The following is a 288358-nucleotide window of genomic DNA, read 5'->3' as shown; positions in this document are numbered from 1 at the left end:
CTTTGGATGTGTGGTATAGCTTGTACCCATTCCCAATGTTTGGGCTTGATCAACTCAAGTGTAGCTTGATTGTATGCCAATAGAGAACTTCAGTGATGAGTCCTGAGTCAAACTGAGTTCTTGGGAACTGAGTGGATAGGCTTTCAGAGGCTACACAATGGATAAGGTCTCAGAGGCAGTGCCAACCTACTGATATGCTATGACTCAGAGCTGCTTGTCTAGAGTAGGTAATGTATACATCCCTTAGTGTGAGGGTCACAATCTAGCATTAAGGGAAATGGCATTGGAAAGGTTTCATGGTTTAAATATGAAGAAGTTAGTACCATGCTGGAGAAGCAAGTTAAATCTAAGGGTGGATCCTAAGGACTCTTCAGAAAAGTATTAGGGGGAGACTGGGACCAGGTGAAAAAGGAACTAGAGAGAGCAGTATAAGAGGGGGGAAAGAAAGTATTGGCAGGACACAGCAAAAGTCTGTTGAGTGCCACTGAAATTTTCAAAAAATAGGACCTATTGGGAGCTATGGGGAAAAATAGTATCTTGTTTTTTAATTTTTGTATTTTGCCCTAAGGCAAAGAAAGCCCAAATCAAGGCAGCAGTTTCCCAAGGATTATTTCTGATGGCTAAAACTTTACAAACCGAATGTGCCACCTTGAGGGATGCATGTAAAAAGCATAAAGAGCATGTGAAAGTTGTAGAGGAGGAAACAAACTTAATGGAAAAGATTCCTGAAAGGTCAAAGAGAAAACAATGTCTGTTACCTATTTGCATAAATTCAAAGCAGCCATCCTTCAAGGATTATATTTAGTGAGTACAGCTTTGCAGGCAAAGTGTATTAAGTTAAGAAATAAGTGCAAAAATATAAAAGATAAGCTTAGAGCCGCCAAAAGAATTTGGCAGAGAAATATGTCACTTTGGAAGATAAGAACAGGATTTAAAGAGAGTGAGGAGTTAAAACATGCTTTTGCACCAATAAACACTGCAAAATTCATAAGGAATTAAATAGTTGGGGGCTGTGTAAATGTTAAAGAGTGAAAATGTTAAGAGGATGTGAAGTGTTAAAGAAGAGAATGCTTGGTTTGATGATGAAACCTAGTAAGGGCAGTATAACTCGCTGCAGTCACGCCTGGTGAAACCCTCAGTGATAGAACAATGTATGAAAAGGGAAGGTTAGGTGGTGACATCTATCACCACCACATGCTTTCTTCAAGCCTTTACAGCCATTCTGAAGGAAATGGGCCCTTCCTGATGACGATGTGCTGCTGCAGGCAGAGTGACAATCTGATTTAATTATTGGACTATGGATGATTTAGTCAAAGTCACTAAAGAGGAAATTGGGAAGCAGTCGAACTGTACAGAAATCCCTGTGTATTGGGGGGGATGTAACCGGGGTACATCTGTGTAGAAGAATAATCAAGAACAATGCAAAGGAGACTGATCAGCTCAAACAGCAGATTTCTTTCTGAACACCTGGTAAGTTGAAAAAAGAAATACTGCTGCTCAGAAAAAGAAAAAAATTAAGTGTAACAATTAGCTTACTAAAGCCTCAGCTAGCTGAGAAACAGAAGGAAAATAAAGGTGTGAAAATGACAGTACAACAAAATGGGATATTGATTGCCGTTGTCAGAGCTCAGGCCAAAAAAGTTATCTTGCCTGTGAAGAAGTTATTCAAAGTTTACATATAATAATAAAAATTGCTGTTTAGAAATGCCGGAAACTTAAATGTGGCTTCAACTAATTATTTGCAATTTATGAAAGAAAAACGTCAGAAGTACGTTGAGGTGGTTTCTGAGACCTTATCCACTCAGTAGCTCCCAAGGACTCATTTTGACTCTGGTCTCGTCACTGGGGTTTCTTTATTGGAATAGAATCAAACTACATTTGAGTTGATCTCAAGAATAGGGGGTAGGTACAGAGTATACCACATCCAAAGATTCACTGAAGACTACTTCCCTATAAACATTTACACCTTACATGACATTAAGATATATTTCATCACATGATTCGGGATTGGCTTGGTCTCTTTGTAGGAACCAATCCCTGTACAGCATGCTCTGTCTATGCACTGTGCGTGCACAATTTACTCTTTACCGCATCACATGTTCTAAGCTTATCTTATCCATTGTTATCTTGTCCATGGTAAGTGTTTCCCTCTATGTTCCCCCTTATCTTAGATTGTACAGACATTCTGTTTCCAGCCCACTGATCCATTTACTGTACTTCCCTAATCCTGTCTTCCAAGAAATGAGGACTCCCCCATGATCAGTTACTCATGTCAAGCCAGGCCTACACTGGCACTGAGTTAGCACTCATTGAATTGTTTCAGGCTCTCTGTAAACAGGGCATTCTTTGCTGCATCCGTTATGCTTGTATCCCATTTACTCCACAACCATAACAGTGAGAGACTTTTTCCAAAAATAAAATTAAAGCTGAGACTGGATAACAATTAGGAGGCTTCTCTATGCCCAACCCTCCTCTCCCCCCATCCCCAGCTATTTCTTTTTTAGTGCTCTTATGCTTTGGGTAACACTGCATTTAGATCTGGTTCTTTAACTACTTGAGACAGAGAAATGTGGTTTAAGAGATGAGGGTGGGACTTTCAAAAGAGCCTAATAGTAGTTAGATGTCCAACCCCTGTTCTAAAGTTAGGTGCTTTCTCCACTAGGCCCTTTTGAAAACCCCAGGACTTGATTGACTATGTTGACCAAGGAGACAAATGAGTGCCTCTGACTAACATTTCTTTATGAAGAATTAACATTTAGCTGTAAAGCAAACAGGAATAGAGTATCTCATAGGGTAGTGGTTCTCAATCAGGGGTATGCATATTTTGAGGTAGGCACAGGTCTTCTAGGGGTACCTCAACTCATCCAGATATTCGCTAGTACGTTTTTTGAAGCCTGTTGTAAAACTGGGCAAAGTCAGCACAAACTAAAATTTCCTACAGACAATGACTTGTTTATACTGCTATATATACTATACACTGAAATGTAAGTACAATATTTTTTTTCCAATTGATTTATTTTATAATTATATGTTAAAAATGAGAAAGCAAGCAATTTTTCAGTAATAATGTGCTGTGACATTTTTATATTTTTATGTTTTCTTTTGTAAGCAAGTAGTTTTTAAGTGAGGTGAAATGTGGGGGTACGCAAAACAAATCAGACTCCTGAAAGAGGTACCGTAGTCTGGAAAGGTTGAGAGCCACTGTCATAGGGAATCTATATCCCAATGTAATAAGTACAGATATAGATAAGGTCCACAGAGAAATTTCCAAGTATAAGTAATCATGAAATCATAATCTTGTAGGAAAGCTTACGGCATAAAAATCTTATCGCTACCTGTTTTAAGAATAACAGACTGTTTCTGCATTTCTGGAAAACATGCTCTTCCAAAAACGGGAGCAAAGAACTACTAACAAAGAAGCACCTTTCTGCAATGATTGCTCTTGATAATGAGCTACTGAAAGACTATATCTGTGTGTGAAATCTCAATCAATTCTAAATATATTTACTATGTACTTTAAAGTCTGTCAAGCTGTAGCTAAGTATTGTAGAGTATGTGGATTCTCCATGTTCCTTCATTGCCATTCTGATCTATTATGGTGTACCCACAACTTCTGTGCAACACATTAAGAGCCCAAACCTGAATGCCTCTCTCTTGCTGTCATCTTTTAAATTAGATTTAAACTATATAGAGCAGGCATCAAGTCATCTTATTTTGTGAAGAATTTAGCAGACTTTTAGGTTAAAGTAAATAACTCAAACAATTTAGATTTATTCTCTTTCTCTATTATTTGTCTTGTAGAGAAATTACACATCTAAAGGTTAATGGATCAATGTTGCTAAAATGCAAATTCCTCTAGATATTTATAATCTGGGCAGGTTTTGGCATTAGCTTCTCCTACTTCTCCTATTCCTGACTTATCACTTCTTTGTGATGTATTTCAGTCACTACGGCATCTCAGTCATTCTTAATGAGGCATTTTCATATGGGACTAAGAGTTTTACATAGAGAACTTTACTTTGCCTTTTAGCATTCTAATGCTTTATTTCTATTTACCAGCTAGGTCTGCTATAATAACAGCATGTCTTCACAGCTCAGGCTCTTCTGACGGTCCTGGGGTGACATCATAAACCTGTATTTCTAACATATATCTGTTGCTATGGAAATGAATATGATGTCATAAATTCAATACCATGTCCTTGCTCCGTTGATGTAGGATGAAGAGAAAATGGATAGGAAACCAGACATTGCTAAAACACAGTAGAAACCCTGATATGTTTTTTAAAAATGGTAAAGAAAATAGGATAAATTAAAGACAGAAATAAATAAATACCTTCTCCTCCCCTGCCCCTTCCCCTGGCCATTTTGTGTGGCATTAGACAGATGCCTAAATTGTTCTTGAAATAAACAGCTTAGGTGTCTGACTCTAGGAGAGGGGTTCCCAGCTGGAAAGCATAGATTGGTGTTTCCCACCAGCCCAGATTTAGGCATCAAACTCTGTGAGGGCTTAGGACACACCCCTCCCCTCTGCATCTCCCATTTGCTAGTTTAGGCAGGTCCCTGCCTAGTCTGCTAGCTTTTATGCATCCCATTCTCAGGGGCCTATCATTCATTGTATAAGAAGCCTAGCTTGGGCTGTGTTAGATTCCAGAGATTTTTCTAAGTGCCTAAAAGTTAGGCACTGCAACACTCAGCATTGCCCAAGTCTCTTTGTGGATCCAGGCCTAAGATACTATCGAGGAGAGATTTATAGGCCTCAGAAAAGCATAACATAAAATAGAATACCTTGAAGTAATATGGAGGAAAAACTGTAACTACCATTACTCAACTGTTGGCCAACCCGAGTGTAGCATTAGGGAAAAGCTGACGAGTCTTGAACATCAGCAGGTGCTAGAGTACAGTACTTAGAAACTTATTTATCCTTTCCACAGTTTATTGACAGTCTGGACTCTCGGCTTCATAAAATAAACCACACACCTCCTTTTTTTGAACAAGCCCATTAGTGCTGAACTTCCCTACCCTGATTAGTGATTAAAGCACGTAAGGTCCATTCCTGCTCCCATTGAAGCTAATGGCAAAAATTCCATTGAGTTTAATGGTGCAGTTTCAGTCCCTTGATGGGACAGTGTCACACTTTCTTGACATGATGCAGTAGCTTCTCCACGTTTAGTGCCATTGGTTAGATAAAGTCGGTATGGCCTATAACATTTGTTGTCGTTATTTATTTCTTAACTGTGTTGCATTTCTCTCTGAAACAGCTTAAGTTCTTCCAAAATGGATGAATCCTGTAACACTCACGTAATATGAATCTGCCTAATAACTAAAAGAAATCAATCCCCAGGACCAGGTGGTACTCATGTGGGAAAAACATATTTTTGGCAGTTCATTTTGTGCTATTCTTTGTACGTCATTAATTTTCTTTCAGTACAAATATTTCTTTTAAAACCTCTTCTGTGAAAAACCCACTCCAACCTCTTGAGCAGAGTTGGAATACTATGGAATTTCTGTGTGCCTCCACAGTAATATGTTTGCAAGACATGATGGATTTTAGAATGAAGTAAATAAATTAATTTCATCTAAAGACATATTTCCTAGCTCCAGACTCTCTACATCCATTTTTTTTATTTTTCCCCCTCTGCACACCCTGCTCTTCATATATAGTAATACTACATGTTAACTTTGCATTGTAGGAAATGTTTGTAAAGGTTCAGTGACCAGAATCATTACACTTTGTTTCCACTATTTGAGTTACACCTACATCTTGGATCCTTTTGTAGGACCTCCACTATAGTGAGTTTGGGTATTCATTTTATACTTTTAGGGCCTGATTCAGCAAAGCACTTCAGCATGTGCCTCAGTGCTTTGCTGAAGAGGGATGAATTTAAGCACACGCTTAATATTAAACAGGTACTTTAGGGACTCAGATACCACAGTGGTGGGTCCCATTTAAGAACTGAATAGAACGATTCTGACATCTACATTGAATTGCCTTACTCCTTAGGTAGCCCTATTGATTTCAATGGGTAGGTCCTACTTACTTAATACAATTAGAGTTAAGTGCAACCATCATAATTTTGTTCAAAAAAGGAAAATTCAAAGAGAGAGAGAGAAGTTGATTCTGGCTTTTGAAGACACCATATGAAACTGAGTGTCACTGTTGTGGAGCTGCTACGTATTTATCTATTAATCATTAAGAGATAATATTAACAAAAATAATATTGGGAAGGAGATAAAATCTCATATTTCAGGATTTAAATCAATCTCTGGCTATTTAGGTCTCAACCTAATCCTTATGTGGCGGGGAGCAAATGTACGGTTCTGTCACTTCTCAGATGAGTGCCCTAGTCCCTGGACTATAGAGTGATTTTCTCTCTATCTCTGGCCCAATTAATATTTAATTAGTCATTTATTTAATTAAAGTGGAACCACTTCAATAGGAGAGACAGAGAGAGTCCCACATCAGAATATTCCATAGCCCAGAGCAGTGGTTTTCAACCTTTCCAGACTACTGTACCCCTTTCAGGAGTCTGCTTTACCTTGCATAGTCCCAAGGTTCACCTCACTTAAGAACTACTTGCTTACTAAATCAGCCATAAAAATACAAAAGTGGCACAGCACATGGGTTCTGAGAAATTGCTTCCTTTCTCATTTTCACCATAGGATTATAAAATAAATCAATTGAGATGTAAATATTGCACTTGCATTTCAGTGTACAGTATACAGAGCAGTATAAACAAGTCATTGTCTGTAGGAAATTTTAGTTTGTACTGACTTTGCTAATGCTTTTTATGTAGCCCATTGCAAATGTCTAGATGAGTTGATGTACCCCCTGGAAGACCTCTGCCTACCCCTGGCAGACACATACCCCTGGTTGAGAACTACTGGCCTAGAGTGGTTGGGACACTCATCTGAGAGGCAGGAGATCCCTTTTCAAATAACTCTTTGATCAAGCAGAGGGGGACCTGAAGCAGTGGTCTCCCAGGTGAGTTAACCGACCACTGGCCTAAAGTTTATAGGGAAGGTGGTCCTCCCCTCCCCCAGCCATTTGGTGTGGAGTTAGGCAGCCTCTGAGCATACCTAAAGGATTGGGCCCCCTACACAACTTAGACAGAAGAGTGCCCATCTTTCCCTGGTTTGTGAATTGCTCTGGGGCTTAGGTAGAAGATGAGCATTCAGACGCCTGGAAAGAGGTAGCAGCACATATGCCCTGAGGCAAAAACATAGGTGCCTAGGGAACTTTCACCATAAAAACGAAGGTGCCAAAGTGAGTTTAGATACAAATGGGGTTCAGCAGAAGCCAGGCAGGGGTTTTGTTAATCACAGTGGTGCCTAAAGCACCTAAATCTCTGGACTGCGCAGGAGAGGTCTGGTCATTGCAGAGCACGTGGTTTGGGGAAATTCAGGACTGGGAGAGAGTTGGGATCATCGTGGTGGTTGATGGGGCTGTCCACAGTCTGCTGGGCTCAGAGCTGCTGAACCAGGGCTCTCTACGCATACAGACACTCAGGATGTGACCTGCATGCGTGTAGGCTGGTTCTGAACATCCCAGGTTGGGTCCTGCTAATCACTGTAAGGTTGTGGGACAAATGGTGACACAGCCCCTCACTGGTCTGGATTGCATCCCTCACAGTGGCATAGTTGGCAGGATTTATACACAGCTTGCTATTTTAATTGAGGTTTACATGGCAAGCACTCATGAAATAGTTTTAAGTGGTTCTCAAGTGAAAAGGCTGGGAGCAGTCAAAGAAAGGCTACAGTTTTATTATTTTCTGTTTGTTTATTTCGGGCCAGGGAAATGAAACAAAGAGAAGTGTAAAGATGAGGAAGCAACAGAAAAGGCAGGAGGAACAAAGAAGCAGACGCTGAGCTCACCATGGAACAGTTAGAGCTGTGTGCACCGGGAAGTCTGGCAGCAGCTGATCAGGAGCAATTGGAGCTAGTGACCACGCTGCAAGGGGAACAGCACCAGGCCCTGCTGCATGTTTGGAGTATGATTATGATAAATGGCAAAGTCCTAGATCACTAGTTCCAAGGTACTGAGGTGCTGGATTGCTTTGTCTAATCATTTTAAGTAGTATTGAAAAAGTGACTTTTCCAGTTCTCAGGGGGTTGACTTTGTGCTCCTCAGATTTAATGGGCCAAATTCATCCCTTAAATTTTCTCCGTGTTTGTTGTTTTATCAATGAAATGTGATTTTTCTTGTATAGCCGATAGAGCTAGCCCTGGAAAGAGATTCTAAAGCTGCTAAAAGCTACAGAGGCGTTCCCTCTAGCTCAAGCAGTTGCTATTACTGGTTATGAGCCAATTGTGTGCTTGTCATTGCATAATATACAGGGAAAGATATGGTCACCCTGCCTCATTCTAACTGGAGACACAAAACAACAGAGACCATGCAGCCAAATTTAGTAAAGCAGCATAAGTCCTTTTTACTCAAGGTGAAATCCTGGCCCCAGTGCAGTCAGTGGCAAAACTCCCATTGACCTCAGTGGGGGGTCAGAATTTCCTCTTCCAACTCCATTTTCTTTTTCTTCTGCATTTCCGTCCAAATAGAATACTTCATTCTGAAAATCCAACAACGAAACATGTCAATAAAATGTTGTGCTAACTTATCACTGTATTCATTTGCTTATGTCAGAACCTATATCGTAACCCTTCATCTATGTGAAGCGATATTGGGTTTGTGGACAGCTCAGATCAGAAATAAATGATTACAGAACTTCCCAACCATGCTTTTACTCTCTTCCTCAAATTTCTCCAAGATTGTTTTTATGGTTGGGAAGTTCTGTAACTGTTTATTTTCTATCTGAGCTATCCACAAACCCAATATCGTTGAGTGAATTTCCGGTATATGAATTTTCCTTGCAGCTCTCTTGATTAAGGTTCTTAGGTGCGGTGGTGAGGCTCCTTGCATCTTATCCTATGAATCTGTGTGGCAGCCAGCCTGTTGCTCACATGTGTAGCCCATAGAGGTATTTAAGGTATTTTATGTGGCAGCAACAGTAGAAATTTAAAGCCTACATCCTGTAAGATATTTAGCTTAAGCAGCTGGCATAAGACTTTGAGGCCTATGAGCCGAAGCATAAGTGAGTTACTCAACAATGACCTTGAGTTATTGAGGAACTGAGAATATTATGTTTAGGGGATATTTGAATAAATATACCAGGTAACTACAGGAATAGGAACTGATGCCAGCTTTTGGCTATTTTAGGATAGGAACATCCACAGATCCATAACCACAAACGTGCCTTGGCAATGAAGTGACATATATGCAAATGAGTTAAGATCATTAATATACTAACCTATCAGATAAGAACACCCCAGCGTCATTAGGATGAGGAAGTCAGTTACGGACAAAGGAGGCTGGGTGTTTATATGAATATTCATGGCAGTCACAAGGCCCTATAATAGGCCAAATCACCATGTAAGCCTCATGATCTTGACCATCAGACTTGTTTGGCATGACAGAGGCAGGGTAGGACCCTTGTGGAACACTGCCTATCTCCCACCACTAGGTCTCCATGAGAAAGTAGGTGAGTGTGTGTAAAGGTTGGTGCTGGACACCAAATTAATACTGCACCATAGCTATAGTTTCATTTGGATTCAAACATTTGTGTTTGTGCTAATTATGCTAACGAAAATATTTAAAGTTTTGTTTTGGCCTCAGTGTGAGTGTGATCATTGCTGTGCATTCTGGGGTTGCCAACCAGATATTGCACTTGATTCTGTTGTGCCTAATTCTGGGACTAGAACTTTTTAAAACCCTCAGAAATGTTTGTCAGTCACAAATTTGAAATTCTCAGAATCAATATAATCAATAACCAGTAATCACTCAACCAATCAGGAAACAAATGTGCCTTCTTTTTCTTCTAAGATGATTAGTCTCTGCTTGCTTTCTACATTTCTGAGGCACCCTCCACAGCCTTGTGCATTTATTTATTTAATCAAATTGCTTTGGCACCATTGTAGTGACCACTGCTGATCCTCTGGGTACTACTATGATGAGTCTGTGAATGGCAAAGCTACTTTTAGCACCTGATTTTCCATCGCTCTACACCTCATGTGGTCCTTTAAGCTTACCTTGCTCTGGTGTATATTAGGTTCAAATGCTACTATTGTGACTTGGTAACACTTTACACACACCTGAAATTCATTTTGAGCTCATGTAATTGACCACACATAGTTCAGGGCAATGGAGAATTGGGGACTTTGTATCAAATGTCTTATTAGCCCTCATATGGGGCTTCCATGCTGTCACAATTTGTAGTGCTGGTTTCCAATTAAGCATACCTCCATCCTGCTGTGCCCCTCTAGTTGTATATGTACTAGTAGGTACACCAATGTCATTGAGACTGCACTGGCAATTGTGGTGTATTGAAAACTGTGTTAAAATTACAAGTCATCAATTTAAGTTTGTGAGGTGTTTCCTTGTCCTGATTCCAGGTTAGCGGTCTCTGTAATGAAGTGTGAAGTCAGTCTGCAGAGAGCCAGGTAGAGTAAGGTGGGCTGAGTTATGCCTCTCTGTTTTAAGAGAGCAACCTGTTTTGTCTCTCTCTGTTTTGTGGTTCTGAATTCTAAGCAATAAAGCATTGTTACTTTGCAACCTTCCAGCAAGAGTGTTTGTTTTTATCTAACATCTCTGTGCATATGCTGAAAGAGACATTTCCTCTGCCAAGGAAATTAGTGTATCAAGGCCAGAATCAGTTCTCAGTTATATCATTGAAAATCTGGAGTGACTCCACTGAATCAGTGGGGTTACTCGGGATTTACGTGAGGGTGTGATAAGAACCTGTCTTAGTCAGAGCATTTATTTTATCCTCTATCTCTTGTTTTTAGTAGATTTCTTTCTTTTTAAAGCTTCTTTATTGAATGCAATGCAAGGAATAGCTCCTCTGCTCCATTTTATACTTTAAGTAACATCTTTTTCATGCTCCAGGCCATTGTTCTGATTTTCATGGCAACAACACTTTTTTTCCTTCGAAACAGGCTTCCCAACCACCAATCTGTTCAGTCAAATAAGGACTAGGTGGGGGAGCAGCTATATGTCACTGGACTTTCTTCATCAATCCATTATGGAAAAACTGTCCTCTTATACCAAGAAACATAATTGAAGATGCACACACAAGACTACGTGAGAATGAAAAACATACATCTTAAATCATAGTTTATCTCTTATTCATATTAGCAGTGTGTGCAGAATATGCCTTCCTAAAAGAACATCCGTAACTAATGTTCCTTTTTATATCGATGAGTGAACAACTGCAGTGTTTTAGTGCCTTCTTGTGTTGATGCCTGGAAATGCAGATAATAGAGCCTCCAAAATGTATATTTCACTCTGTTCCAAACCAAAATATTCCTGCTGTAGTTCTCCCTAGTTATTTTGCAAATAATTTCAGATGTGAATCTGAAATTGCACACAGAATAAAAAGAGAGAGAATTTGTTCTGCAGTACCAGGAAATCAATTGAACTTAATCAGGATCTTTGTGTATCCCTGGTGAGCTGCCAGGTTTGGAGGTAGATCCAGCAACCTATTTCATTAAAGGGGAGGGCAGGGAATATGCAAACTGCCCCACACAAACACTGACGCACTGCAAAAGAATGTTATAGGTTTTACTGCAGGAGGGGATGATCCAAGTGTAGGCAGGAAATAAACTCTGTCTGGAAAAAGTGAGGAGAGTCCTGTAGCACCTTAAAGACTAACAAATTTATGCAGGCATAAGCTTTCATGGGCTGCAACCCACTTCGTCAGATGCATGAAGTGGACATCACAGATAGGGGGTATATATATATATACATCCAAGGGTAAGAAACAACAATGGGGAGGGAATTAACAAAGTCATTTCCGAAATGTGTTAGTCTTTAAGGTGCTACAGGACTCTCGTTGTTTTTGCTGTATATAGACTAACATGGCTACCCCTCTGGAACTTTTCTGTCTGGAAAAGAACTCTACACAGTATATTGGGGGGGAAACAATCCTCTGAAATCCAAACATTTATTGGAGGGGAGCTCTTTGGAAAGGACAAGCAAGGATTAAAGTTAGGGGGAGCAGAGTTGAGTGTAGCTACCATTCCTCTGCTAAAAACAGAAGGAAGCTCCCCCTTCTCTCCCTGGCTTAGTGATCAGTATTTTGCCCCAGCTCCCTCTCTTCTTGAGGTGGAGCCATGACAGTTCCCCCTCCTGTTCTAATCTACTTCAACCATGAAACCAGTGGTGAAAAAGGACCAAAAGGAGATTTTGTTATAAAAATAATAACCAGCATTTTATCAACAAATAAGAAGGTCTGTACCCCCCGATGCTTACAGTCTAATTCAGACACATCATCATTTTAACAAATGACAGATGGGATGTGATGACAAGTATAAACAAGGAGGTAAGTCAGAGTGTTGCTAACTCTCAAATTTATCACAAGTCTCACAGTGTTTTTCTTAAAGCTCCAGCTTCGGGAGGCAGGTGATGAGTTAAGAATCTCAGCTTTCATTTGGAAAAAAAGGACATTTCTAGCCCTTCTGGTTGCAGAGAAAAGCTTAAAAATAAGACTCAATTGCATCCTAGAGTCTCATACCTTTGGGAATATTTTTATTTGCCTTTTGGTGTATTTATTTTTAAATCTCATGATTTATGAACACTTGGGGTTGGCAATGCTGAAGGTAAAACTGCTATAGATGGAGGATCATTTAAAGTTGCAGGATTGCAAATTTGTTTATTTTTCTCTTTTTCATTGTAGATTTATTTATTTTCTATGTTTCTTAAAATATGTTATGGGATTAGACAGAAGTGGTGTTGTGCTAGTGGATCTCTGATGGGATATGATCTTACAATGTAAAAATATAATAGGATGAAATTATACAAAAGAAAACTTAGGATTTCTGGAAACATTTATTAACTGTATGGTCTATTAATCTATCATATAGATTCACAAGAAAGTGATAGTTACCCCATTAATTGAGTCATTTAGAGTATGTTTGTACTCTGAAAAGTGACTTTGAATGAGGCTCAATGCTCATGTGGCAATTATTTCTGGATCGAATGGGCTAAGATTACAAGTAAAAAGATGTTGTCTTTAACTGCCAGCCCTGAAAACTCAAACTGAGATTTGACAGTCATGCTAGATTCTTTCCGTTGTACACCTTGTCACCAGTAATAATGGTTCTCCAGGCCAAATTATATCCCCAGTGACACCATTACCTCTATGCCTTCAATGGGTTTGTACAGGTGTAACTGGCTGTAGCTTATTAAATAATTATGTTGAAGATTCACAAGACTGAATGAAATCTGATTTTCAATCTTCTATGCGTTTGGCTCTGCAGGACTGACAGAAGTAAAAAGCAGTCAACAAGTATTTTGTCACTAATTTTAGCAGAGAAGATTGAATACATACAAGAAGTAGATCTGCTGGATAAGACTACCATTTTTATGCAGTCATATTAACACTACTTTGAATGAAATACTCTAGAATATATAGTTGGAAACAAACCTCTGTTGGCAAGAAGATAAAAAGATAACCTAACAGGTATTTCTGTTTCTAGTTTCTATTACTGTATGAAGTTCTATATCAGTTCAATATATATTTCCTATAGTGTTGTTGAAGAAGCTATTTTTAAAGACCCCCGATATTTTATTAAGGGTATAATTTGCCACTAGTCTTCCATTGAGCCACCAGCAAACTAATCAATTTAGCTCTGCTGTACAAAAAAACTGATGTCAGAGTGGCAGAATCTAAAATAAAAATATCATTACTGTAGGAATGCCTTTGTCAAAAATCATAAATAGGCTTAACCATGGAGTTGAATTTCTATAACTCAGTAAATCAGTTGGCTTTAATTTGGACCAAGGTTCCTTTTCTTTTCAGTAGACAGGGTCAGGTGAGCAATCAGTTACCTTAATACAATATATCTGCCTGTCTCTACTACTTTAGAATTATTAGTGGCACACTGTACAACAATAAGTGGTAAACGTCTGACAGCATTTTCAGCACTATCCCTGTTTTGATCCATTTAATATCTCACCCATGTCTCTGATTTGTACTAGGAAGAAACTAGACAAATAGGGTGAAATCCTGGCCTTCTTGAAGTCAATGGTCTCTAACTTTTCCCCTCACAGTGTATTCAAACTGGTTAAGCCACTATCAGTTTAACAGCAGCCAGAGAAATTAATCATTTATGGTTTCAGATTTATTTTTTCCTGAGCTCTGAACAAAAGCACAGCTTAATGCAAAAGAGAAATAAACTCTTTCAGGCAGGCAGTTGTTTATGACTCTCTCCATGTTGCACGCCCTGAAAAAGTTAGTGGAGCAGTTGCTTACCCTTAATGCTACGCAGGTCTCCTCGAGATAGTACCTGCCTCAGGCACAATGCTTCCAAAACTCCCAGAGAAGCCGTGCTCCTCCTCACCACCTCACAGCTTTACAAAGTGATCTTAAATAAGGCTTCAGCTCATCTCAACTCCATTGTGTAAAAAGAACCTTTCAGAGAGCCTCTTCCCACAGTGCTGGGAGAGGGATACTAAGACTCCGTGCAAGTGTGAGACGAGGTAGGTGAAGTGATATCTTTTATTGAGCCAACTTCTGTTGGTGAGAGAGACATGCATATAAGTGTGGCATTCAGCAGCTCTCTCCAGAGGGGTGAAGTATGGCCCCTCCACATATGTTACATAGCATAACAGGGTTTGGTTGGCTGCAGTCCTGGCTGTGGGCTCAAATCCTTCAGTAAGATCTTAGCTCATCTATTTGTGGCAGCCCCATGATAAGTTTTAGTGGGAAAGTGCTGAACTATTAGGCTACATCTACATTTGAGTGGGAGACATGATTCCCAGCTTGCATAGATGTGCTCATGCTACCTTGGCTTGCACTAAGGCCTAAAAATAGCAGTGTGGCCATGGCAGCATGGGTGGCGGCTTGAGCCAGCCACCCAAGTACGTACCCACCCGGACCTCTTGTGCGTATACTTGGTCAGCTAACCCAGCTGTCCTCTCATGCTACCAACACGACTATTTTTAGCATGTTAGATCAAGCAGAGCTAGTGCAGGTACACCTATGCCACCAGGGAATCATTGCCCCAACTCAAATGCAGACATAGCTTTGGATGAAGTGTTAAAAGGAGATCTTTTTAGCCTCTTTCTTGGGCCCAATTCTGTACTGGCCAGAGGAAAAATCTATCTGATGTCCAAGAAAGTTTAAAAAGAGGGAGACAAACGCTTTTTCAAGTTTCTTCTCTCAGTAAACCTGTTCTGAATGTAGCATACAAAGCTGTGTGTGAGCTATTGCTGATCTCTAAAGGCTACTGGATTGGCTTATATTTGTGATCTTTACTATTTTTCAAGCCGGGGCCACTTTGGCAAAAAATCTGTAATGTGAGAGCCACATCAACTACTAAATTAACATGTTGCTTGCTATTCCTTAATGATGTAATGTTACAGAGCAACTCGTGTAACTACAACTTTTGTTTGTTCATTTTGTTAAAATCCACAGTTACTTTATCTGCTTTTTCTCCTGTTTCACTTTTTGATTTTCTCTTCAATGGAATTATATAATCATTGCATTATCAATGCCTAGAATAACACTTTACTTTGTAGAGCACTTTAAAGGCTGGAATCAGGAGGCAGGCTGGAGTCAGAGACCAGGAGATCAAGCAAAATCTGGCATTGCAGCAGGCCAAAGTCTGTGTGGTTGCCCAGGCAACTTCCTAGGGCAACCATTGGGGTTAAATAGGGTGCGTGGCCAATCAGAGGGCCACAGTGGACCATGACTCTGGGTCTCTTGAGCAGTACTTTCTGCGGCACCTACTCTCCACAGTGCTCCCTGGTTGTGCCTTGGCATGATCTCCCTGCCCCTCCCCCCCCCCCCCAGTGGTTCTGTGGGGATATCAGCTGTCCCAAGCTATGCAGTTTGGCCTTGTGAAAATAGCATGACAAGGGTTATTTTTATCTATCTTCATGCTTCAGGGTATAAGATAATCACTAACTAGGTTCTGAAAGAAGTTTCCGTCCATTATATACTGTTACACAATTAGACACAGTATGGTTGTGTTACCCCTTCATGCGAAGCATCCAGCATTGGCCACCATTGGGAGACAATACTGGATTAGAGGGATCTTGTCTTAGATTTTTTTTGTCTGTATATTCAAGGCTTGATCCTGCATGGTGCTGCACTCCCTGGACCAACTCAGAAAAGCACTTAGGGCCAGCTTTTCTTTTTATTTATTAACAGAGTCATTTTTTTTAAAACAGAAGTCTTATAAAGTTCGTTTTACAACTTGAATTGAGCCAATCTACACAATTACAAATTGAGCTATGGAAGTCCCTACAGCTGTACTGATGACACCTCCTACCAGTCGCTTCCACGTATTATGGTTGATGCTTTTCTACTCTTTGTCTCCCTCTTCGGTCTTGCCAATTGGTAACATTGGTTAAAGTCTTTCATTATCTCATGCTTAGATCCAAACTTCTGGTTTTCTTACCTTTTGATGTATAACCTATTTATTCATTGTCCTATCAAACTCTACACACTATTAAGCTTTTCTCCTTTTTCCTCCTATCTTCCTTATTTTAATATCTTAATTTTGAGTTTAATTTTAACTAGTGTTGAGGGGGTTTCTAAATTATCCTGAAAACTCTGCATCTTATAAAAGCCATAAAGAACTGATCACTCATCTCCTAGTTGCTGTTAGAATTACTATTGCATGATGGTGGGATAGGAGAGGAGTGGCTCCCTTAAAACAACTGACTGGAATCAAAAAGTATAGGAAATTTTAGTACAAACAAAAATTAACTCATCAAGTCGCAGTTCTACAGGGTAAAATGAAAAAAAGACAACTACTTAGAAATCTGGTAGAATTTTTTGGAATTTGCTGGAAGAGAGTCATCCTGCCACTGATAGTTTTAGGACCAGATTTTCAAAGATACTTAAGTGCCTAAAAAAGCAGGTATATCTCCAGTGGGATTTTCTAGCAAGAGGAATATGAATTATATGCATAATTCTCCAGTCACCACCAGGAAAATGTATCTTTCCCTGAGAAATTTGCTGAATTATTTGCAATTTAGTTAATATGGGAATATTGGGATCATATTATCATTTGCATTACAGTAATGCAATGGGGTCCAAACTGAGATTAGGACCCACTGCAGTAGACACTGTGTAAGAAACAGTCCGCATCCCAGAGAGTTTACAGTCAAAATGGACAAGAAAGATAAAGCGTGAGCTGAGAAATAAAGAGGTGCTCCAGATCATCCAGCATCATTGCCAGGAATAGTATTTGGGTGTTCTGAAGCACAGCACAAGTATTTATGCACTGGATCATGCCATCTCTAAGACATAGTTAGTTATGTTATTTCAGTTACTTAATAGAATTCTGTTTGTTTTAACCTTTTTGAACACTGTTACTTTAAGAGGTTAGAAATATAAAGGCAGAAAGAGAGAAGCTTCTATATTTAAGTGGCAGCCATGATGGACTGGCATCTGAGCTACCTAACAAGTAACTCCTCTAGGGTGAGTTTTTGTGTGGATAGAGTGGAACTTCTGGAGTTATGTCAGTATTACTTTATATTTCATATGTCATATAACATATTACAATGGCTGCTGAAAACAGAGATCCAGGAATCTGGGCTTTAAGAAGTTGGGTCTGATTGTGTGTTACCAGTTGTATATGGAGCCAAAACAAGATAATACCTATTCATGTGTGTCTCCATTCTGGTGAGCTCTGCCCCCAAAGCAAGGTAAGTCCACTGCCCTGGGTGTCCCTGTGACCCAGCTGGTGACTAATGGACCATGGCTTAATTGTGCTTAGGTTGACTCTGAGTCTCAGTTAGTTCATCTATTTTCTTGGATGGACGATACTGGATTCTTGATATGTGGTGCTTCCATCTAGTGTTTGGGTGAATAAATGAGCTCCCTGGGAGTCTAGAACAATTATGATTCTTACACTTTAATGGAGCCAAGGACCAAATGGTTGTAGGCAGAAACTAATATTATTTGTCGGGGGGGGAGAGGGGGGGACATTAAAATAAAGACATATAGGTTGGAACAAGTGATAACAAAAGGAGGCATAGAAATCAAGGATAATAGTCATGCAAATCAGTAATTAACCATGGAGTCATGATCATACTCCCTCCCTCAAATTGATTTCTCTCTCTTCTATGAGAATTAAGAGTAATTAATGTCCTCAGATCAAAGCTCCAAGGAAAAGAGTACTCTCAAAAGGTACCCAAAAGTCTTAGGTGCTCTGTACGAACACTGGCCCTTGCACTGGAGCTGCTTAGGATTGATTAGGTGTATATGCTTTCAATTAATATTCAAGTTAACACAGCAGGCCTGACCATTACTAGGTGTGTGGCATTGCTGATGCATCCTTTGGCCCCATGTGAGCCTTTGCAGTGGGCATATGACTTAAACGAGTCCCTCACACCTAGACTTCCATCATGCTACAGCTAGCATATAGGTAACTTTCCTAACTACAGTCTACTGCAATAATATTCACTAGTGTAGTGTAATTCACTAGTGTAGTGTAATATTCACTAGTGTAGCATTAGTAAAAAGGAACGTTTGTTGTTTGAACATCAGTCTTCCTCTGACTTCCACTGTAAGGAAGCCCTGCGTAATGAATGACACTGTCATGTATGCCTTCTTCCTCACATGCATTTTGCTTGAGTAGGGAATCTCAGGGCTCCTTTCCTCCTCTCCCTTCTTCGTCGTCATTCTAGTTTGAGGTTGGATGGGTTCTGTGATAAGAAATATAAAGGTGTGTGGATCCTCTCCCTATCTAATGCCTTCTGATATGATGTAGCCTGGTCTGGAAAACAGCTTGCTCAGGTTGAATTGCTGGGTCAGCTGATCTTCTCTTGCTGGGAGGCTGACATAACACACTGTAGACCCAGCTATGTTGATGGAAGAATGCTTCTATCAATATAGCTAACTTCCTTCAGGGAGTTGATATTCCTACACCAATGGAAAAACCACTTCTGTTAGTGTAGGCCATGTCTGCACAATGGGATTATGCCAGCATAACTATGACAAAGTAGCTATGCTGGTATAGTCCTCGTAGTGTAGACATATCCAGATAAGGGAATAATGTATCCAGTTCTGGTCTCCATGTTTTAAAAAGGATGCTGAAAAATTGGAGATGGTGCAGAGAAGAGCCATGAAAATGATTTAAAGGCTGAACAAAATGCCTTAAAGTGAAAGACTTAGAGTTCTATTTAGCTTATAAAAAACAAGATTGAGAGGTCACTTGATCATGGTATATAATTATCTTCATGAGGAGAAAATATTGGGTACTAAAAGTAAAGACCTCCATTTCTGAAATTCTGAAAAATTCCATTTGCGGAGAACCAAAACAAAATGTTTGTTTGCACGCCAGCCCTCCACCTCCCCAGTGCTCAGACTCCTTGCCTGCCTCCAGCCCAGCTGCAGCTTTCCAGCAACCCACCCAAAAAGTTCTCAACAATTTCACTTTCTACTTGAAGGCAGAAAGTGAAATTGACCGGAACTTTCCAGGCAGACAGCCAAGGAGCCATCATTTCAATTTGCCTGATGGAAAATCAATTTGGGGGGGGGCAGAATTCAAATTTTTCCACAGAAAATTTCAATATGCAAAAAAGGCATTTTCTGTAAGAAAATCAGTCTGGCAAAGATTTCTGAGCAGCTCTAATATAATACCCCCTGTAATGCCAACACTACAGTAGATAAGGATAAGTATTTTTGCCATCTACTATATGTTATATTTTATAAAAACTACCTGATGTGGTTTCCAGTCAGCTGTTTGAGTGGAGTGGAGCCTTTCAGGCGATAAACTTTTTTTTTAAATATCATAAAATATCACACACAATCTTACCTAACATCATACTTATTTTAATTTTGTCCTTCCCTTTACAAAAGGTATTAAAAAGAATAGGACCCGAACAGGGCCTGACTAACAATTTTGGGTGAATTCCTGACTCCATTAAAGTCAATGGCAAAACTCCCATTGAATTCCATGGGGCCAGGATTTCACCGTTTATTGTATTTATTGCACCAAAAGGCATCATCTGGAAGATTAGAGGAAAAACAGCATCTACAACCCTGGAGTTTTGTGTGTGCTCGAGGAAGGCGTGGAATAAGTGGTGTTCTTCACAATAGATGTTTTATTTTGAAAGAAACTAAAAAGTTTATCTATCTACAGTGACTGTGGGTTGAGTTTACTACCAGAAATTTTGCAAACTATGACCCAGTTGAGTTTTCATTTATCCCACATTATGCAATAGTAATTAAAAGGCACAGTTGAAAGGGTGGCAGTCTAAAAAAACCCACTTAGAAAACTGAATCCCAGATGAAAAAAAATCTTAACGCTTCACTTCAATCCATGGTTTACTTCCAGATGATATAGCACTAATTATTGCTACAAAGTACCCTTGACCCTGACTGCCTGCATTGCTTCCAACACAGAGAAAAGAAAGTCATTAAAATTATAGACCTTAGTTGAAGTTGTATTATTTAAAAGCTTTATGCCATCAGTTAACATTGTTTTACTTTGGACTGTACCTATAATGTGGGTTACCCTAATGGAGGTACAGAATGAGCATTTTTTAATGTATTTCCACCATACCCCTATGTGCTCAATATAAAAGATCTTAGACTTCAGATTTGTTTCCCATTTTCTCATCTCAGAAGCTCATTTGTAAAGTATACTCTATTGACTATACCTGTAGCAGGAAGATTGGCCATGGGAAGGACTGCTATGGCTGTTTAGCTCAAGTGAATACCGTTGACTTGGACACATCATCAGCAGCTATCTGACCCTGTAGGTACTGAAAATTAGAAATTGAATTGTGTATCATCCCCTTCCGGTGGGATAAAGGCCAGATTTTGAAATAGTAAAGCATGTGTGCTATGCTCTGAACCTTCAAGTTTGAAAATCAGCCATTTGCTACAGCTGGACCTTCAAAGGTCATGAGAATTGAGAAAAGTACAGAATATAGTGAATTTTTCAGGGAATATTGTTCCAAATTATTACTAAGTAATGATAAACAAAGGGACAACTTGTCAATGTTGCTCTATCCCAATCCATGTGCCAGCTGTGCGTTCAGTACATTGGGTCCTTTGAGAAGCTGAAGCTCCATTTCTATCCAATCCAACGTGTTTGAATGGTGTTGGAGTACTAATGTGTTATTTCCATTGACACTGCATTCCAAGGATAAAGTTAGAATTCAGGAGACCCAAGCCAAGGTGTCTCACCCATGAAGTCCAATTTTTCAGAACACTGATGATCCAGGAGCACATACATGTCTTCAGAGGAAGTTAGTTATTTCCCCCTTTCTGTACAAAATTGGTTGTATTTTCCAAATTAAAAAAGAAATATTTATCAAATTAACAGGCCACACACACAGTGTGGGAGGTAGAAGTATCAGGGTAGCAGAGTTGGTCAGACATTTCTAAAATTTGAAAAAAAATCTGGGTAAAAATTTACAATTCACCTCTCCCCTATTTTTGGCTAGTCGCTGGGGAGTAGAACCATTTTAACTGTATTTGTCCTTCTACCTAATTGGTCACGTCTCATATGGCTTTGGGGAAACTTGAGGTTTTTTAGATTTTTCACTAAGTTAGGGGTGGTGCTTTGATCAAGATATTTCAGTTCATCCGCAGCAAGTTTTGACAGGAGTCTGTGCTTTGTTGCTAGGTAGCCAGACCAATGGAGATAATCAAGGCCAAGGACTTTGACAAATTTACTTAGAAAATTGGAAAGAATTTCTATTCTTGTATGAAGGACAGCAAAACCAGGTACATCTAATAAGATCTGAATAAATCCTAAAATCTGTATACACTGAGATGAGGTGGATAAATCCCATGCAGCCAGTGAGCTGGGAAGGAGTTAGTGCACGCATAGGAAGAGGCATGCAGCCAGCTGGGTTAAATTACAATTCCCCTTTAAGAGTCCTGGCTTTCAGAGCTCTCTGGAAAAGATTTAGATACAGAATTTTAAAGGTATTTAGGTGCTACTCTGCCCAGCATTGCAAGGCCTAACTGAAAGTCAATGGGACCTAGGCTTCAAAATGCCCAAGTCACTTTTGAATATGCGATTTAGTCAAGTCACATTGGGCCAGCTTTCTGAAGAGATGTATGTGCCTAAAGATGCAGAATGGAAATTAGGCGCCTAGGCACTTTTGAAAATCCCACTAGGTGCTGATATACATCTTTAGGCACCTAAATATCTTTAAAAGTCTGGGCTTTAAGGCTCTTAAGTTGAAGGTTCATGCTAGTGTTTGGGCCAGGATCAGCAGGGGCTCCACATGAATAGACAGAATTACTGATCATTTACGGTAGAACCTCAGAGTTAAACACCTCAGGAATGGAGGTTGTTTGTAACTCTGGCATGTTCGTAACTCTGAACAAAACATTAGGGTTCTTCTTTCCAAGTTTACAACTGAAAGTTAACTTAATAGGGCTTTGAAACACTACTATGCAGAAGAAAAATGCTAACCCTAACCCATCACCCCACCCCCTTCCCCTATTTCCCCTGCCCTACCGCAGGCACTCATCATTGTATAGGAAACAGAATGGTGGCCCTCCAGGGCGCCCAGCACACACAGAAGGAAAAGACAATGAGTACTAGGACCCAGGAGGTGGCATCCAGCTGAAAAGCCAGGGAGACAGAGTGACCACACTCCCTCACCCAGTAAGAGAAGCGGCTCCGTCCCATCCCCTCTGCTTCCCGCATGGCGGGGGAGACGCACAGTGTGGGAACAGCAGAGCCTCCCTCCCGGCATGTGATACCAAGTCACATGCCTTACAGAAGTCTAAATATATTACATCAACACTATTACATTTATCAAGCAAACTTGTAATTGCATCAAAAACAGATATCAAATTAGTTTGACAGGATCTATTTCCCATAAACTCATGCTGATTTGCATTAATTACATTACTCTCATTTAATTCCTTATTAATGTGACCCATATTAGCAAATTATCTGAACTGGCTGATTTAAAAATGTCTAATTTCTGTAGCATCTGTTTAACATCCTCCAGAAACAGTAGTAGAATGGAAAGATCATCTTCACCACACGATGAGACTATATCATCTGTTTTTTCCCCCCAGATATTATAAATATTATTCCTGAGAGGCAGTGGGCTAAATTCTGCACTGATTTATGTCCCTTCTAACCCCATTAGCCATTCATCTGAGACTAGTGCAGGGGTGGCCAAACCGTGGCTCAGGAGCCATAAACAGCTCTTTTACTGTTAAACTGTGGCTTCCAGAGCCACCCTACAACCCCACCCCCCTCCCCTTCTCCACTTACCAGACTGGGGTGGGGAGCCCAGGGCTTCTGCCCTGTGGTGGGGTGATGGGGTTAGAGACTTCAGCCTAGCAGGGAGGAGGGTCTCGGGGCTTCTACCCCCCGCCCCCATCACACTCGGAGGCACCTACCAGGGTTTCAGTTCCGCTCCTGTTGTATGCAGCTTGGAGGGTCAGTAAGTTTGGCCACCTCTGGACTAGTGTAAACTGCTGAGCTTCTAGAAGGCATCTATTGAATGTCCCATTTGACATAATGGATTGATATAAACAGCACTGATAAGCCATCCATTTGCCTGATTGTCATCATTACTCTGTAGTAATACAGACCAAATGATTAATTTAGGCCCAGATTTTTAAAATTATTGAGGAGTTGCTGCACTCAGCATCGAAAGGCCGTAGTGACTTAGAAATCTAAGTCCCATTTTTAGCTGTGACTTAGGCACTTAGGGCCAGATTTTTAGAGATACTTAGGTGCCTAAAGATACAGATAGGCATGAAGTAGGATTTTCAAAAGTGCTAGGCATCTAACTCCAAGTGATTTCATTAGGAGCTAAGGGTTTAAATACTCAAAAAAGCTGGACCCAAGATTCTATTCTGTTGCAATTCATACTTCTGTGAGATTGTGCAAAATGTAAGCCAATACAGAATTTGATTCTACCATTTCATCTATCACTACTGTTATATTGATGTTTCTTCTGTCGGTCAACATATCTTCTTTTCATTCTGCTAAAAAGAATGGTGACTTTCCCTGAGTCATTCCTTCTCAAGGACACTTGTGATTAAGTATATCCTATGGTGGATGGTTACGTTTACCCACTATATTTTTACAAAAGTGATTATGCAAGTTCTTTTAGCATGGAGACTAATAACTTGGGGTCAGATCATAAAGCCCCTTGTACCGGAGTGTGCTGAGTCCAGAGCTAACTCAGCATGCTGTCACTCTATTATCCACCAGTAGGTATGAATTAGGATCTAACTGGAAGACAGGTAGCTTTAACTGAGTAGAGCTACAGCTGAAGAGCTAATTGAAGTGGAAGCAACTCCAGCATGTGTGATTGTATAAATTGATCAGAAGGAAGTGCTCTGGGGAGGGAACCTGAAACAGGTAAGACTCTATTTTGCTAGTATTAGTCCCTTCCCTAGAAACAAGTGGGTAAACTAACTATGGACTATAAATACATGTAAATGATACTACAGGCTGTGGCCTACTGGAAGTATACAATAAAACATGGTGGTAAAGGAGACCTGTGGAAGTGGCTGTGATCTGTGATTAAGGCCCAAGGGGACTTTTAGGGAACCACTGTGTGACACCCCTACTGAGACTTCATTCAAATTTAAATCAATGAGAGATTTGCTTCGGTATGGAATTCAAGATTGGGTTATCTAGCATTAATAACTAATATTTTAGGTCTGATCACCATAAACACTTCACATTGATACAAGTTTTTGTTTTTTTTTTGTGCTTAGAGGATAAATGTTTTATCTACCCACCATCCCATCATAATACCTATCAAAGCCATCTAAAGGAACTGTGTTTCCAGAGCACAAAAATCATGTCTAAGCACACTAACATCCTATGAGCAAGATTTAATTAATCCCCAAAGTATAAAACACCAAATAAAGAAATGTTATTTCTTTCAGTGTTAACAGGGGCAAATGTCTAATCTTGCAGTATTAACTCTGCTTCCATTCCTGCCCAAAAATGGTGTATAATGGAAAAGAAAAGAAAAACCACATCTTACTAATAATCCCAGGCAAGATTAATCAAATAGAATCCAATTTTAGACAATAAAATGCAAAACTTTGGTGGATTTATCTAAATCAGAAATTGCAACCAAATAAACAGATACTTTGAGTCCGTGCCCCCTTTCCTTGGGGAGCTCCAGGCCAATAGAATTGAGTGGGACAAATCTTTTATTTTTTAAATGTGCTCCAGTTCACAAACTACTTTTTGAAAGAAAACAGTTGCTTGCCTAAGAGAATGAAAGTGAATTTTTCCAGGATCCTTATCATAAGTTAATGTATACCTTGCTTTTTAGTAAATGTGAGTAGGAGCGCTAATCCTCACCAGGAGTTCTGTGCTCTCTCTCGCTCTCATATGCAGATTTCAGAGCCCAATGTGCAGTTCCATAATCAGAGGATGGCCTCTATATCAAGGGAGTATAGGCATTGTAGACCACTCTCCAGATGTCGAACTGAGCACTCTTCCACCACATGAGTTATTGTCTGAGACGCAGCCCCAGAGTCACAGTGTGGAGAGGAAAGCAGGCGAAGCCAATGCTTGGCTGTGGCAACTCTGGTTCAAGCCAGGAAATAGCCTACGAGCCTGGTCCAGGATCTATGATCAAGTGAAAAAGGAAACAAGGCAGCAATGCACTCCTGAAATTACTCAGTGTGTTAGATTCCCTTTTCCACTGATGCTTCAACTCTTGTGAGAACATAATTTTCAGCTCCATGGAAGCACTGATAATTCATGCATGGTAAAGGGTCAGTGTGCTCTTGTCCAAGAATGTGCAAGATGTTGTAGCAAAGTGGAGTCAAAACATCAGCCATCGTGTCACATCCCGCACCAGAGGAAAGGGATTGTGCACTGAAATCCAGTTAGATGAAAATCGATTGTACCCTGTTTCTACTAGCCCCCCCCCCCCGTCTCCTTGACTTACATTGTCTGACTGTGATTTTGGTTTTTTAATCCTCTTTAGATTTTTCAGCATAAATTCAGCATCAAAGAGAATGTTTTCTAAGAATAACAGATTTTTTCTACACTCAGATATTTCTTCAATAGCAGCAACTTGTTAATCTTTTTGGCAAATTCAAGTAAAGTTCTGAATTTTTTAAAGCGTGTAAACGTTAAACTTTAATCTTCTAGTTCAAGCCAAAGCTACTTGAGAGATTTGATTCTCTAATATGATCCTGTAATACATTTGCACACTTATCTGTAAAAAACCAAAATTCACAATTTGAAGTGGAATCCTATCTCCCACTAGATAAATATATTATGCAATGCTCCCATTTCTTAGATCCAGAAATTTTTAAAAAAATCCAGCAATCATTTCCTGTTTAGAAATTGACAGTCCTTCAGTGTTTAAGGAGAGAATCATCAGCATTAGTCCCAAGAAGGGTTCAGTTATGGCAAACGAGTAGAGAACAACCCTGTAGCCTGTGTGCTCTGGCTCCCACAAGTCAAGCACCTACAACATGCTGCAGAGCAGCCTTGGACTGTATGGGATTACCTTAATGACTGTGCACTGGAGTTGGCCAGTCTAGAGACACAATGATCAAGTGGCACTTCTTATTGCTCCCAATACTATGACTGCAACAGAAAGCTTCAAAACATGAAGCATCTCCTGTGATGCCAGTGCAAATATTCTTCCAGTGACCTGTGGATGTGCAATGATAGGGCAATGGGATGTTCATGGATGTGGTGGGAAGCAGTACAAAAGCACAACAAGACAGTTAAAGAAAATGCAGCTAAATAATGTTTTGTCAGTCTCATCTTTGAATAACAAACCATTGAAGACCAAGCCTTGAAACTCTAACTCAGTCTTAACTTTGCAGCATGACCCTACCTATCTCTGTCTAACAGAGCAGTAAAAAAAAATAAAATAAAAAAATACCTGGAGACACAATAGATGTAGCATGGTCCCTGCCTCTGAGTGGCACTTGCGGTTGATGTTGTCAGTGATATTATAGATTCAACATTAATGAAAGACTTTAGCAGGGAAAAAGAGAGGAATAGTAGCAAAGATGTCTTTGATAGCAAAGGATGAGGCATAATATTTTAACGCTATCAGCTAATTGGTATTTATTGTGGAATGGACACACACTACAAGGTCTAAAAGTCTTGAATTGACACTTTGGACGGCGCTCCCGAGAGTCTTCAGAAATACTAAGTGGGAAGTTAATGAGTAATATCCACACTTAAAGAGCATCAGTTTCACTAATTATCTTAAATCTTGTGGTTTTATGTTTAGACATTTTGTCTGGCCAGTCAAAGGCTGACGTTTTGGCTTTCCTTCACTAAGTAATTAAAGTGCTTTTGTAAAGCCAGTCTTTTAATAAGGGAACAGTTCAAACCCTAGGCAAAGTAAGGAAATAGTTACTCATACAAAAGCTTTCATATAGATCCTTCCATTCCATCCACAGATTTGCTATACTTGAATAACCTGACAACTATTCTATCTTTGATTCCATCATCTTCCTTACAGGTTTTCAGAATCAGAATGTGAAGGTAGATCATCTGGGTTCAATGAAGTGATCTGGGAATCTACCACATGCTTAATGAACAGAGCCTGCCAGAGATTGACAATTCCATTTCACAAAGACTTTTTTGAGGTTCCAAAATTTGGTTATGTTCTCTGTCAGCACATAACCCCAAACTGTTTGAAAGCTTTGGTTAAAGAATTTTAACAAAATGTCCATTTTCTGACTGAAAGAGTCAGGTTTTGATTAAGATCTCTCCCTTTCTGACCAGAGTCCATGCTGGATTTCAGGAACTTTTCTTCAGAATTGATACATCTCCATGAAACATTTTGGTTTTGATGAAACAGCATTTTTCAACAAAAAGATTCATCAAAAATGTTTAGCTTTATTCCTGGATTAGTTAATGTCTGTAAATTGTCTGTACAACATCTGTCTGCTCTGAAGCAGTAAAAACTCTCTATGGCATTATTATTATTATAAAATTAGAGACAAGTGAACATTTAACATTCAAACTGCAAAGCAACTTCTTAAAATAAGATTTTTATTAGGCATCTAACAATAAATTAATGCTTCAAACAACACAATATTAAAATATATACCCAAAAAAGACTCAGTCTTTCAAACTTTCACACACACTCATACATACATACATATATTTCCCATGATGAACCAAAGGACCTGTTCTGATGGTCTGTTCGTGCAAGACAAACAATGCATTTCCAGATAGCTCTGAGGAAGAATACGTTCAGCTGACAGATCACTCTGTCAGTAATCTGATGGGATTTTACAAAACAAACACAAACCTACACCTCTTATGCTGTCTATATGGTTTCTCCTAATTGTCCTTTCCCTTGGCCAAAATATAATTGGTCCTTTTGATGGGGGGGGAGGTGTTAATCATCTGTAAATCGGATTTGCAATCAGGAGGCTAGGCTAGACCTCCCATTGCTATTAGAAGAACATGTAGCTGCTACAACCAGGTCAACATTTTTTCATCTCTTTATGGCCTGGAGATTATGCCCATTTCTTTTAGATGCTGCCCTTGCAATCATTATCTTTTGTGACCTCCAAATTAGGCTTCTGCAATTCACCCTCCATAGGGTTACACTTTACATTCCTCTGAGAATTGAAGCTGATGCAGAATTCAGCTGCTCACTTCTTAAGCAGTGTTCCATATTGTAAGCACATTAAATTAATGCTCTAAGATCTGCAGTGGCTGCCTATTGGTTTCTGGATAGATTTTAAGATATTTTTTTCACCAAGGTAAAGCCTGAAATCTAGCTAGCTAAGAGAGTGCCTCTCTTTTCATGAGACACAGCCAAGTAATGGTCAGTGGAGACACCTGAGCTACCGTTCTACTGGTACAAAAGAGAAGGGGCTGCTGGCAGGGCGTTCTCTGTCAGGGCTCCACACCTTTGGAATTTACTTCCCACTTCAGTACACAGAAATCTGAGATTTTTTAATCTTCAGGATACACTGTAAGGTCCATCTTATTCCCTGGTCTGCAGGGAATTGAGAGGAGGAGGATGATAGAGATACTGGTAGGGTTTTTTCTGGCATTTTTCTTATATATGCTGCCAAAGTAGTGCTCTCAGGAGGTCAATTGTTGAATTTATTATATATGAACTGTACTTTTAAGAGTTTGTCATGCACAGCCAGATTCTGGGGTGGAGGTGCTTTTATGTCGCTAGTGCACACCTCAAATAAAAAAAAGAAATACATCGTATAAGCAGATTTGATTTAGCAGGTTTCATGTGTTTGGGTGGTTTCATATATCATCTTAAAGACCCAGCCAAACCATGTGGAGCCAAATCCAGAAATATTACTTAGTATTTTTGCCCAGTCAGTCTTTTACTTTAGTCAGGCAAATTTCTGTTGACTTCAGTGGGAATTTGCATAAACAAAGACTGAATGAACATTGAATAAAACCTGAATAAAGACCTTCGGATTTAACCTTAGCGGCAGCCGTGGCACGGGCTTGCCATGCAGAGCACAAACCTGCCTGAGCCTCATTCATACACACTTGTCATGGCTAACTTCTGCCGCCACTGCTATTGTCTGTGCTACTCCAGATACTTTACTATTTTAAAAACACTTGCTTAGATGAGAGCTAGCACGAGTATACCTATGCAGGCTGGGAATCATCCCCCTAGCTCATAGCATAGATGTAGTCTGAGTTTAGGTATTTTTAGAATATGGAAATATTACATAAATTAAAGCCTTAAAAGTTGTAAAAATTACACGTCTGCACATAGTTTATCCATGTGTCTAAACATCCGAAGAGATTTTTGTGGTAACCAATCTCAGAGCATTTGTATATATTTGAGAATAATTGGATAAATTGATATTTTTCAATTTGAATACAAGACCTTTGTGAATGTATTTAGATTGGTTATTCCTGATGCATATGCTCTCTACAGAGCTGCAGTAAATGGAAAGTAAATCTTAGATGTGAAACTGGACAAGATTTGACTTGCTTTTATAGAAATGATTTTTACAATTTACGCTGACCAAATCACATTTCTGAAGTTATATGTAACCATCCAGTTAGTACAACCTATGTTATCCTTGCCTAGCCTGAATTTTACCTGTGTCATGTTATCTGCAATAATATTTTCTCTTGCATTATCACAGTTGTAACAATAAAATGATTATTTTATCCATGCTATTTTTAATAATTATGAAAGAGTGAGTGATCAACCTTTGTTTTTAATTGGTCAGAGATTCATAATGTAAGTAATTGGATTTTTCATTGGTTCCTTCAAGTTTCTATTTTTGGAGTTCCTTGCAAATAATCAGTAGTTATACTGACATTGTGATGGAGCCCAGTTGTAATTAACATTAACCTTTCTGGCCCCATCCACTGGGACTATGTTTCATGTCCTAGTTTTTATGGTGACCCTTGGAAATAATGTGATAAAGCACTCAGGAGTCGTCAGCCAGTTAAAATGCTTGGATGACTGAACATTCCATAACATCTAATTTTAGAAAGCGGGTGCCTCATGCTGTAGAACGTTGCCTCTCCAGTGTTCTCTAGAAGACTGTTCCATTAGATGTTTGGGAGCAAGGCAGAAAATTGCAATAAAAATATACTCTGCTGAAATGAAAGTGTGTTGGCCAGTTAGAGAGAGAGAATTTTATAGATAAGGAAGCATAAGTGTATAGTTTGGCCCAGTAGTATAGTTTCCTCTATTCTGATTGTGGGTATCTGATTTGCATAATTCTGACAACTCTTAGAGTATATGTGTACTGACCAATAGAGTATAAGGTTTGCATAATCAGTCTATGGTTATTTCACAGTTATTACAGTGGGGACATTTCACCCCTGCGCAGGGGCCAGCACAAAGCTTACCCACCATTTATCTTATCTAGCTTACACTTTACAGCTGGTCAAAATTTTCTGAATTTCAAGTTTTTGAAAATTGTATTTTCTATGGAAAAATATCATGGAAATTCTGATGAGCTGTATACCTGGCTGGAAATGGTTGGTGATTGGAAAAATTATATTTTATAAATTTAAAAAAAAGTTAACATTTTTGACAAAAATCAGTTAAATTTGTTTACTGTTTTTTCCAACCATCTCTACTATTTTGAGGGCTTAAATGGAATGGAACATAGACTTTGTGGTGGACCGTTAGTCCAGGGTGAATTTCATCCACTGTAAATATGTAAGTGTCTCTATTAGTTTCTATATTATTTATTTGTTAAGCACTAACAATGTGTAAGCACAGGATACAGATATTAAGGCACTTCTCTGCCCCAGAGAGCTTTAAAATCTAGAAGCCACATACAAAAGGCAAGACTCACTGGGCCATCCAGAGGAAGATGATACTTTAGATAATTTTTTTAAATTCATTAATAATCACATTCTGGGCCTCATCAGCATTACACCTGGGATTAATTTAGACCAATAATACATATTAGAGCTGGTTAAATGCGGTGATCAAAATGATGAAAAAATGCCTCTTTATTTTTTTCTACTTTTTATGAAAAACAGCATTTTTCAGTTGCTCTTGTTTATTTTGAATATTTCTGCAGCAAATACTATTTGTTGACTAGCTCTAATACCTACCAATCTTGCAGACGTTTTCTGAGCTTAATTCATGTTTTTAAAAGGCATTGAGTTCATGGGATGGAAATTCTAGGACACACTTGTCCTGTTTGTATTTTAGTTGACTAAATTGCTAAACTCTGTTTTCTAGAATGGACATATGCATTGGTCCTGCTCTGTTCAGGTATACCTCACCTACACACAATGATTGATTGGAGTTACTGAATTTCTGAAGATCTCTGTCCATGAATGGAGAAGACAAATATCATTTGCATGGGCTAAGAAGAAAAGTAGCACTGGAGAAGAAGAATGAAATGAATTGTCTCAGCATGTGTTGAGTGGAAGGAACTTTTCATTAGCTCCATAATAATAGTGGGATTGGAAAGCCCCAGTATGCTCAATTTCCAATCAGTATAATTTTATTACCTTCTAATTACAGTGTATATATATTAACTTTTCTGAACCAGCTGAACTCTTCAGTATATTTCTTATACAGTGTCTGAAATACAGTCATTCTCTGTAGGTTGCATGAAGCAATGTCTATTAGTGTCATCATACGGGAATGAGATCAGGCACGATTCCCTGAAGTGTCAAGTTTAAAGTTAATAAGTCATAAAGTAGGAGATGCAACCAGAATTTTCATGTTAAAGAGATATAAATGTTAAAGTTTTGGAGTGCATTTACAAAGGGCTGACAAACTTTCCTTTTTTTTTGCCCACAAGACAATGAATTGCGGGTACAAATTTGAGTACTTATTAGCTCAGGTGCACCCACAATTAAATTGAAAGTGCAAACGAAGGGCACACATTTTTCAGCAGTAAATTGTGCTTGTCAGAAAAAAAGAAGAGGCTACTCTTTTGAAAGCCAGACCCTTAGTGTTCATTGTTTTAATGAACCTTTAACTTAAACATTCATTCACTTTCTCATTGGAAAAAAAAAAAGGCCGGGGGAAAAGGTTGACACATAGGAAATAATTGTATGGGACTATGATATGATTTACCAACATGTTCCACAGCACAAGGGATTATTTTAATAGTTCTTTGTATCCCTTAGGATAGCCTCTGTCAATTTGGGTAACAGCATGCTGCCCTAGCAGGGGGCAAACTCAATGATGGGGAAGGTCATTCCCAACTCTTATTTTGCTTTCTATAGTCTCCACTCACTGCTGCATAGTACAGATGGGCATAAAACCACAAAGGAAGCTGGGATGAGGCAATGCAGATGACCAAGGTAATTGTTCAGGATGTTTCTCCTTCCATGTAATCCACCCTCTGCAAAAGATGCTGTATGGGAAAAGGGGATGCGGCCAGGAGACGAGACAGACTTAAAAGTATTTTCCCTTCCAAGAATTGTGGAAGAGCCAAAACAAGAGGACATAAGGCTTCAAATACCATTAACTGCCTTGTGCACACTGTCGCCCCCATCAGTGGAGTCTTAGAATGCCATCATGAGCCAGCAGCTAATGGCAGAATGGCTAGTGGCCCAGTTTTGTTGCCTCAGCTGGGGGACAGATGGCAAGGGGAGTGCAGTCATAGAGTCGGTGTAAATGGTGGACTGGAGATCTACAGAGTTGGGGCCAGAGATATCCATAGGCTCCCTGCCTTTGGTACCTTTGCTGATCCTGACATGACTCATTCCACACACCTGCCAGTCTGGCAGACCAAACTCGAATAAATGTGCAGACTGTTTGTATTAGTTTGTTCTCTTCCATGGTATTTGTGCAAAGGAGGAGCATATGGGTCTGTAATCCTGCTTTAATCCTTCTTATCAATTATAGGAAATTCTCCTCTTTGATCAACACTGCAGTTGTCTACCGCATATGCTACACTGAATAAGTTCATAATATGCCATTGATACATACCCACATTGCAAAGAAAAGATCTCGAGCACAGATCAAAGAGGAGAATTTTGCTTTTGGTTGATCAGTAGTTATGTTCCATTGTCCTATTTCTTCACAAAGTCTTTGGCTAACTAGACTCACAGAAGCAGTCTGGCATAATGATCTCCCTCTGGAAATTTCACTTCTTTCCACTCATGCAGCTTTAGTTTCACAATACTAGACATTCATAAGGTCAGCTTGCAGCCTTTCTAACTTTCTACCATTCCTAATCCAGTCACAATGCAAAACTTAAATGAGCAGCATGTAAAACCTTATCCACACAGGAAACATCTGACAGCATTATGTTCAGCTTGCTTTGAGCCATGGGATTCTCATTCTTAGCTATCTTAGGTATTTACATGTACCCCATAACCATATTGTCTGAGCACCTCATGGTTTTTATCCTTCCATAACCCTTATAAGGGAGGGTGAGTACAACTATGGGGAATCGAGGCTAGTACAGGGATTTCACATGTCCCCTTATTAGCCTGTGGGGTTGCATAGCAGGGATCATGGGTGAGTCTTTTCTTATTTTATATTGTGCACAATGAAGGTGTCTCAGCCCTGGACCCTGCAAATAGTTACGCACGTGCTTAACTTTACATGCGTGCTATTTCACATGCATGACTTTAGGCAGGTGGGTGGTCCCTCTGAAGTAAAGCACATGTGTAAAGTTAAGCGTAGGCAGAACTGCAGAATCATGGGCTAAGATAGTGCATGCATTTTATGATAAAAAATCTGGAATCTGGGGGTGGGGAGAATTAAAATACAAAGGAAACCAAAAATCAATTGGAAAGACGGTGTAAAAGGGAGGTCAAAATGTTCAGGAAGGAATTGATGTGAGTAGAAAGGCCTGGTACTGAATTTTCAAGGTAGCTATGGAAGGACTGACTGGCACAGTTGGGGACAAAATACCAGAAATAGGGGTCCTGAAATGCAAGAAAGGATTGGCCAGTGGTCAGGTTGCTAACCTAGCACCCAGAGATATGGGCTTCCCACATCGCTGGAACCTGCACAAAGGGAGAGAATAGGAGCCAACAGATAGCTACTCTCCCACAGAAGTGAGGAAAGGAGTTGGTCCAGAGGAGGAAGTAATCTACACCAGAAAAATAGCTGGTACTGACTACTTTAACCCTGAAGCAAAGGGAAAGCATGAATTAGACTGTGACTCAGAATTATGCACTGCCTCTTACTCGGTCTGGCTTATATGGTTAGATCAGCTCACAATAAATAGCCCAATAGGAAACTTACCTTTATTGATGTTTGTGTGGTCTGACAATGACTATTCTTAAATATGTTTTTCTGCAATTAAGGAGAATTAAACTGAGAAACAAAAGGGCATAGAATATAATATGTATCTTTTCTATTCTATTATACAATTCTGAACTAGGTTCTTAAACCATGTCTGTCACCACGTCTGAGGCCATTTGGCAGTTTACAATTATTTTAATATAATTTCTACAAAGCACCCTGTTGAACTAGCTTCTTGCTTACATCACCAGTGTATGTGGCAAGAGGCTAAATGGGTTCCATTGGGTTTTACTTCCATTGGCAATAACAGATCAGTGCTTGTAAAGAGGGGCTCTATGCAAAATTGCCACCTTTTGCAAAGCATATTTTCATGTTTCTTGAAGCACTTTTTAAGTGTTTGATGCAGAAACAATTCTGTGTATTGGAGGTAGCGCTTCCCCAAGCTTCTGGGCCTTTGCCCAGTTGCAATCACAGCAATGTTATTGCAGTTCCTTCCTGTCCCTTTGATGTAGCATTTGCTTTTTAAATTCCTTCTGGTTTCACTCATTTTTCTCACTCTGCTTTTTGGCTTGATTTCTGAAGGTAGTGGGGCTCTTTCAGGGAGCAGGCTTTATTAGGGAGAGTATGCCTCTCCCCTCTGACTGTTTTACTAACTCATACTGTCACAGTCTGATAGATTTATTAAGCATTAACTGTCCCCAGGAATACTAGGAAGGACTACATCAAACAGACCATATATCGCATTGTGCTTGGAAAAATCAGCTGCAATAACAACTGGGAAAGTGAACACTGCTTATTTCCCAACTGATCTCCTTTCTGCTCACAGGGCCCCAAACTTCTCTATGAGTTGAAGTCCAGCACCTCCAAGGAGGTATTCAGTGCCTTGCTGGATCAGGGTTATAAGTCTGGAAGCACTGAGAGTCTGGAAATGTAACTGACTATATAAAAACAACTAGAGTCACAGACTAACACAGCTACCCCTCTGGAACTTTTCACCATGGATGACTATATAAACTAAACTAAGAGGGACTTCATTTATTCAACCTCATGGTCGTAGCAGAGAGAGACCCAAAAAAGCAAACAGAAAACAAATACTGGATTGTAAAAGAATTTTAAATATCCAATTTAGTTTTAATCATCCACACTGTATTAGTAACATAGGTAAAAATCTTTGTTTCTTACAGTATTTGTTTTCGAGTTGACAGTATGCTTTCAACTCAACACAGTTACTAAGGACATTTTCATTTCAGGGGGAATAAACATTTTGTATAGGTGGAAAAAAAGGGGTAAAAATGTTGTTGTTTCAAAAAAGAACATGCCAACTATACTATTTCCCGCCTAAAATTAAGTGGCTAAAATATAGTGAATTACCCCTCTGGGCAAACTAAGAGGTTCCCCTAGTCTTAATTCAGCATTTTTATGCTTATTTAATTTACCATACTTGTTGTTCAATTTAAAAAGATGGAACTACTATTTTGTCATATGTAAAATACAGGTTTGAATAGCTCAGGATTTTATCATCAGTTAGCAATCCAATTGATAATGAGCTTTGGGGACATATTTCTCACTTAAATAGGCATTATGGTTTAATGGACTGAGCACTGAGCTAGCAGTGAGGAACTCCTGAGTTCTATTAGCTGTCTAGCTTTGGGCAAGTCACTTAACTTCTATATGTCTCAGGATCTGTATCTGCAAAATGGAGATGATAATAATAAGTACTCCCCTGCTTTACATTCTTGTTCACATTAAGGGCTTGATCCTGCTCCACTGAAGTCAATGGGATTTTTACCCTTTCACTTCAGTGGGAGCAGGATAAGGCCTTAATTATACACTACTTTTGAAACATTGAGCCAAATTCTACTCTCAGTTACAGCTTATAGACTTTTAGTGGGATTGCTCAGGTGCCACTGAGGGCAGAATTATTCTATCACCATAGCATCTCAGTGCCTACCAGGATTAAGAATAAACAAGATTAGTGTCTGTCACGTAAAGTTTTCTCTCCATTCCCCTCCTGGGGGAAAAGTTAAGTGGATACAGTGTGGGAGGGATGTTGTTTTTAAAAATGTTATATGTGCGTATGGTGAGAGGGAGAGACAGAGAGATTCAAATATGCTATGTGCTGCTTATTGGGAAAGTAAGTTGAAGGTGATAACTTTGCATTTGGACTAGAAAGTAATGAGGTTTTCTAAGATGCTGTTCAATGTGCCAGATTTTCAAACACCAGTCTCAGTTTTTGTTCACACAATCTTGCAAGAACAAAAATTAAGGTCTGGTTATAACAGGGCTGAAAACGTGGCCCTGTAAATGCGAAGTGTTGTATACGTTCAGAAAGGAAAAAATGAACAGTCAAAGCCATTGAAATCTGAAAACATTTTAAGCATCCATATTGTTTCCTGAAAGGTTACAGCTAAACGTTTTTTTTTTTTAATTTTGTAAAAGAAAAATGATAATCCAGAGGACATTTTAACGTTCTACAGCACATCCCATCAGCCCATTTTTTGTGCCCAATGCTGAATTGCAGGTACAAATCAGAGTATGAACATGTCTAACTATTTATCTAGGTAGGTAGAATTTCAAATACTCATGGGCAACTCCTCAGCTGGTGTAAATTGTCATCACTTCATTGAAGCCAACAGAGATATGGCAGTTCTCACCAGCTGAGGGATCTGCCCCACAGATTTGTGTATGCAGTTAATTTTGCAGGCAAGGGAAGATTCCGTGGGCACAGATTGTGCACACAAAAAGCCGCCTAATCTCTCAGAAGGGGAAGGAAATTTTAGCACTGAGATGGTCTTGGGTATACTGTGAATATTCCTACCCCCAGGCACACCACCACAGGTGATGCTGTATCTCAGTGTTATGCTATCCAAACAGATCTTCTTGTGTAAGAGAAATGCAGTAATTTTTAAACAAGGCATCGCCTAATTGTATTGAAATGGCATTTTCTCAGCCAGTCTGAGAGCAGGGAGGCTGAACAGTTACTGAAGCCAAATCATACAGTTCTATTCCCAGTTATGCAACCTGCACTGCGGTTGGTTTGGAATGTCAATAACCATACCAAATGCCAAACTTTTTGGTGGTTTACACCCACTCTTAACCAATCCTAGTGCAGAGACTGGCACAGTTATTTCTCAATAACCATACTGTAAATATGCAGAGCTATCCATTCTGATGGCCTCTTTTAACCACTCTGCTTTGATTAGTTTCTGTATTCAGAATGTTCCAGCTTTCCACCAGCAACAATGATGATACCTCACCTTCACATTCCCTTGGGCTAGGAAACAAAAACCCTCCAAAATGAACAAAAACTGGAGTTTAAAACAAACAAAAAAAAATGGATTGTGGCACTGCTGCAATGGAAATCATTTCAGAAAGAGTTGCAAACCCCATCGCTCATTTTCCTCCTGAGCCTCTCTTCCTTCCCCACATGGTAGCAAGGCTCTCATTCCCACAGCCACTGATAGGCAACTGTGTCATCATTGTTCATGAACACTAGACAACCTCCAACCCGTCCCTCCTAATTTTGAAACACATACTCTGCTGCCAGTTACAGCCGCATAAAGCCAGAGAACCCTATTGGAGTTAGGCGGAGTTTTGCTTGAGTAAGGAATGGCAGGAACAATCTTTATAGTGGGGGTGCTGAAAGGTGTTAAAACGGTAAGCCCTGTTTCTGATGGAAGCCATGCATTCAGTTGCTATTATTGCTTTTTGCACTATTATTTTCCACCTCGTCCCCATTTGGGGAAATTGATCCTGCATTTGGCCCTCAACAAAGTGAGAGGTCTGGCCAGGACTAAAAGGGCTGTTGTAGGTAAAACTTCCCTGTCAGCTCCTGTGCGCACATGCAGAGCATCCAGCACTGCCCGGACTCTCACAAATGACATTCTAACAGCCTGTGTCACCAGCAAAATCAGACGTTACCCCATACTGAGTTCCGCAATAGCACACAATCTAACAAACAACCTCTAAAAGATTCCATCCAAGGTGCCAGTTGCTGACAAGGCCAAGCTTGGTCATAAGGAAGCTGAGGATACGGAGCCTGTCAATATATGTAAAAGGTTTGAAATGCAGCGTGGCTTCTATCTGACTAGATCTCACTGTATTTACTTTCAGGCATAAGAAGTTTTTGATAAAGGCAGGAGCTACTCCAGTCTTAAGGGAGCAAATCCTGTTCTCAGTTACCCTTGTTCAAATCTGAAATGTCTCCACGGAAGTCAACAGAGTTACTCCAGAATGACACTTGTGAACTTGAAAGTTCAGTTCATCCCATAGCTTTGTGCACAGCAATCCATTAAAAGAACGGCTTGGCCACTTGCTTTAGTTATTTTATGGGCATATTTTTCCCTGAAGCTTGCCGCAGTGAACATACTGCTGTATATGTATCTAGCTCAGTGTGTACATGCACAATATAATTTGTTTTATTTTCTCCTGTGGCCAGTGACTACATATACCTTTTAGATGCTATTTCTTTCTGTAGCACTGTATGACTGTGTGGCAAACAGAGCAGAAGTTATTTTAAAAATGCAAGTGACGCTTATATGTGCATTCTCCTCCAAACAGTAACGTTACCAAGATGGTGCCAAGGCAGGAAGGACATTATTGTTTTGTTTTAAAATGGGTTGCGCTCCTGCGCACCCTTCCTTCAGTCATATCCCTTCAGGCTGGGGCTTTATGAGAAAATGAACTGGTTTTACATTTCTGCCCACAAGCTCTAAAACTGGCTCTGTGAACCGTGTCCTGATCTAAGTTACCATGGTGTAATCCTGGATTAACTTTGTGAAATTCAAAGGAGTTTCTTTAGATTTACACTAGAATAACTGAGATCAGACTGGAGCCAAGGTTTTCCAAAGTGACAAGTGATTTGGTTGTCTCCACTTTGGGACAATCAACTTGATAAGCCTCAAAGGAGTGCAAAGAAGATGCCCTCACCAAAAATCAGGCCCTTTAAGGTGTCTTAAGATGGGCAGCAAAAAACCTAAGGCATTCTAAATCCCTGGTCACTTTGGAAAAATGTAGCTTATATCTCAGCGCATCAGTTCTGCCTGCCTCTGACAACACATGAGTCATGAGTAACTGCCTAGACCTTTAAATAACAGTTAGTCAGTGTAAGAGAGGCATTGAAATCTAAGATGCATTGGCATTATTTTATAGTGTGCACTTCCATTTAATTCATAAAATAGTACATATGAATTCCTTGGAATGCTCCTTAGCAGTTATGACTCTGAAGACACCTAGACCTTTTTTGGCCTGAGGGTGCCATTTTAAAAAGTCCCTTTTCAGAGTAAATGTGCTCTTTAAGTTCTGGTCTATTGCCTTCTGGATTGTGGCAGGCATTGAAATGCTCCTAACAGACAACAACAGTATAATTCTTTTCTAAAGGAACATCCAGTTTCTTCTTGTTTATTTTATCTGCAGTGTTTGCAGGACAACTTTGGTTACATCTCATTTATTGAAATGTTATTCTTCAGACAGGACTGGCAAACAAGTCCTTGATCTAAAGAGCCAGGATCCTATGCTGTGCAAAATCTGGATTCACTACTTGTTCCATAGATGTTTATATTGCTACCTTCATTTGTTTCTAGACTAATTGGAGTTGATGACCCGCTGTGTTTCATTGATGAAAAAAAACTTTAGACTAGATTTTGCTCTCATATGGTCATGAAACTCCCTCTGACATTAGTGGTTGTGTGTTAATATCTAAGAGCAGAGTTTAGCCTTTGTACTTACATCATTCTGTATAACATTCTTGTGAGCATGTCTGTGAATTATAGATAAATCCATCGGAGGGCACAATATTAAGTAATTGACTTCACCGTGAACTTTTATAGCTATAATTTATGTAGTGCCATAGATGGGCATGATCCTTTACAAACCGAAGAAGGAGTCCCTGCCCCAAAGAGCTGACAATTTAAAACAAGAATGACAGAAGGAGAGAACAAATACAAGGCCAGTTTGGGAGAAGAGGGGGAAGTTTATATGGCTGCTTAGATGAGTGTGACAGGCATCGTTGGGGTTCTTGCTTTGTTTAAATTACTGTGTAAAGACTTGTAGTTTATAAGCCTCTTTAGAGAAGTGGGTTTTGAGAAGCAGCTTAAAGGAGGTAGTGGAAGCATGGAGGGCTGAGGAGGGGGATCCAGGTGTAGAAGGCTTATTCAAAGGAGATATGGAGGACAACATGAAGGGAACAATCAAACTGTATGCTCATAATGTTTATACTCACACTCCACTATAACTGTCTTCTGGGAAGTGTTGTTTTCTTCCCTGGCAAAAGACAAGTGTGTAGAGTGAGCAGGCTGACATGTCTAAAGAACCCTAAACGTGCCCTAACCAATCCCATGACAGCCTGTTGACTTTGCAGGGAGCAAAGAATGATACCCTTCTGCCTCTGCCTTTCTCCCACTTTGCTGTCTCAGCTCAGTGTGGGGAAAGCACTGGGTTTTTCACTCACTGTGTCACGTTAATAAAAACAAGAAAGAATAAGCACATGGTAAATCTACATAAAATAGCCAACTCCAACTAATGGGATATGCAGCTCGTTACTCTACATATTAGTACCCCACCAGCTTCTTGAACACGTGTTTTTACTGCACATAAAGACAGCCAGGGGGCCTGTTCAGAATACTTCAGATACAGCCTGCTGCAAACAGCACTTTTCCTAGATTTTTGGAGTTTAGTTCTCCTTAATATGAGCTGTTCTCTGAGAAAGTGGTACTGACTCAAGGTGTTTCCTGTCCTCAGAGATTGAGCATGCTACCTCCATGATGCTCCTGGCGTAGAAAACAAGACAAGTTTGGGAGTAAAATTCTAAAGCCTTATGCAGTAGCCAAGTGTGATGCCGCAAAACCACTCAATTAAATTGTCGCTGCTTGGCAGTATTAAGTGCACATGGGTTCTGGATTTAGTACATTTTGATGAAATAAAAGGCTACTCTTATCCTGTCTGTTAAATAGTAAAGAGGAAAATACCAGCATTTCACTAGGACTTGCTTGGATAGTGGCCAATACGACGACGGTTCAGAAGGGTTGGCCAAAAGATAGCAACAAAAAGAAAAGGCATCAGATAAACTAGAAAATAAGCAAGGACCACAACAAACTTGTTGAAAACATAATAAGTCTACGAGGAGAGACGCCATAATGAGCAGGAAAGGGAATGTTTTCAAAGCAGCTTGTTGCTGAACTATGCCCATTTCCCTGTCCCCTGCTCTTCCACTCTGCCAGAGGCATAAGTAGTGCTCCTGGACTGAACTCGGCACAGCCTAACCACAGCAGCTAGCTGCTCCTTGGACTGAGGAGAGGTAGTGTAGTATACGTGATACTATTCAGGCATTGTTAGCTACATATACCACAGATAAATGACCCTCCATTTGCCCCTTCCATTCTCCAATGGGAGCGATGGGAAGGGTCATCCTCATCCACAAGTGGCAGGGGGTGGATTTAAGAGGCAGTCTAACTCCTCCCAGCAGATGGATTTGCAAGCTCCCAGAGGCCGCACTGAGCTCAGAGGTAGAGCTGGCAGGAAAACTGACATTTTTGCCATGAGAAATTTCACATGGAAAAATTGGGGGTGGGGGGTGTCAAAACAAAAAATTCAGTTTTCCTGCAGGAAATTTCAAACCAAAACAAAAAATGTCTGTTTTGAACAGACATTTTGAAACAAAAGGATCATTTTCATTTAGTTTACATAAAAGATTGCTTTGTTTTGGTTTCTTTACACCAAAAAGCCAAAACAAAACATTTCACAAAAACATTTTGGTTTGACATTTCTTATGGGAAAACAGTCATTATTAAACAGTATTGAGATTTGTAATTTTTTAAAAAATATATTGGTTACAGCATATCCAAATATTTCAGTGGAAAAACTTCTTACATGGAAAATTTCAAGCAGCTGTGCTCAGAACCAGAGAGTCTTTGGGAAATCTTTACAGTCTGTCCAGGGGCTGCAGCCCACTCTTTGGGAATCACTGTACTGTCATAATGTATAAAAACAAGGAGAAACGGCTGCAGTCACTGTGGGAAAATTAAGTTTGTGCATCCTGACCTTTGCAATACTAGTTTTAACCTTAATGTTCATAGATGCAGTTTGTAGTAGAACGCGACAATTTTTCTATAGTAACTTCCTGAGCTCAGAACAATTGTTTATGATATATATACTTGAAGGCACACTGTCGAAAATGATAGGCACAACAGTCAACTCTTCAACATTAAAAATGACATTTTCTGTTTTAAAATGTCACTGGTAAGGTTTAAGTGGCAGCATTTTTTCAAAAAAGGGCATAATAAAAAATTCCAGCTCCTCTGTTGAGTTTGTTGGGATGGTGGAGCTGTGCTTGAATATGATGCAAGCATGTATGTCATGACACTGTCCCCTTTTCTGCTCAGCGCTATTTCTGTGAGATGCCAGGAGACTGAAATTAACAAGAATCCTGTCTCAAGTGCTCAGAGAATGAAAATTGCTTCCATTTGTATGCCTCTCACAAGAATCAATTGGCATAGGCAGCAGCAGGAGAGCACCATATTCACATCTGCAATGTTTGCTGTCTTTTGCCCAAGTCAGGAGCTGTGTTTGAAGTCTGCTGAGTCCTTGCTTTAGAAGGACTGATGAATTTTATTTTAATGACTTTTATTAGAATGATATTTTAAAATAGATAATAACATTTTTTTGGAAATGCAAATTTTGGGCTTGTCAACCTGAACAATGTCCATAATCAATTGTCCTTACATCATAAAAACATAATCTATTGATCTGACATGAAGACAATTGATTGTCTTTTTCCAGACATTTAGGCAAGTCATCATAAAAAGCTGATAATGGCTAACTAAGTAACTGTTTCCAATAGTGGCTGAAAACCCCTCAACATTTTTTAAAGTTCCAATTGTTTTTATCACACTTGTATTGACAAAAATTAAAAATATCATAATTTCTTTTTAAAATATTGTATTTATAGTAGAGATAGTCAGGTTATTGGTTTCAAATAAAATGACCATAGAATATAGTCCTTTTTCCCATTTGTTAATTATTTGGCACCATGCAGATGTATCGGTTACTCACCAATACTTTAAGTCACTCCCATATTCTTGTGAGATTCCACCCCAGTGAATTACCAGTTTTCTACTCTCAGCCATAATTCCAGTTCAATAAAGTCATTGGGAGCATGAATACATGAAATTAAGTAGAAATAAAACTGTCTGTAAAATTTTACTGCAAGTGCATCTCTGCCTCAATTTCCCGTAGTGGGCTTTCAATAAGTCTAATGAGGTTTACTTATACTGAACAGTGCCCCTTTGGAGACATGGTTTATTAAACCCAAAGGTGGAACATTACACAAACAGGCTTCCACTCCAGTGCCCTAGGCTGGAGAGGAAAGGGACTGAGTTAACCTTAGTCTATCAACCTGACTTAAATCCAGGTCCCTTATCAGTGAGGCCCTCTTGAGCCAATACCCTCTTCTGGAGCCAGGGCCTCTTATCTCCTGGGAAAGGATCTCTCCTCTTGGGACAAGGTCCCCACAGAGGTCAAATTGCAACAACCCTTCTTCAGAAGGACATATGAGTCCTCTGGTCTGGGGCTTCTGCTGCTACCTAGTGAAACCCTTCCAGGAGGCTATGTTCCATTGAGACTTGGTATTCAGAGCTCCTTCCTTTCAGGGCCTCTCCCACCTATGAGCTTTCTTCCTTAGTTTCCTTTCCTGGTGAGACCCCCCTCACCAGGTTCCCACTGAAACACCCTCCCTTGGAAACATCCTCTTTCCAGGTAACCATTCCTCTCCCCAGGAGCCTCTGTTCTCTAGGGAGACCCCACTAGGAGCAGCTTTGTAACCAGCTCCCCTGAGTAGTTCTTTCCCTAGATTCTTACTCCCTGGGTTCTCTCTTGCTTGAGCCCACATAACCCTTTATAAGACCCAGGTGTTCCTTAACCAATTAACTATGCCCAGCCCCTTAGGCAATCATTTATCCCCAGATGGACTGACTCAGTCTCTTTAGCAGAGCCTGTGAAAGATAGGTTGAGAGCCTCAGAGGCCAGCTATCCTGGGACACACCCCTATTCAGAAAAAAACCTTTAGCATGTGCTTAACTTTAGGCATGTGCTTTAATCCCATTGACTTCATTGGGATTTAAACATATTCATATATTATAAGGTCAGAAGGGAGCACTGTGAACATCTAGTCTGACTTTCTATATAACACGGGCCATAGAACTTTCCTGAATTAATTCCTGTTTGAACTAGAGCATATCTTGTAGAAAAACATCTAATCTTGGTATAAAAATTGCCAGTGATGGAGAATTCACCACAAGTCTTGATAAAATTGTTCCAATGGATAATTACCCACACTGTTAAAAAACGTGTGCCTTATTTCCATTCTGAATTTGTCTAGCAACAATTTCTAGCCACTGGATTTTTTATACTTTTGCCTGCTAGACTGAAGAGCCCATTATCAAATATTCGTTCCCCATGTAGTTAATGCACTTATAAACTATGATTAAATGACCCCCTCACCTTCTCTTTGTTTACCTATACAGATTGAGCTCCTTGACTCTATCACAATAAGACATGTTTTCTAATCCTTTAATCATTCTTATGGGTCTGCTCTGAACCCTCTCCAATGTGTCATCATCCTTCTTGTATTCTGGACACAGTATGCCCACAGAGGTCGCACATACCCCAAATACAGAGGTAATATAATCTTCCTACCCCTATTCTCCAGTTTATACATCAAAAATTGCATTAGACCTTTTGGCATCACACTAGGAGCTCATGTTTAGCTGATTATTCACCGGGACCCCCAAATCTTTTTCAGAGTCACTGCTTTCCAGGATAGAGTCCCCCAATCCTGCAATTATGGCCTACATTCTTTGTTGTTTACAGTGGGCCATGCCAAAATGCATATTGTTTTCTTGTTCCCAGTTTACCTAAGCAATGCAGATCACTTTGTATCAGTGACCTGTTCTCTTTATTATTTACCACTTCCCTGATCTTTATGTTATCGGCAAACTTTATCAGTGATGATTTGATATTTTCTTTCAGGGCGCTGATAAAAATGTTAAACAGAGTAGAGCCAAGAGCCAATCCCTGCAGGACCCCACTAGAAACAAACCCACTCAGTGATGATTCCGTTTACACTTATATTTTGAGACGTCACTTAGCCACTTTTAGTCCATTTAATGTGTGCCATTTTAGTTGTGTATTGTTCTAGTTTTTTAATCAACATGTCACGTGTACTGAGTCAAATGCCTTACAGCAGTCTAAGTATATTACATCAGCACTATCACCTTAAAAGTAGGCATATGCTTTAGGGATTTCCTGAGTATACTTTGGCCAAATTCTAAAATCCGTATTCATTTTTACTCAGTTCTTACTCAGACAAAACATCAATGAGTTTTGAATAATGACATTAGGATTTGTCCAGTTATTTCTAAAAATAATTAGGGATGAAACAATAATAGATTCTTACACTGGTGACAGAGCATGTAAATTACTTAGACCTCAGTGGAGAAAGCCATAGGAGCCAGAAACAACCTGCCCAGGCTTCCACAGGAGATTAAGTGAATCCAGAGTGTGACCATCTTTAGGAAATGGCCTTTCCACCACAAGAATGGTGCTCATCCCACTGACAGTCCTTTCTACCCAAAAAAGTCCACTCAACTAAGAGAAAAAATTGAAACAAAACAAGTAAATTAATTATAAAAAATCAAAAACAAATCCCTATCCCAAGCAGAGTTTTTGCATCATAAAGGGAGAATTGCCAGAAAACCCATGAAGTCCACTAAGGACACCATGATTGCTATTGATTTTACAAGAAAGGTGCTCAGATACTGTAGTTATGGAAAGCAGTATAAAATTGACTGACAGATAGAAAAATACCCATAATCCTTGCAAAGTGTCAGGATGTAAACAGGCCACTGGCAACTTCCTAAAATGCCAGCTACCAATGTTTTGCATGAAGTTGACAGTAAGGATTTACTGGTACCTTTATAATTACCCCCGCCCTCTTTGAATCCACTGGCTAGTAGGTGGCAACTGCAATATTAGCAGCTTTCAGTTGTTATGACGCTATGTCTCGCTCCAAGATATTAAAGAGAAGCCCGGTTATATAATCAGTCAGTGCTTCAATCATTTCTTTTAGTCTTTAATTTTGTGCAACGCTGACAGCAGTGGTGTGGGCATTAACAAAGGTCACAGTTTTCTTATCAAGTTCACAATTTTGTCTTTTAGGGATTCTTTCTAGCATAATCACCACTGATCTATGCCATTTTGGGAGTGTTGAAGATAGACAGAGAATGCTCCTGTAATATACTTTTTTACTTCCTAATAGGACTAGTAAACAAAACAATAACTTGGGTGTTTCTCGTCACTTACCTTTTAACCTTTTTCAGCAATTTTCATTCACAGACTAAAATTAGAGCCTAATGTTTCTAAAATGAAAAAGGAAATCAAATACATTGTATGAATACCTCAGAGTGACACCCAAGTTCAAAAACCAAAAAACCATGAAATGTGGGGTTTTTTAGAGAAAATAATCACATGGATGTTTCAGAAACATGGAAAGGGAATCATGGAAGGGGATTTAGGGTACTCAGGTAGGTGGTGCTGGATAGACTCTGAAAGGGGTAAGGAAGAGAGGACATAGAAATGTGGACAGCTGAGAGGAGGGCCTGAAAGGGGAGTCATGGAATGGAGTGAAGGGGACTGGAAGAGTCATGAAAAGAAGTAGTCAGTGGCCTAAAGTAAGGTAAAGAAAGTGAATGGAGGAGCCTGGGATGTATGGAGGGGAGATCAGGAGACCACAGGAGGTGGTTGTGTGTGTGCAAGGAACCGAGGTAGATATGGATGGACAGGGTAGATATGGTAGATATGGACAGGTTTGCTAGAGACTGTGGGAGGCATAAAGGGAGACATAGAAAGGTGAAGTCTTTTTAGTCACACCAAAACCATAAACACTTCAGATTTCCCAAATGTAAAACTTGAAGCTCTAGAAGTTTTCTCTGCAGATGTGTGGATAAAAGCTCTCCCTCCCATGTCTTTCCACTGCCCATTACGCCCACTTCCACCTAGGCATAATGTCTACCATCATACATACCTCCTATGAGCCTGCTAAGTCTGCAGGAGGGGAGCCTTGCTTTGATAGCTTCAAAATATCTGTCAGAGCAGGGCTCCCCTCCTGAGGAGCTTATCAGCAAACTTGATTTAGGCTCCAGTTCAGGAAATCACGTGTTTAAGTCTCATTAACTTCTGTGAATGTAAATATGAACGCATATATTCTAAGGCCAGAAGGGATCACCTCGTCTGACCTCCCGTATAACACAGGCCATAGTTCCCCAAAATAATTCCTAGAGCCTATCATTTAGAAACTCCAATCTTGAGTCAAAAATCGTCAGTGATGACAGTCTGCCAAGACTGATAGTAGTTTCAGCATAAGCCTTTTTCAGGCTGTGGTCCAGCATTATGGACGAGCAGACAATCTGCAGTGCAGACTCTCGTTAGCCCTTACAAAGCACAGCTATCCTGTCTCTGTTGTCCTAATCAATTTAAATAGAGCCACATGAGGACAGAGAGGAATGTAAAGGGTTGCAGAGCCATGCACATGGCCTAATTGCACTGAATCCGATGGTCTTACCCTGCCAGGTGCTCAGCACTTTTCTCCCACTGAAAGTGGAATTGAGAGTGCTCAGCACCTGACAGGAACAGCCTTGAGCAGGGGAATCCTGGGCTGGTGTAGAGCTACCACTGTGCCTGCTGCGCTACCACCAACCGCTTCTGTTCCTGCTCTGACATTGGGGAGGATGGTGCTTTTCCTGGACGTGGCTGGACTGTGCTGCAAGCTAGTGATGCTGGGCCACTGGAAGAGTTCCTGGGAGTGATTCAAATTGGATGGTGACCCTTGATAAGTTATTCCAATGGTCAACTACTCTCACTGTTAAAAATTTACACCTTAGTTCCAGTCTGAGTGTGTCTAGCTTCAACTTCCTGCCATTGGATCATGTTATACCTTTCTCTGCTAGACTGAAGAGCCCATTATTAAGTATCTGTCCCCCGTGTACGTACTTCTAGACTGTGATCAAGTCACCCCTTAACCTTCTCTGGGCTAAGCTAAATAGATTGAGCTCACTGAGATCACTATAAGATATGTTTTCCTTTGTGGCTCTTTCTGAACCCTCTCCAATTTATCAGCATGCATCTTGATATGCTTAACTTCAAAGTTAGGCATACGCTTCAGAGTTTCCCCTAAACTGAAGCCATAAAACTGTGGTGCTCATTCAAAAATATAGGAAGATCTATAAACAAATAGCTTTATTTTAAAACAGTCAAGGTTAAACATATGCTTCAATGGAATTCAGCAAACACCACCAAAACAATATTACTTTCTCTATGAAAATTATACAGCTTCATAAACTCTCACATTAAGAACCCTGAATATGAACCTATATGGAATTCAGATAATTCCCACTGCCCCAGCCTCCTTTACCACTTACTAGTATTATCAATCTTACTGACTCAGAACAAGTAATGAAACTTACATTTTTCTTCTAAAATTTGCAAAAATATTCATAAAGGTCAAAACAACAAACAGGTAGGGCACAGTAAAATCCCTTTTATCTATTCAAGGGACTTCTTGGTGGAAGAGAAAGAATCCACAAGTTTGAAAAGCCTGTAGGTACTTGTATTCTGAAGCATACACTCAGTTAAACTGCCCTAGACATGGGATTAGTGAGTAATGAGTGGGTGCTGTCATAGGAAATTTTTTTTTTCCATGAACCTCCTCTTCTCTCTCCCATCACCTGCACGTGCGCGCACACACACACACACAGAGTATTTTTAATATTAAAGCTGTCATCTCCTCCTTCCTGAATTGCCCATATGGATCCCCACTTGAGAATAAGCAAATCCCAATGCACAAACTCCTCATTTTCTCTAAGCAGCGACTCTCGGGCCACTTGCTCCACCCTCTCAGCCACGGATCTTAAGGTATAAAGGGGTGTGGCTTCAACTCCCCTTTTGTTCTTTCTGACCATTTCTGACACTTCACTTATCAGCTTTTCTGCTCTTTTGGTACTGTCTTGTTTGTTTGTTTGTTTGTTTTATTGTAGGCCAAAATTGTCAAACTTAAATATATTAAGTTAGATGCTTACATTCTTATTTAAGTATCTAACTAAGTGGCCTTATTTTAGAGGTGCTGAGCATTGACTCTGATTGATTTCAGCCCTCGTCATTCAGAGCTTGAAGTGCCTCGTCCCAGAATTCAGGGACTGGGGCCTATGATTGCTATAGTTTGGTTATAATGAGTCAATTTTTTATTTGAAAAGAAATAGTGTTTGCTGTTCATGCCGTTGTGGGGCTAGCCTTCCAGGGCTGCTTACCTTTTCTTTATTTCAGCCCTCGTAGGACCTAGTCAGTTTTTGCCCCAGTATTCGTAGCACTGTTACATTACAATACTTTGGTATCTAGATTATTCTTGTGGACTCGGAAAAGCTGCATAGACATTAAAACTGGGAGGAGGGTGATGAGAAATATACAACCAAAAGTTAGCTGGATCCAGCAGGATACAGGTGCCAAATTAAAGATTTTACACTTTTCTTATACCATGATGTTTGGGGTCCAGCTTGATTTGGTAGGCTAGTAGAATGAACACTTGCTTTCTATTTTGTAGTTAGAATTTCTGGATTTGTGACAGGATTTCGTAGGATCCAGATGCCAGATCTGAGCTGTTGCAGGGCTATTGCACTGGAATACATCAGGGGTTGTATTTTGTACGGTGCAGCAAGAATGACTAAATGTGTTCTCTATTTAGGTAGTGGAATTTGGAAGGTTGGCAAAAGGTTGGCAGGATCCAGATTTTTATATTACTGTTCCACGAGGTGAGTCATGGTCTTGGTTATTTGTTGCAGTTGGAGCACCCACACTAGTTTTCTATTGAGGCATTAGAACCTGGGTGCATGTTATCCAGATTTTTGTGTCACTTGTATTGGGCTGCATCAGGGTCTGTGTGGTCATTTCTGTGTGTGCAGTAGGTAGGAGCAGCTAGACTTTTTCTCCCTTTGGATAGTCCAGTTTGGAGGCTAAGGTACAAAAATAAGCAGGATCCAGGTACAGCGAGCTGTTACCTTTCCCCATCTGGCTGTATTTATCCAAGGTGGCCGAGGTGATATCTTTTAGTGGAGCCGCTTCTGTATTGCTCCACGTCATTTACTTCCATTTCAAAACCAGAAAAGGAGGCACCTGTCCCAAGCTGCCCCTGCTCTCCATAAAAAGCACAACTGGAACGAGTGAGGGGGCAAGTACCCCACTGGAACACAGCCCCCACTCACTCCTCACCAGAGCCAGGTGATTGCAAAATCCATCGCCAGAGCTCGAGTCTCCCTCTCTCAAAGGAGCCATGTTGGGCTGCAGATTCAAGCCAGAGCCTTCGGACCAAAAGCACCGGTCCCCCCCCCCCCAGCGCAGCCCCTCCGGCCCACTCCTGCCTCCAGGCCCCTCGCTCTCCGCCTGCCTGCTCCATGGAACCTCCCCGAGGAGGAAGCGGAGGCTGGGGCCGGGGAGTGTGAGTCACGCCCGGGCGAAGCGGGGAAACTCCGGCTGCTGGGCTCGGTCCAGCGCTGGTGGCAGGGCGCATGTGCGCCGCCTGCCTCCCTTCTCCTCCCTCCTTTCCTCTCGCGCCCTCCCCCTCGCTCTCTCCCTGCCGGCTGGGTGCTGAAGTTGGGCGGATGGCAGCAAACCAGCTCCGCTAGGGACCAGCCGCGCGAGGGGAATCGCTCCGTGCCAAGCACACGCAGCCAGGCGGGGGTGGGTAAGGCAGCGCGCTTTTCTCCCGTGGTGGCGGCGGTGCGATTGGTGTTTGAACCCGCACCTCGCGAAATGGCACCAACATGTCTGCTTTATCCTGGTGCAGGGACGAGGGGGGGAGGGTGGCGGGGAGTACTACGGAAAATGCACCCCCACGGGGGGCCGTGTGTGTGTGTGTGTGTGACGGGGGCAGCTGCGGTGGCCCGGGGACGGAGGCTGCAAGGTGGGGTCCGTGCGAGTGTGGCTCCTCTCCAGGGATGCACAAAGGGGGGTGGGGAGGAAAAGGGACCGCGGGGTTTGGCGGTGGCGTGGCTGGACGCCCCAGATGTTGGCCCCCGGGCTCGTGGCTCCGTGAAGCGATGCTGCTGTGCATCCAGGAATCCTGCTCAATCCGGGGAGGGGTGGAGAAGGGGAAATGCCCTGTGGGGGGAAGGAAGGGGAGATGAGCTGGAAATGTCAGTGTGCAGATGCGAAAGGGGGCTCGGGGTTGGGTATTTTTTTGTTTTGTTTGTTTGTTTGTCCCTCTCCCCCGGCCTTTCCTCTTGACCTTCTCCTCTGGCTCCCTCACCGCAGGTTCTGTTCTGGGCAGGGGCGCGGGGCCAATCCACGCTTGCGTTTTGCACTGATTGGAAAGAAGCGGAGACCGTGGCCTTTTACAAATCACACGCCGTTTGTCTCGGTGCCTGGGAAATGGAAGTGATTCCCTGTAGGCGCCGGCTAGAGGCATGTCATACATTTCATAGTGCTGGCCGGAGGGGGGGGGGCGGGTTAATGAAAGGACGAGGCCCCCCCTCAGCCTATAGGATCTGCTGCGATGCAGGGCAAACGAGAGGTGGCTCATAGGCACCCTCCTTGCCATTCATTCTGATGATGGGGTGTGCATTTTCTTTACACCCTCTCCCTAGCCTTTCATGTCAGCCACCCATCCTCTCCCCCACCCCATTATTCTGCGGCAGCAGCAGGGAGCTGGGCTTTGGCCGGATTTTTCTCCCCCAGCCTTTCCGTGTGTGTGTGAAAATGTCGGAGCACTTGAGGCTGGAGGAAGGGCAGAGCCTATGGAGGAAAAGCAGGCGGCTACAGATGCTTTAGAATAAGGCTCGGAAAGCAGGAGGCTGGTTACTGGCTGCTAGCGGCAGCAGAACTAGCAATCGCGTATCCTTCCCCGCCGGCACCAAGTTATGAACAGCGCAGAGCGTCCGGCACAGAGGAGCTCATAAGCCAAAGCTTAGGCAAATGAGAGCCCATAAAGCCCACCGCCCCTGGCCGGGCCCTCCTCTGACACAGGACAGGCACTACACAGAAGCCCAGCCTCCTAAGGAAGAGAGAGTGCAAGAAAGAAAGAAAGACCCTGTCAGGAATGGTTCGTTTCCATGGGAGGTTGTTTTTGAGGACATTTGATTTTCTTTAGCAGCCCTGCAGCCCCTAAAATCCAGGATTAAAAAACATGAGTTCTTACTTTTATTACAATGAGCTCCCTAGAAATTGAAGAATAGAATTGTCTTCGCTAGCTTATTTCTAGAGCGCCCAGCACCAGGCTATCTGAGAACTACATTATAATGAGTTGGGAACTGGCATAACTAAGAGTGAGGGGGTTCCAATATTGACAAGGGAGCCTGATCTTACACAGTGCTATGTCTTTTGGCTAAGTTTGTCATTAAGTTTGCAGCTTAGATGCGTATTAGCATATTTACCAATACATACATACATAAACCTTAAAATTTGTTTTTTGCTTAGTTTGTTGGCCTTTTTTTAAATCAAATGTGAGGCAAAATGGATGAAATCTCAAATGCAATAATAGGGTCCATTATTTTTAAAAAGCTAAAATGTAAGTAGGTAAATTTATTATCTGACAATAGGTTTTATAGCTAATAAATGAATGAGTATGTATTACCTACTTTTACAAGTTTTAAAAAGGAAGTTAATTCCCATTCACATCAGTGGAAGCTAGTGTCATCAGCCACATTATAAGATACATAATTAGTGTCATAAAAATTAACACCTATTTAAGTAAATGGATGGGAATAATACATTATTTAAGCTTTGTAAGAAACATTGTTACCTAAGATATTATTATGATATTATTATTACTAATTATTATTTATTTGAATTTCATCAGCACCCAAATGTGAAAGGCACCATCCATATACATAGGAAGATACAGTCTCAGCACTGAAGCTTTTATAGTCTAAGAAGTAAGATGCTTCTGAGCAATAGAAATGGAAAATGTATATTTAAAAATATACATTAAGTGAATGTTGTGTCTCTAAAAGGTGCTGGATTGACAGCTGTGGAGCTTGGTGATGTCCTTTCTTTCTCCACAGATCAGGAACAGCACAAGCTGTGTAAGCCTCTTCCCTCTGACACATAGATTAACATAATTTGCTGGGAAAGAGTCAACATGGCTATTGTAAAGGGAAATCATGCCTCACCAATCTACTAGAATTCTTTGAGGAGGTCAACAAGCATGTGGACAAGTGTGATGAAGTGGATATAGCGTACTTAGATTTTCAGAAAGCTTTTGACAAGATCCTTCACCAAAGGCTCTTAAGCAAAGTGAGTGGTTATGGGATAAAAGGGAAGGTCATCTCCTGGATCAGTAGCTGGTTAAAAGATAGGAAACAAAGTGTAGGAATAAATGGTCAGTTTTCAGAATGGAAAGAGATAAATATTGATAAATGCAAAGTAATACACATTGGAAAACATAATCCCAACTGTACATGTAAAATGATGGGGTCTAAATTACCTGTTACCACTCAAGGAAAGAGATCTTGGAGTCATTATGGATAGTTCTCTGAAAACATACACTCAGTGTGCAGTGGGAGTCAAAAAAGCTAACAATGTTGGGAATCCATTAGGAAAGGGATAGATAATAAAAGACAGAAAATATCATATTGCCTCTATATAAATCCATGGTATACCCACATCTTGAATACTGCATGCAGATCTGAATGCCCCATCTCAAAAAAGATATATTGGAATTGGAAAGGGTATAGAGAAGGGCAACAAAAATGATTAGGGGTATGGAACAGCTTCCATATGAAGAGAAATTAATAAGACTGGGACTTTTCAGCTTGAAAAAGAGATGACTAAGGGAGGATATGATAGAGGTCTATAAAATCATGACTGGTGTGCAGAAAGTAAATAAGGAAGTGCTATTTACTCCTTCTCATAACACAGGAACTAGGGGTCACCAAATGAAATTAATAGGCAGCAGGTTTAAACAAACAAAAGGAAGTGTTTCTTCACACAACTCACAGTCAGCCTGTGGAGCTCTTTGCCAAAGGATGTTGTGACGGCCAAAACTATAACCGGGTTCAAAAAAGAACTAGATAAATTCATGGAGGATAGGTCCATCAATGGCTATTAGCCAGGATCGACAGGGATGCAAAACCATGCTCTGAAGCGTCCCTAGCATCTGTTTGCCAGAAGCTGGGAATGGGCAACAGGGGATGAATCACTTGATGATTATGTGTTCTGTTCATTCCCTCTGCAGCAACTGGCATTGGCCACTGTCAGAAGACAGGATACTGGCCTAGATGGATCATTGGTCTGACCCCGTGTGGCCATTCTTATGTTCTGTGCCTAAGCCCTGACCAGAGGCCATCTTAAGGATCAAAGGCAATTCAGTCTCCCACTCTGCCAATGCTTGGTCTTGCTACTGAGACTACAAATAAGAATTGCAGTGATGAGGGCTTGATTTTTGTGTATGATATGGACACACAGAACTGGCCTGAAATTGTCAACTTAGTTCATAAAGGCTACTGAGCAGCCATTCAATATTAATAACTTTCCTTCACTAATGATTTAAACCAAATTCAGACCTGACAAACTGGTAAATGATTCCCTGTCCTATTCCTGTTATTTGAACCACCTGGTCCTTGAGGGTATAGGGGAAGATATATACTTGAACTACTGTTTTTGTTCTGGTTTTTACTGAAAAAGTAATCTAAATTATAGTATAGAATCACAGCTTTGTTGCCGATTGCCTTAAGTTATGGTTCATTGTGTTTAATGTGCATTGTTTGAAAGATAGACTAGAATTCTCCTGCCAAAAGCAAGACAACAGTGAAGGGCCTGTGACAGAATTGCTTCTACCAGAGAGTAGGACTTGAGTGGGGATCATGCATGAGGAGCACTAGAGTTGAGCAGGCTTGCTTAGGAAAATACTTGCCTATCTTGCCAGAGAGGTGCCACAGGTAGGGGTGCTTCAATTTATCTCTCAGAAGATGTAGAAGAACAAGAGCCAGAGTGCTACAGCCACAGTATTGGAAAAGTGCTGTTGGGCTGTCAGCAGCAGTGGCCACAGGACACTGAAACACTACTGTCTGCAGAAACAGCATGGACAAAGTGCAAGGTAGTATAGTAGAAACTCATCTGAACAGAGGATCCCTCCATAACAATTAGAATACTGACATAGACCAGATGCTGGAATCTTCCTCTCCCAAGAGTTGAAGAGAAGAGGAGATTAAGCTAACAGCACTCTAAGATTTAGGAGAGAAGACATCAGCTGTTCTGAAACTAAAGCCAGCTAGACACCAGGGTGGCCTGCCACTTTAGCAATGGCATCTGTATGTAAACTTTTCTTCAAGTAAATATGGTAAAAAATTCAGTCCTCCCACTACAGTCATCTAACATTAGCCTCTCCTCACTCCTATAACGAGTAAATACGGCCTTGTCACTTATCTACTTCTCAGAGATCTTTGAATGTGAAAAATGTGGAAATCCTTGTGTTATAAAAGTGTATCCAGTGACACAATGTTAGTTATTATGGAGATGCGGTTATCACACCATAGTTAAGGTAGAGGTCTATTTTGTACTTAAAGCAGGAACTCGACCTCTTTTTCATATGAACAAAACAAGATATCCGCCCCATATTTTCCATGCTTACTCTTTGAGTGCAGAATGAATTTTCTGAGAATTTACAAATAAATCTGTTAATTAGTTTAAGTTAAAATTCATTACAAACTAAGTCTTTTAAAAATTTTAACATTTTATGTCAATCTTTGTGCTGAATTAGCCTAATAATGAAATAACACAGACACTTCAAATTTCCATATTGTTAAAATTAATTGAAAGCTTGTGCTTAAAGGTTATATTTGAGGAAATTAAATTGTAATTAAGATAAGTTATTAACAGTCACATCTAACTGTTATGAATATATAGACTGCAAACAGGCTCAGGTAACTCTTAAGTGGGGCCATTGTGACATTAGAGGTAACTTAGCCAATCATTACCCTTCCTCTGCAGCAAATTTTTGTGGAACAATTCTATTGGTTGCAATGAGTCAGCAGTATGAGGGAGACTGGAAGCATGTGTCAGGAGCTCTCAGTGGTAGCTTAACTGATTCAGCTGTCAAGGCTCCTTAAAGTTTTAATGTCTGCATGCTAGTTTGGGCATCAGAACTTGAATGGCTCCCCATGGGACTGCAATTTCAGCTCCTCTGTGCACGGAGGCAGCACTGATGCTGTGGTAACTGGGGTAGGAGTCCAGGGTAAGCTGTAAAAGTGCACTGACATAACGTCTCAGGGCTTGGGTTCTCTGAGTATTCTCTTTGGGTTTCTTATTTAATTTTCATGTATGAAATTTTTAATAATTTCTTAAAAAGAAGAAAAGGCCCATACAAAAAAAGTTAATATTAAGATGGAGTTAAAGTTAAGATCATGTATCAAAAACTATCAGATAAAATCTTTATAGGCTTGCTGTAATCATCCCCAAACTAAGCATTATATATCCAGGAGCTGCATAATTAAGGTTACACTTAAAAGAAATCGAAACATGTTAAGGTAAGACATGCACAGTTATGGCAGCCAGACAACCTTAACTCTGCCCTGTACCTGGTACCAGGAAAGGAAAAACATACAAAACATTCTAACATGTCTAAAAATCAATTTAATCTAATCTGAGACCACAAACACTAGAATGGCTTAATCATAATTGTATGGTTATTGCATGACATCAGTACAGGGCACAGTTACGTTTGTTTGAGTGCCTTAATTGTGCATTTCACACCTTGATATGTCTGAATTTATTTTAAATGTAACCTTAACTATGAATTTCCTGGATTTGTAATGCTTGGTTTTGGGATGATTACAACATCCCTGTAATGTTTCTTACCCTTAAATTACTAAGACATCCTCTCACTGTAACTCTGTAGAAATGTAATTTTTTTTATCCGGGAGTTAGTAGTAGTAGTTGGCAGTCACTAAGAGGAGAATCAGGAGAGAAATGCCTTCATGCTGCCTAGCATATTATACCAATTATATATGGGATTGTCTAGGGCCCTCTAATGTCCATTTTTTCTCAGTTCCGGTAAAATGTTGAAAAATGAAGGTGAAACTTTCACTGGGCCTGACTTGGTGCTGTGCTGTGCTGTTTCTGGTGATTACAGCAGAGTCGAGGGGCAATATCCCAGCCCTAGCCCTGGCACCACTAAGAGCAGCCTGGGGTCCATTCTAATTTGTGCCATCTGGAAATGGTCCTCAAAGGATTATCCACCAGCTGGGGTTAGGAGGAGCACAGTGTGCTCTGGCCAATCCTCATCACTGATACACCTCTTCCCACCCTGACAGCGCCCCCTGTGCTAGGGGGAAGCTGTGGGGAGGGAGGCACGAGAGTCAATTATACCAGCTCTGCGCCCACTGAGCCTCCATCCTGCCAGGGTTATGTCCATCTGTGGAGTTACGTGCAGTCCCCGCTCCATTCATGTCACCTGATCAGCGCAAAAAGTGTGGCCCACTATGTTTTAAGAAAAACTGCTAACCCAATATGACGTACTGCTGTAACATTTACTGAATATTCTCCCTTCCTCTGGAAGTTTATTTGAATGTGGTTCTGTGCAGGACTTCACTTTCATTTGGCTTTAGGAAAATAGAATGTGGTTGGAATTCTGACATAAAAATCTTTGTCATTTTGTGTAAGACTATTTTGTAACTGAAAAAAAAAAGGAAACATGATAAAAAAGGGCATGGGCAGTGCCCCACTGTATAAATAGGTCTAGCCTAGGATATAGCAAAGGCTCCGTTTATCACTGAGTTATGTCAGTAACAGTAAAATAACATTAAAAGGTCTGAGACAAAGCAACTAAACAACAGAAATTATGGATGAAGGCTGCACGGTATCCTTAACTCAGCGCTGTCCTGCTTAGGTATTGCATCTCAAAGTGCTTCTATCAAGGGATCTCAAAACACAGGATGTTTTGCCATAATCTGTTGTGCCATTCTGTGACAGAGTGCTGGGCGAAGGCAGCTATACCCACACTCTGATCTCTGGATCACCAATTCAATCACCCTGGAGTAAATCTGAGAGGGCGAAGCTGTGCCTGTGCTGATAGGCTGGGAAGGGCTGAGGAAAGCTTAACAGGTTCATTAGCCCAGAAAGTAAAAAAGGCACAGGAAGGAAATGATCATGGGAAAGAGAGAGAGTGGTAGGCTTTTAGAAGTCAGAACCAGGAGAGCGCTCTCGGGGGAAGATAGCTGTCTCCCCCACTCCTTGGCTGAACAAGCTAAAGATTGCATGCTTGTAAAGACAGAGCTGCACAAGTTTGTAAAGGTGGTGGGGAGAACACTGTAAATACATTGCACAAGGTGTTTGACCAAAAGAAGGTCTCTGAGCAGCTTTTGTCTAGAAAAGAGACAGGAGTGAGACAATGTCCTGTCAGACATTCCTAGGCAAACAGCAGGCTTGAGTCAAGAAGGCTTAACGAGAAGTTCCTGGATTTCTTGCTTTGTCTCTGACCACTAACAGCATTACCTACCTATTGATCTGAGTACTTATATTAGGGAAAATGTATAATGAATGACAAATTGCATGGTCATTGCCTAGTGTTTATATTATTATGTTGACATCACCTTCCGAAACAATGAAATTCTCATCCAGTGTAGAGTTCACATTATTGCAAAATCATTACAGGCTAGATTCTGCCATCTTTACTCACACTGGGCCAGATATTCAGCTGCTGTAAATGGGTGTAATATCTTCTTATTCCATGAGTAGCCCCGTTAAATTGAACATAACTTGGGTGATAAATTTAGTTCCAGTTACTCAGCACCTGCTAAGTAGTTAGTTTTGTAAATCTGCTGTTTTAATTTCTTCAGAAATGGCAAAACACTAATAATAATCAGCAGCCTGCAAAGTTATCATTGTAGGGGAAAAGGCATGTAAGGTATTTTTTGGCCACTCAGTCACACAGTGGTTTAAAAATGTATACAAATATATTTGTGCACCTAGATTCAAACCACTAGGATTTAATGTGGCTGTAATATAGCAGCCTGAACATCTGGTAATAATACTTCATATTTATGTAGTGTGTTAAATGTGTTCAGAACATTTTACAAATACTAACTAATCTTCCTAATATAAGAAAATGGAGCTAAGAAAAAATCTGACATATCTTTAATCATAGAAGTTAGCAGCATACCACAACAGAGCAGAGGAAAATGACTTCAAACGTTACATTGGATTATTTTACATTTAAGGCCAAATCCTGGAATTTTGCACCAAGTCCAAATAACTGTGTTTTGTGGAGGGTAATCTTCATAGGCCTTGGGTGGAAAGGAGCCCTCTACACACTGGCTACAGCAGCAGTGCAGCCATTTCACAAATGTGAATGCTGTAGTAGTGGCAACTGAGCTCAGTAACCTCATGCAGGAGTGAGAGTTGGGTGTGTCAGTGGATTCACGTAGCTGAAAACCCATTGGCCATGCCCGTATCACTCACTTGCTCCAAACCCTTCTGCATAATTGTAGAGAGAACCATTGAAAAGTTCATATGCCATGGTGAGGAGCACTGGGTAGATCTGCTCTGTTGCAACACAGGTAGAGCAAGTCCCGCTACTCAGCTTCTCCCCAACTCACCCTCTGTGCAGTGGAAACACAGTAGTTCTTCTACCTTTATACCATCTACAGCACAATGAGAATGGACAGGATTTGTCCCTTTTTGTCCCTTTGTATTTTAGGTCTTCATATTTTTGACTTCCAAATGACAACAAATGTGATTTGTCAGCTAATTATTATAGATGTTTATAATACTAATCCCCTTTTGTAGTCACACATTTTTAAAGAAATGGTTATAGTTTTATGTTCTGTCTTCAAAGTCCTTCATATAATAAATAAGCAGAGAGAACTGTTTAAGCATATTCAGCAGGAGAGCATTATAGTTTGGGGAATGGGGAGTGACACGTATGTATGTAATGCAATGTGAAAATTAAATTAGTATACTTTGTGTGCCCTTACTTCCACTGTGGTTTTCTGGGTCAGGCATTTCATTCAACAACAAAACACAGTGACCTGTTTTCAGTCTGATAACAAAATAAAGGAATCCTAATGATCTGGTTTGAGATATGATATTATATGTAAAACCTAGTAATGTTTCATGAAGGCTTGAGAAAAGCTACAGAGAACCCAACAAGACAAAAAATGGAGACCAAAACAGCAATAGGAAAATATCAATGGCAGAGCAGAAGGAATAAATATTTATCCTCAGAAGAAAGGAAAGCTTGAATGTATAGACAATTTAATAAATACTGAAAAAATTACAAAATAAATAATTAGATGGCCATTCCTAATTATTAATTATTATTATTATTGTTTATATATTATCTTTATGGGGATTGGTTTTGGGTTTCAGAATGAACAGAATATATTAGTATAATAATATTAGAAGACTTTGCCCATACATGTCACCTTTTCATCAAAGGATCTCAAAACACTTTTCAAACATTAATTCTCACCTCTGAGACACAGCAAACAGCTTCATATTTATTTACGGATGGTTCAGATCAGAAACAGAACAGTTAAGTGTTTGTCCAGGATCACAGAGCAAAGCAATGGCAAAGTGAGCAATAAAATTGTGGGATGAAATCCTGTCCCCAATGAAGTCGATGACAAAGCTCTCAGTGATTGTGCTGGAGACAGGATTTCACCTCAAGAGTCTTGGCTCCAAGTCTCACTAGAGAGTGCTCCCTGTACAGAAACACCACCAAACACTCCCTGCATAAAAACACTGTAGATAGTTGAAGATATCTAAAAAGTCCAGTTAAAAAATAACGCAGTAGGATTTCCAGTGAATTAAACCCTTGGTCTCTCCATTCACCCCATTGTTTCAATTATTTTGAAAATAAAGAGAATAAAACACCAAACATTTTCATTCAATATATTTACCCTTTTTCATCTGATCATATAACCTGAATATCAACTTGAAAAAATGAATAAACCAAAATTCATAATGAGTAGGTGACTTACAAAATTTGGAGGCCTGGGAATCACGTATAACATTATGTCTTTAAATTTTGTAAATTAGGGATTAAGCTATAAATACTGGAGAATTTACAGTAGATAACCTGATACTAGCTGTGTTTGTGTCAGAATATTCAGCTTCTCTTTGATCAGTTCTTTAACACAATCTGCCTTTTTTGTGATTCATTATACTTAGCCTGTTGATCTCCCTCTTTTTTATGAAGGCAACGCAAAGACAATTAAAGATAGTTAAATAAAATCTATCCTAGCTTCAGCAAATTATGTATAAAATAATAATCTGCAAATTTCCTTTGTCTTCATTGTTAGTAGTCACAATATACATGACACAGCTAGAAATGTGTGCAATTGATTACAATAGACAGGAGTAACTGATTGAGCTATGGCTAAGTTATAGCAATGAATATGTAAAATAGCTCTGATATAAGAAGGCTAGATTTATTTTATTTGGGTATGTGACCCACTGAAGACCCAACTGTAACTTGTGTGTAGTTATTTTAAAAAACTGCACCCATAAGACTAGCTGGTGTTTTGAAAATCCATATGGGGCCTGATCCAATTTATATCAAAGTCTACAGGAGTCTTTCCATTGACATCAGTGGAGCTGGACTAGACCCACAATGAAAAACTGTCTTCCTATACACAGTATAAGCCATCAATTATGTTATAAATTCAGCTTTATAATTACAAAAGTGTATTTGATCTCCTTGTAGGCAGCAGCCAAATTGCTGAAAAGTAACCTCATTTGTGACAACAAATGTATGGGAGCCCAGATGTTACTTAATGGAAACTTTTTCTTCCTCCTATAGGGCCCAATCCTGTGAGGTGCTGAGCACCATCAACTCCCACCATATACAGTGAAGCTGAGGGTGCACTGCACATTGCTAGACAGGGACCTTAATGTGGGTCTAACAACCAGAAAACAGAGCTTTTATGGTTTTCATTTAATCAAGATGTATACTGTTTATTTTCCTTTTTTCTGTGTTAAATCCAGTCTTTAACAGGTGAGAGGCTGTTTCACAGCATGCTACCGTGTGTGTGTTAGAGTATGTCTATACAGGGATAAAAGACCTGCAGCATGGACACAGATTGAGGCTTGAAGGGCTTGGGGTTAAAAAAATCTCTGTGTAGATGTTTGGGCTGGAGCGGGACTCTCCACTTTCACAGGGTCCCAGACCGTGGGCTCCAGCCCCAGCCCAAACATCTACACAGCGATTTTTAAGTGCGAGAACCAAAACCCCTCAAGTCCGAATCAGCTGAACCAGGCCAACCTTGGGTTTTTTATCCCTGTATAAACAGCCATAGCATGCTAGGACCCAGTCCTGCAAGATACAGAGTGCATTCAGTGAGGTGCTGAATGACTCTGCTCCTCTTGAATTTGGCCTTGCAAGGCTGATCGCATCTCAGTGGATTAGATCATGTCTTACGAATGTGCCCACCTCCGGCAGGCGGCCTAGAAAGACACTCTTGATAACGTTTGGCCTAATTGTGCTTCTGAGACCCACGCATGGAGTAAAACCTCCATGTGCTGCCCTCACCTTCTTACACAGACAGGTGACTCGGATACCTGGAGAGCAGTGTCCCTTCTGTTCACCTAACCATGAAAAAGGCCCGCAGTGGATCCAAGGGTCCTACGGGAGGTTGCGGGGAGGAGGGGGTAGGAAAGGGATGTGACGCGTGAGGGAGGACCCAGTAGCACTCACAATGAAAATGTATTAGGCTGTGTTACATTTCCATGGGTCTCTTCCCACCCCCATTTACACAGTGGTATAAGGTGCTTTCTAGGAGCAGCTGAAGAAATCTTCACTGCTAGAACTGTGCTGCCCAGGGGTTGGAGGTTGGGACACAGAACTATCATGGAGGCACAGGCCTCCTGCTGATCCCCCAGGGCCCATGGGGATCCCAAAGAATCCATAAGGATTGTGGTTGAGCCTGTTGTACCTACCTCCAAAGAAGCAATTAGGGGGAAAGGTCTCTGCAAGGCGCATTTTGAAGAGACTTCCTCCACGTTAGCTGCCTCCCACAGATTTTTCAACAGGAGGAGGTAATTGGGCCCTTTCTGTTTACTTACAGCTAGGCTGTGCAACTCTTCCTCAAATTGTTGCACATTTACTCACGTGAATAGAGACACTGGATTCAATGAGACTACTCAGGTAAGAGAGTGCACACCAATGTGAGTAAGGACTGCTGTCAAGCCCTTAGTTAGAGCCAAATTCTGCCACTCTTACCTGGAGTAGTACTTTACTCTATGAATAATCCAATTAACTACTTATGTGAATGTTACTACTTAACATGAATAAACTTGGCAGAACCTGACACAATCAATATAATCACTAATTATACCTTATAAAATACAAAGAAACAGAATAATATGACACCATTGCCTGTTAGAAAATAAATAAATGGCATTATCGTTTGTTTTGTGTATGGTTTTCCAGCTGTGCAACAATAAAGTTCCAAATAAACAAACAAAAAGAGAAATAAAAAAGAAATGGAAGTATAAACAAACTGGGAGGAATTTAGATATAACACAGCCAGACAGGCTTCACCTAAATCAATAAATATGGGACAGAGAAGGTGTTCCTCTCTTTGATCTGAGACTATTCAAATCCCCTTCTTAGTAAAGAATAAAATCACATATAGGGCAGACAAATTCAGGCTGTTTGGATGAAGCATCAAATCATTCATCTGGGTGAGGGGTCTTCTTTAGACCTGGGCAGCAAATAATTTTTCCATCCCACAAGAGTTGTTGAGATTTTTTAAAAAAGGAACCTGAATCAGGGTGAGAAGTCAAACGCTTAATTTTTACTTGATTTGATCATCAAAAAAAAATTGTATCAGGTAAATTGAAACATTTCATTTTGATAATTTCAAAACGTTTTGTTTCAATTTCAACTGCAATAGTCATTACGAGTTCAAAACAAAACTTTTTTGTTTTGAAAATGTCCAAATGGGAAGATTCAACAATTTTTTTAAAAAAGTTAAAAAATTGAACTGGGAGATGAGTCAAAACTGACTCTTTCCCACAATCATTGTGACAAATAAGCGTTTTCTGATGAAAAAAGCAGTGTCAGAAAATTCCCAACAAGCTCTATCCTTGTTCTCACTATAATTAAATAGGTTCCGAAGGATATTATCTCTAAGGGACCAGTTTTATTCCTCCTTCATAGAGGTCTTTAAAAAGATCTGACATTGGGAGTCAGGATTCTTGAGGTCCTTTTCATTCATTTGGAGTGTCATTCCACACTATAGATCCACTACTCTTCACTGCTTGGTCAGGACAACCAGAAGTCAATGTAGCCTTTGACTTTCAAGTCTTTTTCAAGATCTCCATTCTGTCTGGTTCCCTCTAGTTCTTTCTGGACCATTGAAAGCTAATATGCAGTCTTTCTGTGGATTGATGGATTCTATACATGTCACATATTACTTCTTATTGCATTCTTTGTCACACATAAACAGAAAAAGACCTAATCCAAGCTTCTGTACCCTTGATGGATAATTAAATAATTAAAACTACACTTCAGGTACGACAAAATCATCAGTGGCAAACCAACAATTTTCTCCACACAAAAGAAGTCAGGCCACAGAACTGAAACTTCCCCCATCAGCATTCCAGCAAAGCCTTTTCCCTCCCAAAATACACAATGGCCAGACTCCAAAAACTTTAATCTTCCCCAAATGCCCAATCAAATATGTTGGCCTTGCTGCAACCCTAAAGGTCAACAGATATGGCTATTGTGAACCAAGAAGGTCACTGAATTCTAAAGTTTATAGGCCTCATGGAAGACACCCTTCCCACCAGTCCCTCTCTTTATACCAATTGAGCTTCAGCTAGTCATACTGTTGCTTTATGATCATCTGGGAGTCTAAGATCTCTGTACTGCAAACTCAGTTGACAAACAGAGGACACAGACTCTCAATCAAAGTGATCTTTGACACATCAAATGGTTGCTTCCAGTGTCCTACCAACATCAACTCTGTCTTTTCTGGGGGGACCCTCAGCCAAGTTGCTGTCATCCATGCCCCAACCACAACTGAACCATAAGAGAAATTCTACACACCTCTGAGCAGGATGAAATGGAGAGCTAAAGCTGAGTGCCATCAGCATATTGAAAACACTTTACGCTATGCCTCCTTGATATCCCTTATAATGGCCAGCATATAGGAAGGGTGACAAGATGGAACTCTGCATGTGAGAGAGCCTTGGGACAGAAAAGCAAATATCCTCTGGGGTCTGTTTGAGAGACAAAAAGGAAGCCTTTATAAAGCAGCCCTGTCTACTCTTTATCAGGCTTTCACACAAATCAGCAACATCTCAGAATCAACAGTATCAAAGGTCGTTTATAGATCTAATAATGTCAGCAAGGACATCTCATCTTTATCAGTTACTCTGAGGAGATCATCAGCCAGAGCCACCAGTACAAGCTTAAAGCCATAATCAGGTATGAAGCCACGGTGACAAGGCTCGAGATCTGAGGCAACTAGATGGTGTGAGAAATCTCTCACCACAACTTTCTCCATAATTTTAACTGGAAGTAAGAGGTTAGAAATCAAATAGGGTTGTAGTTAGCTAGATTGTCAGTGTGAAGAGATGGTTTCTTAAGTGAAGGAAACATACTTCCTTAAGAATGCTTGGCACACTCTCTTCTTGAGAATCTCCACCAAAAAATTATCCCAAGCCTTCAACAGTGAGGAAGTTTATGGGTCCAAAGCACAAATTGCAAAACAAACTTCTTCCAGCATTTCCAGAACTTCTATAAGCAACACAAGCCTAAACTAAAGCAGAGAAGCCTCTATCCCCTCAAAATCTTGTTCTGTTACCACAGTTAAAGACAATTGAGCCTGAATCTGACCAGATTTTCTGCAAAATAACATGAAATTTCCTGACAGCAGGAAATACTTGAATCAGCTCCCAAGAGAATACAGCTTGAATTAAGCAGGCTCTTCACAAAATGGGATAAATCTTTTATTCAAGATTTTGCAGATGCCAAGAACCACTTCTTTGCTTACTGCACAACCATCCCATATGAGCTTAAAAAATGTTTATGTCACAACTTGTTACATTCAGACTGGGCCTTCTGCCTCTGTCTCTCCAGCTGTCTTCCTTTTCACATCTTTAGGCAAGAGTTGTTGAACTGGAGGAGCAGAGAGTCTGAATTATTTATAGAGTCAGCCTACCAGGAGACCGTAGAATGGGCACACCTTGGAATTGGCTGTCCCAGTTCTTCAATTGAGCAAGCAATTCCACACTTAATGGGCAGTGTGTAAAAGGACATAGATTTAGGACGGGCAGAAGGAAACAGAGGGCGTAGTAAGACAAGTGGATTTGGCAGAGCATAGGATGCGTGAAGGAAAAGTGTAGGAGTCCAGAGTGGAAATTTAGGCAGGAGTGAAGCTTTGAAGGGTCTCAAAAGTGAGGGTAAGGAGTTTGGATGTGGTGTAGGGAAGGGGCTCAAGGAGGAGAGTGAGATGGTCATAGTGATGGCAGATAAAAATATTTTTCACAGAGAAGTACCAGCTGGGAGGGAGGCCAGGGAGTCAGATATTGCAGTTGTCAAGTTGAGAGATGACCAGTGGGTAGATACAGGTTTCAGCAGTGAAAAGGAATGGATGGATTTTAGAGATGGGCAAGAAGAAATGGCAATATTTTGTCGGATTGGATGTGTGGAATGAAGGAGAAAGAGCAGGAGTGAAGGGAAGGATCGTGGAATTCTGGGTGGTGCAGAAAGGAAGGGGAAGAGAGGTTGTTTTTTGGGGGGGGTTGAGTAAATGAGGAATGTATCAGTCTTTTCCCAGTTGACTTTAAATTGGCAGTGGGGCATCAACGATGAGATATTAGAAAGACAGCCATAGATGAGATACTAACAGAGATCATCAGAACACTGACCACCAGCAACAGAGGGCTGCAGGCGGAAGAGAGAGATTCTGAAGGACCTAGCAGTCAGGTAGGAGAAGAATTAGACAAACAGAGAGTGTAGAATATCCCGGGATGAGATGTTTTTATACTTACTGTTTTAACCAAAGTTTGTTTTCTACCCACTCATTATTAGTAGGAAGTGGGTATGACTCTAACAGCATCCCAATGCAAGAGGACCAGGGGTTCACTGATGCCCGTAGTAAGTTTCAGCTGGCCTGACTAGTTCACTAATGTCATTAATGTCATAACCTGTATCTAGAAAGTGTCATGTAAATATCAAAAGAAAACTAATAACATACTGATCATTGATATTGTTGAATGGTGTATGTACAAAGGACAGATTCAAAATTACAAATATATTGGAAATTATTTTTTCAAAGTCTGTCTGCCAGCAGGGCTAAACTTCCCCTGCCCTAGGCAAAGGGATATGGTTCTACCAGCTAGAAGGTATTTCCAGGGTTCATTAAGAGATCTGTGTCTGTAGAAGGTAAACAGAACCATCAAGTCAACAAGGGGAAGAAACACCCCTCAGTATCACAGCAGGGGGAGCAGATTGCAGGAATCAGATCAATTTGCAGTTTAGCAAACAAGCTCCCTTTGGCACTGACCTGGGGAGGCGCCGCTTCCCTGGCTCAGTTGGAGCCAGCACTCCTGGGTGGTGGAAACAGAACAAACTGCACCACCCTCCGCCCTGCAAGGGGAAGTGGCACTGGCTGTGGAGTTCCTGCCTCCCCAGGGCCAGCTCTGGCTTAACCCCAGCTCCCCACCGAGCTGCCCCACCTCCCCTGACTGCGGCACGGGCCTCTCCCCTTCCCCTCACAGGGTGTGAACAGGAGTAAAGGAGGGACTGTACCCTGGGGGTCTGGTGGGGCAGCAATGAGCCCCAGCGATGGTGCAGTACAGAGCCCAGGGAGTGGGGGGACAGTGAGGAGCCCCTGGGGTGGGCAACATAGTGAAGGCAGTGCCTTGGGAAGAAGAGGCAGAGTGGAGGCGGGGCCTCATAGGGGCAGGCCAGTGTCTGGTTGTCAGTGGCTACCCCACTTCTAGGGAGCTTCCGGCACTCCGTAGCCTCCCCAAAGGAAAGCCTCATGCACCGCCTATGACAAACAAAGCTTACTATCTGCCTCAATTGTCCAGGAGAGCGTTGGGCATTGTAGACCACATGGTTTGGGGAAAATTAGGGACTGGGGAATGTTAGGGACATCTTGCCAGGTGTAACCAAGGCTGGTGGAGCCCCAGAGTGTGGCAGTGATGAAACAAGCAAGGCTGCTGGATTCAGAATTGCTGAGTCAGAGCTGCTTAACACATAGACCCACAGTGTATGCTTATATGCTGGCAGGAAGGGTCCAGGCAAAAGAGCTACAGCAGCAGAGCATTTTGAGGCACTCACGGTTACAGGGCAGGCAGTAACATAACCCTTCACTGGCCTGAATTGCACCCCAGGACATGACAATGGGGATTTTAGCATTAGAGGCAACCATAAGGAGATCCTAGTTCCATTATGTACTCAGTCATTAAAACGTTTTAAAGGTTTTCTTTAAAATAATTCTATTCTGTACTGTGAAAAAAAGCATTCACAGGCACCATAGTCAATAAATGTTTACCTTTCCTTTGTTAGCTGGTCAATAGGATTTCTGATACGGTCATTTAAAATAGATATCCTATAGAAAACTCTGCTTAGTCTGGACACCACCATAGATAGCACAGTTGCATGTTCCTAAAAACAGAGGACCTGATTGTTCCCTCTATGGCTATATATATATGTAGAGCCTTTCTGAATGAAAAGGAACACAATTGCCTCAGTGGTTAGGCTTTCTATGGATTTGAGGAGTCACAGCTGGAGAGAAGGCAGTACAGGTATAGTACGAGCAGGGGCAGAGTGGTACTAGGTGGTAAGTTTGCTAAAGAGTTAATAGAGCCCTTCTGGTGCACGCAATCCTGTTCTTCCTATTGGTGGGCCAAGAATATACAAGTGACTCAGTCACATGCCTCCAGATGACTTTGTTGCCATAAGAATTGGCTCTAAAAGACCCAGCTCCTCAAAGGTAATTAGGTACCTAGATATTTCAGTCACTGGGGATTAGGTGCCTAAATAACTTTGAGTATTTGGTCCAAACTCCAAAAGTAGCCTTGTGAAAAAAATGTAAAATGTCCAACATATTTCTAAGTTTTTAAAATGTAAACCATTTTCCACTTTTTCAGAATTTTCTTTGGTTTTGTGTTTTTCCAAAAACTGTATGGAAAGCGTTATCAAATGTGCTTTCCAAAATGGTTATTAACCATTTTGGTTTATTGAAAACCAACTTTTTGGCAAACAAAATAAAAAAAAGTGAATCACCAGAATATTTTCAATTAAAAATTGTATTTTATAAGTCCTAAAATTTTGCATGAGAAATAATTTTAAAAAGTCAACAAACTGGCTATTTTTGTGAAAAAAATAATTTTAGAAAAAAAAATGTATTTGAAAACCAAACTTTTCATATGAAACATTTCAACCTGCTCTAGTTTTCATGCACACATCCAGCACAAAGGGCATCATTGGAGTGATTTGCCTCTGCAGAGAAATCAAGAAAGCTGTTAACTTTCTTAGGCTAGAAGAATGACCACAGCTGCTGCCTACATTTGGAGTCACAAGGAAGCTTAGTTGGGTCAGCTGTAAGGAATTAATTATTTCCCAAGCACACTAAGAGAAGGATGGGTACCAGGAGATCTTAGGATGGAAGTCTGAATGTGAGGAGAAAGACCCAGAAAGTAGGAGTGGTGCCTGACCTTTCTCTTTTTTTTCCTTTTTCAGAAAGTGTGGGAAGGTGAGCTGCTCTGTGTGTCTTCTTTTTTCTGGCTTTTACTGAAACATCACAATTTGTAACTCTATTTTGTGTGCTCCTGCTGTTTTTGTCTGGCTCTTAAGGGGGTAGGGTGATCTTTTCTTTGCTATTTTACAATGAATTAGACTTTGGTGCAGTATAACTTCTACATAGGTGAGTAGAAATGTCTATGTCTGCTACAGCCTTGGCTAGTTTTATCCCAGTCCTTCTCCTTATACTTGCTATTATTAAACATGTGGCACTAAGTGATACATGATATTTGGAGCAGCCTCACCAGTACAGTAAATCCTCTCAGCCTGGGCAGAGTGGCTGACTAGTAAGTGCGGCTCCTAAATAATAGCACTGAATTCAATTTGATTCATGAGATTATGTTGTCTGTGAGAATTCTGGCAATTCCTTCTGGTGGTTCTCATGTTTCAACTTTCCCATTGAGTTGGAGAGCCTAAATAACAAGATGTATCTTGGATTATCACACATAATACTGTAATTAATACACAGTTAGTAGCTGCTGAAAACAGTCAGTAGACACCCAGGGGCTGAAAATGGCTTGTCCAAACTATTAGGCAAATAATGACTAATGATATCTTTCCAGAAAATCAGAACTGGGTCTTTATCTGGAATAAAAGCTAAAATCATGCTGAATATATTTGACACAAATAGCTTGACAAGCTCTCTCTGTGGGGACTACAGTTGTCATTTAAGTGGGCTCTCACTCTGGCCAGATATCCTAAAAGGTATCCTTCCTTACTTGGGAGTTCTGCAGCTATTTGGTCATCCTAGGCTTCCAATAAGTAGTAATTTCCTCCTTTTTTTTGAGTATGCATAACCCTCATCAAATATGGGTGCTTCAATTGGATGCTGCCCGTGGCTAAAGAATAGGTAAAGTGCCAATTGAGGGGAGGACCCTATCATGAGAACTTCCCAGGACACCGAGCATGGGGGGCTGGCTTCCGTCTGGGCTTGTCATAGATTTGTATCCCCTAACAGCAATTTTGAGATTCTTGCTTCCCTCAGAATATGTCTGCAGTTCTAATGTTCTGCCATCCCGTGACTCTTCCCACAGCAGAAAAATTCTGACTTGTTTTCCAATATTAGAAAGGCTGTACCGATTCTTGAGAGAGGTCCATGCCGGCAACTATAGAGTGCCTAGGAGATTTTGGGATCCTTACAGGAAACTCAACAAAATATTTGCAAATTCTCTATAAGCCCCTGCTCCAGAGAGCCATGGTGGTGACAATAGCTATTGCTTAGGTTGTCCCGGAACACACTAGTACAACACATGCTGTATTTGGATGTTCCAAACAATTTGTTTTAAGTTCCTATTTGCATAGGCTATGGTGTTGCAGCCAATGACTGAATACAGAGATGTAAACTATAATGTGCTTGGTAGACCGGCCCACAGCACCTACTGTGGGTCTACACAGCTGCTTTGCAGGGGGATACTTTCAGAATTGAGAACAACCTGCTTGTCCCTGCAGCTCAAAGCTTGTGAAGTGTCTCTAGCCCAGCAGTCAAGGAAGTTGACTTGGTCTTCTTCAAACCACAGAGCACTACATATTTTATTTAATGAAGAGAGCTTAAAACTATTGTCTTTTGTGAAATTTAAACTTGTCATTTAAAAAGCCTCTCTTATTTGACAAACTGCCAGATGTGAATCATCGCAGCACTGCCTTTTGGGGAGTGTAGACAAAGTGAAAGAATAACTTTTCCCTAAGGGATTGAAGTGCCCTCATTCACATCAATGGGGTAGATCTCAAAGCCTAGTTATTTAGATGTAAACACCAATTCTTGTGCTGCTGATTGTCCAGAAAAGAGCATCTACCTAATGAACGTGTACACTGTTGGATTTAAGGGAGTGTACGGGGAGAGAAGAAGAAATGGACACTGGAAGATAAATTGAAAAAAGATGCACCATGATCTATAGTAGGAAAAATAAGGTGGAATGAAAGGTGGAAAGGGAACAACAGTAAAACAAAGCAAGAGACCTAATGAGCTACAGCTCTTAAGTAAAACTTTAATTGCCAGTGTCACAATTGGAGCACAGAACTCTTATTCTTTATTCTCTTATTCCTCTGACATCACTCGTCAGGAATCTTTCACCCTGGCTAATAGGCTTTGGGTAACTTTTTTCAAGCTTCCTATGCAAGTGACACAGATGTATAAAATCAGGAATAAACTCATCGAGGGGGGGAAGCAGCATGCATGCATGCATGCATGCAGTATGTTTGGCGCAAAACTGCGTGGAAAAGGAAATGGCGATAAATACAGATCTATTTATTTAGTACTAGTTTGTCTTGTGCTTGAAGCTATAAAAACTAGAAATTCCCAAGATGAATGTTCTGTGTCCTTTTGAATGGAGTAGCTTTCAGAAGACAAATTCCTACATTTTGCTGTCTCTGTGAGTCAAGTGAACAAAATGCTTCTAACGGATTTTAGGGGCTGATTCTTAAAAGAAGCAGCATAATGTTGTTTATGGTAACTAAAAAAGGAGAGAGCATCTGTCTTGAATTGAGTCGTGTCAACCCTGTTACACCAGAGAGATCATTAGGGGTGAATTGACTTTCACTAAAATGAGGCCTGTTTCACTTCCAAGTTATCTTCCAAACTGACAGCGCTTTCACCAGGAAAAGTTGCCAGACCTGCCTAAAAATGACTGACTGTTACAGAGTTTCAGCATATGCTCCTGCATCCGCTGCTGCTCTGATTTCCTGTGATGGTTTTAAATTTTGTGTGTCATTTGGAGGCTAATATGTTACCCATTAGATTTGACAAAAATAGATTTTTATCTTAGGCATTCTAGAAATTCATGCATCTTGTGAGTCAGTGTAATTATTTATTGCAGGAAAATCTTGGATTAGCTAACCTAGACTACAGGAACTCTGCCTTCCAAGAAGCTGTGGTGTGTGGGTTTTTTTTTTTTTTTTTTGTTTTTTTTAAAACCTTTCTCTAGTTACCTTTCCTCAAACTGGCATGAAAAATTAACTTGTGTAATTATAAGATCATTAATATGTGTCTTGACAGAATGAACTGCAGAAAACACCTAAAAGAACACTATTATTCCCACAGAGATGGACTGGAAGATCTTGGATCTCTTCCATCTCAGTTCTATGATGAACTTTATCTGGGTGGGAAGGACCATGGTGTTCTCCACCTAAGTGCAGAGTAGACTCCATAAATTCACTTGAGCTAATGAACTTGGCAAGAACTGAGCTACTAGAAAGATGAAATGCTGCTGCAAGGATCCACGCTGAGGAATAATTTCGTATATAGCTAACTTAAAAATTTCTCCAAACCTACAGGCTGGAATGTCAGAGAAGCTACTGCTTCAGAATTACATTTACTCGGTGATTTCTTGACGAGCGGGGCAAGCACAGCCCCACTTTCCCTTGGCTGGCTGACTATGAATTGTCACTAGAAGCTTAGAAGATGTGTTGGTGGGTGAAACATGAGCACTTGTGAAGATGATGACGTGGGGTTAGATGGAGGTTGGGGAACAAAGAAGAGGCCAATCTCTAAAAATGGAAAACAAATTCCACAAAGGCATTCTCCCATGTCTTGGTATGCTTACAGTTTGAACAAGGGGTGGTGCACAATTTACACTGCTCTGCATCTCCCCAGGAATGACCTCAAGTGACTCCTGAATCACAGTGCTTCTCAGGCTTCTACCTTCCTCTTAGTAGGAGTAGTTGTCTTGCTTCTGAATTATACAGCAGCATACCCCATGCTGGTTCACCTGCACTGGCAAGCCAGTAAGGAGGGCAGATCCAAGGCTCTGTGCACTCCCCTTCTCTTCAGAGGAGGAAGCAGACATGGGTAGCCCATTCCAATGTACAAAAGGGGATCTTGTTGCCCCTCACTCCTTTCTGTGAGTGCAGCATCGAAAGCAGAGTCTAGTCCTTGGTTTGTGTATGGAATTCTCTCTTCTGTAATGAACCTCAGCTGTGTGGAACAGTCACTTGACAAATTGCTAAAAGGTGATGTGGCCTAGTGATCAGAGAAGAACTGGAAGCCAGGATCTTATTTCTGGCTAAGCTATAGGCTCACTGGGAGGGGAGAGAAAGCTTTACCTCTTTCCCACAATTTACCCATCTGCATGTGAGAAATGAGGAAATTTAAGACTTGCCTTTCTTTCAGGGATATTATTTTGTTAATATATTTTGTTAATATTTTCTAAGTGTTTTGAGGCTGGTGAAACTTGCTAGGTAAGTGCAAAGCCATATTATTTCATAAAAGATACTAGATGGAATACAGTGTGTAATGCTGCTTTCTGACAGAACAGCTGTACTACAATAGCTCAAACAGCAATAAACCAGGAAACCTACCTAACAGCTTTAATCTCCCAGTGAAGAAAGCAAGCAGCTGTTTAAATGATGCATCTCTATATCAGATTACACATGGACCACTCCTCACTGGTTGGTCATTTTTTTTAAGATCTTTGTTCTTATAGTACGTCCAGCATAATACTACAGGGGAAAAAAATGGCTGGTAAAACAGTTGGTATTTGTGGTTCAAGGTGTATTTTCAGCTCTAAAAAAATCAGCCGTGATACCCATAGAGATATCTCTTTTTTATTAAATAAAAATGAGTTTTCTTCTTCTCTGAACTATAACTTTCAGGAGGCCATCCCCACAGATCCCTCAGCCTCCCATACTTGCTGTAGAATAGTGTCCTGACAGGAATCTTGTTAAACAAACTTAAATTCAGAAACAAACAATTTATATCTTTAGCAAACTCTGTCAAGGTCCACCCTTCTAACCTCTGAAGATCGGATTGAAGGAAGTAGCCATGTAGCAGTTTATTGTATTTGCATGGGGGAGAGAGACTTGTAAATCAACTCTTGGTTACGATATGTGCAGTGTAGCCATCAACTTAAACAGGCAGGTAAACAGCAAATATCCTGGGGAATAAAAAAAAGCTCTTAATGAATTTCTTGTACTCTAAGCAGGTGCCAGGTTGATGAGGGGGAAATTGATCCTCTTTATAGCCCTAATATAAAGCACAGGCAGTAACACACAAAGCCTCTGCGTGTAGCTGTCAGTGTCTATTACAGAGTGAGCATATGCAGGAACATGTATTCCAGTCTCCAGGTCCATTCAGTCTCTGGCTTGTCTGCTATATACACTACCAGCGAGCTTACCAATTGATACCAAATGCAGAGGTGATGGTAGCCAGTAATAATATGGCTTATAGCCTCTTTGTAGGCTGGCCACTAGAGACGAAGATAATCACAAACTCCTGAGCAAGCCTTCACTCATCCAAGAGAATTAGTCTAGTATATATTCAGGATGCGTATAAAAATCAACTTGCCACCTCTTTCATTATCACACCAAGGGAAAGAACTAACAAAATACCACTTGCTCGTGATTTGCCTCTAAGTGGGAATCGAACTCTGCAGGGCTCCACTAGCTAGTACGTTAAAAAGCTGACCATCCTCTCACATTAATGACCGTTTGAGATCAAAATTACCACCAAACTGGAACAGAACAATAGCTGATCTATGGTAGTCTGGAATTGTGTTGCCAAGGCTGCAGCTAGATGCCTTTAGTGGAAGAGTTGAAACAATCATAATGCCCCTAAACATGTAAGTTATGATGCTATTAATGTACAGGAAAAAACTGACCACGTGGAGTTCAAGGGCCAATTTCTGGTCCACCATTATAAATTTGGAGTAACTAATTTGCTTCACTAGCTGCTACAGATTTGCCAGCAACTGAAAGAAGAGTAAATTTTGTGCATAGTTGGCTATTCAGTAGTAATGATTTTAATTACTGGAGAAACTTTAGTAATATGAGAAGCTGTTATTTGTATTTGACTTAAAATAAATAACTGGCTAGTCAGCAACTTTATACCTGGTTATTCTATAAATAGCATATCAAAACAGTAGCAATCACTTAATTACAATCAGGTTGACTGTATTTGTTCATTTCTCAAGAAAACCAGGGATTTGACAGAACTGGCACTAGAAAGGTCCTTGGTTAATAATAATAAATAATTATTGGTTTGCCTTTTTGCAGCCAAGTATTTATGAATTTTGTTTCTCAGGCTCTGATTTTCCTTTCTGTTGGCTTTTCCTGTTTAATCATGCCACAGAAGTCCTCTCCACTTGTATGCGAATGTTCAGAGAATTTTTATCACAATGGAATGAAAACAAGATACATTGGGAGGGAGGAGGAATATGGCTGGAACTAGTGAGTTATAGGCAAATGAGAGAAAAATCTTATCTTAAGTGTATTGTATCCTAGTTCTAATTTACCAGAGTCCCTGACAACTAGTTCATGTCCAGACTGATACAGGAAAAGGCTGTCAGCTGGACACTGTCCTAAGTAAACATGATATTTGGGCAACTGCAGGCTGAAAAGGAAGCTGGAGGCTGAGGACATGCCAGTTAAGGTGATGTAACATAAGAGCTGCTTTTCCCACCAAGATTTCACAGGGAACTTAAACCATTACTGATTACTCTTGTATGTGGTGACAGCAAGAGGATCCAATGGATGGAGCTTTGCCTCAGCCCAATAGGCCTGTACTGGGGGGCAGTGGGAAGCTTGTGCTTCTTAGTATGTGCTGTTCTCCCCCATTTCTCCCCAAAGAGTCCATCACAATCTGGTATTCATTGTGCTTCATAAAATCTCCTCGGTGAATGAGGTAAGGCCCACTAAACAGTTTACCTGCTGCGTGTTACAAGGTTGCAGGATGGCTGTACAGGACCACATAGTCCTTCACCAATGAAACTAGAAATACAGCAGTCTCCTCGGCATAGATCTTCCTTTTATTGAGAGCCATGTGCCCTAATCCAGGGGAGACTAGATCACGCTGTATAACTTAACTTGCAGAGGGTAAACAATGGTATACAAATTGCTTTTATTGAGGCCAACAGGGTCTACTGGGGCTTCAAGACAGCCCTGGCTTTATTTACTTGAGATGGGCAATCAAAGAAAAGTATACTATGGTCTTCTCACTACTGAATGAGTCTTTGGTGGGTACATAGTTTGTGTCTCCTACAAATGTGCTGCTGTAATAACTTTATAGTGATCAGATCTGTTGGTCAATATACTACATGGTGTAAGTGAGCATGGATTTCCTCCCAATACCAGATTTGTAAAATTACTAATTTGTAAAGTAAATAAAGTTACTCCATATTTGCCCCAGTGCAAGTGAGATCAGAATCTGTCCCAGTGTCCTTACTGCTACAATTCATGGAAGTATTCACTTCAATAAAGGCAACTAACACAATGGAGAGCTATGCTATTCCTATTGTGGGGGTGCAGAACCTACTCAAGCAATAGTTTGCAGACTAGTGAAAGACTGCAGAAGTGGAGTAGGTGTCAAAAGAAATTTTCATTCTCTCCTCTGGCTCTGACACAATCAGAAGTGGAGCTGAACAGAAATCTGAATTCCCATCTCATGAGAAATTCTGATATAGTTAATGACTTGTGTTTGTTCTGAGCTGGGATGTAAATCTGAAAGAGCTTTTTTTTTTTTTTTTTTTGGCACAGAATAAAAAACTTTTGAACTTTGATTAAGAAGTGTCAGTGCTTCGTTTTGCCGTCCCCAAGGTGAAATGTTTCAAATCAGTTCATTGTTAAATGGAATCGTCACTTGGTGCCTCATTCTCCCCTATGGGCCAGGCTGTCTGGCTGGACTACATCTCGCATGATGCACAATGTGGCTTGGTCACAGAGATCACAGTGCATCATGGAAGATGTAGTCTGGTGAAGGAGCCCAGCCCCTAAGGGAGAATGGAATATCAGGCACCATAAGCAGATGCTGCTTAAAATTTCAACATTATCTACTATCACATCAGTAGTTAAACTTCTCTAGTGATTGTCTAATATAGATTTATTATGCTGGGGAAGACTTGTGGAGGCGTTTGTGCATATTAATAGGTAATCACAACTTCTGAAGAAGTGTGAAAAGATGATTGGGAATCTGCAAGCACAGGAGAATAGGATAAATATAGGATTCATAAGAGACTGAATAATTAATACAGTCTCAGGAAGTAAAACAGCCAGCTATAGTATCTACATAACTTATCCTGTGCCTTTCATGTTCATTTGTGGCATCTCTTTAGTGATGCAATATACTAGCCTATAAAGACACTACAAGCACTGGTTTATGTACTGTAACACTTTGCCTAATTATAGTCCGATTAGCTGTAGAATTAATCAGCTAGAATAAATTGTCTGGAAACATGCATTTAACTATTTCCTGGTTGGCGCCTCATTGTAAACATTCCTTTCTTCGTATGACAGAAGGATGGTGGATTTACTGACGGACAAATTCCTCCCTTATCTTGTCACTTCCTTACATTATAAGACCAGTTTGTTCAGTTGATCTTGGTTATCAAACTGTACAGATATTCCTGTTCTCACAGTTCCATGCTCATGTGAGTCATGCTTACTCAGACAAGTAGTCCCACTCACTGTGTGTGAGTAACTTACACTGAAAAATGGGGTGGTCTCACTGAAGTCATGAGTATAGATGATTCGTGTAAGTGAAGGGTTGCAGAATCAGGCCTTCCCTCTCGTGTCTGAAAAGAGTCAGATCAACAAAAGAAAGTATTAGAGGGGTCCACTACAGGACAGGATGTGTAGAAAAGTTATGTAGTGAAACTGAACTGAATTCAGTGGCCATGGGGATCCAGGATGGGGCCACTAATAAGTTTGAAAATACAAGTATTTCTGTATATTTTCCACTAGAGTTTTCCTTCAGCAACATGCTGTCCACCTATCTTAATTAACAGACTTCCAATTACTCACTGTAATATTGCAACGTAAATTGCTTGCTGGGGCAGATACTGTCCCCTAAGAATGCTGGTAGATGGGCACTTTCAGTAGAATTTTTGTACAATAGGCATTCTTTAACAAAACAAAAGGCAAACAACACATAGGTATATAGTAAAGAAGCTGCTGTTTAAGCAAAATAATATTTGGCTTAGTCGATTGTCTCAGACATAGAGTCTGCTATCTTAAATATGGCCTTCCCAAGACTTGTCCTCGTCTCCAGATCAGTGGGGAGGGAATGGAGATGGGAATAATGAAGGTGCTAGAGAGCTTGACTGCACAGATTTGTCTAGCTGTTGGAAGTGGAAGGTGAAATTCCTTGGCCTGTGTTATGCAAGAGGTCAGACTTGGTTATCATAATGGTCTGTTCTGCCCTCAATCTGTCCAATATCCATTTACTACTTAAGGTCCCACAGTATTATGATCATCTGTTTATGATATTTCTTAAAAGATACAGAGTTTGGTGGTTTTCTTTTTTTAAAACCTCCAAAAACTGAAGTGGAGATGGAGCATAACAGTTGTCCTTGTGGGCATGGTTGATGGGCATCCTCCAAACTCAGATCTTCCAGAAGTGTGTTCCTGTCTACAACACCCGGACTAAGAAGGGTTGAATTCAGTCAGCTAGTTTCTGATCTTGGGTACAGTTGTCATTCCAAACTAAGTCCAGAGTCTGGTGCCATGTTGCACTTGGATATTGTACTGACAGTTAAAACACAATTCTTTGCATTACACTGGCCCTCCAATATTCAAACCATTCACCTGAATGTTATCCACAGGGGGTTAGGCCATAACACTAAGTAGAAATAAACAGTGCAGAATGGATAGCTCCTCTGTAAATAACTGCTATAACCAACCTAAAATGATTAGAAGAATAAAAAATACCCAGAACCCCCCTCCCTCCCCCCCCCCCCCCCACACACACTTTATTGCATTTTGATAGGCTAATACCAATTTTCCAATATTGGCAATAAACAGCCAAGAGTTATGTTTAATATGCCTATTTCTAGAATTCTTCAGCAATACTAACTTACTCTGCTCCCATGAAATGACCTTCATTCTCATTCACCCACGTGTGCAATAGGGGATCATAGTTGAAAATATCCTAACAGTTTATTTTCATTTACTTTTGACTGCCTGGTGTCTTTCTGTGCTTTCTAGTTGGCCTGGCTCCACTACCTGGCCCTTGGCTCCTGTGATGTTGCCTCAGCAACTGGGCTCAGCACCTCTGCTTTCTCCACACCTGTGCCTGGGAAGTGGGGAGTTTGCAGATGTTCATCAGGCTGGCCAGTCTATGCTCTAGTTGCCCTAATCTCTGGTTGCATGGTGGGCTCCAGCTCAGGCTCCCAGATTTCCTGCTGCTTAGCTCCATGAAACAGGGCAGTGCTTGTGCACTGCAGTACAACTAACTCCTCTTTCTGGGGAAAGCAAGATCCCGCTGTAAGCCAGGTCCTAGCAGGCCAGGGAGATGGAAAATCATGTCAGCAACTGGCTGACACAAAATTACATGTTCTGTAGTGGGAAGGGGGGAGAATTCCATGGCATCTTGGAAGAATGCCAGACTGCAGAATTGGAGCCCATAGGGCCCTGTCTGTAATATTAATAACTTGATTTAAAGATTTAGATCTACACTTTCTAGCATACCTTTTTCAGGAGATATTGCTTCTGAAGGGACTATAAACAAAAAGGTCAGTTCCAGTACAAAGCATGCCTGTTCTCCACAGTACAGGAAATTCTTCTAGCAAGAATTAAAGTTGTTTCTCATAACTTACGCTCCCTCCAGTCGACTCTCCTCTCCTGTGGCTTCAAGTTAGGATGCAGCATACAGCTGTCTACCACCAGTCTTAGTACATCATCGTATAGCTTGCATCTTCAGTACTTATCATGTATGTGGGCACTGCTGTGTATCCAGCGGCAGTCACCTTCAGCAAGTTATCTCATAGCACTTAAGCCACAAATTTTAGGGGGACTTTTTTATTTGTACTGTCTTTTCAAATGGCTTCTTTCCACTCAGGAGAGCTTTAGTAGAATTTTATGAGCTAAGAGTGGCAGATGGGAGTTAGGCATACTGATTTGTGTCAAACCTATTAGGAATAAGCCCAGAGTTTAGCTTTTCAATTGCGCATTTAGTGAATGTACCAGAACTCCGTAAGAGGAGTGAGTCAAAATACTAAACCATCACTTCACATCAAAACATAATACTACTACTAATAATCACTTCACATCAAAACATATTAAACCATCACTCGGCTCAAGTGTTTTTGAAATAAAACAGTGGCCTTTTTTTTTATTGATAAACACGTTTGTCCTTTTATAAAACCTTTGCCCATATTTAAAGTCTTCACTCTAATAACAGGGTATATCCATGAAAGAGAATTACAGTAGATCCCTGCCGTAGCACATAGTTGTGTCATACTTCTGTGTTTCTGCCACAGAGGAAAAGGAAAAAACAATGTCCATTAGCTGTGAGAAGGCAGTGTTATCTATTGCTCAGTGAGTGGTTGTCCAAAATAGCCTTTTACTTTTTTAAATTATAGCACTAGGAGTCATTGATCAGCATTATACAGCATTAAAGGCATCCTAATAAGTGGGTTTAGTATTGTGTTTAAAATATGTAGATATCCAGCTGGTGAAAATAATTCTATGCAGTTCACTGTGTTTAGATCTTTTATTTTTAAGCTTTCCTCCAAAAGTCCCCTGTGTCCTGCACAGACATAAAAGGTGGGATTTTGAAAAGCACTTGGCATTACTCCTATTGGAGTCAAAGGGAGTAGTTTTTAATCATTTCATTCAGTATAGGCAGAGGTGGCTGTATGGTTCTTAAATGCACACACAACTTGTAAAGTGCTTTGGGATGAAAGATGTCACTACACAGACAAATCTGCTTTTAGGGCCTGATCAAACTCTTATTAACTTTAATTTAAGTTGGACAGGGCCCTAAGCAGAAAGCTTTAACTAGGACTTTGGCTAGTAATGGGAGCAAGAGCGTATCTAAAAGGGCTCTATTTCAAGCAGTCTGTGTTTATGTCAAAAATGGACTAGAGCAGTACTAAGCCTATTTCTTAGCCCATGTATCTGGGCTAGATACTGGGAACTTTTTCTGTTCTCTGCCACGCCCTACCCTAATATCACTACACCTAACGCAACAGAACAGCTGTGGCTGTGGACACAGCTCAATAGCTACAATGAAAACTTGCATAGATCCCTCTCTTGTAAGGAACAATAGGAACATATCCATGTAGCTGCAGGGTTGATCAGAGCCACAGGGGGGCTGTGCACATTCAACTGACTTGTGATTTTTCACCAGTGTAAGTCAAGAGTGTCACAACTGACTATATATTTAGTTAGGTATAACTGAGCAAAACTCAATTCTTGTACACGTATCTTGCCCACCATCAACTTGCATAGACTCACTAGCTACGTTGCCAGCAGAGACACCTTCCTAGAGGAGGAGAGGTCTGGATTTGGTACAAATTGTGTATCCATCCTAAACTTCTTAATGGTAAGGGGGCAGGAGCTGGAAAGGCACTGGTTGGTGGCTGGTTGGCCAAACGGAGTTGTGTTCCTGTGTTTGTATTTTTATTAATGCTAATGTTAAAACATTAAATTGGCAGGGCACCCAGAGCTCTTGTATAGGTGTCTCAATTATGTATATTACCTGGTCCTCTTCTCATTCTTGAGCTTAGTCTTCTAAAATTCAGCGTGTATCTTACATGTTTCATTGGCTCACTGATGAAGTTCGCTCAGGAAGCCCATAGTTTAGGCAGCAGTAAATAAGGATATCAAACAAGCTGCAGTTGCCAGGGAACACAGTTTATAGGAAGATCAGTGACAGATATGCATGTCAAGCTTTGCTCAGTATCTACGAAGACACCATTCAAAGAAGTTTCATCTCCTGATCTCTAGGGACCTGTTGATCAAAATTAAATGTGTTCACTGTATTCCATTTCATAGTTGAATGCAAGAACTACTTCGTGGTTTGCTGTATGTTAATACAGCTATGGGATTAGCACAATTTACAATGCTCAGGATAAGATTAGAGAATTGGGAAATGTACAGATCTGACTAGGTAAATCTTGTCTCACACAAATTTGCATGCATTCAAAGGATTTTGAAGGACTAGTTTTCAAGTTTTGATAGCATGTTCTTCTGTCTTTGCCTTTAAACATTAAAATATTTAATACTCATACAATAAATGCATTTTGATAAGTCATAACTTGTATCATTGAAAAGTAGCTTCAAGTTCTCTCTGCTACTTAAACTTTATCAAAAGGTGAGATGTTACAGAAACTTTTCTGTTCATAATTCCCTTATAAATGGTCTTAGACATTTTCACTGTCTAGATATCAAATGTCTCACTTTTTTTTCAAAATCCTGCCTTCAATTCTACCTGTGTGTAGGAAGCCACTGTGGCCTCCCACGGAGCCAGAGCCTGGGGAAGGGCCCGAGCGCTCTGATTGGCCCCACTCACACCCTGCCCCAGAGTCTGCCCGGCAACAGGGGACCCGGGCCGTGATAGGGCCACCCGGCCAGGCCAATTGGCAGCCCCGGGGCGGAGCCCCAACAGGAAGGGGAAATACAAAAGCCTGGCCCCTGAGCTCAGTAGGGCCCAGACTGCCGGCAGAGGCAGACGTGCTGCCCCGCCAACAGAGGCCTAGGCCGGAGCCTAGCCACCGCCGACGAACCCCGGCCCCACCTGGGCCCGGGGATTGGATAGGGCCCTCGAGGAGCTGGACAAGGCAACCCGGCCAGGACGACTGGGCCGAGTTACCCCGAGCCCGGGGCCGTGCTCTGGGACCACCAGACTGGGCCGAGACCCCAGAGCAGCCCGAGTGGCGGACACCCCGGAGGCTGGGCCAGATTTGGAGGAACTGCCAACCGCCGAGCCCCTCCCTGCAGCGGGGCAGGACTTGGAGGAGCTGCCCGAGGCCGACCCGCTCCCCTCCTACAACGACCTGGAGGAGCTGCCCCCTGAAGAGGAGTTTCCTGCCTTACCCCCGGTCGACGAGGAAGGACTAACAAAGCTACTCCAGGTGGACTATCCTTGGGACACGGACGCAACAGGTACTAGGGTCAGTGGGGAGGAAGTAGCCCTGGGACAGCCACGGCCTGTGGCTGAGTCCGCCGTATTGCCGGTGTGTTGCGGCGGGAGCCCCGCCGGCACAGTGGCAGCCGCTTCTGCCACTGCTAGGGCCCTGGGCTGGGACGCAGTGGAGACGGGTGGGCCTGCGTCCCCCTCCCCTTCCCCTTTGCCCTAGCCACCCCAGGAGAATTGCTCTCCTGACCCCGCCGGAAGCTGTTGCCTCCTCTGCTCACCCTGCCTCTGCTCACCCTGCCTAGGGGTTGGAGCAATAGACTCCTTGCTCGCTCGCCCTGCCTGAGGGCCTGAGCGATCCGCCTGCTCGCCCTGCCTAGGGGTTGGAGCGATAGACTCCTTGCTCACTCGCCCTGCCGGAGGGCGAATTGCCTAGACTGATCTCTCGCCAAGAGCGAGCTATTCCCCTGTAGGAAGCCACTGTGGCCTCCCACGGAACCCAAAACGCTTACACTGTGCAACACTCACTACGATCAGTATGGTGCCTTAAAAGGAAGTAGGGACTGAACTTGGCTCCATGAATATAATTCTCTCATATGAATAATTGTGCTTATTCTATATTTTTTTTAAATACAAATGTTTCCCAACAGAAGAGATTTGACTTTCTACCTGAACATGTTGATAAAATGGAAACAAAATGCTGCATGAGCAACCCTAAAGGTTTGACAAGTTCTCAAATATGACCACTTTGAAAGTAAATGGAAGCTTTCCATAGTAAGATATCTATTGCTTTCTATGGGAAGATATGTTTTGGTCTTCATTATTGCTGAGAAGCAAAAAAAATGAAAAACTTGATCTGCCAGCTAAGAGAGTTTCATTTAGTGCTGGTTGGAAATCTTCAATTTTTTGCAAAAATTAGATGAAAAATGGCGTGGGGGAGGCTATGACAGCTACTATGGCTTTTTTCTTTTCCTGTTTTATGACTACCTTCTCCTAGCTAAATCTAAGGTGATTGTCTCTCTCTTCATCCTTTGATATCTGCTGCCCTTCCATTTTCTTGATGTTGTCACTATTTGATTTCTATGCCTTTGCTTTCTTCTTGGCTTGATGTTTGCTTCTTAATAGGGCAAGTGAAGGTAGAAAAGACCTTTCCTTGAGCCTGTACTGCTGCTGTGGTTGTGACTGGCTCCAATATCTGCCCTGCTATCAGTGTCTTTGTATAACCCTTGTCTGTGCCCACAGCCTGTACCAACCTGCATGGAACTTAGGAAGAGCACAGGTTTCAGGAGTATGGTTGTGGGAGGCACTAGTTAGTCTTTGTGTGCACATGGTTTGAATGCTGATGAAGGAGCTGGCAAACAGGCAAAGAAGAGGCATAATTACACCCATTGAAACTACCACAGTGTGGGTCCGCAGCCTAGTAGTAGTGGTGAGAAATAACTTCAGGTAAACGTTGCTCCAAACCACTAAACAGCAGAGCACTGGGGGGGGGAAAGCAGTCATTCCCCATTATCAGTGACTGAGAACATACTACTTGACTTATCTAGGGCAAAAGCATTCACTGTTTGTGATGTCAAAAATGGGTTCTGGCATATTGATCTAAATAAGCCATCCAGCCACCGGACAACCTTCAACGTAACTCTTGGCAGGTACCACGGGGTACAAAGGTATGTGGGCATCAGTCCAGTCAGAGTTGTTCCAGTGTAAACTCAACCAGGTGCACACGAGATCCCAAGCATCAAGATTGCAGCTGATGTTATTGTCTGAGAAAACGATGTCAATGCTATGAAACTATGAGAGCTCCTGAACAGGAATTGGACGCAGAATGTTAAGCTGAATGCAGACAAGCTGTCGTTGTGAAGAGAACAAAAGTCTCCTGTATCAGACCTCTGACTTCTGAGGGACTCTGGCTGGACCCTGAGAAATTGAGAGCCATTAAGGAAATGCCTGGACCAAAGGATGGGCAGGGAGCCGAGCAATTTATAGAGATGACCAATTATCATTCCAGATTCTGCACACACCTATCAGAAGTCTGTGAGCCCTTGAGACAGTTAACGTTCAATGATTCAGAGTAGGAATGGTCAGAGACATAAGAACAGGCATTTGAAAGAGTTTAGGACTAATGCCTTGTTTAAGATATATTTTTTTTTAAGTACCACAACCCTGTGGAACAGCTAGAGCTACAGTGGGGTGCCCCCGACAGGCCTAGGAGTAGCACTGATGCAAAGCCAATAGCCATAGCATTTTCTAGCAGAGCTCTGATACAGAAAGGCGTTGTATTCAAATAAAAAAGAAGCACAAACTGGACATGTAGTCAGATCACGAGCCTTTAGAAAGCATCATGAAGAAGCCACTGCTGAGGGCACCCAGGTGACTACAATGCCAGTTGTTGAGACTCCACCACTACAAGGTGAAGAAAAGTCACTGCTGGTGGCAGAGATTCCGAACAGGGCATAACTTCCAGAGTCCAACACAAATAGCTCTCTGGAACAGGAGATATTGTAGCATGGTGGCAGACTGCCGCTGTACCTCTGCTGGGAGGCTCCAGACAAAACCAATGCTACAGACCGTAAAACAGTGCCAAGGCCTGGGTTGGCCAGATCACAAGGAACAAGTGCCACAGGAGCTGATCAGCACAGGAACTGATGGGGTGGAGAACAAAAACTCTAGTTCCCATGAAGGGTTGTCTGCTGCAGCCTAGTGGAGAAATAATGGACAAAGTCATATTGTGGCATTCTCTTAACTACTTCTCAGCAGGCAGCTTGTGGCAACAAAGGAGCCAAGGACCTTAGGCCACTATGCACAGACAAGTAGGTCTGGATCCAGCCATCCAATAGCCACCCAAAGCAGAAGGCAACAGTGTATGCTGCAATGGGACATCTATCTCCTGAGGTAGCTTGTGAAGAGGTGGGCTCACTACTGGCACCTCTTTGTGGCTGATCACAGCATGGCTGCGCCCCCTCCATCGGGTATCTCTTGCTGTCAGCTGTTCGTTCTCTGCAGGACACTTCAAAGTATCTCCCCTTCAGGGTAGTCCATGAACAAAAAGCAAGGGGAATTAAAACCCATTAATAAGAGAAGGGAATGACTCCCTCTTGGGGTGCATCAGAATCTGGCCTTCCCTTCCCTCATGTAGGGGCCTTCAGGCTGTGGTTGTCAGGGCTGCTCCTGCCTTCAGTCAACCCTTTCCTCAGGAGCTGTGAGTTAAAGGTCTGTTCTCTTCCCTGGTATGCCCACAAGTGAGCCGCTTTGCTCCCCTTTTAAGCTCCTCCTCCAGTCTGTGCATACTTTGCAGCTGTGGCAGGGTGGAGTTGACTGAGCCCAGAGCAGCTCCTTAACCCCTGTTGCCCAATGTGGGATCTGTATACCCCCTCACTCTGCTACAGACTCAGGACAATAGTGGCAATGAAATCAAAAGCAACTGTGGAGCATACCCAGAAAGATAAGGCCAGGATCAAGAGAAAAAGCTCCAGCTATCAGCTGGCCTTGACATAGGAGAGTCAGAAGAAATGAGGTATGTGAGCGACACAGAAAACCACCAAGATGCCACCAACAGAATGAAGGCAGCAAAAAAGCAGCAGCAAGTTCCACACCAACAGCAATAACAGAAACAATGGGAGACTAATTCAAAGACTAACACACTTAAAGGTCTGTGAGGCCTAACAGACCACAATGGGCTGGTGGGACATAGCCTTTAACCATGGTGGGATATGAAGCTTTTCTGGGAACGGCGGAGAACCTGTCTTATTTATGCTTCTAACACTGTGAATTTACAATCAGTACTTCTTAGAAATAGACCAAGTGCAAGTTGATTACAGCTGAATTTTGGCTTCTCTCAAAATGGGTCTATGACTTACTGACCTAAAAGGTCAATCCAAGTTTTGGGGAAGGAAAAACTTACTTGAGTTCTATAAATGGCAGCTGAGTAACCAATATCCATAGTTGTGTCTGAAGGCTACTGTTCACTGAACCTCCTGTGTAAGTGCTTATGTTTGTGGATTGACATCTGCTAGTGTTAATCTGAACAAATCAAATGCCTAGCACTTGAGACTCAAAAAACAAACAAACCTCATTCCATAAAAAGTATGACTGCCTCAATTGGTTTCAGAGTTTGTTGTCCTATTGATATTCCTTGCCAAAGCATGCTTTGATTTTTCAGTCTGTTTACTATTCTGTAATGTACTTAAAAGTCTCTAAATGAAAAGATGTGTGCAGTTATCTAATTAAAATCCTATATCTAAGATTTTGGTAACTTACCCAAATGGGCCCTCTATGCTGCAGAGGTTGTGCATCAGCGTTTTAAAAAAATTATCTTGAACAAATATCTTGCTTTCCTTACTCTAGTCAAAATACTTCTACTGAACTACTTAGTTTAATTGTTAAATTTCTGATGAAATTGTATAGGATCTATGCAGCTCACAAAACAGTAAAATAATTAGAATTGTGAAATGAGATCTGGCTTTTTTTAGTGCACTGAAAATCTAATGCTTATTTAGGAGCTACAACAACTATGGTGGCTTCAGTAAAGCTGCTTGCTTTCTGTATCGTTCAAAGCTCCTGTGAGTAAGATCTCAGTGGAGTATACTATAGACTTGACCAAAGACTTCTATATGTCAGAATGTGAAAGCCCCCTCTCTGTAGGGGAAATAACTTTTCAGTGGTTGCTACCAGAGGCTTCACTTGGCAAAGTCAGCTGCACTCATACTAGCCAGAGAAGTAAGATAGATAAATGGAAGCACCAAATGTGAATCTCAGGTGCTGTGCAACACATACAAATATAAAATATGCTTGGGAAAGATGGAAGGTTTCTTGATGAGTTTTACATCCTGCACCTATAAAAATGCTCCTGAAAGCTGCAGAGTTCCTCATAATTTTAGCACAACTTATTTAATGTCTTAAATTTCCTTTTAAACAAAGGAAAAAACCTTAAACATGTTCAAATGCCTGTTTTTGAAGCAAAACACTGTGCATGTACACATCTCAAACTTTTTTAAATAATGCATTACTGTCAGGCTTAATCTTTTGTAGCTGGGCAATACTGTCTGATTTAGAAATATTAATCCACAGCTGCACTGTAATGTAGAGACTTAAGTGGGGTTTCTTAAGGATACTAAATTCACTATAAAACAATAACAATACATCTCAGTCAAACTTCTCAGCCGTGATGGTTGTCTAGCAGATCCATAAAAAAGCTTTGTTGTACACAGAGCAAGGTCCCTGTAATGTCCAAACAAATTACACAAGCTGGTTTTGGTAGGACTGAGTTAGCATTCCCAGATAGTCCAATTAAATATATGAACAGTGTCTATATAATTTCCTAGGAGGTTTTGTCATCGCTCATGGACATAGGGTGTGCAGCTCTGAAAAGAGGCTGGATATTCCTACTGCATGTCGCTAGCATTTAGGAAAACAGTTTTTGTTTTTCAAAAGATTGAGTTGCTTAGGATGTGACCAAATTATAACGCTGTGACAGCAATTCTTCCTCTCTCTACAATTCCACTTACATTCTGATTGTATTCAGTGATTCACAAATTGAGAAATGCATGCTCCTGTAATTGAGGAAACAGAGAAAAATGTATGAAGGGTAGACTTGCAAAGTCTTGTATTTAAAAGATTTGTGTACTAGAGCAGGCTAGGATCAATTTAAATTAGGGGCCAAAGATCAGGCATTCTAGACTGATGTAAAAGCCAGCTCCACAAACAGTATGACTGCCAGTGAAAATTGATGCAACATGATGCATGAATGCAAAAATACTCTGCTTTTAAGAGTATTTAACACTAAAATGAAGAACTGCTAGGGCGTTTCTGTGTGACCTCAAATTATTGTATGACTATGTTCTAACCAACTTTAAAAAACCCTGATGAAGAGCCAAGCATGTCCAGAATAGAAGGGACTGACATAAGAAAGATGTCTTATGTGCAGAAACTCATGTCTGCAATAAGGCTTATTGTGAAGCTATTTAAGATCTTCACCTTCAGAAGAAAAGTTAGTAAGTGGAGAAGTCTGCTCTCAAAGGCAAAGTGTTTTACAACATAGAATTGCAAAAAGGATAACCAAGAGGAGGCTTAGACCTGCCATTCATAGTGGAGGGGAAGTAGTTTGCAGGGAGTACAGTATTTGAGGCAGGATGAGGTATTTACACGATCCTCTGAAAACTAAAGAAAAACATGGCTTCATAATGTGATGGCTGCCATCTTGGCCAACACTGGAGAGCCTTCAGACTTGGAAGCATTAGTCTCTAGGACTTAACTAGAAAGCCTTTCTCTTTAGCTCATGAACTATAACATACACATCCTCCGGACTGACCTGTCCCCTTCTATGTTAACACACTGACCACTATGTTACATTAACAATGTATATTATGAAGTTGCAGCTTGTAACTCCATAGCTCAAGCAGTTCATTTTGCACTTAAAGAAGGGATTCAACCTCTTTGTTTGTTGGTTTGTGGGGGGGTTGGGGTGGAGAGTTTAATACAGAACAGTGTATCCTTACATTTAAAGAACATATGGAGTGCAGAATGAATTTCTGGAGAACTTACAAGTAAATGTGTTAATCAGTTTGAGTTGCAATTTAAAGGACCCCTTTAAGAAACTTGGCATCTGTCAATATCTTCTTCCCAAATGATCTTAATGAGGGCATAATGCAAACACTTCAAACTTTCCAGAGAGTTGCAGTGCATTTAAATCTTGTATATAATTGATATTTTAAGAAACTAAGTTGCAAGTAAGCTAAGTTAATTGTTTCTAACTTCCACGGTGAGGTAATTCAAGTGGGGCCATTGTGATATCAAAGGTAATTCAACCAACCATCCTTCCTCTACAACTAACTTGCTTGTAATGAGTTGATGTGAGGGAGACTGGACATATGTTTAGAGTTCTCACTGATAGATTACTTGACCCAACTGTCACTATTCTTTAAAAATTCTGTAGCTACACATTAGCTTGGGCATCAGGGCTTGAAAGATTCCCTGTATCATGCTGCCTTGACTCCATTGTGGCAGCACTGCTAGGGGAACTGAGGCAGGAGTGCGGGTGGAGCCCTTAAAGTGCACAGATGATAGGACTCTATTCTCCCTGCCTGCCTTCACTTAGCACTGGTCTCACTAACACAGCTCCCTAAACACATGAGTACATTGTAAATGAAGGGCCAAATTTGTTCTACTTTTCATCACAAGAGCAGTGCAAGAACAGGCTGGTGCACTCTGGCAGTTTTGCACTGCTCTGGTATACCAATGAGTCTGCCCTTAAATAAAATACCATTGTAAGATTGAGACTGGCTAGCAAATAAATAAAAATATTGCATGGCGGCATTCTCTGTTGGGTTTTTTGTGTAGTTAGTTAGTAAAAAATTGTATGCCTCTTTTTAAAAAAAAAAAAAAAAAAACTCCCAGGCAAACTGTTGTAATAGAATTAAGGTTGAGTATATATCAGTAACCTACAGGTAAAAAACTCCATAGGGATGTTGTAATTTCCCAGAACAAAGCATTATAAAATAATTCTGCCCTGCAGTGATGTCAAGAAGGAGGGAGGTGGACATGTGTAAGATCTAAACTTTTTTTAAGATTTGAATCTATTCTGAGACCACAAACCCTAAAATGCCTCATTCATTGCATGAGTATTGCCTGCCCTCACTACAGTACAGAGCTTTAATATTGATTGGGTGTCTTAACTGTATATACTACTTACCTTTTATATGCATCTTTATGCTTGGTTTCTGGGAGAACGACAACATCCCTAACGTTATGAAATACCACTCTTGTTTAATCTGCCTGTATCTAAAGAATATGAAATAGGCCAGAAAAATATTCTGAAGCATGGCTAGAAGAGATCTATAGTACCACACCCTTGGCTGGTGTTAATTGGCGAAGCTCTAAAGTCAGTGGAGCTATGTTAACTTAATCAACTGAGGATTTGGTCCTTTATTGGTATAGTTAAAGGAAGCAAAGAAGTAGAGAAGAGCTGGTGTACCACATCATTCAAAGAAAATGTTTTTAAGAGCTAAGGATGTGACTATGAGGAGAGCTGAGCACTCTCGACATTCTTTGAGCATCCTTAATTTGCTGCCTATCTTATTTTTCTTTTTTCCTCAGCATCTTGAAAAAGGCCTGTTACTTAGAGCAACTCTGTTGCAATCCTATCCTGAAAGCTGCAATGTTTTGCTCAAGAGGGATCATTTACTGCCTGTTCCATAGAAAAATGGCTTGATTATCAGCATCTCCACATGTTGGTGTAAGGGCCTCTCAAAAATAGACCTTAGAGGTGAAATTCTGTGTTGCACTTCTGAGAGCTACAGAACAGACCTCTCAGCCCCAGGCAGAATGGGGCTAGGCAGCTTTATGACGTTGTGCCCTCCTAATCTTGGGCTGGTCTAGTGGCTGGAGAAGCCCCCAACATAATGTAGATGCCCTAGCACTATCAGGACTATGGCAACCTCCTTGGGGCAACTCTATGGGGCTACAACCCAGAATCTCTGCAGTGTTGTGTGCTGGTGCCCTGCCTGGAATGACCATCCAACCTCCTACATGTCTCATATTCCAGAGCTGCAAAGTGGTCCTTTGGGAGGCAGCCCTATAGCTGCTTTCTGCAGTGCCTACACTAAGAGAAATCCTTCCCAAGCTGCCTCCAGGGGCCCCTTTATGCTTGCAAATCAAGAAGGACCTTCCAGGCATAAGGGGTAATATGGAAGAAAGTGCAGGGACACCTAGAGAAGATGCAGACAAATGGGTACCAAAACTAGCACAGTTGATCGGGGAGGGTGACGAGACAGTATCAACAGAAAAGCACAGCTATGTAGAGGGGCTATTCTGCATGGCTTTGAAGGCAGGGGCAAGAAGCTTAATCTTAATGCATCAGTGGAGAGGAGCCAATAGAGCAATTGAGTTGCTGTGGTCTGGGTCTAGGGCAATGTCCAAAAGGCAGGAGAATGAAGAGCACTGTAGCTTGGGGATTGCTGGGACAAAGATTTAAGCACCTAAGTGTAAGCCCCATGTGAGATGGCGGGGGACAAGACTGTGAAATGGCTTGTGAAGGATCATCTCTTCATCCTCCAGGATGAACCATTTGGGTTTGAACTCCTCAGTCACTATCCATTATGCTTTCCCAGTTGTAAATTGTGTAGTGAAGCAAATGTTTCTTAAAATATTCCCTTCTTTTTGAGGTCTGTTCCCAAGACATTGCTCTGTGCTAGGGGATTTCTGTGCTAATTACAGTGGATTTTGTGGTAATTATGACCTAAATATGTCAATAGGAGTCTCAGTGCAGGCTGCTCCATACAACTGACAATGAGCTTTACTCTAAATTGTACAGGATTTGTTCATTTAATCTTAAATTAATATGGGATTGACTGCAGGCAAAGGATATATGTTTCTCTTGCTTTGCTGCTTTAAAAATTGCTTATGAATTTATGTACATGTTACTCAGTTACTTAATATACCCTGTACCCCACTTTCCCATCTGTGAAATGAGGATAGTTCTTGCCTGCCTCACAGGGGCACTGTGAAGATAAAATCCACTAATTATTATCAAATGTTCAGATGCTAGGGTGATGAGGGCCATAGTACCCAGAGACCTACTAAAAAGTGAATTGATTCTCTTGTGCAAAATGCAGCCAAATTCTGATGTCACAAATTGGAAGTCATGCAAATGAAGCGAATAGAAATATCCAGATGTAAAACAGTGAGGAGGGAATTAGGACCCATAGTGTGCTGCTTTGTAGAGGAGACAGTCTATCTAATCTCCTTTGTAGTGCTAGGAAGAGATGGACTCCTGCCCCTTAATTCCGCAATGTTCATGCCCAGCACAGAGCTAATTTCACTCTCAGATCTCAGGTGAAACCTTTCAAAAGCTAAAATGCAAACTCAGACTTGTAATTCCATTTTGCACCCACATCACAGAATCTCTGTTCAAAAACGGGTCTCACAATTTTGGATCTCCATAGTCATGCCCTGACATTTGGTTCCAGTCAAACAATCATCTCACTAGATTGATCTGAGTTTAGCATTCTAGACTTCATTTTCATAACTTGGATCAGACAAAGGCCATCACCATCATACGACTAAGTCACTGTTTACATTCCATAGCTCAATCACTGAATATATCCAAAGAATGAGTTTGATAATTCCTCTCCTACAGCCTAAACACCTAATGGAAATCAATGGGAGTTTTGTCAGAGAAGAAAATAGGATAAGGTCTGATATTTGCAAATACAGTAGTTAACAGCCAAAACAAACCAGGAAGAAAAAGACTCCTTCCCACCCCTGCACAACTGTGCTCAATAAATGAATGTCTGGCTTGCACCACCAACTCTGGGATTTGCAGATTGCTTGTATATATTTCCCTGATGGGATCTGAGGGAATGTAGCGCTCACAGAACTGAAGTACTGATTAGCATTGACTTGAGACAGGTTTTATGTAAGCTCTGCAAATGCACCTCAGTCAGTGGGAGCAAAACCTTAGCTATTCTAGTCTTGAACATTGATAGAGCAGACTGCCAATCATGTCCAATTAAAGCAATATTTTGTATTTTCAGAAAAACATACAGTGAAATGAGATTGAAGCTCCGAACTTGTATCAACTGTGACCAAAAATAGGATTTTAATTTAATGGGGCTGCAGAGGGCAAATAGTGCCCTGGTTCTCTGTACCACCAAGGTCCATGCACATTATATTGGATCTCTGACCACATTTGTGTCTTTAATCTACTATATTCAAGATGCCCTGCAAAACATAAGTCTTCACACCATTGCATGCTGTGTTTAATGTTTGTTTTCTCTTTGCCTAGCCAAATCTGGCATTGGGACTAGATTGTGATTTGCCCTTGTATGGGTGTATACCACCGTTCTCCCCATCTTATACAACTTATACAAGGGCAGAGTGGTAACCGTTCCTGTTCCTGTTGTTTCCTGCAGGAAACAAACCACTAGGAGGTTTGGCAAGGCAATGGCTTCACCCTCTACATCAGCCTATAGAGCGCATTGGGAGCACTTGGAAGAGACTGTGTCCCCTGAACCTCTCTTCTATTGCTCTTCCTGGGGAAATGTGGCTGTGCATCACTCAATGGGGATGTGTATTTCTGATGTACAATAATCGTACATTCTTGTACAACTTTAGAGACCCATGTGAAATATGAAGAATGTTTTCATTCTTGTACACTTACAGCTTTTTATCCAATTGGCCCAATATCTCTTTGTTGACAAAGACTCCGGTCCTGCAAACACTTAGACATGTGAGTAGTCCTGTTGATTTCTCAGACTACTAAATGATGTGAAGTTGTGTCCAAAAGTTTCTAGAGTTCCCATGCTGGCTTCTAGAAGAGAACATACCATATGAAGGCTCTACTGTCAGCCCCCATATACTAGCCAGTGCATGATCTTCAATAAGTTCAATTCAGGGCATGGTGTGATAATTGTGAAGCAGCTTAACTGCATCATGTGTGCACAGAGTCGTCCCTATATGTAGTTCAGGGAAAGTGACACCATACATGTCAGATGTTTTGATCTATATGTTGTCATGCTGTAGCACTCTTCCCTCCTTCCATTATTGGTAAACAAAATACAATACTATCATAAGAATTAAGGCATTCTTCTCAGCTATGGCAAATAGTCAGTGTTAATAAACACTTAGAGCTGGCTGAAAAAATAAGAATTTTCCTGTACCTTTCAATATTTTGCCAAAAATTGGCCTTTAAATCTTCAGCCTGCTCTACATAAGTATATGACTTCCTATAAACTGCAAATATCAACCATAAAAAATAGCACCAATAACATAAACACATCTTCATGCAGGGCAGTTGACTTCTGAAATTCATACCTGAATGGTGGACATGATCATTTTTATATATACGTAGTGCCTTTCACTTTAAATCAATCGCTGTTTAATATGATTTTTCATTTTAACTTGATCAAATACTTGAGTGGCCACTCATATTGAATAACAGTGTAGACTGTCGTGGGATTTTGAGAGGAGGGGTGAAGGTGGTGAGTGACTCACTTGAGAAAGTTATGAGAGTTTGATAGACACAGCAATTCTGGCAAGAAACTGAAATGGTTCCGGGTCCCAGTCTCTCAACCTGACTTGGTTAAATTAATATCCCTGTCACTGTGTGTGTGTGTGTGTGTGTGTGTGTGTGTGTGTGTGTGTGTGGGGGGGGGGACACAGATTCCCTTAGTTACTGTTATGAAATGTAGTGCAGAAAATACTTCAGTGGTTTTAGAAAGAAGCCATTTAAGATTTAACTTTCACTGTTGCTGCTTCGGTGTATGCATACTGAGTCATATGGTGAGCAACAGTGGAAAAAACTGACATCTAAAATAATGTAATAAACATAACTTTTCTCTTCTTTTGAAAAGTTCAGCTAATACATGTAATATTAATTCCAGGTGGAATAAATCATTGGAAGGAAAAAATTATCTTTGTATAAGAAAATCTGAGAAGTACTGGAGATGTGGGAAGGAAAGCTTGCCTAGCCAAAAGGCACAAAATTGGGAAAGATTTTGAAATCAGTTTACTTTTTCCTTGAATGCACAGATAACTCCAGTAGCCAAACCCACAGTAATGCTAATCTGGACTAACTAATGGTAAATGGTAGTTATTTGGCTCTGACTGTTACATCATGTCAATTTTAGTGGTCCAACTCAGACTTCAGGGAAGTTTAATACTAGCTTACAGTGGAGTAACAAAGATCAAAGTCAGGCTCATGTTTTAAGTGAATTACCATCTTGCAATAGTTTTAGTGAGATGGAAAAAACAAAACAAAAATAAGTTGGATAGTCCTATTGTTAATATTTTAAACTCTAACAAGTGTTATACAATCTGTGAGATGTGTACTAGTGATTTTAAGGATAACAAACAGCCTTTTATTCCAGTCAAAGCGATAAGAATCTATGCAACTCTAATGCACTGTAGCATAAGCATGTCACCGGAACGTATTGTTTTAGCAAACTGTTTTTAGCATAAGATTACTACTTAGGCAGCACAGATGATAGTCATTTGTCTTTGCTGACAAAAGTTTTTGAGAGACTTAATATAATTAATGTAGAAAATGTGATTGTACTTCATATTTGTCTGTAGTAATTCTATAAATCTCTTATGTCTGTGTTCTTGTAGCCACTTGGGTACTGAAGTAGCTGAAATGAGAAAAAGGCAGCAGTCACAAAATGAAGGAACATCTGCTGTGTCTCAAGCACCTGGAAACCAAAGGCCCAACAACACATGTTGCTTTTGTTGGTGCTGTTGTTGCAGCTGCTCATGGTATGTCATGTAGTGTACTTGGTATCAAATCCGACACAGGTAAACAATGAGAGTGAAACCTGCCAGTTGCTGGGAATGTATGGACTTCTCTGAGAGTCACACTGCTGAAAGTCAGACTTTATTTTCCTACATAAGAATTTTACCATGTAGTTCTCTGCTCCTTCTGGACCTCTTGTGTTACAGATGAGGGAGCGGCCATTGAAAATACAACTTTAATTTTGCCTCCTTTCCAAAATTACTAATATAAAATGAGGCAGTAGTAGGTATAAAACTAAGACTGGCAGATGATCTTGAAAATGTCTTAATTTTACATTTAAGAGACTCTTGTTTCAGTTTATATTTTTAGTGTTTAAATTGTTCCCTCTAAACTACAAGAAATATTTCAAAACACTTTCTTTGCATTCAGTGGGAGGTAAATGGTCAGAAATGGGAACTATATGGTTCTGTAGCTATTTAGTTGTTGAATGAATAAACTGTTAACTAAATTCTATACTCTGAGAGAATAAAAAAAATCCATTTCTATTGATCTTTCAACTAGCAAAAAGCACTATTTTAGTGGGGAAAATTGTTGCTACTCAGCTCTTTCTAAATGAAGACTTGGATTGAGGAGTCTGAAACTTAAATCTATGAACTTCTGATACAAAATAACTTTAAATTAATCATTTCACTGAACTGTATGACAAAGGTGTCTGTTGCCATAATACGGAAGACTCCAACTTATATACATGCTTAACTTTATACACATGGCTAGTCCAAATGAAGCATAAAGTTACTCAGCATTGTTCAGGGCTTATGCATGCTTATGACATAGCAAAGGTATAAATAACTGAGTCTTTTTGGACTGCCCGTTCTGTGTACGTCAGTCCTATTTTACACTTGAGTCAGCCACTTGCTCCTTTTCTGCATCTAAACATGCACGACCGGGCACCAAACATCCCAATGGCACAGCCTCTTCTGAACCTCTTCCCTGCCATGTCCTCCTCTTTGCCGCAGGAGCAGGAGCAGAATGGCACAAACTTCCAGTTCTCACAGAAGCAGAGGATCCCTGGGAACAAGAAAGAGTGAGTGGGGAAATGCTGTTAGGAAGCTATCCTGCTTCTTGCTATATGCTCACTCCATACAACACAGAGGGGGGGGAAGGGTCTTAAATGTGAAGACAAGCACTGTGCTACCTCTGCTCTCCTCTGGCTTGTGTTAAGGGTATGCAGGGCCATAAGTATCAACTTTACTTATGGACAGGGATGCTGGAACAATTTGTGTAGTGGGGGTGCTGGGAGTCATTGAATCAAACTGTAAACCCTGTAGATGATGGAAACCACTTCATGCCAGGGGGTGTGACAGCACCCCTAGTTCCAGCACGTATGCTTATAGATCTTTAATGTCTGCAGTGGGATAGATATTTGAATAATCAGTTCTCCTCACTCATTCTCTTTAGAGCTGTGTCTCCCTTGGAGAGCACCAGGGTGGTATTCAATTCCCATACATTTGAACAGCTTGTGCATATTCAATCTAGATATGATCCATCTTTGCCTTAAAATGTTGGGTGTACTCTCAATTGCTTTAGTAAAAGTGTTTATTGGTGATGATCTCCTGACTATTTTTCTTAATACTTACTTGACTGAGCATGAGGAAACCCTGTCTAGGTAAGCCTATTTTCTGTCTTAAAAGTAAAGTCTAGCAGGATAGCTGGAGGAATGTAGTGGAAATGCCATTGCTTGTAACTCTTAAAACTAAATTGGACACAATTTGGAAAATATAATGGTGAAACTAAATCCTGCACTGGCAGAATGATGACCTAATGTATCTCCCACCTCCAACTTCTGATTCTTTGATTAAAGTCTAAAGAAGGTATTTCAGGGGAAATCAATACTGAAAGGTAGTTTTGGCCCTTCTAGAACTTAAGTCAACATGAAATATTTGTTTTGATGTGGAATTTGTCTTGTTAGTTTGTTTATGGCTACAAGGAGCCCACATGCTACTTTCTTTCCCCTCATTCACTTTCTTTCGTAGTTACTTTTTTGTTTTTTGGAGTTTTTTTAACCTACATGAGAAACCTGACTTGCTGATCGTTATTGTAGGCAAAAATTTCTCTGGAGCCATGTTATGCAGGAAGTCATATTAAATTATCCTAACAGACCCTGCTGGCCTTAAATCTACTCAGATTCTTCCCCAATTCCATCAGTCCTTATATCTGGAGTATTATGAATCTCACCAGATGTCTTTATAGAGGGGTTGTTGGGTTCATGACTAGAGACAGTGCTCTAACAGAACCTGCCAGACCTGACGCTGTTGGCTATTCCCAGCTCTGCCAGTAACATGTGACGTTAGACAATTCATATCACTTACCCTCTCTGTGCCTCAATCTCCTTGCTATTAAAAGAAATCAGTATAATATTTGCCCACCTCAGATCATGGGTTGTGTGCAGCTTATAATAAATGCTTCCACTTGTGTCAATAACAAGGCTGTATCTGTTCAAGGTGCTAGTTCATTAGTTGACAACTCTGGACAAGTCATTACAGTTCTAAAAATATCCTAGCAAGTCATGTGATATTTCAGGTTTTTTTCATTCCACCCTGTGTTAAAGTCAAATGAGGATTAAGTCTCTGTTTACATAGCAACTTAGTCAAATATCCACACCTTTGTTTGTGGAAATAATATCTGTCCTAATAGAGAAATTGTTAGCAGTGTTAGGTCTTTGTTCAGAAAGCTATTCTGTGTATCTTATGAGAATGATTAGACTACACTTAATAGCTGTCTTGAGAGTTATATTTTTAAGTCATTTATTTTTTAAATAAGTGACCTCTGTTAATTTTGAAAGATATTTCTATTAAAACTGGAGGTCTAGTGATAGTAAGCATGCTCAGTTTAGAAGGACAAAACAGTGCTGGTTGTCAGTGCTGGCTGTTACAGGGGGAGGGGTGGTATCCTTTTCCATTAACCATTTCACTACAAGTAAAAACACATTCAGAGATTGCAAGGCTAGAAGGGACCACTGTGATCATCAAATCTGGCCTCCTGTATAACACAGGCCATAGAATTTCCCCAAAATATTTCCATTTGAACTAGGGCATCTCATTTAAAAAACATTAAAAAAAAAATCCAACGTTGATTTGAAAATTTCCAATGATACAGAATCCATCACAACCCTTAGTAAATAGTTCCAATGGTTAATTATTTTCGCTGTTAAAAATTTATGTTTTATTTCCAGTCTGAATGTGGATAGGTTCCACTTCCAGCCCTTGGATTGTGTTATACCTTTCTCTGCTAGATTGAAGAGCCCATCATTAAATATCTGTAGCCCATGTAGATAGCTGTAGACTGTAACCAAGTCATCCTTTACCCTTCTCTTTGTTGAACTAAACATATTGAGCTTCTTGCGTCTACCATTGTAAGGTATGTTTTCTAACCCTTTAAGCATTCTCATGCTTCTTCTCTGAACCTTCTGTAACTTACCAACATCCTTCTTGAATTGTGGACACCAGAAATAGACATAGTATTCCAGCAGCAGTAGCACCAGTGCCAAATACAGAGGTAAAGTAACCTCTCTACTTCTATTTGAGATCCCCCTGTTTATGCATCCCAGGATTGTATTAGCCTTTTTGGCCACAGTGTCGCATGGGGAGCTCATGTTCAGCTGATTATTCTGGAAAACAGAGGCTGAAAGAGACTCGGGGGGCATGTTGGATAGAGTTCCCCATTATGTAAGGATGGCCTATAGCTGGATATATTTACAGTTAGCAAACTACGCATTTGAATATGGTTTACATAGAGTTTACCAAGCAATCAAGATTGCTCTGGTATCAGTGACCTGTCTAATACCTCTATGGAAACATCACCTCCCTTCCATGGGAATTAATTCATTCTAGGTCACAATGGGTTTAGCTGGTTCAGTTCACACTTCTTCGCTCCATAGGCCAGTCTTGCTAGATTTGCTCCAGAGTAACTATAAGGGACTGAGCTCCCTTCTCAAGCAAAATTCCCAATGAAACCAGTAAAATCTTAATAAAACTCATGATCTGGGCCTAATTCTCTCACTATGAAGAAAATATTCTTGTACAGACAATCTTCTAAATTATTTTCTCTTTTTGGATCCATTAACTCAAAGCTTGTGTCTAGTAAACATTCTGTTTTGGCATTGAAAGACTGAGGGAGACAGAGCAGAGATTTAAATACTTAGTCCTGAAAATTGGCCCCACTCAGAGTTATCCAAGCTACTTAAAATGGGAAAACTTAATTTTCAGCATTTGGAAAAACAAAAAGGAGCCATTCCGGCTGTTAGAGTACTCTTTTCATGCCTTAATAGGTTAAATTAGCAATACCCCAAACACTTCTCCTTTTTTTAAAAAAAAAAATAAAAAAGACAGAGAAAAAGAAAAAAAGCTGGTACCTCAACAGGGAAACAGTGGGGGGGAATCTATAATCCTAGAGTATAACAGTAAATATAAACTTGTTCACTCTTCAAATCATCATTCGGCATGGGAAAAGATTTTTCCTTCTGATTGTACTGGAGTCTTATGAAGATTTAATGCTTGTATCATGGCTGAAAACAGGTGGCTCTGTGCACACTTGTTTACACAACTCTCCCAGGGCATCACAGTCTCCCTTGCAAACCTTTGGGCCTGGGCCCTGCCTGATATACTGTGCCAGATTGTGTTCTGATTTAATGAGATGGGAAAACTTCCAGCCGTTAGTAGGCTGAGATTAACAAATACTCCTCATGTGATTTAAAGGAGATGTGGCCGAAGAACTTCAGAGGTAACGACCAAGAAACTGACAGATCATAGCCCTGCCCCTCATGTTGTCACTTACACCAGTGCAATGTGTGTGTAAAATGGTACCATTCTGACTGGTAGCATTTCATACCCACTCTGCGCTTCTGTAAATGATTACACAAGGTTTGGGTTGGTGCTCAACCGGGTCCCAAGTGCATGAATTAACTACTTAATTAACTATTCCACCATAACTCTGGAACAAGAGTGGGTTATTTGATTTGGGTTTGGAGGGGTGGGGGCATTCAAGGCCACAGCATATATTCAGCCATTCCACTTGTGAACTTGTTTCGATTGCGATGAATGAGCGAATCCAGAATAGGAATCAGGTTCATACCTAGTACAGACACTATACTGCAGGGATGTGTTGCACCGTTATTGACCAGTTGTTGTGGTGTGTATGGGGGGGAGGGGAGGGAGAGGTGTGATTTGGAGGAGTGGTCAATCAAGCTTTCTGAAAATTTTACCTAATTTTTCTAACCTCAAAAGTTCAGGTTAGTTCTGAGCTGCATTGAGATTCATGTCTGTATTTGCTATGACTTGTCCATCTGTGGTAACCAGGAAGGATGGACTGAGGGGGAAAAACCTAAATGTATTGAATTAGCAGGTAGTCCATAACTTAAACTGAAGTTTCACAAACAAAATACAAAAACTCGTATGTATACAATAGTGCTAAATTCAGAAGCCCCCAGCATTCTGATAGTGAAGTCCCAAAAAATAAGAGGGAGGGTTGAAATCACCCACAATGTAAATCTGATGGCTGCATTTCAAATGCACAATTGGAAAATGCTGGGGAAATTGGAGTGCAAAAAAAAAAATTCAGACCCACAATCCTCCTAATTTGAAGAGTGAATGAATACATGGGATCACATGGGCCTTAATTTTATTCAGCCACACCTAAACTTCCAGAAGTAGTTTCTCAGAAGGAGATCTAAGACTTCAGCTAGTTAATTTTAGAAAATGATTTTGATTCAAGCCTGTTGCAGCACCACTTGTGCATGTAGGGGTAACTGACCTTGAGAAATTCATTCCTGAACAGAAGGCAAGTAGTGGAGATACCACCTCCACCAGAAGAGGGCAGCTTGAAGAGGCTCAGGGAGATGTGCTAATTAGGCACATCTTGCTGGCATCCTGTGACCTAGCCCACCCATTCCACAGCCAACCTCATCCACCTTCTGGGCAATGCTGTTCAGCTCCAGGGTTGTGGAGCAGGAGCTGTGGGAGGCTTGAAGTGTTATAGCCCAACCACGGGTGGACTTTTTGTCACCAGGGCTGATGAGCAAAGCTATGTTGCTGGGAAAAACACTGGAGAGCTAGGGCACCTGAGTCCTGCTCACATTGCAGTTCATGTGAGTTTCAATAGGTAGGAGCATCGGCCCCATGTCCATTTAAAACATACTGTGAAGAAGCTTTTTCTTCTCCTTTCAGATCTGGCATTTATATAGTTACACAAAGATGCATTGACTTCAGACTCTAGAAAAAACATGAAACTACTGCAAGGGGAGAGGCTTAACATAGGCCTGAGATGAAAATAAAATGGAAATGAGGACCTTCTATATGGAGCGAGGAGAATCTTATAAGTTCTCCATTTTATTCAACACTGGCATATAATAGAAACTTAAATATTTAATGTCTTTTCAGGAGAAATTCTTATCCAAATAAGACACTGATTCCTAACTGAAAGGGAAAAGATATTGGCTCCAGCCAATTTGTTAGCAGCATAACTTCCAACTTGTAAAGGTTTATCTTGTAACTGTGTATCATTCCAAATCGGTTTAAAATGTCAGTTAAAACAGGAATACATGTCTAGGGTTTTTAAATAAAAATGAGGATAGATCATGGAAATGAGTCTTTGAAGACTAACTCCTTGTAGATAAAACCCAGAAGATGAAGAATCTTCTGCTAAAAAGTAGGCCAGTTACTAATTAAAGCAGAAAGCAGATGAGTCTTGTCTAGTCATCTTAATGTGATTCCAAAATACAAGTTCATAGCCAGATGGCAGCATTCGTGGTTATAAACTATCAAATTTAGGAGTTGGTATTATCACCCTTTGACATCTGTGGGTTGGGGGCACTTGCCACCTCAAAGATTGGGCCCTTAGTTCAATGGAAAATTTGAAAAATAGCAATTAGTCCATTGTGAAACAGTGTGCTTCTGTCTATTTCCATAGAGATCAATATGATGATCCCAACCCAGCAGTATGTTTAAAAATAAATAACAAAATAAATGGTTGAATGAAAATGAAGGGGTAACATCCCTAATATGACTTTATAATAGTACAGGCAGGTGTTGTATAAACATTCACGCTTAACTCTGCCAATGTACCTCAATCTCAAATAGCAGCACCTCTGCTATAATCCAGTCTTGGACCTCTATCTCTCTACATCTACAGTAAATTGTGTGATGGCTATCTTAAATGCTCCTTTCTGTAGGTCACCTATGCATCTCTATATCTCTGGAACTGGAAGACTGAGGGTCCTACTTAACTATTTAATCTGTTATTTCAAAATCATAACAAAATATCATGTAATGCTGTGCAAAAACAGTTTGGGCATAGTTCATTTATTAAGGAAGTATGTTCTTCAGTCTCATAGTAGGAATCTATAAAAAACTTAGACTCCATAAACCAAGAACTTAATAATGCCTTTGAATAAAGCTATGAGACGTTAGCAGGAATATCATCTCTCCCCATTGAGAAAGAAGTAACAGTAGTGTAGCTAAATCTAAGGAAAATGAGTGGATGGCCTTGGCAAAACTAAATCTGGTCATGCCCCTTGGCAACTGCCTAATGGGCTTCAGTTCTTCACTGCCTTACACATTGGATAGTCACTCACACCAAATAAATGTAAGTAGATATACAAAGTGTAAGGCAGTAGAGAACTGGGACCCAATGTGCACTTATTGGAATAGCATTAGAATCACTAACGTCACTTGCCAAAAGACTGCTTCAAACAACCCTGATGGTGAAGCTTCTATTCACCCAGTGTCTCTGTAAATTAGTGTTGCTTCTAGTTCTCTGGGACCTAGACAACAGGTACCTTTATGCCTTTCAAATATGCCAGAGAATCACTTGTAGAATAGCTGCAGCCGATACTAAGGACTCTGGGGCATGTCTAAAAACTATGGGTACCCACTGCACACAACTGAATATAAAGAGCAACAATCTTTTGAAGGAAAAAATGAAACTGACAGGGAGACAAGTGGACTGTTGGGTCAGATGGCGGGACTGAGATCAGAATAGAGTAAGGGCGCCCCAAATCTAATATTTGCCTAAGACATGAACGAGAGGTCAGCCTAATAGAATCAGAATAATTCTATTAAAAATCAGTGGTAAGAGGACTTGGCACCTCAAATTGCAGTAGTGAATTTCTTTGATACATTGAAAGAGCACTCCACATCTAAGACTAAAATCTAGAGCAGTTTTTCTGAGAGAAGACTAAAAGTTTCCAGAATATTTATGTAATATCTTTATATAATAGCTGTTAATACCACAAGAAAGCAGTGTGATTTCTTTACGATGGAGGTCGGTTCAACATTTTTTCCTTTCATAAGTGTTCACTATGAAATTTTGGAAAGAGAGAGACAACTAGGAAATAAACTGGGTTTAGGAAAGCCCCCTTGTGGACAGTTTTGTATCACAAGACCTTTTACAGCTGTAGTATCAGCTTTTGCTTAATACTAGTCAGAGAGGACATAGGTGTGGTATTGTTCTGTCTGCTAGGGTATTTGAGCGTAGAGAAGACTGGTAGCTTCCATCAGTCTATGAATGCCTTCTGTGCTGCATTTTCTATAGCCAGATATATTAATTTGGTCTCAAGAACTGAGAAAGAGCCCCACAATCAAAATATACAGGCCTTGTCCTCCTGAGAGGTTTACATTTAAAATGCTTGTCTGCTGATGATCACAGTGACTGTAAGTTACTTGAAAAAGCCTAAACTCACAACTTGAATATCTACACATCTTCAGTTGTGTAGACTTTTAAGTGGGTCAGTATAATAAGGCTTGTGTGAGGCCTGAAATGTTGGTTTCTTTGCTACCAGTCAGCTTATCGCTACTTTTTTTTTTTTTTTTAAAAGCTCTTTATTTGATTAACGTAAGATGTAATGTAATGCTTGAATATGCAGAAAGATCGTCATGAGAAACAAGCATCCAAGATCAGATCAAGTATGGACAATGTAGTAATGACAGGTATTGACACATGAACTGTTGACTCTGTAGAATCATGCACCATATGCATCACAGGTGTTCCTGGAGAAATGTGGGGGGGTGGGCAGGAAGTTTGCCATTCTGATGTTTTCCTGTTCAAGTCTCTCATTTTTATGGGAAACTGTTCTGGAGGATTTGACTGGCATAAAGACCATATGGGTTGGCCCACTGTTGTAAAATGCAGCTTGCTGCACAGGTGTTTCCTGTGAATGGAATTTGCTATTGGAGTTTAGATCGAATTCATTTTAAACTTCTAATATACAAATCCAGTAAGAGGAATAGAGGTGAATGTTGTAGGTTTGTTAAAATTATTTTAGTGGCATGCCCTGTTGAACATGTTCATATTTAACTTGTCTTGGCTTAGCATTCATCTTTAAGTAAGGATGGCTGCCCTCATAGAAGCACATTGTTACAAATAACATATTGATTTATAATCTTTTGTCCAAGACTTCACCTTAGCAAACACAATCAGATTCTGAAGCATTAAATAAATGACTGAAGAGTCCATTTCTGCTGCTTACTTGTGCTGAGTAGTATCACAATGTAAGCAAGGTTGGCAGAAAAGACCTCAATGTCTCAACTGACTAGTTCTGTGGATCTTTTTAAAATAGACTGAGACATTCTAGCCATCTTCAACTTTAAGTACCACCAACCCTCTGGGGTTTTTTTTTCTTTGAGATTCACAGTGGTCACAGTAATGTCTCTGACCACAACAATTACACTGTGGCTCAAGCACAGAACTAATAGCTTCATGCTATCAAATTCAAAAGGTCTATTCAAACAGCTGCCTCTGATATCACTGTTGCTCAAAAGATTGAGCTACACTGCATTACCCTCACTGGCTTAGGTCCCTTTAAACCCCATATCTAGATTACTACTCGATCAATGAAGAATATATACTAGAGGTATTACCATTAAAAAGTCAGGAGTCGTGCGTGCACAAATTTGTGGCTCAGATCCCTTGATTCTGGCTCAGAACACTTAATTATAGTACCACCCGCCAACTCCAAGCTTTCAAAAATCATGAGACTGGTTTTAGAAATAAACCGTGAGACTTCAAAACCAGTAATTCTGAGATTGCTTTCTAGTTGTTTGACCATGTCTCTATTTTGACAAAATTTTAGTTTTTGGAAAAAAAAAAAAAATGAAATTGATCATTTTGTTTTGAAACTGCTTTTTATTTTGGAAAATATCTTTTATATTTTAACTTACATTTTATTGTACCAATTCCAAACGACTAATTAGAATACCATTTACCAGCAACAAGCAAACCAAGTACCAGTTAGAATACTGATTACAGATTTTATATTGTAATTTATTTTTAATATTGTATCATATCTTAAGCAGAATGTAAGCTTTTCAGGTGAAAGCACCTTCACATGTACACAACCACCCATCATCAGTCTCTTGCATACTGTATCTAAACAATATGTACTTCAAGCAGCAAGGTGGGGAGGAATCAAATATGCCCATGTTACAACACAGTAAATTGTATGGTGGGGCAGGAAGAGGAGGTGCATGTATTCTGGCTGTTTGAGAAGCCTAAACGTGCATTACCATTTATATAGATTTTATTTTACTGTTTAACTTACTAAAAAAAAAAAAAGATGTTAATTCAGCATTAGGGTTGTGTGTTTATAGATCTGAAAGTTGGGAAATGCCAAAGTTTAATATAAAACACCAGAACTGGCCTTCGGGGTCTTTGACTGTACAACCCCTCACCTGCTTCTGATTTTTGGGACCTTGAAATATCCAGGCATTTTTAGCTTTCGTTTAAAATCTGTGGAATATCCTGTAAACCCTCGTCTGAATTAAAAAAAAATCGGTAGGAAACTTACATGAGCAAAGGCTGCTGGCTCAGGCCCCAAGCTCTTTGCAAGAGGAGGCTGAGATGTGTTTTGAATATGTAAATCTATTGCTAGGATTGATTTCATTCTGACTTCTTCTAAAGACCACGGATTATTCATGTCCCCAGTCCCAACTCTTCAGTTAGACCAAATGTGGCTCTGGAATCCATGAAACCCATGGCCATGGGTAGCTTGACTTGAGAGGAGTCTAAGCAATTCATAGCTCTGGTGGTCACTGACAGGCAAACTGATCATAGCCTTATGGTGACCGTTGGTTCCCTTTCCGTTGGCTGACTACCTGCCTGTGTATGTCTATTAAATAAAAACTTTCATAATTTAGTTTTAACCCTATGTTGGGCTTTACCCTCAATAATGGATGGTTGTGTCTTTCATTCAAATTCTAATTTTTATACAGATCTCTGCTTACTTGCCAGTATAAGATTTAACATTTTCTGTTTTTCTACCTAATTTCAATCTAGCTTTTTACATGTGAAAGTGATTTTTAATTTCTTTAAGTGGGGAGGAACCTCTATCTAAAAAAAATCTTCTTCGGTCCTTGTTTGGCTATAGGCAATAATGCCCCCAGATTAATCCGGGAAGGTCATGTTAAAGAACGCAGATGTTATGAAAAGACTGTGAAACTAAACCACCAGTCAGTTTAGTGAATAATACCTTAAGGATGATCAATGTACGTAGATGGAACACACTTGGTAGTCTCAATTTTATTTAAGGAAAATGTTCAGAATAATACAAGAAACTAGTGATCCTGAACACTTGTATTATTCATCCAAAAATATTGTTTGTTTCTACTGTAGAGACAGATGGGCCAAGTTCTGGTCATTCTACAGCAGTGGTTCTCAACCTGCAGGCTCTTTGCGACCCAATCAGTACACAGCTGCGACCCATGTGACATCCTCAGGGCCATGCAGGTAGTATATATAACTGTGTGGACGCGGCCCACATAACCCATAGAGAGCTGCATATGCAGCCCACAACAGTAAATAGGTTGAGAACCACTGCTCTAGAGTTACAGGTGGTGTGACTCAATTAACTTGGTTGAAATTGCTCTGTAGTTACATTGGTGTAACTAACAGCAGAACTTAGCCTATGTGTTTTATCCCCGTGGCAGTTCTTTAGCTCTTATTATCAGATGCACAGAAACCAGGGATGAGAGACTGAAGGCATGACCCTGGTAAATGCTGCATGCCTTCTACCCCTAATAAGAGATGAGGGCATTCAGTATCTGACCCTAAGGCTAGAGATAGTTTTACTAGGTAGTGAAACTCGGATCCTAAACTGATGATTACACTTGATCTTAGCCAGAAGTCCAAGAAGAAGTAATACACTAGCACATGTGGAAGAACAATTTCAAAACATGAACATAAGTGCATATTTGTAAGTAGAATGAACTGTTAGGATGCTGTACCACCTCAGCACCTAGGCTCATACTTGGCAGCATGATACCAAGATGAATCAAGCTGTTAGAAGTGCCATGTTAGAAGGGTGGGGGGAGAGTCCCTTCTTCGTATCGCCGGCTATCCTGGCAGCAGAGAGATTCCACAGAGCACTCAGAGTTCAAGTGGGAAGGGACAGAATTTCAGAGTATTGATCAAAGTTCCTTCAGTAAAATATAGTCTAATAGTAAGGCTGCTAACTGCTGCTTGGTGCAGAATGTTTACTGTGTTTGTCTCCATGGTAGAAGCACCAGCAGTAGCTCCTGACCTGTTAACTGATTTGCGATACTGAGAGTAGGACAAGCTCCACTTAAAACCAGAGTTTCTTGTAATACAGATTTCTGTTATCTAATTAGGAAAATGCATATGAGTGTACACAGCGATATAGTCTTCCCTGCACTCTTATTAAACTCATTATATAGCAGTATATACATTGTAAATGAGTATACAGCAATAGTAAATATATTGTACCAACAGCACTTCATATTGAAACCAAAACACTGTCTAAATCAAGGAAATTCACAATAAATGCAAAAACTCTGTCCTTTATTCATTCCATTGTAGCTAGTTTATTGAAAGACTTGCAGAATCTAATGCAAGACCATAAGACTCCTCCTCCCCCCAGGTTTAGGATGACCATTCAACGAAACTCCTTGCTTCTGTGGGTTCTGTTAGGATGAGGAGGTAACCAATAGAGACCATACTTCAGTTTGATATGTAGAAATAAAATGCATGATCCTATTCTCCTTCAAGCCAATTGCACTATCTCACTAACCACAAAGGGAAAAGAAGAGTAAGTCAAATTATTTCAGAGCTTTTTCATGAAACTTGAGCCAAAACTAATTGCATGCAAATACAATGAAATCTGCCTCCAGATACCAGCTAGGTTTTGCTCAGTAGGAGGTGACCTTTAAAGGTTATAAAACTTTACTAGAAATTATGGAGACTCTAAACTGTGTGCTGAAGACTGATTTGCCTGTTCATGGTGATATGCATGAACGTGTACCTTTCATTTGCTGAATTGCTGTCTTCTAGCAAGTGGCTAACAAACCTTTTTGAATAATGCACTAGTGATTGTGGAAGACAAAATATACAAAATTACATACAAGCTATGGACCAAATTGATCATAGACATCAGTGTTTGGCCCTTCAGTGTGCATTGAGGGTTGCTATACTTACAGGTCACTTCATGTTCAGGAGGAAGAATCTAAACAGCTTAAATGTAACCTGCAAAGAGACCTCCTTGAGACGAATCAAGCAAAAATAACTGATTAGGAGTGACATACATGACACTTTTTTAAAAAAATACTTTGTTCAGGTGTCTTCCTAGTGTGTGATTAAAGTTTCCTAGTTTGGTTTTCAGAATTCTTGTATTAAAATCCAGCAGATTTTTTTTTTTTTTTTTTTTTTTTTGCGCAGTCCACAGAGTCGCAACTCCAGGGAAAGACCTGCTCAGGCCATGCTTCCTGTGTCAGCAAGTAGGATATATGGGGAGCTGGAACATGCACAGTGCAGCTAGGCCCTCCTGAAAATTTAGCTGCTAAACTCGTAACAAGTCTTTACTGAGCATATAAAGGGGTAAAAAACAAGCGTAATGTTGTGGTATGGGTCTAGTACAGCCCACCTAACCAGGAAGAAGAGATGGATGAGGCTTTTTTTAAATCTAACAAAATCATCCAAAGCACAGGACGTGGTGGTGCCGGGAGACTTCAACTACCCAGACATGTCTTAGGGAAATAACACGGCAGGGCACAGATTGTCCAACAAGTTCTTGGAATGTATTGGACACAAAGTTTTATTTCAGAAAATGGAGAAAGCTACTAAGGCAAAGACTGTTCTAGATTTCATTTTGAAATAGGGAGGAGCTGGTTGAGAATATGAAAGTGGAAGGCAGCGTAGGTGAAAGTGATCATGAAATGATAGAGTTAATGATTCTGAGGAATGGTAGGAGGGAAAACAGCACAATAAAGATAATGGATTTCAAGAAGGCAGACTTTAGCAAACTCAGATAGTTGGCAGGTAAGATCCCATGGGAAGTAAGCCTAAGGGGAAAAACAATTCAGGAGAGTTGGTAGTTTTTCAAAGATACATTATTAAGGGCACAAGAGCAAACTATGACAGTGTGTAGGAAAGGTAGGAAGTATGGCAAGAGACCACCCTGGCTTAACCAGGAGATCATCAATGATCTGAAACTCAAAAAAGAATCTTACAAAAAGTGGAAGCTAGGTCAAATTACAAAGAATGAACATAAATAACACAAGTATATAGGGACAAAATAGGAAAGGCCAAGGCACAAAATGAGATTAAACTAGCTAGAGACATAAAGGGTAACAAGAAAACATTTTGCCAAGGACAGGGTAGGCCCATTATTCAATGAGGGGGAAAAGCAATAATAGAAAATGTGGAAATGGCAGAAGTGTGAAATGACTTTTTTGTTTCAGTTTTTACTGAAAACATTAGTAGCGATTGGATATCTAACATACTGAAGGCCAATGCAAATAAGGTAGGATATGAGGCTTAAATAGGGAAAGAATAATTTAAATTAAATTAAAAATATCTTAGACAAGTTAGAGGTCTTCAAGTCACCAGGGCCTAATGAAATACATCCTAGAATACTCGAGGAGCTGACTGAGGATATAGTTGAACCATTAGCGATTATCTTTGAAAAGTCATGGAAGATGGGAGAGATTCCGGAGGACTGGAAAAGTGCAAATATAGTGTCAATCTATAAGAAGGGAAATAAGGAAAACCCAGGGAATTAGAGACCAGTCAGCTTAATTTCAGTACCCAGAAAGATAATGGAGCAAATAATTAAGCAATCAATTTGCAAACACTTAGAAGTTAATAAGGTGATAAGTAACAGTCAGCATGGATTTGTCAAGAACAAATCATGTCAAACCAACCTTATAGCTTTCTTTGGCAAGGTAACAAGCCTTGTGGATGGGGGAAGTGGTAGATGTGGTATTTCTTGACTTTAGTAAGGCTTTTGATACTGTGTTGCATGACCTTCTTATAAACAAACTAGGGAAATACAACCTAAATAGAGCTACTATAAGGTGTGTGCACAACTGGTTGGAAAACCATTCCCAAAGAGTAGTTATCAGTGGTTCACAGCACAGTTCACAGTTGGAAGGGTGTATAAACTGGAGTCCCTCAAGGATCAGTTCTGGGTTCAGTTCTGTTCAATATCTTCATCGGTGATTTAGATAATGGTATAAAGAGTACACTTATAAAGTCTGTGGACAATACTAAACTGGGAGAGGGTGCGAGTGCTTTGGAGGATAGGATTAAAATTCAAAATGATCTGGACAAACTAGAGAAATGCTCTGAACAAATAGAATGAAATTCACTCAGGACTAATACAAAGTACTCCACTTAGGAAGAAACAATCAGTTGCACACATACAACATGGGAAATGACTCCCTAAGAAAGAATACTGCAGAAAAGGATCTGGGGGTCATAATGGATCACAGACTCATAGACTCTAAGGTCAGAAGGAACCAATATGATCATCTAGTCTGACCTCCTTCACAATGCAGGCCACAGAGGGAAAATTGAAAAAAAAATTGGGTTTGTTTAGTCTGGAAAAGACAGAGAGGGGACATAAAAGGTTGTTACAAAGAGGGAGAAAAATTGTTCTCCTTAACCTCTGAGGATATGAAAAGAAGTAATGGGCATAAATTGCAGCAAGGGCAGTGCAGATTGGACATTAGGAAAAAATTCCTAACTTCAGGGTAGTTAAGCACTGGAATAAATTGTCTAGGGAGGTTGTGGAATCTCCATCATTGGAGATTTTTAAGACAAGTTAGACAAACATCTGTCGGATGGTCTAGATAATATTTGGTCCTGCCATAAGTCCAGGGGACTGGACTAGATGACCTATTGAGGTCCCTTCTAGTTCTACGATTCTGTGTCAGAACTTACATTTTCAGAGGCTCACAATTTGCCCAAAAAGGGGCATATTTTCAGAATGCAAAAGGCACATTCCTGACACTATACCTAAGCCACCCAAAAAAACTAGCATCAGATGTCAGTTCTTGCTAAGACCAAGTAAACTTGGAGTTTCTAGATCAAGTTCTTTTGGAACTAAGACAAGCCAAAAAACATCAAAAAAATATTAGAGAAATTAAACCTAATACTGATATTCTCCTCCTGGCCTCATACTTTCAAAAGAAAAAAAAATCTATCCCTGTATAAGATTGTGTGTGTGAAATTTCAGGCAGATGAGTTTGTTTGGCAAAGTTAAATAGGGAGGTAGGAGAGTGTCTTATTGACTAGGTTCTATATAACTGATCGCTTGGAGGTTGTTTGGCTGTAACATTAATAGTTATGCAACTTTGTCAATAGATCTTACTGGTAATTTCTGTTATCTTTTCATATAATAAAGAAACATTGTCATGCTTCTTTGCTCCTAAATAAACATTGTCTTACCCAGTTTTCACTGGCCTATGACTCTAAATTTCCAGCAGACTTCCAAGTAAGGTGCTAGATAATTTATTCATTCTCTTTTCTACTTTATTAAAAAAAAAATGCCAATAGTCTTCTGCTCATATGCATTGCAACATCATGGGACTACATTAATCTCTAACTCCAATGGCTCCAAAATCTAGTCACTTGTGAGACGTATTCAGTTTTGTCTCGATTTGGGGAAGACCATTCAATAGCTACTGCTTGCTACAGGGCATAGTTCTTAGTGTCCCTGCCAACTAAATGGAGGACAACGGTATAAGAAGATCCAATGGTTAGAAGCTGAGACTAGACAAAATCAGACTAGAAATAAGGTGCAATTTTTTTTAACAGTGAGTGTAGCTAACCACTGGATCAACATAGCAAGGGTTGTGGTGCATTCTCTATCGCTGTACTTTTTAAAATTAAAATTGGATGTTTTTTCTCACAGATACGCCCTTGTTCAACCACAGCTATTGGACTTTAATTCAAGGTCTGTGTTATACAGGTGGTCAGACTAGACGATCACAGTGATCCTGTCTGTTTTTAAAATATATGCACCTATGACCTAACTCTCTTTTTCCCCAGTCTCTTAATTCTGTGATAATTAGACTTCCCAGCAGCAGGAAGTGTCTGTGTAAACTATGTATTATAGCCCCAGTGAAACAGACACTTCCTGAGGACACACAGGTTATAGAGAAACATATCAGAATATGTCTGTCTGTCTGCCCCCAGTAAATGCAGCCGAAAATATACAATGTTCTTGATACTAATTGCATACAATGCTGATTTCCAGCTTTCGGGCCAGATTCTATCCTTGGATGCAGGCGAGTTCCATTGACTTCATCTGATTCTTAGGCCGTAGTAAGGATAGATTTCTTGTTTGTATCACAGCAGTGCCTAGAGGGCCAACCAAGATCAGGGCCCCATTATGCTACCTATGCTAATGTGTAGTAATTATAGTAGTCACTGCCCTGAAAAGCCTACAATCTCAACATACGAGACAAAGGATATGATGGGAAACAGATGCAGAGAGGTGATAGGATTTTGTTCAAAGTTGCAGATCTGGGAATAAAATACAAACTTCCTGACAATCCAGTGCCTTACCTACTAGACCATGCTCTCTTAGTTTGACTTCTACTTTCCATATACCCTGCAGCATACTGAATGACACCAGAGAAAGGGTTTTACTAACTTTCTTATTTTATATTGATAGAGGTATAAAATTTGCATTGATGGGTATGTAGTGGTTTAAAAAAGTACCCGGACAAGAGTTTGGAGATGATAACCAAGATCATACTTGTATAAATATTAATTGATAATAGCCATGCATTGGTAGGACATCAGCCTAATCACCTGGTTACAATAACATAGCAACAATACTCTTAGTTATACCTGTGTAAACCTGGAGTAACATCATTGACCTCACTGTAGTTAGACCAATGTAACTGAGATTAGAATCTGACTCCTGGTGCAACAGCTGAAGTTCACAGGAGTATTGGATTCCCAAAGAATAAATGAATGCAAATTGCTTTCATTGTTTCAGAATAGCAGAAGCCAAAAGTGTCACTATAAGGATACTATGGAACTTTTTGAGTGGCTGAAAGCGCTGGGTGGAATTATCAAGAGTTTTAGAGACTTTCAGTGGGATTTATGCTCCTAAATTACTTAGGCTCTTTTGATATCTCTACTCAGCACACTGTAAGGTACAAAAATTAGTGGCTTACAATATTGACCTAGTAAAATAATTACTTGACAGGACCAATATTTAATTGCTGAACATAGATACTATGAGACAGTAGTATCTAAAGAATTAAACGTTGTACATCTGAAACACCAGGATCCCCAGCAGCTGATCCAAAATCATTGACAAGGAATTCTGGGCAAGTTTAACCTGGTATCTGCTTGCATTTGAATTTATACATTTATTTTAAATGATGTCCTGCAGTGTCTGATTAGTCAGATGTTTAGGTATTATGATTGCAAAGATCCAAATGAAAACATAGATTACTCTTTTGATAATATTATTTGGTAAGATGGCTGTCGCTATTGCAGAAAGCTCTTGCTGTATTGAAAGCCAGAACAGGGTCACCACATTTGGCTCTATTGTAATGGTTTTAATATTTTCTTCAGAACAATAAAACAAGAACAAAAATAGGCATACAGCACAACCTCGCAATGAACTGGAACTAAAATCCATTAAGTGGCTGCACTTTTCATTCCTCACTATGCCCCCATGCACTCCAGACCTATCCACTTCAAGGCATTATTATTTCTGATGCAACTTTAGCGTATAGAACCTGTCTCTCTAAACTACATTATTTTTTTTCAGGGAAATTAGCTGGATGTATTTGAATAAATACAGTATACTATAATGACACTATCTACTGACATGTCGATGAGTTTACTATTGTTTCACTTTTGCCTGACATCATCCAAAGGACACTCTTTTAAAAGCTCACATCAGTTGCTTGGTAAAATTGAATTTTATCCTGTTACTTCCAGCCTGTTTAGTTTTCCATAACACAACTCGCTTGCAACTTGTTTCCAATGCAGACTGCATCTATATTAACTTGTGGTTTCCAGGTCACCTTAAACCAGATATATGAAATCAAACACTTTGCCATTGTGGACTACTGGATTTCCACAAAAAGAGAGGAACTAATGTTTTGATTGTATTTATTTATTTTTACATTATCATGAAAGTTGCAACATAGCAGATATCAATGCAATATTATTAATGAAAGGTGATATGAAAGATAGAAAACTGGTATTGGGCTCATAGTTACTGATATTTCTGTAGGTACAGCCGTAATACCCAAATCTGAAAATCTGGCCCTATGTGCAAAACCACTAGGATTCACTAAAATTAGATGTATTCAAAATGTTCATCTCAAAATGTAAAACTGGTTGGCATTCAAAGTTCTTTATATTTCATTACACACCTGAAAATAGGCCCGTTTTTGTGGGGAAATGGTAGAGCTCACAAACTTAATGCAAATCTATTATTTTTTTAAATGAAAGTGAACCAGTTTCTGGAGCAAAAAACAAAGAGCCACTCTGAGTGAAATTAACTCATTTGTTCACATGAAAGTTGCCTTCACAACGAGAACATGTCATATGTCTGATGGAATATTAGCCTTCTGTCACATTCAGAAAATCAAGATGGACTGTATTGAAATCATTCAAACCAAAATAGCCAGAAATACATGCAAAATGTCATTCAACAACTATTGTGAACTTAACCCATTTCTCACTCAAGTAACAATTTGAGATATTGTTCCAACTGACCATATCAACCCTTCAGAGTTTTCTGAGCTTTCCATAGCTGACTAATTCTGTCACTGAACTTCATTTATTAACAATGAGGTGACAGAATTAGTGCCAGTTTGTGTACTTGATGCCATCAGGCTAGCACCAAACTACAGAATCCATGATGACAAAATATTTTGGGTCTTTCTTTAACCTTCTACCTAGATGTATACCAGAAGCCAAAGCTCTTAACAAAGCAAAATATAGAGCTCCTGTCCTAGTAACTGCTTTGATAAATAAAGGGAGATAAAGTTATCACAGCTTTGGTGTCTAGTTTCCTATTTCTTTTTCTAACTCACTACCCCATTCATTTTTTTCCAACTTCAGCAGCCAGTCCTGATTCTCATACTTCAACAAAAGTTTTGCATGAGCAAAGCAAGCAGCATTTGACCCAAATATCTACTTAAACTAACACTACAGTCTTACACCTCTTGGTTGAGTAACCGAGCCCCATTTAAAACCTGGGGTGAGGGTGGTTTGGAATGGCTCATCCCTGAAACAGGCTGCTGAGTTCAGTGCAGTTTGACCGCTGTTCACACCGCAGAAGAAAAAAGACTGGTCATTTCATTCTTTTGGGGTCGAATCTTCCTTGTCTTACCCATCATGCAAGTGCTCCCATTAAAATTGCATGAATAAAATGAGCAGGATTTGGCCTTCTAAAGGTGAATCATAACACTTTGACTACTTTTTAAAAGAATGTTTGCAATTGTAAATTAATAAGGGCTAGCGGTACCTGGCAAGCAGGACTGTGTCTCAGTGATGCAAAGTTGTATTGTCCCTGAGGGAGCTTTGGGAGGGATTGTGCCTCATTGCGAGCACATTTGTTGTACTATCCTTTTGTGCTCAGACCCTATGCCAACCTGTATAGTTGGCTGAGAGATGCCAGTCTCCTTTCTGTACCTCCTCCATGAAGTGACTTGTGACCCCAGGGGCACCGACGTCTCTGTGTCTAGGGGAGTGTAGGGGTCACGACGGAAGGAAGGAGGCTTCTCATAATGTCCTTCTCCCCCTCTTCCCCCCCCCCCCCAAAAAAAAAAAATCTTCATGCTCTAACCAGGTACAAACTGACCCTAAGCAATTACACATGTGGACTTAAAGATTACAAGATGTAAAAAGTGAATGGTCCATATTCTGTTCTTGTTCTATACATGGAACTCCCATTGGCTTTGGTGGGTGCTCCCTCTATAGATTGGCAGGAAATGGGTCGAAAGGAGATTGAAAAGGCTTTTTACCTGCCAACCCCAGAGTTCAGGATGTGTTGTTTCTCCTGCAGCAGTTGATGACATCCTAACACCTTAAGCAGCACAGGAGCTGCATTCCTACGCTGTAACAGGGGAAGCAGAACCAAGGGCCTGAACTCAGGTCTTGGCAGGTAAGTGAAGAAGCAACTGATTTCAAGCAGCTTTGTTTGAAAGTGTATATCTTTGTAATGTTTAAGTCTTAATATGTAATCTGCAATAATTGGGCTTTTAAATTTTGGATTTTTAAAAGAGCCCTTGAATTCACCTATAAACTCTGCCAAACTGATGATATAAGTGTTGATCACGCTCCTGAGTGGAGAGGGGGTGGAGGGAAACCTTATTTACATTTAGTGTAACTCAGAGATGGATTTCTCTTTAAATGTGAGTGGAAGGCACTCAACTCAGTGGAAGAGGGAGAAACTTTTTTATGTAAAGATCTTTTAATACTTGCAGCTGCTTAAGATGATCAGGGGCATTCTGGATATTTAATATTCAAAATCGGAGTTATATTGGTTGTTTTTTCCCCTCCCCATTGGAAAGACTGTTCACGTGGTATGTTCCCGTTCCGAAGCCTAACTCTTACAATCAGATTTCCCATGCAAATATTGATGTCATTCAAAATTTGCTTCCTGTAAGCATCTTCCAGAATTCAATTAATGGTGTTTTTATAAATGTTCTTGCTAGTAATTTCACTTGCTAGAATGTTCAGAGAAAACAAACAAAGGATATGCAAGCACACATGAAGCAAATGTGATTCAAAACATAAACAAATATTTGCAGAATTTATTTTTACATTTTCATCTAGATTTGAAGATAAAATAATGGTGGTTTTTTTGTTTTTTTTTTAGAAAAGGAAAGTCTTCTATCAGTTCCTAGTTACAAAAAGCTAATAGAAATCTTTCTACTGGGGAAAAAAAGTTTTATTGGTATGAAAAACTAATAGTACTTGGCATATGGACAAAATGGCTTACCACTTAATGAAGTGTAATGCCATTTAGTACAAGATGTGCCAAGCTGGCAGTACATTAAAAATAGAAGTCAGTTTTCACAGTAATGAGTCCAGGCGCCCTCACAAATTTGGTTAAAGAGGGAAGGAATCCTAAGGAACCGCAAAATGATAAATCTCTTAATCGAAACCACACATCATAGTCTGATTGTTCCTCAAAGAATGAATGAATCCCCAACACTGCTGGGGCATTTTTGTAAGTGCCCAATAAAGTCTCTCTCTCTTTTTTTCCTTCCTTTCCTCTTACTTGTTACCAGTATTATTCTGACCCCATTTAGGGCAATCTTTCCAAAAGTGACCTCGAAGTGTATGCCAGTCTTTGGGTGCATAACTGTGAGCCTGTAGTAAGTTGCACATGCAAATAGCATCTGCACATCCTGATCTGAATTCTGGGGCATGCAAAAATTTGTGACCTAAAAACACTCCCAAAACTAAGTTCAAATTTAGAGACTGGAGTGAAACCGCTTTGGAAAACATAGCACTAAATATATACATACCCCCTAAATTGGAGCATTGCTATAGTAATTATTTTAAATTAACTTTCTCTAGACAAAATAAAGTGTTGTACTACATTGCAGCCTCACTGTTAGGAATGAAGATAGAGGGGACAGTGCAGGAAGATCAACACATACAACCAAAATGGAGAGTATCCAGGTCATAGAGGAATGGTAAGTTTATCACTTTAAATCTTCCAGTGCTCACAATATCTATCCAGTAAATCAAATGTATGTATTTCTAACTTGTCTGTATCTCGTATCAAAACCTCACTTGATTTTAGACTTCTCGGAAGTCATCTGATGTTCCCTTCATAAATCTTTGAATAAAAGGCAGTAAAATCTGTCATGATGATAAAATGCGAGGAAAGACATTCCAAGTGCTATCTTACCTACATAAATAATTGTTTACATACAGTTGTGAAATATTATTGTTGCCCAAACGTGGGAAGGAGAGAAGATGGGACTGGAGGATCTGTCATTACACATCTTCTGGCCCTTATTCCATATACACAGGTTCAAGGGTCATACATTGCTGCACCAGCTTTGAGTGCAATTGTTGCTATTCTAAGACCTTGGAGGGAGAATTTTTTCTCCTTCTCTCTGCAAAATTCCCTAGCATCCAGCTGAGTTATTTGGAATGGATGCTAGGGAGAGGATTTCAGCCTTAATTTATTGAACTTGAGTTTCTGCTTATTATTCTCTTCTTAAATTAATTTAACTTTGTGGCATAGTGCCATCTTTCTGAAATATCTTCACCAACAGTAATATTCATGAAGAAGGGAGGCTCTGGTTTTAGAGAAATGAGTTAATAGTTACAAAAAAGCAACTTAATGGATGAAACTAGATTCAATGCCCTACTCAAAGAATCCCTAAACTCTGAATAAATTCCAGACTCTCTATCCTACTTCCACCTGTTTCTGAATTTCCGGGAAGTGCTGTCTTGTGGACACTGCATGTATCCATGTCACAAACTCCTTTAGCTTCAGTGGATTGCTTCTTATTTTCACCATTGTAAGAAGAGAATCCAGGCCTCTGAGTTGCTTGACTAAAAAGTTACACCCATTTTGCTCAGGATAGCTTTCTGGAAGTGTAAACATGAAATAACTTGGTATCCTGTATTGCTTGTAAAATAAAGGTTGATTAAATGGATTTGAGCACCAGACGTGGTCGAACACTGCTTATTGTGTGACATGTATACGCAAAAGCTCTTAAACACTGGAACTTTCAGAAGCTTCTGCTGAAGGATAATATCTTGCAGGAAGGACAGGATGAGCACCCAATATTAAATTTAACTATATTTAATAGTAGTTAAATAACTTGAACTACTTAACCCTCCAGTTATCATTTACATATTAAACAATGTAGTGTTCTGATCACTTATCCAGTGCTTAAAGTGTAACAAATGGGAATAGCTTTCTTCTAAAACTGGGAATTTTTGTTTAGTTTTTGTTTTTCTTCCCTTCTTCTGTATCCAATTTTGCCAGTAGCATCTGGTGTTATCCATCAAATCATGTGGTAATAGATCATCATTCAGGTCAGTAGCACCAAACAAAGGGAGGCTTAGCAACTCTTAGGTACAAAACAGAGACATATGCTAATTTAAAAGATCTCTCAATTAGTATTTTGTTGGGCCTCATTAGTATGCCCTTGACTGCCAAGGGCCTTTTTGTTCTACTCAGCCTTGCTGAACCAAAAAATGCAGCAGCGCCTGATTGGCCTAGCATCTTCAGAAGCAAGCAGGGACATCGGATGTCATCTAAACCTGACTTGAAAGAGAATCCATTATCAACCATTCAGAATCCAATCTCCGTTAAGTGCAGAGGCAGTAATTAAATTCTGCTATGTCTTTGCAGTATGTCACTTTATTCTTGAGTTTTATGGGTAACAAATAATCATAGCAGAAAATATATAGAATAACAAGGGTACCCTGCCTCTTAAAATAAAACAAATTTAGTTGATATTGGGATTATGAACACCAAAATTGAACACTGAGCAAAACTCTATAGTTAAGAATGAAGCCCATTGCTTTCATTAATTCTTGACTACAGTGTAACTGAGGAGAATTTGGCCCAATGTATGTAAACACTGTTACAAAAACAGATGCATATTCTAATGATACTTTGCTTTTACAGCCAAAACCCTACTGCAGATGAAATTATGTCTTGGGCTCAGAATTTTGACAAGATGATGAAAACACCAGCTGGTAGGAACCTTTTCAGAGAGTTTCTTCGAACGGAGTACAGTGAAGAGAACCTGCTTTTCTGGCTTGCGTGTGAAGACCTAAAGAAGGAACAGAACAAGAAAGTTATTGAAGAAAAGGCGAGGCTTATATATGAAGATTATATTTCTATACTTTCACCAAAAGAGGTAAAATTGGAAATACTAAACTTCCATTTGCTGTAATCAAGGATGGCAGTCCTACAGGTTCACATGATGGGGTCAGACATGCTAGATCAGAGATTTTTACACTGAGGCTTTCCAGCCAATAAAAGGGGGCCGAGGGCTGAGAGGAGGGAGGTAAGTAATTTGGCATCATTCGCTCCTTCTCCTCAAATCTCTGGGTAATGAAGCAAGGCTCAGTGATCACAATGCCAACAGTGGTATGTTGTTCTCTGCCTTTGTAGTGGAAAGTTTCTTTTAGAGATAGGGAGTAAGCCAAGGAAGAAGACCTGGGTAGGAGATGGTGCCGGTTGACAACTGTGACATCCCATGCCTGGTGCTTAATAGGAAATGGAGCTATAGGACATATTCATGAATAATCTGTGGTACTTAAAAAGTTGTGTGTGAAGTGAGTGTGCTACACCATATGATGCCCTGTCATCGTTATTGGGGTTGTTTTGTTTGTTTTAAATATTTTAGAGAAATGCTTGGATGATGTCAAGTACATTTAGATTCTTTTACATTCCCTACATGTTGGATGAGATCCTCAGCTTTTGTAAACCATTGTAGCTCTAAGCCAATGGAGCTATGTTGATTTATCCCAGCTGAGGACTTGGCTCTATACATTTATCCTCGGGGATGGTCTCTGGAGGTAATAACTTCCAATGTCATTCTTATGGCACTTTACTAAAGCATTATGTTGCCTTTCTTTTGGCTTGTAGTATATTATGTTGCTTCTGAGTGATACAACTGTCAGAATAGTAAGCTAGTAACGTTTTTCTCTTTCACTTTATTAATACTCAACTGGCTTTCTAAGCCATCGTGTAGCCTACAGCTCTCTCCAGCTGTTAAAACTAGAATGTTATGGCAGTCCTATCATGCTTAATACTTCAAAAGTGGTCACAAACTTCATGCTCATAAAGCTTTCCATGCAGATCCCCTTCAGTTTCAATGGCTAGCCCAAATCATCTCCTGGCCCTACCGTATATCATGAGGCAAGCAGGAGACCTCCTGAAACCACTCAGAAAGAGGCATGTGGGCTGGGAACATTTGTCCCATATGCTCCCTTTTCTATATGCTGCTATGGGTTTCTCTAAACAATTATTGTATTGCTATAACTATAGCTGTTTACAAACCGCTTTAGTGCAAAAACTGTGTTGACCAGCACTCGGTTATCCATATAAACTGCAGCGATCTTTGCTTGCACACTTTACAGGGTCACTGAGGAAACTCTAGTCAAAATAGACTACAGGTGTGAAAGGTGACTCTTTCTTAAATTTCCATAAACTCAACCAATTTTCACCAGAACAGGCAAATATCTTCAATAAGGACTACTTGATGCCACTTTCTCTAACAAAGAGAATTAATCTGCTAGCTGGATAAATTGAGAGCCTAACAGCCTTAACTTCATGCACTCAAAGGCAAATCACCTCAGGGAAAATCATTTAAAGTTGAGAATTTCAGCTCTAAGATAGAGAAGTACAGTTGGTCAGGAGTTGAAATATGCCCCAACAAAGTTCCAAGGCTGCAATACTGCCCTCTGCAGCTGCTTCTTCAGTTCTATAATTCAATACACTATCCTGTCTACAGCTTTAGCTATGCATGTTACATCACCTAGTGCTGTGTTCATGATAGCACAGAGTTCATAACAGCCATTTATATGTAAAGTATGTAGTAAATAGACATAAAACATTCTACAGAGTAAATATAACAAAGTAATAGGAAAAACTGATAGGAATCTGATATTTGCAGTTGACATCATAATAGTGACATCATAATAGTGCCTTGTGACTGACAAACTGTTAGAATATAGAATGCATCTTGGAGAAGAGGACTTACTTTATACAAAGACTAAGCCAATAAAGATGTATTAGACTATTATGACAAGTGCAATATAACAAGTGATAAATGCAAGCACCCCAGAATGGAAAAAATACAAGGTGATTCATGTATCACATAAGGCTATAGAGAAAACTTGTATGCTGTCTTAACTATTCCTATGTGATATTTGGTTATATATCTAAAGAATTTACTGCAATGCATACGCAATATACATTTCTGATTTTTTTTCTTATGCTTGACCATGCACCTTTAATATTCCTCTAATTTCAGGTGTCTCTGCTACTTTTGTGTTCATATGAATTATATATATTTGCACAATATAATTTTTAATATTGGTAAAGTGCAGATATATAGAGCCTCAGGTGATCTAAATAGCATAGGTCCATTGAAGTTCATTGTGTGGCTCAAATAAAAGGATCAAAGCCATCAGTTGTTCTTGGCTCTTCCATATCAAAGTTCTATCTTTTTTTCCCCATAACTAATACTTTCTAACTGGGCCCACTTAGTTTTCCCTATTGCAGCCACACTTTACTTTAATCTGATATGAATCTTGTGCTTTAATAGAACATTGGGGAAAATGTGCCACTGTCCTTCCTAGCTGTCAGAGTTCATTTCAGTATAAGGTGAGAAATTCAAGTGGAAAATTGCAAAAATGCTACCAAGTTAATTATGAATATAAAATTGCCTAAAAAATTAAATTACCAGAATCTAAAAGGCCTTGAAGGAAAGAAAAAAATTAGATATGTAAGACTAATAGCAACATTAGCACAACAACAAAAGAAACCCTTTTGGCAATTTGTGATTAGTAAGTATAGTATCAAAAACAAAAAACCCCAATAACTGTGGTACAGTAAAATGGTGGGAAAATAAGTAGAAAATTTCAGAAGACTGAACAAAAACAACTAGGAAAGAGCATTTCAGCCAATTAATGAGTTATTCAGTATCCCCCAGGAGGAATATGTTTATGTTTGGAAGAACAAACGAAATAAAATGATCAATGTAAAATGAAATGTTTATGGACAGATCCATGTTAATGTATAGCTTTAACTGCCCTGTATTTTTTTCTGTGATATAATGGCATCTTTTTCTCATAATAGCTAATGTGAACTCAAAGACTAAGGCAAACCAAAATGTGTTAGGTAGGCTCAGATTGTAGTTTGCCCATGCTTTTATGAAGTTGACTTTTGAAGAAGCTGAGTACACCTAAAATATAACTGACAAAATAAAACAGCTCGTGGTGCTCTGTGGATTTTTTGTTGTTGTTGTTTGTTTGGAAGATCTATTAAATATAGATATTTATACAGCCCTTTCCAAGTCTGTTGTTTAACAGACATCTCTTCCTATTCTCTTCAGGTTAGTCTTGATTCTCGGGTGCGAGAAGTGATCAACAGAAACTTGTTGGATCCCAGTCCTCACATGTACGAAGATGCCCAACTTCAGATATATACCTTAATGCACAGAGACTCTTTTCCAAGGTTTTTGAACTCTCAGATGTACAAGTCTCTCATCGAAAGTACTGTAGGCTCTACTTCTGAAACTTAGTTCTAATTTTGGGATGAAATAATTTGGGTTTTTTGGGGATGCGTGGGAGGGAATAAAAGTAGTTTAATAACATCTGGAGCTGAGTTCCTGGAGAACTACAGTTTAGCACTACTCAGGCTACTGTGAAGAAAACAAATACATATTATGGTCTCTGTCTACATTTTTACCAAGGTCCTCCTTGCTTGAGTTTGCGGGGGAGGGGAACAATGGATTTGCCAAAATACATTTGTTTCATACTCCTTTCACTTAACTGAGTCAAGATTGCAATGATGTATTTGTAGTTTTATGAACAGTCTCCTTGTGTATCCTCACACTGCATGTGCAAGATAAAACTGCTTCACATACCACTTAGTTGTTGCAATATTTAATTCAATAACATAAATTATATCTGTATTTAAGAACTTTTTTGTGCAATACAGTCTTATGGTACATAGAAATAGTTGCAGCAAACCTGAAAGGGGCTTGCATTTTTTAGCATCACTAACAGAAAAAAGCCAATTTTTCAGGTGTAGCATTATTCAACATGCTCTACTGAGTACAATACACTGACTTTTTGAAGCCAATATTTCTGCATAGGAAAAAAGAGCTATTTATCACTGTTTATTTAAGATAAATCAAAGTGGGGATTCCTCTGGTTGTTCACTGCCAAAACTGTGGCATTTTCATTAGTGTTTGCAATGTCAAAAAAAAAAAAAAAGCACAAACCACTTAAAGGGATCCATGTCTGGGTGACACAATTTATGCGCTGATATTGTTTAATTGTTATAAGAACAAAGATTTTCAATGTACACTTCAGATGTCAGATACTGTAATTGATTTATTAAAGACTGGTGATCCAGTTCTAACACTGTTGTCTAATGTTATGTACTTCAGCCAAAAAAAAGTTTATAATTTAGTTTTTGAATAAAGAAGTTTAATAAAAGATTGCCTACATGTAGCATTTTAGAGCATTTTAGAACATTTGATGAATTGCATCTGTCCTGTAAGATTTTTTTTTAAGAGAAATCCAGTGAAAAGATGTTTTTAAACAAAGTAGTATTTTGCAAAGAGGGACAGGGGTTAAGGAAGACTCATATCAGCTTCTGGCCTCACTGATTTTGAAAAACTCCTTGAAAACAAGGGGTTGTGGAGATTAATGTTCAAGGCTTGTGATCTTCCACTCCTTACCCAGGCAAAACTGTTGACGTTAACAGGTGTCTTTCTTGGGTAAAGAATTCTGAATATAAATGGCCCAGTACAATCAGAACTAAGAAGGCAGCACAGTGCTCAAATCACTTTGCCGCCATGCTATTTTTTACAGGTGTCTGCTTGGCCTCTTTTTGCTAAAAAAAAAAAAAAAAAAAATTGTCCTATTTCGATATGCACTTTGATGTTTAAAGATACCATAACTTGTAATTTACAAAACACATCTTCATACTAACAGTACACAAAACTATATTCTGAGTGTTAGCATCCCCTGCAATCTTGAAAGATAAATAATTGAATGGCTTTGAATAGAAGTTTAAAATGTCCTCATTTTACTGGGAACACTGGCCTTATACTAAGGCTTAGAGAGAGGCTAGAGTCTTCTCCCTTGCACCCATATAAATATGGAGTAACTCCATTAATTTTGGAGTTGACAGATTATACAATTGTGTAATGGAGCAGAATCTGAGCAGGCCCTGACATGTTGAGCCCTTCCCCCCACTCTGTAAATTACTTCTGATGGGCCAACCTCTGTATAGAGCCCTATTGAAGTCAATGGGGCCCATGCTGGCACAGGGATCTGCTTGCATGAAATAACTTGCAGGATTTGGAGATTAGTTTATTTTCTGGGTGTTATTTTTTTCCTTTGTTTTACTACCTCTCTCTTTCTCTCTGTCTCTTATTATTATTATTTATGGAACATGTTTCAAATAGCAGGTTTGGGGAATTTTTTTAATTATCATTTTTACTTGAAACCTGTGTGCTTTTTCTGGATGAATATGAACAATTTGAAAAACTGTTTCTTAAACTCATTTGGTTTTGTAATGTATATAGAATTCAGGAGATGATTAAAAGGGCTATTCTTTATTCCCTATGCAAATATTTTAAATGTTGTAGTGTATGACAAAATGGGATTTTAAACACATTCTGCAAGGCAGAAAACAAAATTCTGTTTACAGTGGCGTTGCTGACTATCCTACTATATTCAGCACTTTTAAATATTGTTGTTTATGAAAATGTAGTTTAAAATGCAAGACATAATATTTATAAACATTTCTTTTAATAAATACCTGTTTTGTCTGAAAGTGTTGTTGTGTTATGACATACTTTATTCATGTTGGTTAGTTATTTACCATTATGAATAAAATATTCAATTATATTGATAGAGTAATAGCTACGATGTTTACAAAACTTTTTTCCTGAAGGGGGGATGGAATTCAACAAGGAAGAATTGCCTCCTTCTACTGTGAAATACTGTTAACATAATGAATTTAAGATGCTTTTCTTAATTAGAATTAAATTTGGTCCTACATATCTATTGTACCATTTAGTTAGAATTATATTTACTATGGTACTATGCATATATAGCATCATATATGTATATGTTTATATGGCATGATTTAGATTTGCTAGTGTTTGAGGCACAATGCATTTTGGTGCACATAATTAAACAATGTGTAATAAGACAATATTGCATGTGTAAGCCTTTAAAAATGTAGACTTGAATATTCCTGATGTTACCACTTGATGGTGACCTGCGAGCTATAAGCTATCTTTATAAGATATGTTAGACAAGTAGATGTTCTTGTCAAAACAGACAATTCATCCTTTTGAGGACACTTCAAGCTAAAGCTAAACGTAAGGGCCCTAAAATACCTTGCTGACTTTTAGCATAGGCATTCCAGAAATCTATATCTGGAAACTGTTACATCATTTGAACAAATACTACATAGGTCTTCAGTGTAATATTGCAATGAGATTATGTTCTAAATCCCCTATTTTCGGTGATTTATAAACAGACCATAATTTATGACATAGGAACTTTCTTCCTGGGAGTAAATATTAAATAATTACTGTTAATATAAACTTCAACAATCAGATTGGGTTTTTCAAAATTATATGAATAGTCAACTACAGTCCAGGTCAACTTGTTGGATATCTCAGACTGTTTTGATTTCTGAAATTGATATTGACAACAAATTAGATCATAACATGATCTCACTGCTTTTGGTACAGTATTTTGAAAAACATGTAAACAGCCAAGCTATTAAACTTGAAAACTGATTTACTGTGCATACAATGTACAATACACTTTTTAAACTGCCCAATATGCTTACTCTATAGACTGAAATAACCAATAAGTATTTACCTTGTCATTTATGGTCTCATAAAAAACTGAAATGCAAGTACAAAACATAAACTTTAGCTTTAAAAGAAGAAAAAATAAAAGCTTAAATGCACATACATCATAGAGCCTAATCCTGCAAACACCTATGCATGGCTCTGAACAAGCAAAGCATTTAGGCATATGCCACTGGTTTCAAAGGAACTTAACATGGGCTTTGCTGAATTAGGGAGCATGTAAGTAACTTATGTTGCCCAAATAGCCTTACTGAAGCCATTAAATGGCTCTGTTTAAATTACTCACATGCACAGGTGTCTGCAGGTTTGTGCTCTAAGCCAACAGTATGCAGAAATTTACCCCCATTTTTCAGGTTAAATAAATATGGTCCAAATTCTAACTTGGAGCCATATTTGCTCCCCCTAGTATAGGATGTACACAGATAGCACCTTCCTGGGAAGATAGGTGCGATGGAGGTGGATGCTCTCTCTGGGAGAGCAAGTGGATATGATTGTTGCCAGACATCAGGCTGGGGACCCATAGAGGGAAGAGCAATTTTCCTAGCAGGCTTGTTTTGCAGAACCTGCCTAGGATATGTGCTCAATGAGCCTGATTCAAAGCCCACTGAAATTGGTAGACAATTTTCTTCAATGGCCTCTGGATCAGGATCCATGTCCCACAAGGAGTAAGGCCTGCAGTTATCAATAGCTGCGAACCTGCTCCTTGCAGAGTTAACACAGTCAAGGACCCACAGCCTGCATCCTGCTGATGGAACCCAATGACTGAATAGATTTAGACTTTACATACACACACAACCAAAATGTCAATTTTAACTTGCTTGTTCCTCTCTGGCTATCCACCCCAAAATTGGGTTCCCTTCAAATGCAAGTTGCTACTGTTCTGCAGGTTCTCTGCAGACAAAACATTTGAGATGGGGCGTAGGAGACTTGTGTCTTCATATGCCCACTGACAGAGCTTCAACCCCATTCATGCCTATCCTACATATTTCTGCCAATAACAGGAGCCATCTGTGAGGCGGAGGATAGTGCATGAAGTTGCCAAAATCTGCCACTGTTCGGACTCACATTAATACTGTTTACACACTTGAGAGACAATTATGCTAACTTAATGCCTGGAACCAGAATTTGACCCTATTTGTCTCATAAACTAAGGTATCAATACAAAACCTTTCACTGAAATTTAAAATTGTGATACAAATCCTGACAGTAAGTTATTAACTCATGGTAGCCTTTTTCCTCACAAAAGCTTTAATTTATGCTAAATCATCCTGTACTCTAAATTTCCTGGCTTTTGACTATTTGTCACAGAGTGTGTTAATTATACATAGTAGTTATAAATTTCATAAATTCTAACATCCATAGGAACTCAAATATTTAGTCCTATGAAATCCATAAAACTTTATCATTCTTCTTTTCTTCCTTCGACAATGATGCTTGCTGTATTGAATTATCCATCTTACTTCAGTGAGTTCCACTGACAAGTACCAGTGGATCAGAAAGAAGCTTTGCATGCATGAATAAGATTTCAGAGGCAGTGCTCTAGGCTATTTCTTAATGCCAGATTAACTGCAAAGACTGTACATTCATTGCATAGCCTCTAAGTGTCATTTGCTTTTTTAAAAATACTGCTGTTTCAATGTGTTTTGTCAATCCAATTGTAGACAGTAAGAGACTTGCTGAAAATGGTTTTCTAAACATTGCAGAATTACCATTTTTAATCAGCCATTCATTTTATTATACAATAGTCCACAAAATATCTTCTCATGTTGAATATTATTTCCTGTGGGTTTCCAAAATGGATTTGGTTTACAAAAGTTTTCATTTTGTAATGTTGTGGCAACTTTACATGCATATGCATTACAGTGACTTTTTTTTAAATAAATCTTTTGAAATTGACAATTCACTAATGTAAGTTTGGGAGAAGTTACTGTTACTCCACTGGTGTATGTTAATTTAGTTGTAAAGTATGCTTATTTACTTCTGTTAATTTAAGATGTGAACATGAAAGGAAAAACAGAATACTTTGATTTGATTCCTTCCAATGGCTGTATTATAAGGTTATTGATTAATACAATTTTACGGATAATTGCTCCTTTTTATAACATAATAAAGTATATTCTTTAAACTACTTATGTTTTGAGTTTAGCTGAGAGTCTTACTTCTGATGTCATCCAAAAGAAAGTGACCTTATTGCAAATTGTTTGTACACAGGTGATATCAGAAGGTATGAATTGCTAATACCAGAAAGCAAAAATAAAGTTATCCCACAACCTTTTATCATATCACAGCCTACTGAATTACCTCTTTGTATAGCTTTTGCATTTCCAGTTCAACTGTGTGTTAAACTATGCGTAGCAGACTTGTATTTTAGAAACTGGTCACCTTTAATGAAGTCCCTATCTACTGAACTTTGACTTAAATAATTCTTGAAAATTGTCCTTAGCTATTTGCTTACAGAACATTTTAGTTCTGCTTTTACTTTGAATGTTTGATTATTGCATCGGTTATAACTACAGGATACATACGCAAAGATGCCTAAACTATTTTAAGGAAGTTCCTTCACCACTATATTTTTGAGGACTCCTTATTGCAGGGGTGGCTGAGAACCCTGAAATTATACTTAACAAGAGCCCAGTCATAGTATAGCTTTTACACAGGATTACAAACACTTCACACGTACACCAACTAGCCCCTTAGTTAACTGACTTGGGCCTTATTTGTCCAGGATTTTCTTTTAATAACTTAAGGTAAGAATTTAAACGATCAGTTTAATCATCATTAATCAGCCTAATCATCATTGTTGATTCTTATTCCAGTATGCCTTTTTCTCTTTAGCTTATGTTGCTCAGGAAGAGATTTAAGCTAAACAAAGCAAATACAAAAATTCCTATACCTGAAAAAGTGTAAACATAGGATTATATTAAAATAACTATTAAAATTCTTCAATATAGACAAGCCCTTATTCTGTGGACAGTTGCTGTGATGTGTGGGGCTGAAATGACCCAGATCTGATACAGTGTTGTTCAGGGTCTTAGGCTATGTCTGCACTACCACTCTTGTCGGTATAACTTATATCGTTCAAGTGCAAAAAAGCACACCCCCGAGCGACATAAATTACACCGACAGAAGCACCGGTGTGGACAGCTGTATGTCGGTGAGAGTTCTCCCGCCAACATAGCTACCGCCGCTCATTGCGTGTCTTTTAATTATGTCAACGGGAGAGCTCTCTCCTGTCAGCTTAGAGCGGCTACGCTACAGATCGTACAGCGGTGCAGCTGCATTGGTACAGCTGTGCTACTGTAATCTCTCTAGTGTAGACATGGCCTTAGGCTCAGATCCTCGAAGGTATGTAGGTACCTAACTCCATGAAATCAATGGGAGTTAGGTGCCTAACTACCTTGGAGGATCTGGGCTTTAGTGCTTGGGCTCATCTACATCATCATATATCTAAGTCATATAGGAATTCAAGGAAATAAGATCCCTGTCCCTCAGATGTTTCCCTTTGTTTCTATGCAGAAATAATTGAGGTTCCTTCCTACTGTTACCCATGCGGAATAGAAACAAAATGGGAGAAAGGGAGCGGGTTAGATCCCTTCGCTTGACCTCAAAGGAGAAAAGAATGCCTCTACAAGGAGAAAGTAGTGGGTGCTGATTGGGGTGTGGGGCAGAATAGGATGACATATCTTCTGCCCTCTCCTCAGTCAATGTGTATTCTTGTGCAGTTCACTGGGGGAAGAAATCCTCACTGCTGCCTCCAGAGTCAACCACTGTACATGAACAAAAGCTTCCCACCATTATTCATAGAAGGGTAGTCAGAGAGTTGTCCTTCCATCAGTACTGAAGTGGTGTGGCAGCGTTTGAGTGAAGCTCTGCAGCCTGTGCTACGCAGGTCAGGCAACATGATCAATACAGACAGTCCCTTTTAGTCTTAGAAATCTATCAACAGAGTAAGCTTGGGCTGTGGAGTTCCAACAGCCTTCACACTGCCACCGAGTGCATCACAGTTAAGCATTAGAGACGAGATGCCACAATTACCCCAGTGAAACTACATTTGACAGCTCACGTATGTATGTGAAGATGTACTTGCTAGTAAAGAAATGATTCAATCTATTTCCCAGTAGGCAAATGCCAAAATCTTTGCTACAGTTGGTATGCTTGTTGTCAATCTCAGAAGGAATGCAGAAGGAATGGAGAATAAACTGTCATTATCCCCTAGATATGGGGCCTCAAAGTCAGGACTGTGAGCCATACTGTTGAGCAGTGGCTGAAAGCTTGCACTACTGCTACCACCAAATATGAGGAGAAACAGAAACGGTTGCATCATCAGTGGTGACTGAAACTAACTATGGAAGCTCTAGTGTGCTTCTGATGAAGCCAGGGTGAGCTTTCTAGTGCAGGTAAGGTTAAGCAAAGAGATGAGTTTTCTCTTTTGTTTTTAACCTGGGTTAATAAGCTTTTTGGGCTCGCTCCTGAAAAGGTCTTAGCAAACTAGCACAGGGCTGAGACTGCTCAGTACCATGGATAACTTAGTCATTGGACTGAAACGTGGAAAATGTTCAAAGTTCAGTCCCATGCAGGGACTGAAGTGATGTAGATAGGTGTTGAAGCAATATATCGAAGTGAGATGTATAAGGGACTGAAGCGACGTACAAAATGGAGGTGTATGGGGCTGAAGCAATGTATGGATGGGAGGTGTACAGTGGCTAAAGTGATGTACAGAAGGCAGGGTATAGGGCTGAAGGAATATATGTAGGGGACTGAAGTGATGGATGGATGGGAGGCATGTAGCAGCTGAACGGAGGTGTACTGGGGCTGTAGCAATGTACAGAAGGGAGGCATATGGGAGCTTCTGGGTATGGAGTGTACAGGAGCTGCAGCAATTTAGGGGAGCGAGGCATATAGGGGCTATAGCGATGCATGTAGGGAAGGGAGGTGTACAGTGATTGTAGTGATGTAGGGAAGTGTATTGGGGCTGAAGGAAAGTGTATAGGGGCTGTAGCCACGTATAGATGTGAGGCATACAGGAGTTGTAATGACGTATAGATTAGAGGAGTACAGAGATGATGGGAGTTGTACAGGGGCTACAACGACATGGGGAGGGAAGTGTACAGGGACTGTAGTGATGTAGGCGAGGAAGGTGTATAGGAGCTGTTGCAATGTAGGAGAGGTGCATAGGGGCTGTTGTGATGTATAGATGGGAGGTATATAGGGGCTGTAGTGATATATAAGTGGAGGAGTAGAGGGGCTGTAGTGATATATAAGTGGAGGAGTGGGAGGTTTCCAGGTGCTATTGGAATTTATAGGAGGGAGATGGGGATTTGTAAAGAGGTGTAGACAGCTGGGATATAAGGGCTGTAGGGATGTGTAGCTGGGAGCGTTATGGGGCTGTAGGGATGTACAGCTAGGATTACATGAGCTGTAGGGATGTATAGCTAGGAGAGGGACAGGGGCCGTGTAGGTATTATAGCTAGAGGGACAGGGTCTGCAGGCGAGGGAGGGTTGCAGGGTGATGACGCGTCGCTGCTTCGGGTCGCTCCCGGGTGTTTCAGTCTGTAGCGCCCGGGAACGAGCAGCGGCTGCCGCGGACCGGACCAGGCTGCTGGGACACGCCCCCTCAGCGTGTCTGCCAGGGCCTGCTCCCCGCCCCCTTCTCCTGGCCGTCCAATCAGATCGCAGCTAGAACGAATCCGAACCTCGTCGGCTATTTGGGACGCTCGGGGGAGCCGAGCTCCTTCGGCAGTTTCCGGCAGTCGAGGGGAGCCAGCCGAACCTTTCCGGCCATTCCCGAAGAAGCCGCGGCTCGTGCGCAGGTGACAGACGGACAGACAGACAGAGCCGAGCCTCCCTCGGCTGGGACATGCGGCTGCTCGAGCGGACTCTCCGCGCGGCGCGAGGGCTGCGCGTGGCCCTGCCCCCCGCCCGGAGCTGCCGCCGCGGGGCCGCCGCCGAGGGCGATCTGAGGGCGGGGTGTTCCCCGCAGGCGCCCCGGCGGCCGCTGAGCTCCCGGCCCGGCCTGGAGACGTTGTTCGCCGCGCCCGGGCTGCGCCGCTTCCTGGAGGAGCAGGCAGGGGGCGGGGCCGACCACGAGCTGGCAGCGCGGATCCACCGGCTGTGGGCAAAGGAGCAGGAGCTGCGGGACACGCAGGAGCTGGCACGGGCGGGTGAGCGAGCGAACGAGCGAACGACATCCCTCTCCCACCCGTCACCAACGGGCAGAGCGCGCATTGCTCCGCCCCCTGGCTCTAGCCCCGCCCACTTGCCTCGCGCGCGAGCACGGAAAGCAGGGACAGCCGCTGTGACTGAGTCTGCTTTGTGTGCGCCTGCGCAGTGTGTGTGTGTGTGATTGACGGGAGAGAGGCTGGATGGGAACCCTGGGTTTGTACACACGGGATCGGGAGCTGGTTCCTGATTGACACTGGATTTGAGAATGCCTTATTGCATTTTAGTTTAATCCCAGTCAGATTAAGGCACTCTGAGTCCGGAGTAAGAGCGTGCACACAGGGAGTTAATCAGCAATAGCCGTTCTGCTTTAAATTCACACACTGCCTTAATCTGAAATAACTTCCCCAGTATTGCTGAGGCATTGTCTACACTCGAAAAATAAATCAACCTAACTAATTACTGCGGTGATTTATGTCCACACTACCCTCCAGCTTTCAGGGATGCAGAGAAAAACTGGACAATGTGATCCCTAAAGGCTTTAGAATCAGAAGGCAAATAATAAGAACCATAATTCATTTCTTTTTTGGGGTGGTCCTGACATGATTTTTGCATGGTGGCACTATTGAATTTGTGTGTTAAAATGTGCTAGCCAATGCATTCCTAAAACATCTCTCTTATCCTAATGTATGTGGGCAGGCCCAAAATTAATATTTTCTAACATGGTATATTTTCCCCAGTCTATAAAAGATCATAACTGTCAGTCTGCAAACAGATGATGGGCTAAAATTTGTTTATATAGGCTCATCGAACAATTACAAATTAAATATTTTAAAAGAAATAATTCAGCCATCTCCACATGGAAATCATTGACTTTTTAATCATAGGCTATGTCTACGCCAGTGTTTCTCAATTGGTGTTCCACGGAACCCTAGGGTTCCGCGGGAAATCTGTTAGGGTTCCACGAGCAGCTGCTCTCCAGCAGCTGCTCTCCGTGCCGCCGAAAATGGGAAGATGTCCCGGATTTTCCGGCGGAGGATATCCAGTGTAAGTGTAATTTAAGTGTAATTTAATTGAGAAATGCTGACCTTTGCTTATTTTGACATTTGAAGACAGTTAAGAGTTTGGGGGGTTCCGCAATTATTTATGGAGTTCAAAAGGGTTCCGTGGCCAAATTTAATTGAGAAACACTGGTCTACGCAATGGGGACTATACTGGCATAGCTGTGGTGCAATAGCTATGCCAGCATAACCCCATAGTGTAGACCAGCAGTTCCCAAACTGTACCACGTTGTGTACCACCAACATAAAACGCCATCACCTGTAGGGATGGGGGGACGGGACGGGGCTGGGGCCAAAAGGGGAGAATGGCCACTGCACTGTTTGGGGGCGGGGCTGGCGCTGGAGCAGCTCCTGGCCGGCGCGGCTCCTGGCCAGCCTCCATGTCTGGGGAGGAGCAGGACAGAACAGCCAGGCCACCATGCTGCTTGGGGGCCGGGCTGGCACTGGGGTGGCTCCTGGCCAGACCCCCAGAGCAAGTGAATGCGTACCATCGGGAGATGGCCTAATATGTCTGGTTCATGTACCGCAGTTTGGGAACCACTGTAGACACAGCCTACAGCAATGGAATGGGTTTTTCAGTTGCTGCAGGAACACCTCCTTCCCAAGCAAAAGTAGCTAGGTTAATAGACGTATTCTTCCATCAATCTAAATGCATCTAGACTGGGGATTATCTTGGAATAATTGCAGTGCTCAGGTGTGTGGATTTTTCACAGCCCTGAAATCTGTAGCTACGTAGATGTATAATAGTTCTAGAGGGTAGCCGTGTTAGTCTGTATACAGCAAAAACAACAAGAGTTCTGTGGCACTTTAAAGACTAACAAATTTAATATTAGCAGGCATAAGCTTTCGAGAGACTTCATCTCTCTTCTTCAGTTGCAGTAATACAGAAAATAGGTAACACAGAGGCATCTTATAGATATTCAGGTGCATTGAGAACAATGGGGGAGGTGGAGTCCGCTACTTAAGCCCTAATGATGACCATTGAGTAGGAGGTGAGAATGGGTGAGTAAAGTAATTTACCTTCGGTAGTGAGACAGCCACTCCAAGTCTCTGTTTAAACCCAGTTTGAATTAGGTCTTAAGTAGCGGACTCCACCTCCCCCATTGTTCTCAATGCACCTGGATATCTATGAGATGCCTCTGTGTTACCTATTTTCTGTATTACTGCATCTGAAGAAGAGAGCTGAAGTCTCTCGAAAGCTTATGCCTGCTAATATTAAATTTGTTAGTCTTTAAAGTGCCACAGAACTCTCGTTGTTTTTACATAGATGAATGTTTTAGTGTAGATCATGCCCTAGATTGATTTTTTTTTTGTTCTCGGATTATTTTGCTTGTGTTAGTTATCTCACTGCAAAAAGATACTCATCTTATTGTCACTAGGAAAAAGGTGTATTTTTACCATATTAACAGTCTAGTGTAGACAAGCAGTTGTACTTTTAACATATTAGGTGATTGAGGTAAACTGTAGTGGGGAGCCTACAATTTACCTTGACCAGCTAACAAGTTAAAACTAAAAATAATATTGACTACACCAGGGTTTTAACACATGTTAAATTAACTTGTTAAAAGCATATCACCTTTCCTAGTAACAACAGGCCTAACAGGGCTTTTTGGCTGTGTTAAGATAACTTGACTAAGCTAATGTAATTCAAAACTACATCTTTTTTGCCGATTAAGATATGGCCCTCTAATTCACAATGGGTAATAGAGAGATTTTACCTCACCCACCTTGTCTCTCTAATATCCTGAAACTGACACAGCTACAACTATCCTGCACGCAAGGGGTAATATTGAATTTAGTGAAGAGTGCCAGATCAAGGCCTTACACATTATTTAAGCCTTTAACATTAGGCTTATGTGGTGTAGAGAGCCTTTCCCTAAATGCAGATCACCAGCTTTATTTAATTGTCCAAACCTTGCAGGTGAATTTACAATTGAACATGTGTGTGAAATAGTGCAGTGATAGCAGCAGCACCAGTAATTGGACAGTATACAGGATTTCCCTTGCTTCTAAACAGAGGAAGAAAAATGAGATACAGCTACTTTCTTAATCACAATAAAAAAGCAAAGCCTTTCTAGTGTAGACTAGTCCTAAAATAAGCTTATGTACCAAAGATGGTGATATCTGAAATCAAGCATGGTCAGGAATTTATTATAGTGCAACACTATTCCAGTGAAATTTTTAATGACAGGTGCACAATAACTTTTAACTTCCAACATTAAATGTAATTTTTTCAGCTATTATACATCAAAGGTGTTTGTTTTTACATTGAAAATAAACTATAGTTTAGAGTAGACTGTATGCTTTGAAAACATTTTTATGGAAGTGACTGGTAATGGAATATAAGGCCTTCAACTTCTGGGTTATCATTAAGAATCCAGGCCAGGTCAGTAGTGACCAAGAGTTACTGCAATATGATTAATTTGGCCTGTGTGCTAGACAAGAATACTATTTTTACTTGAGTTTCAAGTGGACTGGTGTAAGCATCACAGAAACTGTCACCACTTTGGCACCATTCTTGATAATTGCAGAAGAACAATCAAGGATTGAATGGGCATGGCAAATATAACAGTCCCCCTTCATTGCAAGAAGTGGTCGCTGCAGGCTGTTTGAAAGTCTGTCTGGGCTTGATTATTTTATTTGAAGAACAGTTTTATAATATTCAAGAAATGTTATCTGTGTTGATGGGGGTGGATGTTATGTGCTACAGCCAAACCACTAGATAAACAGAGAATTTTAAGATTAACTCCTAATTAGTTTTCACATTTCTTTTTGGATAGAGTAAAGAGATATTGAATAGGATGGGTCTCCCCATATCTCATCTAGACAATACCAGAAAATACTATTAAAAGTTGAAGAATATGGTATGTGATAGAAATGAATAATTATTTTTAATTACTTGCAAAATATATTTGTATTCAGTAAGAAGTGTGGTTTATCATACAGGTATTGTGGGGAGAGGATTAATGAGATTGTGTAGATCATAGCTATAGAGGATTAACACACTCCAATATTGCAGATGAGAATGAAGATTTGCAGAAACTTGCAGAAGAGGAAGTAGCTTTCTGTTATGAAGAGATAACTGAACTGAAGCGCCAGGTATAGCCTTTTGTAAAGTAACATCATATAGCTGTCTAGTAGCCAATGTTAAATGAGTAAGAGCCAAATTCTGTCCTCATTTATAACCGTACAACTTCATTCAAATGAGTTTTTTCATTTTTTGTAGTTGATAGAATTAAGCATCATCCCATGTTTAAGCAAAGTGAAGAATTGCAAAGTTGACATATAAAATCATAGAAATGCAGGCCTGGAAGGGACCTTGAGAGGTAATCTAGTCCATCCCCCCATGGACCTAGACCATTGCTGAAAGGTGTTTATTTGTATTTATTATAGAGTCCTAAGTAAGTACTTCCCAATAGGGGTGTAGCTAGGACTTATTTCTTGGCAGGGCCTGTGGCTGATTCAGGTGGGCCTGGTGGAAAAACAAGTACTTCCTGCTTCTGGTCACGTGACTGGAAGCCAGAAGTTCAGGAAAGCAACCGGATGAGAAATTAATCTGCCCGATGCTCCAGTTGCCGAGGTAGATTAAGCAGAGCGCTAGCAGCAGAATAAGATGCTGCCAACACACCACTTAAGTTACCTTGGCAACTGGAGCGTTGGGCAGCTTAGTGATTCTTGGCTGGTTGCTTCTTGAACTTCCTGCTTTCGGCCACGTGACCGGAAGCCAGGGCCCAAGCATAATTTTTTTCGGGCCCAGTACAAACTTGTAACATGGGCCCCCTCCCACACACATACCACAATCCCTCATCTCATGCATACAATCTCATGAGCCATGAAAAAAGTTTGAATTCTGAAATTACTGTTACATATTCTACATTTTAAAAATGCTCCCCCGCCCCCTTTGCTATTTTTGTTTAACATAACATCCAGCCTGGGAGTTCTACAAGTTTGCTGACTATTTTGTAACTTTTTGATCATTATAAAGGTATTATATCTTGTCAATGTCTTGATTTTGTTCATCTGCTTCCCTAGTTAGTATATTGCCTGACTGCAGAAAGGCCTTGTCTGATTTGAAAAACTGGAGGATAATAGATTGTTGTCCTTTAGCTTCTTTTAGTTCCCCTTCTTTTACCTCCTTACATTTCTGGCTGCCTGATTTGTATTTATAGCCACCACCGGACATGGCAGTATGGGGTGTGTGTGACTGTGAATGAATTATACACTTATTCACATATATTTTGGGCCTGCAAATCCTACTAGAAGAAGCAGCAGCACTGGCTCCCACTATCTTATGATGCTTTGCTTTGCCCCTCCCACCAGCTGTCCTTCCCTTCTGCCTATGCACAAGGAACTCTGGGACTGGTAGTTCTTAATATAATAGACCATGTCACAGAGAGGAGCACAAATCTCTCTGTCTCTCAGTCTCAGACTACAAGTCCTAGTTTAACTGCACAAACACACACACTCTATTCTAGAAAAGGGTCTGGGCTGGTCAGGAGGCCCAGCAACTCACTGTTCAGAATGATGCTTGAAACTGGTCTAACACTGCTGCTGATTGGCTCCAGCAAATTTCACAAGATCTGGACAATAGATACATAGATATGGGGAAATAAGTTTCTATAAATATCCTCAGGCATGATCTACAATTTAGCCTTAATTTTTCTCTCATGGTAATGGAGGTTGCAGCCTGGGCCGGGCCCCCCAGGGCCTCCAGGCCCCAGTAAAATGTACCCTTTTTTCCTCCCCTATGTGGGGGCCCTGCCGGAAGCAGGAAGTTCAGGAAAACGACCGGCTGAGAAATTAAGCCACCTGCTCCAGTTGCCAAGATAGCAAGTTTAAGCGAAGCATCGTCAGCAGAAGCAACCAGTTTGGTGGGCCTGCTTTCAAAGTGGGCGGGCCACCTGTAGCTATGCTCCTGCTTCCCAAGAATTTCAAACTATAAATGCTAATAAGACTTCCTCCTTTTTCTTGCTGCAAGAGAAACAGTTAATTAGTTGTACTGCATATTCATGTACCCAGGGCCTTAATAAACTGAGAAGGGCAAATATACATAAGATCACTGTGAGAGTGGGCTATTGCTTTTACAAAAGACATTTTTAAACTAATTCCTACTTGTTAATTTGTATAGGCATCTGTATAGTAGTAACTTTCATCAAAATCATACCCTCTGGAATGTGTCCAATAACAAATTAAAAAGTTACTGCTTTTTTCTAAATCTGATCTGTTAAAGAAAAGTGATAAGTTTTGCCACATGCTCAGCCTGCACCAAAATGACAGCTGGTTTATATGCCATTGGGGTTTTTTTTGTAAACAAATGCATAGATATATAGAAGAACAGATAGGACAAAGATATATAAAGAAATTGTACTCATCATAAGCAAGCAGTAATAGATGGAAAACCTTACAGGGAAGTGTTTAAAGCTTGAGCTTGGTCCAACATGTAAAATTGTTTTTTATAAAGCCTGTTTATGTAATATCAAGTTTTAATATCTTTCATTTCTGTGACTCAATACAAATTCACATCTTCCCTGATTAAAAAAAAAAAACAACAACAAAAATCTTCAACAACTCCGTGATACATTTCTGAACTTTTTCAGTCATAAAGCTTCTTAGTTGATAAACTACTATTGAGTTAAAGAAGACCATAATTTAAAAAAGACTTTCAGTTTCCAGATATTAGTCAGTGATTTTTGTAGTTTCCAGAATCAGAGGCCTCTTCTGGCTATGCAAATCTGCACAGGGTTTTGTTGGTCTTCTTGAAGGGAACCTTCAGCCGTCACAGACAAACACAGAAAGGTATGGGCTTCTCTCAACAAACACGTTTGACTCCAGTTAGCCTTAAGGGAAGTAGTGTATTAGCAGAAAGGGCATTAGAGTGGAAGTCAGGAGACTTAGGTTCTATTCCTAGGATTTCTATTGATCTGCTGTATGATTTTGGGCAGGTTATTTCACCTGACTATGCCTCAGTTTCCTACCTATAAAATGAGAATAATGATATTTACTTTCCTTGAAGTCTACAGATAAGTGCTCTCTCTCTCTCTCTCTATATATATATAAAGTACTATATATTAATGTATTAATGGGAGTTGCCTGGGGAAAATTATATTACAAAAAAAGTAGGTTGATCTTAAGCACTGAGAGGGGAGGGAGAGCATTAAGAAAGCTACCTACTTGGAGAATGTACCAGACTGCAAAATAAAATGATTGCTGGCTTGTATGACATTTTCATACCATCTGAACATATGAAATATTTCACGTATGCATTGAGGTGTTAGGGGAAGAAAAGCTTAGACAGGTAAAAAGGTGTGTAATTTTGTATTTGCAGATAGTATTGCATTTGATTCCTTCAGAAGAAACAGACAGCAGTGATTTGGTCATGGAAGTAACTGCTGGAGTTGGTGGACAGGAAGCTATGTTGTTCACTGCAGAGATATTTGATATGTATCAACAATATGCTGCATATAAAAACTGGAGATTTGAAATACTGGAATATTTCCCCAGTGAAATAGGTTAGTAATTAATGCTCTAATAACTTGAATCGAAAAGTTATGTAGTTAAAAACATTTTACTTAAATGAGTGTTTTGTTGCCTGCCTACAAGCACGTCACTTCCAAATTTAAGTACATAGAATCAGTGGAACTGTTTTAATTTATAAACAAGATTTTACTCGGTTTTCACTGTATGAATGAAATGGCATTTCTAATGTTTCACAAAGAATTAAAATCTATGGCTTCACACAATGTAGTTTGCGTATCTTAAAAAAAATCAATATGAATTAAGTTAAATGTTTGAGTTGAAGATGTCTGCATGCTGGTACAGTTATAGAATCATAGAATCATAGAATATTAGAGTTGGAAGGGACCTCAGGAGGTCATCTAGTCCAACCCCCTGCTCAAAGCAGGACTAACCTCAGCTATATCATCCCAGCCAGGGCTTTGTCAAGCCTCAGCTTAAAAACCTCTAAGGATGGAGATTCCACTACCTCCCTAGGTAACCCATTCCAGTGCTTCACCACCCTCCTAGTAAAAAACTTTTTCCTAATGTCCAACCTAGACCTCTCGCCCTGCAACTTGAGACCGTTGCTCCTTGTTCTGTCATCTGCCACCACCGAGAACAGCCTAGCCCCATCCTCCCTGGAAGCCCCTTTCAGGTAGTTAAAGGCCGCTATCAGTTCCCCCCTCACTCTTCTCTTTTGCAGACCAAACAAGCCCAGTTCCCTCAGCCTCTCCTCATAAGTCCTGTGCTCCAGCCCCCTAATCATTTTTGTTGCCCTCCGCTGCACTCTCTCCAGCTTGTCCACATCCTTTTTGTAGTGGGGGGCCCAAAACTGGACACAATATTCTAAATGTGGCCTCACCAATGCCGAATAGAGGGGAATAATCACTTCCCGTGACCTGCTGGCAATGCCCCTCCTAATGCAGCCCAGTATGCTATTAGCCTTCTTGACAACCAGGGCACACTGACGACTCATATCCAGCTTTTTATCCACTGTTACCCCCAGGTCCTTTTCTGCAGAGCTGCTGCCCAGCTCGTCGGTCCCCAGTCTGTAGCTGTGCATGGATTCTTCCTTCCTAAGTGGAGGACTCTGCACTTATCTTTGTTGAACCTCATTAGATTTCTTTTGGCCCAATCCTCCAGTTTGTTTAGGTCCTTCTGTATCCTATCCCTACCTTGCAGGGTATTATATATTCTCAGTTATATATTTTATTGATTTGAACAGTTGTTCTATTTAGCTATTTAATATTCTTGTTTTAATATTCTTGGCACAGAGAGGGGGCACTATTTAATTAAAATTATGTTCAGTGACAGCTGAAATATCTTGAATTTATCTGAAATGTTGTCTTCTGCCAAATATTTTCTTATTCCTTTTAAATTTTGTTTCAATAAAATTGTACAGTAAAACCTCATTAATCTGCACCAAAAATGCACATGCTTAATATCACACATGCGCTATTGTAAATTCACCTGGAAAATAAGTTTAAAGGTTGAGCCATTATATAAACCTGGTGATCTGCATTTAGGGAAGGACTCTATACACCATGTAACTCTTATGTTAAAGGCTTAAATAGTGTGCAAGGCCTTGCCCTGGCACTCTTCACTGAAATAAATATTACTCTTTGGGAATAATAGGGCCATATCTTAATGGGCAAACCTGACTTGTACAAATGTATTGGTTGTTGCATGCATTTGTACTTCTGAAAATGTCGGTCTGGTTCCTTTGTGAAATCCATTTGTATATCCTCTTGGTAAGCTAGACTGGTCGTTTTCAGACTGTCATAAAATGACCCTAGTGACTCCATCTTAATGAAGATTAGAATTATTCATTTGTATCTTTTATTTGATCTAGCAAAGGTAAATTATGTAACAGGATTTAAAAAAAAAAAGCAGAACAAAATTCAAATCTGTAAAACTGATCTTTGTTACAGTCATCTTCAGTTCTTTTCTCATTGTCAACTGACCAATTTGGACTGCTAGTTGCTAATGACCATGATGAGCCCAAGTTTTCTGTTATTTCAGAATCTCCTTCTAGAGATGTTATTGTTAATTGGATTAATCTGTTACCCATGTGCTTATTCTTAAATGTGTCAAGATTTATAATTCAAGGACATCATCAGATAGACTAATTCTGTCACAAATACCCTGAATTTTGTGGTCAAGAATGCCCAGTTTGCCAGTAAGTTTACTTGCCAAGTCACAGTACAGATGGTATCAGGCATTCTTGTGGGTGTGCCTTAGGTATAGGTGGTACATTGTCTCTTAATCAAGTTAATTAATATCCAATCTATTTTCTTTCTTTCCACATGCTGTGGTAGCGTCTGATTAAATACACAATGGTTTACTAAAGCAAATTAATTCACTAAACCATTTCACAAAAGATATGACTGTAGGTTCAGCAAATGATAAACAAATAAGACATTTGACCTGTATAGCTTTAACATGCATCTATTTTGGAAACATAAAACTTTGAGACAAGGGAGGGAAAAGACAGGGAAGAAGCCGAATCACTACAAATTGACCTGGTAATCACTAATGCCATAGTACTGTGCACGTTCAAAATATTTTTACTGTGATCATCAGCCAGCTTCCTCTTCCGCTAGCCTATGTAGAAGATATACTTATTTAGCTTTTTAATTAGAATAAATGTGCTTAAACATTAATATTATAGTAAGCCTTAATTCTATGTAGTTGAGGAAGAATCCTTAAATACAGGAATAAATCTTTTGCTCCGTCTGATGATGGCCATATTTTACAGTTGAAAGATTTCACAAGAACTGTTAGCACAGAGAGTACATGTTAAAGTTTCAGATTTCTTTGCAGCCATTCTTACTCAACAGACATATCCAAACTGTATCTTGGATACATGTATTTATTAGTGTTAAGTGGTGGATTTAACGTCCAGCATTAACATAATAAGCTGATACGTTACGGCAAATCACTTAAGCTATAAGGTCTGTTTAATCATGCATTCAGGTAATGAAGTGATACATTTACAATTTCATACCAAACCCTATTTTATTGGCAAGTATGGGCAAAATTAAAAAAAAAAATCACTAAGATGGGTCAGATAGCTTTGTAAGGGAGCAGGAAGGGAAAGTGTAAGGTTGATACACAGACTTTTTTTTTTTGTCCGTACAGACTGACAGTGTAATCAAAACTTACTTCTTTTTGTGAGAAAATGTTAATAGAATATTAATAGTCTGAAGAGAACAGCAATATTTGCAAAACCCTTAATTAGAGGTCCCACAGTCTGGAAATGGCCTGATGGATGTAGTTTTGGTGGCCAGATGGCATAGTCAGATTCTGCATTGTTTTGGCTTTCATCTTAAAAAGCTATCTAGCTCTTGAAGACGGAACCTAATATGTATACTGATGCAGGAATGGCTTTTAGTGGTCTGAACCCTCCCTCTCCTATTAATTTCATTGGGTTTAACTCTAAATTCCAGTTTCACACTTTCTCAACCATAACTATTTCATTGCTTATAACTTTAGTGACTGGAAAGAGGTGATTGGGAATTGAGGATTTTTCCTCCCTCTTAGCAGGAAATGAATGCAGAGAAAGAAGAAAGGAAAAGAAATACAGAAACAGGGAAGAAAGGAAGAATAAAAGGGGATGGAAAAGAGAAACAAACAGAAATAGTGGTGGTCCTAAAGTTGAGCAACTCTTCCACTGAGTGATGTTGAATATAAGATACTAGCAAATAATAAATATATTTGTTTATAGTACAGAGACCATATTCCACACTTGATCTTTGTGTAAACTTCCCACTGACATTAGTGGGAGTTCATGAATGGAGGGAAGTATGTAGTTGTAAATGTTATCATGGCCCATAGATGTAATTAAAAATGGCATTTGCCCTCCTCTACAGAATGAATTTGACAAACCTCCCTTTTAACAACCAACCTGCAGGGAGGTTTTGTCTTTGGAGTTTTCTTGCATCTTTCTGTATCAACCTGACTGAAAATATTAATTAAAACATTTTTCCTTATTAACTGCTTATTTTTAAAAAAATGTAGACAATAATTCCTATGGAAATTTCCTAGCCAAAAAGGGACACTACCTTCCTCCTCACTGTGTAATCAGCAATCTTGATTTTCCCTAGCACCGAAAGCTACATGAGACAACACGTATAGAAAGTAAGAGTACTACAGAATGTTGAGGAGTCAAACACAGGTTGGCTGGTGAGGAGGTACTTTATAGTTAGTAAAATCTGGCTGAGCCTACACATAGGAATAATTTATCAAGTGACTTATCCAACTTTTTTCTAAGAACAAGTGTCAGTATCATCTAAATATAATGTTTTAAACTATAATAGGATGGTTATATTAAGGCTGTTTTCTCTGTCGTCTTTAAGGTGGCCTGAGACATGCAGCTGCCAGTATAGTAGGTCTTGAAGCATACAAGCACATGAAGTTTGAAGGAGGAGTACATCGTGTTCAGCGGGTGCCAAAGACAGAAAAGCAAGGCCGTATTCACACCAGTACAATGACTATTGCAATATTACCACTACCCCCGGAGGTGAAATTTATTTAAATATAACTGATTGTCCCATGAACAACCCACATTACTTGCCATCTTGAAGGCATGTCAAATCTTTCCTTGATTTTTATGGGGTTATTCTAAAACCACAAGTCATGTTTTGTCTAATGATCATATTTATGTCTGGAGAGGCTAGGGAGCAGAGGCACACATCACGTAAGAGTGTGTGTTTGTGGATTTCTTCACAATCCTGCCTCACAAAAATTTCCCACCAACAAACTGTTGAGAGTTCAATAGGATTTTCTCTTACAAAATAATTCTCCATAAGCTATGTATGAAGTAAGATCTCTTTAACGTCTATATTTTATTTACATTAAATGTTTGCTAAGAATGAAAAATGTTCCATTCAGAAATAGTGTTTTAGAACCAAAGTCTATTGCAATTCAAGAAGACAGCTTCAGTATACATGAGTGGGGAGGGAAAATGTCTCAGGAATCCCTCATCCAAATATTGGCTCTTCCTTGCTGGCCTTCAGCAAAAGCATGTTGAAGATAGTCTTGCATCCCTGACACAGTGCCAGAAAAACTGGTATTAGTCTATGTAGAAGCTAGAGATTTCATACACCTATGCATTCTCTACATACTCCTTATTTTCCTCTTGCTGAGAATTTTGTTCTCATTTGGGGTTTGCTAAGTTAACAACCTTCATCTAGCTGAGAATTAAAACTTTTTGTTGATCTTTGCCTCACAGGAGTTTGCACTGCAGTCTGATCATGACTGTATTATGCTCACTGTAACTCCTCAAGTTTCATTGCACTCATCAACTTGAAATGGTTTTGATCTCCTACTGAAATATTCTATTTAAAAACATCCAAGTGTGTATAGTAAAATAACTGCCATTTGTTTAGAAAGAAAAAACAAAGATGTGGGTTTGTTTGTTTTTTAATTTGTTCTATCTTCCCTATCACAGATCAATCTGACAATTCATCCTAAAGATTTACGAATTGAAACTAAGCGAGCCAGTGGAGCTGGGGGCCAGCATGTAAATACCACTGACAGTGCTGTACGGATAGTCCATATTCCAACAGGTACCTACAAATTATTCTTAATTCAGGATCTACAATGTAAAGCTACAGTCATAACTAAAATGCAGATAATCTTATCAAGTTGAAAAGTCAAAAAACGAAATAATTCTACCTATGTTCTCCTCTACTTCTTCAATCTTTTTGTAGGAATAATTTTCAGTACTGGGAGACAAAAATAACATAACTTTTAATACTGTAAAATCCTTATGGGATAAGGGTTTTGGAAAAGATAATGAAATAACCGTTCATTTCTGCAAATTTTATAAAATTACATTTAAATTTAGATCTTTGACTACTGGCGGTAGATATGCCAATGGTCTGTGAAGGAATGTTAGATGGGGTGGGTTCTGATTTATTACTGAGAATTCTTTCTTGGGTGTCTGGCTGGTGAGTCTTGCCCACATGCTCAGGGTTTATCGGATCGCCATATTTGGGGTCAGGAAGAATTTTCCCCCAGGGCAGCTTGGCAAAGGCTCTGGGGTTTTTTTGCCTTCCTCTGTAGCATGGGGCACGGCTCACTTGTTGGTGGATTCTCTGTACTTTAAAGTCTTTAAACCATGATTTGAGGACTTTAATAACTCAATCATAGGTTAGAGGTTTATTACCGGAGTGAGTGGGTGAGGTTCTGTGGCCTGCATTGTGCAGGAGGTCAGACTAGATCATCATATTGGTCCCTTCTGACCTTAGAATCTATCTCAGTGGACATTTTTCCACATCACAAAACCACTATACCTCTTGGCACACCTGGCAGCTTCTGCTTCATGGGTCCCATACTAAATTATTAGAATGTCGGAAATGAAAATTGAGGTGCATTGGGACAGATGTCTGTTGTGGGGGAGTAGCCTACAATCCTCTTGATTGCAGTTTTTCACTTTTCATATTTGTTAAATATCACAGATAAAGAGAGCTAGTGCTTAAAAGCAAGTCATACTATTAGGACAATGATTTGCTTGAGAGTGGAAAGACTTGACAGTGGAAGTACTCTATGCTTGGAATTTTACCTCTTCTTAGTTAGCAATGATAATTTATCACACAAAGCAATTTCTGTTGCTTTTGATACAACTCTAGCCTAATCTGAAACCTTGAAAACACTGGAGCAGGGTTCGTAAGTGTTTTCATAGCTCATTAATATAAAATGTCTTGTCTACCACTTCCTCCCCCCTTCACAATTTGGAAGACTACCTCCTTTTACACTCCAGTTCCTGTAAACGATATCCCTTTTCATTCACAATAACATCCTGCAACAGTTGCTTATATGGAAGATTTGTATTTTTAGTTTTTTAATGCAATTTAGCAGCTGAAAAAAGGATGAGAGGCAGTAGCAGACTGATCTTGAGAAGCTAGCTTGAGACCCACTGAACAGTTGTGTCTGGTGGTTCTCCCCCTTAAATCATGATTTAATCATACCCTCTTCTCCAGATGCTGAGGTATCTCCTTTTCTACTCAGCATTATGATATTAGCTCTCAGATACACTGCCTGCTTCATTCTCCATGTTAACAAAGTACTTGTTGCAAAGGGGCCCTCACCCTAACTGAGGTGTATTGGTGCTACCTTAATACAGATAACTGCAACTCCTTCCCGTCTCCTTGATCCCATTTTCACCTATTGACGTTCATCTGTCTTCTGGCTCCTTCCTCATAGCATACAGATATGCTCTCTTATTGTCATCCTCCCAAAAAAAAAAAAAAAAGTGAACTTTAAATGCCACCCATTAACAAATGCCACACAGTCTTCTTTCTCCTAACCTCAGAGCTCTTTCAGTGTGCCATCTACAACAGCTGCCCTTGACTTTCCCTCATTCAGTTTCCTCCTAGTCCCTTCTTATTTAGCTTCCACTCTTCACCTCCACCAAATCTGCTTTCACTAACATCTCCAACACATCATCAGAGTCAGATTCCAGAATCTCTGTTATCTTCTCCTCTTGATCCTTCTGCAGCCTTCAGTACTGTTGATCACTCCATGGCTCAATACAAAATGTTTTCCCTTGGTTCTCATAGCCATGACCTGTCCAGATTTTCCTCAGATATCTCAGATTTCTCTTTCAAAGGCTCCATTCTTCTCTCGTGTTGGCATCCCCTTTTATTTGAGCCTCTTCTATTCTCCCATAACCACCAGTCTTGCCATCTGCCAGTCTTGCAACATCAGGGTCATCTCTCTGACTCCTCCTTCTCCCAACATATCCAGAATGTTACCACTTATTTTATAGAAGATGAAGCTGTTCTCTGTTCTGGTTACTAAAATACTTGTCCCATCTAGCGATGAGCATTTTAGATCTTCTTGAGCCTCCCTTTATCCTCCACTTGACACTGGAACACCCACATAGGAAGGCAAGTCCTTACGGATTGCAGAGCACTAAATCTCCCAGCTCTCTTGGGAACCAGAACAGCAGCCACGCATCTTTACAATCGCTGTTCTCTTGACATTAGACTGAATCATTCCACTGTATGACACTCCAAGATGCCAGACTTCAGCAACCAATTAAATTTGTTGCTATATGAACTGATGAACCATTATCTGATCTGCCTGCTATTCCACACCTCATCTCTTGACCTTTCCCTGTACCATTTCCCCTCTTCCTTCCTCTTCCTTATGCTTGTCCCCATCACATTCCCTCCTCTTATGTTCATGTTCTCCTACTTCCATTATTCCTATATCAGCTCCGTTCATGCTCCCCTGCAGCTACAGAAAAAATGTATAGATTTTAACTATACTTTATAAAAAATGGATATTAAAAATACATCTTATCAGAGCCAGCAAGATAGATATATAAACAAATCCAAGAAACTATGTGAAATTATTTTGTAACCCCTATGCTACCATAAACTTTTTTCTCTTCCCGATATTCATTGCTCACAATTCTTTCTTTGTCTAGCTCAGACTATAAGCATTTGGGGAGGGGATCATGTCCTTTTATGGCTGAAGAGCTTAGTGCACATTTGTGTGGTGCTATAATAACAGTCTACATCCTGATTCTCCCATATTGATTACTACAGCCTCTTCTTTGGCCTCCATAATTCCTAAATTTCCTAAATCAAGATCATGAAAAACATATATGCTGAGATTATCTTCCTCACCTGTGAATCAGATCACATCGCTCATCTCTTCTTCCACAGACTTCCTGTAGCCTGTCATATTCAATTTAAACATCTTGTGTATGTGGTAAAGGATCTGCGCAATTCAACCCTCATCTGAATCTCAGGCTATACTATTACTATGGATACAATTTTGTCACAGTGAAATTAAGCAAAATTCATGGAAAAATCATGGTACAAAAAGGAAAAAGTCAGGGTATGGTCATTGCGGGGCTGAAGCAGACACTCTGTCATCTGGGGCTGAAGCCAAAGCCCAGGCAGGGCTGGAGCTGAAGAAGTCACAGAGATCTGTTAAAGGCATGGAATCCGTGACCTATGTGGCCAAATCATATCCTTAACTATTACAGATTTTGGCTTTTATTTAATTTTTGCCCCCCTTAATGTGGTAACAAGGTAGTAGCTTTTTAACATAAAAATAATCTCCATTGCAGGTGCAATCACAACAGTATTTTTGTACTTATTAAATGTTAAATCTCATATTTTTTCTGTAATCAGGTGTGGTGTCTGAATGTCAGCAAGAGAGATCTCAGATCAAAAATAAAGAGAAGGCTATGAAAATGCTTTGTGCTAAACTATACAATATCAAACTAGAAGAAGAGACAAGAAAGAGATATAATGCCAGAAAGATTCAGGTAGGATTTACTTTGCAAATTAATAGCTTTAAGTCCAGGAAGGAGCGTGGAATAAGGATATAGAACTGCAGGCAGTGGACCAGGAAAGAAATGGACTGGGTGGCATGAACTATGCTCCACAGTCTTGGAATGAAGAAGACCTTGGGAGAGGGAACACACTTGGGGAATGCAGTTCAATGGCCCAGGTACAACATAGAATGGAATGGGGCATGGAATGTGAGTGCAGGGAATGGGAGGCATATAGACTGCATACAGGAAACCTGGCAAAGAAAGGCAAAGACTTCCCATCTCTACTACCCATTACACCCCCACTATTCTAAGCAAGAATAGTTCCTGCTACTTATGGGCTTGATGATAACTCAAGAAAGAAGTCCTGGTTTGGTAGGATCCATAAGATCCATCACCTGGATCAGTATCTAGCTAGGTCCCCACAGTCTGGTTGGATGTTCAAATTTGGGTGGTGCTCGATCTGCAAGGAGGCTGTGTACCTTTTGGGATATGCCTTAATGATGATAAAATCTTCCAAAAAAGGGCAAAGTTCTTGCAGATGCAGTAGGGATGCTTGAACATGGTACTGTTCAGGAAATATGTTGTTTGAATTTCACTGTTGTTTGTTGTTTTGTTGTTCTGTGTATACATTCTTTTGTTATGTTCAGCCATCTCTCTTATTGATCAAATAGCTATCCTGTGTATAATATATTCACCAAATACCAGTGAAATTCAAATATTTTTCTGTTGTTCAGCAAGCCCTAATAGCAAATTATGTTTTAAAATTAGATTAAAAGGAAAGTTGATTGCTATATACTATAGTTATATACAGTGCACAAATGTTTTATTCCATTAAATTGCAGTGCATAAGGATTGGGTAGGGCTTGGTGGCACAGGTATTTTTCACCCTGGCTAGTAATCTTACACATTGAGCTAGCTATCATATACAAAGATTGAAGAACTTATCTACCATGCACATAATGTCAATAGCAGTATGACCACATGTTCTGCACTTTTGACTACTCATCTAGTTCCATCAGGACATAGTACTACCCACATTAAGTCTCTGAATAGCTTTCAAACTGCTGACTTTGTTTTTTAAATTAACCTGCCTGAAAAATACCTCAGGTGTATGATGGGCAGTATTCAGTCCTGGGTCAATGACAGGGTAAAGGTCTGATGTCTGATAACCCATTACAATTAGAAATTATGTGCCATTAGAAAAAAAATACATATGGCTTTGCAGTAGGATACAGCACAAGTTTCTAAACCTGGTAATTTATTAAATATTTGATCTTTAACTATGAAATGACATACACAAAACACATATTCTAGTTCTAATTGTGTTCTAACTATACTTACATACACAGTGCTATACAAGGCCTGGAGACCTAGTGAGATAGATGAAACAAAACAACTGCTGAATACAAGTAACTAAAACACTAGAGACAATACCAATTTTTAATTCACATGTAAATTTTTTATCCAATGATGGCTACTCTAGCACATCATATAGGTTTGTAATAACTATAGGAACACTACAGTTCTTCATTTATATAGCTAAATACTCTAGGAACAGTTTGTTGTTCTTAGCGATAGCTATAGTGAACAGGTCTGTAGGTTTGTCCCATTACTAAATCTCTGTAACAAATAGTGTTTATTTCCAGTAGGAAGAAAAGAACTGATGATCAAATGCTTAACTAGCATATTATTCTATGCTTAAAAAGAATATAATGATACTAAACTGATTCTTTTATGTGGTAGATTGGGACCAAAGGAAGATCCGAGAAGATTAGAACGTACAACTTTCCACAGGATCGTGTTACTGACCACAGAATAAGCACAACAGTGCATCATATTGAAAGTTTTATGTTAGGAGAAGAACTGCTAGATGAAATGATAAAATCCTTGAGGGACTATGCTGATTATGAATCTTTAATGGAAATTATTTCAGAAAATGAAAAAAATCTGATCTGAACTTTGTTCTTTGCTAAGTCCTGTTATGACAGGTACGGACACCCTGACACAAATCAGTTACGTCTGCTGTAGCATCACACAGGAGGAGTAAACTACATTTCAGACCATCAAAAAGGACTTATTTATTTTCTCATGACTTCTAAGCAGTTTTCCTACTTTTTGGAGTAGAAGACTGTAGACATTGTTGCTACAGTGTGGAAAATATAAAGTAAATATGATTGAGTCTGAAGTGATTGCAGTTTTTACTTTCTCACCTGAGGATATTACATAAGAACGGCCACACTGGGTCAGACCAATGGTCCATCTAGCCCAGCATCCTGTCCTCTGACAGTGGCCAATGACAGGTGCTTCAGAGGGAATGAACAGAACAGGCAGTCGTCAAGTGATTCAGCCCATCAGCCATTACCAGCCTCTGGCAAACAGCAATCCCTGCCTATCCTGGCGAATAGCCATTGATGGACAAATCCTCCATGAACTTATCTAGTTCATTTTTTAACCCTATTATAGTCTTGGCTATTGCTGCTCTACTTTCAAAAGGTATGCAGAAAAAATGAGTTACTTCTAGTTCTAGGCTTCATCTGAGCATAAAAATCTGTTCTGCACAGTATAAAGCCAAGGATTCGGGGAGCCTCCCTTATAACCTTTATGTCACTGGCTAGGATGCTCAGCTGTGAGGTGGGATAATCTACCTCTCAGGTGAGTGACCTAGCCACTTGATGACATAATGACTCTGTTTCTGTCTCTGACCCAACTAATATTTATCTATCTAGTTAAAGTAGAATGGATTCAACAAGTGAGATAGAGAGAGACCCACATCAGAATATTCCATAGTCCAGTGGCAATGGTACTCACCTGAGAGGTGGGAGACCCCCATTGATCCCTTCTCATCAGGCAGAAGGGGGAATTAAACTAGGGTATCCCATATCCCAGCTGAGTACCTCAACCACTGAGCTTACAAGGGAGGCCACCTCCTCCCCACAGCCATTTTGTGTGGAGTGAGACAGACGCCTAAACTCTTTCTTGTGAAAATGGCTTAGACATCTAAGACACCTGACTCCAAGAAAGGGGCTCTTGGTTGTGGATCACAAGCAGCGACGGGTGCCTCCCTGCAGACCAGATTTAGGCACTGAACTCTAACAGGCATCTGAGAGGACCAGGGCTTAGGACACGTCCGTTCCATTAGCATCTCCCATCTGCTAGTTTGAGCTGCCTGCCTAGCTTGCTGACTTTTGCAGATCCCATTTTCAGGTGCTGTCTCTCCCCAGGCTTGGATATGGAGTCTAGGCACCTAACTCAGGCTTTGTGGATTCCAGTGATTTTCAAGGTACCTGAAAGCTAGGCTCAGAGTTGCAATGCCCAAGTCCTTTTGTGGACTTAGAATGTACTATCTTGAAGCCTGAGCTTCAGGTCTTCTGTTTCTTGCTTTACTCTCTTTAACAGTTATCAAGGTTACATGCTAGTAGAAAACTAATGGTTACTTGACTGCTTTCTTTTCTGTGACCTTCAACGACATGTTAATCTGATCTGTAAAGATGAAATTTTTATTGTCTTTATACATTGTTGTGATGACTAATTATGGCTGTGTAAGAGTTGCATTAGCAGCTCTGGAGATCTGAAGTCCTTTACTCAGAGTTGTCCAGCCTGGGGATGGCAGTGCAAATTGTCCTGCCAGTATCATTAAAGAGAATAATTCTTGCAAGAGTAGGGCAAACTCTAATTAAGTATAAAGTATCTTAGCTAATAACAAAAATACCTGTTCTCTCTTTAAAAACGCTAATGTACTGGAGAACTGGAGGGTTGCAATTACATTTGAATCTGTCTTTCAAAAGGTGGTATAGGTAATCTTAGAAATTACAGACCAGTGAACTTTATTTCAGTACCAGTTAAACTGCTTGAAATGATAATTTAAAGAATTATAAAATATCTAGTTGAACAAGATGTGATAGGGACAAACCAGCATGATTTAGGCAGAATTTTCCTTTACATTTCTGACCTACTGGTATTTTTTGTGTTGTTAAAACAGAGGATAAATAAGAACATTAAATTTATATTTGGATATGCAAAACACAGAGCAATTATGACTGTCCACACACACACACTGATGATAAACACAATCTTTATACCAGACCATACCATCATGTATTGCATATATAATAAAATCTATAGGACAACACAATTCATACGATGAGGAAAGATTTTGCAGTGGGTAAAAATGTTTACTGCAGACTTCTATTTAACAAAGACACCATCACATTAAAATAAAAACAAGTTAGTATGTTCAGTCTTTGCAAGAGTTTGCTTATAAAAAGAACAATTTCAATAAAGTACATATAAAATGTAACAATGTGCTGTAAACAATTAAGGAATGCAATTATGAAACTAACTATCAGTAAGTTTATATTACATTCCATTATCTTACATTTACTTGCTTCTTTAGTTTGAACCAGTAAATATACAAATCCTTTGTATAAAATTAAGATCTCATTTAAACCTATCTTTCCAGAGGGTATTTTGTTTACTAAGAGATCCTGTATTCTGGCCTTAGTACTAAGCTTCATTCTGTAAAGCAGTGATGCACAAGTTTAACTTTACCTATGAAAGTAGTTCCTTTCAAGTCACAGGAGTACTTATGCTCATAAAGTTAGGTATCTGCATCACTTGTAGCAAGAATGGAGCCTTACTCTTTATAATTTTGGTATATTTATATGCAAAATCAGAAGTATAAGGTGGTATTATAGGTCTGTAACTTCAACCCCCATTCCCTTCATGCTCTTGAGTTCTTAAAATCACCTCCCTGCCATTCCATGTTAGGTTTGATGGAGGGGCTGTTTTCTTGTAGCTTCACAGCCACTACTCCTGTGTGGGATACAACTCCACTTAGATGGGTGAGGTAACTATATTATGTTCCCAGTGGAGTTGATTGTAAGAACTCAAGAATTTTAAGGGAATGGGGGTTGCATTAACAAACTCATAATAATACCATATACTTCTGATTTTGCATATAAATGGAACCAGAATTATAGAATACAGGCTCCACTCTTCCAAACAGTGATGCATATACCTAACTTTGAGTGAAAGTACTCCCAAGGGAGTGGAACTATTTTCATGAGTAAAGTTAAGCATGTGCATCACTGCTTTACAGAATGGAGCTACTTGAAAGATAAGGGCTTATTTAAACCTAAAAGTTGCTCAAGTGGTCAGTATATCCTACATTGCCCCCTCAAGCTTTGTCCCTAGGCAGTAAGTATCTTGTTCGGCTTCCTATCTCTAGACTTGGACTCTTATGTGATGGTGGACTTCATCCTGAATTGCTTCTCCACTGCAATTGAGCATCTTATGGACAAGATATACTTAAAGGAATAAGCACTGCAATTGTTCTAATAGCCTTGGAAATTTATGTAATAGCCAGAGAAGCACAATCTAAAGTGAGCGGATTGTTGGTTTTATTATTATGGGGGCAGGGTCAACCTGTTCCATCCTTCTTCCTCTATATAAAGTAAATCCTACCTTGATTTTATGGAGGATCCCTGTTAAACTTATTTTGCATAGCCTAGAAGTGCTAGACAAGCCACTGCAGAGATAGGATTCTGCCCGCTAAACCCTGTTCCACTATTGTCTAGGTGACAGTGAATAATTGGGGGTACTGAAGAACTTTGATCAGCTAACTACTGGGGATGAGAGAGAAGGTGACAACATGGCATAAACCAAACCACAGAAAAGGGTAAGTGAAATTGCAGCTCCTGTAGCTCAAAGGAAAAATGTAAATAGTGCAATAAGATAGAAAAGGGAGGAAACATTAATTTACAGGTACTATTGTTATTCCTAGGGAAATTCTGCACCAAAAAATTAAAAATTCAGCATATTATTTTAAAATTCTGCATATTTTATTTAACAAAATAACACGATATAATCATGCTTCCACTGTCAGCCCCAGGCAGCTGGAGTTCCCCTTGTCTGCCAGCAGGTGCCCCAGCTGCCAATGCCAGTTGCAGACAGGAGTGCTGGAGGACAATCAAAATGTGGGGAAAAATAAAATTCTGCAGTGAATATTAATTCCGCAATGCACAATGGTGCAGAATTCAAGCAGGTCTAAATGATATTGCAGTGTATGGTTAAGCGGAGCCTGCTCTACATTTCTGCTAGTACATTGTGGTGACCTGCATTTCCATCTGTCTCCCGTGAGAAGTTCCCAAGGAGTTTACAGAGTAGGTGCGACATAGCCCCCAGCCAACCAATGGGGCACGATTGCCCCCCACTTTACAGATTGGGGAAACTGAGGCACAAAGGTTGGGTGGGGGTGGTGATTTACCCACGGTCAGAGAATGACTCAGGAATACACCTCAACAGCGCATGTCCCAGTCCTGTGCAGTAAATGCTTTTCCCTGTAAAAGGGATCCGCGCCACTAGCACAGCTACCGTACCCACCGCCGTGACCAACGCAGGCAGGCGGCTCAGTGAGTGAACTGCTGGCGGGCGGTGAAGAGCAGCAGTATTCTCTCCCGCGCGCCACGTGTCCACTCGACTCCGCCCGGAGAGCGCGCGCGCGCGAGAGAGAGAGGCCTGACCTACCCGGCAGCCCTTCGGACCCGCCCGGTAGGCCAGGCTCGCGCTCCCCTCCGTTTGAACTGAAGGGGGAAAAGTGACGGTGGGTTGGGCTCCTCCTCGTGAGACCCGGGATTGGCTGCCGCTTCCTGCCAACCCCCCATTGGCGGCCGGGCTCGAGCGGCGGCACCTGATTGGCCGCCGGGATTTTGGATACCAAATTCAAAGTTTTTAAAAGTACCCGGCAAGGGGAAGCGCGGCAGCGGCAGACGCGCAGGGAGAATCACCGGCCGCAGGAGCAGCAGCAGCTCGGGAGTGGCGCGCAGGCGGAGGGACCGAGCAGCGCCCCGCGTACTGTGGCCGGGGTAGGTGGCGGGGGACGCGGCTGAGGAGCTGCCCCAGCGGCGGGAGGTTTGACCAGTCCCCGGCTCATAGGCTGGGGCGCCCCTGCCCCGGGCTCTGCGGGGCGGATGGCGGGAGCGGGGCTCTGGCTGCGCGCCTTGGTTCTTGTGCTGGGGAAAGCGAAGGTGTTTCGGGGCTTCGTGCCGCGGGACAGCCGCCGAATGGGCCGGACCTGGCCTGGCCGCTGACCCCGGGGCCCCTGTAGACCCCCCCCCGTCTCCCCCCTCCAGGGCCTTGCAGTTGCTTCCCCCCCGCCGCCCCTCTCGGGCTCCCCTTCTGCAGCGGGATGCTGGGCCCGGCGCTGCACACCTCCCCCCCCCCTCCCCCCGAACGAGGGTCCCGGCCGGCGCGCGGGAGGAAGGCTGAGGAGGAGCCGCGCCGCCCCGTCTCCCGCCCGCCCGGCCATGCCGCCGGGAGGGGGACACTCCCCAAATTGGCGGCAGATTGGCCCCGCGGCCACCTTTTTGGGGGGAAACGATTAAAAAGAGGGAAAAGGCAAGGCGAGGTCTGCCCCAGTGTGAGGAGGGCAGAGCCTACAGCGGCCCAGCGCGGGCACTGGGTGCTGGGCATGGAAATACACTGACACCTCTCCGCCTTTGCAATGTACTAGCCACGCTAGGAACAGCTGTGCTGCGCTGATGTGGCTTAGTGACCCCAGAAGGCGGGAGGGAGACCTTATTTCTGCCCCAGACAAGGACATACGGGCTCTTTCTTTAACCTCAGTCCAGAAGGAGGGTCAATCTTCACTAATTCAGCTAGGGAAGAACCGCATCTTTGTCCCATTCACAGTACAGAGGGGGAGCCAATTTTTATCTCGATCTCCAAAAAAGCACATGCATGCAGTGATATGCATCGCCCTAAATATACAGGGGACACTTCTTCCCTCCACCTCAAGCCTTCATGGAACGCACTTTTCCCCAAACTCTTGGGAATGCCTATGATTGTAACCCTGTAAAAAACCTGGAGACTCCTCACAGTAGTTGGTTTTGCCTTTGTACTGTGACCACGGGGGGGGGGGAGGAAGAAAAATGGGGGGGGGAGGGCGACAATTCTCAGGCTATTCCTAGTAAGTAGAAGACCACTTCTCTTCCCCACATTATGAACACCTAGGAAAAATATCCCTTACCACAGCATACATGCGGTATCCTCTTATTCCACCACTAACATTGTGAAGGGATATCTCCATTAACACATACATGTGCTGGTAAGGGATACTTCTAAGCCTCCCAAACACATGGTCTACCCTCCCCCCCTCTAGCCAACAAACATGTGCATGGGGTTGATGTCTCCTCCTCCCTTAACTACACTTCTTGCCCTCATTGTGGGAGATGGGACACTCCCACCTTACCTCTGAAGTGTACTCTGGCCTGGTACTCTAAAGGAGCCCCATCATCATGGTTGTGCCTGGTGGCATTAGCATCCCAGCAGCAGCAGCATGCCCAGTTCAGTGGCTGCCTCCCAACTGTCATTCCTAAATCATGGAACCTCCTGTCGCTAGTGCTGTGTTCCTTCTGAAAGCCACTTGGAAATACTCTGACTGTATTTTGGTGTTTAAGACAGGCAGTGAAAATGCCATTATATCCATCCTAAAAGGCAGAAAAAAAATTAGTGATTTTTTTTCTGCACATTTATATCCAGGGTATTCTTGTGAAAAGGTGCTGTTGGAATGTTAATTATCACTGGTCTTCCGGACCTGAAAGGCATGGACTCAAGCAGTACAGGACCCAACACCATGCTGGAGCATAAATGCAGTAATGTCTCTGGAGAGTGCCACATTTTGAATTGCCTGCTTGACTTCCTACAACACTGGGTTGTTTTCCTCTCACAGGGCCTCTTTCAAGTACTGACTTGGCCCAACTGAGCTTAGCTTTTGAAATATGGCACGATACTTTTTTTGGTAATACTTTCAGTAAATAGTGTTTTTATGTGGATTTGGTAAAGAGTAATAATAAAAAATCTCACGGCACTTCTTGCAAGAGTTAAGTGATGTCTGCATTATATCCAAATTACAATTGGGTAATTGATTGTATTCTGCCCACCTAACCCACACTCCTGCATATTCAGTTGGAGAAGTTTCAGTTCTTCAGTTTCCTTCTGAAAAATATATAGTGGAGTTGGTTTAAAACAGCTTTTACATTTCATTCCAAGTTAGCTGCCATTAGTGGAGAAGAGATTCAAATGTGCTGTGAATGTCTCTTTTGTAAATGATAGACTACATTTCTGTTATGGAATTGGGTCTTTGTGGAGCCCCACTAAAAGAACTTTCTCTTTTTCCCAAAAGGGTGAGAACCCTAATTGCTCTCAGATAGAACTCCAGTGCCTCTGACTAAATTCAGGCAGTGTAAGTAGAGCTTCATCTCAGGACACATGCCCATTCAGTCAAAGCAGGCAGCTGGCTGACTAGACACATATCAGATGACCCAAGAGATCCTAGAGCTTCATGTCCGCGGAAGAGAAATAGAGAAACTAAAATGGAGCTTCCCAACCATGAGAAGAAGAAATGAAGAGGAACAATGTGGCACCTTTCCCTCCCTCACAGCATTTTTCCTGTTAGGATAGAGAAGGAAGCTCTCCATCTGCGCTATCTAGCAGCCAGTGAGAAAGTAGAACTCTCCATCCAAGACATCTCAGAAGGTATAGGAGAGTAGGCATGTATTCTGTGGAAAACTGGAATTTTACACAAATGGCCCTTTCCTGTAAGAAACACTGTGAAACATTCAAATACATGTTTTTTACTGAATCGTACATTAAAAAGATAATCATACAGTCTATTCTGTAGTATTAAATTTGATACAAACATTTATTTGAATGTTTTTCTTTGATTTAAGATTAAATGCCTGTTGGGAACAGAAGGTGGTCTTGTGTTGACGGGTTCTTAGAACATTTCTATAGGATGAATTTTAAATGGACAGGTGAGCCAAGTTGTTTGGCAAGTTGTTCTGGTATGTATTTGATGGCAAATGTCTCCAATTTAAACATTTTCTTGGTGTTGTGTACTTTTAGCATGGGGGATAGGGACATATGATTGGAAGGGATCTCCTCGTTCATTGTCACAGGAAATCCCATCACTTAGGTGGAAGCCTACAATACTTGTTTGCCATAGATAAATGTGGATTAACTGTGTAACTAACTTGCTCTGACTAATGCTGTCCTGAATTAATACTTTGTTGTTTGTTTGCAGGATAGAAACCAGAAAATAATGAAAGCAGACCTTAACCACTCCACCAAAATGAAATGTGATTTTAATTGTAACCATTTCCATTCTGGACTTGCACAGCTAAACACTGATGCAGTAAAGACAAGACTAGAAGAATCCTCTACCTCGAATTATGAAGAAGGGTCTTGTAAAAACTGTGTTAAAGAATATCAGAGGCTATTGCATAGTGAACTGCAGAATGCAACCCCCAGAAATCTTGATCCCAAAGCTGAAGGAAGGCCTGTACATAACAAAGAAAACCAGCAAGTATTGTGGAGATCTGGTGAAGGTGCCTATGAAATGGAGGCATTGGAAAACAGTAGGTTTAATGAGGAGAGTGGTTACTCGTCAATGTTAAGCAACCAGTACAATGATCCAACAGAACATGAAGACAGCATATTACTGGCAGGAAATATATGTGTCACACCAAATCACTGTCTCATGAAGAACCGAAGCCAGACACAGCTTTCCAAAAAAACCTTGCTACCAGTTAACCATTTTGAAGAACTGGTTTGCTCAACTTTGAAAAAAAGTGGTAAAAGAAATCTTAAATCGTGGGCTGCTGTGGACAGAATTGTTTCCCAGGGAAGTTTTGGACTTCAGAATCTAATTGGCAGGAAAATGGGATTAGATAGAATAGACATTCTCGGTGAACTCTTCCAAAGGGAGCTCAGACATCTTTTAGCAAACATCTTAAGACATCTTGATGAGATGGACTTGATAAAGTAAGTTTACTAACCTTGTGGGAGTTTCATTGGGAAAGTAATAGAGCTAGCGGGAAGCAGAAGGGATGCTGCTCTGTGCATATGAGCTTGACTTCCACACATTGGTTACTATTATGTTTTGTTCTAATAACTTCTAAAAATTCCCAAATAAAAATAACTTAAAAATTGCTCTCAACATGATGCATGTTTCTAAATAGGAGTGATATGCAACTTTCATAGTAAACTTATAATATTCCAAAATTTACTCATCTGCCCTTACCATAACACAATGTTTTATTTGCCTGTTCAAAATTTTAAAAATTTCTCTTGTCTATTTGTATGGTAAGATCATTGGGACAGGCACTCTGTCACCTTTCATATTTGCACAAGCCTAGCACATTTTGAGTACTTCCAGATATAAATAGTAAAGAGATGACAGAATAGCCATTCTTGAAGGGGGGGTGGGCTCAGTTTTTCCAGAACACTTGAATTAGTAGACTAGATCTTGGAGACAGTGTTGAGCAACAAGTTTATTTTCACTTTCAGAAGGTGCTAAGGTGTTTGTGTTTTCACTACAGTGTGGCTAAAGTGAGCGCAACATGGAAGAAAATTCTAAAAGAAGACAAATGGGCTTTCCAAGTGTATAATAAAGCAGTGAAAAGCATTTCTGTAAGTTCCTGCATTTGACTGATAATTTTTTAAATCTGAATTAGTGCTGTCCAACCGGTTGCCTTGAGGGTGAAGGCCTTAAAAAAATTGTATTTGATTATATATTGAAAATGTGTTCCCTGAGCTGTGCCCTGTGATATTTAAAATGAGGTGTTTAAATACTCCCTAATAGGAGGAGAAGATAGAGGCATCCTTCCCCAAATGTCACCCATTACTTCACCTGTAGCCCTAGAACTAGATCTGTTATGAGCCAGGAGTGCTCAGAGCAGGTGCTGTCCTCTATCTGCTGCAGATGTTCTGCAGCTCTCCTGCAAGCAGCATTGCAGAGGAGGAAAGATAAAATAGTTTTGACTCCTACGTTGCCCATTTCCCTGCCAGGATGTGGTGGCCCCAGGTAGAGCAGGATAGGAGCTCTGACTGAATGTCTGAGCCTGGAGGAGTACCTACCAGCGGATGGCACCTCTCCCCTACAATACCACTGGGGTAATCATGGAGTGGGAAGAGGAGCAGAAACAGAGCCATCAACTAGTCATGGCACACTCATTGATTATCTGCCCAGAATCAAGAGCTGCTCTAATTTACACAAGTAGTGTCTAGTTTCCAATGGACCATTTATCTGCCGAGGATAGCTGGAAAGCATTGTACACAAGTCACTGCCAATGCCCTGCATGTGAAGTGGTAAACATGGGATCCAGATACATCAGCGCTACACCCATGGCTATATCTTCACTACATACCACTTTTGGCAGTGTGTAGGATATGTGTAGCTACGTGCTGCAGTGATAAGCAAGCTGCGTCCAGACTGCGGTGTGTAGCTACACGTCAGTGAAAGCCTCTGGCAGGGAGGAGGCAGTGGGGAAAAGCTTCAGCATCTTGCTGTCAGAGTCTTTCACTGTGGGGAGGAAAGGCTCTTGCAGGATGGAGGCAGAAAGAAAAGATTTAGCCTTTCCGGTTGCCTCCCCACTGCCAGACCCTTTCCCTGTGATGGAAGGGCTCTAGCAGCATGGAGTTGCCAGAACTTTTCCCTACGATTGGAGTCTTCTGTTGTGGGGAAGGCTTCCTCGGTGGGGAACTGCTGGAGTCTTTCGCTCTGGCAGAGGAAGGCTCTGGAAGCTGCTGGAGCCTTTCCCCAGTGCCTCTGCTAGAGCCTTTCCCTGTTGCTGCAGTCTTCCTGCAACTGGGAAAGGCTCCAGCAGTGGGGAGGCAGTGGAACACTACAGGCTGAAAATAGCAGTGCAGATGGGAAGGCATGGCTTGGGCTAATAGAGAGCAATGCAGGGTATGTCCTCAGGTACATACCCATGCCCTTCAGATGTCTGTATTCTACTCGTCTCAGCCATGCCTCACCATTGACACTGCTACTTAAACCTGTTCTATGGGAGCTAACTGAGTACACTGCACACTGAAAGAAGTGTAAAATAAGGACTCTCTGTCAGGAGACTTTAAGAGGTTTTTATTCCTTTTGTGCAACCTGAACAGTGTGAAGTATTGATTGTGGCCCTTTGTCTTTTTAACTTTGTGTGGCCCACAGACTGGAAAGGTGTGACACCGCTGATTTAAATACCTATCCTCTTAAGGTTGACATCGTTTTTTAACCTGATGTGCAAACCTGGAAAATCTGAACTAAAAGTTCACTTCTGGGTGGAAAAGATACAAACATTCCTATTCACAACAGAGTATTGAGGAAAAAATAATTTTTTGGTTTTAGAATTTTGCTGTGACTCCATTGCATGGTTTGTTTAAATGGTTAAAAGCTGTGGTAACTTGGAAATAACTTTCAGTATAATTGAAGATTATTGATGTTAATGATGGCCTAAACCATGTGACATTTAAAATAGTAATGAGAGCAACTACTTATAACAAAAGCACAGGTAAAATGATGGCCACTTAGTTTAAGTGAAACTTAGCTTACGTGAAACTTGCTAGCCATAGGAAGGTTTACAAAATACTTAATTTTAAAGACAAAAGCAAAGTCACTTTACATCAATGTTTAATTTTTATACTGACAGTTACTTAAAAAGGAACCTTATTAAATTTTAACCTCATTTTATTTCTAAACAGGATGGTAGTGTGCAGCCCTCAGAACATACTGTAACAAGGGACTATGTTCTATACCGAGCAGCTTTAGCTTCTGTTCAGACAGCAGCCCCACCAAACAGCTCATCCAAAAAAGCATCCAGATCCAAAGTATCCAACCAGAGCAATCAGAATGGTTCTCACAGCCGACATACGGAGTTTTCTGAGGTAATGTTTGTTTTTATTCTTCTTCAACTACTGATGTACTGTGAAAAATAGCACATGAACAGTTTTTAACTCACATTTCTAAAATGAACACTACAACTCTAAACACTAGTAACACTTTCCCAATATAACTCAAATTTAGATTATGGAACCTATTTTTGTTGTATGTATAAAACTGGGTGGGGAGTTATATAATACAATGGGATGTTCCTTATTGTATAAGGCTATGAGAAGAATATTTGGGAAGAAATCTTAGCTCAGGGCACAAATGAAAAGTAATTTTGTGGCTTCCTCCTAGTTGCCATCTGTGCGCAGTGAGCTAGATCTTTTCCAAAGATGCAGTCCCTACCCCCCAAAGAACTGTCTCACTTTGTAATATAACATGACTAGCAATGTCTGCTCAAGAAAGGTCAAAGACTAATAAGCCTATACTAGCTTATTTTTAAAGGTTGATTTAAATCAGCACAACTGTGGGAAGAAACCTGTACATTGCCTGCCCATGCTATGCTTCTTTTACTTCTAGTTGTAAGGAATTGAAAAAAAGCTTTTTTTCCCCTCAAAAACGTACATATTAGCATGCCTCAGAATGAAACTGCTGAAGCTTTGTGTTGTATTCTGAGCCAATTAACTCGCCCAAGAGGAAGGCCCCACCTTCCTTCATTGAAGAAGCATGTCATAACACAGTTTAACTTGTGTAGAAGGGATCATAGCCATGCCTCTAAATTATACTGAATCTGTGTTTCCATGAAACTTCTTGACAACAAAGTTTTAAAGGTTGCACCCCAACACAACAGCACTGACAGCCAGATGGTGAAATAGACTAGTCTATTTCACCATCTCCCAAGGAGCATAAATGGTGAAAAGATAGATTTTTAATTACTCTATGTTTTGAACCCCTCTTGTTTATCTGTCATGGGGCTTATGTAAAAAATATTGTACATATTAAAGATGAAGTGCAAATACATGTGCTGAATGCCCCCCACTTATCAAATTGTATGGAACATTCACCACAGATTTGTGTGGTTTCTGTGAAAAATTGCATCTCTTGTTTTGGCTTTATAGTTTGCCTCAAAGTTAAGACCCATCCTTTCCTACTTTGGCTACAGGATCTTGTCCGTGATGTGCTGAATCTGCACGTTAGGACCAGTGGCTTTTGTTGCTCACCAGTTTATTAACCTCCAAATCTTCAAGTTCAGTTCAGTACACTACAGCTGGTGTATTTCAAGTCAGAATAGTTTCTGACTTCATTTTAGCTGGGATTGTTGCTTGGCTAATAGCTGCTGCAAATTCGGTGTTTATACTATTTTGTGATGATTTTGATGTTAGCCAAGTGCTTCGTAGTTGGAATAAGTTACAAATATTAAATTCCACAGCAAAGTGTCCAGGTTAGGCAGATTTGTTACTTTATCTGTTAATACATTCAGATGCTGACTTTGTCAAATCATACAAGTATAAAGTTTCCGTAAAACAAAATTCATAACTTTCAGTGTTGCTGTTCTTTGGTTGCTGCTTTGAGCCATTTCACATCAAGCTCTAGTATAATTTAATATTTTCCATGAAATCCATAAGACTAAAATTGAAAGATCATCTAAAGAGTGATCAGTGATTTTGGCTGCCTCCCTTTTTGAGTGCATAACTTGAATTACCATGTGAATGGACTGATTTTCAGAGGGCAGGTGCTCAGCACTTCTGAAAATTAGTCCTATTTACAGTATTTTAAGTTGAATGTAATTGTATATAGATATTGTTCCTTATGAAACCAATGTAGTTGAGGCCTCATCATATATGTTCCTTATATATGTTCCTTATATCATATATGAAGGCTGAGGGATCCAGGCCTTATTTGTATTTATTTAGATGTTTATTACTTTGCAATGAGAGTTTCTCATTACAATGTTCTGGTTACTCTTGACAATGTTTTAAAAAGCATCTTAGATGATTGTACATACCCAATAGCCCATCAACATAAATCTAGTGAGTTTATTAATCTCACCACAGAATCCCCACCATAGTTCCCCACCACCACTCTCCAGTTCTTTCACTCATCCTTCGGGAGACACGAGAAAAGATGGGTTTTGCAGCATGTCCTGGAAACTAACATACTCAGGCTCTTATAGAACAAGGGGAAAGGCTTGGTGTTTGTGTATTCACTTGTTCCAGTGACTATTTGAATAATAATAAATGTGTATTTTCCCAATAGGCTGCCAAGACCTTGAAAAACACTGAAAGCCTTAAAGTTTGCAGTCACTGCAGCTCACCTGCAAAATATGACTCCTATCTACAGAGGGCAACATGCAGCCGCGAAAGCTGTGGCTTTGAATTTTGCACCAAGTGCCTGTGCAGCTATCACAACTCCACAGACTGTGCAAGTAGCAAACCTGTGAAATCAAGCTCTAAGCTAAGGCTTCTTCCTGGCACCAAAAAAAGCAAACAGAATTTGAGGAGATTGTGAACTGTTGTGCTGTCAGTAGCAGCTAGTGTATCAGACGTTAGTTAATTCAGAGATGGAAGTTATCCTGAAAGAAAAGTGAATGTGGAAGCGGTTCTTGGCAATATCTGTTTTTTAAAAAGAAAATAAGTTGAATATATCCTAGATCCAGTTTTCACAGGTAGGCCATTTTTAAAAACTTGAGAATTTTCAGAAATTTGTCTATTTCCAAACATGTTTTTTTTTACTGATCTATAAAATTTAAAAAAATATTTTGGATATGAATTCTACAGTATCTTTTAAAGAATGTTCTTAGCTATTAACTTTTTTAAAAAAAGCAAGGTTAATTGGTCATTTTTGGCAAGTAGTCCTAAGTGTCTGAAACTAGAATTTTTCAATGGGGGGTGGGAGAAGAATTGTTTTAGGGATTGAATTTTGTTTTAATTAAGTAATGTTTGATTTTATTGCTCCAAAAAGTTTTTTAAATGAGCGTACAGTGGAAATTTGAATTGGAATGTGCATATAAATGAGGTCCTTTATATACAAAAAATTGTGGGACTCTTGGTTTTAGGGTTGCATGCTTTGCTCTTCGAGGCTTTTCCTCATCAGTCTAAAATTTGAAAATTAAACAAACTTAAAGTTCCAAACACTAGCTGGTCTGATGATTTGCCTGAAATTAATCTTGGATTTGGCTGGTGTTTCTTCATTTCTCCCTTGCTTGTATGATCAAGGAGCCACAAACTGACCTAGGACTCTTGCCATACTGACTCCATCCCAAAAAGTTTTTTTAAAAAAAAGTATATATTGTGATATTGCTAGAGAAATGGTTTGTCACTTTTCTCCAAATTGTATGTTAAGTTTTATATTTTTGTATATATTTGTAAATATTACTTTAAATATTTGTGTGTATACGTTTCGTACTGTAAAAATAAATTTAAATGTTTTCAACAGAATTAATCTAAATGCTCTATAGTTCTTGTTTTTGTTACATCATAATATCAGTTCTAACATTAGTTCACATCTAACGTTTTTTGTGTTTTCCAAGCCTTAAATGTTTAATTATACAAAAACCATATTCTACCTTTTTCTTTTTGTGAAAACTCACTTTGAATCCATTCCTGAGGTTCAGGACATCTGCAACTCCCATGAAAGATAATGGGAAGTAAGTGCTCATTGTTCCAAGAACAAGCCCGTTATCAGTCTATTGTGGACTGAGTAGTTGGTTTTCTGGATTCAGTCCAGAGACAACTTGTCACTACTGTTCTGTAGTGTTTAAAGGCAGGCTCTGAAGCAGAAGAGCGGACTGATTGTGTTGCCAAATGTAACTACCTTATTTTTGGCAACCACCTTGGGCCCCTACAACCTGGGTAGGTAGATTTCAGACAGTGAGAAAGCAGCACAGTAGGTCTTATTGAGTCCAAGCCTTCCTGTTCTTAGCGCTTGTTCATAGACTGCTGCCAGAATGCTGCATCCTGACTTCGTCTATGCTCAGCTTGTTCCTTAAAATTTTGCACCCAGGTTGGGAATAGTAGTGTGGACCAACCTTTATCATCTTAATCACTGTCTAAAATTGGATAGCGCAGATCTACATGTGGTTAAAATGCCAGTGTCTTCCTGAGCTGTGACATTAGTACTCCTACAAGTGAAGCTATAACGGTAAGAATGTTTTTAAGTCTAATGTAGACATGTTGTTCTGGCCAGAGGAAGAATCGTGTTTGCAGGAGAGAGATGGCCCTGATGATGGGAAATTAGTGGCCAGTTCCATTTGCCAGGAACTGAACAAGATCAGATAAAGCCCCTAATTGCTTTTTCATATAATTGTAAGATGATACATGGTAACGGCAAACAGCTCAATACAAAGACTTCTAATATAGTTAACAAGCTTATGACTAGAATATATTTTGGTGTATCCACTCATGTCTCACAGTTGTAACAGTGGACTCCCCTCTTTCTAAAGAACAGACATTTTGGCTGGGGGCATAGGGCTTCTCCCCGCTTCCACAGATTTCTTTGCCAACAGAGCCAAGCATTAAATCTTAGATCTTTGTGGCAGACCATTCAGATGTCTTAACTCAAAACTTTACTTGGGTTTATTTAGCCAGCAAATTTGCCTTTTGGAGCTTTGCGGTGCAGCCAGGGTCTCCAGACAAATTGAGGAAGGCTGGATCCTGCCCCCACAGAGACTTTGGGGAAGATTCTTTCCCTTCCAGCTGGAGTGTGGAGCAAGGGATGTGCCAAACTGGTTTAGGGGGTACAAGTGCAGAGGTAATAGGGAATCATACAGTGTAGGAGATGTGCATAGCAGCATTTTCCACTGCCATAGAATTGCCTCTGAAGCGGCAGCGGATCCCGGTGCTGGTCATTCCACCTGGACTAAGCCTGCCTCAGACAGTGGCTGCAAGGTATGCATAACTTAATTCAACTCTCCAAATTCTCTGAAGCATCTGTCAAACAGGTAACAACAGTGCCTTCAAATAATGTGGAAGTTGGTTTGCTGGTTCCCCCAGAAGCAATGACCCACATCCTCAAAGGTATTTAGTCTCCTTTCTGCCTCTTTAGATGCCACTGACATTCTCAAAACCACCACTCAGCTGCTACCCAACCCCATAGGTGCCTAAGATTCCTCCAGGTTGTATTTTGCAAAGCTGTCTAAGCCTGATGGTGCTTCGCAGCTTACGAGCAGCTCAGACCCCTAGCTCAAGCTGAAGCTCCGGAAGCCACAAAGCAGGTCAGATTAAGCAGGGGAACACCTGTCTTGCCAGTAGGGCCCAATTCTGTAGATCAGTGGTTCCCAACCTGGAGCGTGTGACCCCCTTGCAGAGTGCCAAAGATTACAGGGAGTCCGTGAAGTTTCAGTAATATTGAGGACAGTCAGCGCCCCAAGTCCTGCACCTGCCGGAGAGGAGGAGCAGCCTCCTCTGAGCCCCACACAGGCCGGGTGCAGCACTCTGAGCTCCGCGCTGGCCGGGCGCCCAGCTGGAGCGAAGAAGCAGTCCCCCTGAGGGAGGGGCAACCCCAAGCTCCACTTCATATGGGTGCAGCAGCCTTGAGCTCTGCGCCAGCCGGAGCAGAGGAATAGTCTCCCAGCTCCAAGCCAGCCAGGCACCTGGCCAGAGTGGAACAGCCCTGGCCAGCCTGCCAGCACCTGGGGTCTCCATTACCCTCCATCCATGAGTAATGGGAAGAGGCGGGGCCACACGGGGTGTGCAGTGGCAGCTGCACCAGGGAAGGCTTAGCTTCTTACTCAGGTAAGAGTAATTTATTATTATTATTTATTATTATATCTGTTTGTTTATGGCTGGTGAGGGAGCAGGGCGAGAGGGAGTGGGGGGGGCACATGTTTTACCTAGTGGTAACGGGCTTTCACTCAAAAAGGTTGGGAACCATTGCTGTAGATCATAGTTTCTCAATCTGTAGTACGCGTATCCCCAGGAGGGGGTACGCAGCGAAAAACCCAGTGAAGGGAGGCAGGGCAGCAGCCACTGGCTTCTGGGGAGGTGGGCGGCAGCCATCAGCTTCCTGCCCAGTCCCACCTCCTAGCTGGGAGATAGACGGCAGCCGCCCCAGTCCTGGGAAGCTGGGCGACAGCTGCCGGCTCCTGGAGATGCTAGACGGCAGCTGCCGGCTTGGGCAGCAGCTGCTGGCTTTTTGGGAAGTCAAGCGGCAGCCACCTGCATCACAGCTCCCAGGTGAGAGCCTGGCGGCAGCCTCCTGTGCCCTGCGAGCTGGGCTCGCAGCTGAGTGGCTGCCACCCATGCCCCGGCTCTGAGCTGAGAGACAGCCTCCCGCGCCCTGGCTTGAAGATGGGCAGCAGCTGCCTGCTGCTTGCCCACATCTCCGGGTCCCAGCCAGTGTGGAAGCCTCCTCCACCCCAGCTCGGAGCAGGTGGCAGTCGCCCACCTCCTGGGCTGGCAACCAGGCGGCCGCCACCTACAATTTGCCCAGGTGGCAGCTCCCCTCTCTGGCTCAAAGCCCAGTGCCCAGAAAGCCAGGTGGAGAGCCCAGGGGCTTGCCCAGTCCTGGAACCGGGCTCTACCCACAAGCTTATTTGTCAATTTCACTACTCTAGCTGAGCAGTGAAATTGACAACTATGACAGCCCCAGATTTTACCAGTATAAAAATCTTAAGAGGGGCCCACACAGTGTGATTTGCCCCAAGTCTGCACCCCCCTAGGGATGTCCATGGGGAGCGCTGCTATCCACTCTGGTGGGCTGCTAGTGCCTGCTCATACCTCACAAGTTCCCGCCTGTTCTCATACCTCACAAGTGACCCTGCCATCAGGCCATAGTGACTGGCTGGCATTGACCTTTGCTCCTATATGGCGGAAGGAGGGGAGAAACAGCAGGGGTTTTGTGATCTGCCACAGCCACACAGCACTGCAGAACTCAGAACTCTCCTGCTTTATGAGAAATAGAGTCGTCCAGCGGTAAAGGGGAAAAAGATGGTATTTCTCAGAGTGGAAAATTGAGTGTTGGGGTACTTATTAAAATTTCCAGAAGTTAGGGGGTACTTGCTACTTAAAAGGTTGAGAAACACTGCTGTAGATGATCTCTGGTGCAGGCCATTGATAGGTTGGGGGCAACTACTGAAAAAGACAGCAGGGCAAAAGGCAAGTATGAAGTATTGTGAGTGAGCAGGAGTCAGATGCAGTTTTGGCTATTAGGACATGGGCTACCTAAGCAGCTGACTTGACTCTAGATGCCTAATTCCAGGAGAAGGTTCACAGCTGAGGATTCCAAGTGGAGTGGGTGCCTACCTCTGGCTCACCAACCAGATGCACCAGGTCAGCCAGCTGCTTACGTGCCTAAGCCCTTCTCCTCAGCTTTTCATTCCTGGCTAGCTTGGGTAGCTCCCTGCTCATCCTGCTGGCTTCTGAAGATCCTTTGTTAGGACTTGTCTACACAGTGTGTTAGTGCTCACCAACTGGGATGTGAATTCTAGTGCATGTGGAGCCTACTGGCCTCCATTCAAAGTCCTAGTGTGTGTTGATGTAGTTCAGTTTCACAGTGCTATGTCAACACTAGGAAACTTAGTATGAGCCAGCAGGGTCCACGTGGACAGGTTAGTGCACAACATGCTGGTGTGCACTAGAATTTATCCCCAGCAGGAGGGCACTAACACATCGTGTAAACAAGTCCTTAGAGACCTAACACTGTCTCTGAATTGTTTGGGAAGCATGGGTGCTTGGCTTGTGGCTGAGGATTGAACTGGGCAACAGGGCACGTAGGAGGCAAGCATTGCAATACTGAAATGAGCAGCGTCTAAGCACCTTTGAGGAGCTGGGCTAAAGTGTCTTCTCTCCTCCCGCACCACTATGTCTGGAGACTATTGCATCCCAATTCGTGGGACATAGAAGAATCAATGGCTTCTATTGCTGTCCAAGGTTCTCAGCCTCAGTCTCAGATCGCAAGTTGTCAGAATGGACACTTGAAAAGGTTGAGAACCAATTCCACTATCTTCAGCTGGATACTCAGCCTGCTCCAAAGAAGTAAACTAAAAAGAAACACTCTTCCCATGAGTCTCACTTATCCCCAGAGCCCATCCCACCCCACATTAAAGATCTAATGAATAAAAAAGAATAGTCAGATAATCCTGTGCCCTAATTCTGATTTTGACCCAGACTAGCCCCTTAACAATTAGAAAGGTTTTTAAGCCTTGGACCTTTGCAATCCAGAGAAGTCACGAATTTGTTGTAGGACCAGCCTGAGAGAAAAGTCTTAACCTTTTCTTGCTTTTTGATTTCTTACGTCACCTAGTTTACTGCTCCACAATCTATTCTCAGCCTCACTTGGTAATTATTTCTAAGAAATTGCAGAATTAAGCTATATTTCAGACATGTTGCCACTACCTGAGGGCTCAGTTACAGCTGGCTTACATTTTACATTGAACGTGCTGAAGTATTTTGGTGAACAAAAATATTAGTCTTTCATAGCTTTGGAAATTATTTTGGAAAAGGTTCAAAGGCTGTATGCTCCAATCAGGACCAGAGGTTTTATCTCTCTGTCAAATCACTTAGCAAGAGAAGAAACCCACATAAGGCTGTGAAATACGAAGAGTCCAAGAAAGAAAACTCGTCAGGAAGACTAGTATTTCACTTCCTGGAAATTATGCTATATTAAAGAGTTCTTCTTCGAGTGCTTGCTCATGTCCATTCCATTATAGGTGTGTGCACGCCTCCGTGCACGGTTACCGGAACTTTTTTCCCCTTAACAGTACCCACAAGACCGGCTTCAGCACCTCCTGGAGCCCTGTGCACATGCCGCGGTATATGAGGCGCTGCCAGACCTACGTCCCATCAGTTCCTTCTTTCCACCTGTGATGGCTGCTGGAACTGTTCCTGCTTGCATCACAGATGATCAATTCCCCTTGTTCTCAACTTTAATAGTTTGTTGTTGTATTAGTTAGGTAGCTAGGACTTGAAGTACTGTTAATAGTGGTAGTTAGCACTTTGGACAGTCCCGGCTGGGACTTTGCTGGGAGAGGGGCATGCCGCCGTCATCATCATCAAGAACCGAGTGCCTCCTGCGGGAAGGCTTTCCCGCTGACTGACCCTCACGATAGCTGCCCAAAGTGTCTGGGGGAAACTCATCGAAAGGACAAGTGCAAGATTTGCAAGGCTTTCAGGCCCCGGACTAAAAAAGATAGAGAAATCCACCGGAAAGCCTTCCTCATGGAGGCAGCACTTAGACCGGCCTCCAAAACAGCTCACTCCGCCTTGGTACTGAGCGTGGCATCGGTGCAGAGTGCACCATCAGCACTGGGCCCGCTTCGGCACCGGACCACATCTCTGGTACCAAAGAAGCAGCGCACGGAATGCGGACACTCCTCTGCACCGTCTAAGCAGGTGGGGTCGAGCACCGGACCACACTGGAGCTGGACTGCAGGGACCCACTCTCTGGAGCCAGCGTCTCTAGCCAGGGTGCCTCCCCTGACTCCTGGGAATGGGGTGGGGCCCTCTGCACCTACCAGTGCCATCGACACCGGAGGCCTTGCAGGTGGCAAGAGCCTTGCTGGCCTTGCCCACACTGCCCAGGCCCCATCCTCCACCTAGAGAGAAGGGGTTGGTGTCAGGGGAAGCCTGTGCTGGGACCCCCTGAGTGGCTCAGGAGATCCCCGGTGCGGGGAGGAAAATTTCCAATGAGCTGGTTGCCTAGGGTGGAGCAGGCGCCGTTCCCCTAGAAGCCGCTCCAGGTCATGGTCGCCAGAGCACTCTGCATCAACACAAGGAACGAGGTTGCCCTCCCGATGCTGATCACGATCCCCGGCACCGGGAGAAGTCTATCCCAAAAGGCAGCACCTGTCCGGGTCGCCCACGGGGCACCATTCCCCAGACGGAACTCGGCACTGTTCCCGCTTCCCAGCACCGGAGAGGTCACCCGCACCGAGGTGGCGCTGAACCCGGTCGCCAGAGACAGACTCGGCACCGCGAGGCAAACCATGCCGCAAGTCCCTGGTACCCAGATGGCGCTCCGGACGTTCCAGCTTGTCGGAGCACGATGCCGCGCACCAGCACTGGTCACGGCGCTGGCACTGGATCTCATCGTCTTCGAGCTCATCAACTTCAAGAAGCTGATCTCCAGAGCAGCAGAACACCCATGGATTGGGTCACTGCTCCCCCCCACCCCCCAGTTTGGTACCGCGTAGCGGGGAGCCTCTGAAGCAGCCCCACCATGGTCTTCCAATAGATCCTCAGTGTCTTCCCAAGGGGGCAGCCGCCGGGCGAGGCATCATCAGCAGAAGGTGCCAGAGCCTCCGGTGCAGATAGCTCCCGGATGGCCTCCCCAATGGCCATACTGGGGACCCTGGGGATTTCTGGTGGGATCTGGGCCGCAGTCCTTGTGTACAGTCAATGCCACTGGCACTGGAGAAGGGCCAGCACTCGCCCTCAGAGGATGAATTGGACCCACAGGAAGGGACTTCTGTGGGGACCTTTTGTCTGTAGGAAGGGGTGCCACCTCCCGCTGCGTCCCTCCAATCCTCTTCCTCCTCAGATGAAGCAGTCTCCCAGGGTCACTCAGTGCTCCTGGATGATATTAGGGCACACCAGGAGCTGCTCATAAGGGTGGCCTCCAACTTGGGGCTGGAGGTGGAGGAGCTAAAAAAGGCATCAGACTGTTTGTTTAACATCCTGGCAGCGGCTGCCCCAGCTCAGGCAGCCTTCCATGTGCATGAAGAGGTTCTGAAAATAGTGAAGGCCTTGTGGCAGAACCCTTCATCGGTAGCCCCAACATCTAAAGGGGCTGAGAAAAAATATTACTTCTCAGCCAGGGGGTTTGAGTACCTGTTTACCCACTCGTTCCCTGGAACCCTGATGGTAGACGCGGTCAACCAGAGGGATAGGCAGGGACAGCTCGATTCTACACCGAAAAATAAGGACAACAAAAAGCTAGACCTGTTCAGGAGAAAGATTTATTCAACGGCAAACCTACAGTTTAGGATTGCCAATCAGCAGGCTCTTCTGGGCAGGTACAATTTTAACCTCTGGGACTCATTAAAGCACTTCGTGGATGCTCTGCTCCAGGACCAGGCACTGGACTTTAATACCATTGTAGAAGAGGTTACCACAGTGGCTAGGGCAGCACTCCAGATGTCCTCGGACATGGCTGATTCGGCGGGCAGAAACATGGCCTCCGCCATCTGCATGTGCAGGTGCTCATGGCTTCAATCCTCGGGGCCGTCTCAGGAGGTCCAACAGTCCATCCAGGACTTCCCCTTTGACGGATCAGCCTTGTTCTCAGACCAGACAGATGTGAAGTTGCATGTGTGACCTTCCGTGCCTAGGGTAGCCACCTGAAAATGCCAAGGTCAGGGCAGGCTGCAAAAGGAGAGCAGATTCTCCCAGAACTAGTGGGTGACACTGAAGCCAGATTTCCCAACCAGCCACAAATTGTGCTTCTGTTTCCCCAATCCGGTTATCAAGAAGCCAGTACACAAATACACACAGCCCCCTTTACTGCATTTCAGTCTCTGGCTCCCAATCAGCCACTAGATCCAGTAAAGAGACCAGTTGTTTTAAACTCTATGCTCTTTACCAAAAAGGTTCCTCCTGACCCCAAAGGGTCAGCCACAGTACCAGATCAATGTAAGTTTGGATCTTACCCAAAATACCACAGTGCCAGCCAATCCTTTAGTAACTAAAACTAAAAGTTTATTATAAAAAGAAAGGAACAAACAATAAGAGATTTGTTAAAGGATTAAAGCAATCAGATACATACAAATGATTTGAAAGTCCATATACATCAGGTTTCTAGAAGAATCGTGGAGTTTGCAGGCTTGTATAGTCCCTCTGGTGTACATCTAGTACTTGGATGGGTCTCAGTCCTTTGTTTCACAGCTTCAGTTCAGTTGTAGATGAGCTGATCCAGAGGTAGGTTGGTGGCTGAAGCTGAATCCCGACTGAAGAACAAAATGGATTCCTAGGCCTCTGCCTTATATATCCTCTGACCCCTGCCATGCTGTTTGTGGAATTTTACAGGAACCAAAATGGAGTCCAGAGTCACATGGGCAAGTCCTGGTGACTCATCAGGTATATGCCTGACTTCTCCCCCTGGGCCCCTTGCACCTGTGAATGTCTTAATGGGCCATTAAGCAGGTTATTGTTCTGCAGCCATCCTGTCTGAGATGCCACTCAGACAGCACAATTTCAAATACTGATATACCAAACATATCTATAACTTCCATTACACCTATAACACATGAACACAAACATCCTCATCTTACTCAGCACATTATAGCCTTTCTGGCAGTACCTGCTATGGCATATCTCACATGAATCATTATGATTTTGGCATATTGATGTCAAACAATATCATAAATGCTCCCCTCCAATCCAACCAGTGTGACAGCATGATCTGAAGGACTTGAGGGCCATGCTCCACTCCCTGGGTCTTTACATGCCACAGACCTCTAGGCATCAGTCACATCCTCAGGGCCAGCAACAGCAGAGGTATCAGCCACAGCTGTTCACGCCATATAGACAGAGGGACAGAAATAGGGGGGTCTAGGAGACGCCATCCACCCCCAGGTTTCTCCTCAGCCCCATAGCAAGGATCATCTAGGCGATCAGGCGACCAAAGGAGGCCATTTTGATGGTGCACCCGAGGGTGGCATCCCAGCCTGTTTCCTGGGTCCCTCCCGCCCCTTTTTAAACTGCCTAGCCCCCTTCTGGTCAAAATGGGACAAAATTACCTCAGACTGCTGGGTCCATGGCATAATCTTGGTGGGCTATGCCCTCCAGTTTATGTCTACTCCTCCCAACAACCCTCCCTCCCCATCCCTCTTCAGGGACCCCTCTCACAAACACCTCCTCATGCAAGAGATAGAGACCCTCCTCAGCCTGGGGGCAGTGGAAAAGGTCCCACTTGACTTGATGGGAAGAGGGGTTTTACTCGGTACTTCCTCATTCCCAAAGCAAATGGGGATCTAAGGCCCATATTAGACCTGCGTCAAATATCTCAAGAGACTTAAGTTTCGCATGGTCTCCCTAGCCTCCATAATCCCATCCCTGGATCCAGGGTATGCCACCCTCGATCTCAAGGACGCATACTTTCACATCTCCATTCTCCCCAGCCACAGATGTTTCCTTCACCTCATAGTGGTCGGCTCCCACTACCAGTTTACAGCTTTGCCCTTTGGCCTGTCCTCGGCCATAAGGGTGTTTATGAAATGCATGGTGGTGGTGGCAGTGCATCTGAGGCACAAGGGGGTTCAAATTTTCCCCTACCTGGATGATTGGCTAATCAGAGGCAGGTCCAAGTCCAGGATAGTGTGAACCTGACATGCGCCGCCTGCTGCCAGCTGGGCCTGCTGATAAACAAGCAGAAGTCCATATTAACTCCCATGCAGCGGATAGAGTTCATCCACGCAATCTTGGGTGCTTCCCAGGCCAGAGTCTTCCTACCCCAGCCATGCTTTGAGGTGATGTCCTCCATTATTGCTCACCTGCATCGATGCCCAACGACAAAAGCCAGACACTGTCCGCAGCTGTTAGACCCACATGGCAGCCTGCACCAATGTAGTGAGGCTGGCTCGCCTGAAACTCAGGCTGCTTCAATCATGGCTGGCCTTGGTTTACATTCCGAGCAGTCACCCTCTGGATCGGGTGGTCCCAGCCTCCCCTCCCCAGGTCCTAGCCTCCCTAGATTGGGGGCGGACCCCCTGGGCAGTGTTAAGTGGTGTACTGTTCAAAGAACTAGTTCCCTCTGTCACCCTGATATCGAATGCCTCCAACCTAGGGTGGGGGCCCATATCAGCACTGACCTTGGCACTCAAGGGGTCTGGTCGAGGGAAGAGAGATGCTTACACATCAATGTGAAAGAACTGCGGGCTATTCGCCTAGCATGCAGAATGTTCCTCCACTGTATTAAAGGCAAGGTGGTGCAGGTGCTGACGGACAATACAGCAGCCATGTACTACATCAACAGGCAGTGGGGAGGTTCTTTAGCCCTCTGCGGAGAAGCTATTCATCTGTGGGACTTTGTGGTGAGGCATGATTTTCACATGATAGCCTCTCACCTCCCAAGGGTGAGGAACGACGAGGCGGACTGCCTCAGCAGGTTGTTCTTACTCCACCATGATTGGTCACTACACCCAGAGGTGGTGTCTATGATCTTCGGGAGGTGGGGCTTTCCCCAGGTGGACCTGTTTATATCAGTGTGGAACAAGAAATGCCCGCAGTTCTGCTCTCTCCATGGTCGAGAGGCCGGGTCGATCTCTGACGCCTTCCTCCTGCAGTGGTCAGGGAGTTTCATGTATGCGTTCTCACCCATTCTCCTCCTTCACAAGGTCCTGCTGAAAATCAAGAGAGACAAGGCGAACGTTATTTTAATCACACCGGCCTGGCTGCGCCAGCACAGGGTCAGCATGCTGCTGGACCTATCAATCACCCTGCCTCGGGAACTTCCGAGATGGCACAATCTCCTGTCCCAGGCTCACGGTCACCTGCTGCACCTGGACCTGGACTCCCGCTACCTCATGGCATGGAGGCTTTGTGGCTGAGCGCGGATGAGCGGGCCTGTTTGGCACAAGTCCAGCAAATCCTGCTGGGTAGCAGGAAGCCCTCCATGCAGGTCATGTATCAGGCTAAATGGAAGTGGTTTACCTGCTGGGCAGAGTCTCGGGGTATACTGTCTAGTCTCTCGCCAATACAGGTGATCCTGGAGTACTTGCTACAGCTGAAGCTCCAGGGACTAACCATGGCCTCCCTGAAGGTCCACCTAGCGGCTATATCAGCTTTCCACCAGCCTTTGGAGGCAAGATCTCTTTTCTCCCACCCGATGACAATTAGGTTCCTGAAAGGGGTGGAGAGGCTCAATCCACAGGTCAGTGACCTGGTGCCTCCATGGGATCTCAACCTGGTCCTCTCACAACTCACAGGGCCACCCTTTGAACCCATGGCTTCCTACCCTCTGCTCCTGCTTTCTTGGAGGTGGCCTTCCTGGTGGCCATTACCTCGGCAAGGAGAGTCTCTGAGATTAGGGCCTTGACCTCAGAGCCCCCCCTATACTGATTTCTATAAAAATAAAGTTCAGTTGAGGCCACACCCGGCCTTCCTGCCCAAGGTGGTTTCCCAGTTTCATTATAACCAAGATATTTTTCTCCCCAGGTTTTTCCCCAAACCATACGGTTCGGAGGAGGAGAGAATGTGGGACTCGCTAGACATAAGATGGCCCTGGCATTCTACATCGAGCGCACGAGACTGTTCCGGAGATCAACGCAGCTCTTCATTGCAATGGCTTACCTATCTCCGCCCAGCACGTCTCCTCTTGGATAACTTCCTGCACCAAGTTCTGGTCCAAGCAAGCGAAGATGCCACTTCTGGGCACCATCACAACACACTTAACCAGAGCTCAAGCTTCGTCTTGGGACATCTGCAGAGCTGCCACCTGGTCGTCAGTACATACCTTCACGTCCCACTACGCCATCATCCAGCAGGCGCGGGATGACACGGGCTTTGGCACAGCGGTGCTGCAGGTAGCTCATCTGTAACTCCGGACCACCTCCAAGGTATTGCTTGTGAGTCACCGCTAATGGAACAGACATGAGCAATCACTCGAAGAAGAAAAGACGGTTACTTACCTTGTAACTGCTGTTCTTTGAGATGTATTGCTCATGTCCATTTCATGACCCACCTGCTGTCCCCCCTGCCGGAGTTGGCAGAAAGTAGGGACTGAGGGGTCGTAGGGTTGGCAGCGCCTCATATACCGTGGCATGTATGCGGGGCACCGAAGCTGGCCCTACGGGGTCTGCTAAGGGGAAAAAAGTTCTGGTAACCGTGCATGGAGGTGCGGACACACCTATAATGGAATGGGCATGAGCAACACATCTCGAAGAACAGCAGTTACAAGGTAAGTAACTTGTCTTTTTTTAAAGCTAAACTGTGCTGTGCAAAGGGAAAACCACAAGATGGTGCTCTTGAAACATTGCACAAAGTCAGTTTCATAAACTTCCTTTTGCTGGCATCAGGAATCTCTTCATCCATTTCCCTTGCATGCAGATTGATGACATTGAAAATGATCATTAACTTGCTATGGGTTTTGCAGTAAAAAATACTAGTATTTAGAGTATTAGTTTTAAATCAATAGCTAAAACAAAAAAACTTGAATTTAAGCACTGATTTTTATCTTTGGTTCCAAAAGTAATGTTCTTGCTCAATTGCTGACAGCAGAGGCAATCCTGTTTTGTTATTTGTATCTGATGAAGTGTAGGCTAACTACTTAAAGGCTAATAGTGTTGTTGGTAAAATACATGCATCTTGTTCAAGCAGTGACTTGCTTTACTAAATAAATAACTACTTCAGAGACTTTATTGTTACCATAAAAATTAGTAAATGTTATGGGCAAGATCCTGGCTCCCAGCTCTGTGCCCTGTGCACAAAGGTGGCAAAAAGCTGCTCACTCTCTACTGCAGTTGTGCAAATAACTGATTTTTCTAATTTTTCAGCAAACCAAAACTTTTTAAGAAATATTTTGGGGGGGACGGTGGGTCAAACAAAATGTTTTCTTAAGTCAGAAATTAAATGTCTCATTTTGCTTTTGGGGTTTTTAAAACATCCTTAAAATAAAACCGAAGTAAATTTAAAAACAAAATCCATCATTTGGAAATGTCAAAGAGAAACATTTCAATTTTTCCTCCTTTTTTGCTTGATCTCTTTTTGTCAAATTCAAACATTTGGGGCTAAGCATTTCACCCAGCTCTGCTCGCCATCTTTCACACAGTGGGTGTCCTGGGACAAGCAAGGGAAATTGTCATTAGGCTGCTGTAAATTATGCTGCGTGCCAAAGTGGCCCCTTCTCTTTCCCATTTCATATCCTGCAGCCAGTGCAGCTTGGCCAGGTCTTGGGATCTGACTGCCTTTCTCTGATTTACTAGGCCTTCCCTCATTTGACATTCCCATAAGCTATATAATATAGCGTTACACTGGCAGTTTCTGAGTGAAGTTGGAAATGTTGGTTTTGATCTAAAAAGTCCTACGTGGCTAAGGAGGGCCTATCTACCTGACAGAGTTCCTCTGTTTTTGTGCCATACTGCCATGGTTGAAATCAGCAGACACTAGAACTGAAGTCCCATGTGATATACACTAGAATGTGCTATGGACTGGGCATATTCTGTGATGTGCACTCAGTTTTGGAAATCAGTCCCCACCCATAGTGCAACACAGACTGAATCAGATGACCTTCAGGGTATGATGCAAAGCTCTTCCCTGCCCCCCACAAGGCATTTTAAAATGGGGAGGAGGGGGAATTATACAGGTGGGGAATTAATGGAAGGGGAAAAGGAGTTAAGCTTTTGCCTGTCTTGGTTGCTCAGAGTGGGTTATATTGAATTGTACTGATACACTTTAGTTATGCTTAGGTATTAATCCTGTTGTACTTTTAAGTTATGCCAAGGGCACCGATAGCAAATGGATAGGCATTCTTATTTTGTGTGTATATAGAACTAAATTAAGAAACAAGTTGAAATGGACAAATCTTCTAAAAGGCTCATGTTAGAGGATGTGGCTTTTTTACAGTTTCCTTTATTAGGATTTTATACACTCAATAACAAACTATTACACCTATCTGCATTATCATCATATAGATTTTTTTTAAAAAAAAGCTAATACTTTTTTATCTCATGAATTTGGTTTCTGCTTCCTGAGAGTATTCCTTTCTTCACTGATTTTTTTAAATACTACATTGAAATCAAAACTTGCTGATGTGCTGTATAACAAAAGTCAATAAATTGCTGGTAACGTAAAATAAGTTTCAGTAATTAACTGAATAAACAAGAAATTGAGAGATTTTTCTAGGATACAGTATCTCAATCCACTACCTTAATTTTGTTCACTGCTTAACAGAGGAAGACTAGTTTTCTGCTTTCTCTGCCTAGTTTCTTGAATTAGAATGAACTAGTTCTACTTTATAAAAGTATTCTTTTTATACCAGCAGTAAAGGCTACTGCAAAGAGAAACTGGTTTATTATTTTCCAGGAACTCTACATTGATAGGACTGGTCAGCAATTTCCATCAGTTCAGTTTATCTTTACTGATATCTTCAGCAGCAAATATATTTTTGGATAGTTCTCCAGAAGTGTATGATGGTGGGCATGACTGATGGCTGATCTGTAGTCACCTGTGTCATTGCAGTATCCATCTCATTTGTATTTGAACATGTATTATATATAGTATTTTGGGGTGCCAATGTGGGCAACAACATGAGGTAGAGTAAGTGCTTGCTGATCAGTTTCTTCACTGCTTGCAATGTAACTTTGTCCTTAGATATCCTTTTCAGTAGTAGTTCCTTCCAAATTTCAACCATAGCAACAATGTAACTGCTTCTCTGTTTGAAGTTAGACCAAAGCAATCAAAATGGGTTTCAGTGAATTCAACATGTTTCTGACATTTGTCTCCCAGTTCTTTGGCAGTGATGGTGCCATCTGTTTTGTCATAATTTTAGTCACAAATTATCATTAGGGTAGGCCAGTTCTTAACAAAGTTTTCAAAAGAAAGAGCCACCAAATTCCACTCTATCTATATCTTGTGATAGAAAAATGTTGACCCTCTGGCTGTTTTAAGTGAAGCTGATGCGGACTGGTTATTCCAAACTATTTTACAATTGCAACAACATTTTCTTTTATTTCTGAGATACTTAGGTCTTTGGGTAAAAAAGGCATCAGATACTGCAACCTTAGCTAATAAGTTTCAAAATCAGGAGAAAGGGGTCTCCTACCATCACATGGGCTATTTAAGAGGCCGGCAGAATTGCAATCTGCATTCAAAGGAAGGGAGTATGCTGGACCCCAAAGGGGGATAATGTGTGTGCACTCGCTCTGCACATGAGGAAGCCCAGGGAGACTATCTGCCTCCTGACACTGCCTCTGGGGTGGTGCGTCTCGCTATGGGCTACTGGTATGCACTGTTTGTTCAATCTCACTCAGAGGGATTCTCCTGCTGTTTTCAGGCATTTGCGTTAAATCAGCTTCTACAAAAACAAAACCAACAAAACTCTGAGTTTTTTGTATTCTGGCTACACATCCTTTCTCCTCTTAGCTGAGGATTGGGAAACAGCAGCTCAGATTTCAGTAATTGTAATATTATCGACTCCTGTAGTTCTGTAGTCCACCAGAGAGCACTCTAGTAAAGACAGGAAAGTCATGAGCTGATATTTGTAATATAAAACAAAATAAGCAGAGGATCTTTGAGGCTGTCTCTACACATAAAGAAGCAGTAAAAGGCACAGCACAAAGAAAAGGGTGGCTCCTGAGCCTGGTGTAAATTATAGCTCTGTAGCCAGGGCTGGATTTAGGGGCAGGCAACCACCTGGGGTGCCGGGCTTGGGGGGCATTGGACTCGGGGTGCTGTTTTTGTTGTTAAATACAGATTTACAGATCCTAGCCTGCAAATTCATCATCTTAGATGACCAGGATAAATCATGCATGCAAATCGTGCATCAAAGTCATGAAATGGGCTATAAATGCAATAAAAAATAAGGTATTCAAAAGTTTAACAAATGGAGGGGGAGATGTACCATTTGATCTAGGGCTGGCCCTGGCTCTGTTGAAGTCAATGGGCCTTATTTCCTTTCCTTATATTTAGAGAGAGTTCCTCCTAGGATTACTGCATTAGTATATTTGTTAGGAACTCTGTGGCCTGATTGCAATATTTTTGTTACAAACTGCAAGTTTTTCTTACGTTTTTTTCTTAGTTTCACTGTATTGGTACATTACTCATTTGTAGTTTGGTTGATTAATTATATACTCTGAGAAGAGAAAAATAGCGAGAGTCCTGTGGCACCTTAAAGACTAACAAATTTATTTGGGCAGAACCTTTCATGGGCAGAAACCCACTTCGTCAGATGCATGAAGTGGAAACTTCAATTTGGTATATATATACACACACACACAAACATGCAAGGTTGGGTGATTTACATCACAGTGAGGAGGACAAATGTTAACAAGGTAAATTTGATCAGAGTGGATGAGAAGGTGTGAATGTCAAAAGAGGGAACATTATTTTTTGTAGTGGGCTAGCCACTCCCAGTCTTTATTCAGACCTAGTCTGATAGTGTCAAATGAATTCCAGCTCTGCAGTTTCACGCTGGAGTTTGTTTTTGAAGTTTTTTTGTTGAAGTATGGCAACTTTCAAGTCTGTTACTGAGTGTCCAGGGAGATTGAAGTGCTCTCCTACTGGTTTTTTAATGTTACCATTCCTGATATCTGATTTGTGTCCATTTATTCCTTTGCGTAGTGACAGTCCAGTTTGGCCAATGTACATGGCAAAGGGGCATTGTTGGCACATGATGGCGTATTTATAGCTCCTCATCAACTCCTTGACTCTCGCTGTTTTGCTAAAAACAGACTAACTTGGCTACCTCTCTGGAACTACTGGAAGAGAGAGTTTTGTGTTGCATAATCGGAGTTTAATATTTCATAACAAAAGTATGGGGGAGAGGGAGAGGAAGTAAGCAGACGTCCAAACCACAGCCAGCTTGTGTTCTTACGTTGTGTATCAGAGTGCTGTCTTGTGGATCACACAGCTATGTAAAAGGAAGTAGATTGGACAAAGCCATAGAGGCAGATTAAGATAAGAGCTTCTTTGAATAACATACTGAACTCAGATTCATCCATTATGCTGTTGATGTAATTGTTAAACTAAAGTAATTCACCTGAGACTGTCTGCATCCTCAAGCATATTACACAATGTGTTTCAGATGATATTTCTGAAATACTAACCAGCCAATATTTCTGGAGATCTGTGTGGGAAAAATTAGTGTAAGATTCATGCTCTTCCAAGCAAACTGCTGTTTGTCCCATATTTGCTACCTTCCTCCCTCTTTTTCAGAACTCCATAATTTTATTCGTTCAAATTTTCCATGATGCAATCATTTCCTCTTACCAGGCAGGAAGACCATGGTTTATCATGCGGGGTGTAGTCTATACAGGGAATCCATCATACAGAGCAGAATGAGAGCACAAGACACCCCAACTATAGCACAAAGCACCATGGCAGCATTTCAGAACTGAAATATTTTGGTTTTACATTTTTCATTAAAAAGTGTATTTATTTATTTATTTATTGTTTCAGAAAAAATGCCAATTTTCTGAGCTGCTTCAATCATCACTAAATTAGTTATGTGAGCATAGATAGGGCTAATTTTGCATATTTTATATCACAATACTTCAGTCAAGGGAACCTGTGTGTACCCTTTGATCAAGTCAATCAGCTATAATCTGAGGAAGACACAATTGCCCTTTGACAGGACTAAGACAGAGGATAAAACCAACCATTTGAGTCCTCAATTTAACATACTGCCTCTGTATCATTTTCTAATCAGGGAATTTCCCCAAACATTGGTGTCTCATTCCCTTAACCAAGTTTAGATTGTAATTTGTATTTTCTATCTGCCTTTAAATTTAAACCTTTCAAAAGTGCCTATCACAATGCACTGCCGAAGGTTTGGGCACTGTCTTTTATTTTATGTTCTTTTTCTTAATAGATATTGTATGGAAAGAGTGGTGAATATTGTAATATTCTATATAAATGCTAAGTACGGTAATGATTGTTACCTGTTGAAACTCTGGATTTCTGTGCTCATTTCTTATTTTTCCACTAGAGGTCGTAGTAACACCTTTTCAATAAATGACATGAGTGATGAACTCTCATCAAGGGACTTTACCATAGCATAATGCATGAATCATGATGCAAACAGTATGATACAAGGCCTGTGAGGGACACCACCTACGTTTAATGTCAGTTTATGATAGTCTACCTCTGTTTAGCTAATTGCATTATACTCCAGTTTTCCTTAGTCATATTTAGACCTCATTTTTCAAGCTTGTCCCAGGACACCAAATTACTAGGGAAGAAGTCAGTTGCAATTTGTTTACAAATACATTTTAAACACCAGCTGCTTGCAAAAGTATATACAAATTCTTTCAAATTAGGATGCTTTGCATTGCCCAAACCAAAACATATTGACATCAAGACAGTAGCGTTAGCTCCCTGTGATACATTTAGGTCGTGTGCCTCTTGATAAAAAGCCCAGGTGCTGACATGAAAATGGGAAAGTCCCCATATGGCTCACATACATCTGCCATTCCTTATTGCATTTAATGATTGTGTAATGGATCATTACATAAATGATAGCAAGAAAAGCTCACTTGGGTGGGGAGAAGCAATCTGATAGCAGAGTTGTCAGATGTTGAAAGAAAGCCAATCAATACAAATAAAGCAAGGTTTCCTGTGTCACAGCATAGAGTCTAAGTAGCAATTTGGAATAGCAGGTGGGTGCTAACTGGTTTAATCCTCCCTTCTTATGTTAAGGTAACACTTTACATTGGCTTTAATTTTTGTGTATGTGCATTTAATGCATTTGACAGTTGCCTGATTGACAGCCCTAGAGACTGAAGTCCAGTATTTATTGTACAGGTATAGCATGGGCAGCATCTGTTTGAGCTTTCATGCTTGTGTACCTCACTGTTAACCCCCTCCAGATGCAAGAAGTGAGTATTATCTCAGACACAGAGTGTGCCTAGTGGATAGCATACTGAACCAGGAGACCTAGGTTCTATTTTTTACTTTGCCATTGGTCTGCTGGGAGAACTTGAGCAAGTCACTTTACCACTGTGTGCCTCAGTTTCCCTACCTGTGAAACGGGGTATAGGGGTATTGCTTTCCTTTGTAAAGTGTTTTGAGAGCTGCAGCTGAAACATGCACTATTAGAGGTCATAATTATTATTCCAAAGCTCTTCAATGTTTGGCTTCTCTGCTCAGCCTGCCAACAACTGTGATAGTACAGAAAACTAGATTGCTACCACCCAAGCTAGCTCACCTAGACCACTGAACAGCCATTTGATGGTAACAACTTGGGTTATTTTGTTTCCTTTTACAAGAAAAGGTATTTTCTTGTTTTAAGAATATTTGTTGTTTACCTACTGTTGTAGGATTTTCAATGGAGGGAGAGGGGGGGAAGAGAAAGAGGTTCCTTTGAGCCCACATCTGTGCCCAATTCAAGTTGTTTATAGTGTTTTCCCCCTGTTTGTAGCACAAGGGGGTCCCAGAGCAAACAAAAGAAAGGTCCTTTTCCCTCACTCTCCCTTGTGAAAGAGGGGAATCAGAATAAAGGAAACTAAAAGCTCATGTGGCCTGTCTTGTAGGCAATCTTTCTGGGGCCAGCCCTTTTATCAGCTGGCCTACTGTCCTTAAATAGAGTCTACCTCCAGCCCCTCCTCTTGGGGCACTCTTTTTTACAGCTAGTCCATGCCATTTCAGGGGCAGTTAAGCCCACAACTATCTCCTCCTTGGCTGAGCAGTGTCTGAGGTGTAATAGTCTTCTTCCTGTTCACCACCCCTTTCCTGTGGCAGGTTTTCCCTTTTAAAGTCCCTCCCTCCCTCTTCACACACAGCAAGCCTTACAGGTATGCCTCGTTAGTGCCCAGAAGTGCTCATTAGTCTCCTCTCCACCAGAGTGAGGGTGTGCCCCTTCACAGATGACATATATGGGCTACAGGTGTTAACATAACCCAGTCACTGTTCAACATTAAACAGTGTTCAAGAAGGTCCGGGGTTTGGCCTACAGAGACCTCAGACTGCTTAGTACCATGGCTAGTACTTTATTAAAGGTACAGGAAAAGGGCAATCAGTTAAAGCATTTGAAAAGTAAAGTATTAATTCAGGCTTTCTTTGTAACAGCATCCCTTGTTCCCTTTCCCTATAGCTGGAGAGAGTTTTTAGAAGGAAAAAAAACCCTTGTTTGACAGTCTTAGGTGGTATAAAAGGTGGTAATAACTGTTCTTTGTGGGGAAAAAAGAAGTTAGTTGAGATGGGCTGAAGTGGTTGCTGTTGTTGTTTAAGTCTGACCCCATTTCCTAAGAAGACAAAAGAAGACAAACACACACAAAAGGAGAGAGAAAAAAACAGCAAAGATAGAAAATGCAGCTTGCAGGATGAGAAGAAAGCAGGTCACAATTTCAGTTCTTTTCACACTGATAACCCTTCATAAGACGTCTTTGAAAGTTACTTAAAGCCAGCAAATGAGGATGTTTCTTTAAAGTTTAACATAACAAGAGGCACAACCACAAAAGCCTGTCCCAGGCCTGTCTGTTCGGGATCTGCATATAACTCACTGCAGGACTGAGATGCAAAACATTAAGGACTGTGGTCCTAAATGTGAGAAAATCAAAAAACTGTCTCAAATCCCAAACTGCCAACTTATGCACAGAATATGCTAGAGAGCTAGCCAATATAGAAACAACTTGGGAAAGCGAAGGACCAAATTTGTCCTACTGAACTCAGTGGCATCACAACATCAGTGAATGAATTTGGCTCAAAGACCGTTTGGTGCACTGCTGTTGTGAGATAGTTATGAAGAACCAGTCCCCCCTGAGATTCTAATGTTAGCTTTATTTGACTCTTTTGAAGTGACTAGTTAGTATTGGCTCTCTGAGTGAGAGGAAAGCAGCACTTTCATTTCACATCACACCTAAGATGGCGTCAATTAATTGTGAATTCGAGTAAAAGTAGGACTTTTGCTTAAGCTAAAATTGAAATAATATAAAAGGGAGAATAAAATCCCCTCCAGTAAGTGTAGCTGGATATTTAGCTAAGGAAAGGAAGACTTGATAGTGGAAGATGTCATCTAATTTGCTTAGCTTTCTTGTGTAGTTTATAAAATCTTAAATTCTATTGTCAGTTTAGTGCTCTGTATAATTTTAATGCAACCTTTTGTGTTTTAATCCTTGATCCCTAGCATCTTATTCCTGTCATGCTGCTGATATGGCAGATTTCAAGGGCCTTTCATGAGCTTTCAAGTTAAGACTCTGAATCAGCAGACTTGACATCTGTAAAGGTCCTCTTAGTCAGTGGCCACTGAGGACCAAGTGCAAAAGAGGCAGACTACGTTTAAAAAAAAAAAAAGTTTACTAAACCTTCCTATGATCCTGGTTTCTTATTCCTCTGGAATATGAAGATGAAACAGAAGTAAAAGATACAACTGGGAAGTTTGCTGTCCATCCCAGTGCTGGAAGAGTTAATGAAACATCAGTTGGTTTGGTGTTGCTAACTCTGAAGTAGAGTAGATTTCTCTTGATAGAGTTACTTTCTTTAGTTTATTATTTGCTTTCTCCTTTTGTTTTTCTGTCCTGGAGCTGCCCTTCTTTAGACCAACTTTTATTATTTGCATTATGGTAGCACTTAGAGACTCCAAAATGCTGAACAATGTATATTCATATATTAAGAGACAGTCCCTGCCCCAAAGAGCTTAGTATCTAGATAAACAAAAGGTAGGAGGGGAAACAGAGGACCAGAGATTTTTCCAAATCTCTGCAAAAACCAAGCTCAGTGACAGAACCAGGACTAGAACCAATACTGTATCCACTAGACCATGTTGCCTTAATTCTATTTACTGTACAGTCTTGGCCTGCAGGTTGAATTCTAAGGACTAACATTGAGTTTTTATAAAAAGGACACTTGTGAGCTACAGAACAGATAACTTGGAATAGTGCAATCCAAACACATACAAAATTTAAAATGTATTTGATAGGTGAGAAATTTGAATCTAGAAGTTTTGTTTTGTAAGAAAACACTGGGTTTGTCAACATTAATAAAAGTGGCACTGGCATATTTATGTCACTGGAGTTACACCAATGCAAAGCCCTAATGTAGACATGATGTACTGGCGCAAAGTGGGGCTGAATAATTTGTCATGTCCCAGAATAATGGAATAATTTGTCATGTCCCAAAGTAAGCAGGATCACTATCTATTGGCAGGTCCTGCAATCCCTTACTCATAAAGAGAGTCCTCACTGACTCAAGTAGCCCCATTGACTTCAATGGAACCATGGATAAAAACAACTAACATGGATTAGTGCTTCCAGGATCCAGGAGAAGATTAGAAAAAAAGAACTGCCAAACTGATTAGCCCATTCTAAATCCCCATTTGCATTAGTACTGCACCCCTACAGTAGGGGTTTGCATTAGTGTGAAACTGCATCCAGTGAGAATTTTCATGATGTAGACAAGCCATGCAGCTTGCACAGCCATTTACACCTGTGTAAAGTGAGTATGCAGCATTACTATTCTGATCTGGTAGCATTTCATACTCACTTCGCGCTGGAGTAAATGACCACACAAAGTATGGGAAAGCAGAGACTCAGATCCCTTATTGGTAGCTTCAGCAGCATCCAAGAATGGCCTGGGCATGCAGGGCCTGATGCTCGGCTCTGGCTGAGGAGCATGCTGAGTAATGGGGGGAAGAAGATAAAAAGAAAGCTTTAAACCACCTTTTCTCTTCCCTGCTCCTGACCATTCTGCACCAGACTGACACTCCATGTCGAGTTAGAGCAGCATGAAGGCTCTTCTAACTCAGTGTTTCTCAACCTTTTAAGTAGCAAGTACCCCCTAACTTCTAAAAATGTTAATAAGTACCCCCAACATTCAATTTTCAACTCTGAGAAATAGAATCTTTTTTCCCTTTACTGCTGGACGACTGTATTTCTCGTAAAGCAGGAGAGTTCTGAGTTCTGCAGTGCTGTGTGGCTGTGGCAGATCACAAAACCACTGCTATTTCTCCCCTCCTTCCTCCTCTCCTTCCTCCATATAGGAGCAAAGGTCAATGCCAGCCAATCACTATGGCCTGATGGTGGGATCACATGGTGTTCTCCTCACACAGGCGGGAACTTGTGAGGTATGAGCAGGCACTAGCAGCCTACCAGAGTGGATAGCAGCGCTCCCCATGGCCATCCCTAGGGGATGCAGGCTTGGGGCAAATCACACTGTGTGGGCCCCTCTTAAGATTTTTATACTGGTAAAATCTGGGGCTGTCATAGTTGTCAATTTCGTTGCTCTAGCTAGTAAGCCTGTGGGTAGAGCCCGACTCCAGGACTGGGCAAGCCGCTGGGCTCTCCGCCTGGCTTTCTGGGCACTGGGCTTTCAGCCAGAGAGGGGAGCTGCCGCCTGATTGCCAGCCCAGGAGGTGGGCGACTGCCACCTGTTCCGAGCTAGGGTGGAGGAGGCTTCCGCTCAGGCTGGGACCCGGGAATGTGGGCAGGCAGCTGCTGCCCATCTTCAAGCCAGGACAAGGGAAGCTGTCTCTCAGCTCAGAGTTGGGGGATGGGTGGCAGCCACTCAGCTGTGAGCCCAGCTCGCAGGGTGCAGGAGTTGCCGCCGGGCTCCCAGCTGGGAACTGGGACTAGGCGGGACAAGGGCGGCTGCCACCCGGCTTCTTGAAAAGCCGGTGGCTGCTGCCCAGTATCCCAGAACTAGAGCGGCTGCCGCCCGGCATCCCAAGACTGGAGCGGCTGCCGTCTACTTCCCAGCTAGGAGGTGGGACCAGGCGGGAAGCCGGCAGCTGCCGCCCGCCTCCCCCAGAAGCTGCTGCCTGCCTCCCAGCTAGGAGCTGGGACCAAGTGGGAAGCAGGTGGCTGCCGCCTGGCTTCCCCAGAAGTCAGCAGCTGCTGCCCGCCTCCCTCCACTGGGTTTTTTGCTGCATACCCCCTGCCTGTGTCTCACATACCAGAGGTTGAGAAACTGTGCTCTAGCTTACACCAGCTGCAAATGGCCACTAGAGGCCATTATAACAATCAAGGTCACAATGCACAGGAATGCATAAAAGGTATTTAAAAAAAAAAAAAATTGCAGTGCTTGGTCATTGCTGTTACAAGCCTTTTTGCCTATTCTTTTCCTCAATTCTGCAAATGCTAACGGGTTGGTGGTGTTCTTTACTCCTGTTTGCACTGAAACCAGTGGGACCACTCAAATCAGTCAGGACTCCTTGCATGAGCCCAGGCTTGCAGAATCAGATCCGTAGACAATGTGGGCTTGAGGCATGGTTGCCCTGTATCCCGTGGAGTCCTTTACACCAGTGCCAAGTGGGTTCAAGCAGCTACCAAATCAGAACGGTTTCCCACCAGCATTGCACTCACTTTGCACAGGTGTCGGTGATGACTGCACAGAGCCACAGTGAATCATGCCTAATCTTGATAATCATGGCAATTTGGGGGAGCACACTGATGATGCCAATATCTTGATATACATGCAAAGCAAATGTGCTCCTGAGCTGGAGAAAAGGAAGGTGGAGAGAGAGGAAATAGTCTTTATTAAATAAAATGAGCCAGGAACTTGAACTTTAAATCAGAGATTTAACAAAAAAAGATTATCATTTGGCTTCCATGTTGGGCTGAATTCCAGCACAGAGGTTCTGTGTCTCTGGTAATTATTCATTTCCAAAAGTCATTTGTGAAAGATAGCAGAGCTCAAGATGCAAAAATTTAGGTGAATTTAAATGTTTGCTTGCTCATATTAACAACAGGGTTGGGGGATTTTTTTTTTAAAAGGATGCAAATTTAAGCAAATGATGCCTTGTTTTTGTCTGTGTATTTTTATTATTGTTTAGTTTTAAATATTATTGTGTTAGAGTTAATAGAATCATTCTCCTTTTAGTTTCAGTTTCTCTCCTGTCTTAATAAGAATTAAAAGTTATTGCTGAATATAGTCTCCCAGGCATCATCAGGCTGGATTCAACATTAGGGAGTCTTTCTCTTAATCTTAAACCCTCATTTCCGCAATCACCTTCTCCTCCCAAAGCTCTAGATGACTTGGGAGTTTGGGGATGGCGTAATCTATTGAAGTGCTTGTCCATGATAATGTTGCCTTATTATTGATTGCAGACTCACACACGCTCACCCATCCTGAAAAAGAAACACATTGTTTCCGACTATACTTACAGAGCTAGAGCCCCAGCTGATGTAAATTGTTGTAGCACTGTTGATTTCATAATCATAATGCTGAACGTTGTATTATACTAGTAGTTCTTCATAGTGTGGATCATAGAGACAAGGTTCCAGTGGACTTATCCAGTTTACACCATCTTAGGGTATGACCTATAGTTTTAATTAAAGTTAGGTCATAGGGCATCAGGTAGCATGTGAAGAACATTCTGTTCTCTAACCAAGGTTGGAAAGCTAAAGGAAATCACTTGGATGTCAACAATATGATAAAGAAATTCCCAAACTGTGGACCACAGAATACTCCATGCAGAGCTGGTTGGTCATATGGTGTGGGTTCCTTGTTCTTGTTTACAGTTGATAAATAACATTAAAATAAGTTAAAAATACAATACTTCCCTAATATTACTGTTCCCTGTAAAAAATTGCTGTGATTGCCATGGGGCTGTTATGTAATTGGCTCATGCAATCACAAATGGAAGAGGAGGGGTGGTCCATGAGCTAATCTCTCTATTAAGATGTGGTCTACCCAAACAGTTAATGATTGTTCTTTCATGACAATCCTACAAGTTCTGAATTTGTTAAAGACTCTAGACATAGAAGTCACTGTCACAGCATTATTTTAGAATTCGTTTTGCAATGGTTCTATTGTGGGGAACTGGGAATGTACCCATGTGCCTGAGATCTTGTCCCTTACTCAAAACCAGCAGTATGTTTACAACAGACACATGGGTACATTCCCAGCTCGGCCATTGATTGCCTGCATGAGTTCAAGCAAGTCACTTACACCAACGTTTTCAAATGTCACTTATAATTTTGATTGTCCAATTTTAACCACGTTGGGCCTGATGTTCAAAGGTGTACCAGGAAGTTAACAGACAAGGCAGTGTTCAGGGGAAAATGGAGGTGGGGGGAGGGGTCAAGATGGCTTCTGGGATGATGCAGGGGCTGAAACAGGAAGCCCCTGGCATAAGTTAGAGCAGCCTCAGAATATTCTGATTTAAGGCATCTTCACGAGGACTGCCTGTGGGTGGCTCTGCAGTCCAGAGCAACCCAGAATTTCTACAGGATATGTATGCTATGAAAACACTCACTCGTACCCCTCAGCTGACCTCAGTCCATTCCCTTCTGTTTCCAGACCTACCCCCATCACACCGAACTGGGGCTTATAGAATTTTTTCATTTTTTAAAAATTTCCAGTTGAAAATAGAAAAACATAGTTTCTGATGAAACCCCACTTTTAATATGAGATTTTTGTAATCGAAAATTTTTGACCAATTGTGGTGAAAATGCTCTGCCAGCAGCACCCAGATGTTCAATTGCAGGGACTGGGGATGAAAATGCTTCTGATTCCCTCTGTTGCAGGAGTATACAGGGAAAGACAGAGATTCTCAGGTAGCTAAGACCGAAGCCATACAGGTCTTTAAAGGCCACTAGGCACCATGCCCTGAAATTCACCCTGAAGTGAATAGATAACTAGTATTGTCTTCTGAGCACTGGTGTAATACACTCACTGAAAATAGCATCACTGAAGAAAATGGCTGCCTGGCTAGGGATTTTAGGTGAGGTGGTTTGTTGAAATTCAAAATCATTAAATTATATAAATTCTACATCAGCTGTAGCTTCCACAGGATTTCGCTCTCATTTGGGGTCTGTAGCTTACACTTGGTGGGCCATACTCTCAGTTGGTGTCAATCTGAGTAGCTACATGATTTACACCAGAATCTGATCTAACGTGTGTGTGTGTAGTTAATTTCTGTTATATTACTAAAATATATGGGCCTGATTCTCCTCTCACTTATACCAGTGTAAATTTGGAGTTACCCCACTTAAGGCAATGGAGTTACATTGATGTGTGTGAGAAGAGAATTGGGTGCTAAATGAGTACCTATTGAGAAGATACAGATGCCAGATTTTTTTTTTCATGCCATCCTTGGGTTGCAAACATAGTGAATCTGTAGTACATATTCAAGCATTGGACATTCATGTCAAGTTTAACTCATCATGGTGTTATCCACACACCGGATTTATGGTTGAATCAAAATGTATTTACACCATGATGTTTTGCATGGTGATCCAGTTGATTTAATGCCTTTTGCTGGGCAAAATATCAGTTGCTGAGATTAATTGATGATGCTGAAATATGGAAAATGACATTGAAAGTGACAGGCTTTTTCAGGCAGAAGAGAAATGAAAGGGAGCATGTGTAATATTCTATGTAATATTCTGGGGCAGTATCTCTTTGAATAATTCAGCAAAGAACTGTCATCAGAGCTACAAAAGATCATAATGACACTACCCTTATAATGATTCTTATTGGGTTTGGTATTCTCTCAAAAGTTCATTTTTACAAAATATTGAACTGCTAATAATAATGTGTGGTGATTAGGAAATCTGCTTTTACAGCTTATGAATTCTGGCTGATATTGGGAAATTGTTATTATGAAATTGCTATATTTTTGAACACCTCAATGTATATGTAAATTCTGCCCTGGGCTGTGTCACATCCTCCTAGATCAGATACAATGGAGTATGGTTAGAAATCAAAGGCTATCTATGCAGGTGAAAACACGTTGGAATAATGGGTGAGTTCAACCTAGGAAAACCAGTTTTAGCCTCCCCATCTTCAGGGAGTCAGGGGGAGAGTAGGAGAGTGGAAAATTCCCAAACACAGGACAAAGAAACCAGGTGACCAAGCAGGAGTCTACAAAAAGACTAGGGAGATACACAGAAAGTTTGGGTAGGAGGAAGGAAGGGCATGGACTGGCCAAGCAAGCTGGCCATGGACTGGCCAAGGGGAAGCAAGCTGACCTAGGGAGAGGAGACTACATGTTTCAGAACACAAGCCAGGCACTGAAACAAGACGATGGCCCAGTCCAAAGTATAGCGAGGAAACTGAGACAGGGAAATGTGCGTAAGGTTTATTATTTTTTTATAGAGCTGTGTGACCTTGAGGGATTAAATAAACAACTATAATTTGTTAGACTTCTGTGCAAAGTGCCTGTGTGTTATATGCTATACCTTCCATGTGACCCTTGAAGTGGGAGATCAGAAGGCTCTTTGGGTGGAGTTCTGGGTTGGGTGGCTACTCTTGCATCCCCAGAATACCAGACGTTATGGTACTTCCAGTAATGGTATGAGCCCACCTCCCCTCCCCCCCCCCCCCCCCCCGCATGACCTCACCCCCAATGGCATGACTTCACACACACGGGGCACGTCAAGTCACACTACACAGAGGATGCCATTTTGAAGAGTACCCTGCCTTGCCTCCGCTAGTGTGACCTCACACAGATGGCCATGTAAGTTCATGCCAGCAGTGGCAGATTGATACACTCTTCAAAATGATATTCCCCCATCCTTGATATGGGACAAAATGACATCCGGGTTTGTCTCAGTACAGGACAGGGGACAATCCATTTAAAAACAGGACTGTCCAGCTTACACCTGGATGAATGGTCTGCCTGCCTACTTCTGGGACAGGGTGTGTTTAAGCTACTGGGTATGTTGGAGGTCAGTGCTGGTCCTGGGGTCCTCAGGCAGATGGGCTGAGGCGCTCCATTTCAGAGTTGGTGCCCAGGAACTGTGGCAGAGGCCAAGGGAGGAAACAGAGCTGCAGCCTGCTGAGATCCAGGAGAGCTTAGAGCTCACAGGTTTCAGGGTTTGGATTCCCACAAAGCTATCTGGTGAGCTGCCAGCATGGAAAGACTGACGAGCTCTGACATAACTGTATCATTGTCTGTACAATTTTCCAAAGCATCATTCAATAAATACACATGGCCAATATTTTTAAAAGCAACTAGCGATTTTGGAAGTCTCAGATTTTGGGGGCCCAACTTGAGACACCTAAAAGGGTACTACTAAAAATCAGACCATGTAACTGAAGTAACAATCATTAATAAATAGTCACTTCTGGAAAATCTTGGCCAGCAGGCATAAGAGCCACATGATTTTTTCACAATCAGTAAAGCTTGGACTGTTCTATCTTCCTATGTGGTATAATGATTTTAGAGTCTGACTAACAGTATATAATGCTCTTTGTAATACTACAAACAGTGGGCTGGATCTTTCCCTGCCATGGAAAACTCTAAACAACTCTAGTCCTGTGGAACAAATTCTCACAGTTGTAATTACCTGGCTGGCCACATTGAAAAGTTCTCAGGAAAAGAAAAACTTGCATATTCTAGTACGCTATGACTTGCCATCAGTCAGGTTTGTAAGCTGTGAAATTATGTCACGTGTAATGCATGTGTAAACTATGCCTATTCAGTGTGGCAATCTGTCCCCCTAAATAGATGAACCCTGATGCTGCCTTGGCCAAGAGTGCAGGTTCTTTCAGTTCAGGCAATAGAGGACCATGTATTAAAATCAACAAATCCTCGGTTCAATCCCTACCATCCCAATGGTGTCGCATTACATTTGTAATGCTGATAATCAGTGCAAGTGATAAACTCAGAGCTGACTGCTGTCAAAAGCCTGAGGCTGGCTGCTGTACTTCTAGCATCCTTTCAGATTCAGGGGATTGTTCAGCAAAGGATTTCACCATCCTTCCCAAAATAGAAGCTGGAGGAAGAGAGACATGCTGACAGGTTTGGTTTTTTCCTCTCTTTCCTCACAATAACGCTCCCTAGGGTGGTTTCAGGAGTAAAGGCAGCAAGACAATTGCTGTGCAGAGGGATCAATAGGAGGATCAACTACTTCTGAAGAAGAGCATGTCCAGGAATTTCTGGCCTTTTTATTGTCCATTTCATTCATGTTGGGGCTAGAACAGCTTTTATAAGTACATCTATGATGCCGCATTGCCTACAACTGCCTTAGATTCATAGCTTTGCTGGTTTGCTGTCACTGTCACTAGCAACAATTGATCTCTTTGCTTCAGCTCTCTAGTCAGTTCCCACTTGTGGCTAATAAACGCTGTATCTTTTACAGTACATTTATAAACAGCATTGTGACCTTGTCTGGCAGGGTGCATAACATGTTGATTCCCCTTCCTGGCTTACTGCCGGCCTGATCCTGCAAGGTGCTGAGTAATACAAGCAAGCGAGGGGGCTCAGCACCTCTCAGGAGGCACTCAACAGCTTGCAGAATCAGGCGTTGTGTGCTTTGGACACTTCCAGAAAGGGGAATTGGGTAGGTTGCTGTAATCACCATTTCGGTGCAATTTCCAGTGCTGTTGCTTTTTCTTTTCTTTTTTTTTTTTTTTTTTTTTTAAGAGATGCACACTATTGTGCACAAATAGATATTATGGGGTATTATTATGTGGATATTTTCTTTCTAATGGTGTGAGTCTGTCTCTTTCTGAGTTGGTAGAGCAACTACAACTGAAAGCTTCAGGTTCTCTGCAGGTGACGTTACATGACTGCACATCTCAGCACTCACCAAGTAACAATTGACAGGATGATGATCTGCTGATGCGGAATGGCTCAGCTCCATATTCCTTTAAAACAGACTGAGAACTACAATGAACAAACACTTGCCATCAGGAAAATTTATTTATGGCAATACTGTATTACATAGTAAAGGTCTTGTTACTGGCAAGTGTTGATTCAGGGTTTCTCTCCTCTGTGTATCTTAAAGTCAGGCCAACCTTATTTCATTTACAGAATGTAATATGTCTTGTAATATGTATAATCCAAAAAAGGACGATTAGCCATGGAAACAATAGCCACCTGTCACTCTACAGATTTGTGCAGCCCAATGAGTGTTCATTTAGTGCATGCAGCAGCATCTCAGACTGTTTTATACAGTATTGTGTAATAAATAGCCTGATTACCAGATTAGCCAGGGTTCAATTGCCATTTCAAATGTGTATGCTTGAGAAATGGACAGCCTGAGAAGGCTGAGGCTATAGAGCAACGAGAATAATGCCACGTGTGAGATCAAGGAACAGAAGAGGTATTGTATAGGGTGGTCAAAAGGCTGGAACTTGTGAAGATGAGGGAAGTGAGCTAAAGTCAGTTTATGATGAATATCAACAACAGTCTTCTGAGAGGTCACCTGCACTGTGTGATACTCACCTTTGAGAAGGAGTGGAAGCCACATTGCTTGTGTCATTTAACACTAGACTGGACAAAGTGCTAGAGAATTGTAGGACTAGAGGCAATCTGGGGTCTGGACTAGATAGGCCATAATGATTGCTTTCCATCTTTAGTATCCACAGTTCACTTAAATTATAAGTTTCAGTCACAGTACTTCTGAACTGAAGGGTATGGGCCAGGTTGTGGTACTTAATTACTGGCCTTTTGGTGGGGGGCAATGTCAAGCCACTCTGTGATAAGTAGTAAAGGCGTTTGGCACTGAAGGCATGGTTTATCTGGGTGCAGTTAAAAAGAAATGGAGAGCTGGGGCAAAGGAGGCTACCAAAGGGGAAGGCTATATCTGCTCTGCTCCCAGTGGGCTGAAGTTGGCAAGACCTCAGCTGGTTATTACCCAGTAGAATGAGTTGGGTTTTTTTTTCAGGTTTTCGGTTTTGGTTTTGGAAATAAAGCAGCTATGCGGAAAGGGATGTGAAGGGACCTGTAATTAGAACTCTTATTTTAACTTCCTTGGCTGGTGACTCTGCACTGGCTCGCACACCATGCTGGAGAAGCTCTGGTAAGGATTATGGCTCCCTCCCACAGCTCCTTGGGGTGGAAGGGGCGGTGTTCATGTTGCACGTTCCTTTTGGTGGATGCAGTATGTGCTCTCTTCTGTAGCTGGCCAGTACTCTGTGTGTTAGCCGTGATCCTATCGCCATCCATCCCACTCCTTTTGATAACATTTGGGTTACTGGGGGCACATGTGCATGGGGCTGCCACTGTCTCTACCCTCGCAAAGACCACACAAGGGGCTGGAGAGCATTTTGTTGGAATCCTCCCACCCTGGCACTCCCCAGACAAGGAGCAAGGCTAATATGCAGCCATAGGATAGTATTGTCACTGTCAGCCCCTAAGTTCAGGGAGTTATAATGTTGGCCTGAAAATTCACTTAGGGGCCAAAAACTTGGCACAGATGTCAATATATCAACAAGTATGGTTCAAAGTGAGGTATTGCAGCCATTAGGTTACAGTGTAGTTTGGGCTCTTCTGAGATATATCTTCAGGCTATACTTTTGAAAGGGCCGAGTTATTCTAGCTAACTTTTGAAAATCAAGGTGTGAGATTTTTTCTTCCTACTACAGCCCCTCTACGCTGACTATAAAAGCCGCCTAGCTGGCTGGGGGAGAACTTGTTGGACAGCCCTGCGCTACACAAACGTCCTCACAAACCCCGGAAGACAGTACATGCTAGGAACAGGAGAGAGCATTCGGGGTGTCACTGCCACCCACTGGGATAGGCTGCCATAACTTAGAGGAGACCCCTGCATTGCCCAATTACACTAGGGACCATTTTTCCCCTGGAGCTTCCCAGAGTTGGGAGGACACAAAAGTGGATTAAAGCCTCTTAAGTCCACGCCGCTCCCGTAGAGCTGTGAGTTCTGTGGTGAGCCTCCTAGAGTTTCTGTCAGTACAATGACTTCTCTTGGTGCAGTCTTTAATTGGTACAGTCTGATTGAATAGTAATACACAGCATGTTACAATTTTTAAAGCACTGTAAAAACTTTAGCTAGGTAATCTTCACAACCACTTTGTATTTCAGTTTTGCAAATGGGGAGACAGACGCAAACGGTTTTAAATTAACTAGCCCAAGGCTACCCAGCAAGTCAGTTCAGAGCCAAGATTATACACATGCATGCCTGGCTTCTGTTCCTGTGTTCTGCCTATTACACCATCATATTCCCTTTATTTTCATATCTTCTTTCTTCACACTGAAACAATATTTCATAAAGAAATCAAAAAAATCTAAGTATTCCAGGGTCTTTTTGAAGTCTGGGTCAGGGTCTATATGGGGATTCCCACTCTAAAAGGACTTCTCATAGCTACAAAATTCCCATCCATGCCCTGTAAAGCTAGCCAAATGTTTCAGTCCTCTTGAAGATTGAAAGGTTAACTCAAATTACGTGGCTAGTCAATTTTATATTTATAACAAGAGAATAAAAGTTAAGATAATGTGCAAGAAGTGAGAGAATCTCCTACTTTGAACCCTCATGTCTTCCAAATGTCTTGTTGGCCTTTCCTCAAACTTTCCAGAGAAGTTTTATCTTTATATAATCTATGAAATTTTGTGTGAATTGGTTTAGTCTGGGGAAAGTTAGATTAGGAGAGGACAAAGGTGAGGGTTATGATGAAAAGCTTAGTTAAACCCTGATTATGGACAGACTAGTGTGATACCTAAATGGCTAATAAAGAATTCTAATTAGAATGTTTAAACGCTCCATACTAATAAAGAATGCTAATTAGAATGTTTAAAATCTCCATATCTTCTGGAATAAGCTCCTATATAAAAAGAATAAGAAGTGATTGATTCTCCTCTCATCTTCATCAGTACAACTCCATTGACTTCAGTGAAGCTATTCCTGATTTACACTGGTATAAGTGCAGAGAGACTCAGGACCATGTTTTTGCTTTTCTATTGCTCTCTAATTATTGTTCAGGTTACAGTAGGGAAAAGAATGTATTGTAGTGTTTGAAGAGCTGTGTCTTAACTCTGGTGTTTGTCTGAAGTGCACTGTGTACAGCTCAACAATGTCAAACATCTCTGATTTGATTTGGGCAGGACCAGATGTCAACAAATTGGAATTTAATGTTGTTGAAACAGATGACAATGTAGGAAGCATAAAAGGGATTCATTGCCAATTAGAATTAGAGGAAAACATTCAGCTATGGATGCACAATTTTTTATTCACTATAATTTAGGTAAAAAAAAATGTTCAGAAAGTCATCGATTCACATTTTTATTCCTTCCCAAGGAAAAAGCTATGATTAGGCTTTTAGGATATATAAAAAACACAACAAGAAAAACTCTGGCCACTCAGTGAATACCATATGATATTCAATGGGAGTTGGGTGCCTTATTTCTTTAGCTCTCCTTTGACAATACCAGCCCCATTGTTTGTGACAGGACCAGAGCTGAACAGAAATTCAACAGGACTCCCACGTTAAGTCGAAAAACAAATGCTTCCCAGGTCTTCAGGTTTACTTACAGTAGGGCGAGGTGAATAAGGCAAAAAGACTCTTTTGTTTGACTCATTAAATGAATTTGCTTTAGTCATGCTCACACCAGCAAATATGCAAATAATAGAATTTTACTGGTACAAATGATTGCATAAGAGATTTCAAAGTCACAAGTGCAAATATTCATGGAAACTGGATTTTAAATTTGCCCAGGCAAACATTCACATCAGGAGGGCTTGCAAACTCATCCAGTTAGGGAACCAAACAATACAATGTGGCTTGTCTGCCCAATCAGGGTAAGTCTGCATTGCAATGCTAAGTAATGTGTAGTTGACCCCACAGACATGGGGTTCGTAAATCCGGGTTTGAGTGTCCGCAGTGAATATTGACTCTGACTTTAGAATTTCTGGATCCAATTCTAACACCTGTGCTTAGGCTTCTACACTGCACTATGCAGACCTGAGTCAAACCAGTCTATCCCAGCCTTCCTAGCACCCTCTGCAGTGATAGCTGCTCTAGTTTGTAGTGTAATGTGGGAAAACTTGACTGTTCATCCCACAGCACTTTACAGGATGTTGTCACTATCCACCACCACATCATACTGAGCCATCTTTTGAGTCTGCATGCTCCTGGCAACTGGTGCCAGCAAAGAGGCAGAAATCCCATTCTTTCAAAACCATAGGAGGTGGAGTCTCTGAAATTGGCCCCAGCTTGGTCTCAGCTGCAAAAAGATTTCCTCCCTGCCCTCCCCCCATCTCATGCCTGCCACACAGGGATTTTCTATGGGAGTGGGCAATCCAGCCTCCAGATGAATAGTTGTGTTAATCAAATGTAAAGATTATAAATCAGGCTCAGGAGGTGCAAAAGGATCAGAAACTGGCTCCAATGGGCCATCTGATAATTCCCCTGTCTAGATGGGCTGGCTCTGGGCCTCTGACCTTACCCTCCTCGCAGTGTAAGATGTATTTTCGGTGAGGCAGGGCATGGCAATCCTGGACTAGCTTAAAAGTGTTTAAAATTGTACAACTGTCTGACAGCAAGCAGCATCAGGGCTGGGGTTGGCCCTGAGAATCAGAGGGCTGAATCTGGCTCCATGATGCTTTGCCACTATTCCTGTGCTGGGTAAAGCTTGGTGTAGAAGTAAATTAACCCCATTGTTTTAATTCTTGCACGATCTAATGTCTAAAACAGGAGGTGCTTGCTCTGTTTTTACTCAGTCAGGTAATTTTGCCTACACAAAGACTGGGTGGAAATGGCTTAATGATCCCAGGATTTGGTTCAGTATTTAGCTCCAGGGCACTTTTATTTATCATCTTCCTCCCTGGTATGGCAAGAAATTGCTTTTGGGATTATATTTTAGTGTGAGGGTCAAGGAAACGTTCCCTTTTCTCTCTCAGACAGTGTCACAATAAAGGCCCACATCCCAAGTTTATCAGTTCACCCCTCCCTTGCTACAAGAGGTTCCAAAGTAATGAATTCTAGTTGCATGCTGTGCACATTTAAGCAGATGCATAAATCTTTGCAGAATTCGGGCCTTAAACAGGAATTGATGGGCTTTGGCTACAAGAAAGATACTATGGTGTTTGGGACTAGTGCCCCATTTGACCTCTTTCCCTCCCCACCCTATTAAGTGAATCCAAAATTCACCCTCTGATTCTCTTTGCAAACTGGTGCTGCCCATCACTGAAATGTTGGGCTATTTATATGTCTGTCTTAATCCTGTCCTACTTTTATACTCACGTGCATGAATATTTCCAGATCCTGTGTGGAAGATAGTTACATAGTTTAGGGTGCATGAAGGATGGGCAAACTGTTTCAGATAAAACAAGAACCAACTTGAACTGTAGCCCAAAACTCAAACTGAACTTCTCCTGGGGTCTTATCTTGCAAGATTTCCATCCCAAGGAAGTTCAGATAAAGTGAACAACCTTTCTCCATCTGGTAATTAACAGGATAAGACATATTTGCTTCTAAGAGATTTCAATGGAAAGAATATGAAATACATTTTTAACAAAAAAAGCTATACTTTAAAAGAGAACTTGGCTGGTCGACCCCTTTTCTTCAGCTGACTGAGAAAAGACTTTTGTGAGTTATGCTTACGTATTGTGCTGTCCTCTTGAGCCTTTTCTGATCTTCCAATTTTGACTAGCCCTGATTAACAGGTTACAAAGCAATTCATTCTTTCAGTAAAGATCTTTCTAAGCTTTGTCAAGAGATCCTGTAGCTAATGTCTGTGCTTGGAGATCCGGATGAGTTTACAATAGGTGAAAGACAAGTGACATTAAAACATTGGTACAAATCTCACTTTCTTTCCTTTGAGTACATGTTTAGCAGTAGACGGTATCGCTCTATATCACTCTGTTGCATCCTATTTTGCTAGCTAGAAATACCACTCTAGGTTGCAATTGACCTTAAAAGTTAATTATGCTAGGATAAGTACTCAGTAAATATCTACTCTTGCTGAATTGAGTGAAAATTGAGCTCTCCTTTCAGGTGTATGTGATAAAGTCAGTGTTTCTGGGATTAAAGCCATTAAAATGGAAGCTCTTGCTCACCCCCATAAAATTTGTCTGCACTGTCAGTGTAAACCTGAATCTTGGAACTGCAGAACTTGCTCAGAATTTGGTCTCTTCATGCAAAAAACAACAGTAATCCTAATTATCCACACCCTCGCCTCACTTAGTCATTTGCGTAAAATACTAACGTGTGTCTATTCATATGCAGTAGAACCTCAAAGATACTAATACCTCAGGAATGGAGGTTTTTCATAACTCTGACATGATTGTAACTCAAAACAAAACATTAGAGTTGTTCTTTCAAAAGTTTAAAACTGAACACTGACTTAATACAGCTTTGAAACTTTACTATGTAGAAAAAAAAAACTGCTTTTAACCATCTTAATGTAAAGGAAACAAGCACAGAAACATTTTCCTTAGCTTGACAAATTTTTATTTTAAACTTTCCCTTTATTTTTAGTACTATATTATCCCTTTACTCTTAGCTACCCTCCAGTCGGTGTCTTCCAGCTGAGGCTGGGAGCGATCTCTGCAAAGGTAGCACCTAGCACTAAGGAATCTGGCAGCGCTGCCTGGTTTGCAAGCACCTCCCTGCCATATTCCTGTTTCTTGCCTTTGGACTCTGCTGGGCGGGCCTGCCCTGCAACCTTGGCACTAGAAGCCCTGGCCATCTCTCCCCAGGGCTCGCCCTGCTCTGTGCACTGCCCGCTGCCCTCCAGAGGCAGCAAGTGGCAGGGAGTGGCCTCCAGCCCGCTGCCAGCGTCCCTCCCTCCTCTGCCCCTTGCACTTCCAGAGGTGCTGGCAGGACGTAGGAGCACAGCCGCGGGCAAAGCTCGGGCCACATCAGTGCACGCATGGTGCAGGCTGTGGCCCTTTAAAACTCCTCCAGAGCTCAGCAGCATATGGTTGGCAGCTCAGACTGCGGCTCCTCATGCTCCAGGCCAGACTCTGGCTGCAAAAGCAGCAGCTCTATCCTAGTGCCAGCAGCTTCCTTGCAGCAACAGCAGCTTGGGCTGCTGCAGCTTCTTTCCCATGCTGGGACTGAGCTTGCAAGCTTGTTCCCTGCCTCCAGGAGGTGTGTGTGTGAAAACAGCATACCCCTCCCGGTGGGGTGGGTGAAACAGCGCCTGAGGCTTACAAGAAAGCAACGCAGACCCCAGGCTGCTTCTGCTCTGCCTGCATTAAGCTCACAGCAGTGCCCGTAAACCTCAGCATCTTCACCTCCTACCTGTAAGTGGCTGCCTCTCACATGGCAAGTGGGGGTGGGTGGCCCAGATGTGCCTACCTTTAAGATGCAATACAGGTACAGTACAGTATTTGCTTTCTCCCTCCTCACCCCCCTCCCTCGCTGCTGCCTGATTACTTACTTCAGATTCCACGTGGTGTTCGGTCAGTCCATAACTCTGGTGTTCATATCTTTGAGGTTCTACTGCACTTTAGGCGCCCTTGCTGTTACTTAAAAGTACAACAGAATAGATACCCAAACAGTGCTGACGTGCAGAACCATATAAGCCGTATAACCCATAACCAGGAATCTCCAAAGCTTAAATCCGCCCCCCACCTCCAACAATACCTGCTCTTTACAATCCTCCTCCTCCGCTTTTTTCAGCTGCCTTGAAATATAAGTTGAGCTTCTCAGCCTGGCCTGAAGGCCGTCAGATTCAGGCTGTTTTGGATTGGGCTGAAGGAGTTAATTACAAAGTTGGTGGGAATGTTGCTCATATATATCAATGGGGCTTCAGCTTGAGCATCTGTGTTGCTCTCAGCTGTGGGGATATGACACTTATGTATTGCTTAAGGAGAGGAGCTCCTACAAGCTACAGCTCAGAGGTGAAAGATACTTGTTCAAAGGTCTCTCTAATATTAGCCATGCCCATCTCTTAGTCTGCCTGAAGAGCAGACACTCACCATGTTGTCTGGAGGAGGGTAAAGAGCGCTCCAGCAAGCATGACATACACCATCTGAGATGAAGAGAAGGCAAGATTCCCTCTTCTTGTTACCTTCCTCAAAACAAAATCGATGAGGTAGTCAAAATGTGGCTTTGGGAGCAGATAGGAGGTGATGCAGATGAGAAGACAAAACTGACAATGAACAGGCTCTTTATCAAGGTTGATGACTTTTTGCTTCCCCACATCCCTGGTGTGTAATGTAACTAGAAGATGAGTTTCTATTTCTCTTCCCTTTCTCATTTATTTTATGTACTATTTGTTTATGGACAGTTAATTGAAGTCATACACAGGACGCATTGTAAATAATAGCAAGATCACCCACAGCTATTGATAGGATCAAAACATTACATTTACAAAATCAAAGATGTAAACTAATTCGGAAAACTGTAGCCCAGCAGCAGATCCTAAATTTTGAACTGAGCTGACTGGGGGTGGATATAAAATATTCAGTTCTCCCACTGAGAGAGTAATTGTAATAAAACACCTAATCACATCTTGATTCATCAAAGACCACAGAAACTAGAAATGGAAAAATAACTGTTTGGTCCATCTCCAATGCGGAATTATTCACTATAGCAGCTGAGAATGTGACCTTTCATATCTGTTGCAGAGTTGGCTTCAGTGATCCACACGCTGTTCACCTGTAAGTATTCTGGGCTGACCCAGAAGGCTATTTGGAAACTTCAGCTGATATTGCATGCAACAGCCTGCCTCCTAAGCACTGCATCAGGAGTACCTCAAACCAGCACACCATACCCTACACGGGCTGCTGTTATAGTACTAGCGAAGCTTTGACCTTTTAATCCTGATCTTTAAAAGCTGAGACCCAGCTACCTCCCTGACCACTGTGTGTTTCATACAACACCACATCAAGTGGGCAGAGGAGAGAGGTTTCAGCTGGTGGAACCCAACTTTGCTTGTTTGGGAATCAGAGCCAGAGCATTCTAAGTGAAGGGTCTTGGTGCCACCAGAGATTTGACTGAGCCCAAGTCTACCACTGTTAGTCTGAATACAGAAATTTCCCAAATAAATGGATTTATTTCTGCACTCAGATAGCATACCTTACACCCTGCCCAACCCCGGACGGGGGCACAATAGGTGACAAGAAGCCAGCATGAGGAGAACAAAATATAAGTTTTCAGAAAACTTAAAAATGATATGAAATTAATACCTTTTGTTTGAATAACTCTCTCAGTTCTCCTTAGACGCTTCACTACCAAAGTCAGACTGCACCTCATGCTCTCCTTTCTTTCCTTCCTTTTCTTTTTGGCTATTGATAATGTACTCTGAAGTCCCACTGAAAACTGACACCTCAGAGATTTCCCACTTGAAGGGCACCATACTGTGTCTGCTTATAATGGTACCTATCTTCCTCTATTTCACATTCTCCGCTGATGTAGAAATTCATTGTTCACTTTTGCCCGCAGCTAATTCATCACAAATTCTGCTTATGTCCACTTTCTTTCTTCTGTGTCACTCCATATGATGCAAGAGATAGAGCCTATGTCACCGTACAAATCTCATCTCTTGCCCTTTGTTTGATTTTCCTTTTATGTTTAGAGTCCTTCTGGTTTTAGAATTTTTTCCTTTTCTATCTTGATGCTTTGCTTGCCCTTTCTGTTTTATTTTCATGGGATTTCTGTCCCATTCTTTATTATATGGCATCCTTAGGCTCCCACAGACTGTTCACCCCAGTTTTGCTTCACACAAAACTTTTACAGGACAGAACACTTGATGCGTAATGAATGTCTGGAAGTAAATACCATAGCACTTCAATATCACGCCTACAGTTTAAAACTAACAAAATGGCTAATTCTTTCTTGTATGCAAAGAGGAGCTCAGACATTAGAATAGTAATGTTAATCATGTACAATACTGCCAAAATTGCTATCTTAAGGTATGGAAAGGTCTTGAAAGAAGCCAAATCAGACAAATAATCTCACTTAAGCCCTCTACTATTTTCACATTGAGGATGTTGCTGAATGTAATTATCTCTGTGAAATTATCTCCTGTCTTTAATTCTTTAAAAGACACCAAAGGGCTGGCATAGAAAGGCCTCTGACTACTGTTTATGAAAGAAACCAAACCTGTCTATCTCTATGCACACTAGACAACATTATATTTTACATGCAGTATTAGGTTTTGGATTTAATAGAGCACATTGTTCAACTGTAACACATTTCATCTGTAATTAGACATCTGGGGATGAGGTTTTGCCCCACCAAAGTCAATGGGAGTTTTGCCATTGAGTTCACTGGGACCAGGGTTTACCCTCGGATGTGGATTTTCAGCTGTGCCTTAGCTCATCCTCTGCTTTTGTGGGTGCAATTTTGCACCAAAAGGAATCACTGGTGCACATGCTGGTGGTCAGGCCCTACCTGTTTACAAGGGCAAATCAGGTAGTTTGCATTCATGGTTCTTTGACTGATTCCATATTTTCATAATCAGTCTCTGCCTCTCCAACAACAAAAAGAGCTGTTTCTCTCCCAAACCAAAAGCCTAGTCATCCCTTTTCCAACATGACATGCCAGTTCCAAAAACTGGTTCTGTTTTCCTTGACCTGATCATGTTATACGATATGGTTTGGTACATGGGCCTTTTGGTGAAATTGTCTAGAACTATGCCAAGTTGGTTAGGATGTGCAATGGCTCTGTTTTTGAGGAATTGCTATTTCATGTGCATATTGATGATAGAACATGTGCTTGGAGGCACCAGAAGAATGGTCTCCCCAAGGATCAGTTTTATCTCCAATGTTATTCAACTTATATTTGAATGACCTATCATATACCGGGTCTTGCAAGTTTATTTATGCAGAGAACATATGCCTCAGCACTCAGTCACATGCCTTTGACATACTTGAGAGTGTTCTGAATGCAGATATGGCGGCTATGGCTGATTATTGTCATCAATAGTGCCTGATACCAAGTGGAAGTAAGACTGTGTTGGGTGTCTTCCACTTACATCATGCACAAGCTGGCAGAGAACTGAATATAGTTCTCAATAGTCAGCAAAAAAGCATGATTCACACCTACTCAATCTACGCATCAGATTGGATAGAACTCTCACATATCATGACCATCTTACAAAGACAGCAACTAAGGTCAAAACATGCAACTATCTGCTCCAAATACTGGCTGGAAAGACATGGGGCACCAATGCCCAAATGTTATGCACTTCAGCCTTGGCATTCTGTTATTCACCGGCAGAGTACTGCACTCCAGTACAGGCTCGCTTGTCTCACACAAAGATGATCAACGTACAACTAAATTCCACCATGTGTGTTATTTCAGGCACACTTAAATCTACTCATTTACTATGGTTACCAATCTTTGCATTATTGCGCCGCCCAGTGTTCACAGAGAGGAAAGCGTAGCAAAGCTTGTGACGAAACTGTGATATGTCACATCTACCATTAATTAAATACTTGTTTAGTTGTTTGTCCTCATGGCACCTGTTGTGGCTAAGTTTATAGGGTGAGAGATTTATGGTAGAGGATGGGTGGCAAGCTTCATGTCTGCAGAGAAAGTGACAAATAATTATCTTATCTCAGACCCCACTCAGCGTCAACCCAGGTTGGATTTACTGCAAAGGCAATGGAGCCTTCTGAACCAGTTTCATACCGGACATGAAATTTGTGCTGCAACAGAATTTTGGAGGCATTTTAGAGACAGTCCACTATATTGATGTGGGCAGCCACGAATCATGAGACACAATGTTGAGGACTGCAAAATGATTCAGGTCCTCGGAGGTCTTCATGCTTTGAACATTATTGATAGAAACGCTGTGACTTGGCTTGACCAGATTGCATACGCCAAATAAATAAGTGCCAAAAAAAAGGTGTAAGTTGTACATTGCACACCTTTGTGGGCCTTCCTCATCTATGCTGGTTGATTTCATGTCTGTAATTTGTTTGAAAAGAGAAAAGCCTTCTCATAATGAAGGAGTCATACTGATTAATAGATCCATTCAAGGGTGCATGTAGAAGGCTGCCCCAGGCATTTTACTAAATCACATGGGCAAGTAGATTTTCTGGGTTTTTTTTCTCTTTCCATGTCTTAGACCATTGTTGTCTAGCTTTAGGTAGCAAGGCCTAGATCCTCAAAGGACTTTAGGTGCCTAACTCCCATTGAAATCAATGAGAATTAGGTGCCTAAATACCATTGAGGAACTGAGACCAAGTGTCTGCCCTCCTTGTGCACTTGGAAACTTGGGCTGCAACATGTGGGTGTTATAAATTAATGCTAATACAAATATTTAAAAAAAAATAATCAAAACCTTAAAAATTGGGTGTAAAATGTGCTCCAAACTGATGGTTGTTTTCAAAACACATGCATAGGGTAATGTGTAATATGATAATCATATTAGAGCTGGGCAGAGCAGAGCTGTCAGACTAAGATTGCCCAATGTGGTGTGAATGACAACTAATCAACCACTTGGCCACTGGTCTATTTATGTCTGGTTGTGTGAGCACAACTGCTTTCCGTTTCTTTGAGAACACTATCCTCCCGCAGTGTGCTGATTTTTAATCATGAGTACCTGTCTACCCATACTGGACTAACCAGGGAAGTCACACTTTATAAGTGTGTCCTGGTGTTCTATGTAAAAAATATTACACACAAAAAATGCTATGTTAAAACAAAGTTTATTCTGGTTGCAAAATCAAGCACTAAGAAATTAGAAAATGCCAGAAGTTTGGGGGCTGAACTAAGGTGGCAGAGGCAACTGTAAATCTGTGGCCTTGTCTACACTATTAAATGCATTGCTGGCGTAGCTACATCAGTATAGATATACCAGCAGAGTCCCTACTCAAGACGACTCAGTGTATGCCAACAGAAGACTTTTTTTGTCAGTATAGTAACAAAACCCCTCCAAATGATGTTAGCTGTGCCCACAGAAGCACTGTAGCTGCATAGCTGTATCTGCACTGAGGTTGTTGCTGGCATAGTTATGTTAGCTAGGGGGTGTGACAAAACTTTGTAGTGTAGATCAGTCCTGGCATTTCCTAACTTCACTTTGGAACATTAATAGCGTTCTTTTGATATAGTTTTTTGTATGTAATTTCCCTAAAAAGAAAAATTTATAAGTGTAGCACCTGCACACTTCCACCATCATTTGACCTTTGAACCTTCAGCACTACCACATAGGCTACCACCAGTTGAGCTACAGGATTAAAGTAACTCATGGCAGGAGAAGTCTGCGATCCCAGAGGCAGGATGGGATCCTGCCTCCATGTACAAAGTCCAGGATCAAGAGGAGTCCAATTCAATCCAGTTTAATCTCTCTCCCTCCCTTCCCAGCCCTCCCAACGCTTCTCATGTCTCACGAGGAGATAGAGGGGGATGGATTGCTGAGTCATGCATTAGATCCACAATGGGGCAACTAGCCCAGGCAGTTCCAGTTCCCTGCCCCCCCTCATTGCTAACAGTTTGTGACACTAAGCACCCCTGTATTTACACAATATTGTAACAATCATTGTACAAAATATGCTTTGTGTGATATCATATGAAAACTAATAACTTGCTAATCATTAATATTCTTGTGTGATGTATGTTTATTAAGAGTTATGGCAATATGCTGGAATTATGACTAAAGTGTATTTAAACCAGGCGTGTCAGGGTGAATTGGTAAACAAGTCTGTCCTTAACTAAGGAATATATGTTTATCTCAATTTACGTATAAGCAGTAAATGGACCATCAAGATAGCAGGGGGAGGAGATGGCAAAAGACAGAACAATTTGCATTTCAGCAAACACAAATGGGGGAAGAAAGAGCATGAAGGTTCCTTCACCCTCAGCTCCATGTCACCTTCCTGACAGCTTGAATAAACTTTGAAAGGTAACCTTCCGAAGAATGCATTTCAAAGGTTTATTGGTCTATAAAGACAAGGGGTCTGAACTTCAAGTAATAAGCAGTTGAATCAACCAGATGTATTCAATATTACACTCTTATAAGGGTATATAGAGTGAGTTTTTTTTTCTGAAAGCTAATAACATACTGGTGATTAATATCATTGTGAAATGTACATATTAACACTAAATGAGGAAATATGGATACTTGATGATATTATGTTTTAAAGTCTCACCAAACAGAGCAAAACAAGGTTCCCTCCCAGACAGGAGAGAAGGCAGCTATTTACCTGTCTCCTATGTAAATTAAGCATGCTGGAATCAAAATGGAAGCCTGTGATGGTGCATACTTCTCACACTGGCTCTGAGAGGGTTGAATTAGGCCAGGCATGCCCAATCAACCAAGTAAGCAGCAAATAAAGGAGAGATTTAGGCTATGAGGTGGCCGCTCAAGTAAGCTCACCTGTGAGGGAACAGGCAGGGCTTATATAAAGCCAAGAGACTAGCAACAGAAGGGTAGTAATCACCTTTCTTGAGGGGGGCAAGGCAAGGCAAGGCAAGGCAAGGCAAGGCAAGGCAAGGCAAGGCAAGGCAAGGCAAGGCAAGGCAAGGCAAGGCAAGGCAAGGCAAGGCAAGGCAAGGCAAGGCAAGGCAAGGCATCCCTGAAAGCTAGCATAGGGATTCTCAACCTTTTTCTTTCTGTGGCTCCTCCAACATGCTATAAAAACTCAAAGGGCCTAGGGGAGGGAGCCTTGGGGCTCTGGGTTTCAGCCCTGTGGGATGCCAGAGCTCAGGCTGCCAGGTAGTGGGGTGGCCCTCTGGCATAGATGTATTTTGACTTCTACTTTGAGGGGGTAGGATTAGGTGGGACTTGGACCAGCTCTGCATGGTGGAGCCAGGAGAGGGAGTGCCATCTTCACCACCTGACTCACCTCAGTAGGCCACCCAGCTGGTCTTGACTGGAGGGGAACCTCAACCAAAAACTATAACTCAAGGGGGGCTCAGCTCAGAAAGTTTGAAAACTACTGAGGGTGCAGGGAGGGGTGTAGCTTGGAGATGTGTGGAGGCAGGAGGAAGCTCAGGGGGCAGGGAGGGCGGTAGCTAGGGGTTGTGTGCTGGTTGCTGTTCCCTGGGGAATCTGCTGGGTATTTCTCCTGCTATGCTCTGCCCATCCACTTATCAGCTGTGTGAGCAGTCAAAGGGGGCTGGGAGCTGAGGGGCAGCTGCAGTACTGAGGTGGGGGGGGGGGAGAGCAGGAGATGTTTGTGGTGGGGGGTTTGGAGCTGCCTCTGGGAATGCCCCACTGTGGGTACGGCACTTGTGTGGGGCGGAGAACTCTGCCCATGGGCTTGGGACTTCTGCCCCATGGGGTGCTGGGTCTTGTAGACCCTCGGCAACTGTTTCGCAGTCCCCAGAGGGTTGCAGAGCCCCGGTGGAGAACTACTGATCTAGATGACCCTAGGAGAGAGGGATGTGACTAGAAAGAGTGGGAACAAGGTAGGAAGTAGTCCAGAAGCGAGAGCAGTAAGGTTAGAGATGCTGCAGGCCTTGACTGCTTGGGTAAAGGTCTCTGGACAGGAACCCAGAGCAGAGGGTGGGCCTGGGTTCCCCTACCAGCCACTGGTACTGCTGGGGCAGTGAACTAGAAGACTTCCTGTGTCTCTGCAGGAGTGACAGGGAGAGGGTGGTAGGTGTGAGGGCTGCCTGATGCCACTTGAGCAGAAAGACTTTGAAGGACTTGCCCCCTTTGCTACCTGGCAGCTCTGTGTTCTTGGGGAACCAGGGTGCAAAACCACTACTCCGGCTGGCTCACCTCAATTTCTCCCCGCCCCCCCTCCCCCAGCCTCTGCTTGAACCAGAAACCAAAAGCAATGAAAAGGCAGTGGGAGACACACCTAAACCCCTCCAAACAAGGGTGATAGGATTAAGGCAATTCCTCAAGCCTCATCTACATCAAAGATGTAAAAGGAGGCATCTCAATTAACGCATCGAATGGAGAACAGAAGCCTCAGCTACATCGAAGATGGAACAAGAATTAGCATACCGAATGGAGAACCAAGCTCCAAAGCAGGAATTGCACTGAACTCTGGGATTGGCAAAGCAGGGATGCACTGCATGATGGGAGATCTCTGCTCCTGATGTTAATGAACCTGCACACACCCAGTTCTGCAGTTATCAGATTGTTCTAGTTATTGATATCCAGAACACTGAATCTGCCTGATTGCATTGTGAGCTCCCTCAAGGAACACTGCCCGTAGCCAGGAATGATCAGTTCCTATTGTTCAGCATAAACAAAACCATTCTGCTATATTCCTTTGAGTCATTGTTTACCCATAAACAAACAGTGTTCTCCCTTGAACATTTGTTTCTTCCCTACAAAAACTCCTACCCAAGTTCAAACCCCTGTTCTGATGCCTGGACCCAAATGCTGCATCAGCTCCACTGGAACTTCCCCTTTTCCTGATTGATCGTGTTGGGGGCTCTGCCTGTCTCAAGCGCTCTGGATCGTAAGCTGAACAGCCTGTTTTCTGGGAACCTTTGAGCTGCACTGAGTGGTGAGACCCCCCCATCTTCCTCCAACACTCTCTCTCTCTTTTAGTCCAAGTATAACTTTCTACTTTTGTAATCAGACCTGGGCTAGCTTTCACAATACTACACAATTTCAGCTGGGATATTGGAAAGTGTTTGATTGTTTTTCTCTCCTTGTATGGTATTACTATTAGTATAATACATTTTATATACCTGGCAATAAAATAACTGTTATAATAACGCTGGTTGCCAGTCTCTCTCTCCAAACTTAATTTACTCCTTTGTGTTCTTGGCTTCCCTATCTTGCTCTGCAGCAACACTTCTTTTACCTAAGCCAAAGATCCCCTGAGTGCCCAAAAATCCTGTGGGGTTTGCTCATCCAGGGGGTTACTGCTAGAACAATTGTAGAGTGAGGGGGGAGGCAGCTGAGAAGTGCTGCTCTGCCTAACCTACGAAGTCCAGGGGCATATCAGGGAGGCAGCTGAAAGTGCTGTTTGACCCAGACTGCTCGGAAGTGTGCTCTGTTCTGGTGTGGTGCAAAGGGGCATATAAGGGTGGCAACTGAGAAGTGCTGATAGCCCAGTCTGCTCAGACACAATCGGTTAATCTGGAATGTGTGTGTGTATCTGTGGGGTTTATTTGAATCCGGGGCTGGAGGAACCCAGCCCTGAAAACCTTAGGTCCTGCAGGATAGCTCCATTGGGAGGGGACTTGTAGCCATATGAACACACAAGTAACACAAACAGTACATTAATAGAATCTCACACACCCCTTCCAGACAGGAAACTCTAATAAATGAGCATACCCCAAGGTGACAGGCAAGTCTCTTCTCCCTCCCCCCACACCCCCTCTATCCCAGAAGGGGAACCATTGTGTATGCTGAGTCAGAAAGAGGAAGCTGCAGCTCTTGGAGTGAGAGATGGTCCACAGAGTGAGAAAGACAGCTTGGTCGATTGCAACTGCAGGAAGGAGTGTTGGCCTGGGCAGAGCTAATCCCAGAACAAGCAGGAGGAGGTGTTGTTGAGCTGTGAGTAGAGCACCCTGTGACAAAGCCCTGGTTATGTACAGGAGGATGGGAAACCCACAGGAAGGGGAAAGCAGCACGAGGTCATCCTGCCTCTTGACACAAAGTAATTGAACTTTGGAAGGTATAAGTAAAGACAGAAGCCATCTTTGGTATCTATCACTAGACAGACACACAAGACAGAGCTCTTGCAAGATGAGAAATATCGGCCCTTCAATGTAGGAGGTGGGAGCTGAAGCCTCTGGAAACTGAATATAGGTGAGAAACCTGCTTAGGCCAAGATCTTTCACCTAGGAAGACCAAGGAAGCCAGCATCTTGTAATTCTATGGAAAGCCCTGATTGGGAAAGTCAACTATGGCTGGGAAGAAAGAAGATTAGTGAGAGAAACCATCGTGAACAAAGCCTGTATCTTGCTAGGTTAAGTTTTAGACTTTTAGATGTGTTTTCACTTTCATTTGCGTGTAACCATTTCTAACTTCATCTCTTAGGATTTTAAGTTTGTTAACAAATGAAGATCTATTTGAATTAACTTGTTATACTATTCATCTAAACCACCAGTGCTATGTCTGATTACAGTGAATGTTAACTCCAGTTAGTGTGGCAAGTTAGTGGGTTTTGTGTCTTCAGAGACATACGGTTTCTTTGTGCCTCTAAACAGTCCAGGAGAGGGCTGGATGTTACAGAGCACACCATTTTGGGAACACTTGGGACGGGGAGTGTGTTGGGATCACCTAGCTAGTTGTAACCAAGGATAGTAGAGCCCTGAGTGTGGTTAGTGTGTTGCTGGCAGGCTGCTGGGGTCAGAGTTGCAGGACCAGGGCTGCAGTTATACAAACACTTAGGGTGTGACCCGCATTCTTGCTGCTGACTGATCATCCCAGGCGGGGAGTTACAGTAGAAAGCATTTGAGGCACCTGGAGTTACTGGATAGGCAGTGACTCAACCGCTCACTGACCTGGACTGCACCCTGAATACCCATCACACGGATGCTAGGGCATCTCAGAGGTGTTCTTGGTGCAGTGTATGCAGCGGCTGCGGCGGCGGCTGTGGCATGGGCCCAGCTATTTTCAGTGTTCATTGTCAGTTGTTCTTTTGGGGCAGCTGCCAAAATTTTCCTAAGGAAAGTGAATGAGAAAAGGAAGTGGGAGGGAGGGTTTAAAGTTAATTTTTCAGCCAAACCTGTATTAAATTTCATGGGACAAGAAAAAAGTGTCTAGACCAATGGCTTTCTCCCTGCCAAACTTTGACGGCCTGCTGTAAACAATAGATGTTATGATAGATAAAGGTTGCCAGAATCTCTTATAAAGGAGAGAGTTGGGCAACCTAACTATTGCTGTAAATTCTCCCTCTAAGAATTTAAATCTGCTTATTACTGAGCCAAATTGGGGTCAGTGGAATCATCTCTTTGCATGATCAGGATCAGATTGTGCCTTGAAGGTATTCACTGGCCTTAGAAGAAAGCAGCACACTTCCCCAGTGCACCCAGCCAGTTTATTCTATTGGCTGTTTTGGGAGGTGTATATGGGGTGGGGGGGGGGGGGGGTCATTGCCTCACTTCCTACTGCAACCATTTGGAGTGACTGGCAAACGTGAGGGCACTGCAGTAATATCTGGCCCTTGAATGGGACTGGGCTGATTCTTAGGAGGAAGCTTTTTGCATTCTCCCTTATTTCCCCATGTAGCTGTGCAACATCCAGGCACAATCTGGCCTTCAGAGAAGAATTTCTGTTTCCGTGTATCTGCACTCAACGTTACACATCAGTGACAAGTGGCAGGAAAGGAAGGTGCAGCTGTCATGTTGCGTGATAAACTGTAAAAGAGAAGCTTAAAAGGGTCTGTGAAATACAGGGGGGGGAGGGGGGGAGAGATTTAACCCTGTGAGTGTGATTTCTCAGGTGACAGAATGAGCTTTTTTGGTGACCACTAGCAAAATATATGCCAGTATAACTGAATATTACTAAATGGGAAGCTGTAATCCCACAAAGACATATCTCTTGCTTTACTCTCACATGCTGTTGAACTAAGATCATAGCAGGAGAAGGGGGTCAATTTTCTCATCAAAAGAATCATGCTGAAAGTAGAAAGCAGCCATACCCATATCTCCTTCCTTTCACTGTTTTACAATTCATTATTATTACCAGGTCATCATAGTGTTCTAATGCCCATAATGCTTTTGTTAGACAGAAAGACAGCCTTTTGATGGATCCATGGCTTTAATGCCAGTAAACGGTAGAGCTATGCCTGAGCCAATAAATAGGTAGTACAGTATGATTTGTGCTTAGCAAATTTCTCTCCATACCTATAGTTACCCTGAGATTTGGAAACCCAGTATGTAAAACTCGCTAAGCGAATTTCTGTCTGTCTTTTCGTGCCATGTTAATCACCATGGTATCTGAACATCTCTTCAGTTATTAGGGCCTTTTTATGTTTCACTTATATAAAATATGAAGAAAATGTGGGTTATCTTTTATTTTTCAAGCTTTAATCTTCCATCAGGATGCAAAAATAGACTAACTGCCTAGTACCCATTCTCTCAGGCAACAATGAGAACTAAATAATAATGGTACTTCAGCCATCGCATTTATATGCAGTAAAGATAATCATAGTTATCAGAACCCATGCAGAAGTGTATTTTAATGTGCCCAAGATAAAGGAAGCTTTAATCTTCAATTACTATTTCCTGTGCTTATTGACTTCGTATTCATTCTGCAGAGAACACTATATTACTACAGCCACAAAATTAGGGCCAACTCAGTTGGAAATTGAACCTCCACTTTACTTCCCACTTAAAATGTATTTAAAAGAGTGTCTCACCTTGTGGAATCAGTGTAATTGTCAAATCTTTTGTAGTGCTGTGTGATTCCATTCATAGTTTTAACTGCTAATTCAGACATCTATAGTCACGTCTCCATGGTTGTGCTGATGGTTATTCTTATTTATGCAGAGCTAATAGGTATGCGATTGCTGCTGGTGATCTCATGCTTCAGCCTTTTGTAAGAAATTTCATTGGTTTCAAGTTCTGGAGGCCAAAATAATCTTTGTAACTCCACTGTAGTCAATGGAGTTATACCTGGAGTGACTTTGGTCTTGAGTGTATTAAGCTTGCATTTGAATAGTACAAACAAAGATGTGGGTTGACTTTTGTTGTTGTCGTGTTTTAAGATGGAGCAACTTTTCTTTCCTCAGTAATTGGTCTGATTCTCCTTTGCCAACAGAATGAAGTAGGTATAAAACACTAGCAAGGATTCGTCACACCTTCACACTGCTCACTTTGTACGGCTGCAAGACAGTGGAGAATCGGGCCCTTTATTTATGCATTTTGATGCATCAATATATAGTGCCACAAATACAAAGCCATATGTCTGTAGAGAGGTTTCAGACAAAGATTATCAACTCTGAAATTTTAATACTCTAGAATGAAAACCAAGTCCTCTCCCACCTACATACCTCTAAACCCCAAATGCAATCCAGACAAACAAATAGAGAACCAACATTCATATTAGGAATGTCTTCCAGTTACATTAATCCAAAGGTGGACATAAACCATCCTCTGTCTTCCTCTGGGCTGGACTGGCACTTTGCAATCCAGTCTGTGTCTGTGGCAGACCCTGAGTCACAATTCAGTCCCTTCTTGCCCTTAGCTCCATGAGGGCAGCAAGTTGTGCCTCTCCCCCCTTTCCTGGGGCACGTTACTTCCCCCTCCACATGGGCTCAGCTGTACAGTTGGGAGGAAAGAGCACAGGCTCCTTTCACTCCCTGCCCCTGCCTGCCCACCTGTATAGGCGGGGGCATTGCAATTTGCTGGTGGCTGCTCTTCCCCCCCGCCCTCCAGTGCCCTCACAGGATTTGGCTCTGTGAGTAGCCCATGAAGGGAAGTAAAGGGGTGTCTTATGCCTGCACAGGTCAGCAGACTCATGCCTGAGCCCTAGATATTTGCATAGCACTTAGCATATGCTGGATGCCACTGTAACATATATAATGGCCTGAAGTTGGGACCATTGCAGAGGTGACTCTGGCCTCTAGTTTAGTACATGTCACAATGGCCCAGGAGATCCTGCAACACACAGGGTTTTCATTGGTGGCTGCTCCTTCTCATTACACAGGGGTTAGGGCAGTCCTCACCCCATAATAGAACGATTAGAATTCCATGAGTGGGGTTTTGCAGACTTCCTCATCCCATACCAATTAGCCCATTTTATTTATATAATATAAATAAAAGCTCGGTATAATAGGACAATTTGACAGACAGGAACGTCTTTGTGGGAAAGAAAGAGAAACCTCCAGATAGTTACTTCTACGTAAAATCACACATGGAATTTTAAATTAAAAAAAAAAAAACCTTTGTAAGAGCTAATTGAGCCAGAGTTGGCATTTTCAAAAAAATTTTTTTGCTAAACAAAGGTGATTCCTTTGCACCACAAATTGCTATAAAGAGAAATAATATTTTGGCCAATTCAATACATCAGGAAAAAGAAAACGAAGTATGAAAAGCTTGTTCCCAATAATGTAATGATCACTCTGCTTCTGTCTCCTTTCTCTGAGCATGCAAACAGCTTTGGTAGTGGGGTGAGTAAAATAAACATGTGAGTAAATTAAATTTGCTCCTTGCTGATTCTTCCAGGCTGATATAAAAATACTTATCTCTTTTTCCTTGGTCTTCTGTGCTACTCAGGTGATCCACGGAATGGTGTCATTCTAGTTCCTGACAACTCTACTTGTGCCAGCAATGCCACTGGGTTAAAAAAAATGGCAGAGCAGATGCAGGTAAAAAGCTTGAAATGCCTTTATTTGTGGAAGTTCAGGACACTTTGCATCTTACAGGGATGAGGCCTACTTTTGTTTAAACCTCTGACTGCCAGAAAACAGGAAGAGAAGATGAGTAGATCAATCCAACTGCTCTGTTCTGTACATTCCTCCTGAAGCTCTGGTGTAGGCCACTGTTGGAGAGAGAAAACAACAAGAGTCCTATAGCACCTTAAAGACTAACAAATTTCTGCAGGCATAAGCTTTCGTGGGCTGCAACCCACTTCGTCAGATGTGGACTCTCGTTGTTTTTGCTGTATACAGACTAACACGGCTACCCCTCTGGAACTTTTCATGTTGGAAAGAGGATGGACCATTGGTCTGACCCAATGTGGACATTCTTATGTTTCCTGGTACATGGGCTTACAAGACCGCCAGTGCAGGGACTGAAGGAGCTGCAGTGGGGAGTTTGAGATAAAGTCTGAAGACTCTCCCTTCCATCCACTTTGCTACTGACACACAATACTATTGCTGCCTTAAACCCAAGGGACTCATTCTTTCCTCTATCCACCTGGAAGTCTGCATCTCTTACATCTCTCCTCACATCTATCCCTTTTCCTCTGCATCTATCACTGGCCTCCTCTGATCTAACACCACCAGATTTCCTCCCATACATTCTTCCAACTTGAGTTGTTTCTTGCTTCCTTACTTCTTTTTACAGTGGTACAAACTAAAGAAATAGGGCCTCATTTACATCTAGGCCTGGCAGAATTTGAGTTTTTTAAAAATAATCTTCACAGATAATATCGATCTTTATCTTTAAGCATTTTTTTTATTTTTATCTATTTAAATTTTCAGTTGGAGGAAATTACTGGGAGACAGATAATGGGGGAATCAGACAATAATTATTTAATGATTGTAGACACAGATATAAAAAGTTAAACCTTTATAACCATTAAAACACAAATTGTCAACCTCATGTCAAAATATACAAAGTAAATATTCTTAAATCAAACTAAGTTCTCAAGCAGCATTTTTTATCTGTAAATTTTGATTATTATTGATGGAAATGTTTTTTCATAGATTTCTGTGTGGGCAGTGAAATTGCTGTTTACTGGAAAAAAAATCTAATTCTTCCAGGCCTACTTACTCAGTCATCTCCACTTCCATTGGAGACGCTGAGGCAGAAAGGCAAAGTGACTTTCCTGAAGTCACACAACAAATCAGTGACAGAATCCGGGTTAGAACACAGGACCTCTTGATGCCTACACCTGTGCTTATTTCTCCAGACGTCTCTCTCTCACTGCTAAAGGAGCTGCAGTTCCCTTTGACTTTAGTGGCAGTTGTGAGTGCTCAGCATTTCTGAAAATCAGACTCCAGATGTCTCAGGTCAGGCACCCACAAAATGAGGAACACACAATTAGTGACTTACCACTGACAAATTTTGATTGACAGGACTTGTCCAGCATTACATAAAAAGCCTGCGGCAGAGAGGAAACCAAAACTCCAAGTTGATATACAAGTGCCTTAACCAAGAGACCACCCTTTCTCTTCCTGCAATCCCCTCATTCACACACACCTTCCCACTTCTGTAACAAAGGAGCCAGGGCACAACCCTGATTCATCCCCCGAGCCCTGTCAGTCCTAACTTTCAAACGAGACAAGGGTTCCCCAGGAAAAGTTGCACATTATCATATATGACAATACTTATACACCAGGCAGAAGAACTAAGGTTGTGTGGGCAGCCATAAGTCTGCTATTTCCTAACTTTCGAGGGCTTGACTTTGCAATCTTAATAAAATTCATTTAATATAGGCTTTTAATGTAATTTCCTAGACTAAAAATTATTATTCCTAGACTATTATGTGCATCATCAGCAAGGCTTGAACTCTAGTCCTGCACCACAAACCTCTGCCGCTTGAGCTAGAGGAATAAATATGTTAACTGGCAGCAGAAATATACTGTTCTCCTCTTTAAACCAACAATTAGCAGTGGATGTGTAACATTCAATTAGTGGGTTACGAATGCAAGATATGCTCCATTGTACTGTCTGCATAGCCAATCACGTAGGTTTAGCAGATTCTCTGTGAGAGACCTGGGTTTAATCATCAACTGTGCCAGAAGTGACCTTGGGTAAACTCCCTGTGAGTCATGAGGCCTTCTTCAATAATAAAGACTGTGAAGTGTACAGAATTTTTTATGCCTGTCAGTGGAAGTGATCTAGAGTTCATAATTTCCTGACTCCTAGTACAGTGTACCTGAGAACCACAGAATCAGAGAAATGTAGGGCTGGAAGGGATCTCGAGAAGTCATCAAGTTCAGCCCCCTGCGCTGAGGCTGAACCATGTAAGCCTAGACCATCCCTGACAGGTTTTTGTCCAGCCTGTTCTTAAAAACTTCCAATGATGGGCATTCCACAACCTCCTTTGGTAGCCAATTCCAAAGCTTAACAACCCCTCTAGTTAGAAAGCTTTTCCTGATATCTAACCTAAATCTTCCTTGCTGAAGATTAATCCCATTACTCCTTATCCTACCTTCAATGGTTAGGGGAAGAACTGATTATAATTAATAACATTCTTCAAATATGTTAAGGGGTTATCAGTGTTCTTTTCTCAAGACTAAACATGCCTAGGTTTTTGGAGGGGTTATTTTTTAAACCTTTCTTCCTAGGTCAGGTTCTCTAAACCTTTGATCACTTTGTTGCTCTCCTCTCCGTTATCTAACTTATTAATAAAAATATTGAATAGTACCAGAACCAGGACTGACCCCTGCAGGACCCCACTAGATACGCCATCCCAGTTGGACAGTGAACCATTGATAACTACTTTGAGTTTGGTCTTTCAACCATTTCTGCACCCACCTTATAGTAATTTCATGTAGACTGCATTTCCCTAGTTTGCTTATGAGAATATCATGTGGCACTGTGTCAAAAGCCCTACTAAAATCAAGATATAGCACCTCTACTGCTTTCCCCCATCCACTAGGCCAGTAACCCTGTCAAGGAAAGAAATGAGGTTGGTTGGCATTTTTTGTTCTTGACAAATCCATACTGGCTATTCCTCATAATCCTATTATTCTGTAGGTGCTTGCAAATTGGTTGTTTAATAATTTGTTCTGATATCTTTCCAGGTATCAATGTTAGGCTGACTGGTCTATAATTTGTGGGGTCTTCTTTGTTCCCCTTTATAGATAGGATTATGTTTGTTTGCCCTTCTTCACTACTGTGGGACATCATGTCCCCCTGACTCCTAGCACAGTTATCTCAACGATAGTTGCTAAAGGTTCTGAGATTGCTTCAGCTAGTTCCTTAAGTACCCTAGGATTAATTTCATCAGACCCTACCAACTTGAATGTATTTAACTTATCTAAATATTCTTTAGCCCATTATTTTCCCTATTTTGGCATGTCTTCCTTTCTCTTGTTGTTAATATTGTGTTGAGTACTGGGTCACCATTAACCATTTTAATGAAACTGAAGCAAAATAGACATAAAACACCTCAGCCTGTTGTCATCAATTATTAGCTCTCCTTCCCTGCTAAGTAGAGGACCTACACTTTTTTTTCCTCTCTTGCTCCTAATGTATTTTAAAAGCTCTTCTTTTTCCCTTTTATCTAACCCAGTGTATGCCTTAGCCTACTAACTTGTGCTATTCTCTTATACTCCTTACCAATTTGTCAGTTTCCACCTTTTGTAAGTTTGCTTTTTGCTAACTAAAGAGCTCCAAATGAAGCTATACTAGTCTCTTACTATTTTTTTAATCTTTCTTTCGCATTGGGATAGTTTGCAGGTGTGCCTTTAATATCGTCTCCTTAAGAAACTGCCAGCTCTCCTGAACTCCTTTTTCCCTTATTTGCTTCCCATGGGACCTTACCTATCAGTTCTCTGTTTGTTCAAGTTCTGCTTTTTTGAAGCCCATTGTCTTTGTTCTGCTGCTGTCAGTCCTCCCTTTCCTTAGAATCATTAAATCTATCATTCCATGATCACTTTTCTCCCAAATTGCCATCCACCTTCAGATTCATTGCCAATTCCTCCTGATTGGTCAGAATCAAGTCTAAAATGGCTGTCCCACAGGTTGTTTCCTCCATTTTCTGTAACAAAAATACATTCCTCTAGGTCAGATGGTGTTTTGATGGGAGAGGGAGGAAGGATGAGCATCATGATGATGGCCCATTTTGCCTGTTTCCTCTCCAGCAGTTTAACTGTGCATAGGTTCAATTACAGAAAATGCTGGGTATTGGGGTATAATGCAAAGAGCAAATAATGATTTTCAACAGCTTATAACTCAGCCATATCTAAACAGATCTTCACAAAGTGAACAAAAGATAATTCTCTCATCCCAGAACTATCCCTGTGCTAAATTGAAAGTTCTGGATAAAACTGTAGAGACTTTAGAGAGCTTCCAAAAAGTCAGAAAAACAGTTTTATAAAGGAAAGGGTCAAGCAACTTAAGTGTAGGGGTCACTAACACTTCTCTTATAATGCAATATCTGCAAAATTTAAAGTAAATATCAGAAGTTGTTTCTGAATGATAGGAGTGTAAAAATGTATCTGGAAACAAAGAACCTTGATATGTTTCATACACATAATATATAAACAGCCAAACAGATTATTTGTTTCAAATTTCCTCTTTCAGCCAAGAGCAGATTATTATATCTGATTTATATAACCATGAAAATAGGGGGTTTGTGAAGGAAACACTGACAAGATTTCAATTATTCTGGTGCTAACAGATGGTACTATAATAATGAACCCTGAGAAGGCCAGAAATAAAAGGACACTGGCCTGGCTTGAATTTTAAAAGAGCCAAACGAGAAAGATCTGCTGCTGCTATCATCCTGTAAAGCAGTTTCATTTTAGAGATGTTAAAATAAGAATCATAATAGGATCCTTTTTGGTAGTGCTAGTCAATTCCCATTTAAGCACCTTGTTTTTGCTGAGGCATGAGTACAAAAATATTTTAAATACACTTTTTTGATGCTTTAAGTACCTAAAGTAAAAAATGGCGTATTATTTTCCAGTACAATATACCAGGAACAAATTGCTTTTGCAATGTTGATTTAAAATGCAAAGGAAACATTTAAGATTTAATGTAAGATTAAAATTCAATGTTTACAGTTTAAACCTTGGGTAAAGATGACTACATAGTCCAATGCAAGCTCAAAAACTATGGCAGCAAAAGATAGAGAATGCTCTCCACAGTTCTTCCTTGCCAAACAATGTAAACATAGCTACATTCTCACTTTTTCACTTTGTTCCCAACCTCTGCTTACTGGAATGAGAAGCATTCCGGGTATTGATGTGTAAATGAGCTCATTTATCACTTCATTTTTGCTTCAGAAGCCCCATGCCTAAATTTGTAAAGCTTTTTTCTTCCCACTTTCTTTCAGTATTATGTGATTCCACCAACACGTCTCTATTAAGTTTTAAACATTCGCCGTAAGTCCTATAATTATCAAAAACCTCAATGGAAATATTTTGTTTTACTCCTCTTTTATGATTTGTTATGTAAACACAAGTCTGCCAAAAATTAAAGCCATAAAAAGCCCCACCCCAAAAAAAGCACAGCCATCAGACAAATCCTGTGCAGGATTTGGGGTTTTTTTTTAGAAAAATCTCACACGTTGTAATAAAACTGTTATTTCAAACATTGTCAAAGCTGTTGCGGCACTTCACATATCAAGTGCAGTGTAATCTCAGAATATGTATAGAACAACATATAGTGTAGGGTGTGATGCTGGCAGACCAGGTGCCGGCTCACGTCAAGGCCCCTGGGCACACTGAACACTGATAAATGCATAGCTGAAAACCAGTCTGGCTCATCTGTGTTAGTATGGTTAAAATAGATGTTAGATTTATAGACATGTGTTTAGTGTTTGGACTTTATAAAATGCTTGTTAGTTGCTTCATGTATTAATCTCACTTACAACATCTGTATCCCATGTTATAAGGTAATATTTAAGTGTTTGCTTTGTACCTATAAAAGTGTTTGCTATGAAACTGGAAATCTGCAGTCAGAAGAATTACCAAGTGTAAAATACTATTTTACCACAAGAGGTGTCATCTTCTGCCCAACAAAAGAAGGTCTATAGACACCAGACAAGGCATTGTGGATCATCAGTGAACAAAAGACTTTGTTTTACCCATACCCATGAAGAGGAGACATGCACAAATGCTCATCCCCTGACAGCTTGAACTCGGGAGGAAGGGAATAAAAATTTCTTCCTGAGAGGGATTATCATCCCTATGCGGCTTGGATTTCAGGGAGAAGGCAAGACTTCTAAGCATAAGCAAGGGTTCCCCTGTTGTTTAGCTTGGGTTAACCTTAAGGGTCTTACAGTTTGCATATTACATCAGCTTCTATTATGTTTTGGAACCTAAGCTAATAACTCATTTGTATGTGTATGTTTATGTGCTTTAACTTTGTAAATAACATTTCTTTTTTCTACTTAATAAATCTTTAGTTAGTTTATTATAGGATTGGCTACAGGTGTTGTCTTTGAGAGATCTAGGGAGTGCACTTGTGACTAGGTGACTGGTCTTTTGGGACTGGGAGTAATTTGAATATTTATGTGATTTTTGTTGTAAGGGACTATCTATCACAAAGACAAGTTAGCCTATGTGGCTAGACAGAGCAGAGTGCCAAGGAATGTCTGTGACTCCATGTTAAGGCTCTTACAGTGCTCTAGGAGTTCACACTTGATACTTGGTGTAATCTAATTATAATGGTGAATAGTGAATATAGTAGATGGTGAAATCTAATTATAGAACACACAACCAGTTTGGGATTGAAGTCCTGGTTTGTAACAGCCTGCCCTGACATGCATGCCCATATTTGTGAGATACTCCAGACAGCTTGACATAGCATATAAATGTTCTTCTCTGATATTTGAATCTACTTTTATGCATGTGATTTTATAAAGCCTACAAATTATATCCCCATGTTATTTTCATTAAATCAATGAAATATAGGCCTGAAAGAGTCCTTGAGAAGTCATCAAGTCTAGCCCCCTGTGATGAGGCAAGACCAAGTATATTTAAACCATCCCTGACAGATGTTTATCTAACCTATTCTTGAAACCGCCAATGATAAGTATACTGAATTCCAGTACTTAATTGCCCTTATAGTTAGAACATTTTTCCTAATATCTAATATAAATTCAATTTATTGCAGATTATGCCCATTATTTTTGTCCTACTTTCAGTGGACATAGAGAATAATTGATCCCCGGCCTCTTTATGACATCCTGGAACATAGTTGAAGACTGTTGCCAGGTTCCCCTTCAGTCTTCTTTTCTGAAGACTAAACATGCTCAATTTTTGTAACCTTTTCTCCTAAGTCAGGTTTTCTAAACCTTCATTATTTTTGTGACTCTTCTCTGGATTCTCTCCAATTTGTCCACATCTTTCCTTAAGTGTGGCACCTGGAATTAGACACATTTCTCCAGCTGAGGCCTCACCAGTTCCAAGTAGAGTGGGACAATTACCTCCCACGTCTTACATACAACACTGCTGTGAATAAACTCCAGAATGATATCAGCCTTTTTTTGCAACTGCATCACATTATTGACTCATATTCAATTTGTGATCCACTATAACCCTCCAGATCCTGGTAGGTAGCTACTACCTAGCAAGTTATTCCCCAGTTTGTAGTTGTGCATTTGATTTTTTCTTTTCTTTCCTAAGTGTAGCACTTTGCACTTGTATTTATAATTCTTGTTGATTCCAGACTAATTCTTCAATTTGCCAAGGTTGTTTTGAATTATAATTATGTCCTCTAAAGTGCTTTCAATGTAGACCCAAAACTGTTTATTTTATGAGTATAACATCACCACCTTCCAGAATGGTTTCATCCACAAATTTTAGAAGCATAATCACCCCATTATCCAAGTCATTAATATAAATATTGACAAGTACTGGACCCAGGACTGACCGCTATGGGATCTCACTAGATACACTCTCCCAGTTTGACAGCAAACTATTAACAACTACTCTCTGAGTACAATCTTTCAACTAATTGTGCACCCACACAATTAATAGTAATTACATGTAGACTACATTTCTTTAGTTTGCTTACAGTAATGTCATGTGGAACTGTGTCAAAAGCCTTACTGAAATCAAGAAATATCATGGCTACAGCTTTTCCCCCATCCACTAGGCCAGTAACCCAGTCAAGGGAATTAGTTTGGCTTGGCCTGCTTTGCCCTTGGCAAATCCGTGTTGGCAATTACTTATTGTTATCCTCCAGGTGCTTACAAATTGATTGTTTAATAATTTGTTCCAGTATCTTTCCAGGTATCAAAGTTATACTGGCTGGTCTCTAATTCTCTGGGTCCTCTTTGTTCCCCTTTTTAACGGTAAGTACTATTTTGAGTTTTGGTCACCTGAAAGCTGGTTTATTTCCATTAATTGAAAAGGTTCTCAGAGCTATTGGCAGTACAGTAGAAACAATCATTACACTGAGAGCATTATTTCTCCCCCAAAACATGCATTTTATATTAGCAATGATTAGGATCACTTTATTTTCTACCTCTGAGACTTCAGGCCTTCTTTTACTCACCTGCACCTTCATCATGAGGAGTATTCACCTACATTCACTTCTGAGTGCCGTTCAAGGTGTCTTCAGTTTACAAAACCCTAAGAGCTTTGGTACCTGAAAGACCACTTTGGTCCTTCTTTGGTAACACTGCAGTGGAAATCAGCTGACGTTTTTAAGCTTAGGCATTCACTTGTCTTGATTATGACTGAAAGATGTTTTGCTAGGAGTTAGCTCATACATGCTAATGAACATGTTCTAAAATTCTAGCACAGGTAAGGCACTGTAACTCATCCTAAACTGCTCATGTGCCAAGCTGGTCAAGCTGAAATCTAAGCACCCCACTAGGGTTAAGCTTGACCATCTTAGTATATATTAAACTAGACAATGCCTTGTCCTCTGTAGAACGTGTTAATTAGAAGGTGTTAGCTAACACCTGCTAGCAAAACACCGTAGAATTCTAAGCAAGACATAGCCTCATCAGACTCTGAAATACATGATCAGACAGACTCCTAGTGCATTAGCTACAGCCTTTGAAATTCGGTAAATTAAAAATCCTCCTGTGTTTCATCACATCTCTAGAGAATTGTTTTAGATGTGGGATACATGGAGTTGAGCGCTGCTATAGGCAGGTGTGGGGATACAACCATTTTAGCTTGAATGAATTTCACCTTTAGTTATTTTTTATTATCATAAAGCACAATGGGGCAGATCCTCAGCAGGTGTAAATGGATGTAGCACCACTGACTTAAATAGAAATATGCTGATTTACACCAGTTGAGTATCTGGCCCTTTGTGTCTTGAAATGTATTTTCAAGTATTCTGTATGCATCTGTCTCACTGTTGCACCTGTATAGTGAATTTCCTCTTCTGTCTATGTGGATCTTTCACACAGCGAGGAAGAGGAAATATGGTTATGCAATTGGTTAAACCTCTGAAACTGTGTGTGCGTGTTTGCAACTACCACCCTTCATTTAAGATAGGAGTTCCATAAACTCCTTTATGGAAGTCAATAGCTGAAATAACAGGGGCCTCTAACCATCCAGGCACATGTCACTGCCCCAAATAAAGGCACATGTGAGGCCACTCAGGAATTTGAACAATTTGGGCAGAGGCTGTGAGGTTGGCTGGGTATTATTTTAGCAGAGGGGCGTGAGAGGGAGAAACATCGCAAAAACTGACATGGAGAAGCCAAGACAGAAAAAACCAGGGGCACAGTCAGAACAAACACTAGAAGTATGGCCCTGAGAAAAAGTGAGAGAGAGAGAGAGAGAGAGAGAGAGGTTTCGGGCAGGATGCTGACTAGAAAAGGGGCTTGGAACTGAGGGCAAAGATGCTGTCCCTTGTTGTCTGATTTCCCCACTGTGTGCAGGGAAACAAGACTTCATACATTCTTTGTAAATAAACCAGATTGCATCAAAGAAACAGCTGATTCCTGCATCAAAAAATCATCTGAATTCATCACCAATTTTTCTCCCTAACTGAAACAACCTGCAAAGAAGATTCTGAATTTTTGGTTAAGCATTCAGGTCAAAAGGGGTAACAATATTTTAAAATAGTAAAACATGATTAGATTTCTGGTTGATGGCGTCACTTTAATAAATTCATAATGAGGTCCGGAATCAGAAAGATACCGAACTGGAGTATTTGCTGAGCCTTACTACACAGTTCAAAAGGAAAAGAGACACTTCAAAATAGTTAATCAAATCAGGGAGAAGGATCAGACAGAAGAAATAAACAGAAGAACAGCCTTTGGAGCATCAGTTGGATCCATCAACGTCTGATCATTATACAACTCTGGCATTTTGCTTCAGTGTAGGGTATACCCCAAGCACTTCTGTTCAGCAGCTTGCTGAGTAAATGTCAGTGTAACAGTGTTTTCCTGTTTTGTGAAAAACTCCTGTAGGCTTCCCGATCAGCTAACCAATTTTATTACTTTCCCAATGCTTTTAGTCAAGCGTGAATGTTATTTCTATATCTAGCCAATGTCTCAGATGCCCTTGTTTTCACTATCTCAGTGACATCAGGTCTTCGAGCCTGTGTGGGTCAAAAGTCAGCTATTTTCAAACCACAGACTATTGGTATTTTCAATGCTTTGTGCGAACTGGATCCCTGAATACGTCACTGAATTCATTCGGGGCAGCAGTTATGCACACAACTGTTGCCTCTGTCTTAAAATTATTATTTCCACTTTAAATGTGATCCATGAATAATATATCACTCTGAGCACACAAGAAATAGCCTTGTGTTTGGTACTTCTGTCATGAATACGAACAAGATCAAGATAAAGTTTATGTTTTGTTTCTGTCATATGGAGATCTCTTAGTATTTCTATTGCCATCCCCTTATTAAGGATGGATTTTATGGTACGGCCTATTTCAGCCAATTTAATTTGCTTCATGCTGAAACTCAGCATTAATACATACTTTGATTTAAATACAAGATTTAATTTAAATTTGATTAGCTTGTTAAGAAAATGAAAAGTCAAAGGGAAAAATGTTCTGTCCGGTTTGATACTTTTTTGACACATTGTAGCATAACAAAAAATGTCATAGCTATTGCAGTTGATCATTATTAAGGTCTTATATACACAAACATTTAGTTTGTGGCAAACTGGCCTGCCATGGACTAACTGTCCATATGGACCCTGCTGATGTACATTAATAGTGTGATGATGTGATCTAAGTAATCTTCCTTCAAAAAGGACTAGATCAAAGTGTATTAACAACTATGAATGCATGTCAGCAGGGTCCCCATGGATGGTTAGTCTACAGCAGGCTACTGTGGGATAGATTCACACCCCATCTTGCTGTAAATTAATTTTCATCTAGACAAGCCCTATGAAAGATCTGGACAAACTGGAGAAAGTCTAGAGGAGAACAATAATGACAAAAGGATTAGAAAACCTGACCTATGAGGAAAGGTTAAAAAAATTGGACGTTTAATCTTGAGAAAGAAGACTGACAAATATGTTAAGGACTGTTATAAAAATGATAGCAAACAATTGTTCTCCATGTGCACTGAAGGTAGGACAAGAAGTAATGGGCTTAATCTGCAGCAAGGGAGATTTAGGTTAGATATTAGGAAAAGCTTTCTAACAATAGGGGGTGTTAAGCTTTGGAATAGGAATCCAACGTGGAATCCCTTCTTTGGAGGATGAACAAACCCCTGTCAGGGATGGTCTAAGTTTACTTGGTCCTTCCTCAGTGAGAGGGCTGGACTAGATGACCTCTTGAGGTCCCTTCCAGCCCTACATTTCTATGATTCTATTATGATCTTCAAAGTGATATAAGTGTACATGGTGTTTTGCAATGAACAAAACCCCTAACCAAAAAGCCTCACAATCTAAAGGGATGAGCAGAGACAATACAAGAAGGAAACACAGTGGCATGAAGAAACAAATGGGTGTATGACACAAAAATCAAGATCTCCATACCTTCTTCACTTCCACTGCTTACTTTCCTGTGTGTGAATCTTTTCTATGTTGTGTGCATATTTCATTAAACTATGAACTTCTGGGGAGTGGGGAGCCTGCAACACATCTTTTGTTATGGATGCATCATTCTTCCACATGGGGATTAAGCTTGGACTATATGGGTGTAATAGGGACAGAAACAGTCCTTGGAAAATGCCCCACTGTGCAAGGGGGTCTCACAGCTGATGTAAAGGTAGTGGAACCGTTCTATGCTGGCCCCCTTCACAGCTTTTGGCATACAGAGCATTCCTGAGGTGAGGAATGTGCATGTGGCACTCTAGGCCTTTTTAGCCTCCCCCTACAGGGCCAGACAGGCCTCTGGATAGCCCACGAATATAGTGGACTGTAAAGCCATCTTTCCCACATCCACAGTTTCTCCCTGCTCTTGGTATAGAAATGAAGCAACTAAGAACTGGGGCCTGAGAGTACAATGGGAGAAGTTAATTATTCTCAGGCTTTATGAGATTTGTATATAAACAAGTGAAACTTTGCTGGCACTTAGAGGTAAATTAATTGATTGGGGTGCAATCCTGGCTCTATTGAAGTCTGAGGCAAAACTTCCTTTGACTTCAATGGGGCTCAGATTTTACATTCAGTGTGAGGGTATTTAGTAATGTGACATTCATTAACCTAAATGAGACTCACCCACTGACTCCTTGCACAGTGCTTTGAAATGTTAAGTCCTAAAGTTCTCAGGCCCTATTTGTCTGATGCTTATGCTACACTGATTACTGTAGTATCAGCACCCCACAATAATCTTTAGTGTATTTTTACCCCTGTGAAGTACAGACGTAGCCAAGATCACACAGGAAGTCTGTGGTGGAGCAGGGATTTGAACCCCAATAATCTAAATCTTAAACTAGTGCCTTAACCACTGGACCTTTCTTTTTCTCCTCATAGAAGCTATGAGCCTATGGAGATAAATGCCACCGACGTCACTGGGAGATGTGCATCTAAATCAAAGCTGTACCTGGCCATTAGACTGAGCTAGTGTTTTGGCCACATGATTTAGCTTTGAAAAGTGGCTTGCAATACAATGGTTTTGCAAAGTGCATTCTAAAATCCCTGTAAAGGTCTAATGGAGTTGATTAAAATATCACTTGAAGAACCTTAACAGTGTTGTGCTAAGGGAAGATTCTTAATATATACTATGGTAAGAAGAAGAAGAAGAAGAAGGGGTTTTTCACCAAGAGATTTCACCAGTTTAACTGAAGTTGTGATAGTGCAACAATTTAGTGAAACCAGTGCATGAATGAATGAATTGGCCTGATAGCCCAGTCACATGCCAGAGCCAGGTTCGACTCCTCAGCTGTCTCTGTCTGGTCTAGTGTAGAAGCATCGATGTCAGCCCATGTCGGGACAAGATTAGGGTTTTGGTTTACACAAACCCTTGAGCCCAGGAAAAAAAAAAGATGATGGGCTTTGCAGGGAGTCCCATTCAGCCCATTTTACTAACAGAAGATTATGGTGAGATGGGGCCCAAGAACAAAGAGTGGGGATGCTTTTTTTATTAAACCCACATCAATAAACTGAGACCCAAATGACTGTGGCGTAGGCTGAGCCCTAGAATAAATGATAAGTATTTTCCTGGAACAAACATCTGTGGAGTGCCAAGACTAACGTACTGTCATGTTAGCTAACTTGAGGTTAATTGTCAATCGATGAACTTGAGACCACAAACACTCTATTTTAGACAAACACAAAGAAGTGAAGAGTCTGATTTTCATGAGGGCTGAACACCCTCAGCTCCAGTTATAGTCAATGGAAGGTAAGAAGGAGTGGAGGGTGTCTTGCCCAATACCATACAGCAAGTCAGAGATAATCAGAAATACCAACCAGAAGTTTTAAGCCCAATCTCCTGTTTACACAAGTAGGTAGCACCACTTTAGCTTCAGAGGACAAATTAAGAAAGGATCATAAACTTTAACTCTGAATCTCTGTGATTTTGTTAAAGTCAGATTCTTATCATCATTTTATGTTGGGGGTTTATTGTGTGTGCATAAAATATATGTGATTACAACTATTAAGATTCTGCCTTTATATGTACTGTAGACTATTGCTATTTTTAATAACCTTATCTCATTACATGGTTCATGTTTATAAAGTAAATATTTTAAAAAGTGTAAAAGCCACATTCATGAATTTTTTTAAATTACTAAACCAATGGACATGGCTCTTTATATGAATAATTAATATTTGTTTTATCTCTTGTTTCATCTGAAGAACAAGTGAAATTAAAATAACATTTTTCTGGCCTTTTTAATTTTAATTTAAATGAAAGATTAAAGACAAGAAAAGTTACTTTAATACATTCAGTCCTTTTATCCCACATACTCCCTCTCTTCTTATCAGCTGTAAAGCCTATGAGATCATACAGGCTACAGCCCAGAAATATAACCTAGAATGTAGCCATACTGCACATCCAGTGCAAGGCTAATTCAATATCCCTTCTCTGGAATTTCAGTCCTTAAAGAGACCATTGCTCAGTTACCCCATCCTTGCTGTCTGGAGTGCATGGTTCTGTAACCTTACCTACTAGTAACGTGCTGCCCCGGGATCTGATCCATTTCTCACCTCAGTCATTAAAAAGGTACCCGTTGATCTCAATGGGATTTGGATGAAGACCCTGAAGATCAATATTTACACATCTTTTCTCGAATATGCAATACTGCTAATCATGCCTGTTGTCCACATTACACCTCATACTCAGATGTTCACTGGTTTTCTCTCCATTTCAGAATCTACCTTTTAGACTACAAGACCCTCCAGGAATATTCTCTTCTCACCAGTCTGATATAATTTCTTCCTGATCCTTACACTGCAAAAATTCTAGACATTTTCTATGTCTTCATTTTATTTCATTGTCACAGTGGGCTAGCATCATCTGTAACAGCCTCACTGCACCTAATTCTCTCTCTCTTCAAATCTCATCTCATTCTCAAGAAAAGAGCTGTCTTTTCTACCTGGCATGTGACTCCTACCCCTGTCACTAATATAACAATCAAATCTTATTCTCTGAGCCTTGTAATTTTTCCATATTCAGTCATTCGCCATGAAATTTAGCCATTGTAACTGTATTCAGATTTAAAATTATTTACTGCACATTGCTTACTTGTACTTGTATAGACTTTAATTACCCCTTGGGTTTTTTTGTATATTGGATTTCAAGATGTCACCTAAACATTTATAGTTTTCTGGTAATTGAAAGTACATACATATTGTGGGGAGGGTGGATCCATATTTTTTATCATATCAATTAGTATAGTAAGAAATAAATGTATTTATTCAGTTTATTGGAGATGTAGAGTTAATTTTCTATATTAATCCTTATTTCTACTCTGAAAAGTGACTATAAAGTTGGCACTCTGTTATTTAATGTAGCTGCTCTTTGTGTCACATCTTAACACTCTGAGTGTCTAAAATAACTTTTACTGCTTTTTACTCCTGTTAGCCCTTCTGAGGCACCATACCAGCAAAGAATGTACACTGGATTCTGACCCTGCTGGTGCATTATACATTGACATTATACTTTATTATTGTACATTATACAGTTGCAATTGTGCAAACCTATGGAAGACAAGGAGATTATTGAGGTGTCACTGAGGGCATAATTTGGACTGCAGAACTAATATTATTATTATTGACTTTCAGATCCCTGGCTTAGCTTGCAGGACTGGAAGTTAAGGTGAAATAACCCCCAAACATATTTTTCCTTCTAAACTGAATATTTGATATGGAAGAGGTTGAGAAACATGGATGTGGAACCCCATTTTTGAATGTCTATGTTTAAAAGCATGAACTGCCATAGAAGCTTATTTTTCTCTTTGTCCTCCATTCTCTGTTAATTTCAATTATTCAGCTTTCAATTATCAATTTACTCTTTCCCCTAGACACAAAAGCACATTGGTGGCTGCCATCAGTATGGTGGATCTCAGGCAGGAAACATGTTGAAAGACTTTGATTTTTAAAATGTGACATATTCAATATTTGGTAATTGTGATATTGAGTTTCCCCTACCCTGCATCTGGTTTACACCTGCTATAAAAATGTAAGAAGTGGGTGTAAAATAGTATCCAGTTTAGAAAGCTAGCATTTTGCATCCACATTGCACAGATGTAAACAACCTTGTAAGGAGCAAGGAAGTGGAGAATCAGACCCATTTTCTATCTAGTCTATAACAACGTGGATTAGTGCATTATACAGGACCTTTAGAGTGGGATTTTTAAAGCCATCTATGATATTTGCATGCCTAATTCCCATTAAAAATTAATAGGAATTGGACATTCAAATACACTAGGCAGCTTTGAAAATCCTGTTTTCATGGTGTGCAGAAAAAAGAACCGCAGGCATTTCTTTGTTACAGTTGTATAAAGAGGTAAGAAAATACAGTGGTCTACACTCTACAGCCATAGCTTTAAATACATATCAGTTGAGGAAAAATGGAGCTGTTGGGCTGGAAATCACACAAACTGATGAAAACATACCATGCTTGGGATGCCTGATTTGACCCTCAGCTGTAGTTTGGCAAACAATTCAAACATGCCCTGTGCACTGCCCTTGTCCTAGGGTCACTCTCCACCAGGGCAGTCTCCTGCAAAGGCTAAAGCAGCTTGTGGGTTGCTCTAACTGTGCCACCTGCTAATTACCTCCATGGACCACTATAACAGGCAGAAATCCCTAGGGTACAGGGAAGCCCCAGTTGTGTCCTCTATCGTGCTTCCTACACTAGCAGCTGTAGGGAGGAAGTGGGTAGTTCAATAGGCCTGTGCCATCTGAGAATCCCTCTATGCAGGTCTCTATTTCTCTTCTTCTTCTGGGTCTAACTCTGGAAACTGGTAAAATAACCATTAGGGGAAGCACTGTGCAGGGAAAGCCAAAGCCTTCTTTAAATATCCTTGCAATCTGGAAGTGAAAGAGTATGAGTTTCAGTCATTCTCACAGGTGCAGAAGTTGCAATTTGCCAAGCTCATATCACAGGAGGGCATCTTGGAAGTAGAGTCAGAGCTTTATAGCAGCCTTACTGACAGGCTGCCCAGAAGACTCATTGTATCTTCCAGGTGCCCTAGCCCCAAACTATCCTCCTTGCATCTGACCACACCTGAGTTCTGATCTGCATGGCTGCCTCAGGTTCTTCCTCACCTGTGGAATAGAGTTTGTGCATGACTTGTGATTATGTGCTTCCCACCTCTGGCTCCCTCCAAGGCTGCAGAGTAGAGGTTGTGCATGTCTTCCTACCTCAGTGGCTGGTATCTGCCAGTGGACTTCTAGCAGTGATTCAAGCCGTATTCTGAGCAGTAGCTTTTCATCTTTCCTTTGTGATGCACAATATATAAGAATTGTCAGGCAGCCTGATTGTGTCATAAAATAAATGCATTCTCTGGCTTAAACCAGAGAGTCTAAAGTGGTCATCAGTTGGTTGCTGGATCAAGCTCTGTTTATCAAGCTGCCTCTTTCAGGCTGGCTTGGGTGAAAGTTCATCTCACATTAGCTAGCCAAGCAAACTGTTGTAGTTGGCTGGCTGGTATGAATGAAAGCAGATGAAATAGGCAAGCAAATGGTGGTATTAGGAATGTTCTCAATAGCAGCTCATTGGCAGCTATGGTCAGCAAAAAAGAGTGGGGTCCAGTGGCTCAGCTCTAGCATGTGCTAGCAAAAGACCTTAGTTCTCATCCAAGCTCTGTCCCAGGCTTCCTGTGTCAGGAATGTCAATTTCTCCACCTTTATAATGTTAATGATACTACTTAGAACTGGTCAAAATTTTTCATTCAAAAATAGAGCTTTTTTTTTTCTCATTTCTCAAGGAAAAAAAATAATAAAAAAACCTAATGTTTCAATTTTCAAAAGTAAAACCCCAAACATGTTAAGTTTTGAACTATTGGATTTCCCTTCCTTCCTCACTCCCTTTTCCCCCCTTTTGTCCAGTGCAATATAGGAAAATGAAAGGGATAGAAAGTGCCAAAAGAAAAAAAAATAAAAGCCAGTCAACATTTGTGATTTTACATGGGGTTTTGTTTGTTTGTTTCTTTTTCATCATAAACATTTGAAAAAACAAAAATGTTTTACATTTTCCCCCAAAACATACTTTCAGACCAGCTCCTATGTGAAATGTTTTGTAATCAACAGATCAAAAGTACTAGCCTGCAGAGAGGCTAGCGACAATGCGGAGAAAAGAAAGCATTTTTCTGGCTGTTTGTTTATCTACACCTTTCTAAAGCAATTAATAAATAAATATGAAAGGTAGAACAAATATCACTTCATTTTGGGATAACAGGAATTCAAACTTTTCTGGTAACCTGTACCAAGACCAGTTAGCTAGATATACAGAAGCAAAAATAATGGTGTAGTAATAGTTCCATTAGAGATTTAGATGGATAAAACATTTGCTGTGACACTCTATAAATGTATTGCAAGAAATGTCATTTTTCAGTGCTGGCCAGAGACTGGAGAAATGTAATCTGAGTGTTGACAGGTAAAGGGGAAATTCCCTTAGGGAATTTGTTGTTGTTGCCTTGCCTCCTCCCATGGAGAAAGCAACAGAACACACCAATAAGAACATATTATTTACATACCATTTCCCTTACCTCTAGTCAAAACACCTGGGAAGCAAAATGCATAAAGACAAATGAAAACATAACTCTGAGGCCCCATCTACCAAGGGGTTACAAGTGCAAGTGTAGATATGGCCAAAGCTGAAAGATTGATCCAGGTGTTTGCAAGTGGAACAGGTGAAAAGGTAACAAGTGAAAACAAGGACTAATTATCTTCAACTATCAGTTGGCCTTCCAGTGTTCTGAGCTACATTAGAAGAGAGTGCAGGGCCAAAGAAAGATATTTCCTTTGGAGTAAGGGATGAGATAGAGTAACACTTTGTTGATTAGCTAGGAAAGCATAGGTAAATGCTTCTATATGTATTTCTGTTAAGCTTTCATATAAGATAAGAGCAGTAGCTGTAGAAAAAGGTAAAGAGCCACAAACTAAAGGGGGTAGAATTTGCATGCTGAGATCACTTTTATGTTTCTAATTAGTAAACAGGGCTGATCAACAGCACTGCTCCCTTTTGAAATTCTTTCTGATTTCTGTAGCTCATTGTTCCAAACACTCTGTCTTTTTGTATCTCAGTAATTTACTGTTACTTACACACACACACACACACACACACACACACACCCCCCCCGTTACAGAGTTAAGGTATACTTTATAAACTTTGTTTTCCTCTTATTTGGGTTTTTCACTGACATTTCAATGGCTTCTTTTATTGCTACATGCACATACAGTGCTTACAAGACATCACATGTTTGCCAGTGATGGACAAACTTAAGAGTTAAATGCTTATCCAAATGTTTTTGGATTGAAAAATCTCATTCCAACAGCCTGTGTTTGAGGAAGAGTTAGGCTAGGGGATTAGGAGTGAGGAGTTCTAGGTTCTTTTTCCTGTTTGCTGTAGACTTGCTGTAATTTTGGGAAGTCACTTAACCTCTCTTTCTCAATTTCCCTATCTGTATAATAGGGATTCTTATCTATCACACAGGGATGTGGTTGGATTAAATGCACCACAGAGTTTATTGGTACCAGTATTTCCTGATTTCAGCCTGGTTGGGAATAATATAAAACTAGTCTTCTTTACAGCCTCACTTATGATTCAGGGGGGAAAAACTATATCTAGTTTAAAAAAACTATTAAAAGGGGGTAGAAACTGTTGATAACACTTTCTCATATCCCTAAAAAGATTTTGGGGGTTCAGTATTAAATTTGAGCAAAGGTTTGGATTTGATCACTTACACAGCATAAAAGTCCCTATGGGATATTTACAAGAATTGGGGTGTTCCAAAAGTGTTCTTATCATCTCTCTGTTTCTAGGCTAGTTGTGTTGCCTGATTCCCCAGGTGCATTTTGGCAATAGGTATATATAGGGAGTAGGTATACTTCAGCAGCAGCTATTCACTGTTGTTAACAATCTTCAACACAGCAAAGTCTGAAAGAAGTTGAAAATGAGAATACAGATGCTAAACTAAAATGTCGATGAATTTAGAGTTAACATTTAACACTAGACTCTGGAATTAATCTTTCTAGAGCCATACTAATAGAGTATTGACTGTTTGAGATGTTAAAGGACAATTGAATTCAAAGCTTGTCAGAGGTGAATTATTAGGGCATCTGCTTTGGTTTAGACTTTCATGTGGCAATGTGGGTGGCAGAGTCACATTTCCTGAAAGAGCCCATGGTAGCTGATGCCCCTTTCTACCTATGCATTCTCTGTCTTCCTAGCATTTTCATAATCTATGCCTGTGGATGTCTAAAATCCAGTCAATACTACCTGTCTGGGGTGGGTGCTGTACGTGAACACTTGGGAAGCTGCTGACATATATGCACACATCCTTCTGTAGAATAAAGACAGACATCAAGTGACATGTAGGCATTGTGGCAGAAGGCTTTATAGAATAAATGGGTACTAAGAAGTAGAGGGAAAGGCACATGTGGAGTTAGAGGATGTTCCAATCAATTAAGGGAAAATATGTTAATCAGAAATTTTGAGAAATAATATTAGCTATGGACATTGATCATTTGTTTTCTGGTAATATCCAAAAGCTCCACTCAGGTTTGGGAATTCAATTGTGGTGGGTGCTGTGCAAATAATGGATGATGAGACAGTCCTTGACCTGGACAGCTAAATTCCTCTCCAGAAGAGTGGGCTTTTTGTTATACTGCCTGCTGATAACCTTTTCCACTTAAGTCTATTTACCTTTGATAGGGTCTCTCACACTGTGTCCTAATGGCAGGGAAATGGTAACAATAAACACAAATCTAAATTTGTTTAGATCATCACCCCTTTTGATATAAGCAGTTAGCCAAATTCAGGGTATTCCAGTCCAGAAAGTGATGATGGAGTCAGGAATTTTCTTGGATGCAATCTTGTTGATTTACAAGGAATGTCCAGTTTCCTCAAGGCACAAGAGGAACCAAACAATAGGCGATAGTTGCTTTTCTTACAGCTCCAAGCCTCTTTCATCAGTATCAGAAGCTCCTTTCTAAGTTCTCCCAAAGTCACACACTGTGCTTGTCCAGGCTGCATCTGTCTCTATTTTTTGTGTATGTGTTGTCTCCTGATTCTCTTATATACACACACTCTTACCTAAAACAATGCTCAGCCAAAACCCTCTACCCTACAGCTTAAATTCCAGGACAGACTCAGTGACTTATGCCTTTGTTTTAAGCTCTGGGCTGATTACGTGCCTCTCAGAGCTGTTTTAAATGAAGGGCAATGCCACACCAATTAGCCTCAAGAATGCACCACCCAGTGTACAACATTCATCACTGGTTAAATTCATTTGTCTTGTGGAGAAGCTCATTTTGCAGAAATTCTAATATATGGTTTTACCATTTGAACAATGGTGAAAAACATGATCTAATATCAGATGAAATGGACAATTAATGGGACTTTGTGAATCTCCATGTAAAAGAAGAAATTTCTTGTCTATTTTTTGCAACCTGCATAGGCAGACTATAATCCTGAAAAGACTTAGGCCTGGGAGGAGCTCAGATACTACAATGATGGGTGTGGTATAAGAACCTATATAGAACAGAATGTGTGAGAGTCTCTTCAGGAGTGGGGCTAAAGCGAAAAATAGCCCAGTTTGCTCAAAATCATGGGATTCTAAACTTGCCTCCATTACAGAGGAAGAGGTGAACTGAAGCAATATTGGACTATCTAGTGTTTGTTTTGAGTTGATTGTTTGTTTGTTTGTTGGTGTGGCCAGTTTGTAAATCATGTTTGTGTAATGTTTAATTTGAATTGTGAGTTTAGTCAGATATAACTATTGTCTACTCTAGGACTACTTAAATAGAAGTGTGAAAGTGCAGCAGGCTATTTGTGTTATCTGGTATAGTTTTATAGCAATGAGTTATCTGTGTGTATCGACAGTGGTTAATATCCAAGAATCTCCAGTTACTAAATGTCTGTACTTACAGAAGTCATTCTCAAAGCCAGATTGTCATAGCTAATTTAGTTACAGCAAATCCACAGATCCATCAATAATTGATAATTAAATATATTTTTAATCTTTCTAATTACAGCTGGTCATACACCAAAATATTTTAGTCAAATTAGTTAACTAATATTACTGTTATTGGCTAGTTACTAAATCAGAAAGATAGTGGTCAACCAGTACCTATTGCTGTTTGAATACCACAAAACACGTATAAAATATTCACCAAAAATATTATAACTTGTTGAATAATATATTAAAATAAGCACACTTAATCAGAAATAGAGCTGGTCATACATTTCAGAGTCTGACCTTTAATCTAAACAGTGTATCATCATCTAGAATAACTATCACACTTTATTTGGCATGTTCTCTGTCTTAAACATTCATAATGTGCCCATCACCTATCAGGGTAATGGGCAGGACTGAGTTATCTAACAGATCTTTTCGCTCCATAACTCTTCTAAAGTTGGAGAAGTTTTGAAAGGTTACAGAAGGGAAAAAGTGGGGGAACTTTTCAATTCATTCAGTTGCATCATCTATTGCATTCAGTGGCATAAAAGAGGAGAACGAAAGGGGAAAAACAAAAATCTGAAAATCTAAAACAGAAATTCAAGTTTTTTATCAGAAGTTTTGTTTTGTTTTGAAATTTTCCATTACAAAATTGAAAAATATAGACAAATTACATTTTCTCATTGAAAATTTCATTTTTGACCAAACCCCATTTTGGATAGAAAAATTTTTCAGCTGAAAAACTTTGACCAGCTCAACTCTCTGTAAAAAAAACAAGAGAATTTAAAAATGATACAAAGACAAAGATGCCGCATACAACAATAATTCCTTTTAATACAGAAAACTATGCTAAAATAAGGCTGACATAAATCAAATAGCAAAGGAATGAGCAGTTAAAATTGTCATAGCGTAGCATCCTTAATATAATCCCTCTCACTGTATATAAATGTATGGCAAATATTCCTTTTTGGGGAGATTCCAGAACAATGGGGTGGTATTCTGTACAGTTAGGAAGATAGTTATTTCGCCATAGCTATTTTGAGTAATATTTGTTCTATAGGATTGATGTGGACACAAACAATAGACACATGCACCATAATGTGAAGGCTGTAACTTCAACTATCAAATAATAGCAAACTACCCACCAGGTTTGTTCCAGCACATTCTGAAAGTGGCACCAATGCTCTCTGGGGTAGTATGAAACTGAGGCTGAGCATGAAGACTATACCCGCTACTCCCACCCTGCCACGCCCTCAGGCCTACCATGAAATCCTAACTAAAAGCCACAGCCCTAATATCTCCTTTGTCTGTGCCAGAGATGAGAGGAGAAGCACAAGCACGTCAGACATTAAGGCATTTTCCCTCACCATGCCACCCCATTGGCTCTGGGGCCTCCAGATAGATTTTTCCTTAACCAAAAGCTTCACTAGAACCCAACAAAGATCTCCAGTTTTAATTTTAACATCACCATCACTGCCCAAAACCCGACCTCCTGAGTGCCAAGCAGAAAGTAAAAAAAAACTCACACATTTTGCTGATTTCTACATGTGGTAAAAATCCCTTCCAGATGCCCACAGTGGTGATTGGCTAACCTCCTGCATTACAGAAGGTGCAGTATAATGTTATGTAAACTTAATGAAAGGTTGGTGCTGAAACAGGGAGCCTGCAATGGCTTCCCACTCCCAGGAAGCTGCCTATACTCTCCCAGCAGCTCCTCCTTATCCCTGCTGGACAACCATATGGCCCCATACCACCACCAGCTACCCAATATCAGTGGCACTGAGCATGATAATCCCCATCACCTGCATGTTGCATGCATCTCCATTCACTCCTTTCTCCCATCATCATAAAAAGGAAAGAAGAAACAACAATCTCATACATATGAGGCAAGGGGGAAGGGTGGTTGAGAAATGCTGCTTCTAGCCAAGGCCCCCCTTTCTCCTGAGATGGAGGTCTACACTGCTTCCAACTCCACCAAAGTTCCATCCCAGCCAATGGGGTGAGCATTTGAAAAGATCCAGGGTAAGCTTAGTAAAGTTCTTCCTGATAAGGTGCCGCTAGGCGCTGGCACTGTAAAGACACACAGAGCTAAATTCTGCCTTCAGTTATCCTTGAGCAACCCCTTCAATAGAATTACATGAATGTAACTAAGGCACCATTGAGGCTAAGAATATAAGAACATGAAACTGGAAGGGACCTCCTGGATCATCTAGTCCAGTCCCCTGCTATTACAGGCAACAATATCATACAATCCCATTCATAAACTTATGAAGCTCCATAGTTAGGTTTCTTCCCCCCAACAACTCCAGTTAGGAAGCTGTTCAAGAACATCACTCCTCTGATGGTTAGAGACCTTCTTTTAATTTCCGACCTAAATTTACTCATGGCCAGTTTATATCCATTTGTTTTTGTCCTTGTTCCAAGTGCATGACCTTGCACTTTGTACGATTAAATTTCATCCCATGTCTATTGCTCAAGTTCTCAAGGTCATCAATTTCTTTCTGTATAATATTGTGATCCTCTTCTGTGTTGCCTCCTAAGTTTGTGTCATCAACGAACTTCAGTAGCACACTCCTATTTTTTCTGCCAATGTCATTAATGTAAATATTAAATGATTGGTCCCAAGACTGATCCCTGAAGAACTTCTCTGGTCCAGTCATATAGCTCTTCTTAAGGACCTTGGGTCAGATTCATCCCCAGCAGACTCCCTCTGTCCACAAGCAGGTCACAGCAACTTTCTGAGAGCTCTGTCCACAGGGCAAGCAACCTCTGTCCACAGCACAAGCAACCTTCTGAGAGCTCTGCTAGTGGAAGCAATTGATTTTCCAGCCAGAGATGAATAAATACCTTTCTGTCAGAAGCCATGCAGGAGATGCAATGAATCAGCTCAGATGCACATGTATCACTGAGTCCTGCTCCTGGAAGATGTATGCTACCTGGAAAAATCCAAGTGATGAATGGTGTTCCTTTGAGTATTTTGCATCAGTTAGTTTCACAAGCTACTGAAGATCTGTAGTGCCTGTTCTATACTGTGAATTATTTCTGATAAGCTTCGGCTTGTCTGCCTTGAAAACAGACTCTTTCCTACATCTGACTATGCTGTATGCCATAAACCACTATAACACATATGTTGGAAAGATAAATGAATGCCCGAAAAACACACTGACTTTTTACAGCTTTGTGACATACAACAGACACCAGGCAGTTTCTCCATACTTTTTGGCACACTTCAGGAAATCAAGCTGTTGCTCAAGTCATGCAAGGTCAGGCAGTACCTGCTTTTGCAAGTTAATGGGTACCACGCACATTGGAAATGGTGAAATTAATCAGTCAGGGAGCCTAAAACAGCAATTACGTAGGGATAATCTTAGAGCACTATCGTGAATAGTCACATCATCCTTTTATATGCCTCTATCTTGAGTGGCAAAAACATCACAGAATTTTGTGACTTAACATAATTTCTCTTCTAGACAACATATACTTAATCATCCTCTTGCCCTTTCTTAGATAGATGGAACTGTGAATGAAATTACATGCTCATTAGAGCAATTAGCTCACAAAAAAGTTTCACTTGACTTAAATCATGTGGCCCAGTACATAGCTTTACTTCTTATGTATAAAAGTGACTGTAATACTAAGAAGCTGTAGAGTAATTAGGCACTTTTCTTTCTTACTGAATAACTCGCTCTTTGTGTTATCTCGCTAATCTCATTGTGTAATTGAGCTGCTCTGATCATCCCAGAGAGAACTGTAAATTGCTCTGTATTTATTTCTTGACATGAATGTCCAATTATTTTCCCCAGAAAAGGTAAATAGTAATAATTACACCACCACAAGTTGGACAAAAGTATCATAAGCAGAAGCAAAATTAGCCTTGTAGATATCAATGGTACAAAATATAATGTAATTTTATACACTGAAGGTTGGATTCAAAGAGATAATAGAAAGATGTTTTTTAAAGTTTTTTTTTTTTTTTTTTTTTTTTTTAAACACAGTGGGTGAAATCCTGGTCCTGCTGAAATCAATAGGAGTTTGCCAAGACATCAGTGAGACCAAAATTTCACTCACTATTCCCACATTTTTCTCCACTTTATAATTTTAATATAATTCAAATGATAGCTTTCAATTTCTATATAGAATGCCAACAATTCTGTATTCATGGATAAGGAACTGCTTAAAGGGAGACTACCCCGGGTCATACTGAAAGGTGAACTGTCAGGCTGGAGGGAGATTATGAGTGGAATTCTTCAGGTCTCAATCTTGGGACCAATCTTATTTAACATTTTTATAGTAGACCTTGGCACAAAAAGCGAGGGAGTGCTAATAAAATTTGTGGATGACACAAAGTTGAGAGGTATTGTCAACATGGAGGAGAACTGGAATATCATACAAGAAGATCTGGATGACTTTGTAAATGAGAGTAATTGAAATGGGATAAAATTTAATAGTGCAAAGTGCAAGGTCATGCATTTAGGGATTAACAACAAGAATTTTTGTTATAAACTGGGGACGTATCAGTTGGAAGTAATAGAGGAGGAGAAATGCCTAAGTGTGTTGGTTGATCCCAGGATGACTATGAGCTTCCAAAGTGATGCAACTGTGAAAAAGACTAATGCACTCCTAGAATGCATCAGGAGAGATATTTCCAGTAGAGAGGGAAGTGTTAGTACCATTATACAAGACACTGGTGATACCTCATTTGGACTACTGGGGGCAATTCTGGTCTCCCATGTTTAAGAAAGATGAGTTCAAACTGGAACAGGTGCAAAGAAGGGCTACTAGGATGATCCAAGGAATGGAAAATCTACCTTATGAGATGAAACTCAAAGAGCTTGGCTTGTTTAGTCTAACCAAAAGAAGGCTGAGGGGAGATATGATTGTTCTCTATAAATACGTCAGAGGGATAAATACCAGGAAGGAAGAGGAGTTATTTAAGTTAAGTGCCAATGTAGACACAAGAACAAATGGATATAAACTGTCCATCAATAAGTTTAGGCCTCAAATTAGAAGAAGGTTTCTAACCATCAGAGGAGTGAAGTTCTGGAACAGCCTTCCAAGGGGAGCAGTGGGGGCAAAAAGCCTAAATAGCTTCAAGACTGAGCTTGATAAGTTTATGGAGGGGATGGTATGATGAGACTGCTTACAATGGCATGTAGCCGATCTGTGTCTGCAAGCATCAAATACCTCCAACAGCCGGTGACCGTGACACTAAATGGGGAGTTCTGAGTTACTACAGAGAATTCTTTCTCAGCTGTCTGGCTGGTGAGTCTTGCCACATGCTCAGGGTCTAATTGATTGCCATATTTGGGGTTGGGAAAGAATTTTCCCCAGGTCAGATTGGCAGAGGCCCTGGAAGTTTTTGGCCTTCCTCTGCAGCATAGGACATGTGTCACTTGCAGGTTTAAACTAGTGTAAATGGTAGATTCTCTAACTTGAAGTCTTTAAACCATGATTTGAGGACTTCAGTAACTTATCCAGAGTTAGGGGTCTATTACAGGAGTGGGTGGGGAAATTCTGTAGAATGCAATGTGCAGGAGTCAGACTAAATGATCATGATGGTCCCTTCTGACCTTAAAGTCTATGAGTCTATGAATCAGCTGTTTCTTATAAATGAAAGTACCTTTTTACTCTACTTCAAGAAAATACCATTTCCAGTAACCATTACAGTTGTATAATTACTAATTCCTATTTGAAGGTTGCAATGTAAATAAAAAACAGTGGGAAATAAAGCCAATTTAGAAGGAAAAGAAAATATTGAAAGGAGTTGGAGGTATATGAGGCTCAGTCATTGTGGATACAAACCCATTTTTGGTTGTGGGATAATGGGAAGACAAGAGTTTAATGGCAATATTATATTCTGGCATTTTTGTAGTGTCTCTAATTCAGATATTTATATATTTCAAGACCAGAAGGGACCATTAGATCATCTAGTCTGACATTCTGAATAACATGGTCCATAGAATACATCCAGACTTATATAAACCATGGTAACTTTTTGAGTTATGCTGTATTTTATTAAAAAAAGGAAAGAAGAGCTTTCTGAACATGCTCTATAAATAGCTATTTCAAATTTATTAAGGAGATATCAAGTCATGATATCTCAGGGAAATAATTTAAAATTCATTATCTCATAAATCATTATGAATAATCACCCCAGTATACGGATGACATCAGAGACTAAGGTGAAAATGTTTTCTTGGTGCCCTTGTTAAAATATTGGCAGTCCACAACTGGCAAATAGACGTATGGAATCTAAATAATCAAAAAACCAAAGTCTACATTTTATTTTCCTTAACATTTATCAGTTTTATAGCTGGATAGTTTTTGTACAGAGTAATGCTGCAACAATAGCCAGCCTACTGAAGATCAATAGAGGTAGTAAATATGGTTTGTCATTAAACCAAAAACAACACAGTGGAGATTGAATACTTTATTCAGTAAAGTGTACTAGACGTTTTTAAAGAACAAGAATATCTCTCGAGATCAGTATAGACCCCAGATCAATAAAGGTCCAGATGAAATATGGGAAGGATTATAGAAGGTCAGCGTGGCTACAGTAAAGGATTGAGGTTAAAAATTTTAGATTACATTCAATGAGAACTGAATGAAAAAGCCTCAGAATTGGAAATACAAAGATGGTTTGAGGAAGGGTTTATATGGATGAATATACAAAAAAGAAATTTAGAATTAATTGGACAGAAATATGAAATTAATCAGATATATTAAAAAGAAGACAGAGTACATACTTTTCAGTTGAAGCAAAGACACTGGGGTTGACTTTCTTTTACACTAAGGACCCTTTAGACAATTCTGGCAATGTAAAGTGGCTATACTGTAAATTTACACTCCATACTGCTAATGTAAATAAGTCCAATTAGTATATCAGACTAAAGCAGTGACATTGTTAGATAGCTATATTAGACAAATAGGTGACAATAGAACAATTGTACACATTGAGTTAAACTGAAGAAAATTGCCCACTGACCCCGCCAAAGTTAATGGAGACTTTGCATATGTTTATAAAATCTATACAATTCAGAATCTTTAAGGAACATGGGGACATTTACCTACTTATTTTCCAAAATTAGTGGTATCACAGATGGAGGGAGTTAATCAAAGAGAGCTGAGTAACAGTTGAAAATGTAATAGAGCCAATGCCTGATTTGCAACATCAGAAGTCAACAGGTAATTATGGTTTAAAAAACTTTAAACAATTATTAGATTAGTTTCTAACAGTATTGACACTCATGTAACTGAAGAGTAATATAAAAAATAGCCTGTTTTGGCTTTAATGGGGTTAATTTGGATTGATACCCATGTATCATATTAAAATCCTGACCACAGTCTCTAAATTTAGAAGGCTTTGTCAAAGACATAAATTATATGATACAGTGTCTAACCAGAACAAAAATAAATTGATATTTCATCTACAGACATAAAATTGACAATCCATTCAGCTATTACTGAGCCATGTTGCTGTTAAACATGGACTACAACATTTTTATTTAATGCAAGCAAGCATACATTATAAAATAATCAGGACAGAAATAAAATATGATAATGTGGGAGTCAAGCAAGGAATAAAAGAACTGATAAGTAGACTATTATACCTCAGAGAAAAACAAAACAAAAATTATTATGACAACAGTAAGATAACCAATTGATGCTGAAAATGCATTTGATAGTGTTGAATAGGACTACTTATCTTTCACTCTGTCTGAATTTGGCTTTAGAAGAAAATTTAAAAATATAAAATATTTGTTTTTTAAATCAACAGCATCTATAAAATAAATGGTCTTCTATTAGTAGATTTTTAGAGGGTCTAGATAAGGATGTTCACTATCACCATTAGTTTTAGAATCCTTAGCCATTGCAGTTAGGGAAGAATTAAAAATCAGAGAGATAAAATAGATAGAGGAAGAACATGAAGTAATGTTATATGCAAATTTTATAGTTATTAATTCAATAATGTGATATAGCCATACAAAAATTAGATTTAAATCTGAATTCAGACAAAAATCTGGTAATAAACTTACCTGTCCAAATCAGATGTTTTACCTAAAATTTTGTCCAGTGACCATGTGTAAAAAATGGAAATTCATACATGAGCCAAAAATAAAATATATTATATATCAAATCTAATGGAATATTAAGATTGAAGATGTGGCTAAAGTCAGATTAGGAGAGATTATAATAAAAACTGCTAATACATTGGCTAGGTATGAACCATTTAACCTTAATTTTGTGGGAGATAAAATAATAAAAATTATTGCAATAGTTGCTGAAAATAAGTATTGTATGGCAAATGCTGCCCAAGGTGTTTTCATTATTAAAAATATTACTCTGCAGTGATGACAAAACATGCTCCATTTAAAGTTGAATAGAAGACATGTCATGTTAGCAGTTGCTCTCTTAGACTATATGAAATGGTTTTCAGTGCAGCAGAGATCACAGTTGTAAGGTAGCAAATTAGAAAATTAAGTGGTTTGGGTCAGGGTCAAATACAATCCACAGAAGCTAGAAGACCAAGGCTTCATCTCTTCAAAAACTCCAAGTATTTTAAAATCAACAAATCCAATGACAGCATATTCATGAAATATATGATGGGAAGGCATGACAAATCAAAATAAAATCCAAGAAACTCTGATGAAGAATATATCTGGAGAAATCCAGCATTTGAAATTAAAGGTTGAATGATTCACTGGAAGATTTGGATGGAAAATGGTGTTTTCAAGATCTCAACATTTTTATTATAAAGAAAGTCCTGAGATGTAAGGACGTGTCAGGAACTTGGAGATAGATATCTAAACAGTGTCTCCCCATGTAAAATGAAGCAGTTCAGTTTGGTTTGAATTCTAAGGAATCATTTTGCTACCCCACCCCGAAATCCTAATGATGGCCCTGTACATTACTAAGTGATTATTGTGGGCAGAAGCCGGGTATATCTGTGGACAGGTGATTGACTTTTAATATGTCCATCCAAAAATATTGGCAGGTGTACATACAGATCCAAGAGATTTAATCGATATATTTGGCTAGCCTTCTGAACTTTTGAGTGTATTTTGTGAACATCATTTCAGCTAATGACTTAGGAAGACTTTCTATTATCAAATTAGCAAACACAACCATTTATTATTACTGAAGTATTAAATATTATTAATTGTATTGCCTTAACAACTAGAAGCTCTAGGCATGGACCAGGACCCCATTGCGCTAGGCATTGTACAAATATAAAACGGTACTCTTACCAACTACAGTAGTGGTGGCTAACCCTCTCACTCTGCTTATTCTCATAGCATGTATGGACCTAGATGGATAGAATCAGTAAATGGCAGCTACACACACACTGTTTAGTCCCAACAATGAAGATCTTGTAGAAGAAAATGGAGACTTCACTAAAAACATACAAGAAGCACTCACACACACACACCCCACAGCATTTATTCCTTCATTAATCTAAATTCTCTCATTGTCTGCTTCAGTCAGACAACAATGTTATTTCCAAGTTGTGCATCCCTGGACACCGGCTCTGAGAGCTGCCCTGCCAACAGCCTAAACGGAAAGGAAATTCAGTGACATTTGGGTGAGGATGATTCAGCTCATGTGTTCTACTGAGATGGGAGGAAATATATTTATGCATGTAAGGAGTGCTGAGATGATGCTCCCACAACATTTAGGATCTATATTTTTAAAATGTTCTGTAAAACTTAGATACTACAGTGACAAGTGCTACAGGAAACCCAAAGATGCCTGAAAACTGGTCCTTGCCCCTGAAAGTGCATTTCCGGGTTGGCATGCATGGAATGGAATAAAATACACAAGAGTGTTAAAACATTCGCTATGGCACAGCGGTATTTAAAGAAGGCACATACAGTATTGTGCAGTTGCTTAAGCACAGCTCCAAAAAAGGATGGAGAGTGGGTAGAGGTTTAATAGATGCATGAATAATTGTGTAATTGTCAAAAACAATTTGTGTGGGCAACTTCCATTCCATTTGGGCAACTTTAAGTGACTGAAATCCACAAAGAAGACACATTGCTAAAGGGTTTCCTAAAATTATATGAATATTACAGCAGGAATAACTGCCAATTCAGACTAGCTGCTAAAACTGAATGTCAAGGCATGGGTAAACAATAATGATTACTTCTCAGAGGCAGTATCCAAGGCCAGAATATGGAGATGAAACAGGCCATACCAGTCCAGAAGTGGCTTGTGATTACCATTTGGAAACTAACTACCCCAGATTGCCAAAAGTCAGTGGCTAATCAGTTTGGTGTTGGCATGTCAACTGTCGGGACTGTGGTGCTGGATGTTTGCAAGGCCAGTTATTCCTATGGTTCACACACAGACAATGAACATATTTCAGGGATATTAGCAGGCTTTGAGAGAGTGGACTTCATGAAATGTCACAGAGTGATAGTGTTTAAGGCCAGAAGGGCCCACCAGATCATCTAGTCTGACCACCCGTATATCACAGGCCATCAACACCATCCAGCACTTGCACACTAAACCCAATAGCTGAAATTAGATCAAAGTATTACAGCCCACTGGAAATGAAACCGATCTGTACCACAGGCAGAGCACAGGAGGGACTGAGATGCACCAGTGCTCGAGGCCCCAACAAGGATAGAGAAATGATTAAATGAGATATACTCAGATGAGCATGGTAAATTACCCACACAGGAAAGAGGAAGGCAAACCACTAGGTAATTGTCAATCTGACTGTAAGGACCCAGGCACTAGAACCTGAGTCTGCAGAGACTGGGGTGGCTAAGATTCCCACGGTGCCACAAGAAGACCCTGCAGAGGCCCGCTCAGGGAGCACTGTGGAGAATAGGCATCGCAGGAAGTACCACCCATGAGACCCAGAGTGACAGTACCCTGTGACCCTCTAATTGGCCAAAGCCCTACTTAGCCCCAGGGCTTGCCCCAGGAAGCTGTCTGGACAACCAAACCTTGGCCTGCTACTACGCTGGACTTCACCTTCTCTCCTGATTTCTGGTCTCTGATTCCAGCCTGACTTCAACCCTGACTCCTGCCTCACAATCCTAATATGGTGCTGCCTCTGATCTCCAGGGTCTACCAACAAATCCTTGCTACCAAACTAGCAATCTCATGTATTAGTTTCTTCAGTATTCTGGGCTGGAAATTATCCTGTACAAGGGTATTCTGTAGAAGGGATTCGAGTGCATCAAGTTCTTTACGTTTTTCTGCCACTTCATATGTGGTCATTTCCATTTCTGGATACTCATTTACATCAGCCGTATTGCCTTCATGAACATGTTCCATATTATCATTCTTATTGAAAACTGAGGCAAAGTACTTATTTAGTTTTTGGGTCCTACCTAGATTATCTTTAATCTCTTCCCATCCTCTCTGCATAGTGGCCCAACCTCATTTTTCCTTATTCACTTTTTATTTATATAATTTAAAAATGTATTTATTTTAATTTCCTTGGCAAATGCTAATTCAGCTTGACTTTTAGCAATTTTCACTTTATTTCTATATTTTCTAAACTCTAAGATATAGCTTTCTCTGCTGATCAATTCCGTAGAAGCTGTCATCTACCACCCTTTATTTCTTGTGTGAGAAATACAGTAGTGTTAAACTGCAACCTTCAAGAAAGAGTATTTTGTATTTTTAGCTAACTTCTCTGTTTGTATACCATGAACATCACAAACAACAAGGGCAGTCCAGCTGCTACGAACTAAAGAAAGTGCAACAAACCAAAGTGTAATGAAAACAAACAAAAAATAAAACTTAAGTGCAATGTCACTGCCAATTTTCAGCCTACTTGTTCTCCTTCCCCTGTGGATGCCCAGTGGTACAGTGCATTGGCTTCATCTACCCACATGCACTTCCATTCATGGATTGCATTGACAGGACCAGGGCAGTGTCCCGGGTGACAAATTTTGCTGACCATCATGCCAAGCAGCTGTTCAAACAGTTTTGCTGCTTGCAGTCCTGTTTCCTTATCACCCAGTCACGCTCAAAGTAGTCCACTGCCATCTTTTTCTTCTTCTCTAGCATGGTCTGAGCTGCAGCCTAGTTCTGGTGGTCCTGCTCCAGCATCTCCCTCTGGATTTCCAAGACCTGGTCCAACCTGGTGGCCAAGTCCTTCTCGTATCTCTCAGCAGGCTGCCCCTGGTCCTCTTTCTTTTTCCTCCAGATGTTCTGTACCCTCTGACTGTCAGTGACCTCCTAACTGGATGCCTTATCTACACAGAGGTGGATGACCCTCTAAAGCAATGAAATGCCACATTATTTTTCTGTTCAGGGGTGGGGAAGTTTCTCTTCTGTAACTTCCTGTGTCACAGTGAGGGAAAGGTTCCAAATTTTATCTCTTTGACATGCATTCTCCTCCATCTCTGCTCTAAAGTGGCTGCCTCTCAGATTTCCTCCCCACCAAGACATTGGCAAGTGCTTTATATGTGTTTATTTATTTACATTAAAAAAATTTGGCTTTTGTGAGTTTGGGTGGGAAGGGGACAGGCCAAGCCAGGCATCTTTTACTAGCGATGGTCTTAATATTTTTTCAATATGTGGTGGCATTTGAAGGTGTGAATTTGCTGGAGAACGCTGAGTGGAAAGGAGAGCAGTTGTTCAAGATATCTGGTAGAAAACCATCCATCTATGCGTTGGAACTCTTTTTGTCCCCTTGGAACTGATGGGCAAGTTAATGACTGGAGGGGACTTATGAGCTACAAAGGGAGGGCCTGGCAAGTTTGCTCTGCCTAGAAACCTGACAAACTGTTTGGACTTCTGCTGCATGAAATGTTCTCCTGCAGCATTACCAAGGAGTGGCCTAAAATTCAGGCCAATATAAACCACTTGCAGAACTAGGATGTAGCAGCATAGAACCACCACAGATGTGACTTTGCAACCCCACCCTTCCACCTGCTGGAAACTGGGCCTGTGGGTACTGAGAGATTTTGCAAGTGTGTGCAGTGAACGTAATAGGTAGTCTTACTCTGAAAATGCTCCCATGTTAGTGCCAGTGTGAGAAAAAGCACATTGATAGATGATAGCCTAGCATGAAAATGGGCTCTGTGCTCAGGCTGGCCCTGAGCACATGGTATAGCTCATGTAAAATGGGTATGACCTCAGTGAGTTGCTGGACAGGGATTTCTGTTTTTTGGTCTTCAAATATGTGTTCTTGAGGGATTTTATTTTCTCCCTGCACTGAGTTCCCATCCAGTGAATCCTTTCTTCTGTCAGCTTCTTAGGGGTGGCTTTGTAGAACTGAAGATTTTGGATAGATCTCTCCATATTATGGTTCTTACTGACCTCACACTAGACTTCTACCATGACCTTCATGTCAGCCTCTGGCCAGCTGGCAGCATGCTGGCAGGATGATTTTCCCAGAAGTTCGCTTTGTTCCAGAGCTGTGGAAACACAGCAGAAATGTAAAAATGCTGCTGGTACAGCAGGCTGCATGCAGTGTGAGGTTTAAATGCCAAACCAGTGTGTATAAACTGGTAGGTGACTCCTTGTGCAGAATTGGGGAGTAGGTCGATGTCAAGAAAATATGGTCTAGGGAGCATTGCTGGAAGGTATTGGAGGATTTAGCAGTGTCCCAATTGACTAGTCTGTGTCCACAGTGCAAAATCGGCAGGTTACCAGCCAGAATGTAAGCTGCTCTTTGGTTTTAACCCATAGGCCCAGACTGGACAAGTAGCCTGGCTATAGATGGGCATACAGCCACCAGATATGGGTCAGAGATTCTGTATGTAAATGGTAGCCGGGTTAGGGACAATATTGGGTAAGAGCCTGAGTGTTAACTATGTAGTGAAAACACACTCTTAGAGTGAGACGTATGGTTCATCTTTTTTGTTCAAGCCATCCACTCAGTGCAGGTCTTGTAGTCTCCTAATGTGTTCCTGGAGTGAATCTACTTAATAAGCAGATCACCCCAAGTTACACTTGCTTCAGTTTCCAAACATGTAGACATGTTGTCCCACACAGAGCACATTTAGGCTTGGCAGAATTCTACTTTTATTTTTTTTTAATAATTTTTTACAGGTAATATTAATGTTTATTGGTAAGCATTTTTTAATTTTGATCAATGTTAAGTTTTTTCAGTTGCACAAAATATGGATTTTAAACATTTTTTCTGTTGTTCTCAATTTAAATTTTCATGGTTGTGGGAAAAAATTCAAAATGAAAAATTATGTTGAAACAAAATATCATGTCATTCTGACATCAAAATAGAATGTTTAAACATAAATGAAATGACTCATTTTTATTTTTTAAAGTGGAATTTCATCAAAACCGACACTTTCCCATAAAACATTTTGATGAAATGTCATTTCCTGATGGAAAACTGTTCTGATGAAAATTTTCCAACCAGTGCTATCTGATACACTATTTTCTCTCTGAAATTATTTGTATTTTTGTATGTGCTACAATTATCATAACTTTTTCTTTTTTCCATAAAGAACCCTTTAAAATATTTCCGTCACTTGATTTGTATACAATAATTGTGCATTTAGTTGTGTAACTGTTCAATTTGCAGATACAAATTCTGTTGTTCGTGCAAATCCCGAACTATCCCATCCTTTCACTTAACTATGGAATGCTGTTGGGGGATTGATGGAAACTAGCTGTGAATGGGTGAGGGGCAGAGGGCTGGACAGAAGAGCGAAAGAAGCTACTGAGACTTTGTGACTTTTTGTGACAGACTGGCTCTGACTCCAGGCTGCGAAGGGACCTCTTGGCCTTTCCTTGGTAACTGATGCCCAGTGCCCTATGCTCCCTCACCCCTAAACACTCCCAGCTGCTAGCACTCTGTGCACCAGTGCCCCCCATTCCTGCTGGCCAGGTACTGGTGTCCTGTCACCCACTCCAGTGGTTGGTGCACATGCTCCTGCCACTCCCCTGGGCCGGATGTCTCCACAGGGACCCACAGTGCCTGGAAGTTGTGGAGTGGAGAGCTCTTCTGGTGGCCCAGAAATTTATACAGACACAAAATGATGGGGCAGGAGTAAGATACTGGTATTTCAACAAATCAGGACCAAATCAGGACTACATGACTGCTATTCCCAGTGCTCCCTGGCGGCCAGCTCATCTTGTGCACTGCAACAACTGCTCCAGATCCCATGGTCACCGTCTCCCTTCCACCCCCCACCCATGCATGCATGCATGGTGGAAATATAGCCAGAACATAAGAATGGCCATACTGGGTGAGCCCAATATCCTGTCTTCTGACAGTAGCCAGGTGCTTCAAAGGGAACTAACAGAACATGGCAATTATTGAGTGATCCATCCCTGTTATTCAGTCTCAGCTTCTGGCAATCAGAGGTTTAGGGCCATCCAGAGCATGGGGTTGCGTCTCTGACCATCTTAGCTAATAGCCATTGATGGATCTATTCTCCATTAACTTAGTTAGACCCAATTATACTTTTGGCATTCACACCATCCCTTAGCAACGAGTTCCACAGGTTGACTGTGTGTTGTGTGAAGAACTACTCCTTTATGTTTGCTTTAAACCTGCTGCCTATTAAGTTCATTGGGTGACTCCTGGTTCTTGTGTTACGTGAAGGAGTAAATAACACTTCCTTATTCATTATTGTTTACAGTGTTGTTCTAGCCCCATTGGTCCCAGGATATTAGAGAGACAAGGTGGGTGAGGTAATATCTCTTACTGGATCAATAAAAGATATTACCTCACCCATCTTGTATCTCTAACTTCCTTATTTACTTTTGCCACACCATTCATGATATTATGGATATCTATCATATCCCCCTTTAGTCATCTTTTTTCTAAGATGAACAGTCTATCTCTTTAGTCTGTCCTTGTATGGAAGCTGTTCCATACCACTAATCATTTTTCTTGCCCTTCTCTGTATTTTTTCCAATGTTAATATATCTATTTTGAGATGGGGCAACCAGAATTGAATGCAGTATTCAAAGTGTGGGTATACCATGGATCTATAGAGAGGCATTATGATACTTTCTGTCTTATTACCTATCCCTTTCTTAATGTTTCCTAACATTATGTTAGCTTTTTTGAATGCTGCTGTACATTGAGCAGATGTATTCAGAGAACTCTCCATAATGACTCCAAGATTCCTTTCTTGAGAGGTAACAGCTAATTTACATCCTTTAATATATATATATATATAGCTGAGATTATTTTTTCCCAATATGCATTATTTGGTATTTATTAACATGGAATTTCATCTGCCATTTTGTGGCCACTCATCCAGTTCAGTGAGATCCCTTTGTAACAATTTGCAGTCAGCTTTGGACTTAACTATCTTGAGTAATTTTGTATTGTCTGCAAACTTTGCCACCTCACTGTTTACACCCTTTTCCAGATCATTTATGGATATGTTGAACAGCACAGGTCCCATTACAAATCCTTGCTATTTAACTCTCTCCATTGTGAAAACTGGCCATTTATTTCTACCCTTTTTTCCCTATCTCTTAAGCAGTTACTGATCCATGAGAGTATCTTCCCCTCTTATCCTATGCCTGCTTAGTTTGCTTAAGAGCCTTTGACGAGGGACCTTGTCAAAGGCTTTCTGAAAGTCCAAGTACACTATAGCAACTGGATCATCCTTGTCCACATACTTGTTAACACTCTCAAAGAATTCTAATAGATAAGTGAGGCATGATTTCCCTTCACAAAAGCCATGTTGACTCTTTCCCAAAATATCATGTTCATCTGTGACTGATATTTCTGTTCTTTATTATTGTTTCTGCCAGTTGGCCTGATAATGAAGTTAGGCTTACTGGCCTGTGTAATTACCAGTAATTGCCTCTGGAGTCTTTCTAAAATCAGCATTACATTAACTATCCTCCAATCATCTGGTACAGAGGCTGATTTAAGCAATAGGTTACATACCAGCGTTAATAGCTCTGCAATTTTATATTTGAGTTCCTTCAGAACTCTTGGGTGAATACCATCCAGTACTGGTGACTTATTATTGTTTCATTTATCAGTTTGTTCCAAAACCTGGCGATACCTCAAGCTGAGATAGTTTCTCAGATTTGTCATCTGAAAAGAAAGGCTCAGTTGTGGGAATCTTCCTCACAACCTCTGCAGTTATGACCAATGCAAAGAGTTCCTTTAGCTTCTTCATAACAGCGTTGTCTTCCTTGAGTGTTCCTTTAGCATCTTGATAGTCAGGTGACACACCTGGTTGTTTGGCGGGCTTCCTGCTTCTGATGTACTTAAAATAAATTGCTGTTAGTTTTTATGTCTTTTACTAGTTGCTCTTTAAATTCTTTTTTGGCCTGCCTGAGTATATTTACACTTGACTTGACAGAGTTTATGTGCCCTTCTATTTTTCTCGGTAGGATTTGATTTCCAATTTTTAAAGGAGGTTGAATTTTTTTTGCCTCTAATCCTCTCTTTTACTTTGTTAGCCAGGGTGGCATTTTTTGGGCCTCTTACTCTTTTGTTTTGTTTTTTAATTTTGGGTATTCATTTAGTTTGAGCCTCTGTTATGGTGTTTTTAAATAGTTTCCATGCAGCTTGCAGGCATTTTCTTCTTGTGATTGTTCCTTTTAATTTCCATTTAACTAGCTTCCTCATTTATTGTATAATTCCCCTTTTTAAAGTTAAATGCTACTGTGGTGGGTTTCTTTGGTATTTTCCCCTTTACAAGGATTTTAAATTTAATTACCTTGTGGTCAGTATTTCTGACTTGTTTAGTTATATTCACCTCTTGGGTCAGAAGACCCTCTTGGGTCCTACTGCTATTCTCTTATTATTCAAGCATGGAATTTCTATCCATAGATATTCTATGGTATGGTTAGTTTCATTTCAGATTTTACTATATTTGACTCTATGCTTTCTTTCATATATAATGCCACTCCCCCTCCATTATGACCTACTCTGTCATTCCTATATATCTTGTTCCCTGGTATTACCATGTCTCATTAATTATCATCATTTCACCAAGTTTCTCTGATGCCTATTCTATCTATAACTTCATTTAATACCACCCACTCAAGTTCACCCATATTCGTATTTAGACTTCTAGTGTTTGTATATAAGCACTTACAAAATTCATCAATATGTAGTTCTCTGCCTTCATGTGAGGTAATTTAATGGGACTCTTTTTTTCTTTTCTGTTCCTACCTATACTTTATCAATCTTTATTCTCTTCTCTTTATTAGGATATAGAGAATCCCCTTTAATAAATCCTCCCCTAAGGGATGTCGGTGTCCAATCATGTGCTCCTCTGCACCTGTCAGATTCCCCCCAGTTCTCACCTGCAGCAGTTTTGGGGAGTACAAAAACATACATCAACCCCCCCAATATTTACATTTTGGGGTGCTGGTCCTAACCTTTGGTTCTGCCACCCCTGAATGCTGTATTATAGGGGATATGTCTTGCTGACTTCCAGTGGAGATCCTCTTCTGCACCACAACCATTTATTCAGGAATAACATTCCCTTCTCCTTCACACAGATGTAACATAAATATTCCCTCAGAAGAGAACCATTCTTGTTTAGGCTCTTGATCTCAGCTTCTCATTATGCATTCCACCCTCTAATTCACTTGAGGATTTCCTTGATGCTAATTTGCACAATACTTCATTTTGTTAGCTGAACACTCAACATAGCCATTAAACAGAAGCCAGATACTTTAAACAAGATTTATGGGGAAAGAAGTTTTATCTAAATAAAAATATTAACTCAGGCAAAGCTAGGAGTAGGTTAGCATGTAAATTTATGGTTAGGACACAAGACTGGGAGCCCTTGCTCCTATGCCTGCCCCAGCAACAGACTATGACTCTGGACAAGTCACTAAGGCTTAAATTTTGAAGTGTCCACTAACTTTGTGTGCCTCACTCTATGGATATCCATCTTCAGACACCTAAATCCTGACTTTCAGAGGCCAAAATATCCAGCTTTGTTGGACAAAGAAGGGGAAGTTTATTCCAACCTGAGTAGCCTTCGTGGAAAATGACTTGCCAGCAACTTTTAAACCAGGGGAATGCCAGCAGAAGTGTTCCTGTCAATTGCACATGCTGCAGTAACACTCAGGTGGTCTTTCAGGCAACCAGGGCACACGTAACATAGGTCAACACCAACACTATAAATTCTACCTGGAAACTTATTAGACACCATCATATAAGACACATGCCGTCTCTCTGAGAAACACCACTTAATTAGTAGGGAGCCACATTCTTCACCATCTTACTTTTCTGATTAACCTTGAAAACGTTGTCCCATGTTGAGTGCATTACGGTTGTCTAATCTGAAAATGTTAAAGTTGCCATCATAGTACTGGGAGTTATAAAGTTAGGGCACCTTTGCTCTAGATATAAAGATGTTAGGGGCGGTAAGTTATGTAGTACTACTCCTGAAGGCAAAAGAAGTATTTGCATCTTGGGCAAGAAAAGGATACCTGAGAGGGGAATGGTTTTCATTATAGCTAGTCATGTCCCAGCATAGATTAGTTTGGGAATGTTTATTAGCGCTCTTGCTAAAATGTTTTTCCTTCCTAAATACTATGGCTGAAATTAGAAACTCTAGAAATTATGACAAATTACTGGCAATAATAATTATACTTTGCACTTCCATACAATAAACTGCTGCTATGACTGTTAGCTTATGGGAAATAAAAAGTGCTTAATTGGATTTATAATTCTGAGTTCTCTCATAAATTATTTTAAGTGAATTTAGTAGTGGTTTGACAGCACTGGCAATCAAAATACTCTTTTTCTAGAACAAATGCTTCACATCTCACACAGCGGCAGTTCAAACTTCCACATGCTGCCCGGCCAATATGCTGCAAGCTTAAGTTTAAAGAAGCAAATCTATGTATGAGGAGGGTAGTTCAGGCTGCATACCCATTCCATCTTTGGCCCCTCTAAGGCTGCCAATTTATTATGATATTTTTGGGATATGGAAACCTGGGATTGGATTGGACTGACATCAGCTCATGTCACATTCACTTGTTGGAACTTGTGAGCTATGACAAAAGACTCTTTATCCCATTATCCTGGCCACCCATGCCAGTCTCAGAGTTCCCTCTTAAGAAGCAGGACTGGCTGAATTAATTTCTGAACTGTATACATCTGCAAAACAAAATTATTTAGTGATTAGGGGGCCACCGATACAGTTTGCAAAAAAAAAAAAAAAATCTAGTGTATTCAATTATTATAAGATTAAAATTTCTGTGCCATCATTTCTTTGCATGCAATAAATTTCTGGATTTCTGATCCAGAAGGGTCTGAAGCAGGCTACCATATTGTAGTAGACTAAGTACTGTAATGGAAAATAATGAACTGGGCTGTTTATCTTCTTGTACTTTATCTCTCTCTTCTGTTATGCATACATCATATTAATGTGCAGTTTACCTCACAGCCCTGCCCTGATACATAAAATAAGATGTTGTGCAGGACATTTGAATAGGATGCTAGTTACAGTCCCCTTACAGAGTTCCACTACCAATTCCCACTTCACTAGAACAAAAGGAGCTGTGTATAGCTATGCTTGTGTTCCTCACTTTAGCAGCCTAGTAATGTACAATGGATAACATGTGCACTTTGTGAACAGAGCTGTTCGTATGTTAACGATTCTGCTAGGATCTGTCATGGCTCAGACACTGCAATCTCTTTTGATTCTGTACAGGGCATGATGACTCTCTAGATGGCAAACATGTTCCCTGGTAGGATTTTAAACAGCCAGACACTTGTCTTCCATTTTAAAGGCTGCAAAGATATGACATTAATCAATTGTCAGTAAATCTCTGTTTCATGTCTGAGCATGAAAGTCTTATTCCTCCTGGTAGCTGTTCTAATTGAATGCAGCAAATCTACAGCCCTAGGATCACCAGCACTTCATCTCCTTTCCCAAAGCCTTGAATTACTCAGTGGTTGAAAAATATTAAATTCAGAGGGCCAAATATTGTTCTCACCTGCTCAGATTTATACCAGAGTCAGCAGAGTCAGTTACTCAACAGAGTCCATTTAGATTTGTGTCAGTTTAAGTGAGAGCAGAATTTGACCCAGAATGTGTAAATACAGAAGACATTCTTGATTTCTCTATTGAAACCCCACTGTAGCAAAAAGGTATTGTGCCACTATACTTTTGTGTTAGAAATTGGTGCCTATAAAGTCCAGAACCATCCAAGTCGGTAGATTTGCCATATAGTGAATGATGCTAAGCGGGAGTAATGCAGGTAAATCCTTATACATTGGCCCTCCATAGTCTCACACTTTCATAAAGATCCCATCTGAGTAACTGCTGCCTATCAAATGTAAACATTGAGTTAGATTTAATATATTGATGATTATACTTCAATTATAAGCTGTTCCTTAAGGAAAATGTTTAACTGATTCGTATCTTTATGTGAACATTTGACCAGATCTAAGTGATGTATTTGAACAGCTCCAAGTAGGCACAGTGTGAGATCTGGTAAAGAAGGTGTTAGTTTCAATGAATGTAAACTTGTGTCACTGAACCAATATGGCTACCAAAGAAATGCTCCCTAAATTGGAAAATCCCACATTATATTTGTGTAGGGTGACCCAAGAGCCCCTTAGTGCTAAGGGGGTTACAGGAATGTCCTGATTCTGATATATACATTCTGGTTCACCAAAGAATGTCATGTGCTGTCTTAAATGAAAGCCGACATCTATGAAATGAACTGAAATGAACCCCTGGTGACTAATAGCGTGAAACATAAATACAGACACTATGTAAGGAATTATGTATATACACTGAAAATATGTTCTTAGACTCTCTATCAAGATATGAGTAACTTGCAGAGCTGAACAAACAGGTTTGCTGTCAGAGAAGAAATGTTTATTCACCTATCTCTCTGCCAGATGTAAATTAATCATGGTAAACAAACACAATGGATGCCCATTTACATATGATGTTATCAAAGAGATGTGAAATCAGCAGGGAAGCAGCACACCGGACAAACAAGCCACAGTTGGTTATCCTGCCTCTGACTTCAGAGAATGAACATTGGGGAGTATAAGCAGAAGGCAAAGAAGATACCCCTTTATTCTGCACCTAGGAAACTAACGAGCAGTGTGTTTACATTCATGAAAATGGGATCTCAGCCCACCTTGGGTGAAAATGCTGCAGAAGACTTTGAGGATGTGATAAACGTCTTTAGGCAGGAGATTAACCGCTAGTTAAATTTTGTCTCTAGAAAGCGTGTTATGATTTTGTTTTATATGTAAGCTTTTTGAGTGCCCTTACTCATTATCACTTGAATCTTTGGTAGTAAACTTATCCTTGATTTCACTATAGATAAATATATCAAAGTGCTTTGATACGAAGCAAGGTGATGATTCTGAGCTGAATCATACTCACTGGTATGTACACTGTTCCCCTGAGGATGGCAGACCTGGTATCTCTGTGCGTGTTTAACAGGGAAAGGGTTGAATGCTTGCAGATGAACACTTCAAAGGGGCTTGAGAACTGAGTGCACCAATTGTTAACCTGCATGGCAAAGTAAGGGCTGGCACAGCCCAGAAGAATGTGCTTGAGTGGCTAACAGGCTGATGGTGTCAGGGAGCTGAGATCCAGTTAAACACAAGCAAGTATCCCTCACGCTGGAGGCAGGGGAGATAACAACATGACTCACAGTCCTGGGTACCCCAAGAATGATCACATGTGGGTCTGAAACAGGGATAGGACATAGTGTCAATTAAAACAGGCTTAGGAGTGCATTGTCCTTTAATTTTGCTTGGGGGATAGAAGCAAATTTAACTTCTGCTACACCCCATTGGCATAATGTAATTGGAATGCCCTCTCTGAATTAATCTAGAAGGCTACTGTTCTCTTCTCCTTCAAATTCCTCCTTGGAACTCACTTCTGCTATGATACCATCCAACCAATGTGAGCTAGGTTGTGTAATAGTTGGGGATAGTTGATTTCGATTTACTTATTTTTAAAAGTTGACACTAATTTGGAGCCATCAGATAGTGCAATACATTAACCTATGTAACCACAGGTTTTATTTTTATTACCTCTTTTTCCCCTTTAGCTTCTACTGTCCATTGCATTCCCTATTCCCTTCTGTAGCTTTTTGGATAGGAAGTGTGTCTTCTTATGTGTTTGTACAGCAGCTGGTACAATGGAGCCCTAAACTGGATTTGGGCCTTTTGGGCACTCCTCCAATACAAATAGTAATAATTCCACAAATAATGTAACTTAAGAACCTCAGTGGAGCCCCGCCTTTTAATCATTATAAAACCTTTTCTGAACTCATTTGCATCTTCATCTCCTTCCTGGAATAAACTTCTTTGGTGTTAGAGGTGTCATCATTTGTACTGACAAGAGCTATGTAAATGCGATAGCTCTGAATATATCGACATAGACATCATGGAGGGCTGAACTTCACAGTACGTGCTGTGAGGGAAAAGATAAATAACCATCACTTTTGGCATGCTTGATTTCCCAGTTATCATAAATTGCCTCCTGTTTTTCTACTGTTGAGGACGGATGGCAGTATTTTTGTGATATGTGGCTGACCAGGATATTTTTGTGAGGGTAAAGCTCTCACTACTAACAATCCATTCAAAAGCCACAACAGGGGGATCCAAAGTCCCCACATTTTCTCTTTCCTGCATTGCCTGCAAACAAATCTGACAAATTCTGAGACATTTTCCCCCCATCTCTGAGATTTTATAAAAAAAATAATATGTATTTTATTCAGATGAGTAAAGTGAAAATTAAACTGGGTATTAGAATCATAGAATATTAGAGTTGGAAGGGACCTCAGGAGGTCATCTAGTCCAACCCCCTGCTCAAAGCAGGACTAACCTCAGCTATATCATCCCAGCCAGGGCTTTGTCAAGTCTCAGCTTAAAAACCTCTAAGGATGGAGATTCCACCACCTCCCCAGGTAACCCATTCCAGTGCTTCACCACCCTCCTAGTGAAAAACTTTTTCCTAATGTCCAACCTAGACCTCCCGCCCTGCAACTTGAGACCATTGCTCCTTGTTCTGTCATCTGCCACCACCGAGAACAGCCTAGCCCCATCCTCCCTGGAACCCCCTTTCAGGTAGTTAAAGGCTGCTATCAAATCCCCCCTCATTCTTCTCTTTTGCAGACTAAACAAGCCCAGTTCCCTCAGCCTCTCCTCATAAGTCCTGTGCTCCAGCCCCCTAATCATTTTTTTGCCCTCCGCTGGACTCTCTCCAACTTCTCCACATCCTTTTTGTAGTGGGGGGCCCAAAACTGGACACAATATTCTAAATGCGGCCTCACCAATGCCGAATAGAGGGGAATAATCACTTCCCGTGACCTGCTGGCAATGCCCCTCCTAATGCAGCCCAATATGCTATTAGCCTTCTTGACAACCAGGGCACACTGCTGACTCATATCCAGCTTTTTATCCACTGTTACCCCCCAGGTCCTTTTCTGCAGAGCTGCTACCCAGCTCGTCGGTCCCCAGTCTATAGCTGTGCATGGGATTCTTCCTTCCTAAGTGGAGGACTCTGCACTTTTCTTTGTTGAACCTCATTAGATTTCTTTTGGCCCAATCCTCCAGTTTGTTTAGGTCACTCTGTATCCTATCCCTACCTTCCAGGGTATCTACCACTCCCCCCAGCTTAGTGTCATCCGCAAACTTGCTGAGGGTGCAATCTACCCCATCCTCCAGATCATTAATAAAGATGTTGAACAAAACTGGCCCCGGGACCAACCCCTAGGGCACTCCGCTTGTGACCGGTTGCCAGCTAGACATGGAGCCATTAATCACTACTTGTTGAGCCCTATGCTCTAGCCAGTTCTCTATCCATTTTATAGTCCAATCATCCAACCCATACTTCTTTAACTTGCTGATAAGAATACTGTGAGAAACAGTATCAAAAGCTTTGCTATCCATCCTTTGTTGCCATCCATCCTTGCAGCAGCTTTTTATATAACTTTTATTTTGTATGAGTTACTGCTACACTTTTCTTAAACTTCTTTTTATTCCTCTCACTGTGCCTTAGTACCCCCAACTGTAAAATGGGGATAATTATACTGACCTCCTTTGTAGAGTGTGTTGAGATATATTATTGAAAAGCACTATATAAGAGTTAGGTACCATAATACCATTGTTATTATGTTATTAAAGTTTAAAATGCCCATTTTTAGACGCCTAAATGCTCTGAAGCAGTTGAACTCTCAGTAAAATTCAGTAAAAACTATCCTTAAAAGTCAAGGTTCCATCTGCTCTGAGGTGATATTACATAAGAATATAAGAACTGCCACAATGGGTCAAAGCAATGGTCCATCTAGCCCAGTATCCTGTCTCTGACAGTGGACAGTACCAAAGCTTCAGGGAGAGTGTACAGAACAAATGGAATGATCCACTCCTGTCTTCATCTACCTACTTCTGGCAGTCAGAGTTTTAGGATCATTCCAAACATAGAGTTGCTAACAGCCATCTTGGCTAACAGCCTCCCTGAATTTATCTAGTTCTTTTTTGAATCCAGGTACACTTTTGGCCTTCACAACATCCCATGGCACAGGTGGATGAGATCTACAGGTTAATTTATGTTGTATGAAAATATACTCCTCTTGTTTACATTAAACCTGCTGCCTATTAATTTCATCGGGTGACCCCTGTTTTTTGTATTATGGGAAAGGATAAATAGCATGTCTCTATTAACTTTTTTCCATGCCATTCATGATTTTCTAGATCTCTATCATATCTCCCCCTTAGACATCTCTTTTCTAAGCTAAACAGTCCTTATCTTTTTAGGCTCTCCTCATACGGAAGCCATTCCATACTTTTGATCATCTTGGCTGCTCTTCTCTGAACCTTTTTCAGTTCCATGATATCTTTTTTGTGGTGGGGTGACCAGAATTGGACACAGTATTCAAGGTGTGGGCTTATCATGGATTTAGATATTGGCATTATGTGTTCTGTCTTATTTTCTGTCCCTTTCTGAATAGATCTTAATATTCTGTTAACTTTTTTGACCACTGCTGTACATGGAGTGGGAGTTTTCAGAGAACTATCCATGGTAACTCCAAGCTCTTTCTTGCTAACAGCTAATTTAGAATACATCATTTTTATGTGTATAGCTGGGACTATTTTTTCCAATGCACATTACTTTGCATTTATCGATGTTGAATTTTATCTGCCTGTTTCTTGCCCTGTCACCCAGTGTTGTGAGATCCCTTTGGAACTCTTTGCAGTCAACTTTGGACTTAATTATCTTAAACAATTTTGTATCATCTGAAAATGTTTCTACTTCACTGTTCACTCCCTTTTCCAGATTATTAATGAGTATGTTGAACAGCACAGGTCCCAGTACAGATCCTCGGGGGACCCCACTGTGTACCTCTCTCCATTGTGAAGACTGACCATTTATTCCTACCATTTTGTTTCCTATCTTTTAGCCAGTTACTGATTCATGAAAGGACCTTCCTAGTTATCCCATGACTACTTAGTTTCCTTAAGAGTCTTTGGTGAGGGACCTTGTTAAAAATCCAAGTACATTATATCAACTGGATCACTGTTATCCACATACTTGATAATACCCTCAAATCATTCTAATAGATTGGTGAGGCATGATTTCCCTTTACAAAAGCTATGTTGACTCTTTCCCAGCATATCATGGCATCTCTGTGGCTGATAACTCTGTTCTTTATTATAGTTTCTACCAATTTGGATGGTATTGAGGTTAGACTCACTGGCCTACAATTGCCAGGAACACCTCTGGAGCACTTTTTAAAATTTTGTGTTACATCAGCTACCTTCCAGTTCTCTGGTACAGAGCCTGATTTCAGTGATAAGTTACATACTGTGGTTAGTAGTTCTGCAATTTCATATCTGAATTCCTTCAGAACATTTGAATGAATACCATCTGATCCTGGTAACATTACTGTTTAATCTATCAATTTGTTCTAAAACCTCTTCTAGGGACACATCAGTGTGGGCCAGTACTTCAGATTTGTCACCCAGAGAGAATATCTTTGAGATGGGTATCTCTCCCACATCTTCTGTAGTGAAGATGCATGCAAGGAATTAATTTAGCTTCGCTTCAATGGCCTTGTCTTCCCTGAGCATTCCTTCAACACCTTTGTCATTTATTGTCCCCACTTCCTGCTTCTGAAGTACTTAAAACATTTCTTACTGTTAGTTTCTGCATCTTTAGCAAGTTGCTTCTCAAATTCTTTCTTGGCCTGCCTGATTATACTTTACACATAACCTGCCAGAGTTTGTGCTCCTTTCTATTATCCTCACTAGGATTTGACTTCCAAATTTTAAAGGATACTTTTTTGCCTCTAATGGCCTCCATTATTCTGTTGTTTAGCCATAGTGGGCATTTTTTTTGTCGTTTTTATTGTCTTTTCTGATTTGGGAATACATTGAGTCTGAGCCTCTATTATGGTTTTTTAAATATTCTTCATGTTGCTTGCAGGCATTTAACCCTTGTGACAGCTCCTTTTAACTTCCATCTAACAAGCATCCTCATTTTTCTGTAGTTCCCCTTCATAATGTCATGTTACATTGATGGGGTTTTATGGTATTATTTCCCCCTACGATGATGTTAAATTTAATTACATTATGGTCACTATTACCAAGCATTTCAGCTATTTCACCTCTTGAACCAGATCCCTTGTTGCACTTAGGACTAAATCAAGAATTGCCTCTTCCCTTGTGAGTTACAGAACTAGCAGTCATTAATGGTGTCTAGAAATTTTATCTCTGCATCACACCCTGAGGTGACATTTAACCAGTCAATGTGAGGATAGTTGCAGTCACCCGTTATTATTGTGCTTTCTGTTTGTAGCTTCTCTAACCTCCTTTAGCATTTCTCAGTCTCTGTTACCATCCTGGTCAGATGGTCGGTAATATATTTCTACTGCTCTACTCTTAATTACTCAAGCAAGGAATTTCTATACATGGAGATCCTATGGTACAGTTTGTTTCATTTAAGATTTTTGCCTTATTACTGCGTCCCACTGAGTATCCTCATTCCTCCAAGTTTCTCTGAGGCCTATTATTTCTGTATCCTCATTTAATGCCAGGCACCTGTCTTAGTATTTAGACTTCTAGTATTTGTTTATAATCACTTAATTTTTCAGTATTCAGTTGCTTGCCTTCATGTGTGATATTTCAGTGAGACTCTATCACATTTGACTGTTACTCACTAGCTCCTAACTGTACTTCAACAACTTCTTTCCTATCCTCTTTCCTAGGATATAGAGTTCACCTTTAATAAATTGATCCCTGAGGGATGTCTCTACCTGAACAGTGTGCTCCTCCACACCTGCAGGTTTTCCCCCACCCCTTAATTTATAAAAATTCTTTACAACCTTTTTAATTTTACGTGCCAGCAATCTGGTTCCATTTTTGTGTAAAGGGAGCCTATCCCACCCATATAGACCCTTCCTTCCCCAAAAGGTTCTCCAGTTCCTAATAAACCTAAATTCCTCCTCCCTATATCATTGTCTTATCCAGCATTGAGACTTTGCAGTTCTGCATGTTTTCTGACCCTGTGCATGGAACTGGAAGCATTTCAGAGAATGCTAACATGGAACTCCTAGACTTTAATCTCTTACCTAACAGCCTAAATTTGGTCTCCAGGACCTTTCTCTCTACTACATTCCCTTATGTCACTGGTACCTATGTATACCACAGTCATCCGCTCCTCACCAGTACTACTTATAAGACTACCTAGAAGTCTTGTGAGATCTGCTACCATCGCACCAGATAGGCAATTCACCCTGAGGTTCTCCTGGTCACCACAAACCCAACCATCTATGTTTGTAATAAGTGAATCCCCCAACTACTGTTCCCTGTCACTTCCTAATAACTGTACATATCACTTTTTATGAGCATAGAGGTTTCTTCTGATGTCCTTGGCTAAAATTTCCCCAGCAGTCACTGTTGTGCCATATGCTATGCCACTCGCCACAGCTTGGGTAGCTGCATTTTAGTGGTGCCCAGTGTATTTAGTTTGGGAAGGGCTTCTGTCTTCTTCATGAGGAATACGAATGCCATATGAATGTAAAATGCTACTATAATTATTTGTTAGATTTCTTTCTCTCCTTTTATGGTACATTTCAAAGCCCATTAAAGTTAATGGTAAACTGACCATTGACTTCAGTGAGCTATGGACCAGGGCCTGAATAAACAGATGTATAACCTCCAGTCTCCAATCTAAAAATTGATTTCTACCTTATCTTACAGTGAGTGTTCTTTCTTTGTGGCAATCACTTTAAGAAAAGTATGAGTTTTTTCATGGGCCTTGACATGCCTCTCAAAGACATTCAGATTTCTAACTCCTTCATGGCTGCTGAGTATTCCAGATACAGAGTGAAGAATTTCATATTTTCAGAGATTATAAACTCAGAAGGGACCATTGCGACCTCCTGAATAACACAGGCCTTAGGACTTCCCCAAATGTATTCCTGTTTGAACTACAGCATACATTTTAGAAAAACATCCAATCTTCATTTCAAAATTGCCAATGATGAAGAATCCATCCCAGCCCTTGGTAAGTTGTTCCAATGAATAGTTACCTTCATCATTAAAAATTCGCACCTTCTAGTCTGAATTTTTCTAGCTTCAACTTCCAGCCATTTGATTTTGTTCTCGCTTAATAATTTGGTCAGCAAATATAGCTCCTTTTGAAACCCAGAATCATCCACAAATGGTTCATGATATTTACTAGCTTATTCACTGTTTGCAATTTTTCAGTAAATCATTTGTGCGGCCACATTTTAGTACATATCTCATGCTCACTTGCTTCACTATGAATATTCATTTCAGTATTCACTATGTGTTCCATTTGGTTGGCTAAGCCACGGGATAAGTTTTCTGCTCACTGCTTTGATGAGTGAAAAGTGATACGAAGAGGAGGAGATTGGAGATGGCTATACAAACACGTCCACTTCCAGTGCAAATATTCATGAAAATGATCATGAGACTTAACTCTGAGAACACTCTTGTGAATGAAAGCTCACTTATCTGAATGTTCCTATATTAAGTTAATAAAAGGGATCAAGAATATTCATGATACAAACTGGAGGGGTTGGGATAAGTTATTTTCAAGAATTATTGTGAATACATCTTTCTGGTACTAGCCCAGCTGTACTGATTTCAATGGAATATTAATAGATAACAGTTATATATTAGGTTTAGTAGAGGAGCCAGCAGCAAAAGGGTTAAATAATAAATCAGTGCTAGGAAAATGTCTTCAGGATGATTTGTCTGCTTATACCCTTTGATAAGTGTATGATTTCAAGGATAAATTAACTAATAAATCCCAAACTGCACTATTGCACTGAATACGCACGCAGTCCAAAGTGTCAACAACCAGTTAGATGACTCCTTTTATAAAGTAGCTAATTAAATGAACTCCAAAGATAAGTGCAGCTTTTGAATTGGTGGTTGATGTTATATAGCCTTCCAACTGCTATATCTAGTTCATGTTAATAAATAACCTATACATAATGTTAAATACAAGTAATCTGAAAAGAAAGTGCAATGGGTAGTTATGAAATTTTAAGATGTTAAACTTATAAGGTCACTTAATAGAACACAGGCTGGAGCTGGTAAAACTATTCATGATCAATAATTATTACTTTTTAGTTCCATTTTTGGTTAGCAAATCACTCAGCACACTGTCCCAATTTTCTAAAAAGATATTTATTATTTGTAAGCATAAATGAATAATTATCATTGTTTGTTTGTTTACTGCTTACTTTAGCTATTCACTATTAGTTATTTGTGACGTGCTTTCTCATCTAAGACGTGATATTTTCTGGTTGTTGAGTAGAGTGAAGCATTTTAACCAGGAGTGTAGCAAACAGCAAATACTGATATATGAATTACATATTTCCCTTCTAAATTGTTAGATAAATAATTGTTCACACTGAAAGTAGTGACCCATTTTAGATTTGTTCACATTTTCATGACCACTTGCCATTTATGAATAATGAATAATCTCAGCTCACAAATTATATTGAAATGAACTGGGCTCTTATATGCAGGAATCAGTTTTCTTAGTATTTGCCCAGCTCTAATAATGGGCCAATGACATCTTGACTATAAAAAAATAACCTCACAGACTCATAGTGTCTACATAAAAAGTTAACTTCCAGTTCTTTTAATGACATTCTGAAGAGCTTTATTACCCGGTGGAGTAGGCTCCCATGAAAAGAAACTCCATTAGCTCTTTGAGACATAATATGCAATTCTATCTCTGCTTATATCATTTAACTTCACTGGCAGAAAGAAACTGATTTGTAGCTGTCTCATCATAGCTACCTACATCCAGTTACAAGTCTGTCTATAATGTCTTTCCAGTGACACAATACTAATATTTATAGCATCTGCATGAAATCATTGGAATTTCAAATCTGATTTAAAAGATACCCAATGCAAGACATTGCCACTGAAAATAAGCTTTATTATGGATATGTTTTATATATTAGACCAAAGGTTTTATGATATTCCCAGCACTGTGGGATCAGTATTGGTGAAAAGGGCATAAACACTCAACTACATCCCCTGAGGAATTAAAGTGTCTTCTGATTAATTTTTGAGAACAGATATATTTGAGAATATATTAATAGAGATGGGCAAACTGCTCCAGAATAAAATAAGAATCATCCTGAACTTTTGCCCAAGCCAGGAACCAAAGCTGTATCAAATCTTTTCTTTTCTTTTCTTTTCTTTTTGGCACTGAAAGTAGAAGTGCCAAAATACCATGAGTTGGTGCTTCCAGCTCAGTTCATGAGCATTTCATAACAATTTTGCAGTCACAAGAAGATCTGATAAATATACTATCTTAGAGTTCAGAACCCAGGCATTCGGGAAGATGGTAAGATAGATTGTGCCTTTTCCCTGTACTGGTGCACAAGGAAAAATGGGGGAGGCTGCAGGAAGCCACTGCTTCCCCACCTTGTGCCCCTGACAGGGATTGAAAGCACTGGCAAATTTGTGTTCTGAACAGGACTGACTGTTCCAAGCTAGTACTGCTGCTTGTGCTAGTCTGCTGAGGTAGGCTATGGCCATTCCATGCCTTCATCCCTCCACATCATCCAAAAGAGCTGGCCCTTAAGCAAGGTGAAGGGAGCACCGAACTCTGTAGCAAGATGGCACAGCAGCCATACTTTTTCTGAGGTGCTCCCTTCCCAAACAGAATGCCTCCTTGTATTCTAGTGGGGTATTGCACCTTCATGCAACCCTGCAATATGGGTTGCACCTAAGGCACAGTCAAACTCTATCCTGTTCTAGTCTATTCAGGTTCTTATAATGCCCATCATCTGACCACATTCCAGTAGAGTATTAAGAGACATGACTATCATCTCTCACATGTGGTTCATTTCCTCTCCCATCCTCTCTGAAGGGGGAGAACTATGTGTGCAGTGGAGTGTTTTGTTTTGCTAGGGTTTAGGATATGAGGTACTTTAGGAGTACATGTGCTATGTGTTAGTCAGAGAAGGAAAGTCAAAGAAATGTTCCTTGCACTTAGAATGGAAGATAGTGAGATTTGTGACAGGCCTTAGGTCCTGGGGGAAGTTTGTTCCACAGCCTTAGAGAAGATTCTGTCTCCTGCACAGAGGAGCTTTACTCTTGTGGTAGAAAATTCAATAGTGCCGGAGGAGCAGAGTTGTTTATCATGGTCTTTATCCTGGGACTTTAAGTGATCTTTTAGATAAACTGGGGCTAGACCACTGAGCACCCAGGCCCTCCCTATCTAAACTCTAGTAGGTTTAAAAAAGTCTACTTGTCTCAATTCTCAATAATGCATTCAGCGTAAGGGTTGCAGTCTCCATTTGTCCACTTTAATTTTTAGAAACAAAAGTAATCCTCATCATTTTATAACATAAAGTAAAGAAGAGATTTAAACAGCGAGCTTGTATTTATATAAAATGGGAATAACCTTTCAATTACAATATGGGTGCATTAACATACTGGAACAGAATGTATATGATAGTTGTCAACAACAGATGTTCTATACACCATGCTTTTTCATAACATGTTCTGACTCATGCTTTGTGTGTTGTTTTACAAGGTGGACTGTGGTAACTACTGACAGGCCCTATGGCTAGTTTCCAGGTCAAATCCAAAAGCGGAAGAGGCCTGTTTTTCTGCATTTGGTTGGATGCATCTGACAAGCGTTCTCACAAGATTCAGTATCAAAATTGCAGAAATCTACTGAGTTCAGCTGATCTTATGAGAGCTTAATCACTGAAGATGAGTAAAGAGCTTGTGAAATTTTTGGAACCATCAAACCAAACCGAACCAAACCATTCCCAATCTGATTCTACATTCTAATCAGGAATTATACCCGAATGCTAACTAACTGGCCCATCTCTCATTTCAATATGTTGAGCAATAAGTCTAATTACTATTAGGGCATTCAGTGCTTTTGTGTGGGAGGCCTTTTTAAAAAAAATAAATTTAGCTCTAAAGAACTAAAATGTATTGCAGCTGATACTTTCAGTTTACTCTGGTGTGCCTCAAGGTTCAGTACTTAGATATTTGCTATTTTTGTTATTCTTCACTGATCTAAATGGTGTTCCTTTTGATCTTCTGTCTGATGCTGACCACACAGTTACTATTTTCCAGTGATAAATTACTGCCTTTATTGAATATAAAGCACAAATCAGATTTTAAGAGCCTTTTCCTCATGCTGAAAAATAATAAAAAGGAAGCAAAACTGAATTAATAATGTTTACTTTTTAGCAGTCCATAAAATGTGAACCTGACTCACTAATGTTGTTTCCAGCTTTGTCAACAAATTTTGGTTAAAAATCTGAGGTTGGCAGTTGATTCCAAGCTGCCTTTTAAAGACTTCAGAGCTCTAAAATGATAATAAAATAAACAAAAACCTTGGTGCACTGTGGAGAGTTTAGGGTCATCTTAGCCCTGCAGACTCACAGCAGGTGGTAACAAGTATGATTGCACTTTCTCTCTGATTATGCAGCTGCTATTCGCTCATACTGCAGCTGCATCTTCTTTTTGAAACAATTGGATATTCTTTAGCAGAGAGGCTTCTAAATCCTTCCCAAATCAATGAAATTGTATTCATTATACCATACCCTACATACTAAACCCACAGAGCCAGATCATGCCTCTATTCTGTGATACCCATGGAACAGTGCTTAATTTGTAATGAAAGAGATGCCGGGCACAAGCAATTTTTTTACTTTCATAGCTGATGCAGCAAGATGCGGGTTGTGCCGGGGATATGAACTGCCAAGCCTAGAGGTGCTGGAGCTCAGCTCTGGCAAGCCCTGGCACAAATTAAACACTGCCATGGAGGGACTGGAATTAATATTCTTCTAAAGTTTGTTTCATATTGCTCCCCTGAGCTATTTTACCTCTCTGTGTCTGGGGGAGTTTCTCTCAGCAGTTATCCCATTCTCTCTGGTTGTCTGTTCCTTTCCCTTAGTGGCTTTCTTTGACCCAGTGATGTTACCCCAATTAGTGAGGTTATTTTTTCTCGTGTCTTTAAGCACAAAAGAGGGAGCACGCCTGGCAAGGCCAGTAGGTCCCAGGATCCTGCAAATGTTAATGTATCTCATTCTGGTTGTCAGTGAGAAGGTAGGAGAAGGAGAAAAGCCAGGACTAGAGCTGGCTTAAGAAATGTATATTTTGCAGCAAAAATGAACCGTAATGGATTTTTTTTTTCATTTTGTTTGAAATTTCCATGAAATTGTTGGGTTTTTTTGAGGAAAAAAATGAATATTGTAAAAAGAGTTTTTAGGTGAGGAAAACAAAATATTTTTCTCAACTGAAAAATGAGATGAGGGAAAAAATAAAAAAAGAAATAAAAAAAAAAAAAGTGAGGAGAAACTGGTTTCCCCCACTTTCAAAAAAATTTTGCCCACCTTTTTTTTCCAATGGAAAACAGTTTAAATAAAAGAGAGAGAAGTGATTTTTTTTTCCATCAGAAGAAACCAAATTTTTTCATTTTCAAATTCTGAAAAAAAAAAAGCTGCTATTCCCCCATGCCCCCACCACCACAAAAAATTTTTTTTGCTTTGATTTAACAGCCATTTTCTGTTTAATAAAAACCCAGAGACTTCTGATGGAAAGATTTTGACCAGTGCTAATCAGAAGGGTGCAACCAAAGACCTTTGGTGAGAACTGGGGATGAGACTCATCATGTCAGGCAACCCCTGGAAGATGGGGGAGAGTGCTGGGGTAACAATGTTCCCTCAGCACAAAGGAAGAGAAATGAAGATGTGTTGCCTATGGGTTTAGCAGAGAAGCAGAGCTCTGTTTTCCCTTACTTTAACCCTCAGCAGTGCCGCTGTGCTGAGCCTGACTCAGTTCCCAGTTTTGAGGCACTGAGAAGCTCATGATAGGGCTGGTGCACTGAGCCCAAGTCTCTCCAATGTGCTGTTAATTTAGGACTATTTAATCAGAAATCAGGGGTGTGTAGGCACAAGCTCTTCTGTAGTGGTCACTATGTCACATTGATATGGAATGTGAAAAGACAGGAAATATTCAAGAAAATCATAATGAAAATGGTGAACCTTTCTAAGACGTCATGATCTATCTTGAAGATGGAGAGAATTTCTCCCCGTGCTTTATTACCATTCATGTCCCAAAAGGATACATGAGAGAGTGAGTCATCAGGAAGCAAAGTGAATCAGTGGATACTGCAAGCAAATGCCACCTACTGATAATTATGACATCCATCAGACAACTTTTTATTCAGAGAAATTAATTCAGTCAGAGGAGCTCCGAAGTCCAAGGTATAGGCATAGATCATAGTTAACTGCTGAGAAACTAACTCGACCATTAAGGCAACTGTCAGCATTTCAAAACAGAACGAGGAGTATACAATTTCCTACAAGATCGTCATACTGGGGTTAGAAAACAAGTAGGAACTGGATTGCAAAGAAAAGAAAAGCTGGATGGAAATGGCACAAAAGCAGGTACACATCGAACATCACGCTGCCATTTTTCTACCTCTAACAATCACACAATTGCAGAGTCTTATTTTAATAGCAAGGAGCAATGGCGCCAAAAAAAGAACAAAATGAGTTATTCTCAACAGCTGAATGGGGTGAATAATACCAAAAAAAAGGGAATATTGTGTGTGATTCTGACCTGCTTTTCAATTAGTCATGTTTGCATCCCTTTTGTTCATTTTTAAATTAGCATTTATGCAAACTGATTTTTATTCACTTAAATGTTAGGGAATGGCTGTTTTTCATACAAATACCCAAATTCTCTTGTATACATTTTTAGTCATCCAGTCAGGAAGCAGAAATAAGTTCATCTGACAGGTAACCACTTGCACACCATGAATGATGAATAGAAATAGTGGAATTGTTTGCCAATATCCAATAGGCTGCAATATGCACAGATACAAATAACTAAGAACCAGATCCTACCGCCCTTACTGAGCCTGAGTAGTACCTTACTGTGCAAGTAGTCCCCTGACTACAATGGGGACCTTCGCTTGTTTTCCAAGCATTGGCAGTGATTGCAAATATATATCTATGGAAATTTCCCCCCAACAGTTTACACAAGACTCAGTTGTGCCTTTAAGGTAGATTTCTGCTCTGAGCTCTATGCATTCTAAGCACATGGGGGAACATGTAAGAATTGTCAAAGAATGCCTGGACTCTGTCATTTCTGACAGCTGTAAAGAGAAGGAAATCTATATCAACATGGTGCCTTTTTAGCTGTTCTAAATCAAAGTTATAACCATGGGTTACATATGACATAGTCATTTTGACTTGTTCCACTGCTAACTCCATCCATCATATGCCCTCCATTGGGTACAGCAACTTAGACAGCAATGACAGCTTGTTTTGGAACTCTGCCCGTTGTTTTATATTAGAAATGTGTCTAACATTCTTGAGTTCCAGTTGTGATAGCACAATCTGAATGATTTTTAAAACATACATAAAGATGTGTTATTTGAGAAGAGATGTGAATAAATTAAAGTGCCTTTGTGTGTCCTTTAGTTTATTCTCAACTCTTGTTGCATGCACCTAACACACCAGTTTCACACCAGTCTCACTCCGCTTTCAGCAGAGTTACTATTTATTTACTTCGGTGTAAATGAGATCAGAATCAGGCCCTCATTGTCAACTCCTACCATAGACCCATATCATCTTAGCCAACAAATTACCATTGATTTTTGATAATGCATTGGCATGACATTTTGATGATTGGTGTGTATATAATTCTCTCATATATAAATTCCATCAGTTTCTATGGATTTTCTAGAAAATTAATAGACTTAATTCATTTTAAAAAAACTTACCAGTGCTGGTGTGACTCATAACTAGCTGTGAGTCAGATGCCCCCCAAGTTATTTCTGTAAAGGGCACCAATCTAGCTTCAGGAACCTCAACAAAAAATAGACATAAGTAAAAACAGAATAGTATTAATTTGGGGCAAACTCACAGAGACTCTTTTCATCTCATTTTTCCGTTGTTTTTATCTCTCTGAGCTGGTGACAGCCCCTCAAGTCAACAGCACCATGCCCCTTGCACTCAATTAAAAATTGATGGTGCTCAGGGCTAGGTTGTAATTTGTCAGTCAGCCCTGAGGAAGGGGCAGTGCTAAGCTGCACCACCCCAGGAACAGACCAGAGAACAAATTGTCACAGCTCCTTCCTGTTGCCCCATGATGGTGTCATTTCAGAAAAAAATTGGGGCAAGGAGCAAAAATGGAAGACATTACAGAACTACGAAAAGTCTGGGGGTGGGGAAGGGAGTGACCAATAGCAAATGACACCCTTGGCTCTCCCTCTCGCTCGTACCCATCTTCATGGAGCAGTTTACACCTCCTTATGCCCCCAGACAGTTACTCTGGCCAGACACCCTCTGTGTCCCTGACCCTCTACACGCCCTCCCCATCTACTCACTCAAAGTAAGGAGGAGTTGTAATTTATACAGAGCCAAACAGGGGAGTGAAGGGGAAACAATCTAGCCCTGCATTGCTGGATAAGGTCTGTAACTCCTTAGCCCTCATGGAGCATTGCTACTATGGATAAGTGACCCAACTCACATATACTTATTATTGTTATTTAGTAACCTAGGAATTGCCAGACTGTCTCAGATTCAAACTCCATCCAGTCCAGTGTCCAGTCTCTGATGGTGACCAGCATTCGGTGCTTCAGGAGAACATACAAAAACCCTGCAGTAAGCAGATGTGGACTAAACGGCCCTCTACATTAGGGCCTGTCCTGATCTTTAATAGTTAGAGGTTGACTTAAGCGCTGAAGCATCAGATTTAACATCCTTTCCAAAATGTTCATTAGCAATAACATTTATAACTCTGGATATTCTCCCTATCCCTATAAACCTCCAGTCTCTTCTTGATTTTACTAATTTCTTGGCTTCAGCAACTGCGGTAGCAATGTCTGTAGCAATGTAGCACAGTCTAATTATGTATCATGTGTAAAACTATTTCCTTTTATCAGTTTTGAATTTACCACCTTTTAATTTCATTGAATGTCCTCTTCTTCTTTTGTTACAAGAATTATACACATACCAATCATCAAAATTTCATGCAAATTTTAGTCTAGATACTAGGGTGATGGGAACCTCAGAAATACATAGGTAAAGTAAAAAATATATTAAAGTATATAAAATAATGAATGGTATAGAGAAGGAAGAACAGAGGCTCTTGATCTTCCTTCTCTATACCATTCATTATTTTATATACTTTAATGTATTTCTTACTTTACTAATGTATTACTAAGGTTCCCATCACCCTAGCATCTGGACTAAAATTGGTTTACCTTTTAAAAGTTCTGTCTCGGTTTTAGCTGAAGGCAGGAATCCAAAAATAAATGGCTAGGTTATTCTCACTAGTTATTTTGCAACTGTGAGATTTTTCAGCCTAACATATAGACCAAAATGGCTCAGTGAAATTCTGGAGAAGCTTTGAATAAGCATCCAAAATTTTGGATGCTTATCTAAACTTTGGGCTTGAGCTAACTCCCAATAAGTCCATGATTCAACTTCCATAGAATTCAGTGGGAGCTGGATTGGCTCCCTTATAAAGATTGCCCATCATTAGTTACTGCCTACCCCATGACCACAAATCAAGAGCAGATCCACTGTCTCTAGTTATGTTGAGGTCTCCGGAGTTATTACAACCAAAGGCAAAACCCCACATGCTCACTATGTGGAACCTTAAAAGATTAAACCTTCTCTTAAAGCACAGACCCTTCTGTTCAATGCTCCCTCTGACTCATGATCTGGTGATTTTATTTTGTATGAGGAAAGAAAGAGCAAACAAATTCACCTACAGTACAATCCATGTCCCTAAAGAAGCTTTCTACAAAGTCTATGGGTAGGAAACGCCATATGTGCAAACTCTGCGCTGGATTAAAGTGATTTTTATTGAAAATTTAGCTGATTTGTTTGAGCTAAGAAATATTTGTGGGTTTTTGTTTTGTTTTGTTTTGAGGTTTATTAAATTGTCTTCATTATGTTTCTGCCGCCAACACAGATGTCTTTTGGTATTGTGCTATTCATCTTTTATTAGTTATCTACTTAGACATATGAACAAGCCATTTGGATCCTCTAAACATTTGGGATCTGAACTACTCTGTATTATACACGTTTATAGTCTTCCTCTTGTAACAAAAATACACTTCATCTGAAGTAAGCTTTTGGGTACTGAGACAATAGCCACTGCATTCATAAACAGCCTGGGATTTAACTCAGTCCCTAAGTTGTTTTTCTGATAAAAGCCACAGCACTGAAAATCTTTGTGCTGCCTTAATATTTTTTAAAATTGGCACATTCATTTTGTGTATGTTGATGTTTCTTCCCCTGCTCCAAACTTTCTTGGATAAATAGACTTCTTAAAGAGTTGGGTTGTTTTTGGTTTTTTGCATTACCTAACTGCAAAATCCCACTTTTGAAATATTGTTCTCCCCAGTTAACAGTTACTCCATGACATCCTCAGGTCTGTTTACATACAAAATTTTGCACCCATTTCTTTAAATTGGTTTAGAAACTGAATAGTTAAATCAGTGCAACCCGTTTGTGTAAACACTCAAATCAGTTTTAGGGTACTTTATATCAGTTTAACTTTGTCAACTCCTTTCCACCCTACCTCAGCTGAATTTGGCCCAGCCCTGTTTTTGTGAGCTTTCCAACCAATTTGGCAGGCCTAGCAGGTGCAGATAGTCCCAATAAGCATCTGAAATCTTGTATGCTTTTCAATATTTAATCTCTTACATTTTTAAGATTTGCCCATCTCTTACTGAGGGAGAAAATTGTGCTGAAAATTCTGTGCACTTGAATCAACTATCATTCCATGATGAGAGCATTGGCAACAAAATAACTACTTCAGCTTATGGCCATGGATAATGAAATCAAAGTCCAGCCTTGTGTGCGAAAACCATCCCTATGGACTAAACATGAGACAGATTTTATTTTTCATAGCCATGCTTCCGAGAACAGGCAGATAGACATGTGCTAACTCTGCTCAACTAGCATGCTAAAAATAGCACTGTGGTGACAGTGGTACCGATAGCAGCCCACGTATGTACCAAGAGGGTCGGGGGGTGGGGGGGTGTACTCAGGTGGCTATCCCAAGCTGCCACTGCGGCCACGCTGCTATTTTTAGAATGCTAGCTTGAGCAGAGCTAGCACCTGTTTGTCTACCTGTGCTGGGAAGCACTCTCTCAACTGCTGTGTAGATGTACCCTTAGAAATGTTAGTGGTACCCCTGACACTAGTGACCATGGAGATGTTGCCAGACATCAGGAAGGTATTATCTCTTGGAATCTGGTGAATACTTTTTGGACTCTCTTGTCTGATGCTGTTAAAAGACCCACATATCTGACAGTGTTTCTTTGCTTGAAGAATCAGCTCTGTGAGGAAACAGTCTTTAAAACCACATTTACATTGGGTGGTGGAAAGTTCGTAAGGTAGGTAGTACATTTAAGCCCCATTAGCATATACCAGACAGCAAAGCTGAAATGAGGGATAGGAAGCTGAGTGTATTTTATTACAGAAAAGTGGGAGAAGCTGGGCACCGCCTCAGCCATTATACTGCCAGAAATTGGAGGATATTAATCCCTCATTTTTAATGCAAAAACTCACCTAAGTCATCAAATAATTGATTGTTTTTAATTCCCTCCTTCTGAAGTTTACTCATCTAAACTGGTTATACTGCTCTGATATGCCAAGTCACAAAAAACATCCTGGGAGATCAACTTTTTCCTTGTGAAATGTTTTTCCGAGAGTTATCCACATGGTACACACTCTTTCCTAATCAGGAGTGCCCTCAGCCACGCTGTTAGCTTTCTAGGAAGTTGAGTGCAGCACCTAATTTGAATAAAAAGGAGGTAATTGCAAATATCTTCATCCTCAGTACAGAATCTGTGGAGTCTGCCAGTTGGACGCAAAGCTCTATTTTGATTTGAATAGCCTGGTCTCTGACCAGAGCTTTGTATCCAGAGCTGCACCTCTATACTGATGCAGGACCATGCGCCATATTTTAGAATTGTATTGACTGTATTTGACCACTATTGGGGCACCGCTGCTCTAGGTCAAGGTCACGTACATTTAACCACATGTCTTTTTGGCTGATTCACAGAATGAAATGTATTGGTTTATGAATCTCATGCTCAGGTACATGCTGCAGATGAGTAACTAACAAAGAAGAAAGGATGGAAATGTTTGCTGCAAAGAAGGATCAAGTAAGGAATATCAAACTATGGCCTTAGACAAATTGAAATACATCACAAGAGGTCAATGGTTTAGCAGTGAATCGGAGTTTCCCGGGTGACATGGATTTTCTCAGACTAACTCAACCCAAATTGAATGATCTTTTCTTCTCCCCCCACCACAGGAGAGCTATCTGTCAGCGTGGCACGTTTCTTGAGCACTAAATTCAGTTACAGAAAAAGAAAAAAAATCTGAATGTCTTGATGTTGTGATCACCTGTTTGGATCACAGCCTGAGCGCCATCTAAACATAGACGCCGTATTCTGTCCTTAGTTACGCATGTGCAACCTCATTGATAGCAAGTTCAGATACAAATGCTGGTTAATCAGGTGCCAAAATTTGGAAATGTGTTTTCTTGACTGCAGGGAACTGCATATTTTGAGTTTAATAATTAAATATTTCCATGGGGTATATCCTCAAATGATTGTATATTGTACACAGTACAATATCGTGATCAAGAGAAACTCTCCTTATCCAACCAGTCTTCACGTGGACTACTCACATGAATAAGGCCAGGAGGATTTGGATGCATGTGTGATTCCAGTTAGACAGATATTCTGGTGCTGGGAGCCATACAGGTATCTAGAGAAATATATACTACTAACCATAGTTTCTTGCCCTTGAATTTAACATAGAGTCTGGGTGTTTCTTTTTCTGTAGTTTACTACTGTTGTTAATGTGCCAATGTACACAGCTTGCCCTCAATCTGGTGGCTGCCTGAGACTGATTATTTTAGAGCGTTTTGCACTTAATTAATTAATTACTGTTCACTGGTTTGTTCTGATTTTTCTTCTGAAAGTTCAGCATTTACCTAAATGTTTCAGTCCAGTCAGAAAGGGCCTGCATCAGAGAAGATTTAGCATAATTCAGTGCATGTCAAAATGAAATTCTGCCTGTGTAGGTAGCACAGATCAGCTTCTAATAAGCATTTGGGAAATACACAGCAGGAACAATAACATGTCATTTAATTTACATACATATAAAAAAAACTAGCTATAATTCATTTGCACCCTATGAATAAAAAGAATGTTGGTCCATAACTATTATTATCTTACATGGAAATGTTAAATTATGCTTAAAAACCATCTCCGATAAAGGGAAGAAAATGAAGAGCACCAGTTTAGCAGAACATTGTTTTTGTAAGTCCAGGACATTGAGAATCCCAAGGATTTTCATAGTTTAGCATCCATGGTGCCCAATTCTAAATAAGGAGAAAAAAAATCTCATTAGCAATGATTATTACCACACACTGAGACAGAAATGTGGCTGCTTGGTGACTAGGTGAAATGAGTTGGTGGTCTTAACTGAGTTCTTATCTGGCAAATGTCCACATTATGTTGCTTGTAGAAGAGGTGACAGTATAAGAAACTAAAAAAAATAATCAATTATTTCACGTAGTGGTCAAGTGGGCATCTGTGGACAAGGAGATAGATAAAGAACACTAACTCCTTTCATCATGTAGGTCAACAAGTAGTTATCATACAGATGACAACCATTCATGTCAGTTGGCTATGTTCTTATCCACAGTGGAAACACAGTCGTACTTATTATTATTGAGGGCACTGAGCAGGGGGTCAGATTGAGGAGGAAGGAATGATGGTTCACTTCCTAGCTAGCAACACTCACAACCCAAACTCCAGCCATTCATGACTCCACCATGTGTTGCCATTCTTAGCAGATTGCATTGCTCTTCTTCATATGAGTAAGCCTTTTCTTTCTTGCACACTTTGATGAGCCAAAAAATAATTAACAATGTTGATATTTAAATGATCATCATAAGGCTTTAGCGTTCACAGGCCTTCAAATAAATAGTGGCCATTCACGCCTTTCAGGGATACTGTTTCATGATGTCAGCATACTCAGGCAGATATCAGTGCATTCCCTTACATCTGCTTCACATCATGAAGGCCATCTTTGCAAATATAGTGGCTAGTGACTTCATTTTATTTTTAATGTAAGCTCAAGTTCTGCAGCACAGCTTTCAGGCGCCCAGGAAAAGTGTTCCGCCAAGCCTTCTTCCTCAGTTATAGTTATGACACTGTATTTGTTTAAATATGAAAACAAATGCAAAGATACCCCAATTTCCCCAGTCTTAAGGTATTTGCACACCATATTTACATGCAGTTTATCACAGTATAGGGTGGAATATTTTTGTGGTAACTCCTTATTAAAATATCGGCAGCACATCATTGCCCCAGTGACTCAGATGACTGAGAATGGTGCTGCATCAGAGCTATTCCTAGTTTATACATTATGAGATCAGAATTAGGCCCAGGTGTATTCAAAATGTTTTGAGAAACCTCTTTGTTGATGCACATAAATCAGATACAGAATTACACCTCCAGTACAAAGTCATTTAGCCATGAAACAAATAAGTCTCCTGTTTCATATGGAAGACAACAATGTACATTGT

General features: G+C 40.7%; 3 protein-coding genes across 9 annotated transcripts; all 3 read left to right on the top strand.

The window, feature by feature from the left end:
- Positions 1-51283: 51283 nt before the first annotated feature.
- RGS17 (regulator of G protein signaling 17) lies at positions 51284-126943 on the top strand. 5 transcript variants are annotated; one of them, XM_067542432.1, is made up of 5 exons: positions 51284-51418; positions 97327-97470; positions 120331-120420; positions 122382-122616; positions 125824-126943. In XM_067542432.1, exons 2-5 carry the CDS (start codon positions 97352-97354, stop codon positions 126010-126012), a joined length of 633 nt encoding a protein of 210 aa, XP_067398533.1. In that variant the 5' UTR covers positions 51284-51418; positions 97327-97351; the 3' UTR covers positions 126013-126943. The 5 variants fall into 5 exon arrangements, with proteins under 5 accessions (XP_067398533.1, XP_067398534.1, XP_067398535.1 ...); XM_067542433.1 differs by lacking the exon at positions 51284-51418 and adding an exon at positions 70117-70392; XM_067542434.1 differs by lacking the exons at positions 51284-51418; positions 97327-97470 and adding an exon at positions 98343-98531 and having other exon boundaries at positions 120302-120420.
- A 7980-nt stretch (positions 126944-134923) lies between these two features.
- On the top strand, positions 134924-154540 carry MTRF1L (mitochondrial translation release factor 1 like). Its single transcript, XM_067542431.1, has 7 exons — positions 134924-135500; positions 139579-139658; positions 142885-143068; positions 147413-147576; positions 148507-148624; positions 152210-152346; positions 154099-154540. Exons 1-7 carry the CDS (start codon positions 135197-135199, stop codon positions 154309-154311), a joined length of 1200 nt encoding a protein of 399 aa, XP_067398532.1. The 5' UTR covers positions 134924-135196; the 3' UTR covers positions 154312-154540.
- A 137-nt stretch (positions 154541-154677) lies between these two features.
- Positions 154678-169446, top strand: FBXO5 (F-box protein 5). 3 transcript variants are annotated; one of them, XM_067542428.1, is made up of 6 exons: positions 154678-154848; positions 157932-158032; positions 162437-163176; positions 163734-163824; positions 165886-166068; positions 168266-169446. In XM_067542428.1, exons 3-6 carry the CDS (start codon positions 162455-162457, stop codon positions 168515-168517), a joined length of 1248 nt encoding a protein of 415 aa, XP_067398529.1. In that variant the 5' UTR covers positions 154678-154848; positions 157932-158032; positions 162437-162454; the 3' UTR covers positions 168518-169446. The 3 variants fall into 3 exon arrangements, with proteins under 3 accessions (XP_067398529.1, XP_067398530.1, XP_067398531.1); XM_067542429.1 differs by lacking the exons at positions 154678-154848; positions 157932-158032 and adding an exon at positions 159108-159218; XM_067542430.1 differs by lacking the exons at positions 154678-154848; positions 157932-158032 and adding an exon at positions 162122-162167.
- Positions 169447-288358: the final 118912 nt, after the last annotated feature.

Source organism: Emydura macquarii, unplaced genomic scaffold, assembly GCF_026122565.2.
Source record: "Emydura macquarii macquarii isolate MOO-44397 ecotype Brisbane River unplaced genomic scaffold, CSIRO-AGI_Emac_v2 contig_705, whole genome shotgun sequence".
NCBI classification, from domain to species: domain Eukaryota; kingdom Metazoa; phylum Chordata; order Testudines; family Chelidae; genus Emydura; species Emydura macquarii.
Note: the sequence above shows the minus strand (reverse complement) of the source record. Positions and strands in the feature narration are given on the sequence as shown.

Excerpts from the sequence above, each read along its gene's own strand:
- RGS17 (XM_067542432.1), top strand. The coding sequence starts at position 97,352 with ATGAGAAAAAGGCAGCAGTCACAAAATGAAGGAACATCTGCTGTGTCT. Across the intron at positions 120,421-122,381 it reads ATCCAGGTCATAGAGGAATG|CCAAAACCCTACTGCAGATG; the intron begins GTAAGTTTATCA and ends TTGCTTTTACAG. Across the intron at positions 122,617-125,823 it reads CTATACTTTCACCAAAAGAG|GTTAGTCTTGATTCTCGGGT; the intron begins GTAAAATTGGAA and ends TATTCTCTTCAG.
- MTRF1L (XM_067542431.1), top strand. The coding sequence starts at position 135,197 with ATGCGGCTGCTCGAGCGGACTCTCCGCGCGGCGCGAGGGCTGCGCGTG. Across the intron at positions 147,577-148,506 it reads TATTACCACTACCCCCGGAG|ATCAATCTGACAATTCATCC; the intron begins GTGAAATTTATT and ends TCCCTATCACAG. Across the intron at positions 148,625-152,209 it reads GATAGTCCATATTCCAACAG|GTGTGGTGTCTGAATGTCAG; the intron begins GTACCTACAAAT and ends TTCTGTAATCAG.
- FBXO5 (XM_067542428.1), top strand. The coding sequence starts at position 162,455 with ATGAAAGCAGACCTTAACCACTCCACCAAAATGAAATGTGATTTTAAT. Across the intron at positions 163,177-163,733 it reads GATGAGATGGACTTGATAAA|TGTGGCTAAAGTGAGCGCAA; the intron begins GTAAGTTTACTA and ends TTTTCACTACAG. Across the intron at positions 163,825-165,885 it reads AAGCAGTGAAAAGCATTTCT|GATGGTAGTGTGCAGCCCTC; the intron begins GTAAGTTCCTGC and ends ATTTCTAAACAG.